Source organism: Mustelus asterias, chromosome 23 (genome assembly GCF_964213995.1).
Source record: "Mustelus asterias chromosome 23, sMusAst1.hap1.1, whole genome shotgun sequence".
Lineage (NCBI taxonomy): Eukaryota > Metazoa > Chordata > Chondrichthyes > Carcharhiniformes > Triakidae > Mustelus > Mustelus asterias.
In genome coordinates, this window is record NC_135823.1 from 30,891,797 (window position 1) to 31,180,154 (window position 288,358).

Genomic DNA, 288,358 nt, shown 5'->3' on the forward strand with positions numbered 1-288,358 from the left:
ACTCCCTCAGTACTGCACAGAAGTGCTAGATTGTGGGGTTTGACCCAGCAACATTCAGGTTCAGGAGCAAGGGTGTGGGACACTCAGCCAGGTCAGCCACTTGAATGGAGTCAATGGGAATATATGTTTGGACATTTTTGTGGATTCTCATCCTACCTCCATCCTTAGGTCAAAAACCTCCCACCACATAGGAGCTGCTAAGCCACTTGCCAAAACAAGGCTTTTTCTACTTGGTGAGTCTGGTCATTTAGCTTTGTGATTCCACACTGTACAACCATTATATTTTGCTCCTAGGGTCATTTCCATTTACCCCACCAGTTCAATTGAACTATCGACAATCTAGCCACTCTATTCAATCCTAGCTGAGCTTTCATCCTGTTAGCGCCAGTGTCACAAAGACTAGCTCCATCCACCCCTGTAACATTTGGACAACACAGTGGCACAGTGGTTAGCACTGTTGCCTCACAGCGCCAGGGACCCGGGTTCGATTCCCAAACTTGGGTCATTGTCTGTGTGGAGTCTGCACGTTCTCCCTGTGTCTGCGTGGGTTTCCTCCGGGTGCTCCGTTTCCTCCCACACTCCAAAGATGTGCGGGTTAGGTGGATTGGCTATGCTAAATTGCCCCTTAGTCTCAGGGGGACGAGCTAGGGTAAATGCATGGGGTTACGGGAATGGGCCCTGGGTGGGCTTGTGGTCAGTGCAGACTCGATGGGCTGAATGGCTTCCTTCTGCTCTGTACGGATTCTTTAAAAAAAAATCACACAGAGCTCCAATTCTCCGTTGGCTTATAGTACTGAAGCCCACATCAATCATTTCCTCACCTCCGGACTCAAGCATTCCAATGGTGTCCTGGCAGTGTCACATCCTCCACCATCCATAAAGTACAGCTCATCTAAAACACGATGACCCAGGTTCTATCCCACGCCATAGAACCATAGAAACCAGAACAGGAGGCGGCCATTTGGTGAATCCTGTCCATGCAAGCCCAAGGACACCCAGTTGCCCTTTCTAATCCAACAGTCCCACTCTCCCATCAGTTCCTGCAGACACTTTTTAACTTCAAACCCTGAATGCTTCAAGTTTAAACTTCTCACTCTTGCATTTAGATACCTTATTTATTTATACATTAGTCACAAGTAGGCTTACATTAACACTGCAATGAAGTTACTGTGAAAACCCCCTGGTCGCCACACACCGATGCCCGTTCGGGTACACTGTGGGGCAATTCAGCATGGCCAATGCACCTAACCAACACGTCTTTCGGACTGTGGGAAGAACCGGAGCACCCAGAGGAAACCCACGCAGACACGGGGAGAACGTGCAGGCTCCATACAGACAGTGACCCAAGCCGGGAATCAAACCCGAGTCTCTGGAGCTGTGAGGCAGCTGTGCCAACCACTGTGCCACAGTGCCACCGTGCCACCGTGCCACCCCATGTGAACCATGTCCTGCCCTCACCCCACCCTCCACCTCCCACTTCTGTAACATCTTCCACTCCCACAAATCCAGCAGCTCCCCACCAATTCCCAATTCCTCCAGCTTTAGCCTCTTATGCACCAAAGCCCCCCACCCCCCTGCCACCCCCCCGCCACCCCCCCACCCCCCTGCCAACCCCCCCCACCCCCCTGCCAACCCCCCCCACCCCCCTGCCAACCCCCCCCCCCCACCCCCCCCCCCCCCCCCCCCCCCCCGCCCCCCCCGGCTCTCCAGTCCCCGCACACACCCACCCACTCCCGTCTCTCCACTATGCAAGTCCTAACATCATCCTCCTCACTTGCTGGATTTTTTTTTTCTGAAGACTCGCTGCTGACGTAACAACAGCAAGATTCCTGAATTAAAGGTTGAAAAAGGAGTCATTGGAAGCATTTGGAATGTGATTAAGCTACGTTATCAGCGGTGTTCAACATATGAGCTGCAAGCCACATGTGGCTAATTGGGAATCTAAATGTGGTTAATTGCATTTCTGATTAGTAAATTGAAGAAATGAATGATGGACAGAATTATGGAGCCCATGATCTCAATATTCTCACAGTGGGTGAATGTGAACTTTAACCTCTTTGTATGTTTGTGGCAAGATAAAACTCAGAGAGTAAATGATCATGCTTCACTTCAGTGCTTTACTTTCTGGGTTACTGAATGGTGGTTGAGGTTTATTAAGTGAATGGCCACACATGAAGTAGATTTACCTATGTTAGGTGTGAGGTCTTTTCCGCTTAAATTAGCGCATGCGGCCAAAACGATGTTGCCATAGCCACCTGCAGCTATGGTCAGCAATTTCTACTGGACAACAAAGAATCCAAATTCTATCTCTGATTATGTATCACTAATATAGATTGGTGTGCTCTGGTTCAATTTTGGAAGTAATATTCTGGATTGATCCAATCTAATCTAGTTACACGGCACAGACACGGGGAGCGCTGTGAAATGGTAAATCCATTTTGACGCACTATAAAGGAGCTTTTAAATCTGGTGCTGCTAGTGATAAAAGCCCTTAAAGGAACACTTTGAACAGCATTACCAGGGAGCCGAACGGAGAAGTGTTGTTAGGCAGTCTCCGTTGTTAAAGGGAAAAAGGGGATATTTGTCCAGACATCCTACTTTAAATAAAATTGACCACAGTTCCTTCAGCTGTTTAAAATCCACTTTGAACGAATTGCACCCCAATGCTCCAAAAGAAGAATTAAATCAAGTTACAGTGAATTATTCTCTGCAGAAATATATCGAATAGCAACAACAACTTGCCCCTCCAATGTAGTAAACCATTCCAAGGCCCTTCACAAAAACCTTACCAGGTGAAGTTTGACACCAGGTTACTTGTTGAAATACTGGAATCAGTGCGGTGCAGAAGGAGGCCATTTGGCCCATCGAGTCAGCACTGACAACAATCCCACCCAGGCCCTATCCCCATAATCCCATGTATTTACCCTGCTAGTCCTCCTGACACTTTAGGGACAATTTAGCATGAACAATCAATCTAACCCGCACATCTTTGGACTGTGGGAGGAAACTGGAGCACCCGGAGGAAACCCACGCAGACACGAGGAGAATGTGCAAACTCCACACAGACAGTGACCCATGGCCAGATTTGAACCTGGCTCCCTGGCGCTGTGAGGCAGCAGTGCTAACTACTGTGCCACTCTAGACATATGGAGGTTATAAGGTGTGTCTTAAGGGAGGTAGAGAGGTGGACAGGTTTAAGGAAGAATTCCATGATGTAAGGCTGAAAGCATAGCCGTAAATAGTGGGGTGAAGGAAGTGGGGCCAGACTTGGGAGGGCTGTAGGGCTGAAGGAGGCTGTAGGGATTGGAGGTACCAGGAAAATCAAGCTGTGTAATACATCAGGCTTTACATCAGACAAGTCCAAACTGTGACCTGTAAACCACAGGCAGCATAAACACTTACATTTTTAATTTGTTCGGTTTGAATTTTACAAGTCTGGAGGTTTAGAAAGGTCAGTTCCTGCAATTACTGCCTCAATGGGGGATAAAGTTTGAATCAGACAGCAAAGATCCATCGTTGTGTCAACAATTTGCAGTATCCAGATTAATGGATACAGAGATTTAGGGAGTCTAAAGATCTCAGACATCCATGGTCTACTTCCAGGCACGTTTGTGTATTTTGAGTGGACCACCCCCAAACTGATCCAAAAATCTCCAGACTACTGGCTGCTGTACTCCATTATTTCTGCCTCCTATCCAATTTTCTTGTGCATGGCCCAGTCTACGTAAGTGGCCCTCAACCAGGAAAGTCACGGGATCTTGCTTTCCCTCGAGGCCCTAGGCATCTCCAGTCCATTGTGCCAGTTGGGTGTTGCCAGGAGCAAGTTCCACCCCAAGAGCTCCAACTCAGATTGAGAGCAATCAACAAGTGTGGGGAATTCAGACGGGAAAGCATTCATAAAAAGAAGATCCATCAGCAGGTTCTCAATTGGCAATGCTACAGTGTTAACATTGAAATGATGACAGCACTGGGGCAGCACTGATTGTGGGGCAGCACGGTAGCACAGTGGTTAGCACTGCTGCTTCACAGCTCCAGGGACCTGGGTTCGATTCCTGGCTCGGGTCACTGTCTGTGTGGAGTTTGCACATTCTCCTCGTGTCTGCGTGGGTTTCCTCCGGGTGTTCTGGTTTCCTCCCACAGTCCAAAGATATGTGGGCTAGGTTGATTGGCCAGGCTAAAAAAAAAAATTGCCCTTAGTGTCCTGAGATGTGCAGGTTAGAGGGATTAGTAGGTGGGTAGGGCCTGGGTGGGATTGTGGTCGGTGCAGACTCGATGGGCCGAATGGCCTCTTTCTGTACTGTAGGGTTTCTATGATTTCTATGATTCACTGCTGTATCATTCTAATTAGCCCCTTTTGTTCCCACAAAAATTTGGAATAACGTACCAGCAGAGTCTGTTAGCACTGTCTTTATTTTGATTTCCTTCCTTTTCAACTTGGAGTTAGTAAATTCATAGGGATATGCAGCCATGGAAACAGGCCGTTCGGCCCAACTTGTCCATGCCGACCAGGTTAATTGAGTTAGCATGGGTGTCAGCATCAGAGGCACAAGGAGAAATAAGATGATATATATGGAGAGAGGTATAGAAATGTCACTTGTACTGCCTTGCCATACTCACAAATAGAATGTCTTAAGTCATAAATTAATAATGTCATTCTTAATTTTAGTGAGGGACTTAATAATCTCCGAACTTTATCCCATATATGGTTTTTTTTAATATAATGAGTGATTAAATTATTAAGTGCAGACAATAAGGGAAGTAATTATTAAAAACAATGAGTAACTTAATTATGAAATGAGACCATTAAATTAACAATAAAATTCAATAAGTTAATTAAATGGAGCGAATAATTATCAAATATAGTTATTTATAACACAGGGGATTAAACAGATATAAATCTCTATCGGCTAAGTGTTGCACTGGAACTGAAAGATTTTGGAAGTAAGGTTTGACCACATTTGTAGATGGTTTATGATCATCAGGGTCTGCGGCCCTTTTTAATTCCAACATCTTGTTTCCTTTAAGATCTCAACCGATTCTCAGCTTCCGCCATTTCTGCACAGGCATTTGTTCTAACCGTCAATATGAGGTGAATTCCATTAGAATCATAGAATCATAAAATCCCTATAGTGCAGAAGGAGGCCATTTGGCCCATTGCGTCTGCACCGACCACCGACCAGGCCCTTTCCCCATAACCCTACTTATTTACCCTACTAACCCCCTGACACTAAGGGGCAATTTAACATGGCCAATCAACCTAAACCGCACACCTTTGGATTGTGGGAGGAAACCGGAGCACCCAGAGGAAACCCACGCAAACATGGGGAGCCGTGGAAACTCCACACAGACAGTGACCCAAGCCTGGAATTGAACCCAGGTCCCTGGCGCTGTGAGGCAGCAGTGCTAACCACTGTGCCACTGTACTGCCCAAAGTTCAGAAGTCAGAGGTCAACAGTGATGAGTGTCCGACTCAAGAGAGATGAGAGGTGATGCCATTTGGACTGGGGGAGGGTAGATTTATTTTTTATTCATTCAAGGGGTATGGGCATTGCTGGCTGGCCAGCATTTATTGCCCATCCCCAGTTGCCCGAGGGTAGTTGAGAGTCAACCACGTTGCTATGGCTCTGGAGTCACATGTAGGCCAAACCAGATAAGGACAGCAGATTTCCTTCCCTAAAGGACATTAGTGAACCAGATGGCTTTTTTCAACAGTTGACAATGGTTTCATGGTCATCAGTAGACTTTTGATTCCACGTTTTTTTTTTATTGAATTGAAATTCCACCATCTGCTGTGGCGGTATTCGAACCCGGGTCCCCGGAACATGAGCTGAGTTTCTAGATTAACAGTCTAGCGATATTACCACTGGGCCATCGCTTCCCCTAGATTGACTGAAGAACAGAGGTTTCACTGAGATATCAGTGAGGCAGTGCTGAAAGAGGCAAAGAGAAGGGAACTGCATTTGCAGTGGGCATGAGGAGTGACAGCAGAAATGAATGGCAAGGAGCTCCTCCTTCCTGGAGACTGCCTTGGCCCTTTACATGGTGCTAGCCAACAATGAGAGGGGACATTTCATCCATTATCCAAAGAGGGAGTAGAGGCTTGGAGTTGTGAGGATCTTCACAGGTGCAGCCAGGTTGACAGGCAGCTGGGAATCCCAGGTGGAACACTCCTGTGCAGCTGTGCATCTGGTGTTGAGCGGGTTATGTGATGTTTCCTAAGAACTGCCCACCAGGGAAAAGGACACCTTGTTAAAGAGATCATGGTACATATCCAGCTGAATAATAGAATTGTCTGGAAGTCAAGCAGAGGCCAATAACAGGGTAAGTTATTTATAATATTGGAATATGTTAGAGAAAAATATTTCTTCCACAACATCTTGCATGGTCTCAGAACATCTCAGAGCGCATTACAGCCAATGAAGTTTTTTTTAAGGTGTAGTTACAGCTGTAATGTAGGAAACATGTCAACCAGTGTGCACACAGAAAGTTCTACAACCATTCCCCGTCAGTGAATGAAGATTTATATGGGGAGGTGATGGCCTAGTGGTATTATCGCTAGACTATTAATCCAGAAACTCAGCTAATGTTCTAGGGACCCGTATTCAATAAAAAAAATCTGGAATTAAAAGTCTAATGATGACCATGAAACCATTGTCGATTGTCGGAAAAACCCATCCGGTTCCCCTTTAAGGAAGGAAATCTGCCATCCTTACCTGGTCTGGCCGACATGTGACTCCAGAGCCACAGCAACTCTCAACTGCCCTCCGAAATGGCCTAGCCAACCACTCAGTAAGGGCAACTAGGGATGGACAATAAATGCTGGCCAACCAGCGACGCCCATGTCCCATGAATGAATTAAAAACAACAGTGCCACATTTTCCTTTTGTTCACACTGGCTGGATCTTCCAGTCCTGCTGACAGCGTGCTTTCACCTGGCTCTTTCAACGGGAAACCCCATTGACAGAGGTGGGGTCAGAAGATCCGCCACTAGCCAACAGCGGGGCTGCCTCCGTCTCTGCGGAACACAAGGCGGGGCCCATGGAAAGTGCCGTGCAGTCTGATAATGATTAAATTATCTGTTTTATTATTATTTTTTTAATATACTTTTCCAATTCAATCAAATCAAATCCAATTCAGAGTCTCAACAAGTTGAGACATTTCAGATCCAGGCTGACAAGACAGGGCAAGCGACCATTTACCCTGTCCTGGGCCTGATCTACATGAGCCAAGCTGATTGGAGGAGGGGGAAGGTTTCCTCCTCCAAGGCTTGATCTCATTTGCATCTTAGCCAAAAGGCCGAGAAGCCGCTTTTAAAAATTGCTTCATATGAAACATATGAAGCTTAAATGTGACCCAAAGGCCTCAACCAAGTGCAGCATCCTCTCCATACTGCACTTGATCTTAGCCAAAAGGCGTATCTGTTTTATTATTGCTGGTTGCAAGATAAATATCAGACATGATACCAAACAGATCCCATCAACTCTTGTTTGAAATGGTGCTCGGGGATCTTTTATGTCAATCTGGGTTCAATAATTCATCAGCAAAACAGCTCCTCCAACAATGCAGAACTCCAGCAGTACTGCAAGGTCTGCTGAACAAAATCATGTCCTCAAGACTCTGAAAGAGTGAAATTTGAATGATTCAGAGGTCAGAGTGCTCCCTATTAAAGTACGAGTTTGCTTAGGAATTGTATATTTTTCTCTATTTGCAGTTTTGTAAATTATTTGTGCTTTAGGTACTTTGTAACCTCTGGTATATTTATATCTCTGGGGTGGCTCGGTGGCACAGTGGTTAGCACCGCTGCCTCACAGCGCCAGGGACCTGGGTTCGATTCCTGGCTGGGGTCACTATCTGTGCAGAGTTTGCACATTCTCCCCGTGTCTGCGTGGGTTTCCCCCGGCTGCTCCGGTTCCCTCCCACATTCTGAAAGACGTGTGTGGTGAACCATCGTTGGTTCCCACTGGATAGTACTGAGCCAGGGTCTGGCCAGTACTACAAGGATGTACATATGTTACTGTTGGGTTGTGCTATTGTTGCTGTTGGGGTTAGGGTGGGGTTGTTACACCTTCGTACTGTAGTGTTGTGGCACATCCCAGTCGGGCTCCACCTCCTGGGAGAGGTATAAGAGTCCCTGCTCTGGCCGGGACCCCTTCAGTCTGGGATAGTGTATATAATTACTGGCTGCTTCATTACAGTAAATAAAAGCCTTTCATTTACCGAGCTTCAGGCCTCGTGTTTGAGTAGCGCATCAATTTTATTTACTGTCATTAAACTCTCGTCGAAGAAAAAAAAAAGAGAGAGTATGGAGCAAATCCTGAAGCCGGAACGCCTTACACTAGATCCACGTGCGGTGGGCGCTTCTAACACCTTCGACCACTGGCTGAAGTGTTTCGAAGACTACCTGGCAGCCTCCGCAGCGGTCACCACAGATGATGACAGACTCCGGGTCCTCCATGCGAGGGTAAGCGACACTGTCTACCTCGCGATCCGTGCGGCCACCGATTATACTAAGGCCCTCGAGCTTCTGAAGAAGCACTATATCAAAACACCCAATGAAATACACGCTCGTTACCTCCTAGCCACTCGACGACCGCAGTCGAGTGAAACAATGGAGGAATATGCGAACGAGCTCCTACAGCTAGCCAGGGGCTGTAACTGCAAAGCTGTGTTGGCTGAGCAGAGCATGAACGACCTCGCCCGAGATGCGTTTGTGGCGGGGGTCGGATCGTCGTACATTCGACTTAAACTGTTGGAGAAGGGTAACCTTGATCTTACCCAGGCCATCGAGCTAGCGGAGATGCTCGAGACGGCCTCCAAAAGCTTAGTATGATATCCGGAGGACCATGTGGAGACAACGTGGCAGGAGCAGTCGCCATTCCCTCCTCGTCCCTCGGGTTCGAAATGCTGCGTAATGGCGTGCTCACACTTGGGCCAGACGACGGCAGCAGCCCCGGGCGGCCCACTGTGCTATTTCTGTGGGGGAGCGAAGCATACTCGGCAACGGTGTCCCGCTAAAGCTGTGTTGTGCACCGCATGCGGTAAGAAAGGGCACTATTCAAAAGTGTGCCGATCTAAACCCAGGAACGACAGTGCGGCCTGCGATTCTTCAGAGCTCGGGTCTTCGTCGTCGAAGTCATCGAGGGGTTCATCCACGTGCGAGGCCAGGACGACACCATTACGGTCGACGGAGTCGGAGGTGTGTGACCACCAGGGGTCGCTGAGTTTGGCGCCCTCACCCACGTGCGACTCATGGGAGCGGCCATGTTGGTCGACACTGACTGCGAACGACCAGCAGGGGTCCTCCTCATCGATTTCAGCTGCCTGCAGTGGCGCTCATGAACCAACGGTGGCGTCGATCATCCTGGACCAGGCCAAGCCTCATAGACTTGACAAATCTATGATGAATATCCAGGTAAATGACCACGTGATTTATTGTCTGTTTGACAGCGGGAGCACTGAGAGCTTTATTCACCCAGACACTGTGAAGCGGTGTGGACTCCAGATTCAACCTGCCAAACAGACAATCTCTATGGCATCAAGGTCCCGGTCTGTTGCCGTGCTAGGGAGTTGCGTGGTAACTTTGAAGGTGCAAGGCACAGTTTACGAGCGTTTCAAGCTCCTCGTGTTGCCGTATCTTTGCGCGCCAATACTTCTCGGACTAAACTTCATGGTCCACTTGAGGAGTGTAATCCTACAGTACGGTGGGCCACTCCCTTCACTGGCAGTGGGAAAACAGCAGCAGCCTCCAAATTGCCCAATGCGCCCCGCCTGCAGCCTCTCGACGCTGAAGATCACCACACCCTCCCTGTTCCAGAATCTTGTGCCAGGCTGCAAGCCCATCGCGACTAAAAGTAGGTGTTACAGCGCTGAGGATCGGATCTTCATTAGATCTGAGGTTCAGCAGCTCCTCAAAGAAAGGATCATACAACACAGCGGTAGTCCGTGGAGAGCGCAGGTCGTGGTGGTCAAGAGCGGGAACAAACCCCGGATGGTCATTGACTACAGTCAGACCATTAACCGATATACGCAGCTGGATGCGTATCCTCTCCCGCGCATATCTGATATGGTCAATCAGATTCCGCAGTACCGGGTGTTCTCCACCATAGACCTCAAGTCTGCCTACCACCAACTCCCCATTCGCCCAGAGGACCGACAATACATGGCTTTTGAGGCGGATGGTCGCTTGTATCACTTTCTCAGGGTTCCCTTTGGTGTCACCAATGGGGTCTCAGTCTTCCAGCGTGCTATGGACCGAATGGTGGACCAGAACGGGCTACGGGCTACCTTCCCGTACCTGGATAATGTCACCATCTGCGGCCATGACCAGCAGGACCACGACACGAATCTCCTGAACTTCCTACGCACTGCATCTCGCCTGAACTTGACCTACAACAGGGAGAAGTGTGTGTTTCGTACGCGCCGTTTAGCCATCCTAGGATACGTGGTGGAAAACGGGGTCATTGGCCCTGATCCAGACCGTATGCGCCCCCTTTCTGAACTTCCCTTGCCTGCTAGTGCTAAAGCACTGAGAAGATGCTTAGGCTTCTTCTCTTATTATGCGCAGTGGGTTCCCAACTACGCGGACAAAGCCCGTCCGCTCATTAAGTCCACGACTTTTCCCCTAACGCCAGAGGCCCGATTGGCCTTCGATAAATTGAAAGCCGACATCACGAAAGCTACGATGCACGCTGTAGACGAGTCCATCCCCTTTCAGGTGGAGAGCGATGCATCTGATTTTGCCCTGGCCGCCACACTTAACCAGGCGGGCAGGCCCGTCGCCTTTTTTTCCCGCACCCTCCAAGACCCCGAAATTCGGCATTCAGCGGTGGAAAAGGAGGCCCAGGCCATTGTGGAGGCCGTCAGGCACTGGCGCCATTACTTGGCGGGAAAACGGTTCACCCTGATCACGGACCAGCGGTCCGTGGCGTTCATGTTTAACAACACGCTGAGGGGCAAGATCAAGAATGACAAGATCTTGCGGTGGAGAATTGAACTCTCCACCTATAACTACGACATCATGTACCGTCCAGGGAAACTCAATGAGCCCTCGGATGCCCTCTCGCGTGGAACATGCGCTAGTATACAGGAGGACCGTTTGCACGCCCTCCATAATGACCTGTGCCATCCTGGGGTCACTCGGCTCTACCACTTTATAAAAGCCCGCAACCTGCCTTACTCGGTGGAGGATGTCAGGTCAGTAACAAGGAATGCAAACCGCACTTTTACCGACCTGACCGGGCACATTTAGTCAAGGCCACTCGTCCCTTCGAGAGACTGAGTGTCGATTTTAAGGGCCCCCTTCCCTCAACAGATCGGAACGTGTACTTCCTCAATATCATTGACGAGTACTCTCGGTTCCCTTTTGTTGTTCCCTGCTCTGATACATCCGCTGCCACGGTTATCAAGGCATTCCGTGATCTCTTTACCCTGATCGGGTACCCCGGCTACATCCATAGCAACAGGGGCTCATCGTTCATGAGCGATGACTTGAGGCAATTCCTGCTCTCATACGGGATTGCCTCTAGTAGGACCATGAGCTACAACCCTAGGGGTAACGGACAGGTGGAACGTGAGAATGCTAGTCTGGAAGGCTGTCTTACTGGCGTTGAAGTCAAAAGGTCTTCCAGTCTCCCGTTGGCAAGTGGTGCTCCCTGATGCGCTCCATTCTATTCGCTCCCTCCTGTGTACGGCAACCAATGCTACTCCCCACGAGAGGATGTTTTCATTCCCTCGGAAGTCTTCCTCGGGGACCTCATTACCGTCTTGGTTGACGTACTCAGGACCCGTCCTCCTGCGGCGACATGTAAGGGCCCGCAAGTCCGACCCGTTGGTCGAACAGGTCCATCTCCTCCACGCCAACCCTCAGTATGCCTATGTGGCATACCCTAACGGGCGAGAGGATACGGTCTCGATCCGAGACCTGGCGCCAGCAGGGGACGTAGCAACCCCTGTCGCTCCCATACCCCCTGTTACAAACCCTTTAACTCTTGTTTCTTCCCCGGACACGGCGCGGGCAGCATCGGGACCATTGCTTAACCATTTCACTCCCATGTACAGCTTGCCTGAGCCCAGAAGATGGTCGCCACTGCAGGGTGTGTCAGGATCCCATGGACTTCCGTCACCTCAGGGTCAACCGGCCTGTGAGTCCGTGGAAGAACAGCTGGACGCCGCCTTGGGGAGAACGCCACCGCAAGTGCCTACTCCGGTGTCACCGCCGGTATTGAGGAGGTCACAACGACGGTGTGGTCCCCCTGACCGTCTGAACTTATAGACTGCGGACACTTTATTCTGTTTTTGTACCCCGCCGGCCTTTGTTCTCAAAGGAGGGGTGAATGTGGTGAACCATCGTTGGTTCCCACTGGATAGTACTGAGCCAGGGTCTGGCCAGTACTACAAGGATGTACATCTGTTACTGTTGGGTTGTGCTATTGTTGCTGTTGGGGTTAGGGTGGGGTTGTTACACCTTCATACTGTATTGTTGTGGCACATCCCAGTCGGGCTCCGCCTCCTGGGAGAGGTATAAGAGTCCCTGCTCTGGCCGGGACCCCTTCAGTCTGGGATAGTGTATATAATTACTGGCTGCTTCATTACAGTAAATAAAAGCCTTTCATTTACCGAGCTTCAGGCCTCGTGTTTGAGTAGCGCATCAACGTGCTGGTTCGGTGCATTGATCCAAACAGGCGCCGGAGTGTGGCGACTAGGGGAATTTCACAGGAACTTCATTGCAGTGTTAATGTAAGCCTTACTTGTGACTAATAAATAAACTTTCAACTTTAATATTTCTACCATGAGGACAGTAGCAGCATTGGGTTCCTCCCACAATCCAAACATGTGCAGGTTAGGTTGATTGGCCATGCTAAATTGCCCCTATTGTCAGGTGGTTAATAGGGTTATGGGGATTGTGGTCGGTGCAGACTCGCTGGGCCCAATAGCCTCCTTCTGCACTGTAGGAATTCTATGATTCTGTGAAATGAAATATTTCAGTGACCTGTAGCTCTAGTTATTCCTTTAAGGCTATGGTTTCACCATAATGATCCTGTAAAGATTTGCAAACATCCTCACGTTCATTTGTTTGAAAATTTCCCAGGTTTCCATTTTTTGCTGAGATGCTCCTTCAGATATCCTGAAACACAGCTGAAGTCTCTGGATTCAAACATCAACTGTTGAACACAAATATAAATCTGCAGTTGGACACAGTGCCTTCAGGGGGATATTGACTCATCAATCCAGCTGTATATTGTGCTGCTTCCCATTCACTTCCTCAGCAGCTTGTATCATACTTCATTTAAGCCCAACTCCTGCTAGACTAGACTATCGAGTCTGTACATCCAACCTTAGTATCGTTCAGTCCCTCCATTTTATGTCCCATACATGGAACTTTACAACTGGCAAAAATAGGCCATACTGTGCTGTGTCAGTATTTATGCTTCACACCAACTTTCTCTCACCATACTTCATCTAGCCCTCTTAGCACTGCCATCTATTCCTTTCTCCCTCATTTTCTCATCTAGCTTCCCTTTAAATGGCAGCACGGTGGCACAGTGGTTAGCACTGCTGCCTCACAGCACCAGGGACCCGGGTTCAATTCCAGCCTTGAGAGACTGTTTTTTGTGGAGTTTGCACGTTCTCCCCGTGTCTGTGTGGGTTTCCTCTGGGTGCTCTGGTTTCCTCCCACACTCCAAAGCTGTGCAGGTTAGGTTGATTGGATATGATTTACCATCGCGTTGCGCCTGTTTTCGGGCATGAAAACTTGTAAAGTCAGGCATGAGATGAGTAGCGTGATCTGCGCCAGTTCCCCCTTTACCAAGGCCCGAAAATGGCCACAATCGGGACCGTGCCTGAAATGGGCGCGATGGCCATTTAAATGCATTTGCATGCATTTAAATTGACTTAATGGGCTGCACGCCCAAAACATACTGGCACTTCCCCTTTTACCACCATGTTCACCCATCCAGAATCGGCAGGAAACAGACATGCTCCGATCCGGGCACTCCAGTTAGTGAGGAGGTAAGTGCCAAGCCTACGACGGTTCTCTGCTTGAGATCGGTGATGGCGTGGGGGGGTGGGTGGAGGGTGGGAAGGGGGGATCCTCTGCAACACTCCCTGTGATCAATGGGGGAGAAGGGAGAGGGTGGATCACTCTGCCTGAGATCGGTAAGGGGGTCAGTAATGTTGTGGGGGTGAGGCAATGTCTGCGGGGGCCAGGGGGAGGTATTATCTGGCCTGGGTGGGCTGTGGCAGGGGAGCCGCATTCTATTGTTTTTTTTCTGCGCATGCGCAGTTGGAGGCACCGATCGGAGCTGCAGGATTTCAGGTGCGTTAAGCCCCGCCCACCGGCTTGCGCTGCGTGACTTGGAATCGCTGATATTTCTTCAGGCAGAGTGCGTGTGGGGGCGCCTGAGAACGGGGCTAAAAGTCGGATCTGAAACACTCCCAGTTTCAAGTCCACCCAGCACTTAGAATCAAAATGGCAAAATAGGGTTCTTAGTGTCAGGGGGATTAGCAGGGTAAATTAATGAAGTTACCTGGGAGGGACTCTTGTCAGTGCAGGCTCGATGGGCTGAATGGTCTCCTTCTGCACTGTAGGGATTCTATGATTCTATGAAATGCATCCATGTTTTCATTTCAACTATACCTTGTTTGATTTGCTTTGATTTATTATTGTCACATGTGTTAGGATGCAGTGAAAAGAACTGTTTCTTGTGCTACACTGATGAAACATACCGTTCATCGTTTACATAGGGGAGAAGGAAAGGAGAGGTTTCATATTGTAACCATGCCCTTCTGAACTTCTCATTGGGTTTATTAATCACCTTACATTGTGGTCCCTAGTTTTTTTATCTCCCTCAAAAGTGGGAACATCTGGGGCGGGATTTTCTGGCTGTTCCCGTTGGTGGAATCTTCCGGTTCTGCCAGTGGCGATCCCCAACCACGGAGGGGGGTGAACAATGGGAGACCCATTGACTGTGGCGGAACCAGAAGATCCTGCCGCGGGCCAATGGCAGGCTACCTTCACCGCTGCAAAACATGCCACGGGGGGATGTGGAAAATCCCACCCCCTGGTTTACATCCATCTTACCAAACACTTCTAAAATTTTAAAGACCTCTATTCAAACACTTCTATAATTTTAAAGATCTCTATTTGGTGACCCACTGGCCTCCCCTTTTCTCGAGAAAGAGCAGCAGCCAATTCACGATTAAAGGAGAAAGATGGAAAGGTTTCTTGCTTTGCATAATAATGTGTTGTGATTTTAAAACTCAACGGACTGGATGACTGTATCCTCCAAGTGGAATTCAGCAAGGTTACCAGTTGTAGAGCCGCGCCTGTGGACTAACAAGACCAAACCCAGACTGAACAAGTTTGATTAAGCACCTTGAATCATTTTCTGACATTAACAATGTTTGTTGTACTTTTTAATCAATTACATCGCCATTTCTCCCCATTTCTTCTGCTCTCATGGACATGCAGAGGAAAGGAAAAATGCATTTCAGATGAAGAGATAGAAAAATTTACAGCCCATTGGAAAAGACAGGAATACTGTAATGCGGTGGTTTAGAATGGTGCTGCTTGCTGAATGTTCTGTCAAGGGCTGTGATCCCAAGCAATGACCTGCCCAGGGATCACTTGTCAGGAATATCCTTACTTGTCATAGTACAGAGCAAAGGAACTCAGCCCCACAGAACTTCTTCATATGGTGGCCACTTCCTTCCAGTCATGTCACAGTGGTGAGTTTTGCCAGGTAGCCATTCTACTCATGGCACATTCTGAGCTAACCTGCTACAAGTGATCCCTCATTTTCTACTGGAGAGCAAGTGAGGCTTCAAAGCAAAGGGAGAGGGATGAGAGGTTCACCCCCTCAAAGCAATTTTGCCATTAAATTCAATCATGCATGATCAGCATTTTAACTATCAAATTCTGGCCACTTACGTTGAATTTCATTGGTCCACCATTGGCAACCGTGCCTTCAGTTGACTAGGCCCTGAGCGCCAGAATTCTTTCCCTAAATATCCCCCTCACTCCACATTAAAACCTATCTACCTCTTTGACCAGGCTTTTCGTGACCTGTCCTAATGTCTCCTTCAATGGCCCAGTCCCTGCCAAATGTCTTGGGATGTTTAACTATGGCAGCTATGCTCTACAAGTGCAAGTCATTGTCCTTGTCTTATCTTCCTTTGTTTCATATCCCTCAATACTGACCGAACAAAAATATATTGATCTCAGCTTTGACATTTTCAATTGATCTGGAGCCTCAACAGCTTTGTGTCAGAGCAAGTTCTAGATTTCCATTACCCTCTGTAGGAAGCAAGATGGAACAGCAGCAGGCACGACTTTAACCAAAACTTTCAGTCAGGAGGACAGTGAAATGGGAGCTCAGGGACGCAAAGTGTGTTGTTGAAGGCCAGAGGTAAAGGTGATGGAGGTCTCTGAGCCCAGCTACAATTACCACTGTTATAGCAGAGAATTCATGCTGCGAGCTTTGAAAAGCCAGATGCTTCAAAAGGACTCTGATTTGGGATGCTAACGCGACCGTTAATGAGCACAACTTTTGTTCTCCCCCCCTCCCCAGCCACGACTTGAAAGCCGCCCCTGTTAACGATGGAGCTGTTACTTCAATAGCTGGGCTTCATTAAGGGAAAGAAATCTGCTGAGCCAGTGTTGAAATCATTAATGCAAATGAACGGCATTGTCACAGATGGTGTAGACACACTCAATTACTGGCAGTGACCTCCTACCATCTGATGGGAACTCTGAGAAACAGGACACATTGTGTGAGGGCACATTCATTTTGAAATGAAACAATTGTGTTCATATTCAATTATACAAGAATAACAACTTCTCTAATGAATGTTGAAAATGGTGGTTCCCTGCGCCTTGGATATGATTCACTCGTGGCTTTTATATAACCACTGTTTCAAAAAGCAGGCTTTCTTTCCTATTTGGCATTTGCTACCAAATAAAGCTGTTGGACTTTAACCTGGTGTTGTTAAAACTCTTACTATCTTTTCTATTCCCAGAGTTCCAGCAGCTGAGCTGATTTGTTAAAGTTACTGATGAACGCCTGTGGTACAAAAAAGATTCTCCTCCCATGTTTGCCCAACCTCTCTATGCCTACTTCTCATTATCATTGACTCCTGGAACCACGCCATCTGGTGTACAGGCCGAGCAATTTCCTACACAATATTAGTCATGCATGTGTGGTAGTGACAGCAACTTGCATTTATATAGGATCATAGAATCCCCACAGCGCAGGAGGAGGCCATTCAACCCATCGCGCCTGCACCGACAACAATCCCACCCAGGCCCTATCCCCGTAACCCCACTCGTTCCCCCTGACACTAAGGGGCAATTTTGCATGTCCATATAGTGCCCCTTATTATGTGGCAAAATGGCCCAAGGTGTTTCACAGGTGTATTACCAACAAATGTCACACAGATCACATAAAGAACCTGTGACCAAAATCAAGGAGGAAGGTTTTAAGGAACGTTTTGAAAGACGGTAGACAGGCAGAGAGATTTGGGCAGGAAATTCCAGAGTTTGGGACCCGTGCAGCTGAAGGCACAGCCAGAATGGTGGGATGATGGAATTTGGAAATGTGCTGGAAGCTAGAATTGGAGGAGGAGCACTGAGAACTCTCAGGGTTGTAAGACAGGACGAGGTTATGGAGATGGCCAGCAGGCGAGGCCAGGGATCGGTTCAAAAATAGGCATGAGAATTTTTTTAAATGTAAGTATTGGTCGTCAGGGAGCCGATGTAGGTCAGTGAGCACAGGAGGTGGATGGGTGAAGAGGACTTTGTGCAAGTTAAGATATAGGCCGAAGAGTTCTCGATTAGCTCAGGTATATGAGCGCGTAGGCTGAGGGATTGGCCAGGAGAGAGTTGGAAAAGCCGAGCCTTGAGATAACAAAGGCATGGATGAAGGTTCCAGAAGTAGATATAATGGACCATATATTCATCTACCTATAAAGTGTGACAAAAAAGTAAATAAATGGGTGAAGACAACCAGTAAAAAGTGGGAAAAGGGTATGTTTCTATTATTCTTTGTGTTACTCCCATCCGAAAAGTACTAAAGGGCAATTATTTAAAATCATTCTCCTTGAACAGTCTTGAAAAAAGTTATTGCAAAAGAATTGAAAGAAAAGAAAAAGGGACATGAAGTAAATTGCCCATTCATTGATTTTGCAGATGGCATTTTTACAAGTATAACATCAACTACTGAGCTAACTTGTTAAATAACTCACGTCAAGCTCGCAAAAAAAGCAAAAAACTCAATAGGATTCAAAGTAATGAAACCCTTCAGTTACATAGGTAATCTTAATTACAGACATCCGAGTGTTACCAATGATAAATCTTTCTGCGGAGTTAATCACATCATTTTTTTCTAACCCAAGTTTCTGCAGCTTCTCCCAGTTTCTACTGTAATTTCCATCAAATCCTGCCCTAGTAGACAAAGAAGGTCGACTAGAAATATAAAGACAGGATTGCAATGCATGCATGTAAATGCACAAAGTACAATGAATAAGGTTGGTGAGTGACAAACACAAATAGTCATGTGGGAATGTGATGTAGTGGCGGCACGGTAGCACAGTGGTTAGCACTGCTGCCTCACAGCTCCAGGGACCCGGGTTCGATTCCCGGCTTGGGTCACTGTCTGTGTGGAGTTTGCATGTTCTCCCCGTGTTTGCGTGGGTTTCCTCCGGATGCTCTGGTTTCCTCCCACAGTCCAAAAGACATGCTGGTTAGGCGGATTGGCCATGCTAAATTCTCCCTCAGTGTACTCGGAGTGATGCTGGCGACTAGGGGATGTTCACAGTAACTTCATTGCAGTGTTAATGTAAGCCTACTTGTGACATGAATGAATAAATAAAAAATAAACTAATAGAAACATAACTTAAAAACAGTCTCAGGTTGAAGGATTGAGCGCAGAAATGTCTGAATGAGCTGTTGGAGTCCAGTTCAGATGGAGTAGACATTGTGGTACATGTAACTGACGCTAAGATCCCATAAGACCGTCATGTATTCACAACTGAAACTTAGACACCGTCTGTGAGGTAGGCCAAGGACTCCTCAAGGGAAAACCTCAGTCCCTCACAGACTGGAGAAAAAGGCACACAAAAGAACCAACTGGAGAGTAATCCTTCAAGCAGCAAAGAATACAGGCAGCTAAGGAGAAAAGGCCATGCAGTCCCAACAAATTTGGACAATCCAGCTTGCCCGCACTCTGGTAAGCTATGCAGGTTGGCAATCTGGGCTACACTGCCGCACTACAACACGCAATAAATGAACCGACGCAAAAAAATGGCAATCTTCGATAACAAAGCAAAACCCAACGATGATGGTGACGGCTTAAAAATGACTGGGTGCTCAATATTCAAGAATATAAACTGTTCAGAAAAGATAGGGTAGGGAATAAGGGAGGTCGGGGAAGGGGGGGGGGGGGGGTGACCATACTCTTGAGGAAATATATTGTGGTGTTGGAAAGGGAGTGTGTCCTTGAGGGGAGGAGGGCAGAATCCATTTAGTTAGAGTTGAGAAGCAAAAGAAAATATGATCACATGACTGGGGCATTCTATCGGCCATCAAATTGTGAGAGAGTGATAGAGGAACAAATCTACAGGGAAATCACAGAGATGTGGAAGAAGCACGGAATGGGGTGGTGCAGGCAGTTATGATGGGGGGTGTTTCGGGGGCTTTTAAATAAGCACATGAATATGCGAGGAATAGAGGGATATGGACCAAGAGCAGGCAGAAGGGATTAGTTTAATTTGGCATCATGTTCGGCACATGATCGTGGGCCAAAGGGCCTGTTCCTGTACTGTCCTATGTTCTATGGTGATATTGGGGGAATTTAATTACACAAATATCAATTGGGATAAGGTTAGAATAAAGTTTAAAGAGAGGGATGAATTTCTGAATTGTTTTTCAGAACTTCCTTGACCAGTATGCTCTTTGTCCAACTAGGAAGGATGCAATCACTGGATCCAGTGCTGGGGAAATGACATGGACCAAGTGTCTGTGCAAAAAAACTTGGTTAAGAGGGATCATTGTATCTTAAGGTTTATATTAGTAATGAAGAAGAGTAAGGAAGAATCTGAAGTAGAGCTCAAAAATTGGAAGAAGGCTCCTTTGAGTGGGGTGGGAAGGAATCTAGCCAGGATAAAGAGGAACCAGAGACTGACAGGTAACTCTGTAATGGGAGAATGGCTGATTGTTAAGGAGGGGATGTTGCAGGCACAGATACATTTCAACAAGAGGGAAAGGCAGAGGAATCACAGGCAGAACTCCATGGATGACGAGGAAGATAGAGGGCTGAAGTTCTGTCTCCATACCTGAATGAATACCAAGGCAGGCGGGTGTGAAAATTCACGCCACTGGCAGGCTGCCCGATTCCCAGCATCATCCAGTCCCCGGACACTTTCCCAGAGGCAGGATGGGGGTCAGGATGGCTACCTGCGTGTGAGCAGCGAGGGGCCAAATGATGGGTGTGGAAGATGTGGAATTCTCCAGTCAGTCTTTAGGCCCTCAGAGCCTCAGGACCAGGCCAGCTGCCCGGCAGGCAGTCTCCTGGTGATAGACAGGCCAGAGGGCCAGCACTCCCAGTAGGCTGTGAGGCCCTCCCCCCACGCTGGCCCGATTGCAACTCCAAGCCACCCTGTGGAGGGTTTGCCCTACTACAACAACGCCCCAGCTTCTGAGACAATGTTCTTAATTTAACACTTTAAAAAGTAGGATGTGAAACTTCATGCCTGACTAAAGTACTGTGTCCAAATCTAGTCACCACACTTTAGGAAGGATATGATTGTCTGAGGGCACAGAGAAGATTTACCAGAATGATTCCAGGGATGAGACAGATTGTCACCGGTTAGTTTGGAGAAGCAAAGGAATTGGAGGGGAGATCTGGTTGAAGTGTACAAGATAATGACAGGTCTAAATATGATTTTTTAATTTATTCATTTTATGGCATGTCGGCGTCGCTGGCTGGCCAGCAATTGTTGCCCATCCCTAGTTGCCCTTGGAGGACAGTTGACAGTCAACCACATGGCTCTGGAGTCACATGTAGGCCAGACCAGGCCAGGATGGCAGATTTCCTTCCCTGAAGGACATTAGTGAACCAGATGAGTTTCTCTGACAATCAACAATGGTTTCATGGCTATCAGTAGATTCTTAATTCCACATATTTTTATTGAATTCAAATTTCACCATCTGCTGTGGTGGGATTCAAACCTGGGTCCCCAGAGCATTATCCTGGGTCTCTGGATTTCTAATCTAGTGACAATACCACTATGCCACTGCCTCCAAAGGTAGACGAGGCAAAGCCATTCCCATTAGCTGATGATACAAGGACTAGAGGTAATTGATTGAAAGTTTTGGGCTGGAGATAAAAGGAAGTGTGGGGAAAGAGCATGTGAGGAAGAACTTTTTTTACGCTGCAAGTGGTAATGACCTAGAACCTATTGCCCATGAGGGTGATGGAAACGGAGGTGATCAATGATTTCAAATGGAAATTGGATAGGTGCCTGAAGGGAATAGATTTGCAGGGCTATGGGGATAGAGTGGAGAAATGGGAGTGATTGGATTGCTGCAGAGATGACAATGAACTGAATTTTTATTTGTGGGTCCTGGTCTCATCATTAGGATGAAATGTGAATTGGGAACCCGCAGGTGCTGGCACCAGGAAAGCTTTGGCAAGGTGGGCATGTTAAGTAGTTGCCTCTCGGAGCTACATTCAATTGAGGACAGAGAGTGGGGTGCTGAGGCTGGAAAGCCTATTGGAAAACCCCACTCTCAGCGCAGGGAGAGCTACAGTTGGAGTTGCTGAGGCAAGCAGAAGAGAGAAGGAGACATCTCAAGTTGAAGGCACCTTCTGATGAGATGTGAAACATTTTGAATATTAAAAAGGCCACAGCTACCAAGTTGTCCACATGGATAGACAACGACAGGCCACAGCTATGGCCAAATAGCTATGGGGGTGTATGGGCAGGTGGGGGGATTTGCAAGCTGTATGGAGCAGCTCCCCTTACTTCCAAACCTGCCACCCAACCCTCAAGAGGGCCAGCATGCCATCTGGAAAATCTCTCAGTGTCTCCATCTCTCTTGTCTCCTTTAAGAGCATCCTTCAAATCTATCTCTTCAGCCAAGCCTTTGGTCACCTGTCCTAATATCTCCTTCAATCATTTGGAGTCAAGTTTTATCTGACAAAGCTCCTTAAAAATACTACAGGACATTTTACTATGTTAAAGATAGATGGTGGTGAGTTATGGTTCCCTCAGGGAGTCCGTGTTGCTGTGGCAACATGCATGTTGTAGTCTGGAGTTATGTGTAGTGATGGTAGAGGTTTCCAAAGTTCCTTCCATCACATGGTTGACTAGGAATCTCTCCCACTCTTACCACCCGCCATTGGCATGTTTTGGAAGGATTTGCGGATTGATACTTAATCAGGTCCTGGAGGGGAATCACACCCAGAGTTTCTGACACAGAGGCAGAGGTAACTGTGCCGCAAGATCTCAAAGTTGGTATATAATTGCAGTTTATCGCATCTGTGCATTATTTTTCAAATTGTATCTTCAAAAGCCAACTAAAGTCTTGCAAATCACATCAGCCTATGCTGCTCATTGAGCTGAGATGTCGGGAACTCATAGAATCCCTACGGTACAGAAGGAGACAATTCTGCCCATCGAGCCTGCACCAACCACAATCCCACCCAGATCCCATTTACCCTGCTAGTCCCCCTAACACTAAGGTGCAATTTAGCACAGCCAATCCACCTAACCTTTACATCTTCGGACTGTGGGAGGAAACTGGAGCACCCGGAGGAAACCCACACAGACACAGCGGGAGAATGTGCAAACTCCACATAGATGGTGACCCATGGCCGGAATGGAACCGGGTCCCTGGAGCTGTGAGGCAGCAGTGCTAACCACTGTGCCACCGTGCTGCCCGAAATATTCAATACACACGCTATTCTAGGCTGGATCTTTGCAACAAATGTTTCAATGAAGTTTTGATAAAGGCACCTTAAACTGGCGGTAAGTATTTAAAGAGCATCTGATAGTTTTGTGTTTGCATATACTGAAGCTAGCTTTGCATTGTTTGAACTGAATGGAAACTCAAATGGCTACGGTGTTATTTGAACTCCATGTGATTAATTAAGTGCAAGCTCACGGTTATCAGCACAGTCACTGCACTTTCAGACCCTACTTAGGCTGAATGACTTTTGTCATCCTTACATGTGTTGTGAGTGCCCCATATACAGCAATAACATGAACTCCTCTGCCTTGCCTTTTCATGCTCAATGTCCATCTGTTAGGTTATCTCCACATATCAACCTTCCTAACTGAACCCGCCGATGCATAAAATTCAAAGTGCTTCAGGAGAAATTGAATTTCAGAGACCTGTTCAGTGAAAGTTCTAATTCTAATTGCGAGAACTTGTCACAGAGAAACCGGTTTTTATTTTAGGTTATCTGGAGGTCATTGGATCAAATCCACTTATTATTTCAGCACAGAAACTCCACCCTTTTGAGCTAATGGCTTTTCCTTATATGTCAGGAACTCACTTTGAAATATTCAATACTCCTAATATTTTATAATGGGCCCCTCCAACAAAGGGCTCAGTGAAGCTTTGACAAAGGCATCCATCAGCTTACTTAAGACAACAATAAGCATTTAAAGAGCTCAGCAGAATACTCATTTCTGCCACAACCTACTAGCCTTCTAGTCACCTTTTGTAGCTGGTGATTCAGACATAAAAAGTATCTTAATTCTGCATTTCTTATATAATATTGACAGGGCTGTCATGTCTGCGAGAAGGAGCAGGGCTGAGAATAACCTCTCTCCTTGCACAGCCCGCTCTCATGTTAACAAGCGCATCCCAAAGCCCCTCAAAGCAATTTAATCAGACAAAAAAATTAACACCGCACCATTGAAGCAGATATTTGGACTGTCTGGCTCAAGGGCTACCATCACCAGCTGGGCTGCTGCTGAATGGCAGCTGAACCACAAGCATTCCTGTCCCATCCTGTACATGGCCTGGTAAGCCCCCCTGATCCATTTCCCATCATTTTGTACACATTTCAAGGTGCTCCTGTTAAAAGATCTGAATGTTTTCATTTAGTATTCATCAACCATTGAGATCACAGTACTAAAAAAGAACTTGCATTCATACTGTGACTTGTATGACATTAAGATATGGCAAAGCACTTTACAGCCAATGAAGTATAGTCACGGTCGTGTGGGCTATAATGGTATAAATGCACCAATCGCTTATAAGGGATTGTGCAAACATGTGGTGGGTTCAATTACTAAAAGGGGTGGCACGGTGGCACAATGGTTAGCACAGCTGCTTCACAGCGCCAGGGACCCGCTTTCAATTCCCGGCTTGGGTCACTGTCTGTGTGGAGTTTGCACATTCTCCTTGTGTCTGCATAGGTTTCCTCCGGGTGCTCCGGTTTCCTGCCTAGGGTAAAGATTTCCAAGCTAGGGTAAAATGCATGGGGTTATGGGGATGGAGCCTGGCTGGAATTGTGGTTGGAGCAGACTCAATGGGCCAAATGGTCGCTTTCTGCACTGTGGGATTCTATGATTCTATGAACAGGGACATGTGAACAGATATACATAGACAGGAAGCCTGAAGGCATCAGGAGCAGGGCAGTGTCCTACTCCGGGCCACAGTGAAACTGAGGCTGGAGCAATGACACACTTCCCTTCAAGTGATGGCATCCTGTTATCCCTGAAAGGCATACTACAACAGCCACAGCTGTAATGTAGGGACAGCAGCCAATTTGCACACAATTTAACTCCCACAAACAGCACTGAAATGAAGGACCAGACAATTTGTTTTTAATGATGTTGGTTGAGGGATAAATATTGGTTGAACATGGGGAGAACTCCCCTACTCTCCCTCAAAATAGAGTCATAGAAACTTTTAGATCCTACCTGAGAGGGCAGATGGGGTCTCAGTTTCACACCACATACAAAAGACAGCAGCCCTGACGGGAGGGACGCACTCCCTCAGTATTGCATTGAAGCGTCAGCCTAGATTTTCATGCTCAACAAACATCAAATCTTCTGACTCAGTGAAAAAGTGTGACCAATAAAGCCATGATTGATGACTGATTCTAAAAGAGATATAGAATTAAGATTGTATTGACCTCTGATTCCCCAGGTACAAGGATGATTTGATGCCTGATATGTTGTGGTAAAAACAAGAACTTTCTGTGCTTTTTACATGCTTACTGTTCTTAATTAGGCTGACGGATGACTTCAGAATAAAGAACAACCTTTCCAAACCTCGAGACCCAGCACAAAGCAGTGAGAGAGAACGATTGCAAATGGGATTCAGTTGCTTGGGCTTTGGTGGCTAGATTTCGAAGGTTTGAGGGCTGCAGTTTGGACAATGCATCTACACCCTTGTCTGATGTTAACAGCCATAAAAAGAGAAAGTGAGAATTAATGCGGTTGACCGTGCTTTCACCTTGACCCAGGAACACAAAGGCCCATTCCTCCACAACAGCCGAGGAAATCTCTTCAAGAATCACTCTAGTTTGCTGTCAAGCAAGCCAATTCAATGGACACATTGAAACATTAACGTTTTGTTGAAGCAGTGTGATGGAGCCATGGGTAATATGCAATGCTGGAGTCAAATAAAGTGTCAGGCAGAATTTTAACCCATCTAAGAATCTATAACTCCCCCTAGAACAAAGGCATATCTGATAGAGTTCATTTAACCACCAGAAGATGGTTGTAGAGAGTTGTTTTTCAAACTGGAGGCATGTGACCAGCGGTGTGCCTCAGGGATCAGTGCTGGGTCCACTGTTATTTGTCATTTATATTAATGATTTGGATGAGAATATAGGAGGCAGGGTTAGTAAGTTTGCAGATGACACCAAGATTGGTGGCATAGTGGACAGTGAAGAAGGTTATCTCCGATTGTAACGGGATCTTGATCAATTGGGTCAGTGGGCTGACGAATGGCAGATGGAGTTTAATTTAAACAAATGCGAGGTGATGCATTTTGGTAGATTGAACCAGGACAGGACTTACTCAGTTAATGGTAGGGCGTTGGGGAGAGTTACAGAACAAAGAGATCTAGGGGTACATGTTCATAGCTCCTTGAAAGTGGAGTCACAGGTGGACAGAGTGATGAAGAAGGCATTCGGCATGCTTGGTTTCATCGGTCAGAACATTGAATACAGGAGTTGGGACTTGTTGAAATTGTACAGGACATTGGTATGGCCTCACTTGGAATACTGTGTACAGTTTTCGTCACCCTATTATAGAAAGGATATTATTAAACTAGAAAGGGTGCAAAAAAGATTTACTAGGATGCTATCGGGACTTGATGGTTTGAGTTATAAGGAGAGGCTGGATAGACTGGGACTTTTTTCTCTGCAGTGCAGAAGGCTCAGGCTTATAGAAGTCTATAAAATAATGAGGGGCGCAGATCAGCTAGATAGTCAATATCTTTTCCCAAAGGTAAGGGAGTCTAAAACTAGAGGGCATAGGTTTAAGGTGAGAGGGGAGAAATACAAGAGTGTCCAGAGGGGCAATTTCTTCACACAGAGGGCGGTGAGTGTCTGGAACAAGCTGCCAGAGGCAGTAGTAGAGGCGGCTACAATTTTGTCTTTTAAAGAGCATTGAAACAGTTACATGGGTACGACGGGTATAGAGGGATATGGGCCAAATGCGGGCAATTGGCACCAACTTAGGCGTTTAAAAAAAAGAACGGCATGGACAAGTTGGGCTGAAGAGCCTGTTTCCATGCTGTAAACCTCTATGACTCTATGACTCTAATTCCCCGATGCATGCTGCTATTGCCACATTCTGCAGAACAGCAAAGGGTTGAATGGCCTCCTCCTGTTCCTTTATCCTTTATTCCCGCATACAACTGAAGAGTTTGAGGTTTGCACACGTTCCCTTGGTATGCTTTCAGATTCTTTACCTTAGACCTGAGTGATATTTGGGGTCACTTGCAATAAGAGATTACCGTTAAGCTTAGCTCACAAGGGATTAAGTGCATGGCATATCGCTTCTGGTCATACAGATTGGATTTGGACATGAAGTCTGTCCAGATTGATAATATCTGCTGGTCATATCAGTTTAAGATGATGCAGACTCTAAAGAAAGAGGCATACAGTCATTCCAGGAGCTAAAACTATTGAATGAAGATATTGTTCTGTTTGTCATCAGGGACACATTACCCAATACATCAACTAGACATAAAGACTGACTTGCAGGCTCCCAGAGATGTAGACAGTTGCACCTATCTCTGAAAGCAATCTAAAATGTGGAGGCCATTTTCTTTCCACGCACCACCGGTGCAGTACACCGATATCTGGACACTTCAGTCGGATTTTTATGGAATCAGGAAAACTCCACGGACCTTCAACAATGGGGCCGGGATGAGGAGGACCCGTCCTCCCCCCCCGACCTTCCCCCAGCCTTCACCCAACCCCACCCCCTCCACCCCACTCCCTCCACCCCACTCCCTCCATTTCCAACAGGTCCAATTTTTGCCGGTAGGGGAAGGGAGTGATTCCCATTCAGCCGGGCTACTTGAACTTAGCACTGAGTTCAAACAGATCCCATTCTGGCAGTTCAAAGGGCCCTAACTTACAATGTAGGAATCACAAATTGATGTAAATGCTCTTGAAGCATGAATACAGTCTGTATAGCTCTAGTGATCTGAATCTTTTAAAACCCCCTACTCCTAAAGTTAAAGAAAAGGCTGCTGTCGTCACTAAAATTTAAAAAAGGCCCTCTGCTGGACTTGTTTGATTGGCAGACTGTCTGCTGCATGTTAGAAAAAGCAATAGCAGCTGGTCATATAGTTTCACTTGAGGTTTCTGTTCATATTTCGCCAAAGGCTATCATTAAGTCATTGTGAATGCTTGGCTCGGTTTCAAAATCTACAATTATCTCAGTGGGGGTTCTGAGTTCACAATATGATGGACAGTTTAATTAGTCTATGAAAGGATTAGCTGTCTTTGATCAGTGTTCTGAATAGAGATGTGTTTATGTTTATAAGAGGTTCAACACTTGAGGAACTTTAAAAGCTTTGAATGGATTATATTAATGGGAGATTTTTCACTATCAGGTATTAGAAATGAAAGCCATAATAGATTATTAGAAGAGTATTTCATCTCTACATGTCTCCTGAGGTCTGCCCATGATGGATACTGGGTGAGTGGTTACAAAGGTAGCATGGAGCATGAGGGACCATGGGGGGTGGGTGGCACTAGCTGCATTAAGTTGGCATGGAGGGTGTCAGGGGGCATGGGGTGAATGGGTGGTGTATGAGCTGGTACTGAGTTGGCATTGATTGCATGAGGGGCCATTTGGAGGATCTGAAGGGTCTAACAACCTCTACAACAGCTGGGACAAAGTACCAGACAACCAAGACAAGCATTCTAGCCAGCCTACCCCAGCATCGTATGTCCCCATGGCCGCCTATGCTCCGCTACTGGATTGGTGGGCCCAACTCCGTCCATCTATCTAACTCCCCCCACTGCCCCCCCCCCCCCCCCCCCCCCCCCCCCCCCCTCCCCAACACCATCTTCAGAATGAAAATCACCCAATTCAGGGTACTTTTACCAAAACGGGTCTGGCACTTCAGGACATTTTACAACTCGAGTTACCTGCCTCACTCCAGTTTTAACCCTTAAGCTCTTGAATTCCCTCCCTAATTCTCTCTACCTCTCTTTCTTCCGTTAAGAAATTAATAAAAGCCCATCTCTTTGACCAAGCTTTTGGCCACCTGGTCTAATATCTCCTCATGTGGCTGAACGTTAAATTTTGTCTGATGATGCATTTGTGTAGCACCTTGGGATGTTTCACTTTATTAAATGCAGAAGGAATCCAGCCTATATAAATACAAGTTGCCATTGTTCAAAGGGTCGACACTGATATGTGAAGCCAGCAGCAAAACTGGGCAAGCATAAATCCCATATTAAGAATGCTTGATCTACCAACGTCATCTTGGTCTCCAGTGCATCTTTATTTATTCATCGTGAGATGAACATGCAATGAAGACAAGATATTTCAGGCTTCTCTTCATCACTGCAACCAGCTACATAATCTAATTAATCAGGGACTCAGTGATCCAGCGCTGTGTTTGATGGTAACAACTTAATATAAGGATTTCCTTCAATATTTATCCATAGTTAAGCTACTTAAAAGTCACATTTAGAGACAAGATGTTCAAGTGTCTATTAAAGTGATGAGAAATGAGACTGCTGCAGCCGTGAAACAGGAGATTTGCTGTTGACAATCTCACTTGTTTCTTCGTTTGGTGCCAGGTTGCGTTGGCTTTCAATGAACAAATGATCGACATTGTCAAACTCTTCCCATCCCTTCATATACAAAGGAACTGGTAGATGCTGGATGTGACAGAGTTTCCCCACAGGGGCCCAGCCAGCACTGTGGCCATTCATTTGGACTAATTAGATTCCAAAACAAAGCCTCTCACTGTGCCGGGATTGGCATCTGATTGAAACAGAGGAAACAACCAAGTCTGTTTCATTCCCTTCAAGACAGGAAGCCCAGGGATATGGGCTAGGCCAGCATTTATTGCACATCCCTAGCTGCCCTCGAGAAGGTTGTGGTGAACTGCCTCAGTCCCCGAGGTTTAGGTACACACACCATCCTGTTAGGGAGGGAATTCCAGGGTTTTGACCCAACAACAGTGAAGGAACAACGATATATTTCCAAGTCAGGATGATGAGTGTTTGGAGGGGAACCTCCGGGTGGTGGATTTCCCATGTGTCTGCTGTCCTTGTCCTTTTAGGTGGGAGAGGTCGCAGGTTTGGAAGGTGCTGTCGGAGGAGCCTTTGTGAGTTGTTGCAGAGCATCTTGCAGAAGGTACACACCGCTGCTACTGTGCATCGGTGGTGCAGGGAGTGAATGTTTTGTGCAAGAAGTGTCAATCAAGCGGGCTGCTTGGTCCTGAATGGTTTCAAGCTTCTTGAGTGTTGTTGGAGCTGCACTCACCCAGGCAAGTGGAGAGTATTCCATCACACTCCTGACTTGTGTCTTGTAGATGGAGGACAGGCTTTGGGGGTCAGGAGGTGAGTTGCTCATTGCAGGATTCCCAGCTTTGCACCTACTCTGGTAGCTACAGTATTTATATGGCTGGTCAGTTAAGTTTCTGGTCAATGGTAACCAGCAGGACGTTGATAGTGGGGATTATATGATAGTAATGTCATTGAATGTTAAGGGGAGATGGTTAGATTATCTTCGGTTGGAGATGGTCTTTCCCTGGTACTTGTATGGCACAAGTATTGCTTGCCACATATCATCCTGAGCTGGAATGTGATGGAGAACTCTCCACTAGCCTGGATATATCTGCAACAGCACTCAAGAAGCTCAACAGCATCCAGTGCAACCTCTTGATCGGCACCTCACCCACCAGCTTAATCACCCATACCCCTGCCACTGGTGCACTGTGGCTGCAGTAACTCACCAAGGGTCCCTCAGCAACACTTCCCAAACTCACAACCACCACCGCTCAGAAGAACAATGGCCGCAAAGAAGCTCAAGGAAATTCATCACCTCCAAAGGTCCTTCCAAAACATGTACCATCTTTGACTTAAACACATGTCTGTAAAACTGGGCAGCAGAATGAGTCAGCACGTTCTGGAGAGGCAGAAAAGCAGAGGTATGGGGGGGAGAGGGGGGGGGGGAAAGAGTGGTTGCTGGAGGGTGTGGGGGGCTTCTCAATCACATTCAGTGAAGAGCAGATAAAGCATAAGAGGGGAGGATGGAAGGCGGTGGTTAAATTTCAGAAGCCTTTCACCAATAATTGAAAACACATGAAATTAGAATGGTGCTTTGTGGTACACGAGTAAAATGGAGCTGAAGTGAGATGTTATTTATAGTCTGTCAGCGTCAGCTCAAACAATAAATCTAGCATTCCCAATCTGTCTACTCCTGATCATTGGGATGACAGTGATAGCACAGAACCTATTGCTACTTTTGTACATTGTTGCAATGTAAATAAAACACAGCTTCAAGTGGAACATCAGCACCTCAGATTAAATTGTTTTACTCCATAGCTGGAGGCCATCATCCCTCTCATCCATCCCAATCCTGGCTGCAGACCCAACGTTAAATGAAAGACCAAACAACAGTCCAGGACAGGTGTCAGCCATTCTTGCCTCCCGGCTCATAAAACAATGGCTGTAAATCTGCAAACAGAAACCTGAGCAGGTAATCTAGGCTGACACCTTCAGCAGAGTGTCGCACTGTTGGAGAAGCCACTGTTGGATGATATATTAGTCCAAGGTCTCATCGCCTCTATGGGTGTCACGGGTGGCACAGTGGTCAGCAATGCTGCCTCGCAGTGCTAGGGACCCGGGTTCAATTCTGGTCTTGGGTCACTGTCTGTGTGGAGTTTGCACGTTCTCCTCGTGTCTGCGTGGATTTACTCCGGGTGCTCCGGTTTCCTTCCTCACTCCAAAGATGTGTAGGTTAGGGGGGCTAGTGGGGTAAATGCGTGATTGTAGGGATGGCGGGGGGGGGGGCGGCGGAGGCGGCGGGCGGTAGGCCTAGGTGAGATGCCCTATTGGAGAGTCAGTGCAAACTTGATGGGCTGAATGGCCTCTTTCTGCACTGTAGTGATTCAATTCTATGATTCTATGAAGTGAACGATGTAGAAGATTTGGTGAAACTATGCAAAGAAGAGCAGGGGAGTTCTCTCCGATGTCCTAACCAACATTCAGCCCTCAACAAAATCTTATTAAAATAGGTGGAGTTTGAGAAAGAGATCACTCATGGGGCTGGATTTTACACCTTCACTCGAGCGAGACCGGAAACTCCCGCCCAAGGTCAACGGACATTTCCATCGTCGGCCCCTTGCCGATTCCATGGCAGGCGGGGCGGCTGGATTCCGACGCAGGTCCAAATTTCTGACATCAACTATTGAAATGAATCTTTTAACTATTCATCACTTCAAGTCTTCTCATCATTTTCTTCACCTGATAGATTCCCCCCCCCCCACCCTTAAGCTTTCCTGCTTCAGTGAATTTGTCCTTTCTTTATGTAAAGCCTTCCGTTATTTCTACTTTCATCCTAGTGGATTGTTTGTTGAGTGAGGCTGAGGGAGGATGCAGTGCCAGGCCTGAATAAAGATGTTTAATTCAAAATTACCAAACAAATAGCTTTGGAAAAAAATCTGCAACAAAACTCTGCCTCCTTGTGATGTTGGTACCTGTTTCAGGTTTGGTTGACGCTGTGTTAAGGTTACACTGAAATTCTGAGCATCAAATAATAAATTCTGCTTTCTGATGCTTGTTAGTTTTCTGTAATACAATTGAAACTGACTGGAGAGGTTAACAGGAGTCATTCTAAATTAGAGCTGTTTGCAGTTTTGAAGTTTTTTGATGTTGAAAACCATTATAATTGATTAAATTTAAGCAACACTGCAGGTCTTAATTGGCTTTGCTGAAAGTAAGATCTAACAAATATTGTGAAGCAACTTCCAACACCCTGCCACTTAAAAATATTAAATCACAAAGTGCTTTTTAAAAAGAATATATTGTTTTGCGTGCTCTCCCAACTGACGAGGCTGGTGTTCTGTATTTGGACAACTACAACAATTTACATTTATATAGTTCCTTAATGTAATGTTTCACGGGAAACGTTAACTATCAAACAGAATTTGACACTGGTCACATAGCGTCTAAGGAACATCGTAAGGGAAGAATGAGAGAGGTTTAGGAAGGGAATTCTAGTATGTAGCACACACTGGTGGAGTTCGGTTTGTACAGAATATGTAACTCAGGAATTTGGTGAGTGAAGGAATTCGGCACAGTGAGGGAGGAGGTGTTGTTCTGAGAATGAGAGCAGGAGGCAGTGAGAGCTAAGATTTGAGGCCTAGATGAGCAGGTAGGCGATTCATTGGTGAGTTTAACATTTTTTTTGCTCCAAACTAGGACTGGAGTTTAAACTAGGGGAAATATAAGTATTAAATTTATAACTTAATGAGCTAAACTGTTTAACATACACTGTAACTAATTATTGAGCGATATTTCAAAACCTATAACCCCCAATTAGTTAAGTAAAGTACAATGGGGATGGTGGGACGGGTGATGTGTTGAAGGTGTAGCACGCAGGAGCTGATGGACTCCTATGTGAGCCAAGGCAACCACATATGTCTATTGCTCGAGGAGTTTGGGCTCAGAGTTGACGAGTTGGAGGTTGAGCTGCAGACACTGCGATACATCAGGGAGTGGAGAGAGTTAACTGGGCATCTTGTTCCAACTGGCAGTCACAACTCTTACTCTAGGTACTTCAGATCTAGTCTGCGCTCAGGGATAGGAGCATCTGGCTATGAGCGAGGTGACAATGGAGATTCAGAAGATAGTATTGGAGGAGAATCAGCCCTGGTCACTCAGGGCTGATTCAGGTCACTTACCCACTCATCAACCCCCCTGCTCACCGCCACTCGCCGCCTCGCTCTTGCTCACTGCCTTACTCCCACCTGTAGCATCTTTTGCTCCCTCCTCTCCACCAATCCTCCTATTTGCTTGCCCTCCTGCTTACTGACCCTCCTTTGCATCACAGCCAGAATGGCATAGAATCCCTACAGTGCAGAAGGAGGCCATTCAGCCCATCGAATCTGCACCAACCACAATCCTACCCTGGCCCTACCCCCACAACCCCATGCATTTACCCTAGCTAGTCCCTCTAACACTAAGGGAGAATTTAGCATGGCCAATCTACCTAACCACACATCTTTTGAATAGTGGGAGGAAACCGGAGCACCCGGAGTAAACCCACGCAGACATGGGGAGAATGTGCAAACTCTACATAGACAGTGACCCAAGTCAGGAATCGAACCCGGGTCCCTGGCACTGTGAGGCAGCAGTGCTAATCATTGTGCCACCATGCTGCCCCATGTATGTTGACATTTATTGCATGGGGGTTTGGGTACAGCGGTAAAGATGTCTTGAGACTGCACCTGGAGTATTGGGTACAGTTTTCGTCCTCTTATCCAAGGAGGGATAGATTGTCAGAAAGGGAATGCAAAGACAGTTCACGAGACTGATTCCTGGGAAGGTGGGATTAACCCATGAGGACAGATTGAGGAGACTGGGCCTGTGGAGTTTAGAAAAATGAGAGATGAGCTCATTGGAACATACAAAATCCTTACAGGGCTCGACAGTGTAGGTGTAGGAAGGTTGTTACCCCGGATTGGACGGGGGTTTATAACCAGGGGACACAGTTTCAGAATATGAGGTAAACCATTCAGGACTGAGATGAGGAAGAATTTCTTCACCCAGAGGATGTTAACTCTTTGGAGCTCTCTACCTCAGGATGTCTGTGGAGGCTGTGGTAGTGGAGGAAAGGAACTCACGGAGGATGGCCCACAGCAAGGACCAGGTGCAGCAATGGCCAAAAGGACAACAAATGGCAGTGGCAGAGGTCAGGCTTTGTAAGCCTACACTACCAGGCCATTCCGCAGTTCCACGGGGGATATATGTGTCATCTCCCAGCCTGCCACGCACAGCTGCACAAGGGAGTTCACCAATGAAAGGGTCAAAAGGGCCGCTGGTTTTGTGTGATTCACCACAGACCCTGAGGACCAGGCAGCTCCATCGCTGGATTCCCGCAAGTACAAGGGGCAGTTAACTGTACACACGTGGCACTGAGAGCTCCCTGGTAACAGCCAGCAGCATCCATTAACTAAAGAGGCTTTGATTGCATCAATGTAGCTGGTTTGTGAACAGTGAATCCTGCAGGCGTGTGCTCACTTCCCAGGGAGCTCTCGTAACTCGTACATTCTCAATCACTCCCAGGTGCCACAACTGTTTGCTCCAGCTGTGCAGCTGCAAGGAAGGCTCCTGTGTGGCAGGGATACCTTCTGAACACCTGGCTCCTGACACCAGTGTGGAACACATGAATCCTATCTGATGAGAGGTACAATGCATCCCAACAAGGACAACAATGGAAAAAACCTCTCCCCTTTTCTGGGCCCTCACTCATAGAGAGGGAGGGATGGAGAGAGGAAAGCGATGAGCGGGAGAATCATGAAGGGAACTGGCAAGTGGGAGGATCAGTGAACAGGAGAGAGGGAGGGTCAACGAAGGGGAGAGCAGGAGAGTGGGAGAGAGGTCGTGACTGGGAGGGTCAGTGAGCAGGAGAGTGGGAGAGAGGTGGCAAGTGGGAGGGTGGGGGAGGGAAGCAGTGAATGCCATCGTCATTAACCGGGAGAGAGGCAGCGAGCGGAGAGAGGTAGAGAGCAGAAGAGGCAGAGAATGGAGAGAGGTAGAGAGCAGAAGAGGCAGAGAATGGAGAGAGGTAGAGAGCAGAAGAGGCAGAGAATGGAGAGAGGTAGAGAGCGGGAGAGAGGCAGAGAATGGAGAGAGGTAGAGAGCGGGAGAGAGGCAGCGAGCGGAGAGAGGTAGAGAGCAGAAGAGGCAGAGAATGGAGAGAGGTAGAGAGCAGAAGAGGCAGAGAATGGAGAGAGGTAGAGAGCAGAAGAGGCAGAGAATGGAGAGAGGTAGAGAGCGGGAGAGAGGCAGCGAGCGGAGAGAGGTAGAGAGCAGAAGAGGCAGAGAATGGAGTGAGGTAGAGAACAGAAGAGGCAGAGAATGGAGAGAGGTAGAGAGCGGGAGAGAGGCAGAGAGCGGAGAGAGGTAGAGAGCAGAAGAGGCAGTGACTGTAAGGGGCGGCAAGTGGGAGGACCGGAGAAGGATGTGACGAGCAAGAGAGTATTTTTAAAATTCTACAAGTGACCTGATTAAAATGTTTCTTTACCCTAATTGCCCCTCACTGTTAGTGACCACTGTTTTAAGAGGAATCTAGATGCTCACATGAGGGGGGAAAGAATGGAAGGATGTGTTAATAAGGATAGATAATGTTAAAGAGATAAAGTCAGGTGGGGTGCGGTGGGGCTGCATAAACAGCAACATGTTGGGCTGAATGGCCTGCCTCCGTGCTGTATCATTCAATCTAATGCTCTGCTTACTTTACAGCACAGTCGTCAGAATCAAGGTGGCCACCAGCAGCAGAGAAGTGCAGAGAAAGAAGTGTCATCTGTCTCCAGATGTGGCTCTGCTCAAAGTCTGTGCATGGCCCAATTCAAACACAGTTTGAAAGCAGCTGCCTTCCCGTACTGTTTATCACTTAACCTGAGGAGCCGAACACCCATCAACTAAAAGCCATAAAGCCTTCCCTTGCAGGTATATTTAACCAAATAGAATGTGCTCATTTAATTAAAACATTTTACAATAATCCCTCTCCAGACACATGAATCATAGGTAAAATTAGCATGCTGCATACACTCTGAGCTACCTGATTATCATATTGCATAATACCTGCCTTCCTCGCCACTCCACAGAGTGCTTTGTTGCTAGGAAAAACAGGCCCAAAAAAATTCATTTTCCTCTCAGAGAACAAATGTTAGAAACCACAAGAGGAGGCAATGGCTGGGTCACGACAGTGAAATATCATTGTCTGAGTAAAGGAGGACACTGCCCATGAAGAAACGTTGTTATGCAACACCTCCTACTGGAGGGCAAATTGACACAGTTGTTAGCTCAGGTTCAAATAAGACAGTAAAAAGAGAGAGAGAGAGAGAGAGAGTGAGAGATGGTTTGTGATGTGACCCTGCTGATAAATGAGGGAGGGAGTGGACTCGCTGAATAAACAGTATACTCTGTACAGGCATTCAGCTGATAAAATGCTCAATCATTTAAAAGATAATCACACAGAAACAAAGGTCACTCTTAATAGTTAACAGTGCAGACGGTTTTATAATCCAAAGACTCTCGTTGATTTTACTGTTAATAACAGGCCGTGCATTTTAAACCCTAAACTGCCTGCTAGCTTGGAAGCAGTGCTGTAATTTGCAATTTGTCAAACCTAATGGACACAGCTGTTACTCTGAGGCTGATTCACCACTGTGACTGTTTTAGCTGTTTCTAATTCTCTGAGAGCACTCCAGAGGTCTCTATTTCTTCCCCTCCTTCCCTACTTAGACTTTGCTATGTAAACACTAAGCTCCCCCACTCCGATCCGTGTGGAGGTCTACCTTGCCTCCCAGTTGGGATTCCCAACTATTTTTCTATTCATTCTGGGACATGGGCGTCACTGGCTGGCCAGCATTTATTGCCCATCCCTAACTGCCCTCGAATTGAGTGGCTTGCCGGGCCATTTCAGAGGGCAATTGAGAGTCAACCACATTGCTGCAGCTCTGGAGTCACATGTAGGCCAGACCAGATAAGGACGGCAGATTTCCTTCCCTAAAGGACATTAGTGAACCAGATGGGTTTTTGCATCAATCAACAATGGTTTCATGGTTATCAGTAGATTCTTAACTGCAGATTTTTTTTACTGAATTGAAATTCCACCATTTCTTAAAGTTTATTTATTAGTGTCACAAGTTGGCTTACATTAACACTGCAATGAAGTTACTGTGAAAATCCCCTAGTCGCCACACTCCGGCGCCTGTTCGGGTACACGGAAGGAGAATTTAGCATGGTCAATGCACCTAACCAGCACGCCTTTTGGACTCTGGGAGGAAACTGGAGCACTCGGAGGAAACCCACACATACACAGGGAGAATGTGCGGACTCTGCACAATGTCCCAAGCCGGGAATCGAACCTGGGTCCCTACACTGTGAGGCAGCCGTGCTAACCACTATGCCACCATGCCGTGACGGGATTCGAACCCAGGTCCCCAGAACATTAGCTAAATTGCTGAATTAATAGTCTTGCGATAATACCACTAGGCCATCGCCTCCCAATTCTGGTTGGAAATACCCTGGAGGTTTTGTCAGCTGACCTCTGGCTGCCCACTGCCCCATCCACTCCCAGTACTGGTCACCTGATGTATCTATCTTGACTGTGTCCCGCCTTCCATGGCCAACTGAAGAACCTTTCACTGTCTGACTAGATGACTTGCGAATGTCTGCCAGTCTTTTACCAGTCTTTTTACAACAAATAGCCAAAAATGTTGGAAGAAATTTTTAAAAAGACATTATTCATAGCCTCTCTGATTTTTCTCCCGAGTGTCCCTCACTGCAACAAGATTAGACCTGAATTGCTGGAGATTCCAGAGCAGCCCAGGAAGGTTGGCAACCCCAGTCTGGGTCAATTCTATGTTCTTTTATTAGATGAGTCTGATCTCGACTTAATTCCATTCAGAAGTATGTAATTGACTGTAAAGTGCTGCGGAGTATCCAATGGTTGTAAAAGCAACTAGACAAGTACAAATCATTTCCTTTTTACTTTCTCCTACATATATGGCAGGAATTCTCAACCACTCTGCTTCTGAGCTCTGCTGCCCCGGTGCACCCCTCCCCCTCCCCAGTATTATAAACATTTCGCACACTGCTTGCAACACAACGCAGAATGTTTTCTGCATACAATTGAATTACACATTTAAATATCTACCTTCATTATTTTTGATTTATTGACTTAATGTGAAACGTGGAGCTTGTGCTAGGCAGCAGACGGAGACTCAGGTGAAGGTTGTCACGATATGCTGCAGCTTGGTGCCTTCTTGCTCCTGTGTTATTTCTGAAGCTCAGTTAATGAGCTCCTGGCTGCATTGAATGGGTGCGGTGCCCAAGCACGGATTTAAAAATTCATTTGCGGGGGGGATTTGGGCAGATTGCACAAATATTGCATATTGCAAATTCTCAATTTTTTTGTAGACCCCCTCAAAAATCCTCGTGGACCCCTAGGCCCCAAGGGGTCCTGGACCCCTGGGTCATAGCCGCAGTCCTATCCTACACCATGTTCCTCTGCTCACTGACCTGTATTGGCTGTTAGTGCCCCATCGTCTCACATTTAAAATTCTCACCCTTGTCCTTCAATCCTTTCATGGCCTATCTCTTCCCTATCTCCAGAACAATCTACTACTCAACAAGTAGCCTGTCTCCCATACATTTACATTCACAGCAATGAGGTAAGAAACAGATGTGGTGTTAGGAGGGGTGGCAAGATGGAAATGATGGGTCAGAGTACAAGTGGCTTAAACATGAGAATGAGAATCTTTAACCAAAGGGGACCAGGATCCACTTTAGATCAGTTAAGAAAGGGGGTGATGGCTGAGAAAGACTGCAGGGTAATTTAATATCCTCCCCTGTAGCCAGCTTAGTTTCAGGGAGAGCATTTTTTCAAGCAACAGGGTGGTGGATAGGGACTGTGCTACCTTCCCGTTTCCACCCCGGTTAGGCCCATGGACAGCCCCATGAGCAATCAAGGCCATTAAATGTGAAATTAATGCCCGTTTGAGGGTCTCATCCCATCCCCACTAGTATTAAAGCAATGGTAGATGGAGTGGTTCACTATCCCGGGAGTACAACGAGAAAACCCTGGTGCCGGCGCCCCAAGGGGGAGGGTCCCGCATTCAAAGACACTCAATGCCAGCTCCTGCCTTTGCTGTCAAGGAGCCCCCACTCCCCCTCCAATCAACTGCATGCCTGGGCCCATCCAAAATCCTAGGCCTCAGGTGGTGTCATAACAGCAACTGCCACTACCTCCCCGGGGGTACTCCCACTCAATAGAGCTTCCTGCCTCTGATTGGCCAGCAGCTCTCAATAGCCAGGACCTCTACCTCTGGGGTCCTTAATCTCACGGAAGTTCATTGCTGGCCTGTCAAGTGCCTGAAGAACACTTAATGCACCATCTTCTCCCTAAATGAGGCTCTCACTCATTCTCTAACCAATGAGCGTCAAAGATTACTACACAAAATAAGAGCTCTGGTGTAGAGATAACATATTATCATGGATAGAGGATTGGTTAGGTAACAGGAAGAAGAAAGAAGGGATAAAGGGTCAGTTTCAGGTTGACAGGCTATAACCAGTGAAGTGCACATGGATCAGTGCCGGCGCCTCAACTATTTACAACTTATATCAGTGACTTGGATGAAGGGACCGAAAGTATGGTTGCTAAATTTGCTGATGACTCATAGAATCATAGAGTCCCTACAGTGCAGAGGCTATTCAGCCCATCAATTCTGCACCAACCACAATCCCACCCAGGCCTTATCCCCATAACCCCATGCATTTATCCTAGCTAGACTCAAAGATAGGTAGGAAATTAAATTGTGAGGAGGAGATAAAGAGCTTACAGAGGGATTTAGACAGGTTGAGTGAGTAGAAAAAAAATTGGTGGATGGAATTTAATGTGGAAAAATGTAAACTTTTCCACTTTGGCAGAAAGAATAGAAAAACAACATATTGTTTAAAATGAGAGATTGCATAACTCTGAGGTACAGGGGGATCAGAATGCCCAGACATATGAATCAGGAAAAGGTAGTATGCAAATGATTAGAAAAGCAAATGGAAAGTTGTCGTTAATTGCAAGTGGGATGGAGTATAAAAATGGGGATGTTTTACTGTAGTTATTGGTGAGGCAACATCTGGAGAACTCTCTGGTCTCCTTACTTAAGGAAGGATAGTTGCATCAGGACCAGTTCAGTGAAGGTTCACTTAAACGACTTCTGGGATGAAAGGGTTTTCATATAAAGGAAAGGTTGGACGGGCTGGTCCATTGGGGTTTAGTAGATTGGGACATGATCTTATTGAAACATACAAGATCCTCAGGGGGCCCGACAGGGTGGACGTTGAGAGGATGTCTCCCCTGTGGGAGAGGCTAGAACTAAGGGACACCATTTAAAAATAAGGGGTCTTTGGTTTAAGATGGAGATGAGAAGAATTTTCTTCTCAGAGGGTCATTGGACTGTGAAATTCTCTTCCCCAGACCGTAGTAAAGGCAGGAATCTTAGTTAGTTAGATTCTTCGTTGACAAGGAGTCAAAGGGTATAGGGAGTCGACAGGAAAATGGAATTAGGCCGCAAACAGCTGAGCCATGATCTTATCAAATGGTGGAGCAGATTCGATGGACCGAATGGTCCAATTCCTGCTGCTACTCATCTGCTCATATGTTTGTACAAACGAGACCCAATTGCCTCCATTAAATAGCAGCTTTGGTGTTGGTCAAGATACAGGCAGTAGAGCTTTGAATGAGCTGAGATAGACGGGTCTCTAATAGTGAAAAATACCTCTCCCTGACAGTATATTTATTATTCATATGTGGGATTATGGACATTGCTGGTTAGACCAGCATTTATTGCCCATCACTAATTGACCTTGAGCTGCCTTCTTGAACTGCTGCAGTCTATGTGGTGTAGGTACACCCACAGTGCTGTTAGGGAGGAGTTCCAGGATTTTGACCCAGTGACAGTAAAGGAACTGTGATATATTTACAAGTCAGTATATGGTGTGTGGCTTGAAGAGAAACTTACAGGTGGTGGTGTTCTCATATGTCTGATGCCCTTGTCCTAGATGGTAGCAGTTGTATGTCTGAAAGGTGATATCCAAGGAGCCCTGATGAGTTCCTGCAGTGCATCTTGTAGATAGTACACACTGCTGCTACTGAGCATACAGTGGTGGAGGGAGTGGACTTTTGTGGAAGGGGTACCAATCAAGCGGGGCTGCTTTGTCCTGGATGGTGTCAAGTTTCTTGAGTGTTGTCGGAGCTGCACTCATCCAGGCAAATGGAGAGTATTCCATCAAACTCCTGACGTGTGCTTTGTAGATGGTGACCTGACTTTGGGGAGTCAGGTGGTGAGTTAATCACGACTGGAATCTTAGCCTCTGACCTGCTCTTGAAGCCACAGTATTTCTATGGCTGGTCCATTTCAGTTTCAGGCCAATGGTAACCCCCAGGATATTGTATATGAGGACGTTGTAAAATAACATGTTGGAGGCTAGTAGCCAGCAGCCAGCTCATTCTCAATTTCACTTTGAATAGCATTTGTCCTCCCACCACCCCAAGCTTTAACAACAAGTTATGTTTATATAGTGCCTCTAATATGATAATATGCACCAAGGTGCTTCACAGAGCATTATAAGACACTGAGCCACAACAGCAGGTCTGAGTTCAGAGGATGAAAAGGTTGGTCAAAGAGGTAGGTTTTAATGAGTATATGAAAGAAAATTAGAGAGGCAGAAAGGTGTAGGGATATAATCTGCCATGCATTTGCCCATTCACTCAACTTGTCTGAATCACACTGAAGCATCTCCGCATCCTCCTCACAGCTCACCCTCCCACCCAGCTTTATGTCATCTGCAAATGTGAGATATTACATTTAGTTCCCTTATCTACATCATTAATATACATTGTGAATAGCTGGGGTCCCAGCGCTGATCCCTGCGGTGCCCCATTAGTCACTATCTGTCACTTGGAAAAAGACCCATTAATTCCTATTCATTGTTTCCTGTCTGCAACCAGTTTTCTGTCCATCTCAGCACACTACCCCCAATCCCATGTTCTTTAACTTTACACGCTAATCTTTCACGTGAGACTTTGTCGAAAACCTTCTGAAAGTCCAAATAAACCACATCCACTGGTTCCCCCTCATCAATTCCATTAGTTCCATCCCCGAATAATTCCAGTAGATTTGTCAAGCGTGATTTTCCCTTCATAAATCCATGCCGACTCTGTCTGATCCTGCCACTATTTTCCAAGTGCTCTGCTATTAAAATTTTTTATAATTTTTTATAATTTTTTAGAATTTTCCCTACTACCAATGTCAGGCTGGCTCGTCTATAATTCCCTGTTTCCTCTCTACCGCCCTTAGTGGGGGTCACAGTAACTACTCTCCAATCTGTAGGAACTGTTCCAGGGTCTATAGAATCTTGGAAGACGATCACCAATGCATCCACTATTTCTAGAGCCACCTCCTGAAATTCTCTGGTACGTAGGTGATCAGGCCCTGGGGATTTAATGTTCTTCAATTCCAACCCTGGATGAATATGAAAATAATGATGAGAACTTTAAAATTAAGACTTTAGTTGACTGAGAGCCATTGTAGGTCAGAGAACACAAGTTTGATAGGTAAAAGGGACTTGGTGTGATTTAAGATATGGACAACAGAGTTTTGATGTCTAGTTTGCAGAGGGCAGAAAGTGGGAGATCTGCTGTTGGAATCTTCAGGTCTTCAAATAACAGTAAAGGCATGAATGAGGATTTTTGTAGTAGATGAGCTGAGACAGGGGTGGAGTTGGGTTATGTTATGAAGGTGGAAATAGAGATGGTGTGAATACCTGGCCAGAAATTCATCTTGGGGTCAAAGCTGGCACCAAACTTGTGAACATACTGGCTTAATCTGAGACGGTTACCATACAAAGGGATAGAGTCAGTTGCTCGAGAAGGAAGTTTGGAGAGGAGATTAAAAACAATGGTTTCAGTCTTCCTGGTTTTTAATTGGAGGAAATCCCTGCACATCCAGTACTGGATGTGGTTAAGCAGTCTGAAAATGCAGCAACAGTGGAAGAGTCAAGAGGAGGTCCTGTGGTTGCATCCCTATCTCTGGCCCAGAAACTCTGGGTTCAAGTCCCACTCCAGGACTTGATGGTCACACAAAGTACATTTATAATGTGGCCAAACAGGCGGATTATCAGCCTGTAAATTCTTCCATTGTGTCTTTGGAGACACAACTGACACCAAAAAAGGAAAGAAAAGCAGAAAACCCTTAAAAACAATGAGAGGTCTCAGGACCCCCTAAACCGGGAGAGGCTTAAACAAATGATTGAGAGACAGTGAGGGGCCTGGGACTTCTGACTGGCACCATCTTACTGACTCTGACCTCCTGACAATTTAATCTCCTCACCCTGCTCGTGTTCCCTCCTCATGCATTCAAATTCGATTGGAGGTGGTAAGTTTAGACTGTTTGCCCTGGACAAAAGAAGGTTGAGAAGAGATTTGATAGAGGTATTCAAAATCATGAGTGGCTTGGAGAGAGTAGATAGAGAGAAACTATTCCCATTCGTATAAGGATCTAGAATGTGTGGACACAGATTTAAAATAATTAGCAACAGAAGCAAACGCAATATGAGGAAAAGACCTTTTTCACACAGCGAATGGTTCAGGTCTGGAATGCAGTGCCTGAGAGTGCGGTGGAGGCAGGTTCACAGAGTGAGTGGTTAGGGTCTGGAATGCAGTGCCTGAGAGTGCGGTGGAGGCAGGTTCACAGAGTGAGTGGTTAGGGTCTGGAATGCAGTGCCTGAGAGTGGGGTGGAGGCAGATTCACAGAGTGAGTGGTTAGGGTCTGGAATGCAGTGCCTGAGAGTGGGGTGGAGGCAGATTCACAGAGTGAGTGGTTAGGGTCTGGAATGCAGTGCCTGAGAGTGGGGTGGAGGCAGATTCACAGAGTGAGTGGTTAGGGTCTGGAATGCAGTGCCTGAGAGTGGGGTGGAGGCAGATTCACAGAGTGAGTGGTTAGGGTCTGGAATGCAGTGCCTGAGAGTGGGGTGGAGGCAGATTCACACAGTGAGTGGTTAGGGTCTGGAATGCAGTGCCTGAGAGTGCGGTGGAGGCAGATTCACAGAGTGAGTGGTTAGGGTCTGGAATGCACTGTCTGAGAGTGGGGTGGAGGCAGATTCACACAGTGAGTGGTTAGGGTCTGGAATGCAGTGCCTGAGAGTGGGGTGGAGGCAGATTCACACAGTGAGTGGTTAGGGTCTGGAATGCAGTGCCTGAGAGTGGGGTGGAGGCAGATTCAATCGACGCACTCAAAAGGGAACTAAACAGTTATTCAAAGAGGAAGAACATTCAGGGTTCTGGGGCCAAAGCAGGAGAATGGCAATCAGTGGAATACTCATTAGGAGAGCTGGTACAGACACAATGGGCCAAATGGCCTCCTGCTGCAATTTTGTGATTCTGTGAAATTTCACAACCTCACCCCTATCCACTCCAATGACATTGCATTGTGACACATCACAGCTCACAGGCGTGTTCCTTCCAACAAGTGATCGATCATTAAAACAGGTTCCTTTCTCCCTCTGGGAGACATCTGATGTGTAGTTTATTCAGCAAATTGATAGCTGAAAGGAAATGTCTTTTTGATTTGCGTTTTTGCCCATAATGACAGGGAAGTGTGGGAAAGACCAAAGGTTTGGCAAAAGTCAAAATCAGAAAATGTAATTTGGAAAGTACAGCAAGGCTGGAATTTTAAGGGGGTGGAAAGAGTTTCTGGATGAACCAAGAATGCCACCAGAGTCCTGATTCCAGAAGTCCCATTCCCACCATTTTCAGCGGGGGCAGGGGGAACTAGGTTCATACTTTCCACATCCACAGGTCACAGAGACAGCTGCACATGTAAAAGGAGCTGCCTTCAAACAAATCCAATTCCGTTAGTAAGATGTCCAAAAGTGTGCTTTACACTTGTTGGGAGACAATCTAAACTTACCGGAGTTCTTGGGAGAGAATGCAAAAGATACCCTCCTGGAGAGGTAGGCGAGGTCAAAGAGAAGACATTTGGACAGGTGACAAAAACATGGTCGAAGGGGAAGGTCTTAAAGGAAGAATCATAGAATCCCTACAGTGCTGAAAAAGGCCATTCAGCCCATCGAGTCTGCACCGACCACAATCCCACCCAGGCCCTATCCCTGTAACTTCACATATTTACCCTGCTAGTCTGCCTGACAATTAAGGGGCAATTTAAGAGAAAGGAGGCTGAGTAGTTGAGGGAGGGAATTCCTAAATTAATGACCTGGAGGTTTGAAGAACAACCTACGAGTGGTGGTGATCAAAAGCGGAGGTGCTGAAAAGGCCAGTCTTGGAGGTTTGGAAGCAGTGATCTTGGAGCATTCTAGGACTGGAGGAGCTTATAGAGACGGAAGGGGCAAGGCCACTGCAGGATTTCAAATTGGGAGTCAATGTAGATCAAGAGAGAAAACAATTAACAGATGCATGGGATTCACTGTGAAATAGGATACGGGCAGTGAAGTTTCCTCAAACCTCAATAGACAAATTGCAAACTGCTGTAAGATACAACTTGCGACAACTGATGAAGGTTTCACCTCTTGGTTTGCAAGTTTTAATTGCATTATGTTTGACAGGGGTCGTGTTATAGGGCGGCACAGTAGCACAGTGCTTAGCACTGCTGCTTCACAGCTCCAGGGACCTGGGTTCGATTCCCGGCTTGGGTCACTGTCTGTGTGGAGTTTGCACATTCTCCTCGTGTCTGCGTGGGTTTCCTCCGGGTGCTCCGGTTTCCTCCCACAGTCCAAAGATGTGCGGGTTAGGTTGATTGGCCATGCTAAAATTGCCCCTTAGTGTCCTGAGATGCGTAGGTTAGAGGGATTAGCGGATAAATGTGTAGAGATATGGGAGTAGGGCCTGGGTGGGATTGTGGTCGGTGCAGCCTCGATGGGCCGAATGGCCTCTTTCTGCACTGTAGGGATTCTATGACCTATGTTTTGGGGTACTTGTTTGGTCTAGCCCTAAACCTTCGAGAGTTCTTGTGCAACCCTCGTTAGAATGTAACCGGTGACATCTTTGTATTGGATGAAATGTGACCAATGGGGACAAGATGTAAGGGTCAGCTGACCCAGTAAACCATGGAACCAATTACAGAGTGATGTAGTAGTCAGCTGATTCACTATAAATAAGGAACTATATAGAATTGTGAGAAGCTTGGAGTGGGCCAGGGTGCAGCCTGAAATTTGGAGTAATGATGTTTCTTTATTAAACCCTTTCTTTGATTTATAAATTGGAGTAAATTTTGTTGCATTTTCATTAGCTGTATTTTGAAGAGTTCCTTCTGAAGAAACAACCCTGACTTTTATTGTCTCAGTTACTGGAGGCCATGCCATTCAGCGTCACAGCCCGGTTCTCCCCACCTCCTCCTTTAAGACATTCTTTAAAACCTACATCTTTGACCAAACCCTAATCTCTGATGTAGTTTGTGTCAAATGCTGTTCGACAACATTCCTGTGAAGCATCTTGGGACATTTGGTGGCACGGTGGTTAGCACTGCTGCCTCACAGCACCAGGGACCCGGGTTCAATCCCCGGCTTGGATCACTGTCTGTGTGGAGTTTGCACATTCCCCCCATGTCGGGTTGGGTTTCCTCTGGGTACGCTAGTTTCCTCCTGGACTCCAAAGATGTGCGGGTTAGGTTGATTGGCTATGCTAAATTGCCCCTTAGTGTCAAGGGGACTAATTAGGGTAAATGCATGGGGTTATGGGGATAGGACCTGGGTGGGATTGTAGTCAGTGGAGACTTGATGGGCTGAATGGCCTTCTTCTGCACTGTATGATTCTATTTCACTATATTAAAAGGTGCTATATAAATGCAACTTGTCATGTGGTTGAGTCGCAAGGTTTTTGGCTCAGGAGAGACTTGCTATTTGCACAAAGTTTCACTGAATCAAGCATTATTTTTGCTGAATTAATAAGTCGCTCCTAAATTGTTACTGTTTCCGTGAGTTTGAAATAATTTTTGCTTTCCTTCCATGTTATCAGTCAATGTCTCCGAGCAACTCTCAGAATTGCTATTTTAAACTTTGTCCTGGTTTTCTTGTGGAGATTTGTTTCAATTTTTCTTCCTGTCCTTGACTTTCCCCACATCAGGAACTATTCCCTGGCTGAAAAAGCAGCAGACAGCTGAGCATGTCACACTCCACCGGGCATTGGGGTGGGGGTGGGGGTGGTTTACCAACCCTCCAGAGTCTCCAGGAGTTGAAGATTAAGCTCCAGGGGGCCACTGCGAGGAAAATCCCAGGAGAAAAGTCCCCACGGCTATTTTCTTTTTTAAAAATAAAAATATGGGAGCTGCCCATTTGACTGGGGACAGTGCTGATTGGAGGAGGGAGGGACATGCGACCAAACTTCCAGAATGCATCCAAGCAGAGTTATCAACCCTAACCAGGATGCTGACTACATCGTTACGACGTGTGCTTCTCCGTGGCAACCTGGTCTTGACTTGACGTCAAGCCTAATGATCGGATCTCAGAGTCTGACTGTGCCAGGGTTATAGCTGATCCTCCTGCCATTCTCTAAGGCACTGCATCATTCCTGGGGGAGCCTTTGTGCTTAATCATCAACTTTCCCGCATGCTAATAAAAGGGTCTAACAGCAGTTTGAGGACCCCCCCTTATATAAAGCTATACAATCAAGAACCCCACGCACCCCAGACATTCTCTCTTCCACCTTCGGGAAAAAAGATGCAAAAGTCTGAGGTCACGTACCAACCAACTCAAGAACAGCTTCTTCCCTGCTGCCATCAGGCTTTCGAATGGCCCTACCTCGTATTAAGTTGATCTTTCTCTCCACCCTAGCTATGACTGTAACACTATATTCTGCACCCTCTCCTTTCATTCTCCCCTATGTACTCTATGTACGGTATGCCTTGTCTGTATAGCGTGCAAGAAACAATACTTTTCACTGTTTGCTAATACATGTGTCAATAATAAATCAAATCAAGCTGGGCTGCCCTGAATACAGTCGACACCCATGTTCTAGAAAACCACTTCTCCATGAGGAATTAAAGGGCTTTAACCGAAACATTACATTTTGAAATACTTGCTGGTTGAGAAGCCTGGAGGAACAGGAGAGCTCTGCCCCATCACCCAGAGCAATTAAGACCCCGAGCACTGTCTCTCCTCCCCCCCCCCTCCCCCAGATTGCCACCTCCACTCCTTCCTCCCCTCCCACCTCAGGACTCACCCTCCTTCTCTTCCTTTCCTGAGCACTCCCAGCTCCCGCATGACCTTCCTGCATCATTGCCAGTGCCCCAGGATCCACACATTGTCCAGGCAGCTGCCTGAGGAGGGCTGGACAATCTGAGATTCACCACCCTGATGTGCTGAAGATCTGATATATCGAGTGGGCCTCCAGGGTACCTGTTCCACTTCCAGACCAATTTTTAGGTCTTGTCCTCTCCAATGCACAGCTTAAGAAGCGAGAGCTGATCTAGAAACAGAAAATTCTGGAAATACTCAGCAGCACAGGCAACATTTATGGAGAGAAACAGAGTTATAACCCGCAAAGCTGATGATCTATGGTCAAAACTGGGTAAAAATAATCTAAAGTTTCAAACTCAAGTTCCTCTGCCCAAACAAACTCTGCCACCTGACAAAGTAATTTCAGGATTTTGTTTTTTATTTTTCAGGTTTCCAGCATCTGCAGTGTTTAACTTCTGTCCAAGTTGCACTGTGTTTGTACTGATGATGTGGAGATGCCGGCGTTGGACTGGGGTAAACACAGTAAGAAGTTTAACAACACCAGGTTAAAGTCCAACAGGTTTATTTGGTAGCAAAAGCCACACAAGCTTTCGGAGCTCTTAGCCCCTTCTTCAGGTGAAGAATAAACCTGTTGGACTTTAACCTGGTGTTGTTAAACTTCTTACTGTTTGTACTGATGATCAGTACAATGAGATGGTAAAACAGTGACACTGTGTGGTCACTGCAGTGAATTACAATTGCGTTCAGATATAAAGCGGTTTCTTAAAAGGCACAAGGCAGTTTCCTTGAACTGTTTTGCAGAATAGTGGATCAAATGTTGCGATAGGAATATTAGTGAGGCTATCAGTTCTCATCATTATTAACCTCAATATGCCACCACTTTATGTAACTGTGGAAAAATTCTCAGATATTTCTCAGGGTATCATTCCCCATGGGCTCCATTAGAATGGAGTATTCCTCCCTCAAATCTATTTGTGTTTGAGAAGTGGAGAGTGACAGCTGTATGTAAATCAGTCATTTCTCAAACAGAAAATAGACTGAGGCTGAAAACCTTCATTTAATACAACCCATGTGGATTGTTCGACCTGAAACAGCAGTGGGAAGCAGATTCAATACTAACTTTCTAATGGGGTTTGGATAAATATTTGAAGGGGAAAATACTTACAGGGCACTGGGGAAAGAGCAGACATTATTGGATAGCTCTAGCAAAGAGCCAGCACAGGCACCGTGGGCCAAATGGCCTTCCTTTCGGGTGCTGTACGGTTCTGGATAAGAGCACAGGCTTTCTTTTCTACGAGCTATCAGGGGTCTTGGGATGCAGAAGATATATACGGCACTTTGACTGCAAGTTCTTTTAATTTGCAGTCTAAACAATAAATCATCTATTGATTCTTATTTGCCTCTGTGAAATACGCCAACGTTTCTTATTCTCTGCACACAGATCTACCGGGCGGCACGGTAGCACAGTGGTTAGCACTGCTGCTTCACAGCTCCAGGGACCTGGGTTCGATTCCCGGCTTGGGTCACTGTCTGTGTGGAGTTCGCACATTCTCCTCGTGTCTGTGTGGGTTTCCTCCAGGTGCTCCGGTTTCCTCCCACATTCCAAAGATGTGCAGGTTAGGTTGATTGGCCAGGCTAAAATTGCCCCTTAGTGTCCTGAGATGCATAGGTTAGAGGGATTAGTGAGTAAATGTGTAGGGATATGGGGGTAGGGCCTGGGTGGGATTGTGGTTGGTGCAGACTTGATGGGCCAGATGGCCTCTTTCTGCACTGTAGGGATTCTATGATCTTTAATCTCAAACAAAAGGGAGGTTTATCACAGACCTCTTGTGAGGATGACGTGCATTGCTGTATAAACCCCTTTTGATAGCATTCATTTTGGATGCTTGGAACTAATTACATCAAATTTACTAACTCACGTGGACTGTGCAAAGAAAAAAAATCCCGAAATGGTGAAATTAGCACACAGATCGTTTTGCCAATTATAATTCGGAGTGTCGAATTCTCAGATCCAGGAATCAATCACTTCCATTTTTCTTTGTCATGCCGATGCTGTCAATCATACTGGCGAATCACCGAGACTGAGGACATCCCTTTGGGTTTCAGACTGGGCCCCTGGGTGCTTGTGACCCAGGCGGAGATGCGGCCTTTTGCTGAGGAAGGTTAGAGAGAGAAAATTGGATCTATGAATAACAAAGCACACACACACACACCAGAATGATCTGATATCCTCTGTCAACATGAGGCCATTAGCAATCTGCTGCTGCACCAGGCATGTTAATAATGAATGAGGAACACTCCGCACAAGCAAGGCTGCACAACCAAGGCTACTACACAGACCAAAACCACTGCCTAAAACAAATTCCCCAATTCCAATAACCATTACTCGCTTTGGCGGCCAATTTGTCTCAAGGTTCAGCCTTGACAAAGGGTCTCACCAAAACATTCACCTCTTTCTCCTTTCCCAGATGTATTTCCAACATGGATATTTGTTGCCTTTTTAAACAAAAAATCAACATTATAGTCCCTGCACAAACTCATGGAACTTTTGATGCAAGGAAATGCTACATAAATGTGAGTGCTGATTTGGCGTATGGTGTTGATTTTTTTTCTATTTTTAGTTTGTTACTTAATGTTCCCATTTCTCTGCATCTGACAGAATTGAATTAACAGCCTGCTTCCCTTTTGCAAAGACTGCCACGAGAGGCAGTTTCTCAACAGCCCTGAGCCCTCTGGCAATACCAAGCACCAACTCACAAAGTACTTTCTCCCAATGCTTCTAGAAGCAAAGCCCACTGAAGGAAGACAAAAATGGGGAGGGGAGGGGGAGGGAAGGCAGGTATTGTGAGCAACCATTTAGCCGGTTTCCATTTTGTTCAGTAAGAGTTTTAACAACACCAGGTTAAAGTCCAACAGGTTTATTTGGTAGCAAATGGCATTTGCTACCAAATAAACCTGTTGGGACTTTAACCTGGTGTTGTTAAAACTCTTACTGCGTTTACCCCAGTCCAACGCCGGCATCTCCACATCATGTCCATTTTGTTCAACCATGCTCAAGTTCTTGTTCTGCCTGTCCTGTGGTCGATCTGCCTACAGGATTTTGTGTCTGCCTGTAGATTTCTTGTTTAGCCCATGGTGTGGTTGCTTTGCCTGTAGATTGTTTTTCTACCCATCAGGTCGGTGTTCTGCCTGGGGGGTTTTCTCTCTTCCTGTAGGCGGCTAGCTCTGCTTGTACGGGCTTCAAATTGCTGATGCTGCAACCCTGCCTGTCGATGGCTCCACTGCATAGAAAAGACAGCACTGGTGACACACCAGTCAAAGGGCAGGATAAAAAACCATTACCATAGCTGTATTAATTTGCTCCATTCCCAGCAATGGTCAGGCCCGTGACCATGAAGGAAGTGTGAGAACACTCTTATTTCTGACTCAACATCCTGTATATCAAGGCCACTTTTGTACAAGCAGGAATCAGAGAAACACAGAGCTGAGGCAGGAGGTTAAATTACTCTGGGGGTGATTCAGTGTCTTTACAATTACATGACTCAGAGCAGTTCACAGATGTGTCACTAATGTTACTCCACTTAGGATAGTAAAGGGCATTGGCAGTAGAGTGCGAGACAAGCAGTGGCGAGTCAGTGGTGAAAACAGACGCAAGTGTTTTGTGGGTCAAATGGACCATGGTGAGGGGCAGACATATGAGCAACAGGGTAAAGTGCTGAACTGACCAACGAGAGGAAGGGAGAAATAACATCCGAGATGGAATGCAGCGTGGGTTTCCTCCGGGTGCTCCAGTTTCCTCCCACAGTCCAAAAGATGTGCAGGTTAGATGGATTGACCATGCTAAATTGCCCCTTGTCAGGGGAACTAGCTAGGGTAAACGCGTGGGGTTATGGGGATGGGGCCTGTGTAGAATTGTGGTCGGTGCACTCAATGGATTGAATGGCCTCCTTCTTCACTGTAGGAGTCTATGATTCTAAAAAATTGAGGCAGCGTACTGTGTTTGAGGGATCTGTCACTCAGCACAGTCTTTGAAAGCTTGCGTGATTTTCTTTGGAGATTAGAGAGGCTTTCCTCTGAACTAGCTCAAGGGCGTTTTGTCTTACTTCTTCTAGTTCCTTTGAGGTGCCAAGCCTAATAGTTTGCTGCATGGACAGATTTAACACTAATAAAGGATGGAGCGAGGCAACCCAGTGATAGGTGAAGAATCTGGTGAGGCCTAGTCCTAACCTTGCCAATCTTAATGGGGGAAGCTCATCGGAACAATTTTGAGCAGACACCAGTTTGACAGCCAGCCTGGATAGTGGGCAGTAGTGGCAGAAGGCTGCAACTCAGGACCCAAGGGAATGCTGCACTAAAGAGTTGTGTGAGGGAGAGTAATAAGCCAAGACCAGGACGGAGGAACTTACTGATAGCTATGGGGGGAGGAGGGGGGAGGGGCAAGGCTGGTGAGAGCGAAGGCTTCACGAGAGGTCTGCAGACAGCACTCCTGCTCCACCTCTGCATTCCCTCAAGAGTTAGTGTTGTCAGTTAACAAACAGTGCGTGATACCATGAACTGATACCATGTCCCAAGTCGCACACATTCTCGAGGCACATATATGGAGTAAGCAGCATCTGATTGAGATATTGTGCTCTGAGTTAGCACCTGGAGAAGGTAGGAGTAAAAATTACCAATAAAGAGACAGAATCAGTATTAAAAACAATGCCATCTTTTTTAATTTTGTGTACATATGCGAGGAAAAGAAACTGCATTGGCGTAACAGCCGCTGAACTGGCACACCATATAATCTCAGAGCTAACCCCAATCACATAAACATACATGCTCAGCAAGACAGCTAGTCAGCAAACTAAAATAAAAATTATACAGTGTCAAAACATTGCAATATTGAATTAAAACACAAAGGTGAAGTAAATGGCACCGTTCCAGACAAGGTGACTGGATCTCATATCGAATCAATACACATAACCCAAGTGGACTCTGTTCCCTATACAGTGGAAAAGATAGAACCGTTTGTGTCACTATCTAAACCTTGCAGCACACACAACAGCTGTGCTACAATTACTCCAGCTCAAATGAATGAAAACAGCAATACAAACAAAAGTCTACAGGTTTTGTTACATGGGGGAAACCAGCCCACATTTGCACACGGCTTGCAACAATGCGCCAAGGCAGGAGAGGTGAGCTGACACTTGAGGGAGGTTTGGGGGAGTGAAGCTGTATCTAGAGAAACCAGTCTCTGGTTCAAGACATGCCACTTTCACACTGCCAACTCAGGAGTTTCTCTTTGCAAATGAAAAGGAATCCTTTTCCTGGGCACAATATTAACCCTAGCTTCACACCAGCCTGCAGTTATACCACGATGGGTATTCAGCTCAGAGTGACTGCTAGACATCTCACATTTCAACTAGGGTGAATTTGCACCTGCAACGCAAAGTCAAAAACTATTGTGCATCGACATGGACTATGTAATTAACCTTGTAGATCACTTAAGGCCAAGCAGTTTAGTAACAAGCTCTCAGCCTCCAAAGGGATCACAGTGTAGAGCATGTTTCCATACACAAACTCCAGAAAGCTTGGGGATGAGGGAATGTGGGATTGATCAATTACCTCTTCACTAGAGGTATACCTCACTATACTGCACCTCGTAAAAAGGGGGGGGGGGGACTTTCCTTCTGCTCATAAATGCAGGTCTACAGAGACAGATTCTATCTTTGCCTGCCTGTCAACACTAACCAGGACCTGAAACTAGACCAAGTACAAGTCAGAGCTGTACATTTATTGAGTCATTGAGGGAATTCCACACCAGCCTTTCATGGGAAAGCAAACAGAAAAACTGGGCTGAAAGGCAGGTGGCTGTATTCATGGGAGCAGTACATTTGGGAAGTGAAGGTCCCTTTGAGAGACCACCACTGGGTCTTCTGGATTTCAAATGTTGGGCTTCATGATGGCTTTGAAGTGGGGACTGCCCAACTATTTTCCAGACAGTTAGGAGCAGCAGATTGTGAAGCCACAAGGCCTTACCATTTGTGACACTCTGACAGAAAGGAGACTTCTTCCCTCTTCCTAATCCCTTCAGGCAAAATGTAATGTAATCTATAATCAATGTCTCCGGCCAACCTCTCCAACCATATACTAAAAGTGACTTCAAATCAGAATATGCCAACTCCAAAATAGTGAACAGTAATTGGAAGACACCAGGCACCTACCTGTCCATCTGTGGAAACATTACCAGGCATAGAATATTTCTGAGGCAATTCACAGATATTTATTCCTTAAATTTTCAGTTCTGCCCCCATTGATAGGTTTTATGCTCGTTAATGAGTCTGACCTAAGCTCATCCTTACAGCTTCATGTGAAACTATCAACATTTTAGAAATAACTGGCAATATTAAAAGAATATTCAACAATTTTCAACCAATTATTTTCATGCATGATTTTGATTTTAAAAATCTTTAAAGGCTCTGCAAATTGAGTCCACGAAAATAGTGTTTTCTTGGGAAATGTAAAGCACATTTCTAATTTTTTTTAAAGCTTGCCCATCTTTCAGTCACAAGCCAAAGCAAAATTTAACATCACTTTCCAGTAAAATGCTAACAAATGAAACGCAATCCCCCGAGCAATGAAAAGTCCTCTATTTGCGCTTGGGCTACATAGAGGTGAGCCAATATGCAGTGAATCAACCCAGTGAAAATAAAAACACAGGAATGGGAGCCTTCAGCAGAGTCTTGCGCTCTAATGCAGGCAACACTTAAAGATCACGCACCAGCTCCTTTACATGCCAATCAACTTTCTGCGGATTTACAGCATTCCTCTGCCACTCTGATAGCATGTCAGTCAGACCAACAACTTCTCTGCCTATTTTGTAATCAAAACCTAATTTCTAGCTAGCTTACTTCGGCATACACAACTCACGCATCCAATTCTTCCTCTCCCCCTCAGCCAAATAGAAAACTTGGGATAAAAAAGATGTCTGGGTATGCACCTCAAGTGCCATAACCTGCAAGGACAAGGATCAAATGTTGGAAAGTGGGAATAGGCTGGGTGGCTTGTTTTTCACCCGGCGCAAACATGATGGGCCAAGTGGCCTCTTTCTGTGCTGTTAACTTGCTTATGATTCAGTGAAAAACGAGTATAAATAGAACCTTCCACCTTTCCCATCACATATTGCCTGCTCATTCCAGAGCCGATCAGAATTATCTGTTCACACCAATTTCTACGTGTTGCATTTGCATTCCTCAAACTGGAGACTTGGAGCAATTTTAAACTAATCCACCTGCCAGAAAGCCCAGAAGCCAGCCTGACATGCTGCTCGATATTGCTCTCCACAGACTTCAAGAGTGAACTAGGGCAGTTGTAAAACCAGCATTGCACCCATTTCCATGGGATTTCCAGCTGGTGGGTTCATTTAAAATTGCCCCTTTAGTTTGACCAAATTTTCCAACTCCATATAGTCTGCCTGGAAAGAGTGAAGAGAGGACACTGGCATCCAAAAAATGATAACTATGTCTTGCCCACATCGAGTGCGTGACAATATACTACATACAGCGGGCACGCTCTTCAGCAATGAGACATTTTGATTTGAATGTGGTCTTTCTCCTCTTCCCTCTCGCTTTGGGACCAACATAAGAGCAACTATTAAGAATATAATGCCCACATAATAGATAATCTTTGAAGGAGACAGGCACCTGAAACACTGCACTAACATACAGTGGTTGCAAAACTAGCCCATGGTACTTCCTATTCTGCACCTGTACTAAACCTAAAATATAGAATTCTTTATCTTAAAAAATCAATGAAGATCTTATGCAAGTACATTTACTCCACCATTTCTGAGTAAAAAATTAGATATTATTATTCCTCTACAAGTTCATAAAAGTTAAGTAACTAGAAACTTTTAACAGCTGGATATAGCCATGTTAAATACCTGTATAGTTTATAGAATACAAAATACAAGTGTCAATCATTTGCAAAGCTTCAAGTATGGTTTTGAAATGTAAAGCCATATTACTAACACTCTACACAATTCCCAGAATTGATTAGCTTTAAAACCAATGGAAACGATAATTTGGCTAAGATTAACTGACAACAATTAAATTGACATTTACAATGACCAGGCTGACCCGTCTGAACATTTCAGTGTGACACAAGCCTACAATGAGGCGCTCAGCAACATTCACATTAGAATTCATATGCAAGTCCAATCATTAAAGTATACTCAATACCCACTTACAATTTTAAAAAAGCTTTCTCTTTGGTAAATTTAATTAAAGTACAAATATATTTCATTGGGAATTAGACCATTAAAAAATAACTACAGCAATTAATTTTACTTTCCAAGCTCCTGAAGTATGGCCTTGAAGTTGGAAAGCACTATGCCTGTTTTACCCTTGTAAAATAGACATCCAAGAGTCCAATATGGCAGGTAGCATATGCATGCTCAATTTGCACGCTCAATTTGCACAGGCTGGCATATTGGATAGGATTTCTGCTTAGGTGTCCAAGGTGTGCTCCTGAAATTGGCATTAGGTCCTTTGCCTATGCCTCCTTTGCAGTGTGTGCTGTGCGTTTTGTGGTCAGTTTCTTTGTGTGCTTTGCAGGCAAATCAATGGTGTTTGAAAGGACTTGAGGAGTACTCCTCTTGGCTCCTCATTAAATGTGTGGGCTGCAGCCCACCCTGGCTCATGCCCCAAACCAATTGCCAATCATACCCCTCCCAGACCCTTCTGAGCCCCTCAACTGACACCAGTGCTGATGTTCCCACTGTTGCCCACCCACTCCCCCAAAAGCCCACAGCTAATCAGTGATAATCAAATGAGTCCAAGGACCAATTTGCCATGGTCTTGCCACCTGTTTCTTTGGACATGGACAGTGCACCAGGATCGCACCCCAATTCTGAGATGATCCAGTTTCTTGACCGTTGATTCTTCCCCGTAAGGGTACGAATTGGCAGGCATTAGTTGCCTTCCAGCATCTCACCCAAGTGGTTATTGTTCTTATATGAACTTTAATGTTGAATGTTGACAGATTATTTGACTGCAGAGACATCACAGTTGAGCCTTCTTGCCCTCACTCAATATTCACCCAATTGCACTCCAGGATGGGTCACCCTAAAGCCATCAGGTGTGGCACGCCTGGCTGATTTCTCCACCCCAAAGGCAGAGATACCCAGACCAAGTACAGCATCTCTGATGCAGTAAGTTAACTCAGCATAGCATGAGAATCAGACCTGCGACCTTCCTGGCTTAACTACCCACGAGACTTGCTGAGTCATCTTACAGTCGATAACTGTAAAATATTAAGAAACTAACGAAGTGTTTATGAACTTGATTCCTAAAAGGACTCAACTGTAACACCTTTACTGCCATCCTGGCAAAGATTAGCAAACTTTGCACAGACCAGTCATCAAACCTGGAATTTTCCCAGTCTATGTGGCTCAGTTCCGCACTAAGCAGTGCACTTGCTAACTGAGTAATTGAGGGAGCTATGCAGCCTATTTCTAAATTATCCATTTTACTAGATGTACAGCATAACAATGGTATGCGATTGTATTATTCCTGACTATAAAGACCGCCAGATAAATTTGCATGCCTTTTTTAAAATGTCTTGTACAGTTTGCAGCTTCAACAGAGTAACCTTAGACCAATGTGATATGTAAAGTAGGCTTAACAACATGGATCTTCCTTCTGCACAGGCCTTTTTCTGTTGACTTGCATATATCTTAACATGTTATAACACTGTTACAGTATGTGTAGCAACCATTTCTGACATCATTATTTTTTAAAGAAGCAGCACAGCAATGACAGCTCCTCACAGCATGTACCCAGTCAGTGGCTTCTTGACGCAGGTCTCAAAATGCATAGTATACAATCTCTGCAGGGACCTCGAAACATTTATCAACACCTATAAAACAAGCAGCAGATATAATGTAGCTTGGCAAAATAAAATGGTGCATGCAACAAGGGAAATGAAGTTGGAATGGCTCTTTCCCAATAACTTCCAAACACCTTATAAAGTTGCTCTACGCTAATTTTCGATTCCTGAAGGAGGTCAAGATCCAGTTTGTTCCTATTTCAATATCTTCAGATCTGGAGTGGGGTGGAGTACATTTTTACACGTCACTACAGAGTTTCATTATTTCTTTATTTTTACACTCCTTCCTGATGTTGGCACGACCACTGCCTCCGTGCCCCCCCCCCCCCCCCCCCCCCCCCCCCCCCCCAATCCTTCTACAGCACTCAGTATTGAGAAACCAGGGTGCCAAGTATATACCAATACGTGCAATTAGAGATTGTGTAGCTTTGTCTGAGGAGAGACTTGTCCTCCTATTCTCCGTGACGTGCGGAACAACTCAATTCCACTTAGCAATCGCAAACCCACAATATTATTGGTGCAACTTGACCTCTCCTATGGGGATATCAGGAACAAACCCTCATTTAAAAAAAAAAGAGGTGAGGGATCGATCGCCAAGATCATTTACTACCTAGGGTTGCCACCATATTGTGCACGTTTTCACAGAGCTGTATTAATTCTGCTAGTTTTCACAGTAACTGGTCTACTTCGAGATCCTTGCAAATTTATGAAGTGCTACATGTTCAAACCCCATCAGTGACACTCAATGATAAACATGCAACAAAAAAAAGATAAATATAATCAAGAGCATATGTGTCTGTCAAGGAGAACAACTTTTTTCTTTTTCTGTTCTTTACAACCAGGACGCTTTCACTTAAGCATATACAAACAGTCAACATTATCTGACCAGGAGTGGAATTACCAAGAGTTTATGGCTGCTTGGGCTTAGATCAAGTGGGGAGAAGCAAAGAGCATGGTCAGAGACAGGAGCACAAAGGCTATATCAGCTCCAGGCCAGGTTTACAACAGGGGAGGGAATAGCTGGGCTCTTCTCTTCTCCACTCCCCTCAGTGGAGGGACAACTGGGCTTAGATTGCTTTTTAAGTTGCAAGTCCTGGTTTTGAATTTTACAGCCGGTGCCAGTTTGGATTTAGTCACAAAGGTGCAAACAAACGCCTCTCAGAATCTCTTCAATGTGGCGCAGAGATTTCTGACTGGCATGGAACACCTTGCACAAACGGCCATAAACTCAACTGCCTCTTCTTAAGAAACTAGATTCGCTTTTAAATATAAATCCCATTCGATGATAAGTGAGAACAAAAAAGGAATCAATGTTTTATTTATAATTTCCTCAGACGTCAGATAGGATCATTTCCTAAAACCTCTTTTACAAAGGAGGCCACATCTGTTTCGTTGGCATCGTGTATTTTGAAGAAAGGGTGCTCCTGTTGAGAAAAAAATGGAAAATTTTCACAGGACTGGTAAATGCAAACTACATTCAAAATACAATGACTGAAGAAGTGAAGGACTTCTCACCATAAGATCAATGTAGTTCATCCGATCTTTGGGGTTCTTCTTTAAACTAAAAAATAGAAATAAAATCAGGATTGGATAGCTCAATATTAAAAATGCTAGAATGTGCCATGGGGGTTTTATAGCATTGCTACATACTTGTCCAATCTCTATCCCACCCCATCACTCTAACCGCCTCAAGTCACACAACCCTCTGATCAGAGCTCCACCAATTCTGATGTCTTGTGTATGTCTGATTTTGTTTGTCCCACCCAGCTTTCAGCTGCCTGATCCCTAAACTCTGGAATTCTCACCCCAAACCTCCCACCTCCATCTCTCTCACCTGCACAAATAACTCCTTATGCAGAGCAGTGCCAAATTTTATCCAGAAACTTCTTGGGACTTGGTGCTACATTAAAAGGTGCTAGATAAACACGAGTTAGTTAGCATGAAAGTCTAAATTAAAATATTGTGAAAGGGTATTCTGCTGTTTCTCAAAGACATGAGGATCTATTGGCAGCAAGGGTTAGAACCTGCAGCTAAAGCAAACAATCGGGTTTTCTCTTCATTACCCTGGGCATAAATAGCAAACATACGTAGATATCAAGGCAAGAGTCAAGACTCTCAAGAACATAAAACAAACAAGAGAGATGTTAAAAATGTCTCAAATAAATATCAACAAAATTCAATTCATTGTTGAGGAGTTATTAAGCCATATGTTCTCTAGAGCACTCAAGCAAATTTGCCAAGCCTCAAGTATAACTGGTTATACATATTTGGGAACACATTTGAAAATCTTATTGTGTCTCCTTGTAAACTAAAAACAATGACATTTAATATTTGTGAAACATTGCCTTAAAGTTGTCTCCTCGATTTATAATTGGAATTTGCCTCCTGCCCCATGCATCCCCCCCTCGATTGCCACACCATTCTCTCCGCCAACACCCCTGCCACCACAATTCCCCACCCTTGGCTTCAACTGTGAAACCGGGCAACAAGAACTTGATTTCTACATTATTATAATCTGGCCAGTCCCAAGGCAGGAAGTAACACTTAAACCAGCTTCCACGTTTCAATGATTTACCATTGCGCTGTGAAATCCACAAATTCTTTGGAGAAGCGGTCAGCAGGTAATTGTGGGGAAGGCTCTTCCACAACTTGCTTTAGCTGCTGGAATGGTGTCCCCCAGGATTCGTAGGGAAATCGAAGGATGGCTAGTTCAATCTGCAAAAAATATTTTTTAAAATTGCATTTAAAAATATATATATAATATATATATATATCACAATTAATTGCAGAAAAAAACATGCAACTGACCTTTGAATTTATTAATGCAGCCTTTCTTGTTATATCAGCAGCTACAATCCCACTATGTTGAAGCTGTGACAACCCCCACGAAGTCCATGGGGAATCACTGAGTGATCTCCATGGGGCTCACTGAGTATAAGTTCCCCTGGTAACAGACAGTGGAACTCATCATCTGAGCCTTTCATAAGGCAGACCCAGGATTGGGGCTGCTGAATTGTAGTCCCAGCTAGGGACTAGTGTGTGTACACTGCGGTAGTGGTTTTACTTTGCATTCTATAAATAAACTATGCTTCCTTCGAGCTGGGCTTCCTAAGTCATTACAGAGGCCGACACTCTACTGCAGCATGAGGGAGGGCTGCACTGTTGAAGGTACCGTCTCTTGAACGAGACATTAAACCAAGGCTCTGTCTGCCCTCTCAAATGGATGTAAAAATTCTGATGACACTATTCCAAAGGAGGGCAGTGGAGTTTCCCCAGTGCCCCGGCCAATATTTATTCCACAATCTACATTACAAAAACAGATTAACTGGTTATCAACATATTGTGGTTTCTAGAGGTTTACCGTGTGCAAATTGGCTGTCACATTTCCAACACTGGGACGTTGTCACTATTGTAAAGATATTTAACTGGTTGTATTGCACCTTGTGATGGCCAGGTTCATGGAAAGTGCATGTCTTTCTTTTTATATCTTATCTACATGACAATCATCTTTCATTATGTGGTTAAATGCTCATTGAACCAACAAAGCGAGACAGGAAGAAGCTCACAGAGCGGATTTTAATGTTTCTGGCCTGTTATTCCACTCGTCTCCCCCTCAAAACAGGTGTAAGTTATCATTGGGGTACAGTTCCACTAGCACTATAGTCTGTGCTGGACCTAACCCAAATGGCTTTTTGTTATGTCTGTATCTATACCTAGATGGAGACCATTAGCAGTCTGTTCAATTAGCCAGTCCTTTACTCAACCAACATCCACATCCATGCACATCCAACAGGAGTGATTACATCTAAAAACAGTAATGCTCAAAATACCCGGCAGGTCTGGCAGCATCTGTAGAGAGAGAAACAGAGTTAACGTTTCGAACCGAACATGACTCCTTTTTGGGTTCTGAAGAAATCATATTTGATTTGAAATGTTAACTCTGCCATCTGTAGAGAGAGAAACAATGTACTATTAACCACAGCGTATGGCACTTGTCAAGGAAATTGTGAGTTAAACATGTGGGCCGGGATTCTCCCAAAAAAATTCAAAGTCCCCAATTTGCAGGAAATTGGGAGTAACTCCCACTGGTTTTTTCAGTGCGATTTCCAGATGAATCTCCGACACTGTGCATCACAGAGTGCCCCAGCAGGAATCACTCTGGAAATCTGTGGGCGGAGCTCATTCCCACCCAAGAAGCTGGCAACATAGCGCTGAGCAGACCACTGCGCATGCGCCGATCTGTCAGTGCAGAGATTGGCGCATGCACAGTGGCCCCGCATTGCTGGCCTCCGGATCGCTGGCCAGTCTGATCGCTGGTGAGCCCCGCAACCCCCTCATCGCTGGCCTTGCAGCGCCCCCCACCCCACGATCACAGGCATCTTGCCGCCCCCCAAGGCAGCTCCGATGTCCAGAATTTCATTATAGGCATGAGGAACGGAGTAAAGGAGCAAGAATCCTGACTTTCTCATTCGATAATGAATGCTGAGGAAAAGTGCCTTAATTGCATACAAACTGGATGTCAAAGCATAGGCCCTCTGACCTGCATGACTTAGTAATGGACAGAATAGTGCACTCATCCACATGACTGTAAAAGTTCACTTCCAGTTAGGTGGAGGAACTATTAAAACAAAAATAAATTTTAAAACAGATATTAGGAAGAACTTCAAATTAAAAGTATGACGGATGTTTGCAATTATGAACAAGTTATTGACGTAATGTGTTCAGAATGGGCTTGGAGTAAGTGCACTAGAAAGACAAGCTTTGATGAGCCAAATGAACTGTATTCAAGCTTCTTTGATTCCGGAGTTGATGGGGCTGTGGGATGAGGTGGGAGAGTACTCAAAGGAGGGGGATATTGTCTTCACAACTGAAAGTACAACTTCGCAAGATCTAAGGAATACAACTCCTGAAAATCTTTCTATTATGGTTAGGCCAGTTGATTTCATTACGTACCATTGTGATTCCTAAGCTCCAGACATCAGACTTCACATTGTATCCTTTTTGGTTCAGATCTGGGTTAATTCTCTCAGGCTGTAAAATAAAACAAACTTGCAGCATGATCAACTAACAGGAATATACGGTGCAAATACTGCCACCATTGAAAAGGGAGTATACAAATAGTGTTACAGAACCATTAGAACTCAACTCTGACTAAAGATGTAATGTCCAGAAAGACCAACTTCTATTTCTGAAGATATTAAGACTTATAAACTTTCCCCTCATTCTTGATTTCATAGAATATACATGCTGCCAAACCCAATTTATATTGGGCGCAGGGTCACAGCGGCAAACCACCTATTTTAAGCTCAAACTTGGTAACCTTTCCCTACACAGCAATTCAAAAAGCAACCACTGTGAAAAGCAAAAGGCATTTGAACGTGGTTCAGATTTCACGCGCCTCAGATTTCACGCGCCTCTTCATCAGACGGTCCATTGCAGAGGCCGGAACCCAGGATCTAGGCTGGAAAGCCAGTACATCGAAGCATAGCAACATGGAAAATAGCTGAAGTAGGCCATTCGGCCCTTCAAGCCTGCTCCATTTTTAATTATGATCATGGCTGATCATCCAACTCAATAACCTGTTCCAGCTACCGCTCCCCCCCCCCAGCTCCTTTGATCCCTTCAGCCCCAAGAGCTATATCTAACTCCTTCTTGAAAACATACCTCAACTGCTTTCTGTGGTAGAGAATTCCACAGGCTCACCACTCCCTGTGTGTAGAATTCTTCTCACTTCAGTTCTAAATGGTCTACCCGATATCAGACTGTGACCCCTGGTTCTGGACACGCCTGCCATCAGGAACATCCTTGCTGTATCTACCCTGTCTAGTCTTGTTAGAATTATATAGGTTTCTATGAGATAAGAACATAAGAACTAGGAGCAGGAGTAGGCCATCTGGCCCCTCAAGCCTGCTCCGCCATTCAATAAGATCATGGCTGATCTTTTTGTGGACTCAACTCCACTTACCCACCCGCTCACCATAACCCTTAATTAATGTATCTATCCTTGCCTTAAAAACATTCAATGAGGTAGCCTCAACTGCTTCACTGGGCAGGGAATTCCACAGATTCACAACACTTTGTGAGAATAAGTTCCTCCTCAACTCAGTCCTAAATCTGCTTCCCCTTATTTTGAGGCTATGCCCCCTAGTTCTAGTTTCACCCGCCAGTGGAAACAACTTCCCTGTTTCTATCTTATCTATTCCCTTCATAATCTTATATGTTTCTATCAGATCTCCCCCGGTTTTTCTGAAATCCAATGAGTATAGAACCATAGAACCAAAAATATAGCCCCCAGTCTACTCAGTCTCTCCTCATAAGCCAACCCTCTCAACTCTGGAATCAACCTTGTGAATCTCCTCTGCACCCCCTCCAGTGCCAGTATATCCTTTCTCAAGTAAAGAGACCAAAACTGTACACAGTACTCCAGGCGTGGCCTCACCAGCACCTCATACAGCTGCAACATAATCTTGCTGTTTTTAAATTCCATCCTTCTAGCAATGAAGGACAAAATTCCATTTGCCTTCTTAATTACCTGCTGTACCTGCAAATCAACTCCTTGAGATTCCTGCACAAGGACACCCAGGTCCCTCTGCACAGCAGCATGCTGCAATTTTTTACCATTTAAATAATAATCCATTTTGCTGTTACTCCTACCAAAATGGATGACCTCACATTTACCAACATTGTACTCCATCTGCCAGACCCTCGCCCGCCCACTTACATTGTCTATATCCCTTTGCAGACTTTCAGCATCCTGTGCACACTTGGCTCTTCCACCCATCTTAGTGTCATCTGCGAATTTTGACACACTACACTTGGTCCCCAACTCCAAATCATCTATGTAAATCGTAAACAATTGCGGTCCCAACACTGATCCCTGAGGCACACCACTAGTCACTGATCGCCAACCAGAAAAACACCCATTTACCCCCACTATTTGCTTTCTGTTAGTTAACCAATCCTCTATCCATGCTAATACATTACCCGTAACACTGTGCACCTTTATCTTATGTAGCAGTCTTTGGTGCGGCACCTTGTCAAATGCCTTCTGGAAATCCAGATATACCACATCCACAGGTTCCCCATTGTCCACTGCACATTTAATGTTCTCAAAGAATTCCACCAAATTAGTCAAACATGACCTGCCCTTCATGAACCCATGCTGCGTCTTACCAATGGGTCAATTTATATCCAGATGTCTCGCTATTTCTTCCTTGATGATAGATTCAAGCATTTTCCCGACTACAGAAGTTAAGCTAATCGGCCTATAGTTACCTGCCTTTTGTCTAGCTCCTTTTTTAAACAGTGGTGTCACATTTGCTGTTTTCCAATCTGCGGGAACCACCCCAGAGTCCAGCGAATTTTGGTAAATTACCACCAGTGCATTTGCTATTTCTCCCGCCATCTCTTTTAGTACCCTGGGATGCATTCCATCAGGACCATGAGACTTGTCTACCTTTAGCCCCATTAACTTGCCCAATGCTACCTCTTTCATGATAATGATAATTTCTAGGTCCTCACCTGCCATAACCTTCCTGTCATCAATTTTTGGCATGTTATTTGTGTCTTCCACTGTGAAGACCGACACAAAATACCTGTTCAATGCCTCAGCCATTTTCTCATTTCCAGTTATTATATCCCCCTTCTTGTCCTCTAAAGGACCAATGTTTACTTTCGCCACTCTTTTTCATTTTATATATTTGTAGAAACTTTTGCCAGCTGTTTTTATATTCCAATCCATCTTACCTTTCTTTATAGCTTTTTTCGTGGCTTTCTGCTGACCTTTAAGGATTTCCCAATCCTCTAGGTTCCCACTAATCTTTGCCACTTTGTATGCATTTTCTTTCAATTTGATACCCTCCTTTATTTCCTTAGATATCTACGGCTGATTATCTCTTTTTCTACAGTCCTTCCTTTTCATTGGTATATACTTTTGCTGAGCACTGTGAAAGGTCGCTTTGAAGATCCTCCACTGTTCCTCAATTGTCCCACCATAAAGTTTTTGCTCCCAGTCTACCTTAACCAACTCCTCCCTCATCCCTTTATAGTCTCCTATAAAGATCCCGCTCACTCTTCTCAGCTCCAGTGAATATAATCCTAACCAACTCAATCTCTCCTCATAAGTCAATCTCCTTAACCCAGAAATCAGTCTGGTAAACCTTTGCTGCAGTCCCTCCATAGTAAGAAAATCCTTCCTCAGATAAGACGACCAAAACTGCACACAATATTCCAGGTATAACTGCAGCAAGACATCCCTGCTCCTGGCCTCGAATTTTCTCGCTATGAAAGCCATCGTACCATTTGCCTTCTTCACCACCTGCTGCACCTTATGCTTACTTTCAGTGACTGATGTACAAGGACACCAAGGTCTCCTTGCACATTCCCTTCTCTCAATCTATAAACCATTCAGATAATAATCTGCCTTCCTGTTTTTGCTACCAAAATGAATAACCTCACATTTATCCACATTATATAGCAACTGCTGTGCATCTGCCCACCCACTCAACTTGTCCAAATCACAGTGAAACACCTCTGCATCCTCCACACAGCTCACCCCCCACCCAGCTTTGTGTTATCTGCAAATTTGGAGATATTACAAAGAACAAAAGAACAAAGAACAATACAGCACAGGAACAGGCCCTTCGGCCCTCCAAGCCCGCGCCGCTCCCCGGTCCAGGATTGAATCCTGAATCCAGGATCCCCGCTCAATTTTCCAGCCTATCTACATACCAATATCCTATCCACCGAGCTGTCCCTCACAGCTACGATGCTTTGTTCATTACAACCTATTAACTCACCCCCACCCCCCCATTCCAGACCATGTGATCTCCAGGGAGAGGCGAAAACCCAGAGTGAAAAACCCCAGGGCCAATATGGGGAAAAAAAAATCTGGGAAATTCCTCTCCGACCCCCTGAGGCGATCGAAACGAATCCAGGAGATCACAATGGCCCTGATCGGAAAATGCTTCCCAACCCTAGTCATTTCCACTTCCACGAACACCATATGAATTCCCTGCCCCCGAGACAGGTTCCCAACTATCCGCAGTCTCGCTCTGTACTGGCACCAGCAAGATGATCATAGAATGAAGCCTTGAAACGAGAAACCAGGAACAATTAGCCCGCGCCGCTCCCTGGTCCAAACTAGACCACTCTTTTGTATCCCTCCATTCCCACTCCGTTCATATAGCTGTCTAGATAAGTCTTAAACGTTCCCAGTGTGTCCGCTTCCACCACCTTGCCCGGCAACACATTCCAGGCCCCCACGACCCTCTGTGTGAAATATGTCCTTCTGATATCTGTGTTAAACCTCCCCCCCTTCACCTTGAACCTATGACCCCTCGTGAACGTCACCACCGACCCGGGGAAAAGCTTCCCACCGTTCACCCTATCTGTGCCTTTCATAATTTTATACACCTCTATTAAGTCTCCCCTCATCCTCCGTCTTTCCAAGGAGAACAACCCCAGTTTCCCCAATCTCTCCTCATAACCAAGCCCCTCCATACCAGGCAACATCCTGGTAAACCTCCTCTGTACTCTCTCCAAAGCCTCCACGTCCTTCTGGTAGTGCGGCGACCAGAACTGGACGCAGTATTCCAAATGCGGCCGAACCAACGTTCTATACATTTGCAACATCAGACCCCAACTTTTATACTCTATGCCCCGTCCTATAAAGGCAAGCATGCCATATGCCTTCTTCACCACCTTCTCCACCTGTGACGTCACCTTCAAAGATCTGTGGACTTGCACACCCAGGTCCCTCTGCGTCTCTACACCCTTTATGGTTCTTCCATTTATCGTGTAGCTCCTCCCTACATTATTCCCACCAAAATGCATCACTTCGCATTTACCAGGATTGAACTCCATCTGCCATTTCTTTGCCCAAATTTCCAGCCTATCTATATCCTTCTGTAGCCTCTGACAATGTTCCTCACTATCTGCAAGTCCTGCCAGTTTTGTGTCGTCCGCAAACTTACTGATCACCCCAGTTACTCCTTCTTCCAGATCATTTATATAAATCACAAACAGCAGAGGTCCCAATACAGAGCCCTGCGGTACACCACTAGTCACAGGCCTCCAGCCGGAAAAAGACCCTTCCACTACCACCCTCTGTCTTCTATGACCAAGCCAGTTCTCCACCCATCTAGCCACCTCCCCCTTTATCCCATGGGATCCAACCTTTTTCACTAGCCTACCATGAGGGACTTTGTCAAACGCTTTACTAAAGTCCATATAGACAACATCCACGGCCCTTCCTTCGTCAACCATTTTGGTCACTTCTTCAAAAAATACCACCAGGTTAGTGAGGCATGACCTCCCTCTCACAAAACCATGTTGACTATCGTTAATGAGTTTATTCCTTTCTAAATGCGCATACATCCTATCTTTAAGAATCTTCTCCAACAACTTCCCCACCACGGACGTCAAGCTCACCGGCCTATAATTACCCGGGTTATCCTTCCTACCCTTCTTAAATAACGGGACCACATTGGCTATCCTCCAATCCTCTGGGACCTCACCTGCGTCCAGTGACGAGACAAAGATTTGCGTCAGAGGCCCAACGATTTCACCTCTCGTCTCCCTGAGCAGCCTTGGATAGATTCCATCAGGCCCTGGGGATTTGTCAGTCTTTATATTCTCTAACAAACCTAACACTTCCTCCTTTGTAATGGAGATTTTCTCCAACGGTTCAACACTCCCCTCCGAGACACTCCCAGTCAACACATCCCTCTCCTTTGTGAATACCGACGCAAAGTATTCATTTAGGATCTCCCCTACCTCTTTGAGCTCCAAGCATAATTCCCCACTTTTGTCCCCGAGAGGTCCGATTTTTTCCCTAACAACCCTTTTGTTCCTAACGTATGAATAAAATGCCTTGGGATTCTCCTTAATCCTGTCTGCCAAGAACATTTCGTGACCCCTTTTTGCTCTTCTAATTCCCTGTTTGAGTATTTTCCTACTTTCATTGTACTCCTCCAGAGCTCCCTCCGTTTTTAGCTGCTTGGACCTAACATACGCCTCTCTTTTCCTTTTGACCAGTCCCTCAATTTCCCTGGTTATCCACGGTTCTCTAATCCTACCCTTCCTATCCTTCTTTTTTACAGGCACATGCTTGTCCTGTAGCCCTAACAACCGTTCCTTAAAAGACTGCCACATACCAGATGTGGATTTACCCTCAAACAGCCTCTCCCAATCAAGAGCTGCCAATTTCTGCCTGATCCCAATAAAGTTAGCCTTCCCCCAATCCAACATCTTACCCTTGAATTACATTTAGTTTCATCATCTAAATCATTAATATACATTATGAATAGCCAAGGTCCTAGCTCGGATTCCTGCGGTACCCCACTAGTCACTGTCTGACACTTGGAAAATGACTTGCTTATCCCTTCTCTTTAGTTTCCTGTCTGCCAACCAGTTTTCTATCTATGTCAATAAATTACCTCCAATCCTATGCGCTTTAATTTTATACACTAATCTCTTACGTGGAACCTTGTTGAAAGCCTTAAAGTCCAAATAAACCACATCCACTGGCTCCCCCTTCATCAAGTCTATTAGTTACATCCTTGATGAATTCCAGATTTGTGAAGCATGATTTCCCTTTCGTAAATCCATGCTGACTCTGTCTGACTCTGCCACGTTTTTCCAAGTGCTCGGCTATTAAATCTTTTATAATGGACTTTAGCAGTTTCCCTACTACCGACATCAGGCTTACTGGTCTATAATTCCTGGTTTTCTCTCTATCTCCCTTTTTAAATAGTGGGGTTCCATTAGCTACTCTCCAATCAGTAGGAAATGCTCCAGAGTCTATAGAATCTTGGAAGATGATCACCAATGCATCCACTATTTCTAGAGCCACTTCCTGAAGTACTCTGGGATGTAGAATATCAGGCCCTGGGGATTTATCAGCTTTCAATTCCATCTATCTCCCCAACAGCATTTCCCTACTAATACTGATTTCCTTCAGTTCCTCCCTCTCACAAGCCGTGTTCCCCAACATTTCTAGTGCATAATTTGTGTTCTCCTGTGTGAAGACGGAACCAAAATGTATATTTAGTTGGTCAGCCATTCCTTTGTTTCCCATTATAAATTCCCATATCTAACTGTAAGGGGCCTACATTTGCCTTTACCAATCTTTTTCTCTTCACATACTTTAGAAGATTTTACAATCAGTTTTTATGTTCTCTTAACCTTACTCTCGTATTCTATTTTCCCCCTTCTTAATCAATCCTTTTGCCCCCTTTTGCTAAATTCTAAACTGCTCCCAATCCTCAGGTCAGCTGTTTTTCTGGCCAATTTGTATGCTTCTTCCTCGGATCTAATACTAAGTTCCCTTATAAACCATTGTTTAGCCACCTTTCCCATCTTTTTGTTTTGCCAGACAGGAGTGAACAATTGTTGCAGTTCACTCATGCACTCTGAATGTTTGCCATTGCCTATCCACTGTCATCCCTTTTAGTAACATTCCCCAATCCATCATAGCCAACTCACGGTTCATACCACCATAGTTCCCTTTATTTAGATTCAGAACCTTAGTCTCAAATTCAACCATATCATTCTCCATCTTGATGAAGAATTCTATCATATTGTGGTCCCAATGGGCCTCACACAACTAGATTGCCAATTATTCCTTTCTCATTAGACAATACCCAGTCTAGGATGGCCATTCTCTAGTTGTTTCCTCAATATACTGATCGAGAGAACCATCCTGTTCACACTCCAGGAATGCCTCCTCTTCAGTATTGTTACTAATTTGATTTGTCCAATCTATATGCAGATTAAAGTCATCATAATTACAGATGTTCCTTTATCATGTGTGTCTCTAATTTCCAGGTTAATGCAATCCCCAACATCACCACTGCAGTTTGGGGGTCTATATACAACCCACACTAATGTTTTTTGTCCCTTGGTGTTTCTCAGCTCTACCCATACAGATTCCACATTGTCAGAGTTAATATCCTTCCTCAATATTGCATTAATTTCCTCTTTAACCAACTCGATCACCTTTTCCTTTTTCTCTGTCCTTCCTAAATACTGAATACCCCTGGATGTTCAGTTCCCATTCCTGGTTACCCTATAGCCATGTCTCCGTAATCCCGAATATATCATACCCGTTTACATCTACTTGTGCAATTAATTCATCCATTTCATTGTGATTGCTCCGCATTAACGCATAAACCCTTAAGGCTGGTCTTTTTAACATTTCTTGTTCCTTTCCTGCTATTTTTCACTGTGGCCCAATTTTATTCTGGCCCCTGGTTTCTCTGTCCATCACTTTACTTATTCCCCTTTGTCTTTTGTTCTCATCCTTGATTCCCCCTCCTCTGACTCCTTGAATAGGTTCCCAACCCCCTGCCATTTTAATTTAAACCCTCCCCAACCACTTTAGCAAATATTTCCCATAAGACATCAGCCCTGGTCCTGCCTAGGTGTAACCCATCCAATTTGTATTGGTTCCACTTCCCCCAGAACCGGTCCCAAAGTCCCAGGAATCTTTCTTGTTTCTTTAAGGATGGCCAGTGTGGGACATTGAGAATTTACATTGATATGGTGGTGGTGGTGTGGGGGGAGGTCATCTGTCAAGGACACATCACTTAGACAGTGCAGAAGGAGCTGTATTTTGCAGCACTTGAACTGAGAGCACTTAATGGCCAACTGAGAAACTGTTCCATTTACAACAGCGACACCCAGCACATCAATGAGTACTAATATTCACTGAGAAACGTGGTGCTCTAGGTTGATATAAATACTAGAGGACAGGAGACATAATTCCAAGTTTATACTCACAGCCATGTATGGTTTGCAACCTGCATCCATTGTTTTGGCAACCGAGTCTACTAGATATCCACTAATGCCAAAGTCACACATTTTCACATGACCCTCTTTGTTGATGAGAACATTTGAAGGTTTCACATCTGTAAAGGATAACAAGTGTTAGATAATGGATACACATATTTATTATGCCCTGTCGAGAAGAGGGGACAAGAGAAAGGGACAAATTAACGTCGAGTAAATATTAAGATTGAAATTTCATAAAGTGTGGGACTTCACAGAACTTTTAAAATCCTGAGACATGTTGTCTCCTGGCTATTGTTTACCTACATACAGAGCAGGTAAAGGCATACGCCAGACCACAGCGGACATGAGGTCCACTTATAGGAGTGTTTAATAACACTGTACCAGAGCACAATATTTAATCTAAAATGCAAGATGCATCAATACACATTCCATGAGAGCAGTTTGTTTATTCAAAAGGAAATATTACAGGTACTTTTGCCAATTCTGCACATTTCTTCCATTTTGTAGGCTGTCTGCTTAGTGCCGATTTCCATTCTTTACTATTCTTTACAAAGCCAGAAGCTACAGGCATTTATCAGTTCTACAGTACACAGAGCCTTTGCATCCTACTCAGATTGCTTGCTATAAAATTAAACAATGGCTTTGAAATTGAAGCTGTTTTAAATTCTAAAATTAAATCTAAATGATTGTTATTTATCTTTAATGTCTAAAAATGTTCATTCTCTCTCTTTCCTCAGTTGTCTATAGGAAACAGAAATAATATTTCATTTTTTGTTGAGCAGTAAGTTCTTGCTTCTTTGCCGTGATAACACAAGACCTCTCAGAGGAATACACCAAGCAAAGTCAGATCCTACCCACGTGAATAGCTCAGATAGTCAATGTAGACTTCCTCAACACAACTCTAGCTGCCAGCCAGAGGGCAACACTGAGAGGATGTAGTTTGTGGCTCTAAGACACCAAATGAAAGAAAGAAAAAGTTTGAATTTATTTATTAGTGTCACAAGTAGGCTTACATTAACACTGCAATGAAGTTACTGTGAAAATCCCCTAGTTGCCACACTTCGGCGCCTGTTCTCCTTCCCACAGAGGGAGAATTTAGCATGGCCAATGCACCTAACCAGCACGTCTTTCAGACTGTGGGAGGAAACCGGAGCACCCGAAGGAAACCCACGCAGACACAGGGAGAATGTGCAGACTCCACGCAGACAGCGACCCAAGCAGAGAATCAAACCCGGGTCCCTGGCGTTGTGAGGCAGCAGTGCTAACCACTGTGCCACTCTACCGCACCAATGATTGTAATAAATAATGCAGGTTTAATTCCAAAACTTTTACAAAACCCCTCCAAATGACTAATACAATCAAATACTGCTGCAAAAGCACCTTGCTGCCACCTACTGCAGTGAACAGTTTTGCTCTCAATTAATTGCGCAAGACAAGATTGATTCATTTGTGCCTGTCTGAAATGGCAGCACTCACCTCTGTGAATCACAGACAGCTTGCTATGCAGGTGTTCTAATGCCTTTACAATCTGCAAAGAAAAAACACAAAAGACAAACCTTGACTGACCTTCTATATATTCTGCAATACTGTTTTCAATACTCTGCAGCTTTCCAAAACAAGGTACATTCCTGATAATGTAAAAGCACAGAACAATTGTGGAATAAAACATTACAAACCAATGAGTGGTCTGACAAAGGATTTCTTTCAAACATTGACCCATTGTTCCTCTTTTGAGGTATTGATGGATCTGTTTTATGTTTCCAGCATGCTCTGGTTCATTTAAAGTGTCCAGCCTTTGCAATTCTTTCTTCCTTTAGTCACTTAAACACATCCTTATGTTTTAGCGAGGCACATCTTTTGTTATCAACGGGATAATTACAAGCATGCTACATTTTCATTGCAAGCAAGTGATGTGGCAACCTTCTTCTGTCACAACTCAAGAAAAGGTACGTCATTGCAGTGACGAATTTAGGGCACATACATTTTCCTGTATTTCTCAGCAATTGAGATAATTATGAATTCGCCGAGTGACTTTTCCTTTCCCGTGGGAGAAGGAAAACTGTCTTTCACCTTATCTTCGTGACATCAGTAGGTGCATTAAAATATGCATCTCATTACCTGCACCAGCAGGCCAAACAATATTGACTCACCCCTGCACCAAGTATGCACTTAAACACCCAATGCAAAGGTGAGGAATTTACACTGTGGGATTTTACTGCGCTAAAAAGAAGGAATAAAGGAAGGTAGGTAAACAACAGATAATTTTGATAGTGCAATAGTGTTAAAACAGGTGATAGAAGATTGTCTACCTATTTTATATTCCATTAAAGTCATTGGGAGAGATGTAAAACAGGCTGCTGATTCCCAAGGCCCATTTTACACCATCACACAAAGTCAAAATTTACCCTGAAGTGAAGAGACTGTTTTCATGATGAAGAAGCTAATGGATTTAATAACCTATTAACCTGCTTTAAAATGCTTGAAGTATGTGAAATGAAGCATACTCTTATGAATTTTGCAGGAGGAAAATAACCGATTTCTTATCTGCGTCCTCAGAATTCAGACAAACACAGCCAGTGGCAGGTCTATTTCAAATGCAGTTTCATGCACTTCATTACTCCGCAGTTCCATTATGGTATGTGGCACAGACACAAGACACTGTTGTAGTGTGCTGAGAAGTTTTATATAAGCTGAACTCAGATATGTGCTGCTGAAATTCCCTATGCATTAGCAAATTCCTTTCTTTCCATATATGCATTCGCAGTTTTGCCACAAATAAATAGTGAGCCAAGGAAAATGTCTCCCAAGATGTTCAAACACACAACAACCAACAACCTGGCTGCCATGTTAGCATTTGACCTCTAAACCTGGGAGCAACGCCCAGCAGAGTCTTATGCCTCCAGGCTACATTATGCTGAGACTCTCAGGAGTAACCTGGGAGCACTTTGTACCGAACCACGCTGGGTCGAGATACTATCTAACTACAGCTCACAAATTAATTTGAACTTACATTATTCTTGACAGGATTTACCAGAAGGGATCCAAGTAAACAGTACTTTTTTGCAGGCAAGCAATGAGCACAGTCAGAACTACTGCACCTTATGTAACTACAGGGCTGGTTAACTTAGTCTTAGCACACAAGAACATAATAGGAGCTATTCGGCCATTCAGCAGGATCATGGTTGACCTTCAACTATCCTGCACTATTCCCATATCCCTTAATACCTAAAAATGTATTAACCACTGTCTTGAATACACTTAATGAGTGAGCATCCACAACTTTCCAAAGATTCACAGAACTCTGAGTGAAGACATTTCTTTTCATCTCAGTCTTAAAATGGTCCAACCTAATTCTGATAGTGTGACTCCATATTCGACAGAGACATCTTCTCAGTATCTACCTTGTCAAGGGCCTTTAAGAATTTTGCGCATTTCAATCAGACCACCTCTCATTCTTCCAAACTTCAGGGAATATAGGCCAAGTCTGCTCAATCTCTCAACGGACAATCCCCTCCTCCTCCCAAGAACCAATCTCGTGAATGTTAGCTATTCATTTTAGAACTTCTCCAGTGTGTCAATATCAATGTGCAACCAAGCCATACATCCGCAGAACGCTGACCGTCCCACGGCAGTGTTCAATCCCTCACCCTCTCTGTAATGCCAGATTTGTCCATTCTCCAGCTGCTTTCCAGCTTAACAGATAGCTATCCTCACGCTGAGAGTTAAAACAGATTCTGTCATTAAATTCAGCAGGATCTACGGAAAAACGCTTGCAGGTAAACAGTCAGTGAATCTTGTCCTGCTGCGGCTCTCTTCCCAGCTTCAGGCTATCGGGCCCCATAGGTTCAAAATTAAATTGAAAAGTCTCTTCCTCATCTGTAATTTACTTGCACTGGGAAATCAAATATTGTGCATGTAAAATTCTCAATACGTTGGGTTGGAGATTGTTAAAAATGCCAATAAGTCTATTGTTCTTAAGACACCTGGTTGGCCTCCTTAAAAAAGAACTGGGTGTTCTATTCCCTAACACCTTGATTGACTCAAAACTTGTTGCCAAAAAATAGCTTTAGGAGATGCAAGGAAAAGTAGAACTGCTCAACATATATTGATCTTTACTCATTGTGGAATGCAGGTGCCACACGGAGACATGCAATGCAAACACTAAAGGCATTTATTGATTTACATGTGTAGGATCCACAAGTGTATTTATTTAAATGTTTTAAAATAGATTGAGTTTAGTCATTGAAGTAAAATGCATTGAATATTTTGGTAAACAGTATTATCTAAGCCTATCAGAGAGCCACCAACATGGACCTCGAGATATAAAGGCTAATTAGAATCCATCAGAATACCAAAAACTTACAGACACAGCTATTTTCCCCAAAATGTCCTCTGGGAATATTTTCCCTTTCTCGATCACTTTTTTGTAAAATTTATCCAATGAGGTGTCCAGTAGTTCCATACATATCCACACATCACCCTGAAATAAAGAAGAAGACCACCCAAAAGATTACAAACACTAAAACCAACACAAACAGCTTAAAGTTTTTCCATTTCTATTGTACTTTTTCTACGATATTGAATAGACAAAGTATGAGACAAAGTATTAGACAAAGGCAGTAAAGGCGGCAAATGGTATGTTGGCCTTCATCGTGAGAGGATAGTGAGAGGGAGGCCACATCCGGAGTAGTGTGTGCAGTTTTGGTGTCTTTATCTGAGGAATGATGTCCCTGCTATAGAGCGAGTACAGCGAAGGTTTACTAAGCTGATTCCTGGGATGGCAGGTCTGTTATATGAGGAGAGACTAAGTCGGTTATTCACTGGAGTTTAGAAGAGTGAGAGGGGATCTCATAGAAACTTTAAAAATTTAACCAGGATTAGACAGGGTAGATTCAGAAAGAATGTTTCCAATGGTGGGGGAGTCCAGAACTAGGGGTCATAGTTTGAGGATAAGGGGTAAATCTTTTAGAACTGAGGTGAGGAGAAATTTCTTCACCCAGAGGGTGGTGAATGTGTGGAATTCATTATCACCGAATGTAGTTGAGGCCAAAATGTTTCCTGATTTCAAGACGAAATTAGATATAGCTCTTGGGGCTAAAGGGATCAAGGGAGATGGGAGGAAGGGGTTATCAGGATATTGAATTCAATGATCAGCCATGATCAAGATGAATGGCGGAGCAGGCTCAAAGGGCCGAATGGCCTATTCCTGCTCCTAGTTTCTATGTAAATATGAGACAAAGTGTTCGACAAAGTAATGAGGCTAAGGACAGATAAGTCCAGAGGCCTTGCATCCTAGGATCCTAAAAGAAGTAGCTACAGAGATAGTGAATGCATTAGTTGTAATTTTCCAAAAATCCTTGGATCGTGGAGAAGTACCCCTATTCAAAAAGGGGAGGCACAAAGCAGGTAATATTAGGCGATTAGCCTAACATCTATTATTGGAAAAATGTTTGAATTAATTATTAAAGGAAGTAATAGCAGCACATCTGGAAAATCATAATCTAATCAAGCAGAATCAGTATGGCTTCATGAAAGGGAAATTGTGTCTGATGAATTTATTTGCGTGGCATGGTGGCATTGTAGTTAGCACTGCTGCCTCAACGCTAGGGACAGGGGTTTAATTCCGGCCTTGGGTGACTGTCTGTGTGGAGTTTGCACCTTCTCCCTGTGTCTGCGTGGGTTTCCTGCGGTGCTCTGGTTTCCTCCCACAGTCCAAAGATGTGCGGGTTAGGTTGATTGGCCATGCTAAATTGACCCTTACTGTCAGGGGGGTTAGCAGGGTAATTATGTGGGGTTACAGGGATAGGGCCTGGTTGGGATTGTTATCAGTGCAGGTTCAATGGGTGGAATGGCCTCCTTCTGCACTGTAGGGATTCTATGACTTCTATTAGAGTTTTTCAAGGACGTCTCAACCATACTGGATAGAGGCAAACCATAGATGTGTTGTATTTGGAATTCCAAGAAGTGTTCGACAGGATACCTCACAAAAGATCAAGTCAGAAGATAAGAGCCTATGGTGTTGGAGGCAATATATTGGCATGGATAGAGAATTGGCTAATGGACAGGAAACAGCGAGTGGGGAACAAAGGGTTCTTTTTCAGGTTGGCAACCAGTAACCAGTGGGGTTCCACAGGGATCAGTGCTGGGACCGCAACTGCTTACAATATATATTAATAGCTTGGCGGAAGGAAGCGAATGTACTGTAGCCAAATTTGCAGACAACAGAAATAGTTTAAAAAGTGATATTGATAGGTTAAGTAAGTGGGCAAAAAGTTGGCAAATAAAGTATATTGTGGGAAAATGTGAAGTTGTTCATTTTGGAACGGAGAACAAAAGAACGGAGCATTATTTAAATGGAGAAAAACGGCAAAAAGCTGCAACATAAAGGAACTTGGGGATATTTCTGCACAAAACTGTGGAATGTTGGCCTTTATTTCAAGGAGGCTGGAATATAAGAGTAGGGAAGTCTTGCTACAATTGTATAAGGTATTGGTGAGACCACATTCGGAATACTGTGAACAGTCTTGGTCCCCGTATTTTCTGTGATTCTGTGAAAGATATTATATCATTGGAGGCAGTTCAGAGAAGGTTCACTAGGGATCCCCAGTATGGAGGGATTGTCTTATGAGAAAAGGTCAACAGTTTTGGACTCTATTCATTGGAATTTAGAAGAATGGGAGGTGATCTCATTGAAACATATAGGATTCTTAAAGGAATTAGTGGAGTAAATGCTGAGAGAATGTTTCCCCTCATGGGAGAGTCTCATAGCGGCAGAGGACATAGTCTCAGAATAAAGGGACTGAGATGAGGAGTAATTTCTTCTCTCAGAGAGTTGAGAGTCTTCGGAACTCCTTGCCACAGAAAGCTGTGCAGCCAGAGTCTTTGTGTATATTTAAGCCGGAGATAAATAAATCTTTGATTAATAAGGGAACCAAGGGTTACAAGGAAAGGGCAGGAAAGTGGATGTGAGGAATGTCAGATCCGCCATGATCCGTTTGAATGATGGAACAGACTCAAGGAGCCGAACGGTCTACTCCTGTTGCAATGGTCTTATTAACAGCTAACGATTTTCAAAAAGTTCATTCTCGAACTGCACGGCAATCCTTTGCCTCAGAGTTCAGCTTGATCCTATGGTAGGGACACCGAGGAAAAGAACTGCATCAGAAGCTGAGCTGAGATTCTACTTGCTGCAATAATTTGGGGGAATTTATAATCTAATTCAAGTGTACAAGATACCAATATCTTGAATAAAAGCAAAATACTGTGGATGCTGGAATCTGCAATAAAAACAGAAAATGTTGGAAAAACTCTGTGGCGAGAGAAACGCAGTTAACGGTTCGAGTCCATATAACTCGTCTTCTCTGGTGAAGCTCTGAAGAAGAGTCATACGGACTTGAAACATTCATAACTTTAAATTACACTTAACATTTATATTATTAGTTCGGGACTAAACATCTAGGCTGTACTTCAGTGCAGCACTAAGGGAACACTGGAGGTGCCATCTTTCAGATGAGGTATTTGCCCTCTCAAATGGCTGAGAAAAGTCCTACAGCACTATTTCAAAGTTGTCCCCAACATCTTGACCAATATTTATCCCTCAATCAACACCATTTTAAACAGATTATCTGGCCATTATCATGCTCCTGTTTGTGGGACCTTGCTGTGTGCAAATTGAGTGCCATGTTTCCCAAGTTACAACAGTGACTACACTTCAAAATGTCCTTTTTTTGTCTGTAAAGCACTTTGAGGTATCCTGAGGTCATAAAAGCCCCCCCATATAAATGTAAGTCTTTCTTTCTTGAAGATTTGTAAGGGGTTATATTACAGTAAAAAAAAATAGTTTCTACTGGCATGAGGGTCAGTAACCAGAGGACACAGTTTAAGGAAATTGACAGAAGAAGCAGAGGGCCACAATGAGTAGATTCAATAGTAACTTTCAGGTGGGAATTGGATAAATACATGAAACAAAAATTGGAAAAAGAGCAGGGACAGTAGGACTAATTAGATCGCTGTTAAGGAGTCAGCAGAGACATGATGGTCTGAAAGGCCTCTTGTTGATTCTATAATTTGTGATAATAATATGGCACTAGAGATAGAAGCCACACTAATACTTCTCTAAAGTCTTTTTATATGGCGCCTGAAGACGATCTTACAGAGATTAAGACATGGCTGCAAAAAAAATCATTCCCTAGTGTACTGCTAATGGGAAGTTCATGTAGAACATTTCATTAAAATGGATACAGGTTGCTGCAGGAGGGCTAAGCTGACTACTCTTTGTGTTAATTTATGTTGGTCTAGTATCAGCTAAACAATTAGCCAAGTGTTATACAGCTTTGTGCAGCCAGGCCACGTTCATTCATTGCCTGACTACACCATATTGATGTGGGAATAGCCAGTTGATAATATCAAACATCACTTTATCCTCATTAGGCCAGTTGTTAACTCATTATCAGGAAGAACCAATCCTAGAGCAAGCACTAAAATGCACTTAGAACTGAAATGAGTCAAAGGCATCCTTCTGAAGTCAAAGGGAGAAAATTTCTCCTCATTCTGAGTATCAGACTTTGTGGGTTAGCAAACACTATTTTAAATTGAGGCAATTAAATACTTCAATTTTAAAAATCTCATCTCTGCTTTTAAATGTCCCCATGGTCTTGTCCTTCCCTATCTCTGTAACCTCTTCCAGTCCAACATCCCTCAGAAATATCTGCATTCCTCCAATTCTGGTCTCTTGAACATCCCCAATTTTAATTCCTCCACCACTGGTTAATGTGCCTCGACTACCTTAACCCAAGGCTCTGGAATTCCCTCTCTAAACCTCTCCACCTTTCTTTAAGACACTCCTTAAAACTTCCCTCGTTCTCCCAGCACTTAAGATCCCCTTATGAGGGAATAATCATAAAAATCATACAAACCCTACAGTGCAGAAAGAGGCCATTTGGCCCATCGAGTCTGTACCGACCACAATCCCATAATGAATAATGTCAAATGTTGTTTTACAATACTCCAGTGAGACAACCTGGGACTTTTTAAAGGCGCTATATAAATACAAGTTGTTATAATTACCTCCATTCAAACTTTTAGCTCCATATGTCCAATTCATTGCACTTGATTCCAATCGCTATTTTGATACAGAAAGTTGCAGTGTCTACAACAAACATACTTGGATTTATGTAGCACCTTTAAAGTTAGAAGATATACCTAAGGCACTTCACTGAGACCTCTGGAAAATGGACACCAACCCAAAGAATGGGAGATTAGGAGCACTGATGAAAAATTAAAGAAAAATATTCCTAAAAAGTTAAAAAATCCAGAAAGGAGATTTTAGACTCAATTTACTAATATTAAAATACCTGGAAAAGTTGGAAACAAAAACTAGACTAAAATTAGAACTTAATTTCTAGAGACTGGATATAAAATGGCTAAATAGCACAAGTGAAAACTCAGCTTCAACCAAACCACAGTCCGGCTGGATTTAACTTTTGAAATTCAAAACCCCCTCAGGGAAAAGATTAGCAGGCATATTAGTATGTGAATAGTATTGTGCTCAAGTTGCTTTTCCAACAATAATGAAAAAATAGACAGGTAATGACCTAACCCTGGAGTTTTGAGAAGGTTCAACAAAGCACTGAGCAATGTACAGTGTGTGAGTATCGAGATGGTATCAGCAATGAAATATCAGATCGCCTGATGCATTCATTATAAAATATGCAGTAAAACATTATTTTGATTCAAAGATTGCCCTCCATTCCCATGTCAGAGTCGACATCAATCACAAAAGTCAAAGTAAACTCATTTGGAGCTTTTTTCCTTCGCCTAAAAGGTGATGGGAGAGTAATGATGCTTCGATTGACCTATAATAAGATTCTCAACCTCCATTTTCAAGCTAAAAGGTTGAATTTTTTTTAAAAGCTTTCTCCTCTTGCAAAATTTCCGTTAAGCATTTCTCACTACCTCTCGAAACAGAGCTCCATAGAATGTAACTGTATAGAAACAGTCAACAGTTCTCATTGAGATATCAAGGTCCATTAGCAATCTCTTCTGTTCCTGGCTGTTCACAGTTGCTCGGATTCTCTGAAAAATAAAATTACAAAATGTGCACATTAAAATTGTGTTATTCCAAAGCTCTCCCTGATGGCTTGAATGGGCAAGTGTGTCAATTAGTGAGCAACTTAAATCTTAGCAGTAAGAACACAAGTGACCACAACACTGCTGGTCTAAATAGACCAGAGATGCCGAGCTAGAACAGGAATAGGTGGACATCGCACAAAAGAAAGATTTGCATTAATACAGCACCTTTCATAACCTCCAGGTATCCTAAAGCACTCATATAATCAATTATGTACTTCTGAAGTTATTATAATGCAATGCTACTCATAGAAAATTCAAATGAAGAGCAATGTGATGATGATCAGATAAACTCTCTTGGCGATGTTGGTTAAGAGATAAAAATTGCTCCAGACACTCAGGATAACTCCAAAAAGTGCTGGAAAAAATGTAGCATCTATAGCGAGAGAAATATAGTTAAGTTTCTAGTGCAATATGACTCTTCTTCAGAACTTAGAACAATTTTGAAGAGGAGCAGAGGCATTCTCCCTGATGCCCTGGTCAATGTTTATCCCTCAACCAACATCACTAAAACAATTACCTTGTCACAATCACTGTTCATGGGACCTAGTTCTGTGTAAATTGGCTGCTGTGTTTCTTTCATTACAACAGTCACTACATTTCAAAAATACGTCACTGGATGTAAAGTGTTTGCGGTCCTGAGAGATACTCTACAAATGCAAGTCTTTGGGAGGAATTTTACCGTCCCGGGCGGGAAACGGACCACGCAAAGGTCCATTGCCCTCAGGCAAGACCTTGGGGCGAGCGCGGCTGGAAAATGCAGCCCTTTATCTCCATTGTATCCCTCTAACTGAAAACAAGGATAGGCAAATCATACTGAGGGTCCAAAGATGTGCAAGTTAGATGGATTAGCCATGATAGGTTGCTCCTTAGTGTCCAAAGATGTGTAGGTTAGGTGGATTAGCCATGGGAAATGTGCAGGGTTACAGGGATAGGGAAGTGGGGAGAGCATGACTGAGATGCTCTTTTAATCCTTGCCTTTCCACAACAACAAATCCTTGCAGCTGGACTTTGCAAGCCAAAAGCTGCAACTCAGAAAAAACATTCCAAGTATAAACCTTTGTGTATCAATGAATGGTTAAATTATATGATGTCGCTAAGAGATCCAAAACATCTATACATGATGGGCAAGGTATCATCTCATGTTCGTAACCTGCAAATGGCCAATTACAGATTCACGCAAGCTGTGAGGTCTTGATATGGTGGTCAAATTTAGTGCCACAGCACTGATGCTCAATAAAGAGCAACTCACGTTTGTCTCGGAGTGTCTAAACTGAGCCTTCTACCAATAGCTTTTGCCAGTTTTGAGTATTTCCCACATTGCGGGAAAAATACAATAAACCATGAAGATAGTTTGGTGCCTGACCCCCAAGAACTTCCAGCACAGAACAGCCCAGAGTTGTCCAGGCCACAACTGCACACAGTGCTCCTTCAGTGCCTGTAAAAAGAAGCTTCTTGTGATAGAGTTCAGAAACAAAGAAGCAGCAGAAAGGTTCAGCTTAACTGCCGACTCGCAACAAGACCAAGTCAGTCAGCTTACCATATTCAAAACTCACTGATGGGGAGTTGACGCCATTGTGAGTTTGGAGACCAAAATGCTGGGGTTATCCCTGAAATGCTGCGAGAGAAACCACATATCAGGGTTAACCCACCCTCTCACTATCAAGGGGTATCAGCAAAGATTCAGAACTACAGGAGGTAGGTACCTATTGCACATTAGGGTGAAGGCTAAATTTTTAGGGTGAACTTCTAACTCAAGTAAACAAAACACAAATACCATGTGAAACAGTCAAACATAATGACAAACTGCAAAATCTCGAACAGCATTTTGCTCCTCAATAAAAGGGGATACTTCCTCAAGTATTTGATTCAAATATTTATTTTTGTCAGTAAGACTCTGCCGTACCTTCAAACAGATAAGGAATGGAAGGGGTATTGAAAAGGTTGGGGGGGGGGGGGGGGGGGGAATTGCTGGCAGCCCCACCAGCATGGTGTTGTGGGAACTGCCCTTTGAGGTTTCTAAGCCCAAATCCTGAAGACCCTTAGGAGCATTGACATACAGAGTGATAAGGGTATACAGGTCCCTGAAACTAACAACACAAATGGACAGGGTGGTCAAGAAAGCATACAGTAGGCTTGACTTCATTGGCCGAGGCACCAAGTATAAAAGTTGGCAAATTATACCACAGCTGTATTAAAATTTAGTTCGGCCACATTTGGAATATTGCGGGGAGTTCTGGTTGCCATACTACCAGAAGGACGTGGATGCTTTGAAGATGGTGCAAAGAAAGTTTACCAGGATGTTGCCTGGTCTGAAGAGTTTTAGGCATGAGGAGAAGTTGAATAAACTCGGATTCTTTTCATTAGAAAGATGGAAGCTGAGGGGCAACCTGATAGAGGTCAACAAAATTATGAATGGCACAGATAGAGTGGATAGTTAGAAACTTTTTCCCCAGGGTGGAGAGGGGAAATATAAGGGAGCACAGATTTAAGGTGAGAGGGGTATATTTATGGGAGATGTGTAGGGAAAGTTTTTCAAACAGAGGGTGGTGAATGCCTGGAACGCAATGCCAGTGGAGGTTTGGAAGCAGGCACTTTAGTAACATTCAAGGTGTATCGTGATAGACATGGTGGCACAGTAGTTAGCACTGCTGCCTCACGCACCAGGGACCCATTTCAATTCCGACCTCGGGTGTCTGTCTGTGTGGAGTTTGCACATTCTTCCCATGCCTGCGTGGGCTTCCTCCGGGTGCTCCGGTCCAAAGACGTGCGGGTTAAGTTGATTGGCCATGCTAAATTGCCCTTTAGTGTCGGGGAAACAAGCTAGGGTAAATAGGTGGGGCTATGGGGATAGGGCCTGGGTGGGATTGTGGTCGGTGCCGACTCGATGGGCTGAATAGCCTCCTTCTGCACTGTAGGGATTCTATGATAGTCATGATGTGGAGATGCCGGCGTTGGACTGGGGTAAACACAGTAAGAAGTTTAACAACACCAGGTTAAAGTCCAACAGGTTTATTTGGTAGCAAAAGCCACACAAGCTTTCGAGGCTCTGAGCCCCTTCTTCAGGTGAGTGGGAATTCTGTTCACAAACAGAACTTATAAGACACAGACTCAATTTACATGAATAATGGTTGGAATGCGAATACTTACAACTAATCCAGTCTTTAAGAAACAAAACAATGGGAGTGGAGAGAGCATCAAGACAGGCTAAAAAGATGTGTATTGTCTCCAGACAAGACAGCCAGTGAAACTCTGCAGGTCCACGCAACTGTGGGAGTTACAAATAGTGTGACATAAATTCTGATTCTAGGATCGCATGATAAAGACTCAGGAGGAAAAAAGCAGAAATATTTATGTGAAATAGTGTGACATAAACCCAATATCCCGGTTGAGGCCGTCCTTGTGTGTGCGGAACCTGGCTATCAGTTTCTGCTCCGCGACTCTGCGCTGTCGTGTGTCGCGAAGGCCGCCTTGGAGAACGCTTACCCGAATATCAGAGGCCGAATGCCCGTGACCGCTGAAGTGCTCCCCAACAGGAAGAGAACAGTCTTGCCTGGTGATTGTCGAGCGGTGTTCATTCATCCGTTGTCGCAGCGTCTGCATAGTTTCCCCAATGTACCATGCCTCGGGACATCCTTTCTTGCAGCGTATCAGGTAGACAACGTTGGCCGAGTTGCAAGAGTATGTACCGTGTACCTGGTGGATGGTGTTCTCACGTGAGATGATGGCATCTGTGTCGATGATCCGGCACGTCTTGCAGAGGTTGCTGTGGCAGGGTTGTGTGGTGTCGTGGTCACTGTTCTCCTGAAGGCTGGGTAGTTTGCTGCGGACAATGGTCTGTTTGAGGTTGTGCGGTTGTTTGAAGGCAAGAAGTGGGGGTGTGGGGATGGCCTTGGCGAGATGTTCGTCTTCATCAATGACATGTTGAAGGCTCCGGAGGAGATGCCGTAGCTTCTCCGCTCCGGGGAAGTACTGGACAACGAAGGGTACTCTGTCCACTGTGTCCCGTGTTTGTCTTCTGAGGAGGTCGGTGCGGTTTTTCGCTGTGGCGCGTTGGAACTGTTGATCAATGAGTCTAGCGCCATATCCTGTTCTTATGAGGGCATCTTTCAGCGTCTGGAGGTGTCTGTTGCGATCCTCCTCATCCGAGCAGATCCTGTGTATTCGGAGGGCTTGTCCGTAGGGGATGGCTTCTTTAACGTGTTTAGGGTGGAAGCTGGAGAAGTGGAGCATCGTGAGGTTATCCGTGGGCTTGCGGTACAGTGAGGTGCTGAGGTGACCGTCCTTAATGGAGATGCGCGTGTCCAAGAATGCAACCGATTCCGGAGAGTAGTCTATGGTGAGCCTGATGGTGGGATGGAACTTGTTGATGTCATCATAGAGTTGTTTCAGTGATTGTTCACCATGAGTCCAAAGGAAGAAAATGTCATCGATGTATCTAGTGTATAGCACCGGTTGAAGGTCCCGTGCGGTGAAGAAGTCTTGTTCGAACCTGTGCATGAAGATGTTGGCATATTGAGGTGCAAATTTGGTCCCCATGGCTGTTCCGTGTGTCTGGATGAAGAACTGGTTGTTGAAGGTGAAGATATTGTGGTCCAGGATGAAGCGGATGAGATGTAAAATTGCATCTGGAAACTGGCAGTTGTTGGCGCTGAGCACTGAGGCCGTTGCAGCAATGCCATCGTCATGGGGGATGCTGGTGTAGAGTGCTGAGACATCCATTGTGACGAGGAGCGCTCCTGGTTCAACTGCTCCATGTGTGCCGAGTTTCTGTAGGAAGTCCGTCGTGTCGCGACAAAAGCTGGGGGTTCTTTGTACAATGGGTTTCAGGATGCCCTCGACATAGCCGGAGAGGTTCTCGCACAGGGTCCCATTGCCCGATACGATGGGACGGCCGGGTGTGTTTGCCTTGTGTATCTTCGGGAGGCAGTAGAGATCTCCAACGCGGGGAGTACGTGGGATGAGAGCACGGAGGGTGTTCTGAAGGTCCGGATCAAAGGTCTTGATCAGAGTGTTGAGTTGACGGGTGTGTTCTTTGGTCGGATCTGCAGGTAACTGTCTGTAGTGTTCCTCGTTGTTGAGTTGTCGGTACACTTCTTTGCAGTAATCCGTTCTGTTCAGTATGACGATGGCCGCTGCCCTCGACTTGACATGTATGCCCAAGCCGTCAGGAGGTGCGTCAACACCAAATTCATCAGCCGCACTCACAAGACAGCCCCGAACATCACCCAAGCACAACGTAACGCCATCCACGCTCTCAAGACCAACCGCAACATTGTCATCAAACCAGCAGACAAAGGAGGGGCCATCGTCATACTGAACAGAACGGATTACTGCAAAGAAGTGTACCGACAACTCAACAACGAGGAACACTACAGACAGTTACCTGCAGATCCGACCAAAGAACACACCCGTCAACTCAACACTCTGATCAAGACCTTTGATCCGGACCTTCAGAACACCCTCCGTGCTCTCATCCCACGTACTCCCCGCGTTGGAGATCTCTACTGCCTCCCGAAGATACACAAGGCAAACACACCCGGCCGTCCCATCGTATCGGGCAATGGGACCCTGTGCGAGAACCTCTCCGGCTATGTCGAGGGCATCCTGAAACCCATTGTACAAAGAACCCCCAGCTTTTGTCGCGACACGACGGACTTCCTACAGAAACTCGGCACACATGGAGCAGTTGAACCAGGAGCGCTCCTCGTCACAATGGATGTCTCAGCACTCTACACCAGCATCCCCCATGACGATGGCATTGCTGCAACGGCCTCAGTGCTCAGCGCCAACAACTGCCAGTTTCCAGATGCAATTTTACATCTCATCCGCTTCATCCTGGACCACAATATCTTCACCTTCAACAACCAGTTCTTCATCCAGACACACGGAACAGCCATGGGGACCAAATTTGCACCTCAATATGCCAACATCTTCATGCACAGGTTCGAACAAGACTTCTTCACCGCACGGGACCTTCAACCGGTGCTATACACTAGATACATCGATGACATTTTCTTCCTTTGGACTCATGGTGAACAATCACTGAAACAACTCTATGATGACATCAACAAGTTCCATCCCACCATCAGGCTCACCATAGACTACTCTCCGGAATCGGTTGCATTCTTGGACACGCGCATCTCCATTAAGGACGGTCACCTCAGCACCTCACTGTACCGCAAGCCCACGGATAACCTCACGATGCTCCACTTCTCCAGCTTCCACCCTAAACACGTTAAAGAAGCCATCCCCTACGGACAAGCCCTCCGAATACACAGGATCTGCTCGGATGAGGAGGATCGCAACAGACACCTCCAGACGCTGAAAGATGCCCTCATAAGAACAGGATATGGCGCTAGACTCATTGATCAACAGTTCCAACGCGCCACAGCGAAAAACCGCACCGACCTCCTCAGAAGACAAACACGGGACACAGTGGACAGAGTACCCTTCGTTGTCCAGTACTTCCCCGGAGCGGAGAAGCTACGGCATCTCCTCCGGAGCCTTCAACATGTCATTGATGAAGACGAACATCTCGCCAAGGCCATCCCCACACCCCCACTTCTTGCCTTCAAACAACCGCACAACCTCAAACAGACCATTGTCCGCAGCAAACTACCCAGCCTTCAGGAGAACAGTGACCACGACACCACACAACCCTGCCACAGCAACCTCTGCAAGACGTGCCGGATCATCGACACAGATGCCATCATCTCACGTGAGAACACCATCCACCAGGTACACGGTACATACTCTTGCAACTCGGCCAACGTTGTCTACCTGATACGCTGCAAGAAAGGATGTCCCGAGGCATGGTACATTGGGGAAACTATGCAGACGCTGCGACAACGGATGAATGAACACCGCTCGACAATCACCAGGCAAGACTGTTCTCTTCCTGTTGGGGAGCACTTCAGCGGTCACGGGCATTCGGCCTCTGATATTCGGGTAAGCGTTCTCCAAGGCGGCCTTCGCGACACACGACAGCGCAGAGTCGCGGAGCAGAAACTGATAGCCAGGTTCCGCACACACAAGGACGGCCTCAACCGGGATATTGGGTTTATGTCACACTATTTCACATAAATATTTCTGCTTTTTTCCTCCTGAGTCTTTATCATGCGATCCTAGAATCAGAATTTATGTCACACTATTTGTAACTCCCACAGTTGCGTGGACCTGCAGAGTTTCACTGGCTGTCTTGTCTGGAGACAATACACATCTTTTTAGCCTGTCTTGATGCTCTCTCCACTCCCATTGTTTTGTTTCTTAAAGACTGGATTAGTTGTAAGTATTCGCATTCCAACCATTATTCATGTAAATTGAGTCTGTGTCTTATAAGTTCTGTTTGTGAACAGAATTCCCACTCACCTGAAGAAGGGGCTCAGAGCCTCGAAAGCTTGTGTGGCTTTTGCTACCAAATAAACCTGTTGGACTTTAACCTGGTGTTGTTAAACTTCTTACTGGGATTCTATGACACATGAACTGGAGGCGAACAGAGGGATAGAAACCATGCATCAGCACAGGCTTGGTAGGCTGAAGGGCCTGTTCCCGTGCTGTATTGCTCTTTGATAACAACAGAGAGAGCCACCATTGGTGCCAGGAAGCAGTGGCATAGTGGTATTGTCACTGGCCTAATAATCCAAAGACCCAAGGCAAGATCTGGGGACCCGGGTTCAAATCCCACCTGGCAGATGGTGAAATTTGAATTCAATAAGAAAATCTGGAATGAAACCATTGTCAATTGTCATAAAAACCCATCAGGTTCACTAATGTCCTTTAGGGAAGGAAATCTGCTGTCCTTACCTAGTCTGGCCTGCATGTGACTCCAGATCCACAGCAATGTGGTTGACTCAGAAATGCCCTCTGTAATGGAGGGCAGTTAGGGATGGGCAATAAATGCTGGCCCAGCCAGCGATGCCCACATCCCGTAAATGAATTTTTAAAAAGTTGCAGAAAAGGAGGAAGTCCTATGTGGCGCAGAAACAATGGGGGTGAGTTAGCGACTTTGCCGCACCTCGCGTAGATCGCACCGACCCCAGAAAATTGCATGCAGGTCTTAAAGTAGATTTTGAGGCCGGCACCAAACAGTTTGCAATCGTACTGATCCCTTTCTATTGGTCTAAAATGGATTCGCCAGTTAGCATATTTAAAGTTGCATTTAACTATGCTTAGCCCATTCAACGCCGGATTCTCCCAGCTTCCGGGATTTTCCAACTCTTGGGTGCAGCATGAGCCTGGTAAGAATCACTACTGGTTTCCACTAGTGGAGAACAGGTATGACAGCCAAGCCTGAAGGCTCGGGGAGACCACTGAAGCTCCCGGGCAGTTGGGGACATGGTTGGGCACTGTCAGTGCCCCACTACCAAAATAGACCCCATCAGTCTCGCAGCGGACACAGAGGAATTCATCAGGCGAATGAGGCTGTGGGAGTTCTTCCACAAACCCCAAGAGGCCAACAGTGAACACAATGAGACAGCCAATGAACCGGAACAGCAGACAGAGAGGTCCGCAGTGCAACCGAAGAGGAACCTATAACACAAACTGTCAGTGTGCCAGGGGTGGTGCCTGGACGGGGGATATGGCTGGGTGTGGCTATGACCAGGCCGGGGGGGGGGGGGGGGGGGGGGGGCATGAATGGGTGGGGCATGAGGGGGAAGGGAATGTTAGGGGTCATGTTGGGGGCACAGGACCCAAATGCTCCGATGCCGGTGACGTGGACAGAATGGGAAATATGCCACAGACGATGTGAGGAGGGCGGTCCTGATATCTGTGGAGGAAGGGAGAGGGTCTCCCAGTGCACTGAGAGATCAGAGCGTCTTTTCAAAATGGTCCCCAATCGTTTTAACACTGGGCTCAAAAGTGTGTTTAGGCCCCGCCCCTCCCAGTAACTTATCACCCTCCCAAAAAAATTACTAAGTGTGGGATGATTGCGGTTCGGTATTGATCGCTCAGGTTTTCTCACCATGATGACACTTAGTTATGTTTTGGCAAATTGTGGCCAAAACAATTGAAGCTTGCAGGGACTATTCAGCCTATTGTCACTGTTAACCCAATTAGTTTCACTTCCCTGTTCTTTGCCCATTACCCTGTGATTCTTTTCTCACGTCCACGTTCCTTTTGAAAGTCACTATTACACGTGAAATGTAGGTCCCTTACAGTTAGAATCAGATGAATTCATAATAGGTAACAAAGAGATGGCAGTCAGCTGAACAAATACTTTGGATCTGTCTTCACTGAGGAGGACGCAAATAACAAATAACCTTCCAGAAATACTAGGGGACAGAGGGTCTAGCATGAAGGAGGAACTGAAGGTAATCTTTATTAATTAGGAAATTGTATTGGGGAAATTCCTGGGATTAAAACCCAGCAAGTCCCAAGGGCCCGATGCCCCACATCCCACAGTACTTAAGGAAATGGCCCTCGAAATAGTAGACGCATTGGTGATCATTTTCCAGAATTCTATAGACTCTGGAAGAGTTCCAATGTATTGGAGGGTAGCTAATGTAACTCCACTTTTTAAAAAAGGAGGAAGAGAGAAAGTGGGGAATTATAGACTGGTTAGCCTGACATCAGTGCTGGTGAAAATGCTGGAGTCAATTATTAAAGATGTAATAACTGAGCATTTGGAAAACGGTGACAGGATCGGTCCACGCCAGCATGAATTCACACCAGAGGGAAATTGTGCTTGACAAATCTTCTGGAATTTTTTGAGGATGTGACCAGTAGAGTGGACAAGGGTGAACCAGTGGATATTTTGTATCTGACTTCAAAAGGCTTTTGACAAGAGATTAGTGAGCAAAATTAAAGCTCATGGTATTGGGGGTAATGTATTGACATGGATAGAGAACTGGATGGGCAGACAGGAAGCAGAGAATGGGAATAAACAGGTCCTTTTCAGAGTAGCAGGCAGTGACAAATGGGGTACCGCAGGATTCAGTGCTGGGACTCCAGCTAGTCACAATATACATAAATGATTTGTATGAAAGAATTGAATGCCATATCTCCAAATTTGCAGACGACACTAAGCTGGGTAGCAATGTGTGCTGTGAGGACAGTGCTAAGAGGCTGCCAGGTGACTTTGGCAGGCTGGCTGAGTGGACAAGTACAATCTAATGTGGATAAACATAAGGTATCCACTTTGGTGGCAAAAACAGAAAAGGAGATTGTCTGAATGGTGGCAGTTTAGGAAAAGGGGAAGTGGGTGTCATGGTGGAACAGTCGCTGAAGGTTGGCATGCAGGTATAGCAGTGAGGAAAGCTAATGGCATGCTGGCCTTCAAAGATTTGAGTATAGCAGTAAGGATATCTTGCTGCAGTTGTACAGGGCCTTGGTGAGGCCACACATTGAGTATTGTGTGCAGTTTTCGTCTCCTAGTCTGAAGGAGGACATTCTTGCTATTGATGGAGTCCAGCGAAGGTTCACCAGACTGATTCCCGGAATGGCAGGGCTGACGTGTGAAGAGAGACTGAATCTACTGGGCTTGTACTCACTGGAATTTAGAAGAATGAGAGCGATCTCATAGAAACATATAAAATCCTAATGGGACTGGACAGGCTAGATATGGGAAGAATGTTCCTGATGTTGGAGAAGTCTTCAACTAGGGATCAAAGTCTAAGAATAAGGGGTAAGTCATTCAGGACTGAGACGAGGAAGATCTTCGTCACTCAGAGTTGTGAACCTGTGGAATTCTCGACCACTGAAAACTGTTGGTGCCAATTTATTAGATATGTTCAAGAGGGAGCTGGACGTGGCCCTTGTGGCTAAAGGGATCAAGGCGTATGGAGAGAAAGCGGGAGTGGGATACTGAAACTGCACGATCAGCTATGATCATATTGAATAGTGGTGCAGGCTCGAAGGGCCAAATGGCCTCCTGCTGCACCTATTTTCTATGTTTCTATGTACTTCCACCATCCTTTCAGACAGTGCACTGCAGGTCTTAACTTGTTGCATAAATACATTTCTCCTCATCTCCCCTGGAAAACTCATATTTGTGTGTGATGTAATTAAATATAATTGGTAACAACACAAATAGCAATGTATTTGGTAACTAAAGCATTACACGTTAGCCAAGTGAAAGAACCTTGCATTCCACAGCAGAGGAGCCTTCTGCAGACAAAAAGATTATTAATGGCATTAATGATAGCTGCTCAATGTAACTAAAATGCATTCATTGACTATTGCTCACATAAGAGCAATAATCAATTGTTACAAGCTACAGGTCCCATCCCATGTCCTTAGCATCTCATTACTTATTGCATTGCTGGTTGTGAGATTCCTAGCACCTTGCCGGGAACTCTATTTCCACACCACTAGATGGCATCCAGAATTATTAAATAAATTGGCAGAGATAACCACAGGACCAGAACTTTGTAAACTACAAGCAGTACAAGTGAAACACGTTCAGAGTTTCTGTTATATCAGGAAATTGTTCAAAATATAAAGAAAACAAGATGAAACAGAACAAAAAGTATGAAGCGATTAAAAAGAGAACTTGTAACGGGAACAAATGGCAATCACAGAAATCTTGAGAGGGAAAGCAAATTAAAATGAAATTGGTTTTAAAAGGCAAATGAATAAAATGGAGAAGCAGTGGCACCTGAATTATCCATCATAATGGAGAAATGCCCCCACCACAACCAATGAGAATCGTGAATCGGTATTTAATCGGAAAGTTTTTAAGCTTTTGATTAGTCTATTTAGATTACCCCATGCCATATATCATTTTAAAAATGCTAAATCAAGAACTCAGGGACTCTGGAAGTACATTACAAGTCTTTATTGCATTTTAGCTGTTAAATGCAAAACAAACGCAGACTGAGCAAAATTCTTGTGGAGAATCAATACTGCGGAAACTAGAATGATAGTCAACAAACTTTCACTGCAAATAGCTTATGCAAAACGTAGAGTGCTTTCCATTGCAAATAGGTTATGTAAGATACAGAGTGCTTATCCAGTTATGTTCTGCACAGCAGAAATGGGAAACAGGGTACAAGTTAAAATTTGGGTCTGTGAATGTAAATTGATTCTTTGGTGGTTTTAACAAAAATTCTAACTCACTTCCTCAAAACAAAAAGTAGACAATTCAGCCCTTCAAATCTGTTTAACAATTCAGCTAAATCATTGCCAATTTGTACATAAACTTAATATTGCTGTCTTTTGCTCCATATCACTGGATAGCCATACAGAAGGAAAATCTATCGATCTCAGACTTAAACATTTCAGCATTTTGGCAGAGTTCCAGATTTCTGTGACAAAGTGCTTCCTGATTTCACTTGTGAATGGGCTGGCTCTAATTTTAAGCTCATGTCCCAACAGCTTCCTTAAAAATATAACATTTCAGCAAAGAGACACAAGGTTAGTACCTTTACAGCCATTATGGTTCCGCTGGGTGTGTGCCGCACTTTCTCCACAACTCCATACGCTCCTCGACCAAGTTCATTGATGGGCACCAAATCATCAGCTTCAACTTCGAAATTCTGCAATTACACCACACAGATAAATATCAAACTGTTTACTCCCTGCATTACAAAAAGCTGGGAATACAGATCCCAATCTGCTGCGTGAGGTAACTTATTCATGTGCAAAGATAGATAGAGCAATAGGATTTGAGCCTAATCGTGACTGGTTTCTTCAGCACTCTGCATCAAACAAATTAAGTGAAAGATCGGTAGTGCAGATCACCGCAGACTACTATCACGCACCTCCTAACAGGAGCCAGCAGATCAGATAATTGGCAGACGCATGTTGAAAGAACAGGGGAGGGAATGCTTTTTTTTTTTACAAACAAGAATTGGGCAAATACATTTTTGATCCCGTTTCCCATGATACATTATATATAGGTAGATAGTTTTGAATTCTTCAATTCTTGTGGTTCTGGTGTTTGCTCCATGTAATAAAACTGGCAGCCAGCCACACACATCAGTTGATTTTCTTGATAGTAGCCAGCATTGTCATGTCTCAGCTCATTTCCTAATGGAAGGTGGAATTTTTCCTCTCCATCGCATTTCATTCTTCTGGTCTGTGACGCTTAATGAGCTTTTGTCTATAGGCCTTGCCAATCGGGCTGTAAAATAACTGCACAGCTTTAAAGCCAGGTTCCTTTCACTGTGAAGTAAAGCCTTTTCTTTGGAAACTGCATTGACTTTGGGAGGTCCCATGCACCAGTTCTCAAGTGCCTGGTGCATGCAGTTGGAAGACTTGCAGTAAATATTTATGTTTGCAGCACAACCTCAGAATTGTACACTTGTCTGCTATATTGGAAAGGCTTTTAACAGCTTAATTGAGGAAATGTAACAGGCTCAAGCAGCATCAGCTAATTAATTTTGAGCAGCGCATCAGAAAAGCCATAAAAATGGTGACAAATATCAAACAAGCTTTATGTAGAGACATTTACAGACACAGCAATTTTCTATTAAAACAGATTCCTAACATGATCCTGCTGTTTTATATTTTGCGCTGAATATCAACATGGTTGCTTGTCCCTATTTGACTTTTAGACCCAAGATTCGTTTTATTTCTCTACACGAACACTTTAAAAATTCATCAAGATTAAATATACATAAATTCAGATCAAGTTAACCACCAATAGAACAGGTGGGGCACGATTCTACCAGCCCGCTGTGCCAGCCGATCGGCATGGCAAGCCAGGAATTGGCCAAAACTTCGATGTTCTCAGCCCTGTTTTGCTGCTGCGATCAGCTTATATTCAACTCATGTTTTACATGACATTAGCGCATCCTCCACGGGTGTTTGCAGCTGCACAGATGCTTCATCCTCATCAGCAAGAGATCTCACCTACGAGAATCAGTTGGTTCCCACCAGCGGGGACCAAGTGCCATGGTCATGCCTGGGAGATCGGAGCCCATTGAAGCCCCAGGGTGGTTGGGGGCATGGCCAGGTATTGCACATTGGGCATTGCCAGCCTGGCTGCGCCCACTGGGCACCCTAACTGTGCTGGGGTAGTGCCAAGGGGGTGGGTCCTGAGTGGGGGTGGGGTTATGATAGATGAATGCAAACAGGATGATCGACAAGGGAGCGGGTGGGGGAAAATCGGCAGATAGGGGGGTGATTGGCAAAGTGGGGGGTGCACGTGCTGGAGTGCTGCAGAGAGTGTCTTGATGGAGGACTCATTTGGGAGGGTCCTGATGCCTCGATGCCGGTAACTTGTGTCGCTGTTGAGATGGGGGGTGGTTACATTGCCGTTGGGATTGGGGTGGGTGGGTCTGATATCCTCGGCTCCAATTCCCCCCTCTCTACTGATGCAAATCTCCCTGCTGTCAAAAAACTTTGACAATGTGAGAGAAGATTGCAGTGCCAAACCCACTGAAAAAAACAGAGTGATTACTTTTACATCACTTCGAATGTTTCTGGTAAAATTGCACTGGTGATCTCTCAGACAAGTCAGCATTTACACTGAGACTCAAGTCATCTCTACCCAGCAAAACGACTGATTCATCGATTGTCTAGTGCTGCAGGATATTGCGTCAAACTGCACCAAACAAGTAATAAAATATTAGGTCTTTTTGAATGCAAACAAAATACATTAATTCTCCGGCCGTTCACACCAGCGGGATTCTCTAGGTCCACTGGCAGCGCACCCCCTCCTATGGGTTTTGCGGCGGCATGGGGTGACATCAATGGGAAATCCCATTGACAGCGGCGACCAGAGAATCCCACCAAAAGTGAACAGTGCACCACATACTGCCCAGAAACACACAGCTGGGAGACCAGAGAATTCCTCCCACTGTATCCTTCAAGTAGGCATGATGTAGAGATGCCGGCGTTGGACTGGGTTGGGCACAGTAAGAAGTCTCACAACACCAGGTTAAAGTCCAATAGGTTTATTTGGTATCACGAGCTTTCGGTGCACTGCTCCTTCATCGGGTGAGTCGCAAGTAGTGAGTTGCAAGTAGTGCAGCTTGCTTTAAACAACATCAGTTCTGCAGAAGATTTGCCAAGACCATTCTGAATTACATAATGGCAAACTGCCTCAGTTGCCATGGTTATATCTAATCCTTAATCATAACTGTAATGACACAAGCTTCCAGCCTTAATTTGATCCCATGCCATTTTGGGATCCAACAGGACAACGTGACAAAATTAGAATGTCACTTCATGTGTGTGACGTTTAGATGTCAACACTGAGATAGTGAGGATGGTCTGCTGGGAGCTGAGACTATTGGCAAGTTCAACTGACTTGCTCTGTAACAGTCATGTCAAAAATAGAGCAACATCAATTTCTGCTTGATGCAATAAGATGGAGCAACCACAACAAAGTCACCTACTTTGCCATGCTGGCATACAAACAGGAATAGAAATGTCATTAGTACCCCAAGTCTAGGTTGTTTAAGAAATCAATGACCATGTACCATGCCACTTTTTTTATTCATGCAGCATTCATATGATGCAAACGCAGAAGCAAGCAACTTACTAAAGGTCAGACACGCACGCGCACACACACAATTATGATGATTCCATAGAAACCATAGAAACCCTACAGTGCAGAAAGAGGCCATTTGGCCCATTGAGTCTGCACCGACAACAATCCTACCCAGGCCCTATCCCTGTATCCCTATATATTTACCTGCTAATCCCTCTAACCCTCATATTTACCCACTAATCCCTCTAATATACACATCCCGGGACACTAAGGGGCAATTTAGCTTGGCCAATCAACCTAACCAGCACATCTTTGGACTGTAGGAGGAAACCGGAGCACCCGGAGGAAACCCACGCAGACACAGGGAGAATGTGCAAACTCCGCACAGACAGTGACCTGAGCCAGGAATCGAATCCAGGTCCCTGGAGCTGTGAAGCAGCTGTGCTAACCACTATGCTACCGTGCCGCCCTCTTTTAAAACTTTTAAAAGCTTAAATAGATCACATACTGCTGGCACTAAATAATTAACTGTAGCTGCATCCCAATGACAAACTTAGATCAATGATTACAAGTCCAGCAAATACTCACTATGCAGAGAATATTGGAAGAAAACCTCTTTTTTTAAAAAGAGTCTGTATTATATTCGTTAAGCAGAGTCATATGGACTCGAAATATTACCTCTGTTTCTCTCTCCACAGACGCTGCCAGACCTGCTGAGATTTTCCAGCATTTCCTGTTAATATTTCAGATTTCTAACATTTGCAGTATTTTGTTTTTATCCCTTTCCAAACTGTTTGGAATATACGGCAACATGGATCTTCAAAGAGGAACTGAGGGGCTGGTTTGACTTCTGCTCGACTGATCGGAGCATGCTGGTCCACCACCTATTTGTGACAGTAGTGAGGCCTCCTTTCTCACCACCATGGTAGGTACCGAAAGAGCTTGCTGAAGATAGGAGCGGGTCCCAGGATCAAACCTCTTCAGTTTCGTCACCCATGGAACAGGTTGGAGCCTAGACGGACCAGTTCCAACCAAAAATGGAAATTGGTATTTAATGATGCAAGTGGAACCTCCAATTTCTATATTAAAAAGGAACCCATCACTCTGAACAGGCATGCACTTTGTGCACCCAAATGGAAGCTCCTTTCAAAATGAAGCCAGTTATGAGAGTGTTAGTGGAACGGGAAGGGAAGCCACCCTCATCGTGCCCTGCTACCAACCATTAATGGCAGAGCGAAGGGAATGAAATTCAACCCCACTACGTTCTTGTCTGGAGAGAAAGGTCTAAGCAAAATATGATAATGACATTAATAAAATGTCAGCCAATGACCTTTTCATAAAGATGATGTCCCTTTAAATTACATTGCATTTTAGAGACACAATCTCTTGGGATGGTACATTAAGTCCGGCTCCTCCTGCCTATGCCAGTGGCCCAGGTGAATTTGCAAAAATCTCATGGTACTAATCAGAGAACATGGAATTTCCACAGTTTCTAAACAACGTTTTGCTTTCGACCAAAGACACCAAATGGTTGAATAACTGATCCTTTCATCAGATGCTTTTTTTTAATGGAGCTCACTGGGTCCAAATGGCTGCTATATTCGCCTCCACATCACAGTCACTGCACGTCAAAAGATAATTGTTATACATGATGTGCTTTAGGGCATTACCAGGGTCATGAAAAGGTGTTATATAAATTGATTTTCTTTCTGTAGCACATAGTTTAATCATTTACAATTGCAGCAAGAACGTTACTTTGCCATGATTATTTTTGGACCAGGTTCAATTCCTGGTCAGTGGTCCTAGCCTTGGAAGGAGGCAAGCTATGAAAAAAGAGGCTGGGGTTTTCCAGACATTTTGTTAGTTCTCAGCCTTCTTATTTAAATACATTCCAGTTGCACGATACTGGCAGGAGGGTTGTCAACATGTCAATTATATTCTGATAAATGTAAGCTTCCTTCAAACAGTTAGCTTTTGTAATTGAATATTCTGTCAATCAACAATTCAGATACAGTAAAACATCTCAGCAATAATACTAGATTGGCTACGTGTCTTCACCATCGCAATAAGCTACTGACCTGACACTGAATCACCTCCATCTCATTTAGATGATTTATTTCAAATAGTATATATGGTTTTACTAGGGAAAAGGACAGGTTCCTTTCTTGTTAAATAAACTACTGCACCAGTTTTTCTTTGTCCAAATGACTACATCAGATGGTGTGTGCAACACTTTGTCATGTTAGATCTGCTAGTATCAGTTTAAAGTACAACACAAATGGCTGGCACCCTTCAACAGCAACATTTCCTTAACCAACTAATAGTGGAGAGTCTTTCATGGTCTCTGCTAATGTGTAAATGGTGCAACATGACACAGATGGAAATGCACCTCACCTCTGTGGGACACTGGATTTTATTATGGGAAATGCTGTAGAGAATATACACCTGCCCACGCTTGCAAAGCCCAAAATAAAACACCAACTGTTTGATGTGTTTCTATGATTGAACAGCACTTGCTGGACAATCCTGAGTATGATAATAGTTGCACTAGTATCCTGGGTATGCTGAGGGACATGGCTGGGCAGTTCCCTGGTAGTGTCAGGTTGGCAATGCCAGAGGCAGACCCTATGAGGAGTCCTATTTAAGGGGGAGGTTTCCTTATGAGTGGGGTTGGGAGCCCAATGGCTGATGAAAGGAAGGCAAGAGTGTGCGTTGGGGGGGGGGGGGGGGGGTACACCAGTTTTCAGTCAGAACCTTGTTTACTTCAATTTGTGTACTTGATTTTTGTATTTAATTTCCTTTGTACCTGGATTTTAAAATTTTCATCCTTGTTTTCAAATCCCTCCACAACCTCATTCCACCTCCATAACCTCCTCCAGCCTACAAGAAATCTGTACACCTCCAATTCTGACCTTTGATGCATTTTCATTGTTCCACAATTAGTAGTCATGCCCGCAGCTGCCTGGGTTCGAAGTACTGGAATTCCCTTTCCAGTGTTTTTACCTATCTCTCCTCCTCACCATCAGCTGTCCAGTGCTTCACACTCTCGCCTCTGAATCAGTAGATGGTGGGTTCAAGTCCCAACAGGATTTTTAATACTTGTCCTAATTAGCTCTTCATGTAACTTGGTGTCGAATGTTGCTTAATATTGCTCCTGTGAAATGCCTGTGGATGTTTACAATGTTAACGGCACTTTATAAATGCAGGCTGTTAATTCCATGTAATAACAAAAATGAATATATTAGTTGTTTGAGCTGAAAACCCTCTGGTCTGTGTTTGATACTCCACCGAGGAAAGTGATATTGTGCTACGAGATTAGAATTAATCCTATAAGCAGGTTACCGCAACTAACGACAATTGCAAATCTTTTGAGTCATACTATACTGCAGGGCATATTTCTGAAGGGGTACAACATTCAGAAAGAACATAGGCTACAAAGTCCACTTACTAATGTGGAACCACAGTGAGAAAAGCCACAAATGGGAACAATTGAGTTGAAAGAAGAAATTTCACTTGCAATTTTGCTTGATTAACTTTAAATGTAAGAAATACTTTAAATAAAATACACTAAAATGTTTACAATGTGGAATAGTGACCGATTTCACCAAGGTTCACAGACCAAATATCACCAACCTTGCGAACTGTCTGTTTCAGCCGCAGTTTCCAAGGCAAGGTATTAACCTGAAAGCTAGGGAACAAAGCTTGTGTGGGAACTGAAGACAATGATTATGAAGGAATATGTATTGAAGGTAATAACAAAAGTGAAAAGAACAGCAGGGGATGCAAAGAGGCTAATGTACAGCTCATTAACATTAAGAGTCACTCTGATCAGACTCCAAACCACTTAAAAGGATAAAGTGCTTCTTTCACAACAGCGACCCACTACACTCAAAAGTCTGTTTTAAAAATATATCCAATGTATTTCTGTACCTTAAATGCGAACTCAATATAGCAAGAGGAGCAGTCTATTCAGCCCTTCAAGCCTGTTTCGCCATTCAATAAGATCATGGCTAATCTGTTCCTGAAATTGTTATGTAGTGGCACTCGGGTACCGTCAAGACAATTCAGACTCCGTTAGGAACAAAAGGTATTTATTGATAAAAGAGAAACTTGGTACAGGAGTTTGCAGCCCTAGGTTGCTTTGGAGCAGCTTATCCAGCTGTTCCAATCTTTACACGCTTACTACATGTTTCCAGATGTATTGGCCGGAATTCTCCCATCCCGCCCGCCACTGGAATTCTAGCAGGTGGGGGGCAGACCATGTAAAGGTCCATTGAAGTCGGGCGGGAATCTCCGGTTTTCAGCCGAGCACAGCCGGAGAAACCCGCCCATTATGCCTTAGAAAGGACGCCACCTCGGGGGTAATCACTCACTCTCAGCTTCCATTTGTCCCTCAAGCCAGATGACCCTTTTCTGCTGTGCTGTCTTAAAGAGGCAGAGTCCACAATCATGACATCCCTCCCCTCATAATTCTTTTTATACAATCTTCAAAACCCATTTACTCAAACTCACATTCTAAATATAAACATTATGCACACAAGTTAGACATTTGTAAATTGATGTAGAGATTGTTCAATGATGAGATCTTGAGGCTTGCATTTGACATAACACTTCTACTAATAGGCTTCACCTCTGCAGAATTCCAAATATGGTCTTGCATGGATTCTCCTATACAGGCTTGCTGCTTTCCAAGTCCTGCTCTGACCAAGGACTACAGACTTTACTCTCCAAACGGTGTCACTCTCCAATCCTTTTCTCGGTCAAGCACCTTATTCTACAATGCACGCAAGTAGCACCATCACAATACAATAATGTTATGTCTTGACAGCTCATTCACAAACTTGGTCTGTCACTTGTGAAGGAAATGGCCGTGCTATTTTATTTCTGCTTCTTAGGTAGTGAGATAAAGTTCCTTCTCTTTCTAGCATTTCTATTAACGTGATTATTTCAGCAATCTTGTTTTGGTATGTAATGTGTTTCCTTCCCTGCCTGAACTGCTGCTTTGTCTAGTTCTCTCCGGCACAACTGCCACAGCCGAGTGGTTTCATTTTCCAATCTCTTCCTTTCATCTCCTGCATCAACCAATCTTCTGCTTGGACACGAGTAGTTCTTTATTCCATGCATCTGCTTTTGCAATCGATTCAGTTTATCCGTTTCTGAGTTTCTTCCAAGGTGAATCCATCATTCTCTTCGACAACATTTATAACAATCTCTCTCTCCTCATGCTAGACAACTGCCACATTCCTTTTGTTGTAGTTGCATCAAACTCGACTTCTACATTCAAATTCTCTTCTTTTCTTCTTGTTAACTTGTTAAACAATTCCACTGAATTGCTAACTTGTTCCAACAGTTATGTTCTCTCTTTGGGTTTGTCCATTGCTATATCCTCCACAGCACCCTCAAACAATGGGCAGTTTCTGCCTCTCTGCAGAATGCCCATTTCTTTAAGTTCATTTGTATATTCCATATGACTGGTAGTTTGACCATTCAATCGGATCTCTGAAGAATTCCCGATAATGGTAAATGATAGCTTTACTCTAATTTCTGCTTCAACAGCACAGTAACTCTTGCAGTAGAAGATACAGGATGTCCTACGTAAGTGCCATGGATCAAATTGTTGATGCGTTTCACTCTGAAACTAGCAGTTCTCTCAACCATCACAAAACTGATAGCATCCATTACATGGGATTTCCTTGGCTCTTAAGTTCCATGTTATGACCTCTGTTGCTGAATTCTGCTTGTGCTTTTGCTCCCTTTATTCATAGCTTCATGCTCCAACTCCATTTCTTCCACCATTTGTTGGTGAATGTTGTCCTGTTCCTTACTGGCCCTAGGAAATTGCTGAGCTACTTTCACTTGCATATAGTGTTTTTTTTTCTTGGCTTTGATATAGCTGGGCTGTTTCTCATTTAGATTAGGGTCAGGGTCATAAACTTTACCTCATTTTCTCTTTGCTATAATTCTTGGTTAAGTTTATCCAGCACTTTTTTCTGCACTCTTACTACTTCTGCTGTGGCTTGTCTTACTTTCTGATTGAATACAGCTTCGTTGTTTGCTTGTAGCTCATGACTAAAACTTGCAAAGAACTTCTCATTACAATACAATAGGATGGGACACAATTGAATCTTGCTGCCTTCAACTCTTCATTTAGTCATTTAGGGTCTTATGTTGCCCTCTTTCTCGGATCTTTCATTGTTGCCCTCATTCTGGAATCTTTTGTTGGCTTCCTTCTGGGTTCTTTCTTCATTACCCACCTTCTGGGGTCTTTCGGTGCCTATCTTAAGGGATCTTCTGGTGCTCTTCTTCCAGGGTCTTCCAATGTTCACCTTTGGGATGTTCCAGTGCTCGCCTTCAGGGTCTTTCACTCTGAGTCTGGCATTGCCTCTTCCTTGAGGTCTTAATTTCCCAAACTGAAGTCTTATGTTGCTTACAGAGCTGCTGCTCCAAGGTAAGCTAGGGCTTCAAACCACTGTACCACCAAGTTTCTTTTCATCAATAAATATCTTTGTTCCTAACGTACCCGGAATTATGTTAACGACACCTGATTGCCACTACATAAAGAAACCCTTGTCTAACAAATCTCAACTCACCTCATTTCATTAATCATGCCTTTAATTTCTCAACAACCAATGTCAGTGTTATCAATATGGAAAATCTAATATAGTTCTATGACTGGACTGCCTTGGAATTTCAGCTGTTCCAACATCCGCCTAAACATTTTGTACCATAATTGTACATTATGAAAATAAGGAAAATATCACTGAAGAATTCATAGTATGTAAATTTTTGGCTACGTTCCTTGCACAGCTTGACATCCAAGAGCTAAGGGAGTGCCTGAGACATCGAAAGCCACAGCAACATGGAGTTGTCAAGTGTCTATTCCCCAGATTTTGGTCCATTACTTCCTATTGGCAAGTGTTTGAGACTTCCTGTGGTGTGATTTGAGCACTTTGCCCAACCCTACTGCTACGGAGATGCCAACATTTGCAGTGGTTTTGGGAGGGTGCATAATACTTCCTTTAACATTTGACAATCTTTCTACAGTTCACAGAAACATTTTAAAAATATATGTGTGTTGTTTGTAGAGGTTTTTAATGGTTGATTTAATCTTTATGATTGATTACCATGGGCTGCTTTACAGTATAGTATAGTGTAAGTGGAAACTCTCATTAAATAACTGGGGATCAAAGAGGAAATTGGGAAGAAAATGCCAAACGGGCGAAACCAATCTATGCAAGTAGTGTAAAATAATCTTGCAGAGAATTAGCAGCTGATCTTTCATTGCACCTGAGCTTCTTACTGCTATAGTTCATACAAAATGATAGTTCAAACTCTTTTTGGAGAATTGTTTCCTAGTCTTACTGTTGCTTTCATTTCAATGGAAATTAAAAAGCTTGCCAATATTTCCAAGTCAATAAAAATTGAAGTGGTGAAAAATCAGCTGTCACTCACGGAGTCATTTTCCTTGTGCGGACCAATAGCTTCAAGACTTAAGTAACCTGATTCCAGGTTAGTGCACTTGAAAGTTTAATGTTGTATGTATATTCAAATAACACTGCCTCAGCTACCTCATATATACTATAATAAAAATCTGTGTGTCGAACACGATCTTGTACTGTATTTAATTATCTGATAGGCCCACCTCTGAATAATAACAGGGAAAGAAATAATCCTGTGGGTTCAGAATCGTAACATTTAAATTCAATTTATATTCAATACTGCAAGATAGGTGGATGAGAACCCTCAAGCGAACTAACTGCATCAAAGTTCTGATGTGGCTTCTGAACAGACAAACCCTCTTCTAGATGCTCCACCAGTTCTTGCATTTCCAGCATATTTGGGGCAACAAGAGGGTCAGGTGAAGGAAGCTCCCACCTGAAATAGGCAGTGTCTGTTTTTAAAATCAGTGCCTTAAACACCAGACTACAGCAACTGAAATCAATGCAGTGTAACAGAATGACCAGTGAATGCCAGGCACTCCGCAGCAAAGCTAATTAATGCAGAACAAGCTTGAGAAGCTTAATGGTTCATGTTCTTAGTAAATTTAAATAGTCAAACAGACTACTCTTTTGAGGTCATTTCTGACCTATTTTCATATTTTTCCTTTTGGCACTTTGCTTCTTATGCTCATATTGGAGCCAATTGTTTTTTGTCTGCAGCACATTTACTGACTGCCACTAGGGTTTGTCAACAGGAATTCCCTGTGTGAGATGTTGGGAAGAGGAACAGAACCACCTGACGACATGCGAGGCCAGTCGAGATGCACGCAAAGCAGAGTGTCCAACCACACCCAAGGAGCAGCGGCTAGACTTCGCTTTGGCAGACAACTAGTGTACATGGAGGCTCCAACTCAACTCCAACAGTAGGTTTGATGGTGTAACAGTAGTGTGCCTTTTAATCATGTTCTCTGCTTAGAAGTCCTTTTTATTGCTGCTTAAATGGAGTTTTATTTATTTTTACTCTGGGCCTCGTACTTTGGGATTTTTATGACCCTGAATTGTTGGAGAAAGAATGATGGATAGATGACGTGCCTTTGGACTGTTTTATTTAGCTTTACTCTGTTTTTGGGTTGCTGACTGCTGTGTTTTAGTTAGAAGGTGTTTCACTTCAGACTGGAGGCAGTGTTCTCTCTCTCCCTGGTATTGTAAATTCTGCTGGCTAGCTGGAAGCAGGTCTTCTTACCCCCCCCTGGAGTGAAAATTCTGCTGTTGGTGGTTTGCTAGCTAGTAACTAGAGTATCTCAGTCTCCTGAAGTGGTTTGCTGGGAAAAACTAGTGGCCAGCTGCAGCATTAGCTCTACCTCAAGGTCTGCTGGAAGTTAAAAGGCTGGGAAGTCAGAGTTTCAATTCTCCAACCAAAGGACCAAGTTCCAGCATCACATGAGCATCCTTATTTTCTGTGTTAAACCTGTGGCAGGTGTATGTTTATAGGGAAATTTGTTTGGCTGGAACATTTCATATAGTTGTTAAGGTTTATACAATATCATGGTTGGTTTTTTTTCTTGTTTGTAATTGGTAAAGGCTATTACTATATGTTAACTGTATTCTGAAATAAACTTTGTTTGATAAAAGCTCCCTAGTGGGTCATTTGAATCATACCTGAAGTGAAACATCTCATGCTTACCCTAGCCAAATTCAAATTGCCATGCCAATTGCAAAACTTATGATCCAGGCGGACTTCATAAAACATTTGAGTTTCTGACCTGAATTATAACAATGGTACAAATTTGTATGCATGCCTGGCTAATCATTATGCTACATGGTTTTTGAGAAACTCCACCCCATTACAGCCCCACACTACAGAGTAAGGTGTCAACCATGACTCAATGGGTAGTGCTCTTTCCTTTGAGACAGAAGCTCGTGGAGTCAAGCCCCACTCCAGAAACCTGAACCCAAACTCTACTGTGACATTCCTACGCAGTTCTGAGGGAGCACTGCAGTGCTGGAGATGCCATCTTTTGGACAAGATGTTAAACAGAGGACCGTGTATTTGTAATGCAGCATAAAATTGGACATATTAAGGTGACTATCAGCCTGCAGCATCTGACTGACTGCACTTGCTGGGATGCTAACAACCCTTAGTGGCAATCTTCTTACCCAAGTGGAACTGATGCAGAGAAGTGTCTTCAGAGTGTGGCAAATACAAGACTGTGTACACCATCGAGCTAACGCAGCTAGTGGCAGAACTATTTTGTCCAGACCTCAAACTTGCACATGGCCTTTGATTTTCTTTGTCATGTTTTAATTGTCACTCCCTCAGTCTGGACAAAGGTCACTAATGAGTTGAGGTGCCTTTGTCTCCATCTTTTAAATACAACTTGCATGCAATTTTCTACTCCCACTAACAGTCTATTTGAACTAATTACATTTGAACTAATCTACATCAGTATCTCCAAATGCTGATCCAAATAAGCTAACCTAGAAAAGTGAAGTACTTTTACCATGAGACAATATTGAAACTTGCTCTTTAGCCATTCTGGCAGGACAGGCATAGCAAGGGGAAACTCTACAGGCCTTGAACAGACATCTAGGCACATAATAAACAAATGTCTTGTCTTGCTACCTGAGTAACGGTACCGAAGAACTACACAACTGAAGTTACTGATGAGTGGTTAGACAATCGTGGTTACATGTTCTGCATTGAGGGAGTGTGATCATCAAAACACCAACTGAGGTGTTACTAAAGAAGTTAAATAACAAATTTGACTTTACCACCATAAAGCAGCACTTAGAGAGATAGGATCCAGTCTTGGGATGCAGCATTAAATTGGTATCATATAAGCCACCTTATGTAGAGTCATAGAGGTTTACAGCATGGAAAAAGGCCCTTCAGCCCAACTTGTCCATGCCGCCCTTTTTTTTTTAAACTCCTAAGCTAATCCCAATTGCCCGCATTTGGCCCATATCCCTCTATACCCATGGAACTATCTAAATGCTTTTTAAAAGACAAAATTGTACCCGCCTCTACTACTACGTCTGGCAGCTTGTTCCAGACACTCACCATCCTGTGTGAGAAAAAATTGCCCCTCTGGACACTTTTGTATCTCTCCCCTCTCACCTTAAACCTATGTCCTCTAGTTTTAGACTCCCCTACCTTTGGGTAGGGGAGTCTACTCCACTTATCCAAAATGCAGAACCATTACCATCAATAAAGCTGTGTCCCATCCAGCTTTTTGTTTTAGTAGCCCTTATGACTTTTCTCCTTGGATTCCTCCTTACAGGAGGGTTGGCAATCCTAGTGACCACAAATCCATTGGCTGGACCTCCACAAGAAACAATGTTCCCCATATACTCAACAGTGCATCGAAAGAGAGATCACTGATCTGAAACATATGGCAGGATTCTCCAGTCCTGCTGCGGAGAATGGAGATTTGGCTGAGCGCCAAAATCTTTGTCCTCTCTGGCAGCAACGGCAGGGCGTGAACTGCAAACTCTGTTCCTCCTTCCATAGATACTGCCAGACCTGCTGCGTATTTCCAGCATTTTCTGTCTTTAGTGCATCTGACTATCTTGGGGATGGATGTAAAATGATGATTCCACCATATTGTTACATCTACTCCTTTTGTAGATTTATAGCAATGTTATAATGTAGGCTCCAAGATATTGCAAAATGTTAGAGAACTTTCTGCAGGCATTGGAGAAACATTTTCACTGATTACTAGCATAAGATTGAAAGTCAAAAGTTTGCCTAAAGGAATGACCTAAATTCATTCGGTTTTCAATTCATCATATATCCCAATTTATCACAGCTGCTGTACAAGCAGGTTTCGTAGATTGTTATTGATGAGTTAGGAAACCCCTAACCATTGCTTACAGCTGCACAAGAAATTCTCTTTCCCCTTTTTGTAAACATATTTTCTTTGTAAAATAGGCTTGAAATCGCTTAGAAATAACAATCCACCAGTGAGCCACAAAATGGGTATAAACTCAGGATTTTTATTAAAGGTGTAAAAATGGAAGCGAAAAGGACTTTTTTCATGGAAAGCATTCCATGTGCTGAAAGCTCTTTGTAAGTGGCTACTGAAATTGAACCAATTAATGAGAAATTAAGACAAATGGAGATGCATATGCACAGATGTACAGGACTTCAATTCTAGTTTTAGTAAAGGAAACAGGGTGCTTAGGGGCAGAGTTAGTTGAAATTATAATGGAAAATAAAGAAATGCAGAGTCATTAACCAAATATCTGAATCTATCTTCACAATAGAGACACAGAAAACAAACCAGAAATAGTGGGGAACCAAGAGTCTAATGAAAGTGAGAAAAGGTCATTGGTATTAGTCAGGAAAGCTTACTGGAGAAATTAATGGACTAAAAGCCAAAAACCCCAGGATCTGTTGACCTACATTTGAGGGTTCTAAAAGGTGGCTGCAGAATTATTGGATATAATGGCTTCTAAAATTCCATAGATTCTGGAATGGTCATCCCAGTGAACGAGAAGGTAGCAAATATAACACTAGTGCTCAAGAAAGAAGAGAGCAAGGAAACAGGGAACCATAAACCAGTTAGCCTTGTTCTAATATAAAAAAGGTGAAGGATGATACTGGAGGCAATTTTTATTTCAGTCCTACATTTATTTACAGAATGAAACATTAAAGCATATACCTCCTTAATCAACCACAGTTTAAGCAAGTGTCTTAAAAATGTGCCTAAGCGAAACTCCAATGGATGTCCTCCACCAACTTGTAATTAAACAAAATTGGTAGGCAATTAACAAGCCTGACATCCGTCATTGAATATACGCAACAATTTTCCAGTGAGATAGATAGCTAGATATTTGGGGCGGGATTTTACAGCCTCACTCATCCTGAAACCGTAAAATCCCACCCGAGGTCATCAGACATTTCCATTTCCACCCCTCACCCGCTCCAATTCTATGGTGGACAAGACGGTAAAATTCCGGCCTTGGACTCTAAGGGAATCAAGAGATACGAGGATCTGTTGGGAAAGTGGAATTGAGGTCAACGTCAATCATGATCTTATTGAATGAGGGAACCAGCTTGAGGGGCCATATGATGTATTCCTGCGCCTATTGTTTATGTTCTTATGGAGCAACATTCTCTAACTCAATATATCCCACACCAAACTGTAAAAAGGCTACAAACTATGTTATTTAGATGATATATGCAGAAAACTACACGTGAGTAATTTCAAAAGATAGGAAAACTTACATTTACATTGCGGCTTTCACAATTTCAGACTGTTCCAAAGCACTTTACAGCCAATAAAATGTTTTGAAGTGTAGTCACTGTTATAACGCGGGAAACATGGGAACCAATTTGAACAAGCTCCCACAAACAGCAATGAGATAATGAACCTTTCATTGATGTTGGTCAAGGGATAAATATTGGCCATGATATTGGGTAACTCCCAAGCTCTTATTTGAAATACTGCTGTGGGATCTCTCATGTCCATTTCAGAGAGAGCAAATGGATCTTTAGTCTCATCTGAAAGATGTCAGCCTCGTGCCCACTGGCAGAACGGGGCTGGTAACAAGACGAGAGGTGAGAAACCAGGTACAAACCTGGTTTTTCACTCATCACCCAATCTTGCAAGCCGGTAAGACCGCCCCCATAGTGTCTGTTACGATGACTACGGGGACTCGCCAATAGATCTTCCTGTGGGTCTCATAGAATACGAGCTCCCTATTAGGCAAGTGGAGGCTTGTCCAATCGGAAAGGAGCGGCAGGGGGTTTAAAACCAGCTGGTCCACCCAGGCCGACATTCAGAAGACTTTGGGGCTGACCTGCACCATGTAGCTGCTGAACAGAATCCTACACACACTGAATAAACCATAGAATCCCTACAGTGCAGAAGGAGGTCATTCGACCCATCGAGTCTGCACTGATAACAATCCCACCCAGGCCCTATCCTTGTAACCCACATAATCCCCCTGATACTAATGGGCAATCCCACCCAGACCTATTCCCCGTAAACCAAATTATTTACCCCACTAATCCCCCTAAACTACACATCTTGGGACACTAAGGGACAATTTAGCATGGTCAATCCATCTAACCTGCACATCTTTGGCGGGTGGGAGGAAATCGGAGCACCCAGAAAAAACCCATGCAGACACGGGGAGGATGTGCAAATTCCACACAATCACCCGAAGCTGAAATTGAACCTGGGTCCCTGGCGCTGTGAGGCAGCTTGGCGGCAGTGTCAATTGTTCCCAAAGTGCAAATGCCAGACTAATGTATCTGAGTATATATCTCTATCTTTTTTCTTATTGTAACTGCCACCCTAATTATAATTGGAAATTGGAAGAGTAGGAAATCAATGCACACATATGTACGTACCCGTGATTAATTTTTACTGCACCAGTTAAATCCCTATCACGCATTAATTCTTCACTCAGTATCAACAAAGGCCATTCTGCATCCAGTTATTGTTCCAGTATCACATAATTTATCTTACAATCCTAATGATTTTACTAGACAACTGGCACTTCTTCTCCCAAAGATGTGTGATCTCAACAGGCAAGCATGAAGGGGACTGTCACAATGCCACCCCCTCAGAGCTGTCCTTATTCCTGAAAACTACCAGGGCCTGAGGAATCATGCACACACCAGTCCACTGTGCATTAAATGAAGCATCTAATCTTTAGGTCAGAAATCAAACTGCATGTAATAAAACAAGTGAAATCATATCTGCAAGCCTGGAAGTTTACAAAATTTTATCTGACAATTCCATCAAAATTCACAGCCCACTAATCCTCTGCTGTTATGAGCACTGCTGTGCCAGGAAGCGAAAGGTTGTTCAAAATAGAGCACTTCAACACAGCACTGCAACCAGTCAACTACAGCATCTAGGAAACTAATCTAATTGGCGAAAGAGGCAGAAAATCTTCAAGAACACACAATCTTCGTAAGCAAATGGCTTTTGATTTCTTTTTCTTTGAAGTTGTATCTCATATATCACTGACATAGAAAAGAAAATGGAGGGAAGGTGGCACCGGGAATTACTTTTTAATCAGTGTTGTAAAAATATCAAGTGTCTTTTACTTGACATACAATTTTTGGATAGCAGCCAAGCACCTCCAGGTCATTTCCCAGCTCCTGGGTCATACCAATAATTTCAACACAAAGGAACCAGGTATGGTTGGAAACAGTTCCTTTGGAAGTCTATTGGGAGTTTAAGACTCTAAATTGGCTCTAGGATCTATCCAAACTTGCCAGACTGTGGATGAAACTTGCTACTCGCTGTTTACAGAGAGTATCCAGCAGTTAGAATTAAAATAAATCCCTTCTTTTATCTGTCTTCTTTCTTTAAATTTCAGGCATGAGATTTCTGTTCAACTGGCAAGGAAGAGAGAAGAACGAATGAGAGAGAAGTAGAGAGAGAGAGATACAGGAAATCAGGGTACAAAATAAAGTTAGGGATGCAGAGACACCAGAATATAAGAAACAATAAAACATCAGTAAAATATACATCCAGAATGGCTTGAGCTCCAAAACCGTGAAACCTACAGGAACCCATTCATTCTGAATAGTATTTTACTGGTGATAGAATTGGAACATCTATGTCAAGGAATAGAAAGAGAAGGGAGGACAAAGAGGGGGAAAGAAAGAGTGAGGGAATGCAAGACAAGCAAGCAGAGGTAAAGAAACCAAGTTTTTAAAAAAGCTCCCAAGTGATGTCTTAGCTGGATTGGCCATGCTAAATTGTCCCTTAGTGTCTAAAGATGTGTAGGTTAGGTGGATTCGCTTATGATAAATGCGCAAGTATCTCCATTATAAAGACCATATTCCCCCAACTCACCAGCTTCAATTTTAAAAAGATCCACCCATTCCCTGATCAATATAAAGTAAGGAACAAAAATCCTCCACACCTCCCCCACACTTTTAAACATACCATTAGTGCTTTTAGAAATGTACATCATGACCAACACTGTGGTGTAGCCAAGAATGCAAGGGTTTATGCAAGAAGGCACCCAAGAGAAACTGACACAGTTGATATAATTCTGAACATGTTGTTACAAATGAAAGGTTTTGTACAATTGTTAGATTCTGAAACTGTATCTTTAACTTATGGAAAAATGGAGGAATGAAGGGGGTGATGTGGCCTGTTCTGAATGTTGCTGACAATAAGCCTGGGTGGCCTGGTTGTTAAAGGTTAAAGGCCAGGTTGTAAGGGGGTGGAGTTGCTTTACTGGGAAGAGGATGCAAGATATTTGTATATTGTGAACAATGGCCAGAACAGCTGTGCTAAAGTGGAGACGCTGCAAGGCCTGGATTTTTTTCACTCCCATTCCAGGGGATAGGTCATATCCAGGCCCCACAATTCAGACACAAAAAAAGGACTAGAAGTTGCAATTTTAATTCAGGTGGATGAGATGGATTAGAAGTTGGGTCCACTGCCCCCGGAATGAGTGGGAAGATTGCCAGATGCAGAGGCAGGCTGGGTGCAAAGCCTTGTTTCTGTGCGCTCTGGCAATTTGTTGAATCTATTTTTAAAATTATGAACGAAACAAAAAAGCCTCCAGCCCTCTCACTCCCCAATACACACCCCATGCCCCATCATGCCCCTCTACTCAGCCCAGGGGCTGTTCTTACCTCCTCTATCCATCCCCTATGCCAATCATCTCCATAGCCCTTAATCACCGCTATGCCAATTTAGTGTCAACTCATGCTGCCACCTTCTTCCCCTACCCCGTCCCCCCCATGCCAACTCACCTATCCATCTATTGATGTCATGATTGAAAAAAATGGATTTAAAAAATAGATATAGAAACTCCTTCAACTCACCTCTTAGAAAATAAATATTTCTATTCTATAACCACTTGCAGCTATCAGACAAATTGCTCCCTTAACAGGCATTTCACTGTGATAATGTTAGGTTGCAAAATCAGTCATGCAGCAGAAATGTTATGATAGCCCTCAGTCTTGTGTCAAAAGAGTGAAATATCACACAATTTTTAAAACTTTATAGCCTAGGAGAAATAAATCATTTGATAGCTCGACGGCTCTTTCATAACTTTGACAGTTCTTTGCCAGCTCCAATACATTTATGCACTTATGTGAAATCTTGTTTCCTTTTTACAATCCCAAAGTGTGCCTTACCTCTCCCAAATGTGGCCCAGGACCATATTCAAATGGGTACTTTACCTCTCCAAAAGAATACCTTGGCTATCCAAATGAATCCACACTGTACAGACCAGCTCCTGCAGGTTTAACCTGCACACATTGGGTTTCAGCCACCTACCTCACCAAAATCACAAGTGTGGAGGCAGTTGCTGATTTAAATGGGCAGCTGCCTCCATGAACTATATATGTGCTTTTTGGAACCCACCCCCATTTCCCCCTTCCCCAAGAAAATGGCAGAGGCCAAGTATGGAGATGGAACTACCGGATTCTGGCCCCTCCTGACATTTTCGCACAAAATTCAGGCCCCAGTCTCCAAGTGCCAAGGAGGTGTAAGGAATATGAGGGTCCAGAAAATAGCTAATTAGCATTTCTACCTGAGGAACCCATTGTAGAATTGGTGCAGATTTTCCTAAATATCACTGAATCTCTCAGACAGAAAAGCAGTAAATCTTTATTGTTCACCATACAAAATAAGGCTAGGAATTCAGGCTTGGACTGAAGATCATAAGTGTTTAAATGAAACTGGAAGATTCACCTAGCTTGGCGAGAGGGAGGGAGGAATCTCCAGAGTGACCCACATTGTGAAAACCAGTTCAGGGAATAGAAATTATCCAGCCTGAAAACAAATAAGGAGCTACGAATTACTTTAGACCGGTCTCTGAAGAAGTGGTGTCTACTTAAAGGACTGTGTACAGAGGGTCTATATTTTAAGTCACCCCGCCTGATATTTATTTTTAACGTCATTTCTTCTTTCGGGGCTGTTTTTCCAATTTGTGTCACCATTTTTAATTTTAGGTTGTTTGCACTCCAGCCCCGCTGGCTCCAACTGCTGCCAGAGACACGGGCTCATCCCCCACATTTGTCAGGAAGAAGTCCAGTGGCCAGGCCCCAATGAAGCTTCAAATTGGGAGCTGGCCAGAGCCTGGGCTTGGTGGGTCACTGCCATGGGCTCGGTGGGTCACTGCCATGGGCTCGGTGGGGGTTAGGATCAGGGAGATCCTAACCCCCACCTAGCCCATGGCAGCGGTGAGGCAAAGTGGGAAAGGAGGCAGACAGATAGAGCGGGAAAGCAAGAGAAAGCAAGGCAGCGAGACAGACAGAAAGACAGTGGGAAAGGGGAGCAAACAAAAAGTTGAACTGAGCTTTAAGGAATGCTGTGGGTCTGGCGCAGAAGCTATATTACTCAGGGCTTGTTTGGGTGATTTGCTGTTATCTAATTTGATTTTAGACAGTATTTTTGTTATATTCAGTGATTTATTTTATTTTGCAAGTTATTGCAGCTAAGAATGCACAGTGCTGCGCACATACGATACAGTATTTCAACTTGTACGTGGGTTCCTTCAGACTGGTACAACAAAATTTCAACTTTAATACTAACTACTACAGGAATCCATGATTCACATGAAGTTGTTTCACTTAAAGCCAAGATTTTCAGGAACGCAGCCGCAACTTTAAGTGAAGGTTTACAAGGAGAACCGTACAGAGAGTTTTTAAAAAAATCATTTAAAATGATAAATGGAGGATCTTTTCTGTACTGAAATAGCACTTAGTCAATGGTGCTTTTAGTTAGTTGGTTACAGTAAAAGTCTTAAACTTTGAAATCTAGCTGTATGATTCTTTCATCCATTCACTGGAAGTTCAAATTTCTTTTCGAAAGTTCTCTATGAGGATCGTAACAATATATTTGGGTTATTTTTATATACTGAGTTTTACTGTAGATTGAACAGTCTGGCTTGGGCTGTGTCTGGTCTTGTAAACATTGCCAGTGGCTGGATAAAACAGTTCCAGAAGTGTTTGAACCGCTCAATGCACTATTGAACTAGCAGGAAAATAAATATTCCATGTCACCCCATCCAAAATTGCTCCTTCCTTAAAATAACCTAGTTGGTCAGCTAAATGCCAGCACTGTGATCTAATTACAGACAGAAAGAGCTACAGGAATACAGATGATGTCATTTTACTACAATATCTAATTAGTTAGGCACTCCCTTGATATTAGATCAGTCCCTTATTCTATATTTAGTATAGCTGTACAGTTCAGCAGAACCCCTAAAAGGAAAGTACTGTACCATAATTAAATTGGTACTCAGGGGTGCAGTTCACAAAAGGAACAGTCAGGCAGGTCACACTGTTCCAAGTGCCGTTTCCAGGGTATGATGAGTATAGGTCATATGGGGAGGTGACAATAGAGACACAACAATTGGCCTCACTTGACCTGGCAATTGGGAGGGGGGGGGGGGGGAAGAGAGAGAGAGAGAAATCAGCCAAGCTTTTTGCTCCAAATCAATACCAGATCAACACTTGTGTAACCATGGATGGGAGCGGAGGTCAAGTTCAGCTGCTTGCCAAGTGAACCTGCCAACATATTCTATCCAGGTTTACATGCAAGGAACTGCCACTGAAACCAAAACAGTAGTTAACGTCTTCAGAGAAGGATTCACAGGATTTTAGCGATATAGCAAGAGGCCACTCACCGTCCCCAGAGTTTATGACTCTTTAATGCAGCAATTCAAATCTGATCCCACTGCCTTGCTCTGTCCCCTCAACCTTGTCTTTTTCAAAATGGGAGAATATTGGAAGAGGAGGAACAAATAAAAATGGAAGGTCGCTCATCTTTTTATGACCTGATCTTCATAAATATTGTTTTGTGAAGTGAATGGATCATCAGAAACAATTTTATATAAGTGACAGCTTCCATGAATCCAATAGCTGACCTGCTGTTTGACTTGTTCACCTTATATCCAGCTGGTTACAGCCTTCAACCATTTTACTGACATCAATCTATTTATAGAGACACAAAGAATTTCACACTACACATAGGCAACTGCAAAGGAAATAAATAACTTACTCTAACCAGCTGAGTGCATTCTCTGCTGTGCAACAACATAAAGCTTTTAATAGGATTTTTTTTAGGTCAGCTCTTAGATCAATCAAATTTCAACAAGAGAAATGACTGGGTGCCTCTTTAATATCAGCTCAGTCTGCCAGCTCCTGTCAACTCCCCATATGATTACAGAAATTAGTTTTCGGCCTCAATAATATGAACCTTGCAGAACTTAAAATTCTTTGGGGATGTCTGCAATTGTCACCATCATCACGAGCACAGAATGTAAACTCTTGAAATTGCACAGAAAATGTACTACAAAAGGATTTTATCCCCGAGGGTTTCCAGTACCCTCTTAAACAACGTGGCCTTTGTCAGTCTGAAAGTTCCATCACTATCAATCTCACTTTTTATATACCTCACCCTTTACTCTGGCTTTTGCCCTTTGGCTTTCAACATCCCATTAATTCCTCCAGTCTCTTAAATTCTGAAACTATTTCCATCTCCCTTTTCTCTTTACTTTTCACTGCAGAAGAGGACAAATGATGAAAAACGGCATTTAACCGAAGAATTTTATGTTCATTTGCAACAAAATCAACTGCATGTGTTTAGCAGATGCTAGGATAAGGTACCTCAGAGGCGCTTATGTGCTGTCACTCCCACTGCTCTTCTTGCATATTTTCAATATTTTACAAGTTGATGAAATATGAGGCGAACCAGACAGGCTCAAATTGAGATGTGAGCACCTGGAACCAATAAAACTCTTGGATATTTCACTTGGTCAACACTTGAGGTACAGTTCACTACCTGTCCCATTACTACTAATCTTAGAGAACTCCTTGCACTTTACTCCCGCCAATGCAGGTGTATCAATCAGTGCAGATTTATAGCCCAATTTAATAGAACCCAAAGCACCAGCGCAATGCAAATCCTCATGCTCCCTCATCAATGAATTCAGCAAGGAGTGATAGCTAATTCATTCATTATCCATCTTCCTGTTTCAAGAATTTGCCAAACCTTTTCCAAGACAATGTGCATCATCTTCAGGCAAACAGAGGTCAAGAAGTAGAATTTACCTCAGGATGTCCCAAAGTACTTTACAACCAATGAAGGACTTTGAAGTGTTGTTACTGCTGCAATGTAGGAAATGCAGCAACTAATTTACACACACCCAGTTTCCATAAATATTAATAGGATAATGACAAGATCAACTGTTTTAGTGAAATTGGTTGAGGGCTAAACATCAGTCACACTGGGGAGAATTTGCACGCTCTTTGTCGAAATAATGCCACAGGATCTTTAAAATCCACTTTTAGTTATAAAACCTAAAGAAATCCCACTAATTCAGTTTAAAATTAACAGGTACAGATGGTAAAGCATTGTATTTTAACAGGACATCAGACCAACACGGGAATCCATTTTGAATAATACAAATTAAAGGTTAAAAATAACAGAAAAAAATTCTTACTCTATCTCCAATTGTAATACAGGCTTTTGAATCCAGATCACGGGGTGGCCTAAAAAATAAATTTGAACAGAATATATTTAAGTTCACAATAAAATGTACTATTTGCACAAAAAGGGAGACATCACTGTTCGACATGTTGGTACATTAATAAAGAGCAAACATTCTGCATGGCAGCTTGCAAACTTGTGAAAAAAACACCATAAAGATTTCAGAAGAGAGAAAGAGTGCAAAACGATAGAGAATAGACATATAAAATCAACATTCCTTCAGATCTAGGAGTATTCCCACAGTACAGTAGCATTCAAATAAAAACATATCTGAAAGAAGACTGTAGTGGAATCTAAGGGAATAGAAGTCACGGGAAGGTAGATAAAGAAACAAGTCATTGGGCTCTTGGCATTTCAGAGAAAAAAAAAAATTGGTCACATCTAGACATGTTCCTTCCTGGCCTGTTACCCTGAATGGCGAGTCAGAAAGCCCAAAGCCAAATCTCACTGCCTGCTCGATCCCCTTGAATAGAGGGTCAGTGTCTCCATTGAACAAGACCCAAAACAATGTCCTCAAAGCCAAATTCCAGTCACTATCCGGACAGCTGAGAAAATTCCGTGGGGTTTAAACAGTTTCTGTGTCACACATAGCCCGAGGAACCTATAAACATCCCTCAAATTCTTGGCTCACTCGGTTTCTAGAAAATTCCAAAGAAAAATGACCACCCGAGCCATAGTATCAAACAAGTACCATCATTCTAGTGGGGAACAGGCATGCTGTCAAGTCTGAGTAGTGAGTTCCACTCAAAGGCAAATATGGAATTGCTTATACATGAGACTAGTCTTCCGGTAGTTGTATGGGAAATTAAGAGGATTCTGGCCAAAACAAAATTGGAATGAGCAGAAATATTTAATGCAGCAATGTGATTTGGAATGCAATACGCAAAAGGGAGGTGGAAGCAGACTCAAATGTAAAACTTTTTTAAAAATATGCTAGCTGTGAGATACACGCAGGGATGAGGGGCTCATTGAATAGTTCTTTCAAACAGCCAGCAAGGTGTAATTGGCAAAATGGTCCTCAGCGTTGTTTGATTTTAAGTTTCAAAGAAATCCTACAATGCCCTCTTAATAATAGCAAGATTTTTTGGTATTATTATTTGGGGTGGCACAGTGGTTAGCACTGCTGCCTCTTAGCACCACAGACTTAGGTTCAATTCCCAGCTTGGGTCACTGTCTGTGCGAAGTCTGCACGTTCTCCCCGTGTTTGCGTGGGTTTCCTCCGGGTGCTCTGGTTTTCTCCCATAGTACAAAAGACTTACTGGCTAGGTGCATCGGCCATGCTAAATTCTCCCTCAGTGTACCCGAACAGGCGCCGGACTTTGGCGGCTAGGGGATTTCTACAGTAATTTCAATGCAATGTTAATGTAAGCCTACTTGTGACACTAACTAATAAACTTAAACTTAAGTTTTAAACTTAAATAAATGTTGCAGAAGCTGGAAATCTTAAATAAAAACAGAAAATATTGGAAATGCATGGTACATCAGGCAGCATGCGTGGTGAAAGAAACAACATAAATGGTTTAGGTTGACAAAAGATCATCGACCTGAAATGTTGCTCTCTCCACAGGTGCTGGCAAACCAGTGTTTCCAGCATTGTCTGTTTTTATTAAAGATTGTTTTCTTGTTTGCTGAGTAGTGAGCAAATTTATAGGAAAAATCTAATACTGTCAATACTTGATCACTATAAAGAATTGATATTTCTTTCCATTAGAGAACTGCTTTGTTGAACAGAGAATATGTAATAAGTGTATCTTTTGTCTGCTGATGTAATAACGTCAGCAAAGCCAGTCTTCCGTCGCCAACACTCTTTTATTCATCATAGTGAATAAAGCACCGTTTCTGCAGCTACAGTCACACAGGTCCAGCCCAGGAGTCCTCTGACTGCCCGAGTACAGACAGCTGCTTTTAAACTCCTGCTGCTCCTTTCCTAATGGGCGAGCCTCTGCTCATTTAATAGGAGAGCTGGTACTCTACGAGACCCACACGGATATCTATTGACAATCCCCCGTGGCCATCCTAACATCCCACGGTGGGAGTGTTGGGAAGAAATGGAGTTGAGGGAAGACCTTTTCCTCCGCTTGGCGATCGACCTGGGGTCGGTTGAAGGTGGGACTGGACCTGGGGGTGTGAACCGAATTGGAGATCGCCACTTTCAAAGGGAGTGCCATAAAGACACCGATGCAGCTTCTTCCTGGGGCCCTGCTTCAGATGGGGTGCCAGTCTCTTCCACTTCGATCTCAGAATCCTTGTCCTCATCACCCAGAGGTACAGGTCTAGGGTTGGCTTCAAATTGTGGCCCGATGCTGGCAGCAGCCATCTCCATGGTTGGTAATGAGGCCTGCACTGGCGTGGGCTCTCTATTCCAGACATGGTCTAGGTGCTTCCTTATAACTTTGCCCTGCACTTTTACTTGATAAAACACGGGTCCCGTTTTATTTCCGTTATGATCACAGGGACCCAACTGAGACTGTCGCCGAAGTTCCTCATGTGAGCCAGATCGCTGATTTTGAATGCTTTTTCTGTTCTTGCAGAATCATAATTTTTCTTCTGGTTCTCTTGTTGGGCCTCCACCTGCCAGGTTCTGGAACAGTAGATTTAGTCTTTTCTGAAGCCTGCATTCCATTAACAATTCCATGGTATTCCGTGGAGTTGGTGCCTCCTTAATGACTCTTACCTTGTCCTCTACCAGATGAAGACCCTTGCCATCCACCTGATAGCCTAAATAATCACAGCACTTGCTTGGAAGACACATTTTTCCCTCTTCATGGCAACTTCGGAGAATCTCCATAAGACATCTTCCAGGTTTGCTGGGTGTTCATGTTCGGTAGATCCTGTGACCAAGACATCATCCAGGTATACCACTACTGGGGTAATCCTTAGAATATGTTCTCCATGGCCCATTGAAAAATGGCACATGATGTTGAGACCCCAAAGGGCAAGCAAGTGTACTTGTATAGGCCTTTGTGTGTATTAATTGTCTCATACTTCCAGGAAGGCTCATCTAATTCAATTTGTAAATATGCATGGCTCAAGTCCAACTTATTTGGCTGCCTGGTAACTTGCTTATAAGTCTTCAATTTAGGGCATGGTTTATTTATAAGTTTAGAAAGCCATTTGACACTGAGCTGATAGTTTTCACAAAGTCGGAATGACTTATCCGGCTTGAGGACAGGGACAGCAGGTGCGGCCCACTTCACGGATTGTATGGATATTATGCCAGTTTTTCCATGCATTCCAGTTCAGACTGTACTTTGTCCAATCAGGAATATGAGAATATGGAACTGATCTCGCTCCAAAACATTGGCACACGTTTCCAGAAAGCCCAGAATTAGGGGTGACCCTTCTGAACACAGCCCCTGTACGGGGGTGGGCGGTCACGAGAACTAAAATCAGAGGGAGTTGGTGATAGGGAGTCCCCGAATGCTTGCTGTCCATTCAGGAGGGTGCTGATGACTTCCAGTGAGGAAGGGGCTGTGATGCTCTTCAGAGATGCTGCAAAATTCTGTCTCCCTCTGGCTGATGGCAGCTCGCAGACTCCTGTGGCTTGGGTCATTTCAGAGCGATGACACGTAGAATCAGTCATCTCTCCTGATGCTGTCTCGGGGAACTGGGGGATTGGTTAAACGATTCCCTGTATCATTATTGAGTCCTGTCACTGTGAGGAAAGCACATGCACCAAGATGACATTATCACATGGAGGGGATGGAGGCGGTGCTGTAAGTCTGAATGCATCCCTTACTTGAGATGTGCCTTTGCTGTCACCAATCAGTGGAGACCAGGCAGCCTAAAAGTGGTTGACAAAAGTGAGCTTTAATACACAGTGAAATCAAATATATACAAACATCAGTGCTCCACATCTCTAAATGCTTATCACCTTTGCTCATGCTGTTCAACTACAATTTCTTAATCCTCAAAACTAAACCGCTATGTCTAGGTGTCTCCCTAGGATTCATTTCTGAGTCGTGGCGGCCTGCTGTCTGTCATGCTCTGCTGCCTGCGATGACCTCAGTGGGCGCCCTCTGGAGGGTCAGAACCTGGAAGGTTCTAGCCTCCTTGCGGGTGGCACAGGTGTTGTGATGCCATCCTGTTCTGTCTGCTGGACTGAAGGCACCTCGATCTCTGGATGGAGTGAGCGAGATGAACTGGACACTCCCGGTTGAGGCCGTCCTCATGCATGCGGAACTTGGCTATCAGTTTCTGCTCAGCGATTCTGCATTGTCGTGTGTCGTGAAGGCCAGGATCTTGGGTTCAAGTCACACTATCTGCAACTCCCACAACTTGCCTGGGCTTGCAAAACCTCACTAACTGTCCTGGCTGGAGAGAATACACACCTCTTTAACCTGTGCTTCACCCTCTCTCCACTCACATTATCTATACCTTTAAGACTTGATTACCTGTAAAGACTCGCATTCCAACCATTATTTTGTAAATTGAGTTTGTGTCTATATATTCCCTGTTTGTGAACATAACTCCTTACTCACCTGAAGGAGGAGTGACACTCCGAAAACTTGTGCTACCAAATAAACCTGTTGGACTTTAACCTGGTGTTGTGAGACGTCTTACGACACTACAATGAGACAAGCATTGTGGACTTCCATTTCTGATCAGTTCAATAAAGATTCTCACTTAGAAAACACTACTGTCCTTGAACATGAAACACTGAGGCTGGGAATCCCCAACACCACTGGCAAAGGAGAAAACTACACATGCATAATCTTCATGTATGTGGTTGTTTTAATGTCATAGTATGTAAATAGCTTTTGTAGCTGAACTCTTCTCGATGTTTGGAAAGGCTCAAAAAACACCTACAGCCTGAAACAAAATTATAATCTCCTGGGCAATATTTCCTTTAAATTAACAGCAAATCAGAAGGTACCAAGCAGGCCATTCACAAACCTTCAAGATATTGCAGGTGTGCACAAATTATAGGTACCATAAGTGAAATGCACAGGTCACATCTAACAATACAAGTTAAAACGATCTCTGCTCTTGGAGGTGGTTCATCACTTCTCTAGTGACTCCTCACTTCTGGGTCTGTTGCCAGTTGAAACATTACAATGCAGATGTGGAAAGAAGGTTCCAGATGTTAACCAGTTTTAAATGACCATCTATCTATACAACTGGTCAGTGCAGGCACAACAGGTGTTCCAAAATATTTCACTTTCAGGCCTTCATTATGCAAAGAATTTCTGTTGCATTCTCTCCCAGCAGCTTGGAAAGATTGTCCAGCTTGTGGCTGGCTATACAAAAGTGGAAAATCCCAAATTGAATCCCTAATCTGTACTGAGTTACCTGATCTCAGTCGCCATTATGCAAGTACAGTGCAACTATTGGTTTTAGTCATGGTTGCATTCCTGATTGTTACATGAGCAGCCAATGGAGCCTGGAGCTAGATCAAATCGTGATATTCTCACAATCAAACAGCACGACAACAGTTACCTTCATTAATTAGGCATAAATACATTAACAGCAATCATTTGGGAAAGGTACTGAAGAAGACAAGTATCATTGAATCGAGGTCCGTAGCTCTTACGGAGAAGGGAATGAGAAATTGTCGATTAAAGCAGGGGTCTCCAAACTACGGCCCGCGGGCCACATCTGGCCCGCAGCCAGTGGGGCGGGATGGGATTCCCGCTGCCGAAAACACTCCCGCTTCCGGAACCCCGCCGCTGACTCAGGATCCGAACGCAGGGACGGAAGCCACAGGCCGGACATTTGCTGCTGCTCCGCGCAGTGTCTGATAGACCCATGGGAATCCCCATCCTCTTTACCGGCCTATTGTCCAATCAGAGCTGCCGTCCTGTGACTGACAGTTCATTAAACAAATCAGCATTTGAGACATCTAATTGCCGCTCTGCATTGACTGAGTGACAGCTGCTTTAACCAATCCGTAAGTTCCATCTGTCTGAAATGAGCGAGAACAATGACAATGATGGCGGCAATTCAGACCAATTCAGTTATGGAAGGAAAAAAAGAAAAGTGGAAAGTGAGTGCCGCCTGTTTAATGAAGAATGGGGTGTAAAGTACTTCTTTGTACAAGCAGGTGATAAAGCCTTGTGTGTCATATGCAACAAAACTGTTGCAGTTTTGAAGGCGTACAATGTACGTCGGCACTATGAGACCAAACATGAACCAAGTTATTCCCAATTCACAGGAACACAGCGTTCGGAAAAATTTGAATCAATGCAACGCAAGTTGCCTTCCCAACAAGCTTTTTTTTACGTAGAAGATAACTGAAAATGAAGCTTTAACCAGGGCCAGTTACAAACTAGCTTATGCGCTGGCTAAAAGAGGAAAGCCATTCACCGATGGAGATCTCATCAAAGAGTGTATAATGGAAGCAGTGGAAGAGTTATGCCCAGAAAAAGCAAATCTGTTCAAAATCATCAGTCTTGCACCAAATACTGTTGCTCGTAGAATTGAGGATATAGGAAGCAATATATTTCATCAAATTGTAGACAAAGCAAGAAATTTTCAGTTGTATTCTCTCGCACTTGATGAATCGACTGATGTGTGTGACACATCACAACTCCTAGTATTCATCCGTGGCGTCGACAGTGAATTTAATGTGACACAAGAATTAGCATCAGTGCATAGCATGCACAGCACAGTAACTGGAGAAGACATCTTCAAAGAATTGCAAAAAACTGTGTTAGAATATAACCTGGAGTGGAATAAACTGCAATGCGTGACAACTGATGGAGGAAAGAACATGTCTGGGGTGAAGAAAGGTTTGGTTGGACAAATCACAAAAGCTTGAGGTTGGTGGATTCTCAAAGCCCATGTTTCTGCATTGCATTATCCATCAACAAGCATTGTGCGGAAAATATGTGGATATGTCTTGCGTTCTGAAACCTGTTGTTTCAACAGTGAATTTCATTCAATCTCACAGGCTTAATCATCGCCAGTTTCGTGATTTTCTGAAAGAAACTGATTCTGAGTTCGGTGACTTGCCCTATTATACAGCAGTTCGATGGTTTAGTTGTGGAAAAGTTCTATCACGGTTCTTTCAGCTCAGAGAGGAAATTGATTCCGTTCTCACAGAGAAGAATCGACCCGAACCACTTTTATCAAGCACTGACTGGCTTTGGAAATTGGCATTTTTTGCAGATGTGACAGGCCATATGAATCAATTGAATCTGAAGTTGCAAGGTGAAACAAATTTGATTTGTGGTCTTTTCGCGCATGTCAAGGCATTCAGGGCAAAACTGATGCTATTTCAAGGACAGCTGAAAGTTCATAACTTGGTTCATTTTCCATGTTGTGAAAAATTTCATGAAGAAAGTGAAGCAGAATTTCCTTCTTCATTTGCAACAGAAATCATTAAAGACTTGCAAAAACAATTTCAGGAACAATTTTCTGATCTTGATGGAAACACAGATGAAATAAAGCTGTTTCAAAATCCATTTGGCTGCAATGTTGAAACACTCCCAAGTCAGTTTCAAATGGAAATTGTTGATCTCCAATCAGATGACATGCTGAAAGACAAGTATAAAGAAGGAAATCTGATCCAATTTTATAAATCTTTGCAGCCTGAGCAGTTTCCAAATTTGAAGCGATTTGCTTGTGGATTTGTATCAGTTTTTGGTACAACGTACCTGTGTGAACAAACATTTTCAAAAATGAAGTATGTCAAGTCCAAATATCGAGCAAATTTATATGAGCATCTGAAGTCCATTCTAATAATCGGCTCCTCAAGCTTGAAACCTCAGTTCAGCAATATTTTGAAATTAAAAAAGCAGTTCCATCATTCCCATTAATCTTGTGCAAAACTTCATGATTTGTTGGTTACGATTGAAAACTCCAATTGCCAGAATGGTGTAGAAAGGTGCAGACTGAATTTATTTTTGTTCGACCTTTATTAATGGTTCAAGTTTATTTTGAATTTCTTTGCTTTGTTTTACTGAAGTTCTTCCTTGGGACGTGTTTATTTTTCTTATTGTGTGCCACAAAATTGGGCAAATTCTCATTTCAAGTAAACATTTGTAAAATTTCAGTAAATAAAATTAATTAAAAAATGAATAGCCTGCTTTTCTCATCTGCAGTTAAGTAATTGATTATTTTGTCAGAGCATTTGCTAATGTTTGACATTTTTACTCATTATATATCATTTCTCAGTGTAAGCACGGCATTGTTTCTTTGTAATTGCCACATTTCTCTTTTGTTCTGAATCATATCATGCTGATTACAAAGATGATCCAAATAAAACTTACTCATTCATTTAAATTTTATTCATTCATTTATAAAACTAATTTTTTTTCTTTGGCCCCTGAAAATGTGTAAAATATACGTACGATGTGGCCCTCATACTGAAAAGTTTGGAGACCCCTGGATTAAAGGCTTCCGATTGCCAGCATACTATTTAAATATTTGGAACATGTTGAATAAATTTGAGAGACAAGTTAAACCAAATTATGCACAAGTTGAGAAAGAAACCAAAGGTTCTAAAGATTAACAATTAAATAGCTTCAATATTTTCTCTCCACTGGGGTTTCATATGATCCACATTCCCCTCATTTTGAAAAACAAACACCTGGCAACACAAGTTGCATTGCCTCAACATCATGCAGTGGCCTTTTTTAAAACACATACCAAATGAGAACTCAACAACACAGGATTATCTGTAAATAAAATTAGGCCTCACTGAAATGTATGAGAAATAATTTAAGAAATGTCTATGGTGTAGTATTTAAATCTGGTCAAACGTTCCACCAGTGGATGTTTGATGCAAAGCTATATGGCAACATTCAGTGACAACATTGCAGGTGGGAACCACCATAGACCATATAGTTCTCCAATTCCCAGTCGGTAGAGATAATCAGAGCTATCCGAACTATATGGCCTATGCTGGGCAGTGCCTTGCTCCACACAGCCATCAGTGGCGCGTCGTGCTGTACACGCACACACACACGCGCATGCACACACACATGCAAAAATACGACTCCAGTTTAGAAAGGGTTTTTCTTACGTGGGGCTGGTAACTGGCTGTTTGAAGACATTATCATCGATTTTTAAATTAGGTTTTTTCTTCACTTTTCCTGTAAAACAAACAACAGGAAAGTCAAAAATCAAATAAGTACAAGATTTCACATTCATTTCATAGTAAAAGGTTTTGACATTGGACATTTTCCCTTTCCAGTTGCACTTATGCAATTTACTTTGTTTATTTTTTGTCACCAATGCAATAACAATTTTGACTCTTTAGATGCATAAGGTAGCACAAATACTTATGCATATTATTAAATCCTTTACTCTTCACGCACTTTGAAGCGATTCAACAGAAACCTTCGAAAGGGTATGGGATAAATACCTGAAGAGGTAGAAGATCTAAGGGCAGGAACCAGAACTAACTGGATAACCTCTTCACAGGGCTGGGCAGTATAGTGGCACAGCAGTTAGCCCTGCTGCCTCTCAGCGCCAGCGACTTGGGTTCAATTCCGGCCTTGGGTGACAGTGTGGAGTTTGCACATTCTCCCCATGTCAGTAAGGGTTTCCTCTGGGTGTTCCGGTTTCCTCTCTGTCCAAAGATGTGTAGGTTAGATGGATAAGTCATGGCAAATGGAGGGGGTTACAGGGATAGGGCGGAGGGGAGGGCCCATGTGGGATGCTCTTTCAGAGAGTCAGTACATACCCGATGGGCCAGATGGCATCTTTCTGCACTATAGGGATTCTACGGTTGGTTCAATGGCTGGCATAGATACGATGGGGAAAATGATCTTGTTCTGAGCTGCCAAATTATATTTATTATCTATTTGAGATGTTTGAGATGATGGAGTTGACAGGCTAGTTAGAAACTATTTCCTATGGTAAAGGCATACAGTACAAGAAGGCCCAATCTCAAAACTATACCTAGATCATTCAGAGTGATGTCAGGACTCAATTCCTCACAAAGACTAGTGGAAATCGCTCCATCAGAAAAACTGCTGAGGCTTGGAGCCAATTGAAAATTTCAAAGCCAAGAATGATAGATTTTTGTTAGACAGGGTTTTAAGTGTTACAAAATCCTAGGTATATGCAATTAAGATAAGTTATGATTTGATTGAATGTTGGGAACAGGCTAATGCAATAATGCATGCTGTTCTCACTGGAACAGCCTGATAGAAGTCTACAAGATTATGAGGGCCATGGACAGAGTGGATAGTGAGAAGCTTTTTCCCAGGATGGAAGAGTCAATTACTAGGGGGCATAGGTTTAAGGTGGGAGGGGCAAGATTTAAAGGAGATGTATGAGAAAAGTTTTGTTTTTACACAGAGGGTGGTGGGTGCCTGGAACTCGCTGCCGGGGGAGGTAGTGGAAGCAGATACGATAGTGACTTTTAAGGGCCATCTTGACAAATACATGAATAGAATGGGAATAGAGGGATATGATCCCTGGAAGGGTAGCGGGTTTTAGTTCAGATGGGCAGCATGATCAGTGCAGGCTTGGAGGGCTGCAGGGCCTGTGCCTGTGCTGTCATTTTCTTTGTTCTAAAGTGGCTAAATAGCCTATACCTATTCTTATGCTCCTATTACAGCTGCTTTGCATTATGAGCATTTAAACTGAATTAAATATGAGCAGCATTTGAAGATTTTTTTCCCCCTTTTATTCAGTCATTCTATAGTTATGATGCAATTATGATTACATAAAAGTAAAATGCACTCCACCCGCACTCTGTCTTTAAAAAGTACTGGATTACTCAATGTTCACTGTGTACCACTGCTATTGTTCCTTAGCCCCATCCCAATGAGTCATCTGCTTCGGTCATCGGCACCTGACAGGAAATGTGTGATTTTCTTCCAGATAAAATGATAAAAAAGAATGTTGGCACCTGCACATATAAAATTGCAATAATGACCTTCTGTTGTACTTGGCTATCAGATAGCTCTTCTGGAGGGGTTACAACATTATGACACAGAACCCAGAATGTCTGTAGATATCGAAATAAAATACCCATTTCTGCTTTCTAAAAATTAACAATCGACTGGATCTATTTTACAGTCATTAGTTGAAGGATGTGCTGGGGACTGGAACATTTTACCAATTTTACCATCCACATAGCTTCTGGATCAAGCACTTCCCCAAGTCCCCTCAATGCCTCAAGATGCCTTAATTAGCGGGATGGTAGCATATTGGCAATTGTACCAGACTAGCAACCCAGAGACCTTGACTAATGTTCCAGAGACTGAAGTTCACATCACAGCATGGCAACTAGGGGAATTTAAAATTCAGTTAACAAATGTGGAATAAGATGCAAGTCTCATTAGAAACATAGAAAATAGGTGCAGGAGTAAGCCATTCAGCCCTTTGAGCCTATGCTACCACTCAGAACAAAGAAAATTACAGCATAGGAACAGGCCCTTCGGCCCTCCAAGCCTGCACTGACCATGCTGCCCGACTGAACTAAAACCCCCTACCCTTCCGGGGACCATATCCCTCTATTCCCTTAAAAATCACTATCGTATGCTTCCACTAACTCCCCCGGCAGCAAGTCCCAGGCACCCACCACCCTATGTGTAAAAAAACTTGTCTCGTACTTCTCCTTTAAACCTTGCCCCTCGCACCTTAAACCTATGCCCCCCTAGTAATTGACTCTTCCACCCTGGGAAAAAGCTTCTGACTACCCACTCTGTCCATGCCCCTCAATCTTGTAGACTTCTATCAGGTCGTCTCTCAACCTCCGTCATCCCAGTGAGAACAAACAAAGTTTCTCCAATCTCTCCTCATAGCTAATGCCCTCCAAAGCGTCCACATCCTTCTAGTAGTGTGGCAACCAGAATTGAACACTATATTCCAAGTGCGGCCTAACTAAGGTTGCATAAAGCTGTAACATGACTTGCCAATTTTTAAACTCAATGCCCCGGCCGATGGAGGCAAGCATGCCGTATGCCTTCTTGACTACCTTCTCCACCTGCAATGCCACTTTCAGTGACCTGTGTACCTGTACACCCAGATCTCTCTGCCTATCAATACTCTTAAGGGTTCTGCCATTTACTGTATATTTCCTATCTGCATTAGACCTTCCAAAATGCATTACCTCACATTTGTCCAGATATGATCATGCTCAATATGATCATGGCTGATCATGCACTCTCAGTACCCCATTCCCGCTTTCTCTCCATATCCCTTGATCCCTTTAGCCACAAGGGCCACGTCTGGCTCCCTCCTGAACATATCATAACTTAATGATGATCATGAAACTACAGAACTGTCATAAAAACCATTCTGGTTCACTTAATCTCCTTCAGAGAAGGAAATCTGCTGTTCTTACTCAGTCTGGACTAAATGTGACTCCAAAGCCACAGTAACCTGCTCTCTGAAAAGGCCTTGAAAGCCACTCAGTTGTCTCACTGCTACAAAAATGTCAAACAAGGATAAAACTGGATGGACCACCCAGCATCAGCCTAGGCACAAGAAGCGACAATGGCACATTCTACCATTTGACCCTGCAAATTCCTCTTGATTAATATCTGGGTTTTGTGTCAAAATTAGGAGAGCTGTCCACAGACTAGTCAAGCAACAGCCTGAGACAGTAAAAAAAAATGGGAGCAGCAACGCCTGCTCGTTCCTCTCCAAGTTACCCACCATCCGGATTCGGAAATATATTGCTGCTCCTTTCCTGTCGCTATTCAACATCCTGGAACTTGCTCTTTAACACCACTGTGGATGTATCTACACCACATGGACTACAGTGGTTCAAGGCAGCAGCTCATTACCTCCTTCCCAAGAGCAATTAAGGATGGTAGCTGCTTTACGCAGAGTGTAAATTGGATACCAAGGCCCAAACTGACCAGAGGTGGAATGAGATCTGGTGATCTGTGATCAGGTCCTGAGCTTGGGCTGGATTCACTGTAACTGCAGCATTTATGAATGGAATCTCATGTTGTGCTCACCAGCAAATATTTCATTCCTGTTGAGCTTATTTTATAGTAAGAGTTTTAACAACACCAGGTTAAAGTCCAACAGGTTTATTTGGTAGCAAATGCCATTAGCTTTCGGAGCGCTGCTCCTTCGTCAGATGGAGTGGAAATCTCTCCATCTCATGGATTTCCACTCCATCTGATGAAGGGGCAGCGCTCCGAAAGCTAATGGCATTTGCTACCAAATAAACCTGTTGGACTTTAACCTGGTGTTGTTAAAACTCTTACTGTGTTTACCCCAGTCAAACGCCTGCATCTCCACATCAAGCTTATTTTATTGCATGGGTTTGCTTCTTTCCAGGTCCTTCTTACTTTTTAATGCAATTGGATGTGTGGGGGTCTGCCAGGAGGAGGAGGAAGAACTGCTCTGTTCACTATGTCAGTGAAAATGGTAAATCAGTTCATTTTGAGCGCATTTACAATTTTGCTAGAAATATCAGCTTTACGCCTCTACAATGCTGCAACATAAAGCAACTGGAGCAACTCCCGCCAAACCGCACCACACATCTCCTCCCAATGCTTCATTTACAAGTAACTGACAATTTTATGTCAGAACTACAAACAAGCCAGGAGAAGCACAACGGCCACTCATGGATTCAGTTTTACTCAGAATTTCTCCAGTCAAAAGTTACCTAAACTATATCCATTTTTCAGTAGATGACATTGGACTGGAGGAGAACAAGGCAATGGAATCAGTCTCAGATTGAACTAATAAAGATTAGCACAGACACAACAGCCCAGAAGACCCCTTTGCTGTAAGCATCTCTGGTTTCACTTTGTTCTAGTGAACTAGAATTTTACTTTTAGCCTCGGGATTTTACTCTTATTTTATTTCCAGGTCTGAACTTTCAGTTTCATTTCACTTACAGTCTCAAAGTAAGTTTGACTTGCAGTCTGAGGTCTTGTTTGTTTGGTTCCTAAATTTTAGTTATTTTTCTGGGTTGTTTTTAGTCAAAACTATTTTCAATGTGAATTTTTCAGAAACTTCTTTTGGAGTGGACCGTTCAGAAGTAATAAACTGGGGCTTGAATAACAGAAAAAAACAAAATCAACCTCGTACTGTTTCTCTCTTGTTCAGGGCCGAAAAACCCATTTTTGATCTTTCAGCATTCTCTTCTATAAATTTGCAAATGTCCTTCATCGCACAATTTGTTCTTTTACCTCCAAATTCCCCCATTTTTTTTTAATCAATTATCTTCATCTGGGCCTTTCCCGCATCTTTCAACCGTCTTAACCGACTGCACCAATCTTTTCTTCTTCTTATGTCTTTTCATTATGACTGACATATCTGTTGTATCATCTAACAGTTTCCTGCTCTCCTATTATGCAATATCGGGGTCATTCAACTCTTTCCCCACTCCCCTCCCTCCCTGTTTCTTTTCTCTTTATCAGTTCACTAGGAGACTTGCTTATATTTCAAGTTTAATAATGTCACAAGTAGACTTACATGAACACTGCAATGAGGTTACTGTGAAAATCCCCTAGTCACCACACTCTGCGCCTGTTTGGGTACACTGAGGGAGAATTTAGCATGGCCAATGCACCAACTCAGCATGTCTTTCGGACTGTGGAAGGAAACCGGAGCACCCGGAGGAAACGGGGAGAATGTGCAGAGTCTGCACAGACAGTTACCCAAGCCGGGAATCGAATCCAGGTCCCTGGTGCTGTGAGGCAGCAGTGCTAACCACTTGCCACCATGCAGTTTGGACGAAAGAGATTCTACACTGTGTTCGCAAATATTTCCAAGAAACAAAAAGGAAATATGTTTAACATTCTCTTATTTTTGAAATGGATGGTGATACAGATTCCCTCGATCTTTGTTGAGCATCAACTAGTTCCTAAATCGAATAGAACTAAGGACCCACCTAAATTACTCCCAACGGAGCCATGGATAGCTACTCACACCAGGATGTAGTTAGATTTTCAGGGTCAACCAATCATCAGAAAAAAAAACTCAGTGAAAGTACAGAACTACCTGGATGGAACAGAATTTCTAGGAATGAAGAAGAAATTGGCTACCAACAAGTAGAAAGCCACAGATACAGAAGTAATGTTGGGGTGGGAGTGGATACGGACGGACTGATGTACCAAATGCAATGCCCAAGGAATTGAGACTGTTTCTATTTTATAGAAATGACTTGGAATCAAAAACTCTGTGCAAATTGACTAGATTTACAGCTAATATCAGACCAAGAGGGGCACTGAAATTGGAAGAAGCAGTTCAGAAATACAATATGATTTGGACAAAATCCATGTATAAAGATGGGAAATATAATTTAAAGTGAACAAAATAGAAAGAAAATGGGAGACGTGCATATACTATGAATAGCATTGGCTGAAGGAAGAATTAAACCAAAAAAAAATTAGAAGTCTTGGTTGACATAATAGTCAACTTGTCCATCAAACCTATCACACTCAACAAATAATTCAACAGAAAGATAAACCTTATCGCCAAAACAATAGAATAAAAGTCAGAGGAAGCCATAATCAGACAGTATTATGTAACTCCTCGAGTGTCATGTTTGGTTATGATCAATGAAATACAAGGCAGACATTCAATCATTGTTAACAAGGCAGGAAATGCCACAAGGCTGATCCCTAACATACACTACCTCAAAGTACCATTTTAGATTATAGGCTCAAGTAACTGGAGTGGAGCTTTATCTACAACCTTCTGATCCACAGGCAATCGTACTTCCACTCAACCACGGCAACATAAATTGCATCATTAGGACAAGAGAACACAAGCCCAAATGAGTAAAAGGCAAACTTCAGTCTGAGTTCAAAGAGTATTGGAATTGAAAACCCTGAATAATCTAACAATTGGATGCAGTAATGCAGATTTTGCAATATTCCAAATGGATGATCTAGGATGGCTTCTTTCATTCATGCGATTGTGTGAAGGGGATTTTCATAGTAACTTCATTGCGGTGTTAATGTAAGCCTACTTGTGACACTAATAAATAAACTTTAAACTTCAAAACTTTAAAACTTGTCCTCCTGCAATCCTGGTTTGATAAAAGAAACACTAAAAAACTTGAGAATCATGTCTTTGGTCCCAAACTAATGAAAGAAAGACAACCACATTGGCCAATAAATGGATCGCCTTCTCCAAGCCACCCACTCCCCCCACCCCCACACACCTTGCTGAAAATAAACTAGAAAAAAGTGTGCCCCACATGATAAAAAAATTAAAAATATTTATTATGAAGCAAAAGTGACATTAAAACAAGAAGTCGGTTTGGGGAGTGCAGGGGAGAGCAAGAGTGCAGGGAGTGTGAGAGAACACAGGACAATGAAAATATTGAAAATGGTTATTGTAATAACTCAGGAAGCCTGAAAGAAAAGGAACAGGATTTACTGTTAAAAACAAATTGAAGCCACTGCTCTGTGGTGTACATGCACAAGTCCCATTCGGGACAACAGTTCTGCAGACCCTTCCCAGTGCCTGCCTTATAAAGGGGAAGTTCCACCTGGGCGGGCTGTTGCATGTTACTAAGGGAACTCGTATTTAATGAGCCCCTCAGGGAGATTAATTAGAGATTCCCCATGGGACTCATGGGGGTTATCACAGTTATCTTGTGCTTTGATCATACAGTGCTACGGCAATAAAGCTGATACCAAAGTATTTGTTTCACAATGAGTGTGCAATTTAAATGTGTAATTCATTGCGTAAAGCACCAAGATATTTCAACTCAAGACATGCTCTAAAAATCAACCTTATGATGAACTGATTTTTTTTTTTAAAAAGGTGTTCATCCTGAGAGTCTGAAAATTCTTAAGCAGTTTTAGGGTTATTTCAGCATATATTAGAGTGTCTAATTGTTCTGGTGATATATACACACCCATAAAGTGCCAAATGGACAACTAAAGTTTTCCACTTAATCTATATATACATTATAGGTTTAAATAGGAATGAAAGTTTGCTACAGAACGCTTTTTGTTGTCAAACTGCAATCCGGAGTTCTATATTTCTCACTTTACAAGAGTTGTTACATTAACTTTGGAGGTGTAATGGATGAGGAGCACTCAGAGTTTGGGACACACACAAAGCCCATGTTGAATTTAAAAAGCAAACTTAACCAAGTTGCCTGCGCACTCCAAAAAAAAGTAGAGGGTACAATATGTTGTTTGTGAATATCTTGCATGCCAGTATTATTGCATGCAAGATAAGGTCAAAAGGACAGTGGAAATTGCATAGTGCCACACTAATAAGTTTAAGTTTATCTTATTAGTGTCACAAATAGGCTTACATTAACACTGCAATGAAGTTACTGTGAAAATCCCCAAGTCGCCTCACTCCGGCGCCTGTTCAAGTACACGGAGGGAGAATTTAACACGGTCAATGCACCTAACCAGCACGTCTTTCAAACAAGGGGAGGAAACCGGAGCACCCAAAGGAAACCCACACAGACTATGATCCAAGCCAGGAATCAAACCCGGGTCCCTGGCATTGTGAGGCAGCAATGCTAACCACTGTGCTATCGTGCCGCCCAAAATGAACATGTTTGCTTGACTTCCTCTATCTGCTGATCTAACAAAGGCAAAGTAAGGTTGATGCCTTTTGAAAATAGCGAAAGTTTCATACAGGAAGATTAATCTAACTTAATTAGTTAAACTTAATTTCACTACAACAATTGCATGGCCTAGTCAATTTCTCCTCTGTATGTCTTAAGATATTGTTTTTTATTAAACTACAATTTGATCTGTTACTTCAACTTTTGCCTCATGTGGAGTGTGTTAATGGCATTCTTATCTACAGTCAGAGAATACTGACCTATAGATTTCTAATGAGGATACAATATTTTTGGATTGAACCATCTTTTACAGTGCTTTGGACAGCCTCGAAACCAGTCTAAAGCACCAGCATTCATTAAAATCAAGTGAGCCATGCATGAGCCACACCGGCCTTCTATAATTCCACTGCAGTTTACCAAGGTTAAAAACATCCTGCAAAAACAGGCATTTACTGAAAGGCACTGGGTGCTCCGTGAAAGAAGGTGGAAGGTTCATTCCTAGCCATTTGTTTCATTTTCCTTTAAGGTCCCACCTATAAGTCGGTAGCATACTTGTAATTCCATTCACTGGTGTAGGTGGAATGACTGTACACCCAGCAGATTTTATATTCTGGCTGTTGGTGGACAGCGAGTCTGAAAAAGATAAATAAACTGATTTTTTCCAACACTGTTAGCAAGGCAAAAGGAGCCACTATGCCCCAATGATTAGAGGTTTTGTAAAGGGCAAGCAGCTTTCTTGTTGAAAGCACTGCACATGCATTTTCTCCACATGTTCTGCAAGGTTAGCATGACATAGACCAATTTCTGGTGGCACATAAACATACACTGTGTACCTGGAAAAGCATGCATTGTGCCAATTTTATTGGGGTGGTGGAGTTAAAGAAATGCCACTTTTGAAAATAAAATAGGAGATGATAAACTTAAGCTCATTACTTGGAAGTAAATTGAGCACTGAATAACTAGACCTTACAACAGCAGGACATCAAAATCAGATGCACCACTAATACAACAACAGCCTTCTCCACTAGCCAATTCTTGCTTTCTAATTCCTCTTTTTTTCACAAGCAGAGTGGATGATACCCGTGAAAGCTCTGCATCGAAATATGAACTGTACAAGCTGGCTGGCTTCAAATTTTTAATCATATAGATTTTGTGGTAAAAAATACTGCTGGCGAGAGGATGCATCCTAAAAATGGTATATCTAATTCACAGCAACTAAACAAACTAGCTTCAGATCTGACACTCCCAAACTATTGCAGTGCCAGAGGGTTTTCATTGAATTTATTGATTCTACATCTTTTAATCGTCGGCATGTTTTTATTTAACATAGTCTTACTTGGGAGTCAGAACCTACAATTTTAGTGTACCAATCATTGAAATGAGGAAATGTAAAGAATGAGGAGTGGACTTTTCAGAGCGCAGCAGAGGTGGGAAAGAGGTGAACGTGCCAGCAAATTCACATCGCCCTCTGGTGTGCTGTCTTCCTGACACATCTGAGTCTCCCAGTGATTTTGGGTCCAGTGGATAGTGCCAACTCACCCACCCAAAAGTGTCAGCTGTCAACTGATGATGCAAATGAGCAATTAAAAGGGTGTTGAAGAGCAGAATGAAGTTTTGGAGGGGAGGCATGGGAAACACTCAGGGTCACAAGTGCATCCTTGCAGAGGAGGCAGCAGCACAGCAGGGAGAATTGCTAATGAGGCCTAAAAAAGGTGAAGGAGCAGAGGGCACCATGCAATGACACACAATGACCAACACATGAACAGAGTTGTGTTAAATATGCAAGTACTGGGGCAATTTAGGGAGAGCGCACCTTCAGAGGTAATGGGGCATAGATGGAGTGGGGGTTGGGGGGGGGGGAAAGAGGGGGGTTTGGAAGAGAGCTGGTTTCTGGCAGCTATTACAGTGTGGCAGGTGGTGGCAAGTAAGACTATCCCCGAACATGGGACTTAGTCACCCCTACAGGATCAGCCAGTCAAGATCTGGATCTATCTAGCACTGTGACCTGCACCAGACTGCCCCCTACCCGAGTCGAAGCCAAGCCTGTCAATCAGCCTGGCTTCCAGGCAGGGAACCCGATAATGAAGTCGTGCGCACACCATGGAATTAAAATCCCACATCATGCAGAGAGCCCAGAATTCTGGAGTCCCTGTGCTCTATTCCCAGCAGATAAAGAAAGTGAAAACTTTCCCACATCTACCCCAGTAGCTGGACTGTACATAAAGCGCCAGTTTGGCTCAGGTGGTAGCTCTCAAGCCTTGAAGTCAGAAGTCAGAAGGTCATGGGTTTCAAATCCCACTGTAGATTTGAAGATTTAACCTATGCTTGCATTTTCATGTAGTTCTCATCATTCTCATGAGTGCTGCATCATTTAGACCATTTACTAAGTCTGTAAACTTGTTCAGCAACCTCGTAGCATTATATGCAGGACAGGGATTTTGCTTCATGTCCTGGCCAACATTCTTCCTTCAAACGCACCAAAAACAGTAGGATTGTTTCTCCAATCTTGCTGTGAGCAAACTATCATATTTCTGCTTTGACTGGTAAATCAGTGATTTTGGGACACTGAGGTGGTGAGTAATTGCTGTATAAAATACAAGTTTGCTCTTTTCTTAAAAAGGATATAAAATACTTGCCAAGCTAAAGTGCAAACATGACCACGTTTTCCAGAAACTGAATTTTTCAAACTTTCCTCAAACATATTTTGTCAATAACAATTGCAACTGCAGAAGCTCCCAAAACTTGGCTTAACTGTAAACTATGTCAAACTTGCGGAAAAGGTAGGCAGCACCTCCTCAGAGTCCAAACAGTTTAGTAAGCATGAAATGCAGTGCTTTTAGTAAATGCCCCATACATTAGGAGTAAACCACTTGCTAAATTCGTAACTTCCATTTTACTGTGTGGCAGTAAATAGTTAGTATAAAAATGACCACAAATCAAAATATTGGCAACTCAAAGATTTAGATATCAGATGGAATCACTACAAGCCTATCTGTTCAGGAAGTACAATGACAAAAGTGACCATTTATGATCAAGCAGGACTTGGAACAAGCTACAACGGCTTGCAGTCATTTTGTTTAACTGGTCCAGGAATATTACAGACAACCAGGGCTGAAGCACGTCCAATGGATGAACAAATATAAAAACAGCTGATGATCAATGCCTGGTTCAGTGCTGCATTAGCTTACAGTAGTCAAGGTTGCAATTGCAGGAAATGAGAGACCACAATTGGCCTGAGCACCCCTAGCGCAAGTGAGAAAAATCAGCTGGTCTGACTCGCTGGAAAATGCAGAGTCAACGGTGGCTCACTGCAGCACACTCAACTCCAGGTCAGAAGGACGTGGGTTGAAAATGTTTCGCCAGGGCCTGCAGCACTGGAATGCAGGCTGAAACATCAGTGCAGTGCTGAGAGAGCACTGCACTATCATAGGTGCCATCTTTCAACTAAGACATTGGGGGTGATTCTTCCATCCCGCTGCGTTTGCGTCTTCAGGCCCGGATTTAACATAATATTTAAATGCTATCAGCAGACCTAGGACTAAAGTCTCCGGGCCTGCTAGAATCTCCCACCCAGCCGGGAGTATTTCACTCCGGCGGGGTTCAGGCTAGCTTCCTACTTTCGGGAACCTAGTGGCCTGACCCCGCTGGAGTGAAGGGGAGGGGGGGGGTGGAGCTCCCTGGGCATGGGAACCGGCAGTGCCAGCCTGTGCCCTTGGCACTGACCAAGGGGCAAAGTGCTCATGCCCAGGGGGCACCTTGGCATTGCTCATCAGGCATGAGACAGTGCCAGGGGCGGGGCCGAGGGGGGCAATCGGTGGGGATGGGGGGGTCCCACTGTCACTCTGCATTGGGATCTGGTCGGGGCAGGAGGGAGGCCAGCGATTGGGGCGGGTTTGGGAGGAGATGGTCAGCCGGAGGTGGGGGTATCTGCCACGCAACGGGGGGGTTCAGGGCTGTCCCATGAATGGACAGGGGGCCGCGATCAAGCCATTGGGTTGGGGGGGGGGGGCAGCATTGCGAGGGTCCCCAGGTTGGCCAGCGATCAGCGGTCAAGCTGGCCAGCAAACTGCAGGATGACAATTTGGCTGCTGATTTCACCCTTTCCAGTGTGAATCAGCCCCACCCTCTGAAATCTAATGATATTCACGCTGGTGGCCTCTGCAGTGCACAGAGCGTGGGAGATTCTAGTGTAAACTCCCATTGAAAAAACCAGGGTGAATTACTCCAGTTTTCCTGTGAATTTGACACTTGGAATTTTTTTGGGGAGAATCTGGTCATTAATTCAAAGGCCCCATCTGCCCCCTCAGATGAAGGCACTGTTTCAAAGAAGAGCGGGGAGTTCTCTCTGGTGTCCCAAACAATATTTATCGGTCAGCTAGCATCGCTGGAACAGACTATCTGGTCATTGACACACTGTTGTTTGTAAAACCTTGCTGTGCACAAATTGACTGCCACATTTCGTACATTACAACAGTGACTACACAATACTTCACTGGCTTGGGACATCCCAAGGTCATGAAAGATGCTGCATAAAGTCTTTCTTTCTTTGTGAAATGTGTGCGCATACATATGAGTGCAAATGCAAGTTGAGTAAATAGGTCTTGGCTTGGATGATCCCCATGTTAAAAAATCTGCTTTCACTCACAGTTGAGGTTCACAACTGAAGACAGGCACTTGGATGAATCTTACACGGAGTCTTACATGTCCAATAGGGCTCTTATCCACATTCGGGTTCCCAACTCCATCTGGGCAAAATTCCTGGCAACATTGATGGAAGTGATGTCACAAATTCTTGGCAGTGAGCAGATAAGCCCATCCACCCGGAACGGGGGTGGGGGGCATACAAAGTCCAAATCTCCGGACGCTAGGCACCAGGAGCTATACTTGCAAATAGCCTCAGGTTCCGCTGTCCGTCAAGTGACAGCTATGACATCTCCCTCCTGATGGTTACATTTATATTGACAGACCTGTGTGCTCCATCCCCGAAACAATGGCCTCGCCAACCTGCACCCGACTCCCCTGCCAGTTCAGGCTGTATGCCCTCAGCACTGACAGGGAAAAACAGGCAGGGCAGCAAGCAGCAATGTCCATGAACTCAGCACGTGTGGAGCCGAGATGTAACATGCAATGTCATGTGCTTGCATGGAGAGTTGACGAGTTTGCCTACGAAATGCCATTCAGTGAAATGGACTCTATGGCTGACGGGACAGGAGATGATCAATTAATAGGGAATCCCATCATGTTAATATCTCCCTGACTGCTTTTAATAGTCGCTGGGAGGTTGCGGGACATTTCCAGGAGTCTCCTAGCCATTTAAGGGGAGGTTGACAACCCTGCAGCACATCTACCAAACAAGATAATCTTCAATTGAGATATGCTAAATATTAATTAACCATCTAATTTATCTCTGAACTTTTTAGCAAACACATTCATACTCATCAGGGTTTGCAAGTCAAACTTTCATGACTCTTAAATGTTCAAAATGTTTATTTCTCATGCATCACTTAAGAAGTTGACACCGAATAGTTAAAAGAAGTGCTTTGAAACAAAAGTAAACTCTAGCCCATAATATAGATGAACATGGCGGGGAATTTAGGGAACAATTCAAATTCTACCAATGTTCATAATCCGCTTAGGCAGTTTATACCATCAGAAGTACTTGAACCCTGCTCTGTGACTCAGCCAAATGATCATTATTCTGTATTTATTGCATGCTACACATTAACCAGTTCAGAGAATATATCTGGATAACAAATAAAACATTATCCACCAAACCAGTTAACTTGAAGAAAATGATTATTAATCTACTCATTCATAGATTGTGACTTCACTTTTCTTCCTCTCTCACCTCATTGGGTTACTTTGGTCTTCCTCTGACCCAAGGAAAAGATAATTGATGCTGTCTTCTTGTGATATAGTTATCGAGTGGGTGTTCATAGTGCAGGAAGTCAGTGCACAGCACACTGAAAACTTACTTCCTGGTTCCAGTCTCATTTCTAGTCAGTTGTTTCTACTGCAACCCAGACAGAGCTCACTTACAGTAATCATCTTGTCAGGAAGACCATACCTTCCCTTCAACAATACATCCTATAACGGATTGTAGGAAGCATGCAGACACAGTCTTTGAGGATGTTAAATAGCCATTTTCTTGCCTGCTTACTTGAACCTACCACCTCATGTTGAGGTACGTTCCCACAGATGTCAAGACCCCTGCTTAAGCCCTCATGCGTGAGCCTTAACAACAACTGCCAATTTGCATTTATGTAGTGCCTTTACGATGGTAAAACATACCAAGGAGCTTCACACAAGCATTATTAGAGTAATTTAACATTGTGCCACATAAGAAAATATTAGGAGAAAGATTGATCACAGAAGTAGATTTTTAGTAGTGTCTTAAAATGAGAAAGAGGTGGCGAGGTTCACAGAGGGAAAGAATTACAGAGCTTTGGACCGAGAGAACTGAAGGTTTGGTCACCAATGGTGATGAAAACTAGAGATGCATAAAGGCCCAGAATTGGAGGAAGTGTTCTCAGAGTGTGTGCTAGGTAGGAACATGAACCACTTCAAACTGTGAAACAAGAACTGCCATCTGTTAAAAGTGGGACCTTTTCTGCATGGGAAATTTGATTTTATTCTATTGACCGTGAATGATCAAGAAAACAGAATTTTTCATGTTTGGCAGTATAAAATAGAAATGACAATTGTTGAAGCAGCAATTGAATATTAAATGGTCTGCTGTTCCTGTGGCTCAGTGGCATTGCTGAACTATTTAAATCTACTATTCATTCCTTGGCCTGCCCTGAGTGGAGGAGGTTAGAGAGATGGGAGAGTGGAGGTCATTGAAAACAAGGATGAAAATTTTAAAAACCAGGGCTTTGCTGGACTGCGGACCAATGTAGGTAAGCAGACGCAGAGGGTGCTGGATGAACAGAACTTGATGCGAGTTAGGATACAGGCAACTGAGTGTTGGACAAGCTCAAGTTCATCAAGGGTGCAAGGATAAGGATGGCCAGAGAGTGTCCAGTGTATTTCAGAGGGATGGAAAAGTAATACAAACTCGGCTTCAACTAATGTCCATACACCCCTGCTGGAAGGTGCCCATATCTTGGATTGTGATCCAAGGCAGGAAACAGGCCTATTGTACTCTCTTTAATGCAGGGAACTGAGTCCTTAAAACTTCCATGGCTATAATCAAATAGCCGTCCTTTCATATTGGGCAATGGGACCCTGTGCGAGAACCTCTCCGGCTATGTCGAGGGCATCCTGAAACCCATTGTACAAAGAACCCCCAGCTTTTGTCGCGACACTACGGACTTCCTACAGAAACTCAGCACACATGGAGCAGTTGAACCAGGAGCACTCCTCGTCACAATGGATGTCTCGGCACTCTACACCAGCATCCCCCACGACGATGGCATTGCTGCAACTGCCTCAGCACTCAACGCCGACAACTGCCAGTCTCCAGATGCAATTTTACAACTCATCCGCTTCATCCTGGACCACAATGTCTTAACCTTCAACAACCAGTTCTTCATCCAGATACACGGAACAGCCATGGGAACCAAATTCTCACCTCAATATGCCAACATCTTCATGCACAGGTTCGAACAAGACCTCTTCACCGCACAGGACGTTCAACCGATGCTATACACTAGATACATCGATGACATTTTCTTCCTTTGGACTCATGGTGAACAATCACTGAAGCAACTATATGATGACATCAGCAATCGATGAATGAACACTGCTCAACAATCACCAGGCAAGAGTGTTCTCTTCCTGTTGGGGGACACTTCAGCAGTCACGGGCATTCGGCCTCTGATCTTCGTGTAAGCGCTCTCCAAGGCGGCCTTCATGACACACAACAACGCAGAGTCACTGAGCAGAGACTGATAGCCAAGTTCCGCACACGAGGATGGCCTCAACCGGGATCATGGGTTCATGTCACACTATCTGTAACCCCCATGACTTGCCTGGGCTTGCAAAATCTCACTAACTGTCCTGGCTGGAGACAATACACATCTCTTTAACTTGTGCTTAACCCTCTCTCCACTCACATTGTCTGTACCTTTAAGACTTGATTACCTGTAAAGACTCGCATTCCAACCATTATTTTGTAAATTGAGTTTGTGTCTTTATATGCCGTTTGTGAACAGAACTCCCACTTACCTGACGAAGGAGCAGCACTCTGAAAGCTAGTGGCTTTTGCGACCAAATAAACCTGTTGGACTTTAACCTGGTGTTGTGAGACTTCTTACTATAATCAAATAACTCAGGGCAGACCAAGGAACGAATAGTAGATTTAAATAGTTCAGCAATACCACTGAGCCACAGGAACAGCAGACCAATAAATATTCAATTGCTGCTTCAATAATTGTCATTTCTATTTTATACTGCCAAACATGAAAAATTCTGTTTTCTTGATCATTCACGGTCAATAGAATAAAATCAAATTTCCCATGCAGAAAAGGACCCACTTTTAACAGATGGCAATTCTTGTTTCACAGTCTGAAGTGGTTCATGTTACTACCTAGCATCACGCAATACCTTCGGGTCTTACATTCACAGATCAACATCATTTCTCTTGTACAAGTGCTCCTCAATCACTAGATCAATGAACCATAGGATGGTAGAATGGTTCGAGCACAGGAAGCCCCCATTGGGCCTGTCATGTTTGAGCTGGGTCACTGCAAGAGCAACTCACTTAGTCCCATGCCTTGGCTCTTTTCCTGTAAGAAGTTTAACAACACCAGGTTAAAGTCCAACAAGTTTATTTGGTAGCAAAAGCCACACAAGCTTTCGGAGCCCCATGCCCCTTCTTCAGGTGAGTGAGAATTCTCTTTTCCTGTTGCCCAGCACTTTTTTTCCTCCAGCACTTATCAAAGTTCCTTTTGAAAACCACGATTGGATCTACCTCCACTAAGCCCGTAGGCAGCACATTCCAGATCCTAACCATTCACTACGTTAAAATGTTTAACCTCATGGTATGAAAACAAATCTCAGAATAAAATAATGTAGCACATCAACCAACATCTGGGATAAAAACAGAAAATGCTGGAAAAACTCAGCAGGTCTGGCAGCATTCTGTGGAGAGAGAAAAACAGAGTTAACATTTCAAGTCCACAGGAGAGTAGGCCTTTAGGTTGGAGATGTCACCTGATCGGCTTGACTTATGCACTGTAATTCACTTCCACAGGTGCTGCTAACTCATCATACTTTCCAACAATCTAGCTCAGAGCTCCAATGGATATAAACACTATACTCAGTATTGTGAGTAGCTGTACAGAAGTTTCCGTGTAACAATTCAATGTTAAATTACTTATCTGGCCTTTCTTAGCTGGTTTCTTTGCCCTTCTCTTACACACTATGATACCTCAGGTCATGCAGAACCTGCTTGTGGCTACCTTTTTGGTCCTAGAGAGTTTGGTCCTAGAGAGAGGGGCAGACAACCTGCAAGTCCAAATCAAAGGCTGAGAATTGATAGCCAAGCAACACTTAGCACAGACATTCATCCTGCTGCTTGATGCATCACATGTTGCTGAAAACTGATATATCCAATGTCTGTTAGGATTTCTTCTCAACACGGGCGCAGGATGGCACAGTGGTTAGCACTGCTGCCTCACAGTGTCAGGGACCAAGTGGATGTGTGTGTGGAGTTTGCACATTTTCCCTGCGTTTGCGTAGGTGTCCCCCAGGTGCTCCAGTTTCCTCCCATAGTCCAAAGATGTGAGGTTAGGTGGATTGGCCATGTTAAAATGCCCCTCAATCTCCAAAGATGTGTAGGTTAGGAGGATTAATGGGTAGATATGTGGGGTTATGGGGTATAGGGCCTGGGTGGGATGCTCTGTCAGAGAGTCAATGCAGTCTCGATGGGCCAAATGGCCTCCTCCTACAGTGTAAGAATTCTATGATTAATGGGGTATACTGAACAGGTCGTCCCCAATTCTTAAAGCACCTTGCAGCTGGAATAACCCAGAATTTATTTTCAATTGTAAGATGCAGCAAATTTTATTTCGTACAGATTTCATTTCATTTTTTAAAAAGGTGCCCGATTTATGTTGGCCGCCATCAAAACCGAGTTGATTATCCCACAGGATATTGGGGGTGGGAATAACAGGCTGAGTGACTGATTCGCTCCTGCGTATCCCTCATGTGAAATAAATAAGGCCATCCAGCTGACCAATCTGCCCCATCCCCAAGATACTTACATTTTTCATAAACATTAGCTTTCCTCAGCCTCTTATTGACTAACCAGGAGTGAAGTAAATCCCATGGTATTGACTGACACTAAAACCACGTCAAATCATGTATATTCCAAAGAATTTTAAGGTGGCAGTATTTTAGGTTGTGCAATAATCTACAATATTCAAAGAAAAGCATTTTCAGCATGCTCCATCAATAGAGAGGCCACTATTTAGTTTTTGCCGAGAACAATTCTGTTCATAAAATACAAATAAAGCCTATAATAGCATAGAATTACCGCTCACCATTTGGTTCTTTCAAGGTTAAGTAAACTCTTCAAGTTGGATTTGCCTTTTGAAGAGTATTTGCTTTGATAATTTAATTTAAAAACAAAATGGGCCCTGAATCAACAGAAAGTAGAAATAATTCGATAAAGTTATTCTAAATCAAACTGAAAAAAAAATAAAGGTTGCTTTTTCTTCTCAACCATTTTTGTTTTGATGTTATAAATTAACTCCCAGGATTTACTGACAGTGAAGCACATATCATTCCAATATACTTTGCCAAAAATTGTACTTCAGCCCATACATTTAGTTTTAAGGCAATATGCTTCTTGCAAAATGCTCCTGATTTACTGCTCCCATTACCAATTGTAACCATTGCATTCCTCATTAGTATTATCCAGCTCAAAACACCCAAATCTGGAACAACAAAATCATTGATATCTTTGCTGGCTGCTTTTCATAATTCAAATGGATCCAACATAAAAATCTCACGTTAATTTGTCTGCATTAATTACACAATCTCAGTACATAAAATTGTTGGCATGGTGACTTGGTGTTCCATTGCAAGATCACATCTATGTCACTATCTGAATGCAAACTCAGAGTTGAGATGGGAAATACTCGAGTCTGATTAAAATGTCATTTCCAGAATACATTTAACAACTAAGCACTTTGCTAAACAGGCCAATGTTGAATTGCCCTAGATATAGAAAAGGGATGTTCAACAGGTTTCATTTCTAGTTTGAACACATAGATCAAACATGTGTTCAGCTTCAAAGCGGCAATATCACTGTGTTGGCTAATAAAGCCCTAAAGCACAGTGCTGTATACAATTTCTTAAAGACATTTTAATCTCTTGTTTTCTGTTACACTAATACCAGATTTGATTTTTAAAAATCAAGCTGCATTATTAATCACAGCATTGCTCAAGTGCGGAACCATGCCCATTTAAACAGTAGCACAAACTCAAGACACAAGAGGAGAAAATCCCTGCCTTCTATATAGTCACACTAAACTCAGTCATATTACAGTTTATGCACAGCCATTCACCACAAACAAATCATCGCTAAATCATCTACTTTCAGGACACTGGTTGTAGTTTTTGGCTAAAATACCAGAGAGAACCTCCCGACAAAAATAATGCCCTGGGATCTTTCATGGTCACCTGCAAGAGAAGACAGGGTCTTCGTTTAAAATTTCATTAAAAAACTGCATAATGACAGTGCAACACTCGCACAGACTGGATAATATAGTCAAGTCTCTGGACTGGGACGAGAACTCATGACCACGTAACTCAGAGCTGAGAGTGTTACCCACTGAGTCATGCCTGACACCAGGACAAAACAATGGAAGGGATACACTTTGAGGAGGCACTTAAGGCAGAAAGAGAAGCAGAGGAGCAAGGTAAAGGGGTTTAGAGAAAAAAGTTTCTGAGAGTAGGTCCAAGACAGCTGTGCATTCTAATATTTCATACGTCTAACTTGGCACCAGCTTAATCTAGCTTTTTATTTCTGCTAACAGCGATCATATACCAACATAGGGAGTGATCCACTACCAACAGAAATGGCACTATTTACTATCCTTTATAGGACTAAGATTCTTGCACTTGTTATTGGGGGTGAGAGGGTAAAAATATAGATATTGACAATATGCTGCAATGTTCTTCATTTAATTATAAAGCACTGCCCAAGATAATCCAACTTGAAAACAAATGTTCAAAAAGATCAAGCTACCATTTAGTTTAATTGCTGAGCTATAGTAATACACAGCTTGTGTTTATGTACATATAGAATCATACACTAACAAGAAACTGGTGGATGGTGACAGGAAGCTGGATTAAGCAGTGTAAATGCTGGAAGTTACCTCAGAAGTACTGGCCTCCAAAAGTCCAAACTAAAATAGCAGCAGTATAAAATAGCTTTATGTTTTAATGAATCTCAGTCATCGGGGAAAGTCTAAAGCTCTTTCTTTGCTTTGTATTTCTAGCACTTCCGAGCTGCATTCCAAGTGAGGATTTGCTCCAAGAAAATACTTCCAAGATTAAACAAAAATATTTCTTAAATAGTACAGCTTTATCCACAAGTCGACAACAGGGAAAGCACTGTGGCGGCATAGAGATCTTTATGTCTAAACAACGAGACACAAGCCTCATGTTAGGAGAAACGGTCGAAGATATGGTCAAAAGGGCGGGATTTAAATGAGGCTGGTAATAGGTTGGAAAACAGAAGGCATTTAAGGAGGAGTTCTAGAAAGTAGAGACAAGATGCTAAGATCGTGATACGTTTCATGCATGTGACAGCAGTTTAATTCTAACCTTTCCAGGAACAGAGCACGCCACCCTCTATCATTGGCCGCTCCACTGTCTTGCTGTTGTTATGTTACAGTAAAACTGCAACCACCATCTTGATCGTTTCCAGCTATTGCAGAACATAACCTCCTTATTTTTAAAACCCATTTGCCCCAATTTGGAAAGTTGAAACACTAATTTCACCTTCAAGTGAACTTTGGCATTATAGTTTAAATATTGAGACGACAAAAAAAAGGATGATACCCCATTTATTTATTAGTCACAAGTAGTCTTACATTAACACTGCAATGAAGCTACTGCGAAAATCCGCCAGTCGCCACACTCCGGTGCCCATTTGGCTACACGGAGGGAGAATTTGGCATAGCCAATGCACCTATCCAGGACATCTTTCGGACTGTGGGAGGAAACCAGAGCACCCGGAGGAAACCCACGCAGACACGAGGAGAATATGCAAACTCCACGCAGACGGTGACCCCAGCCAAGTCGAACCCGGCTCTGTGCACTGTGAAGCAGCAGTGTTAACCATTATGCCAGCGTGCTGCCCATATATACTGATATCTCATCAAACTTTAAAAAGTAGGCAATAATATTAAACTGACGCACACTGTGACAATGAAATATTAAATAAAGAATCAGTGAATTATAGAAATTTACAGCACAGAAGGTGGCCGCTTGGTCTGTCAGCCTGTGGTGGAGAAAAGAGCAGGAAAACAACCCAGACAACCACCCCCCCCCCAGGCCCGGGATGTGTCCCGGTGGGGAAGGAAGCACGCCATTGGCCACTGGTGGGATCATCCAGCTCCACTGATGTCCATAGCATTTTGCGAGGTTCACCTGTCCCACCCCCGGAGAACCTGGCCATAGGGGGAGTTGCTTTCGGCAGAACCAGAAGTTCCCATCAGTGGGAAATGCTTGAAAATCCCATCCAATGACTTGCAACTTCTAAGCAACATTAACATGGCAAAACATGCGGTTCACAGTAGTGACTGTTGGACAACATTTTCCACTTTTAAAGAAATAGGTTTACTACACTGCCTACTCTCTGTGGTGTCCACCGTAATTGGAACAGCTCTTACCCCCATCAACAAGATGCACAGAGGAAAGAAAGCAGTCTTCAATCACATTGGATATTTGCCAGTTAATGAAACACATCCGGTATACCCACATTATCATCCATTACATTCCACATTCAAAGGAACATGGAAAGCTGCATCCAGTTGGTTAAACTACAGAGAGAAATAAACAGGGAGCTGCAACAATTGCAGATAAACTGATCGCAGGATGCTAAACTTGCTCACACTTTGATCTACAGTATTGTTCAGATACTGTATTCTACACTACAGTTTCATACTGCTAGCAACATTGTCACACAACTTGTGGGTCTCAGATCCAAGGGATAAAAGTGTAACCATTAAGCAATAAAACTAGAATTTACCTTCAAGAGAGAGTGGCCTGGAGGTTTAGTAACACATCATAGAATCCCTACAGTCCAGAAGGAGGCCATTCGGCCCATTGAGCCAGCACCAACAAGAATCCCACCCAGGTTCCATCCCCATAACTCCACGTATTTACCCCGCTAATTCCCCTGACAGTAAGGGGCAATTTATCACAGCCAATCAACCTAACCCTATCATCTTTGGAGTGTGGGAGGAAACTGGAGAACCCAGTGGAAACCCATGCAGACATGAGGAGAACATGCAAACTCTACAATGACAGTCACCCAAGGCTGGAATTCAACCTGGGTTGCTGGTGCTGTAAGGCAGCAATGCTAACCACTGTGCCATCATACAGGATAGTGTCTGAGGCTACACAATGATGAGGTACAATTATCTCCATAGATGGTCAGCAACAAACAGATTTTGGAATCTTATAATAATTTTGTCCATAAAAGTCGTCAAGAAAACAGGGGTACATTCCCGAGAATAGGCACAAACATCTTGTTTGATAAAAGTCAGAAAGCTTGTTGATTCATGCTCCATTCAAGGAGGCAATTGTCTAGGCTGACCTCCCAATGCAGCAATGAGGAATGCTACATTATCAGAAGTGCAGTCCTTTGGACAAGATGTTAAACCTAATTCCGGTGAATGTAAAAGCTCCCCAGGCATTATTGAAAGAGCACGGTGTCCTCCCAGTATCCTGGACAACATTCCTCCCTTAAACAACACCAAAAAACAGAGATTAACTGGACATTCATTCCTTACTGTTCACAGAACAGTTGTGACATTGGCCTATATTGCAATAGTCACAAAAAAAATTATTGTAGATAGAGCCGGAATTCTCTGGTCTTGTACACCCCTTTACCTCTGCCAGCGAGAATGGAGAACGTGGTGCTCAACTAAATCTCCATTTATTGTAGGCGAACCAGAGAATTCCAGCTGTGTGGCCGCAGGTCGGAGAATTCCAGCCCAAGATGTTTCCAAGATATGTGACAAGACTGGCCAGCATTTATTGCCCATCCGTAATTTCCCTTGGAGTCAACCACATTGCTGTGGCTCTGGAGTTACATTTAGGCCAGACCAGGTAAGGACGGCAGATTTCCTTCCCTAAAGGACATTAGTGAACAAGATGGGTTTTCCCGACAATTGACAATGGTTTCATTGTCATCAGTAGATTCTTAATTCCAGATATTTTTTATTGAATTCAAATTCCACCATCTGCCATGGCAGGATTTGAACCCAGGTCCCCAGAATATTAGCTGAGTTTCTGGATTAATAGTCTGGCAATAATACCACTAGGCCATCACCTCCCCTGAATTCAATATTTAAATGCAAGTTTGTTTCTTTTCAAAAATGCCTGTTCTTAATAAAGATTTTGATATATCTGTCTCTATATCTACAATGTGGAGAATGGACAATGAAAGATAACTGGATTGTTTATGTAATGTGGCAAATTTATGCATAAATTCCCAAGTACACCAGCATATTAAACACAGGATGTGAGAGATGAGATTTTATTCTTATGTATTGCATTTAATGTCTAAAAACCTCAAATCAAAAATTCATGGCACAATTCTCCCCAAAAAAATTGTTCCCAGTGGGAAAAGTGTTGGGATTCCTACCAGGTGGATTGTAGTGGCCCAGATCACAATTCACCCACATTTAGACATTTGTTTGGAGGTTGGGGTGATTCCTGCCCAGAAAGAGATGTGTAGGACCTAAAGATGCCGGCATGACCGGCTTCTCAGAGATCGGGCACTCATTTTAAAGAGCCCCCTGATCTCCAGACATCCCTATAAATCCCCAACCGCCTACTCACCAGCAAAGACCCACTCGCTGATATCAGCCCCCCATCTCCCCAAAGTGAGCAAAACAGCATTATGCGGTCGCCAAAGCCACCCCTCATTCAGGCCCCTGCACCTCATGCCCCCTTCAGGCCCCACCCTTCATGCCCCTGTTTGCCCTTGGCAGTGTCAACCTGGCAATGCATTTTGGCATTGCCAGGGTGCTGTCGAGCCATGTCCCTGACAACCCAGGGGCTTCAATGGCCTCCAAGCCTCCCGGCATGGTCATCATGGCTGGTCTCCATTTGTGGAGACCGGTAATGATTCCCACTGGCTCCCCGTTGCGCCGGTGGGTCGGAGAATTGAAGGAGCCAATGGCTTAAGGCCAATTCTGCATATTTAAATGAGGTTTTAAACATGCTAATCAGGTTCACACCTTCACTGAACATGAACCACATTACATCGTCGACTCGGGGCGGGAAAATCCCAAAGGAGTTCCCCTTGGTGCAAATCACATTATGGTCCCTCTCACATGATTCTCCAGCCATAATACGATTTGTGCCTCCGCACACAGGGCCCCGGAGAATCACCCCCTGAGTTTAAAAAGCTTCCAGACAGCTCATCAGACAAAGACACCATCTGCTGTGATAAAGCCCCAACTTCAAATTATTGTTGGCTTATTCCACCCAGAGCAGTCTTCAGGAAGCTAACCTTTTAACCCTGGAGTGGCCAGCTGAAGATGGGGTTTTTACTCTTGACAAGCGCATGTGCACACTAGGGGAAAAATGAGAGCAAACTCAAGAATACATCCACCACATGGTGGATGAAATCCATTACAACTGTCATCCAGGAAGATCCATAGCCAAAGCTCCAGATAACTAAAGAGTTGCAGAGAAAATAATATTTAAAAAATGAAAAGTCAATATATGTGTTAGAATTTTGGATTTCAGATATCAATATTTAAGTATTATAGAATTGCCAAGGTGTTATTCACTGCAAGTCAGAATAAATGTCAGAAAGGATAAAAACTATTTATCATGACACACAATGTATTATTCTGCTGCTAAGGGTCGGCTATGCAGCCCACTAATTGTTTAGCGTTCATAAAACTAATTTTATGATGACTAGTTGGTAGCAAATTGGGTCAATTAGACATCGGCCTTTATTTAAGATCAATTAGAAACAACATTGTCCATTTGTTATTGTGGAGGAATTGTTCTGTATATTGCAAATGTGGACGAATTGTTCTATATATTGCAAATGATTGTTTCTAAATTTTCTTTGAAAGTATGATGTAAAATATGCTTTAGCTTGACAACTAAATGTGACACCAATGAATATACTATTTACATCTAAAGTTGGACAAACGGAATGCATGCCCACCCCTCCACTGCGTTCTTCTCTGGGCAGGTCCCACTCAAGTCTCATACGAGACCTTATGTCCACTGGCATCGATGCTTATTTTTCTCAACTTCTGAGTGCCTTCTCCTTTGCTGAAAGTTTTATATTTATTATTGTCACAAGTAGGTTTATATTAACATTGCAATGAAGTTACTGTGAAAATCCCCTAGTTGCCACACTCCGGCATCTGTTGGATACACTGAGGGAGAATTCAGCATGGCCAATGCACCTAACCAGCACATCTTTCAGACTGTGGGAGGAAACCAGAGCACCCAGAGGAAACCCACACTGACAGGGGAGAACGTGCAGACTCCACAGCGACAGTGACCCAAGCTGGGAATTGAACCCGGGTCCCTGGCACTGTGAGGCAGTAGTGCTAGCTACTGTCCCACCGTGCCGCCCATTCTATCCTGGCCAGCGGCCAAAGGTGAAAGAGCCCTACCTACAAATATGGGGGATGGCACACTGACCTGGAAAACTCATGTACATGTACCGGATGTCATTCCAGTATCCAAAGCCAGCACTTTAGTCTCCGCTCACCGGGCTGTCTGGAGCAAGCTCAAACCCAACTCTGTGACTCAAGAGACAGGAATGTTACCACTAAGTCAATGACTTTGTCCCGATTATGCATGTTTTATTTTGGAATATTTATTTTGTTCCACTTACTTTGCAGTGTCTTTAATGTTTGTAAACTTTTGGTCAAACTAAATTCAAATACACAAAGAAAAAACCTTTGCTCTGCATCTAAACTGCAGGTAGTAGGTAGCAAGTGCCCCAAATGGGAACTGTTGCATTTCCAGTATTAGCATCAATTACCTCAACAAAGAGTTAAAAGTTATTTTTGTAATACAAAATATGTAATCCACCCTCTTCTTTTCAAGCTATTTTGCACAGCTTTATTGATAGGACGAATGCACACATTTTCAAAGTAAAATATTGTGCAACTTAAAAGAAAATGATAATAACTTTCCTACCGCCTGACATACAGGGTCCCAAGAACATTGTGGCAATGCAAAACCAGAACACACAACACAAAAGCCCCAAGACAAAGCAAATAGTTATCTCTACCCAAATGCTTCTATTAAAAAGAACAATGTACAAACAAGCAGACTGAACTGGTAACTGAGCCAACGTTCCCTTTAAGATGAACACTCCCAGTCGCAGGGTGCCCATTAAGTACTGCACAGTACTGATATAATCAAGTATATGCGCTGCAGATTTCTATATAGATCACAGTGCTGGGTCCATTTAAAAAGACAAAACTGCATGCAAGAGTGCTGAGCTAGCAACCTCCAGCTCCCAGAAGCTGGCTTTATTTGCTGCTTGGCACTGCAGCTTACGGTAAACTCCCTACTTTAGGTCTCTGCTGCAAACAAGCTACTGTAAATGAAGGCTGATTGTGCAACAAATGGAAGTAAACAAGCTAGCTCCAAAATTCTTGCTGCACTGAGCTGGTTCTATGCTCCATGCACTTGTAACACACGCACAAAGATTTAAACATAAACCTCGCAATGACTTAGATGGGGAGCTTGTCAATTATATTGCAAAACTTACCTTGTCTCTTGTCCATGAGTTCCCAGAAGTGCAGCTGAGGCGTGACGTGCCTTTAGGGGAAGTCTCATACACAAACTCAAAGAACTTGCTGCACTCTTTGGGCCTCACTCTGCAGACCTGCATGCACTGTTCCTGCAAAATATTCTGCTGCTGCTGCTTTGCCTCACGATGCTTTCTCCTTCACCTCGCCTTTTCTTCTCTCTGTCGCCCGACACAAGCTGTTGGCAATTTGCTTCCTTATGTTAAAGATACCCCCGCTGCCAACTGCACCAGCATCAGTCCTCCCTTTCAACTCAGCTGCCATAAGCTGAGTAAAAGCTGCAGCAGTAAACCAATCTCAACCATGACATCACACAGGAAGTTGGAAAGATGCCAGACAAGGCGGCTACAGAGGTATGAATTTTTAACTTTTAATAACACACCCAAATATCTAAACGTGACGGTGATCTTTACGTAGGTGGCCTTTTGAGACTTTCTCCCCTGTTTGAACATTTAAAAAAAAACACAATCTTAAGCAGCTGAGTTCTGAAGGAAATGTTTTATTGAACAAAGTACCTCTGCCCAAGTGTGTGGTTGCTCTTTTCTCTAACTGAACCCCAGCAACTGCCATCACTGGCATGTCATTAATCACAGAAAATTACAGCACAGAATGAGGCCATTCAGTCCAAAATGCTCATGCTGGCTCTTTTGAAAGTTATCCATTAGTCACATTCTCCGCAGTTTTGCAAGTTTCATCCCTTCAAGTATTTATACGTTTTTTAAAAAAAATACTATTATTACTGTTTCTGATCCACTTTCTGGTACTGTATTACAAATCAAAACAACGTGCTGCATTAAAACAATTCCCACCCCGTCTGTCTCTTATACCAATTACCTTAAAAGAAGCAATCTTGGTGCCTCCATTGATCTCTGGGATCTGACTCTTTAAAAAGAGTCCCAAGAGTTACTGTGAAAAGCAGTGCACAAGATGTGTTTCAAGTCTCTAGTATATTGGTCCTTTGACAGCCAATAACACAAACAAAATAAAAACAGGAAAGTGGCACTCATACTTTGGATATCCATTTGAACGTTACATCTCAACACTGCAACAGCAAGACTACAAGATGGCCACAATGAACAAGAGAGAAGTAGTGAGGCATTGGTGGTGCCATGCCCAGTACAAGCACACCATATTACAAACATTCAGTCAGAACTTTAAAAAACTGGACACAAACAAGCTGTCAATGTCGGCTGCAAATCATTTGACTTTTCTCCTTCACCTCCCCTTTTCTTCTCTCTGCTGCCTGACACAAGCTGATGTCTACAGACAGTATCAACTCTCCAGTGAATACTAATTAAATATGGACATAGGTGACAGTACTTCACAGCCATCTGGGAATACACACATCTCATTCTTTAAGGATAGGCCATCACCTAAAGACCACAGAGCTTCCAAACTGCCTGCCCCCATGTTTCATACGGGACAAAAGGGAAAATCAAAACACATTGGCAGACTGGGTAAACCTCATAGGTTTTAACCCTGCAGTTATGTGATTGAAACTGGCTTCAGGGACTGCATCCTTATTACCCCAGGACCCTCCAGAACTATCAGTTGTCAACCAATGAGAACCAGACTTTTAAATTAGCTGCATGTTATCAAACACTTAAAACGATTTCAGTTACAAAGCTAAACTGTAAAACAAACTCCTAGATATTCAACTCCAAGAAATTTCAGGGTCCTTCACTTTACAAGACCCTCACTTCAACTTTATATCATCAAATTTATTCAAGAAACCACAGACCTGCCACATGGGAGACGAGAAATTATAAATCAGGGACTGAATTAACGGCAATATTTAAAAGTAAACTATCATTCTCTGTATCCAATCATTGTGCATGCGTGCGAGCGACCAAGCTTGTGACAAAATGAATTTGGGATAAGTGCGTGAGAATAAATAACCTTTTTTAATTCCCAAAAGCTTGCTGCTGAATTAATTACTTAGAATACACACTCCAATGAAAGAAACGACACATCACTTCCAATGCAAAACATACCAATTTTGGGCAGTCAGAGAGCATATACATTCTGTCCATGACAGTGAGAACTCCTGGGCCTTACTAAGGAAGTAAAGAAGACACATGAATAGTGCATTAGTAGAAAATACCCACCAATAATGCACAAGCAGGTACAAACACAATTTCCACTGCCTCCGACTTTCCCCTTAGGTTTACTCCAGTCCAGCTCAGTAGTGACTTCCCGAGGATGGAGCAAAAACTCATGCTTGCTTTTTCACTGCCTTTGGGAAAAATAGCTTAATGCATTTGATAGTAGTCCTGTTAAGCTCAGGAACTTGCCATGGGTACAAGCCCACATCCTGCCCCTAATATGCTATAGTCACTTTATACAATATACAGGCCACATTCACATGTGTCCCCCCCATAATAAAAACAAACATTTGTGTTTTGATCTTTATTTTTATTTGGCATGTTCACTACGACTCTTAGCAACTTTTACAGATAGAATCAGAGAAACCCTACAGTACAGAAGGAGGCCATTCGGCCCATCGAGTCTGCACCGACAATAATCCCACCCCAGGCCCTATCCCCACAACCCCACACATTTACCCCACTAATCCCGCTAACCTACACATGCCGGAGCAATAAGGGGCAATTTAGCGTGGCCAATGCACCTAACCCGCACATCTTTGGACTGTGGGAGGAAACCGGAGCACCCGGAGGAAACCCACGCAGACACAGGGAGAACGTGTAAACTCCACACAGACAGTGACCCAAGCTGGAAATCGAACCCAGGCCCCTGGAGCTGTGAGGCAGCAGTGCCACCGTGCCGCCCATGAACATATGCACCATAGAAAGCATTCCTTCTGGTTGGTATGGCTCCTGCTCTGTCCAAAACTGCAAAAAACTACAAAGGGTCGTGAATGTAGCCCAATCCATCACTCAAACCAGCCTCCCATCCACTGACTCCGCCTACAGTTCCCGTTGCCTCAGTAAAGCAGACAGCATAATCAAGGACCCCACATACCCCGGACATTCTCTCTTCCATCTTCTTACATCGGGGAAAAGATACAAAAGTTTGAGGTTACGTACCAACCAACTCGAGAACAGTTTCTTCCCTGCTGCCATCAGACTTTTGAATGGACCTACTTCGTATTAAGTTGATCTTTCTCTATGCCCTAGCTATGACACCACATTCTGCACACTCTCCTTTCCTTTTCTATGAACGGTATGCTTTGTTGTATAGCCCGCATGAAACAATACTTTTCACTGTATACTAATACATGTGACAATAATAAATCAAATATCAAATTGAATCTGACTTTTGTGGGTTCCTCTGAAAATATCTAAATCATTTTGCCTCATAAAGGAAAGGATGAAAATATGAAAAGGGTATGATTGTTTTTTGGAATATGCATTTAATCCTTGCTGGAGTAAAAGATTAACAAATTACTCAGAGAAGAAAGCTATCATGGGTAGACAGAATTTGGAGTTCAGACCACAAATAGATCAGTCATGATCTTATTCGATGGCAGTGCAGTCTTGAGGGGCCGAATGGCCTACTCTTGCTCTTAATTCATGTTCGTGCTGAGTAGAAGTTATACTAAATTTAACATTTCATTTCATCCAAATTATTAATCTAATCAGTAATTTAAATTAAACTTTAAAAATCTATTTTCTGGTATAGACAAGAAGCGAATCAAACAGCAGAATAAGCAATGGGCCATGAAGAGCTCGATGACACAAGTGTATTAGATGATGGAACACACCTCGAGAGCCATAACTTAATTGAACAACAGCCCAGCTGGAGAGCAACATTTTCCAGCCGCAAGTGAACTGAAAGCCTTTTAAGCAACTGCAATAATCAAGGCACATGTTTAAACAGTGTACTTTGAGGCTACAAGTACTGAAAGGACAAGAGTGAACAACCTGATTCCGCATCCACAATGCAGTGTATCTGGAAAGGCAAGTGTTAATATTCCATTACATCCTAGGCAGTACATTCTATGGAATGGATACTAAATCTTGCATTCCAAATCATTCAAGAGGACATTAGGGGTGAAATCTTTCCAGGATTTTCCCAAAAAATAACTAAGTGCCAATTCATGAGAATAATGGAGTGCACCTCATCGGTCTCAGACATACTCCACATCGTGATCTTTCAACAGTTAGTGCACTGAAAAAGCCTCCACATGGAACACACCATGATGGAGGCTCCAGGCACATGACTCGTCTCAAGTGGCCACAGTTGTGTGCCGTTAAGAAGGGGGAGGGAGTTGCATCTAGACATTAACAATGCACAAACGGTCAGTCATGTCAGGAAGATGGTACTGTGCAGACCAGACCCATGTTTTACCGAGGAAGAGCTCAGATGACTACTGGACGCCGTGGAGGAAAGCCTCCCGGAGCCAGGGAGACAGCTGGTCCCTGGATAGGTGACGGGCCGCTGGGAACAGTTCTCCAGAAGCTGCTGGAGGTGCAGAGGCAGAGCGGGACATTGCAGAAGCGGGTGTCAGCAACATTCTAGCAACTGCAAGGCCACTTGGAGGAATCCCACAGCCTTCAGGTACAGGAGGTGGTGCCCAGTCACAGAGTACCATTGCTGCGGGTCTCAAGAGCTTGGCCCAGTCTCGGAGGGCACTTGCTGAGTGGCTCCAGAGTTTGGTCCAGACTCAAAAGGCCATCACTGAGGGCTCGCACACCATGGTGCAAACACTATTGGGGCTCCAGGACTGGTGACGCAGAGGCTTTTCACTCAGGCTGCCCCACTGTCCCATGGAGTGTACCAGGGGCCTATCAGCACCCTGAGGGAGGAGCAATCGCTGGAGCATTCCACCTAGGAGACCCTGTCCATCCCCAACCCTTCCGTATCTCCCCTTCCTGACACCAGTGCATCTCACGGATAGCAGGCTGAACAGTGTGGCACGGCTACATCCGTGACACCCGAAAGTCGGCCGAAGCCCTCCAGGTCCCAGCCCTCCAGGGAATGCCCACCAAGGGCATAACAGGTGGGATACGGAACACAGCTGACTACCTCCACCTCTTACGTGCATCCTGGGGAGGCATCTAGATGTAGCAATAGGTCACATAAGATTAAAAGGTTGTAGGATCACCAAGAGAGCACAGATGAAGGAATACACTAGTTCGGGATAGGGTAATTGGCAATGTAGATAATCAGTAATAAAGGTTATTGCACCCGACAGTTGTGACTAGTGTGTCTGTGACCCGCCTAACAAAGAGAATCTCATACCCCGACTGAATACATTGCAGAGTGTCGTTCATCACAAGAGACACCCTTCAGTCCAACGAGCCTGCGGTTCCCAGTACCTGTGCCAGGCCCGTGATTGCTGTGGGACTCCAAGCATTCATCCACATATGCCACCAGGGTTACAAGGTCAATGGGCCCCACCACTGACGGGGGGACTCAGCGAGCTGAGCTCCTCTGCTCCAGTCCCCTAAGACAGACAACATTGGATGTGATCCTCATCACCCACCGGAGGCTAGACCTGGCCCCCCTCTCCCCACTCCACCCCACAGGCATGGGGCCACACAGTGGTGCCCCGATCCTCACTCAGTTGTGGCCCCGGGCACGTGTACAGGGAACAGGTAGGAGCCAGACTTCTGTTGCACCATGGCAGCATCACAGCATGCCACATAGTGAGTAGTCATCACCCTCCTGCCTGGACAGGGAATTCGCTAACATAGTCAACCCAGGCCCATTATCTTCCCTGTGTCCCCAAGACTCTTTCTTTCTCTCTCTTCTCCCCCCTTGCCTGAACCTGTGTTTGTTTCTGTTCGTGGTGCCTGGGATGGAATGTCCGCAATAAACCACAAAGCCTGTCCAGCAGATAGATGGCAGGATAACCCATACGACATCAGTGAGGAAGGGATCCAACCTCATATGAAAACCCTCGAGAGTCATTCAGTGGCCAGGGGGAATGTGCACAACACGAGCCCAAAGCCAGTACCAACTCCACCCTGTGGACCCCTGGACAAGCTCGAGTCCACCCTCTCACCACAATCCCCCACACCCATGCAAGCCCCCCCAACCCCATCCTGCAACATGGCAGTGGCTGAATCCCATCCCCGGTCCGGAGTCCCAGAGGTTGGTGCTCAGCAATACTCACCTCCCAGTTCTTCTTTGCTTGCACCTTGAGCACACTTCTAAAGACCTGGTGTTATGTTACACTAGAGAGGTGGGATGCCTCCGAGGGAGGGGGCGCAAGCTCACTAATGATATTGAAATCCAGTCAGTCAATCTCATGTTAATAAGCTTTCGTTTTAAGGTGCAGTTCGTGCCATTTGAAAGGGATCGGGAGGATTGCAAACCATTTGGCGCCGGGTGTGAATCGGATTTATAGCTTTGCACGCAATTTTCCCAGCTTGCTGCCATTTGTGCTAGGCATGGCCACAGTAAAAACGATGGACACCAAGCTCTGAACAAGGTTGGTACCAGACCTCTCCTTGCCAGTAACAGCAGGCTTTTCTGGCAGACTTTCCAAAGCACCAAGCATTTCAGCATGCACACCCTTGAGTCTTTTACTAGGCACTGCCTCAAAGTCCTCAACCGAGTCCACTGGAGTAGGACATACACAGCTTCATCTTACGATAAGCTAGCACCTACACTACCTTTTCTCCTGTCCTGGCTGCAGACCACTCCTGCACAGTGTCTCGCCAATGCAGCTCCTCCTGTAACCCACCAGTTAGTTCTTGCTATTTGCAGTTATGCACCACCTGCAAGAGGGAGGAAGGTATGTCAACAGGGTGGTGCAATGTGTTTGGGCGATGCAGCTGTCATGGTTGAATAGCCGGAAGTGTGCACAGGCTGTCCCCCTCTTCCCCTATTGCACCATAGTCACTCTTCCCACAGGTCTAACGCTTTCACAGTCGCTTACAGTACTTCAGTTAAAGCTCCCTTTAAGTACTACCTGAACTTGTGCTGACTCAGAATTCTGCACTCCTTGCTCAGACATGTAACCACCCCACATTGCCTTAGTGCTGGGTGCAGACTGTAATCAACTAGGCAGCACAAAGTTAGCGTGTTGCTGGCATCAGAAGCAGCAGGTGTAGGTTGATTACACATTGCAAACTCTATGCCAATTTTCAGGCCTTTATCCAATTTCACGGCCCTTATTCCACAATAGAAAATGGAGCCGCGAGTTCTCCTGGTGTCCTGCTCAATATTTTCCCATCAATCAGCATCATCAAAGCAAAAATTGATTAGGCTAATCATTCATTTCATGGCTGCATATTAAAGTAATTTTATCAAATTAAGCATTTCAAGGTACTTCAATTGTATAATCAGGTTCTATAGAAATGGAAATATTATTTTGATGAATTATTTTTTTCAGTAACTTGGGTCTTAAATTCCCTCCCAAAAGTACAATGAAACAATAGAGTTTGCACCGTGAAGGTGATGCATCATATTAACATCTGGATGGCGCCACATCTGGATATGCTTTGGTACGTCCTGAATTCGTGAAAAGTACTAAATAAATGCAAGTTCCGTCTCTGTTTCTTTCTTTCACAACATGATCTAAGGCAGGATTTCCTCTGCTCAAGCTCCTGATCTCCATGCCAAGCAGAAAACCTGCCAAGATTCTACATGGTTTGTGTATGAGAAAAAGGGAGGAATAAAAAGGAAATTATTCCATACACTCCTCAACAGCACCTACAACAGTAACATCTTGGGCCACTACTGCCTGCCTACTCTCTTAAATAGGGAATGGTGCTGTCAAAACAGAAGCAGGCAAAAGATGATGACATATAAAGGAAGGAAACAGGATGTGGTCCAGGACTTGTATACCACCCATTAATAACACTGGACTACTCTCAAGTTGTGCAATTAAAAAGCAGCATTCAACCTCAAATTAATTTTGCTATTACTGCTGCTCTACACATAGACAAGATCCCCTGTGATTCCAAATTACTAATTATACTACAATGATAGATTTTGAAGATGAGAAGAACCCTACAAAAACCCTACTGCAAATGTAAATCATACATCTGATCCATTAAAAGGGTATGAGGATACTTGAGCATGTTATGTTAATGATGTTATGTTATGTTAATGTTAATGATGTGCGGGTTAGGTTGATTGGCCAGGTTAAAATTGCCCCTGAGATGCGTAGGTTAGAGGGATTAGCGGGTAAATATGTGGGGGTAGGGCCTGGGTGGGATTGTGGTCGATGGGCCGAATGGCCTCCTTCTGCACTGTAGGGTTTCTATGATTCTATGATTCTAATGAATTAGTAATCCAAAGACCTGGACTAATGATGCAGAGAGACATTGGTTAAAATACCACTATAGCAGCTGGACAATTTAAATTCAGTTAATAAAAGTCAGGAATGGAAAGCTAGTTTTGGTAATTATGATCACGATACTGGCAAATTGTTGTAAAAACCCACCTGTTCACTACGGCCTTTAGGGAAGAAAATCTGCTGTCCTCAGCCAGTATGGACCTGTATGCAACTCCAGACCCTCAGCAACCTGAGTGAGTCCTAACTTCCCCCTGGAATAACCTAGCATTGTCTTCACCATCACCTTCTCAAGAGCAATCAGGAATAGTCAATAAATCCTGGCCTTTCCAGCAATGCACAATTGAATTAAAAACAGTACCAGTGTTACTGGACAAGGGCAACAGGTGCACCCCAATTTCATGTCCAAGTCACGCACCATCCTGACTTAGAAAGATATCACCATTCTTTCATTATCGCTAAATCCTAGATTTCTTACTCAACAGAACTGAGAGTGTATAGTTCCAACACAGCAATTCAAACACTCGACTCACCACCACCTTTTCAAGAATAACCAGGTATGGGCAATAAATGCTAGTCTTGGTAATGAGGCCAAGACCCAAGAATGAATTAGTTTAAAATGGACAAATATACACTATCTGAGTAAACACATTTGCATTGTAAACACCAATGTCACTATAGTTTGATGAACTGAGCATTTTTTTTAAAAATCATGCACAATTTTCTGACATCTGTAGACAAGATATTTGCAAAGGTTATTGAAAATGCCTCAAATCCAGATTATAACACTGTCCTTGCAAACCTTAAGTATAAACATATACAATGCAGAAGATTAGGAAGGAGAATGTGGATGAAAAGGAAAGTTCAATAGGTTTACCAACTATTTCTGGGTCATATTCAAGAATTTTGGTCTCCAAGACAACAAAACAGTAGCTGTGAATGGGCACAGATCTACCTACCCTTCTGATGACAATGCAAGGTTGAGGGGGTGGAGGTGGAACATTTTTTTTAAAATCAGGGTTCTCACCCATGATTAAAGCAACAGCGTGATGTCATCAACACTTGTTAGAAAGTGTGAATGTCAGACAAGGACAGTGATTTTAGGGCCCATTTACCACAAGCACAATTCCGGTTAGGGTCACTAAATCTCATGAGGGGGCCATAATGGGATTTGTGCTGGCGAGATTCCCATGTGTTTCTTTTTGGGACCTGAACCTGATTTATATCAATTTGAATGAATTTAAATGTCATTAAACAGCTTTACACTACTACTTTGGGTCATAGATGCTCCCCACATCACAGCCCCCCCCACCCCCCACGCCCCCCCAACCCAGCACCCGTTCGCTCCCCACCCCCATCAGCGTGATGTCATGCCGGCGGGAATCACATCTGGTTTCCAAAAATGGAAACCAGTCATGATGACCATGCCAGGAGCATGGAGGTGAGTATAGCACCCAGATGGTGAGGGACATGGCTGAGCAGTGCCCCGGCATGGAGGTGGGGCCTCTAGGGGACCCCATTGGGGGATGTGGCTGGGTCAGTCTGATGCCTGCGTGGTGTGGGGAGGGCGCGGGAATGGTGGCGCAAAACATGCACCCCTGCTTTTTTTTTAAAAAACAGTGTCAGAAGATCAGGAGTGAAAACACATGGCTCTATTTCTGGGGAGAAACAAACCAGTTTTCAGTCAGAACCATTTTTTAAGAAAATTCCACCCAAGAACAAGATATGTTGTGATGCTCTCCATGGTAAAAAGCTCGGTACCATGAGATGATCAGCAGCTTGGCCAAGATATTGGAAGGAGTCAACCACATTTGCTGTGACCAGAAGAGAAAATGCTGGAAAATCTCAGCATCTTTCATGCTGCCAGACCTGCTGAGATTTTCCAGCATTTTCTCTTTTGGTTTCAGATTCCAGCATCTGTAGTAATTTGCTTTTACACATTTGCTGTGAGTCTGGAGTCACATGTAGACACACTGGGTAAGTCCCTAAAGGACATTAGTGGACCAGACGGGTTTTTAGAACAATCAGCAATGGTTTAATGGTCATCTATAAACCTTTAATTCCAGATTTTTTATTGAATTCAAATTTCACCAACCGCTGTGGTGGGATTCGAATCCAAGCTCCCAGAGCAATATCCTGGGCCTCAGGATTACTATTACAGTGACAATACTGCTACGCCACCACCTTCCTGAAAATGCAATTCAGAGGATCAGGTGGAATTGGTGAAATTAAGAAAATAACCCCCATTGATTTCAACATAATGACGGTGTAGAGAGAAGGAAGAATGTCTAACAACATATTTGGAATGTGGGGGAAGGGCAAAACTATTTTTGGGTGGTAGAGGCCAGTTGGGAGGAGAAACATACATGCTTGTCATGGTGATCCATTTTGGCAGATCCAATGGGATGAAGCAGCAGTATAATATGAAGGGTACCATTCTTAGCAGTGTAGAGGATCAGAAGGACCTTGGGGTCCGGGTCCATAGGACTCTTAAATCGGCCTCGCAGGTGGAGGATGCGGTCAAGAAGGCGTACGGCGTACTGGCCTTCATTAATCGAGGGATTGAGTTTAGGAGTCGGGAGATAATGCTGCAGCTTTATAGGACCCTGGTTAGACCCCACTTGGAGTACTGCGCGCAGTTCTGGTCACCTCATTACAGGAAAGATGTTGAAGCCATTGAAAGGGTGCAGAGGAGATTTACAAGGATGTTGCCTGGATTGGGGGGCAGGCCTTATGAGGATAGGTTGAGGGAGCTTGGTCTCTTCTCCCTGGAGAGACGAAGGATGAGAGGTGACCTGATAGAGGTTTACAAGATGTTGAGAGGTCTGGATAGGGTAGACTCTCAGAGGCTATTTCCAAGGGCTGAAATGGTTGCTACGAGAGGACACAGGTTTAAGGTGCTGGGGGGTAGGTACAGAGGAGATGTCAGGGGTAAGTTTTTCACTCAGAGGGTGGTGGGTGAGTGGAATCGGCTGACGTCGGTGGTGGTGGAGGCAAACTCGTTGGGGTCTTTTAAGAGACTTCTGGATGAGTACATGGGATTTAATGGGATTGAGGGCTATAGATAGGCCTAGAGGTGGGGATGTGATCGGCGCAACTTGTGGGCCGAAGGGCCTGTTTGTGCTGTGGCTTTCTATGTTCTATGTTCTATTATCATAGTATTACCACCAAGACCTAGACCCAAGTTATGTTCCAACAGTCCCAGTTATAGCTACCACAGAGAATAAAATCACAAATAAAAACAGAAATACTCATTCGGACGGACAGCACCTGTGAGGAGAGGAACAGCGTTAATGTTGAATAGAATATGGCTTTCCAGAATTAGAAACTTACAACCCTGACGTCAGTAAATTACTCATCAAATTTTCATCAAGCCCAGAATATACACCACCGGAACAGAAAGTTCCATCTGCTGTCCACCCACACTTCCCCAATTCATGGATTCTAGGCTTGTGTACAAATAAGGGGAAAATGGATTAAAACAGGTACAAGAATTTCAACAAGCGACCTTTATAACAGAATAACTAAATCTAAAAACAAAATCAAGGAAATGGTAAATCATCATCTCCAGTTTGCAGGAAGCAGATGCCTACAGCCCATGTGTTTAGGATGAAGTTTTTTTTTAATGATTACACAACACATCCTGTTGACCTCATCATACTTATCAAATGCTTCATCTTTCTCACATCTATCAAGCTCACTTTTCACACACCTGATCTTAAAGTAAGCAAGCATGCAAGGATTCTTTTTCTCCATTCCCCGTTGAAGGCGGTTCTGGGGAAAGGCCCAATCAAATTATTAGCATGTTAGCTTTGTGCATTTCAAGCCTTTCTTTCATTTTTGCAGGTTATCTTTCCACCTCCAGTTTTGACATATCTGCCCTGAAGTGTCGGTTCATGAATAACAAACAGGACACCTAATCTACTGGTCAATTCGTCACATACACACTATAGCTTCAATCATATTAATAGAATTTAAATTTCCAACACCTATTCTCTGTGCAAGATAATTTCACAGATTAAGGGTCGATCCACTCTAGCCTTTGTTGCAGAAGATTCAAAGTATTGCACTCCAGCTTTTCTGGGAAGTCAGCTGGATGGCACACTTGGTACAAAATAACATGGTGTAAGTAAAGTTTGCCATTTCCCACACAGTAAGTTCCAATCTCAGAAAGGATATGAGCTGAGTAATGGATAAATACGTGCCCAAGGAAGGAAAGGCTGGGCAAAATTCAGAAGGGCCAGCCACCGCCTTCAATTACCTGTCATTCTTCAAACGGGTCAATTGCATGGCTGCTTACAGCAAGTACCCAAGTTAAAACTGGATAGTCAGGGAAATCAGAGCTCTGACAAGAAATCCACTTGTTTTCAAATTAAAAAGTAAAAATTTTTGAAAAAACTCCCAGACTACATAAAGATTTTAAAAAGTTTGCTTGACACCAGTTGCAGTGAAGCTGTAACAGGTGGACTACTGATTCTATACCAAACATTAGTTATAATGGTACAAGTAAAGCTTGCATCATCTCCAAGCTAATAATCACCTTGCAACTGTCACAAGCTATATAGTATAACAGAAGTAAATGTGTATGCTTAGTCATTTGACAATGTTTCATATATCGATGGGGGTAATGGTGTGCTATAGTTCATTCAGGGAATGCATGTTGTCGCCCGCAGCTATGGAAAGCAATGGTAGAGGCTCCAACTTTCTTTCCATCAAATGGCTGAGAAGGAATCTCTTACTGCCTGCCATTGACATGTGTTGGAAGGATTTGCAGGTTGATATTTAACCTGTTTGGCTGCAAAATGAATGCTCCACCCTTGGCCTTCAAGTTGTGGACTGGGACTCAAACCTGGAGCTGCTGGTTCAGAGGCCGGGACACCACCCACTGCACCATAAGATCTCATGCATGGGTACATCAAGAAAAAGCAAAGCTGATTCTACTAGAATTCTGTACTGAACAAGTTCCAATGATACCATACTGCTGTAGTTTGGCAATGCTTTAGCCAAGGTCCTGAGTTCTGAAATTCCCTCTCCTTTAATGCTTTCTGTAAAAACTACCTCTGACCGTCATCTGCCCTAATATCACATATGACTCAAAGCCAAATTTTGATAATGCTCATCTGAGGTGCCTTGGAACGTTTTACTTTGTTAAAGGTGCTATAGAATGCAGGTTCACATTTCACATCTTAAACAATCCCTCCCAAAATATAGAATTTTGAAGAAAAAAAAAATCACAAAAAGGTGCAAACACCACACTGAACCCAACGAGATGTAAATAATTTGTATTTGTCCAAATGCTACTGGCTCTGATGCATGAACGCAGAGTTAAATAAATGCCATTCTGGAACACAGTTCACCTTTTTTTTCATAATATCACGTCAATAGCAGCAATGGCAGGTAAGTGAGGTAACATTTTCCTCTAGAGAGGCAGGTTATCCAGATCGCCTTTTATATTCATTCATGGGATGCAAGCACTGCCGTCAAGGCCAGCATTTATTACCATCCCCAATTGCTCCCAAGGAGGTGGTGGTAGGCTGCCTTTTTTGAACTTCTGCAGTCCATGTGGTGTAGGAACACCCACAGTGCTGTTTGGGAGGAAAGTCGGAGCTTTTACTCTACAAAAATAAAGGATCAGCAATATAGTTCCAAGTCAGGATGTATGTCTTGCAGGGGAATTGCAGGTGGTGAAGTTCCCAAGCGCCTGCTGCCCTTATCATTCTAGGTGGTAGAGGTGATGGGTTTGGAAGGTGTTGTCAAAGGAGCCTTGGCCAGTCGCTGCAGTGCATCTTGCAGATGGTAAACAGCGCTGCCACGGTGTATCAGTGTGGTGGGAGTGAACGTTTAGGGCTGAGTGGGGTGCCGATCAAGTGGACTAATTTGTCCTGAATGGTGTTGAGCTTCTTCAATGCTGCTGGTGCTGGAATCATCCAGGGAAGTGGAGAGTATTCCATCACACTCCTGATTTGTGCCTTGATGATGCACAGGCTTTGGGGAGGCGACAGTTGAGCTACTCTCCACAGAATTCCGAGTCTCTAACTTGCTCTTGGAGCCACAGTACATGGATGATCCAGTTAAGTTTCTGATCAATGGTAATGCCCAGGGTGTTAATGATGGGGGAGTCAGCAATGGCAATGCCACTGAACGAGGAGATTGTTTAATTCTCTGCCTTGTATTTGAATAGGCGGAATTGTACTTTTCTCCTCTAAAGGGAGGCATCAGTGCCCGTTTCCTGGCAGTGTGTGCCGGTTGAATACTGAGTAAACCCATGCTGGTCAGGAATGCACTCACAATCACTGTGGCCAGTGTGGACTTTGCCCATTCTTTTTGGGAAAACTTACAGCCAAATCAAAAGTTGTAGATGGCAATTTCTGTGCATGGCTATTAACCATCAGCTTCCATAGTACTGCCTGCCCCACACTGCAAGTGGGATGAACTCCATCGGTATCATTCAACTTAGCAGTCTTGGTCCACTGAATCATTGCTAAAGAAGCATTCCCATGGCAATGTTGTAATCTTCACACACGAAGCAAACTAATTCCAGACATCAGCCTTATAATACCCAGTACACTGCAGCAAAAGACTGCAAGATTATATTTCCTTCACACACTAAATTACCTGTTCTACATCAATGTTTATCCAAACACAAGACCAACCTACAGAGGAGCCTTCACAAAGGTGTTCCAATATCACAGACTCTGGTTTCAAAATGCTCCACACTTCCTCATATCAAACATATGTATGTGCAGGAAATGTCAAACATCATAGGGGTTGAGGATTTTGAGTCTGCACTCTCCTTGCACAGGATCAACAGCGCGGGCGGAATGTCTAGAGAGAATCAGGAAATGTGATTCTCTCTGGAGAGATCATGTTTTCTGATTTTCCCCACCCCTAGCCAGAAGCATCATCTAAAAAGATTTTAAATATTAACGGACCCCCGGCACATGAACCCCCCCCCCCCTCACTAAATATTCATACCTCACCAACATGATTGGCCAAACAAGATTCAGTCGAGGGGATCCCACCAAGGTCGCAGAGGGATATACAGCCCCATGGAGAAAGGGACATAGCCGGCCGTTGCCCTGGCACTGCCCTCTGGGACAGTGAAGGAGGCTTCATTTACATGTGGTGGAAGCGGGGTGGAGGGTTGAAGCGGACACTGAGGGGGGATGGGAATGTCAGCGCAAATTGTGGGGAATGGGGGAGGGAGTATGGAAAAACCAGTAATGATGGAGAGGGGTGGAAATAATGGGAATGCCAGTGATGTGAAGGGAATTTGGGGGGGGGGGGGGTGTTGAGTAAATGTTCAGTTCTGATCCTGGCTCCCTTTAAAAATGGTGTCCTGATCGCTGTGAAGTGGGTCGTGCTGGCACTATGAGGCCCGGCCTCGCCAGAGAGACGGTATATAAACCACACTCACTTTTTTGGTGACCAAGAGACTCAAAATTCAGAGAGAAAACTGGTCTGTGGAGCTGGAGAGCTTCATGCCGGTTTTCTGTCTGAGCCTGACACTTAGAGAAATTTTAAGATTTCCCCCCTATAGTCCTAGAAAACCCCAGGATAGCGCGTTAAACATTCTCCTTGTGGTTCAGTCGAATTTACTCTCCTGCCCACTCTCCTCCTCACCTTTCCCTTTTTAAACTCCTCTTTCAAAGGTTTTATCACATCTGCTTCAACAATTCCAATTATTAACCAATTTCTGGCTTCAGGGTTTTTTTCTAACCACCTCCTTTAATTCTTATGATCGTTGCTCATTTATTACTGTCTCATCTACCAGAAAGAATGGACCATCACCAATAACCTCAAAGTCCTCTACCCTATCAGGTCAACCCTTAACTAATGTCCGAACGTTGCAAATGGTTGTTGAAGGAAAACTTGAGTTTATATTAGCACCTTCAGCATAGTAAAACGTCCCAAGATGTTTCACAGGAATGTAATCAGACAAAATTTAATATAGAATCACATAATTTGGATAAGTGACCAAATGTTTGGTTTCAGAGCAACTTGTTTAACAGTTGGCATTGCTTTTAGATCTCTCATATACCGGCTGCAGCCCAACATATCCTATAGAGACTGCCACCTAATGTAAATGCGGAAGACATACACAAACACAGTTCCCTCAAAGTAAACTTTTTTTATGTTGACAAATCAGTAGCTTCAATCGGACATTTTTTATTCCTGTAGCCTAATTTTAAATGCTGGGGCATGTGATTCAATGAAATAAGCTAACATTACTATGTGTCATTTGCTTATCTACCCCTTGATAATTAATAAATGTTGTGATATCTATCCACAAACAAAAGGCAGGCCATTTTAACAACAAAGGGAACAGTCTTTGAAAGAAACTGAAAAGGTTTTGGCAATTCCCCTCACATGAGCATGACGTATGTGTCAAAGTACAAAACTGGGACACAACGATTGTCACCTAAAATTCATCTCCTGTCAGCTCATACACGTCATTAACTGTAACTCATCTTATCTACCAGTAATTTCCATACATGCTGTCCAAAAACAGGTTAGTTTCAGTCGCTGAGTAATCCAGTACAACTGCAAAGTGACCCCACACCCACATATCAGACGAGCAGAGTTGATTACATCCTGCTGCCATTCTTCAATTTCTGTGATTTAATCACTCCTCTAATTAATCTAATTTGGATTCCATATAGTTCAACATCACTCTGCAAATAATAACCTGCTTTATAATGACACCTCTTAATGTACAAGAGACCGAAGACACTTCCCCGAAACATAAGTCTACAATAAAGTAATTTGAGTAAAGTTGCAACATTATAGCAGCAAGTTCAGGGGGCCTCAGACCTTCATCTGAAGTCACTTAAGCATTTCAATTGCATTAAGCCTTCATCAATTGTTTAGCCCAAGGTATTTACAGCTCTCCTTCACTTGGCAGACTTGCTGCTTGCGCCCTGCGTCTCTGACCCTGCGTCTAGGATCATGTTAATATTAGGAGGCACAGCTCTGCCAGTTACTAAAGCACAAATCAAAAGGCTTTTGAAACGTACGGTGGATTTGAGCTCCCAGCACGCCACGGGTCAGGGTGGGGGGCAGGTTTTCTGACCAGTCAACACATGTGGGTGTGGTGACAACAGGCACAAGTTGATTTCAACTCCAGTATTTAAGGAACATTCCAAACAAGCAACTTGATGGATATTGAGAGTTGGAAACACAACAGAAGGAATTGGCAGAATGGAGTCCAGATATTCAAACGCTGCATTTTGTTTTAGTCACACCTCTCCGGATGTAATGGTAGGGACACTATGGGTTGCAGAGAGAAACTCTTCCATACCGAAAGCAGGAACAAGCCTCTTGATGCAACAAAGGTATGACTCAAGTTAGCAGAGGAGATCAACACCAGGACAGTGGTGCCATGCTCGAGATTCAATGTTGAAAGCAGTTTAATGGCCTGAGCAGCTCAGGAAAGGTGAGCACATTCACCTACATTCTGACACATCAACCCCCTCATTCTGTCTTCTCAAGCTGATTCCAGCAAAGCACTCCTCACAAAACCTATCATGCAGGTTCACTATCTCTGGAGACGGTCCTCCAGTCATAAGTCAACTTATAGCTGCAGAGGTGGTGCTGCTGGACATCTTGGCATGCTTGGTCATAGGAGATGGGGAGATACAGGCCACCCAGCTATCTGGTGACAGAATTAAATATTAGGCAGCCACATAGTATATCAACACTTACTCATTTGATGTCAATGACGAGTGAAATAGATCATACATAGTGATCACTTAGAATGTGTACCTTGGCAGTTCTAATTCATGTCTTTACTCTCCTCCAGAGACAAACATCCCACAGAGGGTGCCCCAGGATGATAATAGAACTCCTACTGAGTATGCACTGTCATGGGACTCATGTAGAGCATGTACCAACTCGGATTCTCAAACTTTTCCATGTCCAATCAGCCAAATTGTTGGGCTTGTATTTGGCGTTTCATACATCACAGGTGAGCAAAAGTAGATGGTGGGGAGAGCCCACATTGGAGGTCTCATGATGCTCCAGGCTCTGCTCAGCTGGACACAGGTGCTTCACCTCGAGGACTGACAAGGTATTTCTGCATTAGCAGCAGGAAAGGATGTGTGTTTTATTCGCAGGTGTTCCAGCCACACTGTGCACACTTGCAAAGAGGTTAGTGGAATCTGTCTGGAACATGAGTAACATGATGTTGTGTAGACTTTTGCAATGATATTTTCTTTCATGGAAAGAGTGACTATCTGCATGGTGCATCAAATGCAGCAATTAAAGTGTACGCAGGCCTTCACCAATAACTTGTAAACTATGAATTCCATCTTCAATGAGATGTATGATATCTGGCCCTGGCCATTCATTGCCCATCTGATCAGCAACAAAATATTCTCCAGCTCATTGTTAGCAGGAAAATGAGTATGGGCAGAGGGATGATGGTAAAAGGGGCTGGAAGAGAGCATTTGGCACAAAGTGCTTCCGCTTCTCACCATCATTGCCCCAATCAGTAGTAACTCTCATATTATCTCGTGATCAAAGGTTGCAGATCCTGTAACGGTGCAGGTCACTAATATTTACCAGGGTCCTCATAGACTCCAAAACCCAGAGGGCATCAACAAAATGCATCTGAGTCTGAGCAGGGATGGTGCAGCCTACCTCTAACTCTGTTAAAGCCGCAGTATGGCATTGTAATTACATAAAGATATGCACATGGGAGGTGTGACACAATGTTAGACTGATTATTTTTGAGCCACCTAATAGTTTCTTCACACCACTCCTCACGAAGCATCCATTTTTGGTTGCTGTCTCGAAAGTGGCCTTTTTAGTTGTACTGAATTGCTGTTGAGCTGGAGGCGGGCATTGTAAAGGGATGCTTGCTTGTTTGCAGAACAGCTTTGTGGAGAGGGAATGGTGGGATGGACAGTAAGGAATGGAATGGCTTTTGCATGCAGTTGCCAGAGGTGTGGTACGATGGAATGTAACCATACCTCACAATACATTTCCAGCAGCAAAGTGCATCATTGCTGGTGGATTGACACATTATGTCCCATCTCCTCCTCTTCAGAAACATCTGTAGACCCCCTGTGCTCTTCACTTTATTTCTCCTGTAGGCCACATCACATCATAACTATTCTGGAGATCTGCTTTAAGATGCAAAGGGAGTAAAGGCGGCTGGACTGCTGCCATGGACTGAAGCATCATGGCAGCTGCCCAGGACTTGACGATCTGGGGATGCCTTCATTTCTACCGATGAACGTCTGATGATGCCTGGTTCCTGTGGGAAGCTACAGCCACAAACCTGAGGGCCTGCTTATGTTGACTGGTGTCATTACAGGCAATGTTGACATAATTGTATGTCCTGCCAAACAAGCCTTCAGATTTATGCCCGATGTGTTTGAATGCTGCCGAATATGCAATCCTGCATATACCTCCATAGGAGCTCTGGAAGAAGCCAGAGCAAAGAAATTACAGGTGGTGTTGACTTTGATAGCCACAGTTAAAGCATAGCCACCAGTTTCACTTGGCATCAGGCCTTATTCCAGAGGCTGCAAATGTCTGACACCACCTGGGACAGGGCCCTGAGCTTCCTGAGACACTCAAGTCCCAACACGTCAACATGCTTATCCTCTGTCTGTCGAGTCTGCATGCCGAGTATGACTTTGTGGCTGCAGCTCTCCCCAGATGCCCTCTTCCTATGCAGCTGCAGGTCATGATGAGCTTGCAGTTGCTGCTCCTGCTGTTTTTTCTTATGCTGGTCATCTTGGCCCTCAACCGAAGTGCAAAGTAACACAACATAATTGGTATCCATACTGATCTGGTGGATCAGAGCTCCCAAGTAGATTGGATGTATAAACCTCCAAAGCGATCAAAGTTACAACTCAGCACAAGTACTGTGAACAAAACCTTTCATACAAGCAAGCAGCTGTGACGCTTCTGTACTTATCCGCATATTTCCTTGTAATGTCTTTAGATTCCTCAATTGCTGCTGCGTTCTCAACTTGCTGGCAAGTTCCAGCAATTCCGGGAAACCCATGAATCCAAAGTTAAATTGCAAAAGCCATACTAATATTGCTGTAATTGACAATCAACATATTGAAATTGATAAACTGCCTCGCCTCTTGGGATTGTTTTACTCAGACTGGTGCACTGCAGTTAAATGCAGAAGTCAGCAGCAATTTTCCTGGATTTAACCCCATCCCCTCCCATTACACCCAAACTCTCATGCTGCTGCATATTAAAATTCAGCTCATAGTCTTTGCAATGTTTGGCTTCATAGGTTCATAGGCAATACTGCAAGTACCACGAGAGGTTGCAGATCTGAACTTTTATTGGCATGGTTCTCATTCTAGCCATCTACATCAAATAAGGTGTTAAACAATTTCAAATAAATTACAAATCAATTTTGAGTGTGCCAAGAGCAATGTGGAACTTGCAGTCAGCAGGAAGTTGGAGCTGTGTTCTGTTACCTGGCAACTTAAGTGCAAGAACATTAAGAACAAAATTCTGTCAGCAATGAAAATTTAAATGCTTTTCTCTTAAAAAAAATGAAGCAAATTTACGTCCCTATTGTGCGGCCATAATTTTGACTGCAAGAAGCCTTGCAAACAGCAGGTTCACAGGCGTGTCTTTAAAGTTAAAGCTCTATTCCATGGTTGTTCAGTGTGATATTCAGCTACATAGAGTAGGAGGCAGTGAGGTTCTAGCCTGGTTTCAGCTGAAACCCCGATTCTACTCTAGGCTACTTTAATTATCTCAAAACTACTGAGTTACAGTGCATAGCAAGAATTATGATTAAACATGACCACAGGATTTCTCAATGTTCTTTTGCAGCCAACATGACTACTATTAAAGCATGCTCACTGTTATAATGCAGGAAACGTTAAATATTTTCAGTACACCAGGGAAAACTCCCCAGCTCTTCTTCAAAGTAGTGCTTTGGGGTCTCTTACATCCACCTGAGTGCAGACAGGACCGCTGTTGAATGCCTCACCCAAAAGAGCCATTGCTGCCAAAGCAATGTCAATGTCAATAACTGGAAAAGATTATTGTAGATCATCTGGATGATCCCAGCATCTCAAAATTCTTCCCATTCCTCTCTAAGAAATTCATTCCAGATACACTCAGATTTTCTATTGCAAAGAGCAAGGGTATGAAAATAATCCAGAGCTCCAGTTGGATAATAAATGTACGATCAGCTATCATGCTGTCACAATGGTAACTCACTCCATCGGCTCAAACATCAATACTGGCACCTGTGATGAGGTATTAAAGGGTGGACAACCGCCATAAAATGAGGACTTCAGGAAAGGATTGAGGAAAAATTGTGGCAAGGGGTTTCATTTTAACATCCAAGAGAGTGGGTTTTAAATATGATCACCTTTGAAGGGCAAAGATGCATGCTGTTTACATTTACTAATGGAAAGTTGTGCCCTTTCATGCACAGATGTGTTACACCAAGCTTCGGAACCAAGATGTCAAAAGAATTCAACAGCGGGAGAAGAATTACCAAACTGGACTGGCATTTGCTCCTTTACTTAGTTCTCAATCTTCACGCACCCCTCCTCCCCTCCTTAATTGGCCACAAAACAGGGAGGGTGGCATTGAGATCAGTTTTTTAAACCTGTCATTTTGATAAGATCCTCTCTACTAAAGACATCTGTTCCCACCTACTCCAGTATGTACTTGGGATGACACAACTGAGATTGGGAATTCACCTGAGGATTAAAGGTGGGGGAAGTTGCAGATACACTGCAGCGTATTACCATATGGTGTACCACACAATAGTTCAAGCATGGTGTGGAGCTGAAAGTGCCAAAATGATCAAGTCAGCACTTGAAGCACCAACTGTTTTTATAGTGCAGGGTTGTAAAAACAGACACTTGAACAAGAAGAACCACGTGGCATTGTAGGGCAGGAATTTTCATTACTCATCCTACCATGACTTTAACCAGAACTTAACTCGTCATCATTTTGTCAACTTTTTTTTTAGAAAGTTAAAAACAACTCAACAGTAGTAATGTTCATTGATTAAACATGAGTATTAGGCATGTTGATGTCCCAGTCACCAATCCATTGATTAGGTAATAATTCATCAAAACCAACCAGGCTGTATGATCCAGGCACATTATACTAGACCACACCAAAGGCTGCATTATAACCCAAGATAAAAGCAAAATACTGCAGATGCTGGAATCTGAAACAAAAACAGAAAATGCTGGAAAATCTCAGCAAGCCTGACAGCATCTGGAGAGAGAACAGAGCCAACGTTTTGAGTCTGGATAACCCTTTATCTGCTCTAATGAAAGATGATCCAGACTCAAAACGTTGGTTCTGTTCGCTCTCCACAGATGCTATCAGACCTGCTGAGATATTCCAGCATTTTCTGTTTTTGCTGCATTATAACCTCTAGTTTTCCCATAACAATCTCAATTTAATACTAATGGATAAGGGCCTAAAGCGCAAAACTATCCCTAATACAGCACTAAGTGGCAAACTCACTCAAGTTGGCCTAAGGGGAGGAAATGGGCACAAATGGCACAGCACGCCATGCTGATCTGAAGTTGGAATTAGGAAGAATTTGTATTTATTAAGCACTTTTCATGCCCTCTGGTGCTTGATCCTGACAATGGACCAGGAAGTATTATCCTCAGCACTAATCACCTCCTCTTAATGAGATTTTACAAGCCTTCTGTACTTAGTTTATTGTGGAAGAAATTAAAGTTTTGCTCACCGGCTCTCAAAAATGCATTAGGAAAGGAATAAATAATACAACGAAACACACAAGTGGACCACAAATCCCAGAATTCATTCTGCTCTCATTAAAAACAAGAATTGTGAATGGCCCCTAACTGACCACTTCAGTCATAGAATGGAGGGGGAAGGGGGTGAGGAGAATTAGTATTTCCAGCCGAAAACAAAAAAAAAATGTTCGGCTGTAGAGGTTTCATTCATTGCAGGCTTACTGTTGAAAATGTCAGACTGTACATATCTGCACTAAAAGTGAAGAAAGCTGCTGTATGAATCATATCCACAATTAGTCTTACAAGGAAGTCTGCTTTTCTTGGAAAAAGATCACCATACTACATCTTAGATTTTAATGTCCACTGACAAATCCAATCAGACAACTAGTCAACAGGAAACCTTCTGAACATACAATCATGTTTTCTGTCAGCTCTCGAGACTGTGGGTACCTTTCTATGACTGTGACTATAACCATGCACTGGCCATGAGTCACCCTCTCCATTCAGGAATATTACACTGACTCGGCCCACTCCTGACTCACAGCCATGACTACAGTACGTCCACAAAACAGCAAGCAGCAACAGGAAATAAACTGATCTATACTGATTTTAAAGTGATTTCCCATTGAAATATACTACCTTTCACACCCCAGCAGTAACAATCTTAGGGGCAATATCAAGGATGTTGTAGTTGCTGCAGTGACAAAACATTTTACAGATATAAATACATAATATGCATAATAAAGTTATGCTGCTTGCTTCTTTGCAGAATATTATATAATAGATCATGATTCACCAGTTAAATTAAAACACATACACGGTTCCTCTATATCAAGTCCCTTCTAGCATTTATTTTAAGAAAACCCCATTTTGTGCAGGTGAACACTTATGCCTATTACCTCCTACAGATCTTATGCAACACCATACAAAGAGTCCTGTGTCACTGACTTAAAAATTAAAACCCTTTTACATGTGTAACATAAATCTAAAAATTACAAGAAAAATCAGTGCTAGATTAGAGTACACACGTATTATATAAGGGAGTGATACACATATATATGCATTGAGAAAAATCAATGTCAGGTCAGAGTAAACACACATAAATAAAGGAGGCACACATATGTATTAATTGTGAAGGCATTTTAAATTATGGATTGGTGAAAAGAAAATACTAGCAGTTTAGAAAACGAGGATGAAAGAGGAGGAGGGGGCAAAGGATTTAATAATAATGCTAAAGTGCAAAATATATGAAAAGCATTCAAATGTGAAGACCAATGCAAAAAATAATGAATAAATGGCATGTAATTGAGGTAATGCCAAAACTAAAGGCAGGTCCACCTCAGATTATTGCACTCACCTTTGGAAAGAGACATGATGGATGCTGGAGATTGTTCAACAAATTCAAATAATGCAAAAGTTCATGAGTGCGTGTTTCCCCTGACACTCTCACTCACTCACTCACTGACAGGCAGGCAGACAGTGCTAGGGGGTAAGGCGGGGGGGGGTGGGGGTTGGCTGCACAGAGGATTCACTGAGGAAGCTGCAGCTTGGACTTGTCTGTGCAAGGCTGGGATGCCCAGGCTGAGGGGGGTGTGGGGGGCAGAGCACCCGCCTTAAGACAACCGCCGGGCTGATTTCATGTCGGGGAACAAGATTTTTTTCCCCCTCCTCTCTTCAGCACAGCCAGTGACTGATGAGCACACACACACTCCCACTCCAACTTGGGGCTGGAAACTAGTTTTAAATTCCTCTCATCTTCGCCCTCCAGGCCGGAGAGCGAGCTCACGCCCCGCCCCGCCGGACCGCCCCGCCAGACCGACCCGCCCCGCGCCGCGCCGGACCCGCCTCGCCTGGCCCCGCCCCGCCGGACCCGCCTTCCTTGCTTGATTGACAGCCGCCGACGACCAATTATCGCCTGACTTCCCCCCCGCCCGCCGGCCAATCCCCGCCACGCTGACTGATTGACGGCACCGCCAACCAATGGGGTGACGACCACCGCACCAATCGAACGGCTTCATACTGGGAGACGGTTGGTGGGTGCCGGGGAGTCGCGCTGTCGGTTTTTTTTTGTTGACAGTTGCTCTCCACGCGCGGGAGGAGGAGGAGGGGGTTATTTTCAATATGTGGTTTTTAAATCTGAATGGAACGGAAGACGGTTAGAGGCAAGTAGGCAGCGGCTGAGTTAAAGGGGGCGGGGGCCGTCGGTGAAAAAGACAGCCGCCTCGAGAGAGAGCTGACGTGCCGGCTGCTTGAGTGACAGCCTTCTCCTCCAATCAGGAGGTGGACTAGTGTCGTCATTGTGTGCAGCGACCCAATCAATGCAGAGGGGGCGGGTCTTCCCGTAAGGTTGTTTGGAGCTCATTGAGTCCATTCAACAGTGTTTAAGTTTATTAGTGTCACAAGTAGGTTTACGTTAACACGACAATGAAGTTACTGTGAAAATCCCCTATTCGCCACACTCCCCCAGCCTGTTCGGGCACACTGAGGGAGAATTTAACATAGCCAACGCACCCTAATCAGCACATCTTCCCGACTGTGGGAGGAAACTTCCACCGACACGGGCAGAACATGCAGACTTCACACAGACAGTGACCCAAGCCGCGAATCGAACCCGTGTCCCTGGCGCTGTGAGGCAGCCGTGCTAACCGCTGTGCCGCCGTGCTAACCGCTGTGCCGCCGTGCTAACCGCTGTGCCACCGTGCTGCCCAATGAAGACAAACAAACACTGCAAACTTTCTCTCCAAAAACTATGTTACTGAAAGGCTATGCAGTGTTTCCCTGTTGCCTTCAGAGCGGTGGGAACTGCTTTTGCAAAGCAGAAAGACGTTCTGTATCTGATGCAGTGGAATGTTATTGTGCCTATATATAGTTCAGTGTATTTTCTCTTCCCCTAAATATAGTTTCATGATAACACTCAGTTCGCCTCCAGGTCTGGGCACCCAGTGTTAGGCGTGGCTTTGAAAAGTAGCCATGAGTCACTTCAGCAGGAACTGCCAAATTTGGTGGGGTTCTTCACCTTGAATGGAATTAAGTGTAACCCTTGCAGACTGCACTCCCCCATCCACCCATCAGTTTATTTTCCTTTCTTCTATATTCCCGCATTTCATATTTGTGCCTCCCCTTTCTCCAGTTTTTTAAATTTCTGCTGCCTTGAGATGACGCGGTACTAAAAGTGGGGCTGGAACTGATAGAAACCAAATTTTACTTTAAAATAATAAACCCTTGGATAATGTTAGGATAAACAAACTGCTCCTAAAATTTAGACCAGTGTGTACTTTTCTCAGAACCACATGCAGACATCCCAAGTTTCCAAACTTCATTCCAGGGAACACCTCTATATAGTCAGTATTTAATCTAACTTTCTCTTACTTGCCCCATCTACTTCAAAATAAAACCAGTTTCACCAATGCCCTCCACCCTGACGTATATTCACAATTAAATATTTGAGAGGGAGGGAAATTATTAGTCCATATATACCTCAAACCTGTTTCTGCCTTCACAATTAACAATACACGTTCTTGGGCAAAGTTGAGCTCGCCTAGGATGCAGGGACACGTATATTATTACTTACAGATGCTTATCTGGAAGCGGTGTATCTATCCTGAGCCTCAGGAAATACCAACTTGCACCTCTTCCAAGAAAAAAAAATCATTCCTGCAGCTTTACTAGCAAGTAAATAGCTTTGATGCAAACAGTCCTCTGACAGTATCTTGCAGGGAGAGATTGATATTTGAGATATGAGTAAAGGAAGGCAGTGCAGATGTTACCCTAATTGAACATGGACTGATTTACAGCTGTCAAATTATGGAAATAAATCCACAGGATTTATGGTATCAGCGAGGCAGAAATATGATTTGGGAAAATTTGGTGGATAATTTTATTTTAAGGGAAGGAAAATAAGGATCCAGTTTCAAAGCTACGATTTCCAAACTGGAAACAAGATGTTAACTTTCTAAAGGGAAGGTTGTATGTAGGAAGTTTAACTGCTACACACATGGCTATAAAATGTGTACAGATGAAACGCCTTATTACATCCCTGACAAGGATCTAAAACAAGTTAAGAAGTGCCATAAGAAGCAATGGAATGAATGCCTGTGCTACCTAGGGAATACATTTTCTTTTCTTGGCGCCCTTCTGCTCCATTGGTGACTTAACATTTACCAGGAATTCTGGCAATATAGTTTTCTCTCAGCACTGCAGTGAATCTGTTTATTTAGACTGTGCTTAAGTTCTGTAGGTGAATTAAAACCAACTTTCTAAAGACAAAGTGCTACCACTGATATCTAAATGTGCAGTAAATTGATAGAATATCCTCTGCTCTGTATTACTGTGGCCTTGTTTAATCATTGAAAAATAGTAATTTGGTAGACTGGAACTTGAATAACACTAAAAAAGACACTTGTTGAAGCTTTTCATCTTACACTCATTAGGACATTTGCAAGAATACCAGACGTAAAGGGAACAACAATTTATATTTCACGAGAAGAGAGTGCTGATTGATTGGCAAGTGGCGATAGCAGTGTTGCCATGGAGAATGCACCAATCAATGTCAGTCATCAGTTAACAGGGAGGATGCATAAGAGGGTTACACGAGTGGTTCCAAAGATGAGGGACTCTAGTTACGAGGATAGATTGGAGAAACTGGGTTGTCCGTCCAGAGAAGAGATTTAACAGTGGTGCTCAAAATCACAAGGGGATCAAGCAGAATAAAGAGGGAGAAACTGTTCCTATTGGCAGAAGGGTTGAGAATCAGAAGGCATCAATATAAGGTGAATGGCAAAAGAACAAAAGTAAAGTTTATTTGTTAGTCACAAGTAAGGCTTACATTAACACTGCAATGAAGTTACTGTGAAATTCCCCATCTACTGCGAAATTTCCCTTCTTCCAAAAGGCGTCATGAGGTAAAACTTTTTTAATGCAGGGAGTGGTTAGGATCTGGAATGGACTCCCTGAAACTGTGGCAGAGACAGATTTAATAGTAGCTTTCAAAGGGGAATTGGATAAGTACCCAAAGGTAAATAAAATGCTACGGTTAAGGGGAAAGGGCTGGAGAGTGAAAAGCTGAGTCACGTTTGAGCAAGTCGGTGTGGAAATAAAGGTCTCTCCACTGTCACCATTCTATGATACTGCATCTCCTTGTGATCTTTCTCACTGTGCCAAGTTTAGTGATTTATTTGCTCTGCTGAGAACTGATTAGATTCTGAGGGGGCTTGATAGGGTGGATGCTGATAGGATGTTTTCTCTCATGGGGAATCTAGAAGTAGTGGGCACAGTTTTCAAATAAGGGTTCTCCCATTTACGATAAAGATGAGGAGGAATTTCCTCTGTCAGAGGGTTGTTAATCTTTGGAATTCTCTTCCCCAGAGAGCAGTTGAGGCTGGGTCATTGAATATATTCCAAGCTGACTTAGACAGAGTTTTGACTGACGAGGGAGTTAAAGGTTATGGGGGATAGACAGTAAAATGGAGTTAAAGCCAACCACAATCTGATCAGTCATGGTCTTATCGAATGCGGAGCAGTCCCGAGGGGTCAAATGGACTACTCCTGCTCCTAGTTATGTTCTTATTTAGTAACCCTGGTGCTGGGAGAGATGAAATTTTATTTAATCCAATCAAACTCAAAGCACTGCACAATCCACCTTACCACACTGTTCCCTCAATTTTTAAAAATTTGAACAGATATAACACCTCAGCAGTTCCAGGTCCTGCTGAACATTTTCAATTTGGGCAAGTGTGGGGGTGAGTTAATTGGCCAACAATCTCTATCCACCTTGATATTCCTGGGAAGCAAACTCAGGCTGAAGAAAAGCCAGATGTTTTCCTCGATTACTACCATTTCAGATTAGTAGACCTGGCAGAGAGCAATCTTGGCCATATACTTGCATTAACCATTTTTGATGCTGTTAACAATGGAACATTGAATCCTCAATCAGCTGCACTCCTGTTAATCTTCCAACCCAGTAATCCAACAGAATTTCTGCAGATTAAAACCTCATCACGCAGTCTCTTTTATTTGTGTTTAATCTCCTGTTCCTGGTGAACAGAATCACCTTCCTTACTAGTATTTGGCGTCTTTTTTTTCTGTTTTCTGTCATGAACACAGAACGATGAACATTTCGAGAGAGAGAGAGAGACTTTGTGCTGACTTCACCCTGTGTAGAGCAAGTCTGAAACATGCAAGCAGCACTCCCATGCCAAACAGGCAGGAGCTTTGTTAAAATATTTAAATCATATTTGGGATTGCTAATTTTAGTCTTTCACCAGACTTGCAGGCTAATGCAACTGAATATTTTGTGACTGAGCGAGTGGGACCTGCGCAAGCCACTGGAATAAACTGCTGCTCCTGACCCCACCACAATTTTCTAGCTTGCTGAATGCTCTTGAATTCAGGAAATCCGTATGGCCCACTTTTCTCCACTCCCTGAAGGCACTGATTTCTGCTGAGCCTCAGCTTCCCATTTGTCAGTCAAGTGACCATTCTAACTATCTCAGTTGCGACTGTGTGTGCCGATAAGCTATTCAGAGTCTCCAGTGCAGCATAAACACCTGTGTGAGCCTGTTTGGTGCTGGACATTCTATATAAAGAGTTGGCAGGAAGTTGAAAATCTAGCCCATTGGTTAACAAATTTAATGAACAAATTTGTCAACTTTTTTTCAGAATTTGTCCACTTTTTCCCAATGACATGTTGATTAAACCACCCCTCTTTGTGTGACCTTGCTACGCCTAAATTAGTTGCCAAGTTCCCTACAGTACAGCACTGGCTACACTTTAAAGTGCTTCATTGGCTTTGAAGCACTCTGCAGAATCTTGAGATTGTGAAAGACACTACACAAGTGCAAGTTAATTGCCTATTACTCTGTTTGCCATACATGTTGGCATGTACATTGCACTTCAGAAGTAAGTTGTTGGTTCTGAAGTGTGGTAACGGTTACATAAATTGCAAGTTCTTTCAGTTTACACCACCACCATCAGCTGCAACCTTTTCTCTAAAAGCAGAGGGTGAGCTGCTGCCTAACCCCCTGTAGGTGGCAGTACAGCCCCACATTTGCTATTAATTTACATTACCCTGCACCAGCTAACAAAGAAATTCAGTTAGGAATCACTAAAAGGTGACAGGCCCTACCCAGTTGTTACACTGATGATTTGGCCCTACTCAGTTGTTACACTGATGATATTTACCACAGAATAGTGAAGATGTGTAACGTGTTCATACACGTGTCAGCATCTCATATTTCAACTCCTGTGTATACGGTATCAGGATCATGAGAAAGAACTTGCATCGTGACTAAAATCTGGAGCCAGTCTTCAATTAGCATGTAACTATAGCTCACGTCTAATGTTCATCATCTTAAGTGCCTTTGGTATAAATAAAATGGCATGAGGAGAAGCTCACCTCCTCATGAATCAAGTCAATCCGCTCATTCAGAGTTCCTCATCTTGTATATACATGTGGATCCTAACGTTCTAGTATTAAATGTTCGTCGTAGTAATGCCAATTTCATTCTGATTGACAGTATAATCTTCTACTGTTGATTCACTAAACTGGCAGCACTAGTATCACCACGTGGTCACTTAAGTCACTGGATGTGCAAGTCATAATGACCCTCAAGAGTAAATTCAATGCTGCCAGTAACACAGTAACCCCATATCAGTATCATGGTGGAGTAAGAGATTATTGAATTTACTATCTAGATTCAAAAGTACTTGTGTTTTGGCTATGACGAGTCCTCTGACAGATTGTTGAAGCATTTCAATCGGAAGTTCATTGATGCTCAGATTTGCCTGGAGGTTAGAACTCTGTCGCAGCATTGCTCCTCTGGTTCCACCAGCTGGTTAATACATGTGGAATTCATTTCCACTGTAAGGGATGTTACTTGGGACAAGCTTCCAACCAGCATGTGATGATGGAATCAATACTGTGGAGTGTGACCCTGGTTGGAGGTAGCAGCTCATGGTGGATAGATGACCATAAGAGTCAGAGGGAGAAGAGTTCAGTGATGGGAGGGCAGTACATGACTAGGATTAGGGGCAGGTCCTGGTGCGATTCTGGATTCAACCTTTGATTTGTTCATTTGCACAAAGCTTGTATTTTGCAACAGAATATTTGTATTTCAGCAGAGTGATTCACAACTGTAACGTGCCGTAATTGAAAGAAAAAGCACTCCACTTGATTGAAGAATAATTCCTGTGAGGCCCTGTGGCTAAATTTATGTTTTTAAAAAGCATAAAATTTAATGGAGAACGAATAAAAATTTAAAACTAACAACTGAGGTGATTATTATTTTTGAAATTGATTTTCATTTTCAATTTAGTGTTTCTAATTTAAAATATAATATTCAAGGTTATTGGAAATGCACCAAGGAAATGGTGTGGATAGGTGGGCGAGATGGATTAAAGGTCATATCCTGCTTGAGAGTGGTACTCTAAATGTTCAATATCTACTTCCCTTTCTGTCAAAGAATACCTGTATTATCTCCAATCTCAAGAACTCAAGATTGGCACAGGATTCAACATGATTCAGTGCAACTTGTTGTTTTTCTGCCTCCAATTTCCACTCCTGAAGGCAGTGACTCACATGGAAATAGGGTTCCATGGGCATGTTGTGCCTCCCACTACCTCACTCAGTCAGCCATTCTTTACCAACTAGATTAGACAGCAAGTGTCAGCAAGCTATAGTTCTGGCGCTCACCCAACGTCCCACGCAATTACCAGCAGAAGTTACCAGATAGCAATCAGGAGCAAGAACTGTGACTTGTTTCATTTTGCTTCTTCTGAGTCCAAGAACATTGAAGCCACAGGAAGCACTTCCTTTATTCTGGCTTCAGCCAACTAGCACAGCTTAGACGGGGGAGTAAACTGGAGATATTCCATCTCTATTATCTACGCATCTTAATTGCTTGAATGTTTTTGAAGTCAACTGAATGTGGTAAATAGATAATCCAAATGGCTGCTATTAACACCATCGTTTATGACGATCCCTGTGTTCCTCCAATTCTGGCCCTTTCAACATTCCCAATTTCAATTGCTTTGCCATTGGCAGCTGTAGTTTCAGCTGACTGGGTCCTAGGCTGTGGCATTCCCTCCCTAAGCCTCTCTACCTCTTTTTTTCTTGAATAAGGTGCTTAAAACCTATCTCTGCCCAGTTATTTGGTCACCTTTCCTAATATCACCATACGTAGCTTGGTGTCCAATTTTGTTTGACAGAACTCCAGTGAAGCATCCTCTTGGAACATTTTACGACATTAAAGGTGCTATATAAATACAAATTGAGGTTATCAAGGATACTAATCCCTTCACTTCACATAACTTTTCTAATCTCCCACCCATCTCTTTGCGTGAGATTAGTAGATGACTTTCTTCCAAAACACGCGGGTGCTCAAGAATCTCCTAATGCCTGATTGAACTGATTGTTTAAAAAAATGCATTAAAAAGTACGTTTCACATGTGTCATCTGAACAACCAAAAACACTTTCAAGGTAATAACGTACTTGAAGTGTGGTCTCTACTCTCCAAGGAGGGCATGGTTTGGTGGGGTTTTGGATAACAATGATTTTACTGAAGGGGCTGGAACAAGGTGGGATGCTCAAAGGAGTAGAGGGAGAGAAGAAGGTTTAACCTGCTGATAAGGCCTATATCATTCTGGCAGGTATGACAAAATGCTATTGTTGATTTAATCAATTTTAAAGTAGCCCTAAAGGACCTGGTTTTTCTGGGCAGGTGTTTAGGAAGCTTGTTCAGTCTACAACTAAAATGCACACGAAAATAATAATTTGCACAATGTTGTTGCATCATTAAATTGCTCTCCTCCAACACTGACTTGATGAAGTTACTCAAATCATTTGCCAATGTAAATAAATAGTTTGTCAGAATTTTCTCCAGGATAAGTTTCCATTATTACTCCAGACATATCTAATGTTGTTTATTGGCAACAGCTCGGAGTTCCTAGATTGCACCATATGTGTAGAGTATCCCAGTTTATATAAACCAAGACTTCCAGTATTGCACCACATATGCAGTGTTGCTTACTCATGTTGTAAACAGCACACAGCAAAACTCAATACATGACTTCACTCTGCTGGTTTCCTTCTCAAAAAAAATCTCAAGATTGAAGGGGCTTTTGAACGTAAAGTCAAATCCCATCACAGCCTGGCGCTGTGTCTCGATGCTCCAAGTGTTCTGTCAGAACAGCAGAACTGCACTCTCACACCATCATGGTGGATGTTTGAGCAGAGGGCTCAAAAGTAGGGTGTTTCAGGAAATATATTGAAGATGAAATGCCAACATCTTTGTGATGTCAGTTTTTGATGTGTGTGCTTTTGTGTTGTTTTTTGTGTATGCTTGTTTCATGTGTTTGATTTTATGTTTAACTTTGTGTGTTTGTGTGTGCAAGCTGCCTGCATTTAAAGATGCTTATTTTTCATTGCGCGTTTCATGTGTAATTGTACATGTTTCATTTGTGCCTGTGTGGATATGTTTATCTTCATGTGTGTGCATGCATATGTTTTCTTATCTTTGTATCAGGTTGGCTCAGTTATTAACCTCCTCAGCTACAAGTTAGAAGATTGAGCATTCAAGTCCCACGTCTATGCACAATCTAGGTTAAAACACTCTCCATATAAATGCATATACTCTCCATTAAACAGTACTAATAGAGAATGAGAGACATGTTTTATTCAACAGTCTTTCCTTAACCAATGTCACCCAAATGGGATGAACTGGTCACTTATGTTATTATGGACCTTGCTGTTCATAAATGCCGGATGTTTTAACCCACGTAGCCACATAATTGCGCACTCAATCTGAATCCTTTCGAGAATTTTCTGAAAGAAGTGATCAAGTGCTAAGTAAGTACTAGTTTTGTTCTTCCTTTATACCGAGATTGCACCACATGCAAAGCTTATGTAAACCAAGATTTCTGGAGACAGCACTAACAATGGAGACATATCAGTCTGTAGACACATCATGTTGACATCAATCAGAACACAAAGCCAAAGCAGTTTGCCACTGGAGTTGCAGCACTTGTGCCAACCCAGAACATACCAATGCAACAGGTTGGGTGAAAGTTCATCAAGGAGGTTCCTTTTCTGGTGATTAAAAGATAGAAACCTTCCCCAGGGACTGGCAAAATCTACGTAGGTTAGAGATACCAAAGCTGTTGCATTGGTATCTTCTGGGTTGCACAAGTGCTGCAACTCCAGTGGCAAACTGCTTTGGCTTTGTGTTCTGATTGGAGACACTGCAAGTCAAGACCAGTCAGCATTTGGAGCCAACCCCATTTCTGCAGTCAGGGACAACCTCATGTAATTGTACTGTAAGGAAAATGTTAAAATACCTTTCTAAGCCTAATGAAATTATTGGGATGCACATAATTTCAACATCATGTCAGTTTACTAAAAACTACAGCCGCTCCATGGAAATGCGTTAGCTAGTCTAAGATCTGGCTAATCTGCTCCAGAATGTTAACCTACCCTACATCACCTCCCTTCCGCTCACAATATACAGAATTCTGGTTGAAGGCATACATTCAGCAGCTCTAAGCATATCATGTTCCTTCTTTATCCAAATTTCAATGGTTCAGCATGCTGTTAAGTCACTGCCCAGATCCAGATATGTTTTTCTTACATGTTTTCTATTGTTTCTGCTTAGATTATGTTTCCCAGTGAATGATCCAATGGGGCGCAGTCCAGAGATTAGCACAGTAACTTTTTTTTATCTCAGATGAACAGCCATGGTGAACTGTGTTTATCCTGATACAAGCCCAGCGTTTCTTGGCCAAGTGACTACAAATGGAGTGCAATAATTTACTACTTTTCTAAGTATGTTACCCCCAAATGAATAGTAGCTTTGATTCCCACATAAAGGTTGTGCCTGAGTGTGAATCATGAATGTCACAGGAAAAACAACAAAAATGATGTTTGCAAAGACTATTAATGCAATTTCACCCCCATCCCGAGTTTCTCTCCTGAAGATACTAATGGATCTATGGGCAGAGCCAGCCCTCCAATGCCTCATGTAAGTGGCCATTTCAAATGTATGAGGCTCCATAGTGATTGGCAGTGTAGTATTTGACTGTAGAAGGCATCACACATTTCCCTACCAAACAACAATCAGGACCATAAACACTGATTAATCACTTGTATTTCTCCCCTCAAACTAAAGGGAGCCAATGGCAGCTATGAACTTCAGCAAGACAGAGAATCAAAGTTCTGACCCTCTGGTGTATGTGATTTAGTATTTCACAGAATGATCATTTTACTTCCTGGCTCATTAGGGGACATGGGGCTCACAATGTATTTAGCGGATCCAACTTCTCATCAATATTACATCCAGTATTTTGAGAACTCCCAATTTCCTGGCTTTCATTGAGCTGATGCTGAAGAAGAGAATTTATGTAGTGATGATAGCTCTCCGTAAAAGTACTTTCCTGCTATCAGACTGTTGTCAACAAGAACTTCAGTAAGATCTAATTAACAAAAAAGTGCCCAGTGTCAACTTGGGAAAAGTCAGCAATATGATTCTAAACAAATTTGCGTTACATCCCCAAAAAGCGTGTTGCGATTTATAATAACAATGTGCATTAAGGCAGGGCCTATTCCAAAGTGCATCACAGCTATGTAATCAGATAAAAGTCGACACCAAGCCAAAGAAGGAGGCATCATGACAAGTGATCATAGCAGTCAGTTTTAAGGAGTGTCTTAAAAAAGGAGAAAGAATTATAGAATCCGTACTGCGCAGAAGGCAGCCATTTGGCCCATTGAGTCTGCACTGACCCTCTGATAGAGCATCTTACCAGGACCATCTCCCACCCTAGCACTGTAATCCCATGCATTTACCCCACTAATCCCCTAACCTACACATCTTGGGAGTGTGGGAGGAAACCCACGCAGACATGGGGAGAACATGCAAACTCCGCACAGTCACCTAAGGCTGGAACACAGGTCCCTGGCACTGTGAGGCAGCAGTGCTAATCACTGTGCTACCGCACCAAAGGAGAAGTTTACAGAGGGAATTTCAGAGTTTAAATCTAGAAGGTTGAAGGCACAGCCAGCAATGAAGGGGCGAAGGAAGTAGAGAATGGACAAGGGGGAAAAAGTCTAAAGAATGCAGATTTCCCGGGTTGTGGGGCTGAGAAGTCACAGTGAGAGGGAAGAGAGAAGCCATGGAGGGATTTAAACATAAGATAAGAATCATAAAATTGAGGTACTGCTGGGTAACACATTACTAGTGGCAGGCCTGTTAGCTGTGCCCTAAGTCCCATTCGCCCCATGATTGCTTACTTACTCCTGATCTGGCAACACCTTGATCCTAAAATTCGCCACTTTATTTTCAAATCTCTCCGAACAGCCTAACCATCATTTTAGCTCCCATCTGTGATGTTTCCTGTGGCAGCAGCGCTTTCATTAGATACATCATGCACCAGAGTTATGAGCCAGGCATTAAACAGATAGTTCCTGTCACCCAGCAGCCATTTCAACATGGTAGCTCAAATACTGAATAGACAGTGGACTGGAGCATGCTTCCTGCCACACATGCACAAAGACTGATGGCAGCCTGCAGCATTGAGAGGTCTGGTATCCTGGCAACACCACATTCAGAGAGAAAACAACCAACTCCCCTCTCTTGGCGCAGAGCTTTGTTCACCTCCCTTACGTAGTAGTGGATGGCAAACTGGGAGATTCACCTGCTCCAACCTGGAAGAATTCCAAACACAAAGAAATCAGGGGTCACAATGACCTTCACAGCATTGGCAGCGCCATCCTCATCCTGCTCTGAGGTTACTGATCCAGTTGGAAAAGGTAGCAGTTTTCCATGATTACCTCATTTATGAAACAGAGTTGACATGCTCACTGCACCTGGCTGAGGTAAGAGAAAAACTAAAATAAACGCAAAATACTGCTCTAGAATAAGTCAATTGGATTCGAAACGTTAACTCTATTTCTCTCTCCACAGGTGCTGCCAGACCTGCTGAGTTGTCCAGCTGTTTCTGTTTTTGTCTAAGAGAAATACTCCCAGGACACCCTGGGTGGATAGTATATTCTGCTGAGAGCGCTTCCCTCCCCTTTGCGCCTCCCTATGATGAGCAGCTGGTCCTCTGCTATGCTGCCTTCACATCTCCCTCTCATGCTGCCAGCCAAGGGAGGGCTTGTATCTGACCAAATTCCTTGACATCAAAACCAAGGCCTTCTCTACATGAAGCACCACTCCATGTTTGAAATAACTTCCACGAGGCCAATGTCCCTTCACCAAATCCAGATTTATTTACAATAGTTAGTAATACTCAGACAGATACTTCCCAGTACAGAGTATACACCCAGAGTGCCAGTAACCTGATCACTCCACATTATGTACTTTTGCAGGGCTCCCAGATTGGACAGCATTAACTGCCTCAATCAGGGAGCTCATATGCTAACAGGTGCACCTTGTTAAAATCATTACGGTGTTGACTTCACCAACTTTAAACAACCCTTCAAAGCACTTCCATAAACTCAGATAGTCTGTAGAACTGAAATCAGTAACTAACCTGAGTGCTGGAGCAGTGAGGTGTAAAGTGCCAATATTGGTATCAAGTCAACATTCAACCCTGACTGATGCACACAACCTTCGTTCAGTGTGTGGTTTGACTGCCCACTCAAATGCCCTCACCAAAATGATGTCTGGAATGGAAAGACCAGTAGCTCTGAAATCACAGGTGCTGCAGAACCATTTGTGCCCTTCTTTCAAAGAGGTTTACAGAAGTGCCAAGAATTTCTTGGTAGTTTTCCCAATCAGCTATTGTAACTTCAGTGGGGATCAGTGGAAACCCATTTATGTAGCTTCTCCAGGAATTCTGATTGTCTCTTGCTAAGACCATGGTGACCAATCAGAAATCCCGCTGAAATACCCAGCCAGGAGTTTTATATATTACCAATAGATAAACAGCCATTTTTTTGCACCTCGTTACACAAAGGTTTTAAACAACTAATTTCTCTTTTTAACATAATTTTGCTTTGCATTTGTTTTATTGAGAGGTGTGTTGGACAGAGGTGGTCGGTGCAGACTCGATGGGCCAGATGGCCTCTTTCTGCACTGTAGGGTTTCTGTGATTCTGTGATTCAGGTGATACCACTAGTCTAGTAATCCAGAGGAGTGGATTTAGGAATTTAAATTTGGTAAATTAAAATAAATCTGGAATAAAAATCTAGTATCTGGTGACCATGAAACTACGGGACAATGATCAAAACCTATCTTGTTCACTAATCTCCTTTAGAGAATGGAATCTAGTCTGATCTTTACAAGACTCTAGATCCATAGCAACATGGTTGAGTCTTAACTGGCCTCTGAAATGACCAGTAAGTCACTTAGTTGTATTCAAAAAGGTGGCTCACCACCACACTCTCAAGGGCAATTAGAAATGGCAACAAATGATGACCTTGCCATTGACTCCCAGATCTTCTCAATTAATCAGTTTCTTTGTTTCCCTTTGTGTTGTTCTTTTTATGTAATCAGTGGATATTTAGTGAGCTCTAATCACACCATCATGGAAATTCTGGCTGGAGGTAATCTTCATGCTTCAGAGCATGAGCAGCCAGTATTACTTCAGAAACTGTTTCCAGTTGAGATCGAGTCCAAGTCAATGAATTGTAAATGTAAGATAGCCACGAACAGATCCAAACAAATATGAGAGAATTTCTTTGCGTGGAGAGCCATGGGAATGGGGAACTCGCTGCCACATGGAAATAGCATCAAAACAGTTTAATGGAAATAGATGAATACAAGAGGCCAGAAGAAAAGTGGTAACTAGACAAGGAGGTGGCTGGTGTACAGGAAGAATGTTGGCATAGACAAATTGGACCAAGTAGCCTACCTCTGCTATAGGTTCGATGAAATTCACTTTAAAATGACATTCTATACAGAATCAAAGAAATTAGCAGCAAATTGCAACAGGGGCAGCATGATAGAATTATCATGTGGAGACTTCTGTCACATAGGACTACAGGCTGCTGCATTGTAGAATCATAGAATCCCCACAGTGCAGACGGAGGCCATTCAGCCCATTGAGTGCACTGACTCTGACAGTATCTTACCCATATCCATCCCCCCTGCCCTGTCCCCATAACACCACACATTTACCGTAGCTAATCCCTCTAACCTACACATCTTGGGACACAAAGGGGCAATTTAGCATGGTCAATTCACTTAATCTGCACATCTTTGGATTGCGAGAGGAATCCATAACACCAGGAGTAAATCCACACAGAGACGGGAAGAACATGCAACCCCGGGTCCCTGACGCTGTGAGACAGCAGTGCTGACCACTGCGCCACCATGTCGCCCCTTGTGGCGTCTTCAAGTGACATTTGGCAAGTTTGATGGTGCTCCCGTGATGATGACAGGCAGGGAATCCCAGGATTTGGATCCCGCATGAATGGCAACATGTGGCGTAGTTAAGCTGGCAGGAGATTTGCAGGTATTTTCAAGATGCTTATAATGAAGCAAGGATTGAGTACGTCCTCACAGATTAGTTTGTATAAAAATGGGAGAGTCGTTTAAAAAGCGATTAGAGTGTATTGGTCCACTTCACGATGGCAATTGTAACTTTGGGTGCTTACCAGCGACCCATTGTAGATTTCTCCCAAATTTTCTTTCCACTGATAGGAAAATGTCGAGCGATTAATAATAAGCTGAGAATCTGATATCAACCACTTTATATTATCACCAAAAATTAAAAGTTACCTCCCATGTTTTCTATTTGATAATTGCACAATGCAGGTTAGAAAGGAGGAACCAGTTAGAATGGGCTGTGCTAACAGGGTTGTTCTAAGCAATCCACATAACCTGCTCTGGACAACGTGTGGGTGGGTGTGTGTGTGTGTGTCTGTGTGGGTCATGGCCCAGAGTGCTATTTCAGCAGTAACCGTGCCTGTTTCACAATGAATCCACTGCAAATAAATCACTGATACTCAGTCCACCTGTGCAGTATCAGTCATGCATGAAATGGTATTTCTCAAGCATGCAGGTCTCCAGTGTAGCCAGGATGTATACATTTCGAATGGATATCAAGTTAATTAGCCGTGCGTTTAAACATTTAAGCACATCAAAAGAAGGAACTGAATCCACTGCTATTCCCACAACACAAACTCCCAAGAGTCAGTAATTATAGCCCTTTAATTACTACAGAATATTTATCTTTTTAATGATGCCCACTGTGGACTTTGCAAAGCAGTTTGATCTAGTTTTGGGTTTCTCTGATGGCAGACTGCAGTTCCGGATGCTGGCGTCAGGATTCAGTGTGCTGTGTATCATTTATCTATCGCAATATTCACGCTATAGGATTAGTGATTACTAGCTGGTCACCCAGGGTTTTCCCACATTCTGACCAAGGGCAAGATTTTGGGATTGGGACACTGACATCGGGGTCAAATAGGGGTCAGGACCCCACTTTGTATGGTAGTCACCCTGCAATGACTTTCCCCACAAGCCAATTCGTGGCCAGAGGGTGGAATTTCCACTCAATTAAAGGAGGACGGGAGGGCCCTCAAAGCCAGCGAGCCAGTAAAAACCCATCCAGTTTTGGAGCTGGAGCCTGCAGTTCAGGTAAGAGAAAGAGGGGTCACCTCCATTTCGAAGCACCCTTTCTGCAACTTTCAAAGCTTTTCGCCACAGCAGCTGGATCCCCATTGCAGAGGGGGAGCCCCTTCCCAGGGTGGTCTCTGGCCACAGCTGTGGTCAGGCAGGGGAGGTGGGCCTCAAAATCTGACTGGAGCGCTGGCCCCTGTATGTGCTGCTGGGGGACCACCTCCAGGCAACTGGCCTAGTTTACAATGCCTCGGGGGGGGGGGGGGTGGTGCGCACGCAGTCTAACTGGAAAACTTGCAGGGACAGGATGGCAAACCAACACACAGGCTAGTGCTGTGGATTTCTGCACCCGCCTCCATACCCCCATATTTTCTTTATTCATTCATGAGACATGGGCGTCACTGGCTGGCCAGCATTTATTGCCCATCCCTAGTTGCCCTTGAGAAGGTGGTGGTGAGCTGCCTTCTTGAATCGCTGCAGTCCACATGCTGTGGGTGATCCATAATGCCATTAGGAAGGGAATTCCAGGATTTTGACCCAGCGACTGCGAAGGAACGGCGATATATTTCCAAGTCAGGATGATACGTTGCTTGGAGGGGAAATTGCAGGTGGTGGTGTTCCCATGTATCTGCTGCCCCTGATCTTCTAGATGGAAGTGGTCTTGGGTTTGGAACGTGCTGTCTAAGGATCTTTGGTGAATTGCTGCAGTGCATCTTGTAGATAGTACACACTGCTGCTACTGAGCGTCAGTGGTGGAGGGATTGAATATTTATAGATGTGGTGCCAATCAAGCGGGCTGCTTTGTCCTGGATGGTGTCAAGCTTCTTGAGTGTTGTTGGAGCTGCACCCATGCAGGCAAGTGGGGAGTATTCCATCACACTCCTGACTTGTGCATTATAGATGGTGGATAGGCCTTGGGGAGTTAGGAGGTGAGTTACTCACTGCAGTATTCCGAGCCTCTGACCTGCTCTTGTAGCCACTGTGCTTATGTGGTGAGTCCAGTTGAGTTTCTGGCCAATGATAACCTCAAGGATGTTGACAGTGGGGGATTCAGTGATGGTAACACCATTGAATAACAAGGGTCAGTGGTTAGATTGTCTCTTATTGGTGCTGGTCATTGCTTGGCATTTTTGTGGTGTGAATGTTACTTGCCACTTGTCAGTCCAAGCCTAGATATTGTCCAGATCTTGTTGCATTTGAACATGGACTGCTTCAGTATCTCAGGAGTCCCGAATGGTGCTGAACATTGTGCAATCATTGACAAATATCCCCACTTCGGAGGGAAGGTCATTGATGAAGCAGCTGAAGATGGTTAGGCCTAGGACTCCTGCAGAGATGTCCTGGATCTGAGATGACTGACCTCCACAACCACAATCATCTTCCCATGTACCAGGTATGACTCCAACCGACAGAGTGTTTGTCCCCTGATACCCATTGATTCCAGTTTTGCTAGGGCTTCTTGATGCCACACTCGGTCGAATGCGGCCTTGATGTCAAGGGCTGTCACTCTCACTTCAACTCTGAAATTCAGCTCTTTCATCCGTGTTTGAACCAAGTCTGTAATGAGGTCAGGAGTTGAGTGACCCTGGCGAAACCCAAACTGGGCGTCACTCAGCAGGTTATTGCTGAGCAGGTGCTGCTTGGGGGCAACAAGTATAATCTTCAGTCAAAGCAGGGTTAGAGAGTGACAGATAATTGGACCAGTAATTGCTGGTGTAACTCAGACCACAATTGTAAATTCTTAAGCCAGAATGTTACCATGCTGACGGGATTTTTTCATTCTGCCGCAGCGAACGGAGATTTGGCTGGGCGAAGAATCTCCGACCACGCTGCAGAGGGAGCGTGGCGTTAACAGGTGGCAAGATCGTGCCCATACATTTTATCCTTATTCTTACATACAAGTTTGATTTTCTATTGATAATTATAATATAATTATTGATTTTGATCAATAATTATAGTTAACAAAGAAAAGATATTTTAATTTGAGAAGCAGAGAGGTCAAGTTGACAAGAGACGGGGGAGCCAGGAGACACAGTGATGGGGCATAATAGCACCTCCAATGGAGATAGATGTAATTACAGTGTGACACGTTTACATATAAATTTTCCATTATAAATGCGGACAAAGAAATTTATGGTGAGAGAGATCTGTACACTGACAGAAAATAATGTTACATGTTTAGTTTTTGTCTTAGATTACCCCTGGGTTACAGCAAGGCCAGTCACAGCTATTAAAGCCGAGTATGTTTAGGGATGTACTTTTACTCTTCAATATGAGGTAGCAGAACACAGGGGCTTGATATTTGTGGCTTTTGCAAATGTCCTTGTGCATTCCGCTGAAATCTTTTCCAAGGCAGGCTTTGAAAACATTTGTGAAAAGAGATCAAATATGAATTATTGAAAACTTTGCTTCAGATTAAGTGGATATACAATAAAATGCTCACAGTCGGACCCAGTTAATTCAATCAGTACAATTTATCTTAGAAAAACAAAACTATAAATATGCCACCCTGTCTCACATTGCTGAGGTGCCTCTCACGATCTAAATTATATAACTTATTTTGATCTTACATTCTAATGATTTCGGTCTCTCAATGTTTCTGACCTACGCCCAGAAATATTTTTTAATTTCTCTAATTTTTTACTGCACTGAAATTTGATTAAATTATCCATTGTTTTTCATAGTTCTGGCATGAGTCCTGGACACCTGCAGTCCTTGGTGGACCCTGCTCTTCAGGGTCAAAATGAGCACGTGAGCATAATTTTCAAGATGACACCAGAGCGGGGTGACATCTTGCGAGCTGTCCCCTGCATAGCCTCTAATTCTATCTTTTACACTCGTTCTAGGTTTTTAAAACTGTATTCTAACTCTCTTAAACTCTCTAATAATGTTCTACACCCTAACTATGACTGTAACACTATATTCTGCACCCTCTCCTTCCTTCTCCCCTATGTACTCAATGAACGGTATGCTTTGTCTATATAGCACAAGAAACAATGCTTTTTACGGTATGCCAATACATGTGCCAATAATAAATCAAATCAAATTATGCATCCGTAAATGGCCAAAAGCACAATCAAATGTCCAGGCTTTCAAGTGGTTATGGTACGGTCCTAAGCAGCACAGGAAGATGTCCCCTGATAAAACTAAATGTTACAAGGACACTGAGGGGATAAAAGTACCATGTGACATTCTGAAAACCAGAGCAGCAGAAATCAGCTGGGTGTTATAAATAAGGAATGATCAATTCTACCAGGTTAATGCCTGGCTGGCAAAGTTGAACATTTGCCCCGCTCAAATTGTTCAGAAGCCTCAGTTCCAAGTCCTCAACCAATCCCAATTCTCTGAGCAAACTAACAGGTAGCTGTTTATAAATATTCTAAGTAGAGTCATTTGTGTAATCCAGTAGGCAGTGAAAATAAGGAATCAATAACAGTGACTAACAGATTACTAACAGTGGTTAGCACTGCTGCCTCACCACGCCAGGGACCCGGGGTCAATTCCTGCCTTAGGTCACTGTCTGTGTGGAGTTCGCATGTTCTGCCGTGTCTGCACGAGTTTCCTCCGGGTGCTCCAGTTTCCTCCCACAGTCCGAAGATGTGTGGGTTAGGCTGTTTGGACATGATAATTTGCCCCTTAATGTCAGGGGGACTAGGAGGGTAAATATGTGGGGTTACGAGGATAGGATCCTGGCTGGGATTGTTGTTGGTGCAGGCTCGATGGGCCAATGGCCTCCTTCTGCACTGTTGATTCTATGTTATATATAACTGTCTCATTCATATGGCATTTGATCCAGTTCCAGTGAGTAACTCACCTCCTGACTCCCTAAAGCCTATACAAGTCAGGAATGTGATGGAGCACTCTCCACTTGTCTGTATGAGTGTAACTTCAACAACACCAAAGAAGCTTGACAACATCCAGAATGTATTAGTCCACCTGACTGACACCCCACCCACCATCTTACAATCACTCCCACCACCACCAGTGCACAGTGGCAGCAATGTGTACCATCTACAAGATGAATTGCATCAACTCACTAAGGCTCCTTCCAATGCACCTTCCCAACTCATGACCTTTCCTACCTAGAAGGACAAGGGTAAAATGCGAACACCACCATAGAAATCATAAAAACCCTACAATGCAGAAGGAGACCATTCGGCCCATCGAGTCTGCACCGACCACAATCCCACCCAGGCCCTACCCCCACATATTTTACCCACTAATCCCTCTAACCTACGCATCCCAGGACTCTAAGGGGCAATTTTTTTAACCTGGCCAATTAACCTAACCCGCACATCTTTGGACTGTGGGAGGAAACCGGAGCACCCGGAGGAAACCCACGCAGACACGAGGAGAATGTGCAAACTCCACACAGACAGTGACCCGAGCCGGGAATCGAACCCGGGACCCTGGAACTGTGAAGCAGCAGTGCTAACCACTGTGCTACCGTGCCGCCCCATGTCAGCACCACCTGCATGTTTCCCTCCAAGCCACTCACAATCCTGACTTGGAAACATATCACCATTCTTTCACTGCTGCTGGGTCAAAATCCTGGAACTCACTCCTTAACAGCACTGTGGGTGTACCTACACCACATGGACTACAGTGGTTCAAGAAGTCAGCTCACCACCACCTTCGCAAGGGCACTTAGGGGATGGGCAAAAAATCCTGGCCGAGCCAGCGATGCCCACATCCTAATTAATACATTTTTAAAAATACATGAAGCAGCACCACTCTGCCTCCAATATTCACAGTAAGAAGTCTCACACCAGGTTAAAGTCCAACAGGTTTATTTGGTAGCAAATGCCACTAGCTTTCGGAGCGCTGCTCCTTCGTCAAGTAAGTGGGAGTTCTGTTCACAAACAGGACATATAAAGACACAAACTCAATTTAGTGAGTCGCTGAGTAGAGACTGATAGCCAAGTTCCGCACACATGAGGACGGCCTCAACCAGGATCTTGGGTTCATGTCACACTATCTGTAACCCCCACGACTTGCTTGGGCTTGCAAAATCTCACTAACTGTCCTGCCTGGAGACAATACACATCTCTTTAACCTGTGCTTAACGCTCTCTCCACTCTCATTGTCTGTACCTTTAAGACTTGATTACCTGTAAAGACTCGCATTCCAACCATGATTCTGTAAATTGAGTTTGTGTCTTTATATGCCCTGTTTGTGAACAGAACTCCCACTTACCTGACGAAGGAGCAGTGCTCCGAAAGCTAGTGGCATCTGCTACCAAATAAACCTGTTGGACTTTAACTTGGTGTTGTGAGACTTCTTACTGTGTTTACCCCAGTCCAACGCCGGCATCTCCACATCATGACTACCGTCTAATATCCACACCAGAACCTTTTCAGCCTCCTTCACAGGAACAAATAAATATATAGTAAAGTTCAAACACACACTATTGCAAAATATTAATTGTCCTGAAAATAACGAGAATCCAGCATGATGTGGTTATATTGACACAGGACATGCTTCAACAATAAACTTGGAGCTTTGAGACTTAACCTAAATACCACAAATAAATCAAATACCTTCTTCAAAACTGGAATTCATCAACTGTATATTGTTTACAAGTAGAGAAACATAGGTGAAGGCTCAAAGTGCATAGTAGAGGACAACATCGAGGTTACAAAGCACAAGCAAGAAGATGAAATGTATGAATGATTTGATAACACCAAGGTTGAATTTTAAAAGTCTGGAATTGTTTGACATGAGGAACTTTGTGAGAGGTAAGGGGTTTCCAGCAAATCAAAGGAAGGAGGGGTGCAGTGGGGAAGAGGAAGGTTCAACAGAGTGATTAAAATAATACAATAGAGAGAATAATAGGTGGGGGGGGGGGAATGATGATGATATTAAAAAGGGGGAAAGTTACCACCCAGGACAATGGAGCAGACCTATGGGGCTCAGTAGCATATCTGAGTGATGGTAAGAGAACTCTCCCGGACAACCCATGGTATAAGATAAAGCAGTGTGATAACAGCTGATGAAACAACGTCCAAGTCATTTTTGCAGCAGTTTTCATCTCAGGAGTGATATTTCCACTTGGCTTTCTGCCCCAATAATTTGGGTGTATGATATTAATCCTTTATTCTTACTCAAGGAAATTCTGATGGGTATGCCAATCTCTGTTAATGTCAACCTGATGGCACCCTTGGCTCCAGTGATATGGAGTAAAAAGGACAGAGGCAGCATGGATACACAATTGGTTAATGGATAGAAAACAGAGCGTAGTGGTAAAAGACTGTTTTTCAGACTGGACAGAGATGTTTGCCAGGTTTCAATACTGAGACCACTGCTGTTTTTGATACATATTAATGACATTGACTTGGGAGGTGTAGGGTACAATGTCAGAATCTTCTGATGGCAGTAAACTTGGAAATATGATAAACAGTGAGGGAGCTGGCTGGTGAACAATTACCTGTGTATGGCAGATGAAATTCAATGCAGTAAAGTGTGAAGTGATACAGTTACTGCACATGCACAGTGTTGGGGGTAATATATTAGCATGGTTAGAGGGTGGGTTAAATGGGTCATTTCCAGGTTGGCAAGCTGTAACTAGTGGAGTGCCACAGGAATGGGTGCTGGGGCCTCAACTATTTACAATCTATATTAAAGACAAGAATAAGTAAGACAATTCAAGATAAATGGTAGAATTTTAAAGTGAAGCAAGAACAGTGAGACTTTGCACAAGTCTTTGAAGGTGACAGGACAAGTTAACAAACCAATTCATAAAGCAACTTTATAAATAAAGGCATTTAAGCCAGGAAGCTATGTAAAACACTAATTTGGCCAGCTGCATTGTTGCCAATTGTAGGCACCAGACTTTAAAAAGGATGTTAAGGCTTTGGAGAGGACACAGAAGAGATTCACTGGAATCATTCTAAGAATAATGGATTACAGTTATGTGGATAGATTAGAGAAGCTGTGTTTGTTGTCTCTGGAGCTGCGAAGGCGAATAGAAGATTTGATCGAGCTGTTTAAAGCCATGAATGGTTCAAATAGTAAATAAAGAAAACTGATGTCAATGTCTACAAGGGTTGACAATGAAATGGCAAAGACCTCAGATGATTGACAAAAGAATCTGAGAGGTCAGGAGGAAAAGCCTTTCTATACAACCAGCAGTTAAGGATCAGAATGCACACATAGGGTGGTGGATACAGATTCAATGTTGGCCTTCCAAATAAAATTAGATAAATACTTGAAGAATAAATCTTGGTAGGGATGTGGGGAAAGACCACAAGAATGGGGCAAAGTGATGTAAGGAAAACAAAAGTTGTCTTTTGTAATATCACTATCATATTCTCATTTACTGGAAAACAAGCTTGTGGGGATGTGACTGGTTTAATTGTAGTGGAGACAGAAAGACTGCAAAGATTAAACATCAACAAGAAGCTGTGAAGGCAATAGATTTGAAATGGTAATGAACAAAGAAAGCAAGCAGAGACTGATAGCCAGGTTCCGCACACATGAGGACGGCCTCAACCTGGATATTGGGTTCATGTCACACTATCTGTCACCCCCACACCTTGCCTGGATGTGCAAAATCTCACTAGCTGTCCTGTCTGGAGACAATACACATCTCTTTAACCTGTGCTTAATGCTCCCTCCACTCACACTGTTTGTACCTTTAAGACTTGATTAGCTGTAAAGACTCACATTCCAATCATTATTCATGTAAATTGAGTTTGTGTCTTTGTGCCCTATTTGTGATCAGAACTCCCACCCACCTGACGAAGGAACAGCCTGTTCCGAAAGCTAGTGGCTTTTGCTACCAAATAAACCTGTTGGACTTTAACCTGGTGTTGTTAGACTTCTTACTGAATGAACAAGGAAGCCAGGAGTACTTGAATAAAAGTTTACATAAGCTGAAGGGAGAAGTGTTTTGAAGTTCGCTGTTGTATTTCAAAGGGGAACATGTACAAATTGGAAGATTATAAATAGATGAGAAAAGATGGGGTAAGTGTACTTTTAAAATATGGTAGGCATAAAGTTGAAAAAAAAAGTAGGATTGATCAGTTCTGGGAAAAGGGAACTTCTAAAGGACTGTAAAAGATAATAGAGGGTAAGATCAAAGGGGGAAAACAGACTTAAGAAAACATTGAAGGTTGTGTGCCTGTGTGTGGTAACTAGTGAGATCTCAAAGAAGACAATGTGTGGACAAGGCCAGATTTGGAGAACCAATTTTTTGTCGCCCCCAGAGAACATCCTAAGAGCAGCTGGGCATTGTGTGGTAACGTTACTAGAATTTTATAGATTGGAAAATCGATAAGGATTGTTGCCATCAACAAGGTGCCACACAAAAGGCTGCTGCATAAGATACAGGTGCACGGGGTTACTGGTAATGTATTAGCATGGATGGAGGATTAATTAACTAATAACTTGGTCACCTAGTTACAGGAAGGATGTAAATAAGGTTGAAAGGGTGCAGAGAAGGTTCACAAGGATGTTGCCGGGACTTGAGAAGCTGAGTTACAGAGAGAGATTGAATAGGTTGGGACTTTATTCCCTGGAGTGTAGAAGATTGAGGGGAAATTTGATAGAGGTGTATAAGATTTTGATGGGTATAGATAGAGTGAATGCAAGCAGGCTTTTTCCGCTGAGGCTAGGGGAGAAAAAAACCAGAGGGCATGGGTTAAGGGTGAAAGGAGAAAAGTTTAAAGGGAATATTGGGGGGGCTTCTTCACGCAGAGAGTGGTGGGAATGTGGAATGAGCTGCCGGATAAAGTGGTAAATGCGGGGTCACTTTTAACATTTAAGAAAAACTTGTACGGGTTCACGGATGAGAGGGGTGTGGAGGGATATGGTCCAAGTGCAGGTCAGTGGGACTAGGCAAAAAATGGTTCGGCACAGACAAGAAGGGCCAAAAGGCCTGTTTCTGAGCTGTAATTTTCTATGGTTCTATGGTTTCTATGGTTCTAACAGAAAGCAAAGAATGGGGATAAATGGGTGCTTTTCTGGTCGGCAATCAGTGACTAGTGGTGTGCCTCAGGGATCAGTGTTGGGACCGCAATTGTTTACGATTTACATAAATGATTTGGAGTTGGGGACCAAGTGTAGTGTGTCAAAGTTCGCAGTAGACACTAAGATGAGTGGCAGAACAAAGTGTGCAAAGGGCACTGAAAGTCTGCAGAGGGATATAGTTAGTCTAAGTGAGTGGGCAAGGGTCTGGCAGATGGAGTACAATGTTGGTAAATGTGAAGTCATCCATTTTGGTAGGAATAACAGCAAAATGGACTATTATTTAAATGGTAAAAAATTGCAGCATGCTGCTGTGCAGAGGGACCTGGGTGTCCTTGTGCATAAATTGCAAAAATTTGGTTTGCAGGTGCAGCAGGTAATTAAGAAGGTAAATGGAATTTTGTCCTTCACTGCTAGAGGGATGGCGTTTAAAAACAGTGAGATTATGTTGCAGCTGTATAAGGTGCTGGTGAGGCCACACCTGGGGTACTCTGTACAGTTTTGGTCTCCTTACTTGAGAAAGGATCTACTGGCACTAGAGGGAGTGCAGAGGAGATTCACTAGGTTGATTCCAGAGTTGAGAGGGTTGGCTTACGAGGAGAGACTGAGTAGACTGGGGCTATACTCATTGGAATTCAGATGGAAGAGGGGGGATCTTATAGAAAGATATAAAATTATGAAGAGAATAGGTAAGATAGAAGCAGGGAACTTGTTTCCACTAGCTAGTAAAAACTAGAACTAGGGGGCATAGCCTTAAAATAAGGGGAGCAGAGTTAGGACTGAGTTAAGGAGGAACTTCTTCACCCAAAGGGTTATGAATCTGTGTAATTCCCTGCCCAGTGAAGCAGTTGAGGCTACCTCATAGAATGTTTTTAAGGCAAAGATTGATAGATTTTTGAACAGTAAAGGAATTAAGGTGAGCGGGCGGGTAAGTGGAGCTGATATGAAAAGATCAGCCATGATCTCATTGAATGGCGGAGCAGGCTCGAGGGGCCTGCTCTTAGTTCTTATGTTCTTACATTCTTGAAGGGGGATTAGTTCTTGAGTTATTTAAACCAAGGTCTGTTTGGAAAGGTTTAAAACGTACTGTTAACTGGTCTAGGTATTCTTGTGTTTTAAGTGTATTTTCTGTTCTTAATTTTTAATAAATATTTAACTTTAATATAAAATCATCACAATTGGTTTGAGAAGCTACTTCCTTAATTCAGAAAACTCCTCATGACACACACATTGCAAACCTGTTCTGGCAACTGTTTCAAGTCACCTTTTGAGATTTGGTCAACCTGGTATTTGCCGTCTGCCATGCCTTAAGAATGGATTATTAAAGACTCAATGGGCTGAATGTGCTCATTTTATGCAGTCTAATTTTATGTTTTTTTAAAGTTAGGTGATTGCAGGATAAAATCCTACTTAGAAACCCGAGCCCATAATCTAGGCTGGCACTTCTAAATTTACATTGCCAATGGGAAGCCTCACTAGTGAATTCCCAATATGCAGACATAAAAGGCTGGGAATGAAAGTTATCACGGGAAAGCATAGTAGAGGTAGAAATGATAAATATTCCACCAAGTGTGAAAGTGTTGTTAGTAAAGGAGAAATGGGGAGGGGGAAAGATCATTGGCGCAATGAAGTTCATGATGTGGAGAAGCCGGCGTTGGACTGGGGTGAACACAGTAAGAAGTCTTACAACACCAGGTTAAAGTTCTATTTCCACTCCATCTGACGAAGGAGCAGCGCTCCGAAAGCTTATGGTGTTTGCTACCATATAAACCTGTTGGACTTTAACCTGGTGTTGTGAGACTTCTTGCAATGAAGTTGAACAGGAAGCCAGGGCACTGTTGGTGATTGACAAGTCAGATAAGCTGCTGTTTTCCCATCAGCCACCAGATGGACCACTTCCATTACAAGGAAGGATCGCGTCTCCTCCAAACAGAAACTAAACGAGAAAATCAATTATACAGCAGGAAATATCTCACAGAGACAGAACCAAGTCCGACACTCTTACACAAGCCGCCCAATAGTAGAATGGAAAAGATCTCAAAACCCTAACATCAGTTTATCCGTGATAATGGTTTGCAATCTAGCAGGGAGCGTAGCTGACTCACCGAGCAATCGTATAATCTCTACAATGCAGAAGAGGCCATTTGGCCCATCGAGTCCACACCGATTCTCTGACAGAGTATCTTACCTAGGCCCTCCCCTTCGCCATACCCCCGTAACCCCACACATTTCCCATGGCTAATAGCTCACTAAGAGGCGATTTAGCATGGCCAATCAACCTAACCTTTGGACTGTGGGAGGATACTGGAGCACCCGGAGGAAACCCACACAGACATGATGCAAACTCCACACAGACAATGAGCCGAGGGCGGAATTAAACCCGGGTCCCTGGAACTGTGAGACAGCAGTGCTAACCACTGTGCCACTGATTGTGCAATGGGAGACTGGAGCTGAACAATGCCTGGTGGGTGACCCTGCATTCTCACTACCTGAGTGAGGCAGGATCACCGCATTCCTGAGCATTGTTGATGATTAGAAAGGCTGCCTAATTTGCAGGAAGCTTCCTGGGGCTTTGTGCTTGTCAGCTGCACTGTTTCAGGTGGTCAATTGTCAGCAGCAACAGGTTGGTTAATGCCAACTAGGCTTGAATGGGTAAACAGAACCCATACAAATACATTCCTCAGTAACTGGTTTGGAGGATCTTTTAACAAAAACAACAACACAGGATCTTCAATGTTCAAAGGTGCTTCCTGAGATGGAGGTGGGCAGAAACAGGCACCAAAATGGAGATAAAACGGAGATGAGGAGATGAATGAAGGGATGGTCCCGGGAAGTCTTTTGAAGGTGGGAGGAATGGAGCAAAGTAGAGGGGTTTAGGGAGAGTTTGGCAAAGGCTGTAGCTATGAGGACTGAAAGCTCTCTCTGCTGATAGAGGTAACTGAGGTGTAGGACTGGAGGAAGTCACAGAGTTATGTTTCGGCAAGGCTACACACTGATCTGTAGATTTTAAAATAAATGCAGTGGAAAATAAGAAGCCAGTGGTGGACAATGGGGATAGGGATGATCGGAGTATAAGGTGGGGAGAGGGGGGGATTGCAAGCCCACGATCTCGACCACCGAGAAGGAGAAGGGCAGCAGGTCCCTGGGAACACCACCACCTGCAAGTTCCCCTCCAAGCCACTCATCATCCTGACTTGGAACTAAATGGCTTCTCCTTCACTGTCACTGGGTCAAAACCCTGGGAGCACCCTCCCTAACAGCACTGTGGATGTACTTACACCACGGGTGCTTCAACGGTTCCAAAAGGCAGCTCACCACCACTTTCTCAAGGGCAAGATGGGATGGATAATAAAAATGATGGTCTAGCCACTGATGCCCCAGATCCCATGAAAGAATTTAAAAATGCATTTTCTGCAGCAGAATTTGGGATAAATTGGAGTTTGCACAAGATATAGTACCTTCAAGTATCAGGTACCTGGGTGACCAAAGGTTACTAGAAAACAACATTTTAGTTTATTTTTATTAGTGTTACAAATATGCTTACATTAACACTGCAATGAAGTTGCTCTGAAGGTCCCCTAGTTGCAACACTCTGGCGCTTGTTCGGGCACACTGAGGGAGATTTTAGCATGGCCAATGCACCCGAACCATTCTGCAATTAGTCAATAAATGAAGAGAATTCCGTTTCTAAAAAACAATAAAAGATTCAGGGAAAACAGCTAATCCTCATCCTATAGAAAATGCTGGAAAATCTCAGTGGGTCTGACAGCATCTGTGGAGAGAGAATGGAACCAATGTTGAGTCAGGGGGCCCGATTTTACCAAAACTTTGCGCCCGAAATGGCGGTGAAGTTGGGTGTCGGGCCTATGCCGCGATCCGCACCCGATTCCTAGCGGGGCGCGCCTTTACCAACGGCCGATTCGGGCGCCGTTCCGGTGCACGCCCAAATCAGCCGGCGCGACGGTTTAAATGTATTTGCATGCACTTAAATCGACTTAATGAAGTGTGCGCCCAACTTTACCATCAATTCCCCATTTACCAGCGTTCGGCCTTTACCGACCTGATAAATAAAAGTCCAACTTGTACTTTTATTCGGCAGGGGAATCGCCGAGGCCCACCCTTCGTGGATACCTCCTCTAACCATCCCGGCAGACCCCTCCCCCTTCACCCCCCCCTGGGGATCGGACCCTTCTGGGAGGCAGGTGCCCCCGGCAGAGCACACCCCTAACTTACCTCGATCGTGGTCTCCCTCCACCATCCTTCCCGCTCACCTTCAGTCCTTCGACAGCCTGCAGCACGTTCCTGGACACTGACTTCGAGCCACGGCTGAAGTGACCGGGCTTCACACAGGTCCGCTGGCGTCTGCCGGAGGAGGGGGGGGGGGGGGGTCCCAGTTGGAACTCTGGTGGGGGGGGGGGGGGATGAGAAGAGGGGGCGGACCCACATCACCCTTGGGGGTGGGGGGGGGGGCGGTGGGAGGGGAGAGAATGTGACTTATCATCCCCTGGGGGAGTGGAAGGGGAGAGGGGGTGTGACGTCTCATCCTCTGAGGGGGTGGGAGGGGAGAGGGGGTGTGACGTCTCATCCTCTGGGTGGTGGGGGGGGGGGGGGGGTGGGGGGGGGGGGGTGTGACGTATCATCCCATGGGGTGGGGGGGGAGGGGGCGGGGGGAGGAGAGGGGGTATGATTCTCATCCTCTGGTCGGAAGGGGTTCCACTGCCTGTCTGCGGCCGATCCCTCCTGGCACCATCACTGGTTCACTACCAGCCACAGCCATCTCTCCCGCTCTCTCGCACCTGCAGGGAAGAGTAATCTGTGGCTGGTAGTGAACCAGTGATGGTGCCAGGAGGGATCGGCCGCAGACAGGCAGCGGAAATCCCCCGACCAGAGGATGAGAATCACACCCCCTCTCCCCCCCGCCCCCAGGGAATGAGACGTCACACCCCCTCCCCTCCCCTCCCACCCCCCCAGGGGATGATAAGTCACACCCCCTCCCCTCCTCCCACCCCACCCTCCTCCTCCCCCCCGCCCCTCCCCCCTCCCCCCTCCCCTCCGACCAGAGGATGAACGGCAGAGCTGCTCTCTCCGCTCTCTGCTTTTTTTTTCGCGCCCAGGCGCGTTCTGCCAGATTTTTTCCGAACTTTTTCCGAAGCCCCGCCCACTGGACCGGCGCCGGAAAAAAGCGTATGGGCACGCTGGAGCGCGGCCTCCGGGCTCGGATCTATTTGACGCCTGCACCCGGCACTTAGTCTCTAAATGGTAAAATCGGGCCCAGGATGACCCTTTGTCAAAGAAAATCGGACAAAAATTATACTGTGAGGGTCGGGGGCGGGGCGGGGGGGGGGCGGGGTTGGGAGCTGTAATGGATAGGAATGCCATAGACACAAAGTCAAAAGGAATGTAAATAGTGATGAGAATGGCTGAAAATGGTGCAAAGAACATCCAGTTTCTGATCTCTTAATGAAAGCTCCTCGCACCATTCACATCACTACTTACATTCCCTTTGACTTTGTGTCTATGCCATTCCTATCAATCACAGCTCCCCCTCCCCAACTCTCACTGTATAAATCTTGTCCGATTTTCCTTGTCTTCAGCTCTGACTAAGGGTCATCCTGACTCGAAACATTGGCTCTATTCTCTCTCCACAGATGCTGTCGGATCTGCTGAGACTTTCCAGCACTTTCTGCTTTTGTTTCAGATTCCAGTATCTGCAGTCTTTAATTTTTAATCCTCATCCTCGTTCTGCTGCCTCTTACCTGGGTAAGCTGAAACACACACGTCTTTGGAACATTGGTCCGCCAGATGTTTAGACCTTGGCTGATAGGATTCAGACTTACTCCACAACTGAAAGTGCATCACCAGACTCGTGTCGCCAGTCGAAACCCCAGACAGTCTGTAGGACGCTCTGTCAAATATATTGCTGTTTTCAAAGAGATTCAGGAGGGTTAACTTCTCTTTAGTAAGAGCATTACATACAATTGTACGAGAGTCCAATTATCAAAGCATACAGCTTCCTGTTATTGCCAAAATTCAACATTCAGGCCAAAACTTGCAAAAACCATTTTACTGTGAAAGCATTTCATTTTTCTCAGAACTAGTAACAGTCAGTTTTCGGGGAAGAGGAGCAAGTCAGAGTGTATGGCCATGGAAATACACCCAAGTACATGGAAATGCATAACAAAAACAACCCCACAGAAACACACACACACACACACACAGCTGTACAACCCCACTGAAAAACACACGCGCAGCTGCACAACCCCATTGAAACACACACAGCTGTACAACCTCACTGAAACACACACACACAGCTGTACAATCCCACTGAAACACACACACAGCTGTACAACCCCACAGAAACACACACACACAGCTGTACAACCCCACTGAAACACGCACACACAGCTGTACAAACCCTCCGAAACACACACGCACAGCTGTACAACCCCACTGAAACACACACACACAGCTGTACAAACCCTCTGAAACACACACACACAGCTGTACAAACCCTCCGAAACACACACGCACAGCTGTACAACCCCACTGAAAAACACACGCGCAGCTGCACAACCCCATTGAAACACACACAGCTGTACAATCCCACTGAAACACACACACAGCTGTACAACCCCACAGAAACACACACACACAGCTGTACAACCCCACTGAAACACACACACACAGCTGTACAAACCCTCCGAAACACACACGCACAGCTGTACAACCCCACTGAAACACACACACACAGCTGTACAAACCCTCTGAAACACACACACACAGCTATACAAACCCTCCGAAACACACACGCACAGCTGTACAACCCCACTGAAACACACATGCACAGCTGTACAAACTCTCCGAAACACACACACACACATCTGTACAAACCCTCCGAAACACACACGCACAGCTGTACAACCCTACTGAAACACACACGCACAGCTGTACAACCCCACTGAAACACACACGTGCAGCTGAACAAACCCACTGAAACACACACACACAGCTGTACAAACCCACTGAAACACACACACACATCTGTACAAACCCACAAACACACACACAGCTGTACAAACCCACAGAAACACACACAGCTGTACAAACTCACTGAAACACACACATACAGCTGTACAACTCTACTGAAACACACACACACAGCTGTACAAACTCACTGAAACACATGCACACAGCTGTACAAACCCACTGAAACACACGCACAGCTGTACAACCCCACAGAAACACACACAGCTGTACAAACCCACTGAAACACACACACAGCTTTACAACCCCATTGAAACACACACACACAGCTGTACAAACCCACTGAAAGAAGTTTAACAACACCAGGTTAAAGTCCAACAGGTTTATTTGGTAGCAAAAGCCACACAAGCTTTCAGAGCCTTGTGGTGAACCATAGATGGTTACCACTATGGGTACTTGTACATATGTTACTCTTGTTACTGTTGGGGTTAGGGTTGGGGTATTCCACCTGTTAGCATTGTTCTGTGGTACACTCTGTTTGGCTCCGCCTTCTTACAGGAGTATAAAAGGTCACTGCTACTTCCTAGTGGCCCTTAGTCTGGGAGAGTATTGTTCAGCAGTATGCTCTATTCTTGTTGTGAATAAAAGCCTTTATTCCCGGGTACGTCCTAGCCTCCCGAGTGAATTAATCACGCATCAATTTTATTCACAACAAAATACCGAAAATTTTGTTTGAAGAAAAATGGAGCAGATGCTGGAACCCGATCGGCTAACCTTGGATCCGCGTGCCGCGGTAGTGTCAAATACTTTCGACCATTGGTTGAAGTGTTTCGAGGATTACATCGACGCCTCGACAGCAGTCCAGACCGACGTCGACAGATTGCGGGTCCTCCACGCAAGGGTGAGCGACACTGTGTATGCAACAATCCATGATTCCCAAAATTACAAAGAGGCCATCGAATTACTCAAGAAGCTGTACCATAAACAGCCGAACGAAATTCATGCTCATCACCTATTAGCCACTCAACGGCGGCAGCCGGCGAAACTACGGGACAGTACCTGCGCGAACTTCATCAGCTAGCCAGAGTCTGCAACTGCAAGGAGGTGTCGGCTACTCAATAAACCAACGATCTGATATGTGTTCGTGGCGGGAATCGGCTCATCCTATATTCGCCTGCGGCTGCTAGAGCAGGGTAACTTGGACCTGGCTAAGACGGTAGAATTGGCCGATGCAATGGCAACGGTCTCCAGAAATCTTGAAACCTACCCCACCGACCACGTGGGAACATCGTGGCAAGCACAGCCGCCGCCTCAACTGTACCCGGCGGCTCCTCGGAACTGCGCGATAATGCTCCCAACTTCAGACCTGACGGCTGCGGCAGCTCCTGGAGGCCCACGGTGCTATTTCTGCGGATTGGCGAAGCACCCTCGTCAGAGATGTCCGGCCAGGACGGTGTTTTGCTCCGCCTGTGGGAAGAAAGGGCACTATGCAAAAGTGTGCCGAGCAAAGACCCCTTCCAAGCCTAGCAGTGCTGCGTGTGACTCCCCAGGATCCATCTCCTCGTCTCTGGCCTCATCGATGTCTTCAGCCACGTGCGATTCACGGGCGCCGCCATTTCCTATGACGACGATGCAAGCCACATGCGACCTGCGGGTGCCGCCGCTTTCAACTCATCGACCACGTGCGATTCGTGGGCACAGCCATTTTGGTCGACACCGGCCGCAGAAGACCAGCAGGGGTCCTAGTCGTCGACTATCTCAGCTGCCTGCAGTTACACTCGGGATCCAACAGTGGCGTCAATCATCCTGGACCAGGCCAAGCCTCACAGACTCGACAAGTCCATGATGGACATAGAGGTAAACGGGCGCCTGACACATTGCCTGTTTGACAGCGGGAGCACGGAGAGTTTCATCCATCCGGATACAGTGAAACGGTGCGCTCTCCGTGTGCAAACTGTCAGGCAGAGAATCTCCATGGCGTCGAGGTCCCGATCTGTTATCGTTCTTGGGAGCTGTGTGGTAACCTTAACGGTGCAGGGCACAGTTTATGAGAACTTCAGGCTCCTCGTGTTACCGCACCTTTGCGCTCCGGTACTCCTGGGGCTAGACTTTATGGTCCACCTGAAGAGTGTGACCCTGCAGTACGATGGGCCACTCCCTCCACTTTCAGTGGGAGAACTGCAGCCTCCAAATTGTCCAGCGCGTTCCACATGCAGTCTCTCGACACTCAAAATAACCCCACCTTCCCTATTCGAAACTCTCGTGCCAGGCTGCAAGCCCATCGCGACTAAGAGCAGGCGTTACAGCGCTGAGGATCGGATCTTTATTCGATCTGAGGTTCAGCGGCTCCTCAGGGAAGAGGTCATTCAACCTAGCACTAGCCCATGGAGAGCACAAGTCGTGGTGGTCAAGACTGGAGACAAGCCCCGGATGGTCATAGACTATAGTCAGACCATTAATAGGTACACGCAGCTGGACGCGTACCCTCTCCCACGCATATCTGACATGGTCAACCAGATTGCGCAGTATCGGGTGTTCTCCACCATCAACTTGAAGTCAGCCTACCACCAGCTCCCCATTCGCCCAGAGGACCGCAAATATATGGCCTTTGAGGCGGATGGCCATCTCTACCACTTTTTAAGAGTCCCTTTCGGCGTCACAAATGGGGTCTCGGTCTTCCAGCGTGAGATGGACCGAATGGTGGACCAAAACGGGCTACGGGCTACCTTCCCGTACCTGGACAACGTCACTATCTGCGGCCATGACTAGCAGGACCACGACGCCAACCTCCAGAAGTTTTTACGCACTGTGTCTCTCCTGAACCTGACCTATAACAGGGAGAAGTGCGTATTTAGCAAGCACCACCTAGCAATCCTCGGATACATGGTGGAAAACGGGGTCATCGGCCCCGATCCAGACCGTATGCGTCCCCTCCTTGAACTTCCCCTACCCACTAGCATCAAAGCACTGAGAAGATGCTTAGGCTTCTTCTCGTACTATGCACAGTGGGTCCCCAATTACGCGGACAAAGCCCATCTGCTCATAAAATCTACCTCTTTTCCCCTGACAGCAGAGGCTCGCCTAGCCTTTGAAGGGATAAAAGCTGACATCGCGAAAGCCACGATGCACGCTGCCGATGAGTCCATCCCCTTTCAGGTGGAGAGTGATGCATCTGATTTCGCCCTGGCCGCCACACTTAACCAGGCGGGCAGGCCCGTCGCCTTTTTCTCTCGCACCCTCCAAGGTCCTGAAATTCGGCACTCCTCTGTGGAAAAAGAGGCTCAGGCCATTGTGGAGGCCATACGGCATTGGCGCCATTATTTGGCTGGCAAACGGTTTACCGTGCTCATGGACCAGCGGTCCGTGGCCTTCATGTTCAACAACACGTTAAAGGGAAAAATTAAGAATGATAAAATCTTGAGGTGGAGAATCGAACTCTCCACCTACAACTATGATATCATGTACCGTCCGGGGAAGCTCAATGAGCCCTCAGATGCCCTGTCGCGTGGAACATGTGCCAGTGTGCAGGAGGACCGGCTACAAGCCCTCCACAATGATCTCTGCCATCTGGGGATCACTCGGCTCTTCCATTTTGTAAAGGCCCGGAATCTGCCCTACTCCATAGAGGATGTCAGGTCGATAACTCGAAGCTGCCAGGTATGTGCAGAGTGCAAGCCGCACTTCTACCGGCCTGACAGGGCACATCTCATTAAGGCCACTCGCCCTTTTGAATGACTGAGTATCGACTTCAAGGGCCCCCTTCCTTCGACAGATCGGAATGTGTATTTCCTCAACGTGGTTGACGAATACTCCCGATTCCCCTTTGCCATCCCCTGTTCTGATATGTCCTCTGCTACGGTCATCAAAGCCCTGCGGAGTCTTTTTACCCTGTTCGGCTACCGCAGTTATATCCACAGTGATAGGGGTTCGTCGTTTATGAGCGACGACTTGAGGCAATACCTGCTCTCTAAAGGAATTGCCTCAAGTAGGACTACGAGTTCCAACCCCAGGGGTAATGGACAGGTCGAGAGAGAAAACGCTACAGTCTGGAAGGCTGTTTTACTGGCATTAAGGTCTAGGGGTCTTCCAGTCTCCCGTTGGCAAGAGGTACTTTCTGATGCGCTCCATTCAATCCAGTCCCTCCTGTGTACGGCAACCAATGCTACCCCACATGAGCGGATGTTTGTCTTCCTCTGGGACCTCTCTGCCGTCTTGGTTGACGTACTCAGGACCTGTCCTCCTGCGGCAGCATGTTAGGGCCCGCAAGTCCGACTCTTTGGTTGAACAGGTCCATCTCCTCCACGCCAACCCTCAATATGCCTATGTGGCATATCCTGACGGGCGAGAGGACATGGTCTCTATCAGAGATCTGGTGCCTGCAGGGGACCTGGAAACCCCCGTCACTCCTGCACCCCTGGTTAAGATTCCTTTGCCCATTCTCTCCCCTCCTGACACGGCGTGGGCAGCATCGGGACCTCCACTTAATCCTCTTACTCCCGTGTACAGCTTGCCTGAGTCCAGGAGATTGTCGCCACCTCGAGGTCCACAGGTGTGTGAGGAACTGGAGGAGTCACTGGACACCACCTCGGAGAGAGGGTCGTTACCACGGTCACCAGAACTGGCACTGGAGCCAGTGCTGCGGAGGTCGCAGAGACGGTGCGGACCTCCGATACGACTGAACTTGTGAACATATGGACAGTTCGTATTGTCTCCTTACCCCACCGGCCTTTGTTTTTAAAGGAGGGGTGAATGTGGTGAACCATAGATGGTTACCACTATGGGTACTTGTACATATGTTACTCTTGTTACTGTTGGGGTTAGGGTTGGGGTGTTCCACCTGTTAGCATTGTTCTGTGGTACACTCCGTTTGGCTCTGCCTTCTTACAGGAGTATAAAGGTCACTGCTACTTCCTAGTGGCCCTTAGTCTGGGATAGTATTGTTGAGCAGTATGCTCTATTCTTGTTGTGAATAAAAGCCATTACTCCCGAGTGAATTAATCGCGCATCAAGCCTTAAGCCCCTTCTTCAGTTAATTTTGAATTCTGTTCACAAACAGAGCATATAAAGACACAAACTCCATTTACAGAATAATGGTTGGAATGCGAATACTTACAGCTAATCAAGTCTTTAAGGTACAAACAATGTGAGTGGAGAGAGCATCAAGACAAGCTGAAGAGATGTGTATTGTCTCCAGACAGGACAGCCAGTGAGACTCTGCAGGTCCAGGCAAGCTGTGGGGATTACAGATGGTGTGACATGAACTCAATATCCCGGTTGAGGCCGTCCTCGTGTGTGCGGAACTTGGCTATCGGTTTCTGCTCAGCGACTCTGCGCCGTCGTGTGTCGTGTAGGCCGCCTTGGAGAACGCTTAGCCGAAGATCAGAGGCCGAATGCCCGTGACCGCTGAAGTGCTCCCCAACAGGAAGAGAACAGTCTTGCCTGGTGATTGTCGAGCGGTGTTCATTCATCTGTTGTCGCAGCGTCTGCATGGTTTCCCCAATGTACCATGCCTTGGGACATCCTTTCCTGCAGCGTATCAGGTAGACAACGTTGGCCGAGTTGCAAGAGTATGTACCGTGTACCTGGTGGATGGCGTTCTCATGTGAGATGATGGAGATGAATACACATCTCTTTAGCCTGTCTTGATGCTCTCTCCACGCACGTTGTTTGTACCTTAAAGACTTGATTAGCTGTAAGTATTCGCAATCCAACCATTATTCTGTAAATTGAGTTTGTGTCTTTATATGCCCTGTTTGTGAACAGAATTCCCACTCACCTGAAGAAGGGGCTTAAGGCTCCGAAAGCTTGTGTGGCTTTTGCTACCAAATAAACCTGTTGGACTTTAACCTGGTGTTGTTAAACTTCTTACTGTGTTTACCCCAGTCCAACGCCGGCATCTCCACATCAAACCCACTGAAACACACACACACAGCTGTACAACCCTACTGAAACACAGTAAACTTTATAAACTCAGTGTCATGTCTGAGCTGTATGAATCGACTTAATCATTATTCTCCCTCCTGGACAAGGGGACAGCTCATCTTTAATTTTTGTGCTAATCACATGGAGCTCAGATGTATGATTGCAGTGCTGGGGAAGTTGAACACATTTTATTTTCCCAGATACAGATTCAGGCTCAAATATCTCAGATATAGAATCATTAGATGTACAGTAAATCTCACAGCACACTTTAATAGGTGCTAATTTAATCAAGAAATACAAAATATGGCAGGTGCTGGAAATCTGAAAGAACAGAAAATACCGGAAATACTCAGCAGGTCGGACAGCATCTGCGGTGAGAGAGAAAAGTTAGTAGTCAGGTTGATGATTTTTCATCAGAACTGCTGAAGTAGTTGCATTATTTCCTGTTTATGTTTCCAACTATGCAAAATTCCTTGTGTAATAACTTCAAGGATTGGCTCCACCAGTTAACTTATAAACCAGGATGGCTGGAATTTTATCGTCCCGTCCGCCACAGGAATCGGAACGGGCGAGGGGTGGACAATGGAAAGGTCCATTGAGCTTGGGCAGGATTTTACGGTTTCGGGATGATCGAGGCCATAAAATCCCACCCAATGACTTATTACGACTATTAACAACCAGTTACAGAGTGCTTTAAACCATCTTTCCATACTCGGGTCTAGGGTCCAACATGCCCCAGTGAATTCCCAACCCTGAACTAGCGGGTCATGTGACTCCTCCCTCAGAAAGCACCCCTTAAAGGGGGCTATTACATCCCTTTCCTTTTAAGTCCCTTCTGACATGTTGGAATAATTAAATCACACAACTTCCAAAACAGTAATGATAATGAACATTTTTACACTAGTCCATCAATAACTCCGGTGACTTCCTCTTTCTCATGGAGCGACATAGCTCAGGTAACTGAAGTTCTTCTGTTGAGGTAGTTACTGTTGGTCATATTTCACAAGGACTCGTTCCTTGTCCCAATGTTTCAACTTCCTCTGTTTCCACTGTTTCCTGGGGGGAAACAGTCTGGCCTGTTACTGGCTGATCCAACAGCTCACTCCTCGGGCAATCCACAACTGGCACGATTGGATCAGGTCGTAACACAGGCTCTTGGGAGGGCTCTCGCCCACGCGAGTGGTCTACATGTCTCTTTAAAATCTAGTCCTGTATTTTAACCTCATAGGACAATGGCCCTGTTCTGGCGACAGCAACTTCTGGAATCTAATTTGGTCCATCGTCAAAATTCTTCACAAACACTGGATCCTCTATCTCGAATGCTCTTGCACTCTTCTGGTTCCTCTGGCTTGTCTCCACCTTCCTTGGTAAGTTTGGGACTAACCTTGTCCTCAGCTGATAACCCACCAGCAGCTCAGCTAAAGATTATACAATAGATCCTATACGATAGCAGGAACCTTGTCAACTCTGTGTTTATGAATGCGGGTGGTTGCTTCTTTAAGCCAGCCTTGATAGTCTGAACTGCTCTCTCAGCCAGTCCATTGGACAAAGGATCGTATGGTGCCATTCTGATAGGTTTCATTCCATTAAAACTTCCGTTCTCCGAAACGAGAACCTCTGGTGCCCTGTGGCTTCTCAACTGTAGCCTAAGCACTTGTAGATTGCCTCCATGCACTTTGAATGGGCATCCACTTAACAACAAAAGCATCGTGCCCATAAACGGTCCCACATAATCAATGTGAACCCTAACCCATGGTCGACCTGGCCATTCCCATAGATGTAGCAGAGCTGCAGCAGGTAACTTCTGCTGAAACTGGCAATGATCGCATTGTTTTACCACTCTTTCAATTGCATCATCGGTGCCAGGCCACCACATATAGCTTCTTGCTAGCATCTTCATTTTTGACACACTCAAATGGGCACTATGTAACTCTTCCAGTGATAATTCTCTTCCTGACAGCTAAATTTGTCTTTTCTGATCTGTAAGGTTTCAGTTCCTCTGAATCTTTTTTATTCTGCTATCCAGGCAATGCCATCTGTTTCATCTTTGACAACAATGGGTCTCTGTTAATCCAGTACTTAATCTGTTAAACCCACGCTGGCAAGTGTCTGGAAAATTCATGCCCATTCTCATCTCTTCTGCTAGTGTGGGGGCCGCACCCATCTCTGACAAGGGAATGTGACTCAGGCTCCTTGATACCACACTTGGTCAAATACGGCCTTGATGTCAAGGGTAGTCACTCTCACCTCACCACTGGCATTCAGCTCTTTTGTCCATGTTGGAACCAAGGCTGTAGTGAGATCAGGAACTAAGTGACTCTGTCAGTTAAACCCAAACTGATGGTCCCAACACATCCCAGTTAATTCCCAGCTCCACCCCTGATTTGACTAGCAGGTCCCTCAGAGAATGCCCCTTTAAGGGCTAGCCACTACATCTTGTATATACACCAGATTGTATGCATTTATTACCACATACCTGCCAATTTATTTTGAATGTCTGTTTGCATACATTTACACACTGATTCTGCATTGATCATCAGAACACCAGCTCTGGCTGATCACACTTAGCTGACCAATATTTATCCATGAAACATTACTGAGCCAGCTTATCGAGTTGTTATCTCATTCCCATATGCAAATTGGTTGCTGTTTTTTCCACATTAGGACAGTAACCATACTGCAAACATCCTTAATTGTCTGCAAAGCACTTAGGGGAGGATTCTGAAGTTATGATAGGTGCTTTATAAATACAACTTCTTTCTTTTGAATATTAATTGTATTAATTTGCCTGATGACAGCAGATGGCAGCATTTGTTTTCACACTGGTGGCCATGTCTTGATTCTCCCAGTGCAACAAGTTGATCCTTCACGTTGGAAGATTTATCATCAATTTTTCTCCAGTTCAGCATTAAATTCTATTGGTGATTTTTTGTTTTACCCTGAATATAAATCAAAAAGAAATTATCTTCACGACCAAAGCACCTTGATTCCAATGAAGTGATTTGAAGTGGTAGACACTAATGTAAAGCAGGAATGCTGTAATATGATCTTTGTTTATTATCAATCTGTCAGGAGTAAATTGCCTTCCCTCCCTCCTAGAATACTCAAAGTAATTTTTCCTTAATACAATTAATATTCTAAAGAACGAGCAAACTTGCAAATATTGTAGCACTTTTCACAACCCCAAGACCTCCAAAGCAAGCTAAAGTCAAGTAAATGCGTTGGAAGTACCTTAATGTGTAATGTAGGAAAAACAGCAGTCAATTAGCACACATCAAACTCCACGAACAGCATTGGATGATGATCAAAAAAATCAGTTTCAGTAATACTGGCCAGCAGGGAGAATCCCTTCTCTCCTCCTAAATACTGGCATGAGAGAAACCTACGAGGGAAGCAGTTTAATATCTCATCCGTAAGGTGGAATTTTGGACAGTGATACACAATGGCCTTGGACAACTTACCCTGATATCGCATTTCACACCTTTCTTGTATCATGATATGTTTGAAGAAGGACACCAGAAAAACTGAAAGAATTAGCTGCCACAGTTCTCTTCATAGTCTGACATCTCCGGTGAGTATTACCCATTCAAACTAGATTTTACACGGGCTTAAGTACAATGTTTAGTCTCAATCTGTTATCCTATAGTTGCAGCTCTGTAATTAATCCCCTCCAGCTCTTTATTAAGTTAAACCACAGTAGGAGGCTGATTGATGCGGTGGTTTGGAATAGTCTTCTTGAAATTCTTGGTTCCAGGTTCAAGCCAAGGTCAGACTGATCAGATGATCGTTTCTCCACCTCTGTGTCATAGAATCCCTACTGTGCAGAAGGAGGCCATTCGGCCCATCAAATCTGCACACTTCTCTGACAGAGTATCTTACCCAGGCCTTTCAACCCATTCCATCCCCGTAATCCCACATATTTCCCATAGCTAATCCACAGTACAGAAGAGGCTATTCAGCCAGCAAGACTGCATCAACTCTCTGACAGAGTAGCTCTCTCCCCTGCCCTATCCTTGTAACCCCACACATTTTCCATGTCTAATCCATCTAACCTACATATCTTGGGACACGAAGGGGGAATTTAGCATGGCCTATCCATCTAACCTGCACATCTTTGGAGTGTGGGAGGAAACCGGAGCATCCACAGGAAACCCAGGCAAACACAGGGAGAACGTGCAAACTCCACACAAACACCTGTGCGTTGAAAAGATACAAGATCAAAAATCAAACAAAATTGAGCCAAACTCATGTCCAACGATGTGCAGGTTAGGTGGATTGGCCATGCTAAATGTGCAGGGGCTGGGGGGTGAGCTTGGATAGGATGCTGCCTTTCAGAGAGTCGGTGCAGACTCAATGGGCTGAAGGGCCTCCTTCTGCACTGTAGCAATTCTATGGCTTTTGGCACGATAACACTGTCCAAAGATCTATTCAAATTGGTGCAAAATTTGAAATGATGAAAGAGAGGATCAGTGGAGAGAATAGACCTTAGATAAAGCAGAAAGTGAAATAGTGATGACAGAACCTGTGCAGAAAGAAAATTTGTCTATAAAGAGTGGGCAGTGAAACTAAAGTAAGGGAAAATCTGAAAAAGTCATTTGCAGGCATGGGAAGGAGGTGCTCTGACAGTGAGTAAATCAGATGAGTAAGAGTAAAGAACATGTTTTTCTTTAAACAAAACTGTCTATCTAATTTTGATTCAGGCCACCAATTAATAATTAATAAGGAAGACTCAAGAATACAGACCAGGACTATGTGTTGGGGGTCGCGATATCAGAGTGTTTGTGGACAGTGAGACCATCCCAGACAGCCAAACCTGCAGGAGATGTCTCTGCCTTTGGGCACTCCAGCTCACAGTCACACATTAGAGACACTCTAAAACATCGACAAGGAGAGGAATTTCTGAATAGGTTTATCCAGAACACACACAGCCCAGAAGAAAGCACAGATTCAGCAAGGGGAGGGTGTGACTGTCAAGCAGCCATGTTCTGGGGACCCATGGGAGGTTGAGAAGAGGGTCCCTCAGCCCCTGGTTATGTCTAGTAGCTGTGATTTATACTACGTGTGAGGTCAAGGAGAAAAACAGTAGGGAGGAGAGTCAATGAAGGCCAATTAAAGCACTGTGACTCAGAAGGCATGGGCAGAACATTAAGTGATAGTGATTGTATAATTAGAGCCATAGATAGAATCCTCTGCAGCACTGCTTCCCAAACCTTCCCCGGCACCCCCCCCCCGCCCCCGCCCCCCCCCCCCCCCCCCCCCATTCTGGAGCTTGACAATTGCTGTGAACCCTCAGTGGGAACTATGAAAGTTAGTTGTGGGGAGACCTGTAAGAGGGGGGTGGGGGCCTATATGTGCAGTGGGGTGGGGAGGACCTCTGAGCACTGGAGGTTGGGAGGGGGAATCTGTGAAAGCTGGAGTGGGGGTTGCAGGCATTTAATTTTCATGGATTTTTTAAAAAAGGACCTTTTCAGTGGGTTTTTGGAGCGGGAATCATGCCTCAAACATTATTGGTCATTTAGGCCACGATTGAAGCCAGGATTTAAAGGGGCGTCACACGTTGACATTCAGTCAGATCTTCATTGCTGCCTTGGAGCTCGCAACTACAAGTATTCATCTCGTGACTCACCTTTTGGGAAGCCCTGCTCTACAGTCACAAATAGGAGTCTTGATGCCAAAGTAAGGAAGATCGCAAGACAGCTGTAGGAGAATTTGGAAAGGAAGAAGGAGAATCCAGTTGTCATTGTCCATTTCAGAACAACAACATAGGTAGGAATAAGGGAATCATAGAATCCTTACAGAAGAGGCTGTTCGGCCCATCACCAACTGCATCAACTCTCCGATAGAGTAGCCCTCTCCTCTGACCTATCCCCATAACCCCACATATTTCCCATGGCTAAGACAGCTAAACCACACAATTTGGGACACTAATGGGCTATTTAACATGGCCAATCCACCTAACCTGCACATCTTTGGACTGTGGGAGGAAACCGGAGTACCCGGAGGAAACCCACGGAGACACGGGGGGAAACATACAAACTCCACACAGACAGTCACTCAAGGCCAGTATCAAACCCGGGTCCCTGGTACTGTGAGGCAGCAGTGCTAACCACAGTGCCACTGAGCCAGAGGGTTGTGCTGGGGGGGCTATCAGAAATTAAATAAAAAGGTGCACTTCGAGGGTAATAACATCTGGACTATTACCGAAGCCATGTGGATATTAATATAAAGATAGATAGGAAATTAACATTTGGCTAATGCACTTGTTTAGGGAAGAGGGGTTCCTTTTCATGGGGCATTACTGGTACAGGCACAGAGTTAAATCAGTGGGGAAAGACTCTGCCTGAACTGAAAAGGGGTAAACAGGGAGGTGGCAAAGGCATTAAGGCTATGGGAGGAGTCGACAAGAAATGAAAAAAGCCTAGAGAGAAATAAGAAATGAGAGCATAGGACAGGCCACATGGAAGGATCATAAATCATAGAATCCCTACAGTACAGAAGGAGGCCATTTGACCCATCAAAACTGCACCTAATCTCCAACAAAGCATATTCCCAAGGCCCAGCCCCTGCCCTTTCCCCATTTGCCCCACTAATCCCCCTAACCTACACATCTTGGGACACTCGTGGGCAATTTAGCGTGGCCAATCCACATAATCTGCCCATTTTTGGAGTATGGGAGGAAACTGGAGCACCCGGAGGAAACCCATGCAGACACGGGGAAAATGTGCAAACTCCACACAGACAGTGACCTGAGGCTGGAATTGAACCCGAGTCTCTGGCGCAGTGAGGCAGCAGCGCTAACCACTATGCCACCGTGCTGGCAAGGAATGGCCAGGAAATAAATCGAGTTCTAGGACAGGAGTGTAAATCGATGGTTAAATATAAAATATAAGATGGGTTGAGAATAGAAATTGGGAAAATAATGTGATAATATAGGCAAGCTTTGACGTAGGACAGCAGTGTGGAACCTTTAACAAAGTGTTCAACAGAATGTCAGAAAAATATATTCCAATAATAAACACAGAAAAGCTAAACACCACTGAGATACCATGGATGAATTAAAAGATGGTTGCGGGTGGGGGGGCGGGGGGGGGGGGGGGGGGGGGGGGGGGGGCCGGGGGGGGCGGTAGGAGCGTGGATGAGAGCAGGTGGAAATGAAAGTAAGGAATGAGGCATGGACTAAACCGATGAACAGAAAGGGGGAGCTGAGGGACATTAGGAGAAAAGTCAGAGAAACCATCAGGAAGACAAAGAGGACCAATGAAATGAAATTATCAAGGCACATAAAACAATCGGAAGGTATTCTACTGGCACATAAATTAAATAAAAGAAGGTTGGGATGGTAACAGGGCCACTAAGGGATAGACAGGATAAAAACACAGGCAATGATAGTGAAATAGCAGAAATTTAAATGAATTTAAATAAATTAAATACTTTGCTTTTGTGTTTACCAGGGAGATAGATCAAGTGAACATGATATCAGATGATGAAATTAGGAGTGATATAGCTATACTTAAAATAAAAAGGAAGAGAAGTATTAAACAAGCTAATTAAATCCATAAGGGATAAAACCCCTGGTCTGAAGTTATTGAATCTGCACAATTTAAAAGAATTTAAAAGTACTGTTCTATGCATATTTCATAAATCATTAGAGAATGGTGTAACACCAGAGGACAGGTGGATAACTAACATTATACTCATTTTTAAGAATGGAGTTAGAACAGATCCAGGGAACTGTAGACAAACTATCTTAATATCAGCTGTAGGAGAAATAATGCAATCCTACTGAAGAAGAAAGCAGAGAAACATCTAGAAATTAAAAATAAAACAAAGAATAGTCAAATTAATTTCAAAGGGAATGCTTTGCTTGACCAGTACCAGGGTACTGAAAGAAATGTCAGAGGTAATAGCGGATGCGTTAGTGGTTATTTATCAAAATTCGTTGGATTCTGGGGTAGCCAGCGGATTGGAAAACGGCTAATGTTACGCCGCTGTTTAAAAAAGGAAATAGACAAAAGGCGGGTAACTACAGGCCGGTTAGCTTAACGTCTGTAGTTGGGAAAATGCTGGAATCCATCATTAAAGAAGAAATAGCAGGCCATCTGGATGAGAATGGTTCGATTAAGCAGACGCAGCATGGATTCATGAGGAGAAAGTCGTGCTTGACGAACTTGTTGGATTTTTATGAAGATGTGACTAGTGCGGTTGACAGAGGGGAACCGGTGGATGCGGTGTTTTTGGATTTCCAAAAGGCGTTTGATAAGGTGCCTCACAAAAGGTTGCTGAAGAAGATTGGGTCACACGGAGTTGGGGGTAGGGTGTTAGCGTGGATTGGGGATTGGCTATCCGACAAGAAGCAGAGAGTCGGAATAAATGGGTGCTTTTCTGGTTGGCAGATGGTAACTAGTGGCGTGCCGTAGGGATCGGTACTGGGGCCTCAACTATTTACCATTTATATAGACAATCTGGAGGAGGGGACTGAGTGTAGGGTAACAAAGTTTGCAGACGACACAAAGATAAGTGGAAAAGTGAATCGTGTAGAGGGCGTAGAAGGTCTGCAGGGAGATTTGGACAGGCTGAGTGAGTGGGCGAGGATCTGGCAGATGGAGTATAACGTTGACAAATGCGAGGTTATTCACTTTGGAGGAAATAATAGCAAATTGGATTATTATCTAAATGGAAAAAAATTACAACATGCTACTGTGCAAAGGGACCTGGGGGTCCTTGTGCATGAGACGCAAAAACCCAGTCTGCAGGTGCAACAGGTGATCAAGAAGGCAAATGGGATGTTGGCCTATATTGCAAGGGGGATAGAATATAAAAGCAAAGATGTCTTGCTGCATCTGTACAGGGCATTGGTGAAGCCGCAGCTGGAGTACTATGTGCAGTATTGGTCCCCTTATTTGCGGAAGGATATATTGGCCTTGGAGGGAGTGCAGAGAAGGTTCACCAGGTTGATACCAGAGATGAGGGGTGTTGATTATGAGGAGAGACTGAGCAGATTGGGTTTGTACTCGTTGGAATTTAGAAGGCTGAGGCGGGATCTTATAGAGACCTATAAAATAATTAAGGGGCTGGATAGAACATAGAACATAGAAAAACTACAGCACAAAACAGGCCCTTCGGCCCACAAGTTGTGCCGAACACATCCCTACCTTCTAGACCTACCTATAACCCTCCATCCTATTAAGCTCCATGTACTCATCCAGGAGTCTCTTAAAAGACCCTATTGAGTTCGCCTCCACCACCCCTGACGGCAGCCGATTCCACTCGCCCACCACCCTCTGTGTGAAAAACTTACCCCTAACATCTCCCCTGTACCTACCCCCCAGCACCTTAAACCTGTGTCCTCTCGTAGCAGACATTTCCACCCTGGGAAAAAGCCTCTGAGAGTCCACCCGATCTATGCCTCTCAACATCTTATACACGGGTAGAGGTGGAGAGATTCTTTCCACTTAGAAAGGAAGCTAGAACTAGAGGGCACAGCCTCAAAATAAAGGGGGGTCAGTTTAGGACAGAGTTGAGGAGGAACTTCTTCTCTCAGAGGGTGGTGAATCTCTGGAATTCTCTGCCCACTGAAGTGGTGGAGGCTACCTCGTTGAATATGTTTAAATCACGGATAGATGGATTCCTGATCGGTAAGGGAATTAGGGGTTATAGGGATCAGGCGGGTAAGTGGAACTGATCCACTTCAGATCAGCCATGATCTTATTGAATGGCGGGGCAGGCTCGAGGGGCTAGATGGCCTACTCCTGCTCCTATTTCTTATGTTCTTATGTTCTTATGTAACCTCATTGAATCCTTTGAACAGGTAACAGGGAAAGTAGTGTCAGGAAAACAACAATAGTTTTAAGCAAATTTGTATTGGTAAACATTAGAAATAAGTTATACTCTCCACGGTGTTCAATTTAATGCTTCTGTGTCTGGAAGGATAAAACCTATGGTTAGATTCAGACTGGACAAAGGTATTTGTATATGGGGGGGTTGGTTAAGTTCCGACTGTGTTTCTATTGTGCTTAGAGAGAGCTACAGCATGGTTGGTTAAGTTCCAACTATGTTTCTACTGTGCTTAGAGAGACCTACAACATGAAGAATACATAGGCCAGCAGAGATATGTGGGTATTGCTTAGCAACTGGGGCCCTGCAAGGCAGGGAAGCTTTTAAATTTTAGTTCAGCTAAGTTGATTGAAGTTGAAGATAGGTAGCGAGAGAGAGAAGATAGCTCTCCCAGCTCTGCTACAAGCATTTGACCTAGGAGGCTAGTCTACCAACTTTTGCTCGAATAAAAGACATACCATGGAGTAATGGTTAATAAAACCAGTTCAGAGATCTAAAGAGCAGCTAGTTAAGGAAACTGGAGAAACCTGGAGAGAAGTCCCCGAAAAGTCTGACGTTAAAGGTACTAGAATAGAAAACTGTTCAGCACAGAGAAGAAGGATGAGACACCCGAAAGATATCTGAAGTGATTTGCAGGTTTGTGAGATTTTACTACAGCCTATGGAACGAATTGAAATCACTATGAAAATCGGTGGCTGGATCTTGGAGTTTGTGTAAAAATAGTTAAGACAAAGGAAACTCAAAAGGGAGTGGCGTGAAATCATGGACTGGATTCGCTATTATAAGTAAATAAAAATTTGTTTAAAATTGTCATTTGGAAAACGTGGACTGGATTTTAGAATGCAAACCGCTAAGGGAAAGTATAATGATGAGAGAAGACCTTAAAGCATGTTTTTGGAAGTGGAGTTTGGAAATTCATGTAACAATCATCTGGGGGATTCTGAGGAGACATCCACAAAAATTCATTTGGGGCTCTGAGTGGAGAGTGCATTTTCTCACAGTTATCTTGTGTGCTTAAAAAGGACTTTGTGTTAATGAGACCATTGGAGATGAAGCTGTACTTTGTAATCCAAGCGCATAATTGTTAAACTAAGGAGGGAATAAAGGCATATTGTATCATAATCCAATTTTTTCCTATTTAAGAATTTTATTTTGTTAAAATTAATCAGTGGTCCTGTGACTCTGTTCCTCCACATTTTATTAAAAGAAGTTAAGTCTTGTGAGCCAGGTTTCCATTCTGGGATCTTCCCGTCCAGCTATAACATCACCTGGGATCGTAACAGTAGACGAAGGTAATATGGGAGATGTAATTTATCTATATTCTCAAAAAGCCTCTAATAAAGTGTTACACAACAGATGAATGAGTACGGTTCAGGGGTATGTGCAATCAGGGGACAAGTAACAGAAGGAAAGCAGGGAATAAGGGTGAAAAGTAGCTGTTTCCAATGGCAGATGTTGGAAAATGCTATCCCACAAGGACTCGTGTTGGCATCATTGTTTGCTCATAATTTATGTGAACAATTTCTTCCCACAGTCCAAAGATGTGCAGGTTAGGTGGATTGACCATGCTAAATTGCCTCTTAGTCTCCCAAGATGTATAGGTTAGATGGATGGTAAGTGTGTACGGTTACAGGGATAGGGCGGGGTAGAGGGCCAAGGTAAGATATTTTGCCAGAGAGTCGGCACAGACTCAATGGGCAGAATGGCCTCTTTTCAAAATAGGGATCCTATGATCAACCTATTTTCCTCCTTCAGATGCTAACGGGTCTACCATACATTTCCAGAATGTTCCACATTTCTTTTACTTTTACAAGACACACAATCATAATTGCACGAGAAGTGCAATATTGGCAGCACAACACCATTTAACAAGGGAGAGAATTAGAGAAATATGTTATCTTCAGCAATTTTGAAAACAGCCTATGCTGGTTGAAGAAATCTACGACTGCCGCCAAATAGATATTAGGCTTGGCTCCAGAATTAATTATGTTTTCAGTTTGAAGCCAATCAACATTTAACGTTTGACTGACTGCAGAACATAATACTGTATTTTTCACTTGGTGACTTGCCCTTTCGCTGTAATAATTGGAGCTAAGTAGTTAATTATGTCCCAGATCCACATGTGATTTATTGCTTTGAGAGAAAAGAAAGACTTGCATTTCTATAGTGCCCTTCACAACTTTAGGAATGTCCTACTGCATCTTACAACCACTGAAGTACTCTTGAAGTATAGTCACTGTTGTAACATAGGTACTGCAAAGGCAATGGGCACTGACAATATTCCTGTAATAATACGGAAGGTTTGTGCCGTGCCCCTAGCCAGGTACAGCTACAATACTGCCATCTACCCGACAATGTGGAAAATTGCTCAGGTATTTTGTGGACAATTACCACCCTATCAGTCTACTCTATCATCAGCAAGGTGATAAAAGGTGTCGTCATCAGCGCTATGAAGCAGCATTTACTCAGCAATAACATGCTCAATGACACTCAGTTTGGGTTCTGCCAGTTCCACTCAGTTCCTGACCTCATTACAAACTTTGTCCAAACATGCTGAACTCAGGAAGTGAGGCGAGAGTGACCTCAAGGCAGCATTTGGTCCAGTGTGGCATCAAGGAGCCCTTGCAAAATTGGAACCAATGGGCATCGTGGGAAAACTCTCCACTGGCTGGAGCCATACCTAGCACAAAGGAAGATAGTTGTGGCTGTTGGAGTTTAATCATCTCAGTCCTGGGCCCAACCATCTTCAGCTGTTTCATTAATGACCTTCCTTCCATCATAACAGGCAGCATGGTGGCACAAATGTATGGTGTGGAGATGCCGGCGTTGGACTGGGGTAAACACAGTAAGAAGTTTAACAACACCAGGTTAAAGTCCAACAGGTTTATTTGGTAGCAAAAGCCACACGAGCTTTTGGAGCTCTAAGCCCCTTCTTCAGGTGAGTGGGAATTCTGTTCACAAACATACATATCCTCTGCTAAACACCAATGGCATTACCATATTATTCATGTAAATTGAGTCTGTGTCTTTATAAGCTCTGTTTGTGAACAGAATTCCCACTCACCTGAAGAAGGGGCTTAGAGCTCCGAAAGCTCGTGTGGCTTTTGCTACCAAATAAACCTGTTGGACTTTAACCTGGTGTTGTTAAACTTCTTACAAATGTATGGCACATACCTGAGCAATTTTCCACATTGTCAGCGAGATTCCAGTGTTGTAGCTGTGCTGTAACTGCTTGGCTTAGGGGTGCAGCAAGTTTTGGAGCGCAAGTTGTTAGCACTGGTGCCTCACAGCACCAGGTACCCAAATTCGATTCTGGCCTTGGGTGACTGTCTGTGTGAAGCTTGCACATTTTCCCCATTCCTCCAGGTGCTCGAGTTTCCTGTTTGAGTTGGTGCAGACCCAATGGGCTGAATGGCTCCTTCTGCACTGTGGGGATACTATAAGGTCAGAAGTGGAGATACTTACGGTTGATGTTCAATACTGCTCACAATGTCTCAGATGCTGGAGCAGTCCATATCCATATGCAGCAAGCCCTGGACGATATCCAGGTTTGGATTGATATGTGGCAAGTAACATTTGCATCACACAAGTGCCAGGCAATGACCATCTCCAACAGAGAATCTAACCTTCTTTCCTTGACAGTCAATGGCATTACCATTACTGAATCCCCCACTATTAACTTCCTCAGGGTTACCATTGACTAGATACAGAATTGGACCACCATATATTTATACAGTGGCTACAAGAACAGGTCAGAAGCTGACAATTCTGTAGAGAATAACTCGCTGACTGACACCATGAAGTCTGTCCATCATTTACAAGGCACAAGTCAGGAGTGTGATGGAATACTCACCAGTTGCCTCAATGAGTGCTACTCAAACAACACTCAAGAAATTCCACATCACCCAGGACAAAACAGTCTGCTTGATAGGCATCCCATCCACCACCTTAAACATTTGCTCCCTCCACCATCAATGCAGAGTGGCAGATATTTGTACCATCTACAAGATGCACTGCAGCAACTCACCAAAGCTCATTTGAAAGCACCTTCCAAACCTGCGAACTCTACCACCTAGGACAAGAGCAGCAGGTGTATGGGAGCACCACCACCTGGAGGTTCCCCTCCAAGTCACTCATCACCCTGACTTGGAAATACATCATTATTCCATCACTATCACTGGGTCAAAATCCTGGAACTCCCTTCCTAACAAGACTGTGCTGTCCAAGTCAATGATGCCTTCATCCCAGGAATGAATTTTTAAAAAGTCGAAACATTGCAGCCAATTTGCACACAGCAAGCTTCCACAGACAGTAATGTGATAATGACCAGATCATTTGTTTTTAGTTGCTGGCTGAGGGATAAATGTTGACCTGGAAACAAAGGAGGGCTCACTCCTGATCTTTGAAATAGTGTCATGGGATCCTTTCCATACATCTAAGAGGGCAGTGAGTCTGTAAATCAATCCCTCTAATGGTACAGCACTCCATGGAGTATAAACCCAAATTATATGCTTAAGATGCTGAAGTGGTACTCAAATGGACTTGGACTTTCCAATTCATAGGTGAGAGAGGGACCACTGAACCATGACGAAGACCATTCCAACTCCCAATGTTTAGTTCGACTTGTGTGAAATGGGAGAAGTACACAAGAGATCATAGTTTTAATTCTAATGATCCAGTTGAGCTTCAGTAACTGAGCTTAAATAATTTAGAATTTTGCTATCTGGTTATGAATGTTGAGGATATTCAGTTGGAATATGGTTATCTCCTTGCCTCTTCTCTGCCAACTCAACTGTAATCCATGCTTCTGTCAGATGTGCACAGCAAGATTCAATTTGAGCAAAGTTGGGTGTTTTGTAACACACAAAAATACTATTAACATACTTTCAGAATAAACTACAAGCTGATGTAGTGCACTGCAATGGAACAGAAAGTGTAATTTGCATTGTTGAGTGGAAATCAATATTATGTAATTTTAGCAGAGGATATGTATGGGACTGACAAAAATGTAAGTTCAATCATGGGGAAGTCTAAATAAATAGAAGATAGTCATTAATAAATCCCATAAGAAATTCAGGAGAAAAAGTCTTCACCTAGAGAGTGGTTGGCATGTGAAACCTGCTACTTCAGTAGTTGAGAAAACTAGCATAGATTAGTTTAAAGGAAAGTTGGATAAACATATCATTTGGGCCAAATAGCCTGTTTCTGTGCTATGCAAATTTGATGTAAATTCTATGTAAATGTTATGCTCTGTGGAAATTGATTAGGTCAGTAGGCTGAGTAGATATATTCAGAGAGAACTGAAGGCAGGAGCTATTTCACATGGAATAATTTTCTAAGAATGCATTGATGGCAAGGAACCTTGGCCACTGCCAATTGACAAAAAATTGTGGAAATTGCTTTAGAATTTTATTTTATAAGTAAAATCCCACAAGGGACCTTATCTGTAATTTTTTTTGTTCTAAAGTTTTTGCAATGGCAGATTCATAAGGGTACTTATGGAACATGGCTAATTACAAAAGGTTACATTCTACATTAGTCTAAGCTGAGCTCATTTCAGATCTTTCCTAGGTTCTGCCTCGTTTCAATAATCAGAAAAGGGTCACTTTCTTCACAAAAATATTTTTCTATTTTGCAAGGGGGTAGAGACACTTAAATCTCAATTATGTCAGGTACATGTAATGTATTGTATGTTCCAGCATAATCTCATGCATGCCCTCCTAAGTGAGTGTTCACTTGTGAACAAGGCCCCTGTCATCTGTGAGTTTGTGAATGATTACATTAACATTATGACTGTGACAAAAACTTGGCTGAGGGAGGATAATACCCTCACCCCAATGAAGCCCCCCACCCACCCCCCTGCCTGACTAATCTTCTATTACTTGCCCCACCCAGACTCACCACCTTGGAGGGGTTAAGGCTCTTATCAGCTTTCCCCAGCTTTTCTCTGTCTCCTTCTCCTCCTTTCAGCATCATCCCTTGTTCCACCATTATAGTTTCTTATTTAAAATTCTCATTTACTACCATCATCGACGTACAACAAACATTTTCTCACCAAGATATCTTCACTTGTTTCCTCTCTCAGCCTTTACACTGAGTGACTTCTTGTCCCTGGTAATTTCCATCTCAACTCGCTGGGCGGGATCTTCTGCCCCCCCTCCCCGTGGCATGTTTCCTGGCAGCGGAAGCAGCTCACCATTCGCTGCTGGTGGGATGTCCTGATCTCACTGGCATCCATGGCATTTTGAGTGGCTTGCCCATCCCACCAGCGGGGAACCTGCCACCGGAAGAATCTGCCAGCGGGAATGGCTGGAAAATCCCACCCATCATGTTCTCTCTCCTCAGATTCACTGCCCTCCTACCCTCTCTATAATCTCCCCCTTCTTATAAATTCCCCTAACCATGTACACAGCCACCCTTTAGACTGTGCCCTTTCATGTCGTCTCACATGTCTTTCATGTCGTCTGTCATGCCAATCACAGTAAGACCATCTCTGATCACTTCCTCTCCACTCATATCCCCATTAAACCCATTACTCTCTCTCTCAGCCTGGTTATTGGTTTCTGGTACGACCCTCACCTCCTCTCCCTTAAGACCGATTGTTGCAACCTTGAACAGGTATGCCGGACAACTGGTTTATCCAACCACTGCCAAATCTGACTGGACAATATAAAGCACTATGTTGTCCTCTGCCAAAACTGTTCACAATCCCTGCATCATGCAAAGGTAATGGCGGCTTCTTGTCTCTACTGCAAAGCATCCAACTCTCTCTGTCTCTTCCTTTTCCAACAATAAGTCCAAGGAGCTGACGGATGTTTCTTTCACTAAGATTGAGATTATCTGTTCAGCTACTTTCCACTTATCCACCAGGGCAAACTTCCTGTAAAGCATTCCCTTACCCTAACCCCAAACCCACATCTTTCTTTAGTTTCTTTCCTATCTCCCCTCATGCCTTCTCCGAGTTCAGTTTGTCCGTAAGACTTACCTGTTGCTCCCTTGACCCTATCCCACAAAATTGCTGACCACCCAACTTCCCCTCTTGGTTCCGATGTTAACCAATACTGTTAAATCTTTTAAAAATCTGTCATCATCATCCCTTTTCCTGAAAAAGAACAGCAATGACTGCTCTGTCCTTTACTGCAGATCCATCTTTCTTTCCAAAGATCCTGAACTGCAGTCACTTCCCAAATTCTTGCCCATTCTCCCTGTCGAACTCCATGTTAAACTGCATTCAATCAGCTGCTGGTTTTGTATGTCAATAGTATGTTTGCTGTATCAGTTCTGCAATTGTCTTGATGGGGAAAGGGTTGCGTATGCAGCGAGCTCCCTTTCCAAAGTCTGCCTGTGCTAAAGACATGGAGATGCCGGCGTTGGACTGGGGTGAACACGGTAAGAAGTCTCACAACACCAGGTTAAAGTCCAACAGGTTTATTTGGTAGCAAATACCATAAGCTTTCGGAGCACTGCTCCTTCGAAGGAGCAGTGCTCCGAAAGCTTATGGTATTTGCTACCAAATAAACCTGTTGGACTTTAACCTGGTGTTGTGAGACTTCTTACCGTGCTAAAGACTGAGCAGAGATACTCTATAAATTACCCTTTTGCCCGCAGAACAACAAGACATAATCTTCACACTGGATAGAATTCTGGCTAGGCCAGATGGGAAACTATTTCTCCTGGGCGAACCAGTGTTGCTTGTTTTCACTTCACACACCATGGCACTGAGTGGAACATGTTTATTATTGTAACATCATTTCTCAGAAGTCAGGAATTGTATTATTGCTGTGACATAAAATACCCAGTACACTTCTTCAGAATTGTGAACCATTTACCTGAATTTCCTCTCTGATGTCCTTTTCTCCTTCTCCATAGAATTCGTAGAACCATAGAATCCCTACAATTCGACCCATTGAGTCTGCACCAATTCTCTGAAAGAGCATCATACCCAGGTCCACTCCCCTGCCCTATTCCCATAACACCACACATTTACCATGACCAATCCACCTAACCTGCACATCTAAGGACACTAAGGAGCAATTTTGTATGGCCAATCCACCTAAACTGCACATCTTTGAACTGTGGGAGAAAACCAGAGCACCAGAGGAAACCCACAGAGACATGGGGAGAACATCCAAACTCCACAGTCACCCAAGGCTAGAATCGAACCCAGGCTCCTGACACTGTGAAGAAGCAATGCAAACCACTGTGCCATGTCTTCTTTTCCTTCTATCTTATTTTTTTATTCTTGGTCATTGTTCAGTGGGTAACATCCTCTTGCTTCTTAGTCGGAGAGTTATGGGTTCAATCACTATTCCAGGCACATCGTCTAATCTGGTAATCCCAGTGCCGTAAGGAGGAAATGTTGCTATATCAGAAGGGATGCTAAATCGAGGTCCCATTTACCTGCTCTGGTGGATGTAAAAGATCCAATGAAGCTATTTTGAAGAGGAACAGGGACGTTCTCCTGGACTCACAGGTGACTAGAACCAGTTCAGCAGGCCACTCCGGCTTTGAATAAAGTCAGACAGTCGCTGATATTTTTCTCTCATTTCCTCCCCCAGAAACCAGCTCACAGCCAGCTGACATCTCTCTCTGTGTCTTTTCCCCACCAACAAACCGTCCGCTATCACAAAGAGATGGATGACAAGTTAATCTAGTGCCCATGTTTCTTATGGTTGCCAAAGAAAAATAAGCTCCCTGATCTCCTACAATGTTGCTATGGGGATCTATACCAACCCACAATGATTGAAACAGGCAGACAAATCCTTGGTTTAGTGTTCAGAAGGCAGTGTTTCCAGCAAAGTGAGAAATGCTATGGGACTTTTCTTACTTGTCAGGTGGGCCTTTGATTTAATATTTTATCTGGTTTTGGGGGGGCAATATTAAAATAGAGCTATCAGAATTTTATTGCTGAGGACAAATTTGCTCATGTTCTTAATTGTAGTCCATTAACCCCTGCCCTCCAATCTGAGATTACCATCATATAAAGCATAATGCATAATACCTGACTCTCTGACATTTCCCATCAATTTAAACATTATAAATTACTGTGTTAAGCCTCAGTTGGAGTAATGTAGACATTTCTGGGCAGCACACTACAAGAAAGATGGAAAGGCCTTAGGAAAGGTACAAAGAACGTTTGTATCATGGAATCATCAAATCATAGAATCCCAACAGTGAGGAAGGAGGCCATTCAGCCCATCGAGTCTGCACCAACTCTTACCCAGGCTTACACCATAACCCCACATATCTACCCTGCTAATCTTTATATCTTGGGACACTAGGAGGCAATTTAAAGTTTTTTTAAAAAGTTTATTTATTAGTCACAAGTAAGGCTTACATTAACACTACAATGAAGTTACTGTGAAATTCCCCAAGCCACAGTCCGGTACCTGTTCAGGTCAATGCACCTCACCAGTACGCCTTTCAGAATGTCTGGAGAACCCAGAGGAAACCCATGCAGACACGGGGAGAACGTGTAGACTCCACACAGACAGTGACCCAAGCCGGGAATCGAACCCAGCTCCCTGGCGCTGTGAGGCAGCAGTGCTAACCATTGTGCCACCGTGCCGCCATGATGAGGGGCTTCAGTTATGAAAAACAAGTTTGGAAAAATTGGGCCTATTCTCCTCAGAAGATAACCTGAGAGAGATTTTCAAGAAGACGAGAGGTTTAGGTGGAGAATATAGTGAAAAAATTATTCTCTCTGGTAAGTTGGTCAACAACCGGAGGTTTAAAATCAGCGGTAAAAGATCTAGGGGGGAGGTGAGAATTTTTTTTCATTTGGAAGTTGTGGATATCCAGAACACTCTGAAAAGACGGTGGAAACAGTTTTCATAAATAATTTTAGAAACCAGTTAGACAGGTTGTTGAGGATGACGAATTTTCGGGGTTACAGCCAAAAGAGGGCATATCTAACTAAGTGTGACTTTCAAAGAGCCAGCAGAATCACGATGGGCTGAATGGCCTCCTTTTGTACTGTATGTTTCTATGATTCTATGGAACTCAGATTTCAAATAGGCACGATTTATGTCTCTGCTCCTCTGAAATGTAAAGCCCAGTTTCCTTACCCACTACTCAGTTCAGCTGAGAGGATTGACTGGGCTGATTTACTAACTTGTTAGCACCTCATTCTTGGGAATGAAACAACTTAATTACTCCCAGTCAGTATCCAGACCGACCAAAACTTAAAAAGGGGACAAATAGGGCTGAGTATGGATGACAACCAGCAAGGTCAGTCCATTGAAAGCTAAATTTGTGCAATTCCAAATGGAGAATTATGGGCTTATATAGAATCCCTACAGTGCAGAAGGAGGCCATTCAGCCCATCGGGTCTGCACCAACAACAATTCCACCCAGGCTCTATCCCCGTAACCCCACATATTTACCCCGCTAATCCCTCTAACCTACGCATCCCAGGACACTAAGGGGCAATTTAGCATGGCTAATCAACCCAACCCGCACATCTTTGGACTGTGGGAGGAAACTGGAGCACCTGGAGGAAACCTACACAGACACGGGGAGAATGTACAGACTCCACACAGACAGTGACCCAAGCCGGGAATCAAACTCAGGTCCCTGGAGCTGTGAGGCAGCAGTGCTAACCACCTTGCCGCCCCAAAATTTGACACCGAGCCAGCCAGGAACTTGGAATCTTCTGATCTGTAGTCAGACGTGTTATGCATTGCGCCACTGCCCCTTATAGGGGTGCCAACCCTCCAGGTGTGCCCTGGAGTCTCCAGGAATTGGAGGTCAATGTCCAGGGCTCTTCTGTGTACAATCAGCGCATTATAAAAAATAGTTTAAAGAAACAATTCTTTGACCAGTTCTCTTTACCCAATACAAAAACAATGAAAGTGGGGAAAAACCAAGGTTGCTTGGCTGACAGTCAAGCATGATCCAATTGGATAAGGAGTCTTTGTTTTCCAATTGCTGTAGAAAGGTAGTGAGTCACAAGGATGAATGTGTTGACCAACTAACTGGGGGCAAGTCATGTGCTGAAACCTCCAGGAATACATTTAATCACAGCTTGCAAGCCTGTTGGCTTAAGGTTAATTGTAGCAAATACTTCAAGTTTGAAACACGTTCTTTCTTTTCTGCTGTGTGCCACAGATACCGAGCTAAAGCATTCACTATTACATTGATTGCAAGCTTTGTAAAAGATCTGGACAAATACCTCGCTGCTACTGGGACTGTGCTTATCATTGTGCTCCATAGGTAACCACCCAGGAAGGGCTGCATGCAGTGATAAATCATAAAACAGTTCTGGGTCAGAGGGCACAGACAGGAAACTACCTGCGCTAGGCTCTATTCAAAGTTACATCAATACTTAAACAACAGAGAATAATTTTTTTTAAAAAAAGAATTTAATCATCAACAACAGTATAATCTTCAAGGCTAACTTGCTACAGTTCCAGTATGAACAGTTCCAAGTCACACGATTCTCCTCATCCTTAAGGTTAGGGTAGAGAGCTCGATATCTGTGATATGAGAGACTCTAGTTGGCAAGTTTTATCCACCACATCTTTTGGTTAGGAATGAACAGGAATGCCTCCAATTTCTCAGGAGGCTTTCTCCGGATGTCCACTATGACTCTCACCAACTTTTACAGATGCACCAAAGAAAGCATCCTTTCTGCATGTATGGCTCCTTCTCTGACTAAGACCGCAAGAAACTACAATGTTAAGCCTCTCCGCTGCAGTCCAGTAGTAAAAGATGACGCAAGTCCAGCTTCTTCACAAACTCACTTTATTCTCTTTACAACTCCACATACACACACCCCAGCCCCCAATGCCATCTGTAACCCCATTATATATCCCAGTGAGCACTATTAAACAATTAACATACAAATTAGGTCTGAAGTGGAAGGTTGCAGTTAACCCATTCCTAGCATACAAACGGTTGTGAATGATACACAAACCAGCCTCACATCCATTGACTCTGTCTACACTTCCTGCTGCCTCAGAAAAGCAGCCAGCATAACTGAGGACCCCACGCACCCCGGACATTCTCTCTTCCACCTTCTTCCATCAGGAAAAAGATACAAAAGTCTGAGGTCACATACCAACCAATTCAAGAACAGCTTCTTCCCTGCTGCCATCAGACTTTTGAATGGACCTACCTTATATTAAGTTGATCTTTCTCTACACCCTAGCTATGATTGTAATACTACATTCTGCACTCTCTCCTTTCCTTCTCTATGAACGGTATGCTCTGTCTGTATAGCGCGCAAGAAACAATGCTTTTCGCTGTGTGCTAATACATGTAAGAATAATAAATCAAATCAAAAGAAAGGCCATTCAGCATTTGAAGCTTGTTCTGCCATCCAGTTACCTCACTGCTGCTCTGTATCTTACACCCACCTCGTGATGCAAATCAATCTCAGAAATGTCCCATTTTCTCTTTCAAGCATTTCCAGTTGATTGCTAGATTGTTCTAGTTTTGCTGGCAAAAGTACACCTTGAGTAATAGGTTTGGAGGAATGATTTAACACTCTTTGTTTTAAATGGTTTTTTTTATGGCTGATTGATAGTCACACAAGCAAAAGATGGCCAAACAAAAGCAGTAATCGATCAGCTAACAACACATTTGAAATACTTCACTGAAAAGCTCAAAGCTGCAGGAAATTGGCTTTATTTTCACTTCAGACTTTCTGTTTAATTATCTTGCGTCTCTTTTTCCAACATTGTGATTGATTCAGGGATGTATTTACTTCCAATTCTCAGCATTGGCGCTTTTAGTTCATACATTTCATTGATATGTGGAAAGGATTCAGGGCTTCCAAACTATGGTAGACCATGATTTTCTGTTGACGTTAACTGCGGTAGCTAGCCAAGTACCAAAAGAATGCAACATGGAATTCCCAAGAAGCAATTTCATGGACTTACCACCTGTCCACTGGATTTCTGAAATTGGTAAGAGTTTTAACAACAGCAGGTTAAAGTCCAACAGGTGTATTTGGTAGCAAATACCATTAGCTTGAATTAGCACCAATTAACCTGGTGTTGTTAAAACGCTTACTGTGTTCACCCCAGTCCAACGCCGGCATCTCCACATCATTTCTGAAATTGACCAAGGGAATTGACAGGGAACACAGAGGAAGCAAGTGATGTGGTTCAAATGGAAACATAGAAAATATTGAATATTTACAGGACAGAAGGAGGCTATTTGGCCCATTGTGTCTATGCTGGTAAAAAGAGTTTCCCGGCCTAACCCAAGCTTCTGTGTTAATGGCATTTTAATTGTGTTTAATTGTCTGCAGGTGCTGGACATTAAGTGGGGATTAAGCTGAGTCCCTATAGATACAGACTGAAATTTGGGTTAGGAAGTGTATGCTTGTAATATGTAGCTCTGTGAATAAATATAAAATTTGGCCCCAGTTCTATTTTTCAGTTACTGGTGTTCTGGGCTAAAACTTGGTTGCACAGAATGGTTGCCTAAAGGTGAAGATTGGAAGCTTAGAAAAAAATACGAACTTAAAATTACAATCCGAGTAGCCATTGTGCAAAATGGCAGAAAGCAAGTGTAAATTTTTGGACAATCTCCTTCCACTCCACTCACTTCCTTTAAATAAAAGGTGTTGCTATGGCAACCTGCTTAGATCCTAGCCATGCCTATCTTTCTGTGGGATATGTCAAACATTCCTTTTTCCAATGGGGCTGTCCAGCGGGGGTATTTAAGCCTGTAACTTTACCAGACCGGCATTGTATGTCCTGAAGTGAAGACTACCTGATTGCAAGCTGTCAGAGTGGCCTTTTCCCTTGGAGCGCAATAATACAGTTGGAAACTGGCCTTTGGCTGAATTACTACATTGGCGATGAGGAGAAAAAAAGGAAAATTAATTTTTTCCTCCATCTTTCATTCCGGGCAACTTCCAAACATCAAGAATTTCTCCCGTAAGAAAAGGCCATTATGCTCTGTTTGGGAAACCCGAGCCCTATGAAACCAATGGGGAAGATTGGGCCCAGTACACTGAGTGCATGTGTTACTCTTTCTGTGCTAAAATCATTGAAGGAGATGAAAAGCAAAAAAATGATATTGCTAACAGTATGCGGGGCCCCGCCCATGGATTTCCCTCCAGAATGCCGTGGCGTCAATGGGAATTCCCATTGACAGCGGCAGGACCAGAGAATCCCGCTGCTAGCAAACAATACGCCACCCCTCGCCAGCGGAAACACACGGCTGCGAGGCTGGAGAATCTCACTCTATATCTTGAAAGAGACAGATGGAAATCTGTTAATTGTATATTAATAAGGCTCCAATATATCCCGGTGGTGGACATTTACTGGGATTCACTTGAGTCCCAATAAGGAGATTTGCACTGTGTGCAGTATGGAGTTTTCTCTCTAGATGCTTTTGCACAGAAAATCTGTCACGCTGACGGGTTGGGGCTTGATAGTACCAACAACACTGGCTCCACAGAGATTGGGACATGCCTCGATCTTCAATATTAAACACTACTCTACTCCCCCCTCCCATGGACACAGGGGACTCCTCCACAAGCGCCGGGACAACCCCTCCTACTGCACCCCACTCCCCCACAAGGACTAGGGCAACCCACAAGCACAGGGCAACCTCCCCACATAAGGGGAAACCCCTAATGGGGCTCCCAGAGGGCCTGCTCCTGGCATTGTCAGATTGACACTGCCAGGATGGCAGTGCCAGGGAGCAGTGAGGCATGTCGCTCTACCCACCAGGGAGCGATACTTACCTTTGCACCCAGCAGGCTCCCCTTGACAGCTTACCATTTTTGAACACCTGGTATAATCCTCGTCAACATGACAGGGGAATTCCTTACCTAGGGGATTAAAATGTCGGGGAAGTTTTTTAAGTCCATTTTCATTTATTTAAATGAGGTCCCCACCCTTTTCTTGGTGGGAATCTCGATACACCACTGGCGAGGGACGGGGAAAATCTGAGAACAAGATCCAACTGTCGGGATTCTGGTTTGGACAGTATCACGGGATTTTCCACTGGCTTCGCCATTTTCACTGCACCAAAGCTGGCAGAAAATCACCCCCTTTGGACTGAATTGGCGGCACAGTGGCACAGTGGTTAGCTCTGCTGCCTCACAGCGCCAGGGACCCGGGTTCAATTCCAGCCTTGGGTCACTGTCTGTGTGGAGTTTGCACATACTCCCCGTGTCTGCGTGGGTTTCCTTCTGGTTCTCCACTTTCCTCCCACACTCCAAAGATGTGCGGATTAGGTTGATTGGCCATGCGAACTTGACCCTAGTGTCAGGGGGATTATCAGGGTAAATATATGGGGTTACGGGAATAGGGCCTGGGTGGGATTGTGGTTGGTGCAGACTCGATGAACCGATTGGCCTCCTTCCACACTGTAGGGATTCTATGATTCTATGAAGCAGTGGTTGTTGGATTAGGTGATATCTGCTTGCAATGGTGTAATTCTATAAGTGTATAAAGATCAGCTCCAGTTTTATCCATCACAACTGGTTTTCTGGAATGCACATCTTGGTCAACAACCCTGTAGGTTCTAACACTTCAAATACAGATGCAAATATTTTAAACACTATGATGGTGCACCCTTGCAGAAGACCTCACCCACTGCACTCCTCTACTGAGTGAAATATCTAAGTCTGTACCATTTGCAGGCCAGATCTTTCACAGGAATTTCACAGTGCAGTCAGTCACTCAAAAGGAATGGCTAGAGATCTCTCTGCATTTGACTATGGATTCTAAGCTCCATAGTATAAACAGAATGGGAAAAATATCTAGCATTCCTGCATAGTGTAAAGCATTAAAAAAGTTTAAAAGTTTATTTATTAGTCACAAGTACATTAACACTGCAATGAAGTTACTGTGAAAATCCCCTAGTCATTGCACACCGGTGCCTGTGCGGGTACACGGAGGGAGAATTTAGCATGGCCAATGCACCTAACCAGCACATCTTTCGGAGTGTGGGAGGAAACCCATGCAAACAAGGGGAGAACGTACAGACTCCGCACAGACAATGACCCAAGCCGGGAATTGACTCGGGTCCCTGGCACTCTGAGGCAGCAGTGCTAACCACTGTGCCACTTTCTGTGTGTTCGTGCGAATGCTGGATGAGGGCAATATCAGATTGGGGTTAGATGCTGCCCTTGGTTGAATATCCTATTGATGTTAACTAACAATTGTGTAAGGTGCATTCTGTGTCGCTCATATGTGAGCATGTATGAGAAAGTGTCTGTTTGCATGACTGTGCAGGAAGGTCTGTGTGTGTATGTATGTATAACTGTGTGTGTGTGAATGTATGCATGAGAGAACATTGCATGTTTATGGGCATATATCTAAATGCATGAGTGTGTATCTGTGTGAGAGAATGTGTATTTATATAGGAATTTATGTGTGTCTAAAACTATTGTCATTTCTCTTCCTGCATCTACTAATACACAAGGCAGACTTTCATCTGTTCCATAGCAAAATCTTTCTTGGAACAGGTCTGTCGCCAGAGGCTTATTGCTTGAGAGGCACCACTCCACATCAAACATGGATGAATAGGAGTCTCTCCCACTTTTACAGCCAGCCATTGTGTGTTTGGAAGGATTTTGCAGGTTTGACACTCAACCTGTTTTGCCACATTATGAACGTACTTTCCTTGGCCATCAAGTCCTGAGATGGGATTCGAACCCAGAGCTTCTGGCTCAGAGACAGGGACTCTATCCACTGTACCACAAAATCTCCATCATTTATAACTGTACGAGTGTGTAGGAATGTGCATGCATATGAGAGTGAGAGCATGAATGTATATAATGGTATGAACATGTATGTGTGCAGAAAAAGTGTGAGAATGAGTGCGACTGTGAGAGAGAATGTGTGTGCATGTTTGAGAGTCTGCATATAATTATATGAGTGTGCATGTGTGAGAATGTGTATATATGTATGAGTGAGTGTGCATAACTGTATATGTATGTGTGTGTGAGAATGTATGTATTACTGTATAAATGTGCATGTGTGAATGTGTTTATGTATATGTGTATCTGAGTATGACAGAGTGCAAACTGTTTCTGATACATTCCATGCCTACCTTTCACATAGCTGGGGTTTGCTGGGTTCACACACATACAGTTAGTTACACTTATATACCCACTTATATACTTATATATAGACACAAACAGTTAGATACACATATATACCCATTCATACACACAGAATGAGTGAGAATGTGCGTGTTACTGTATAAATGTGTATGTGTGTGAATGTGTGTATGACTGTGTAAGTGTGCATGTGCGTGAATGTGTGTATGATTTGTGTATCTGAGTGAGTCTATAACTGAGTGTGTATGTATGGGAATGAGTGAGAATGTAAATATGTGTAAAAGTGCAAGAATGTGTGTGTGTATAAGTGTATGAACGGGTATATAAATGTATCTAACTGTGTGTTAGCCTCCCAGACTACCTGGATCCACTACAGTTTGCCTACTGCCGCAACAAGTCCACAGCAGACGCCATTTCCCTGGCCTTGCACTCAACTCTGGAACACCTAAATAACAAGGACAACTATGTCAGATTCCTATTTATTGACAATAGCCCAGCCTTCAACACTATTATTCGCACGAAACTCATCTCCAAACTCTGTGACCTGGACCTCGGCACCTCCCTCTGCGACTGGATCCTGAACTTCCTAACTCGCAGACCACAATCAGTAAGGACAGGCAGCAACACCTCCTCCACGATCATCCTCAACACCGGTGCCCCACAAGGCTGTGTTCTCAGCCCCCTACTATACTCCTTGTACACCTATGACTGTACGGCCAAATTCCCCTCCAATTCGATTTTCAAGTTTGCTGACGACACCATCGTAGTGGGTCAGATCTCAACAATGACAAGACAGAGTACAGGAATGAGATAGAGAATCTGGTGAACTGCTGCAGCAACAATAATCTCTCCCTCAATGTCAACAAAATGAAGGGAGTTGTCATCGACTTCAGGAAATGTAAAGGAGAACATGTCCCTGTCTACATCAATGGGGACGAAGTAGAAATGGTCGAAAGCTTCAATTTTGTAGGTGTCCAGATCACCAACAACCTGTCCTAGTCCCCCCATGCTGACACTATAGTTAAGAAAGTTCACCAACGCATTTACTTTCTCAGAAGACAAAGGAAATTTGGCATGTTAGCTACGACTCTCATCAACTTTCACAGATGCACCATAGAAAGCATCCTTTCTGGTTGTATCGCAGCTTGGTATGGCTCCTGCTCTGCCCAAGACCGCAAGGAACTACAAAAGGTCGTGAATGTAGCCCAATCCATCACGCAAACCAGCCTCCCATCCATTGACTCTGTCTACATTTCCCGCTGCCTCAGCAAAGCAGCCAGCATAATTAAGGACCTCACACATCCCGGACATTCTCTCTTCCATCTTCTTCCTTCGGGAAAAAGATACAAAAGTCTGAGGACACGTACCAACTGACTCAAGAATAGCTTCTTCTCTGCTGCTGTCAGACTTTTGAATGGACTTACCTTGCATTAAGTTGATCTTTCTCTACACCCTAGCTATAACTGTAACATTACATTCTGCACTCTCTTGTTTCCTTCTCTATGAATGGTATGTTTTGTCGGTATAGCACGCAAGAAAATACTTTTCACTGTATGTTAATACATGACAATAATAAATCAAATCAAAAATCAAAGTATGTGAGTGTGAGTGTATATGTGTATCTAACTGTGTGTATGTGAGTGTGTGTATATAAGTGTATCTAACTGCATGTATGTGGATGTGTATATAAATGTATCTAACTGTGTGTATGTGAGTGTGTGTATATAAATGTATCTAACTGTGTGTATGTGAGTGTGTGTATATAAATGTATCTAACTGTGTGTATGAGTGTGTGTATCTAACTGTGTGTAAGTGTGTGTACATAAATGTATCTAACTGTGTGTATGTGAGTGTGTGTATATAAATGTATCTAACTGTGTGTATGTGAGTATGTGTATATGAGTGTATCTAACTGTGTATGTGAGTGTGAGTATATAAGTGTATCTAACTGTGTGTGTGAGTGTGTGTATATAAGTGTATCTAACTGTGAATGTGTATGTGAGTGTGTGTGTATAAATGTATCTAACTGTGTGTAGCTCTTTCGGGTACCAACATAATAAACTAACTCAAATTAACTTAGGGACAAAGTAAAAGGGGCAGCTCCCCAAAAGGAAGGGGGGAACAGCCCGAACCAAAAACAAAGTCGAAAGGAAACTTAAAACGTCAAACCAAAAGGTGATTATCGGGATCGATAATACACCCTAGCCCCTGCGGTGCCCAGCGGTCGCGGAAGGCGTCAACCGCGCCCGTGGACACCGCATGCTCCCTCTCCAGAGACACCTGGCCACGAATGTAGCCGCGGTAGAGGGGCAGACAATCGGGATGGACGGCCCCGTCGATCGCCCGCTGCCTGGACCTATTGATGGCGCGTCTCACCAGGCCCAGGAGCAGGTTCACGAGGAGGTCGGCATCCCGACCCGCCCCTCTCTGCACCAGGTGCCCGTAGATCAGGAGCGTGGGACTGAAGTGCAAACAAAACATCAGTAAAACGTGTTTGAGGAAACCAAAAAGGGTGTCTAACTGTGTGTATGAGTGTGTGTATCTAACTGTGTGTAAGTGTGTGTATATAAATGTATCTAACTGGATGTATGTGAGTGTGTGTATATAAATGTATCTAACTGTGTGTATGTGAGTATGTGTATATAAGTGTATCTAACTGTGTATGTGAGTGTGAGTATAAGTGTATCTAACTGTGTGTATGTGAGTGTGTGTATATGAATGTATCTAACTGTGTGAATGTGTGTGTGTATATAAGTGTATCTAACTGTGTGTATGTGAGTGTGTGTATATAAGTGTATCTAACTATGAATGTGTGCGTATATAAGTGTATCTAACTGTGTGTATGTGAGTGTGTGTATTTAAGTGTATCTAACTATGAATGTGTGCGTATATAAGTGTATCTAACTGTGTGTATGTGAGTGTGTGTATATAAATGTGTGATTGTGAGCCCAGCTAGCCCCAGCTATGTGAAAGGTAGGCGTGGAATGTATCAGAAACAGTTTGCAGCAGGGGGATTGGCTCCCGGTGCCGCACGTGGTTTCACAGCTGATTTCCTGTGGCAATGTTTATGTCAGTTTCCAGAAGCGATCGGTGAACATGAAACCCTGAAAGAGAGAGAGAGGGAGAGGGGAAAACACTGGCTCCAAGCGGAGATGGCCGAGTCCAACGCCATCCCGGTGCAAGACGAGAACAACTGTCCCATCAAAGTGGACCACGACCGCAAGAGGAGACAGTTCGAGGTCCGGCTGAACGGTAAGCAGGAGAGATCCTTCTCCCTGTGTCTCTCACCTTTGTTTTCAACCGAAGGGAGATTATACTCCTTAAAAGGGCAAACGTTTTCTCTGACAAACACCTACCTCATTCCACAAAGCAACCAACAATATCCAGCGTTGGGGACTTCAGGGGTCTTATTGCACAAAAATGTTTAGACACCTTGTTTTTACCAAGCTATTTATAACCCCATTGGGCCGAAAGGTTAACCCTTTATTTGCTCCCTCTCTGTTGTTTCCTACTTTGACTCCTGCCCCCGCACTCCCTTTATGATGTCCCCCGCAGAATTGCCCCTCGCTCCCAGTCCTTGGAAAGGGGGGGGGTTTACTGTGTTCCTGATGTTGGTGTGACCTTTTCCCAAATTCGGTGCAAAAGTCCAATCTGTGCACCGTGCCTTTAAAGTAGACTTCCTTTTTGGCCTGTGCCTACTGCATTGTCAAGTTATGCAAAAGTTTAAACCACACGCCCTTGCCTGGGAGAGCCTGCCCTGTGAACCAAATGTGAACTCGGTGTAGATGCCGGATTGGGGGGGGGGGGGGGGGGGGGAGAGGGCCTGGTTAGAGGAATAAGCTGAATTATACAGGCAGTAGTGGATATCCAAACGATGACCTGGTCCCAGGAGGCTCCTGTTGGGGTGCAACTCCTGTCCCCCTCTCCCCGAAGACTCCAACAAGTGGTGCTGGAGGGGGATGGGGTGCCTGTAGATGCAGAATATGGGGTTGGGGAATGAGGGTGAAGGAGGAACTTCATTGCTCCGGCCCTCACCCTGCAGGTACCCACTCCTGCAAGGGGCTCAGTGGATAGTCGTCAGGTACAAGGGACCCTGAATGATCTTTATCTCATCTGTCTGACCAATCTGTGGAGTGCTGAAACTAATCTGCAGACCAAGTCTGAACAACTTCCAGTTCCTGACACCTTTCAAAATAGCAGCATGTCCCAAAGGTGCTTTGGATGAGTGTACTCAGGCAAAAACAAAATTGACACTGCCAAAGGAAGCGGGTTTACTTTTAATCCTTTCACAGGATGTGGGTGTCACTGGCAAGGCCAGTATTTATTGCCCATCCCTGGAGAACATATTAACATGGGTAACTAAAAGCTGGATTTGGAGAATGCCGAGGAAGTGGGAAAAGGGGTCGGCTTTCGGGAAAGAATTCCAGTTGTGAGGCCCGGATGGCTGTGATCATGGCTGCTGCTGGTGCTGGGACAAAGGAATTGGGGGAATGTTTCAGGGTTAGGGGGGTGCAGGGTCACTCGAACGTTGCAGGGCCAGAGGAAGTGACAGAGATGGGGAGGAGTGAGGTCTCGGAGATTAGAAATTGAGGATGAAACCTTTACAGTTGAGGTCTTAGTGCAGATTGCTGAGCACAGGGGTGGTGGGTAAATTGGATACAGGACTGAGAGGGTATGGGCAGCAGGACTTTGGTTCAATTCACCTTTACAGAGGGTGGAGGATGAGACCTGATAGGGGAATATTGGAGTGGTTGAGTCTGGAAGTCATCGATAAGGGTTTGATGGATGATGATGGATGGAGGCAGCGGGCAAGATGGGTGATGCGACATCTTTGTGATAGAGAGATGCCGCATTGAAATAGGATGCCTAGGTTGGTATCAGTCTGAGATAGTGACAGGTGTGAGGGCTGAAATCTACAGCTAAGTAACAGAATTTGTGTTCCCGTGGGTGTTGTATGTGAGAAGCTCAAGTGACTCGGAATGGCAAAGTAAAGTCACTTCACTTGAAACTATTTCATGATATTTGAAGCACTCCTGGGATATTTCTGGGAGACACGATAAGCCTTTGTATAAATGCAGGTTCTTCCCTTTAAAACACTATCAGCAGCACATAGACCGCAGAGACAATACGTAGCAGGCTCTAATGTTGTTGCTACATGGTGATATCAGAGTTACAGATTGCAGCCGCTGGAGACTCTGAGGATAAGGATCCAGAGTGATTGGGTACGAATTCACATCCACCATCCTCAACACAGCAGGTTCCCAATCTCCAACCTGCCAACACAACATAGTTAGAGGTGCATCATCATAGGGAGAGAAAGGAGATTGAGGATGAAACCATGCTCCTGGCACTTATTTCATGGCGGAGTGTGGTGACCCACTTGGTTTAGCTATAATGGCCCTTTGTCAAATGTAAGTCCCACCTTGGCACAGTGTGGAACTGAACCACGACTGGATCAGATAGTCAACCAGGTCTCCTTGTCTAGCTGACCATTCCCAATTCAGACTGGGAATAGACAGAAAAGGAAAGACGGACTTTCGATAGCATTTTTCACAACTTCAGCATGTCCCAATGCATTTTCTATCCAATGAAGTACTTTTGAACTGTAATCACTGTTGTAGCAACCAGTTTGTCACACACATCAATGTGATACTGACAGAATAATCTGTATTTTAGTGATGTCTTAGGGATAAATGTTGACCAGGACACTGTGGGGAACTCCCCTCTTTTCTCTGCAATAGTGACAAGAATATCCCCACGAGAGGACTGACAGAGCCTCAGATTAATATCGCTTCCAAAAGACTCGCTCAGTACTGCAGTGTCACAGGTTTTGTACTCAAACTTCTGGAGTTAACCCTGCAATCTCCCCAAGAAGCTGTTGAGGCTGCCGGGGCAGGGGCATTGGTAGATTTTGGCAAGACCGTGGTAATAAGGAATTTGGAACCAAGGCAGATAGATAAGCTAAGTAAAAGCAACCATGATTTAATTGAATGGCAGAACAGGCTCAAGGAGCTGAACCTATGGCAGTGTGAGCCATGGCTGACAACTGGAAAGAAGCAATGTGTGAAGCATGATCAGGAGAGGTGAGAGATATCTATATCATGGTCAAATAGTTACACGCCTTCTTGATTGATGCTCCTGGTTGATGCTTCAACGGAGCAAGGTTGCCAACTCTCCAGGATTGCCCTTCACTCTCCAGGATCTAAGGATTAAACTCCCGGTCACTGCAGCAAGCAACCCTCCTGCACCTCTCCACCTTCCCCTTGCCGCAGCAGAAAGACCTGTTAGGGGGGAGGAAAGTCTGTATGTATAAGTTTTTTCATTTTCTTTGAACATTTTTCTTGATTGTTATAAAGATGTTGGAGATGGGCGAAACGCTGTTTGATTGGAGGTGAAGTGATAAAAGCTCCAAGATTACATCCAACTAAAGTTGGCATCCCTACACTGAAGTGCCATTGTTTTGAGTGAATGGATCTGGGCTGACGTGGTTGGAAGACTATTTGATCACGAGTGGTGGTGGATGGAAGTGGGAGTGGGATGTGAGAGTGGCAGCTGACCCTCCTTTTCCCTGTCCTCGTCTGATTGCTGCATATCCATACTTGGGAGAAGGGCACTAATCGTGCAATATGTGTCCAGTGTTACTTGTGCTCTACAGGACCTCGCTCACATCAGCGAGTGAGCCGTGAGGACCAGGTCTCAGGTTTCCAGCTGCAGTGTGAGAGCAGCGTAAGATGCCTCTCCTGTAATCCATACAGAGCCAGGAAATCTCATTATGTTGGGGTGGGATGTGATGTCTACTCGGATCATGTGTTTCAGCTGAACAAGCCAATTCTCAACCGGCGTATCTGGCCGGCCACAAGGGGCAGGATCGCCCACAATCATACCCGGCACAAAGGAAGATGGTTGTGGTTGTTGGAGGTCAATCATCTCAGCTCCAGGATGTCACAGCAGTTGCTCAGGGTAGTGTCCTTCGCCCAACCATCTTCAGCTGCTTCATCAATGACCTGGGATGACAGGTCTGTCACATGAGGAGAGACTAAGTCAATTAGGATTATATTCATTGGAGAAGAGTGAGAGGGGATTTCATAGAAACTTATAAAATTCTAACAGGGTTAGACAGAGTAGATTCAGAAAGAATGTTCCCAATGGTGGGGGAGTCCAGAACTAGGGGTCATAGTTTGAGGATAAGGGGTAAAATGTTTAGAACTAAGGTGAGGAGAAATTTCTTCACCCAGAGGGTGGTGAATGTGTGGAATTCACTACCAATGAATGTAGTTGAGGCCAAAATGTCTGATTGCAATAAAAAAATTAGATATAGCTTTTGGGGCTAAAGGGATCAAGGGATATGAGGGAAGGGGGGATCAGAATATTGAATTCGATGATCAAGATGAATGGCGGAGCAGGCTCGAAGGGCCGAATGGCCTACTCCTGCTTCTAGTCTCTATGATTCTATGACCTACCTTCCATCATAAGGTCAGGGAAATTCGCAACTGACGGCACAATGTTCAGCACCATTATTGACTCCTCAGATACTGAAGCAGTCCATGCCCAAATGCAGCAAAACCTGGAGAATATCCAGAATTAGGCTCACAAGCAGCAAGTAAAATTCAGACAAGTGCCAGGCAATGACCGTCTCCAACAAGAGAGAATCTAACCATTGCCCCTTGACATTCAATGGCATTACTGAATCCCCCACTATCAACATCCTGGGGTTTACCATTGATCAGAAAATAAACTGGACCAGTCATATAAACACAGTGGCTACCAGAGCAGGTCAGAGGCGAGGAATCCTGTGGCAAGTAACTCACCTCCTGACTCCCTAAAGCCTGTCCACCATCTACGAAAGCACAAGCCAGGATGTAATGGAATATTCTCCATTTGCCTGGATGAGAAGAAGCTCGACATCATCCAGGACAAAGCAGCATGTTTAATTGCTACCCCTTCCAGAAACATTCACTCCCTCCACGACCGATGAACAGAGGCAGCCAAGCGTACCATCTACACGATGCAATGCAGCAATTCACCAAGGCTCCTTGGACAGTACCTCCCAAGCCCACAACCGCTACCCTCTAGAGGGACAGGAGCAGCAGATAAATTGGAACACCACCACCTGGAGCGTCCCCTGGGGATGGGCAATAAATGCTGGCCGAGCCAGTGACACTCACATCCTCAAAGTTTAAAAAAAAACAAGGTCGTGGGATCTGGAGTGCAGGATTTGCTTTGTTTTCTTTCTATCTCTGCTGCTGCTCTGCCTCATCATTAAGGTGTTGGCTCCAAGTGTGATGCAGCTTGATAGACAAGCTGTGGCCATTCTGAATGATTGGGAACAAGCTGCTCCCACCATGCTTCGAGGCAAACTTCAGAGTGTCTCTGAAGTGTTTTCTTTGTCCTCCCCTAGAGAGTTTGCCATTTGAGAGTTGAGAAAACAGAAGATGACGGGAGATGTTTTCCAGGCATCTGGACACAGTGCCTAGTCCATGGATGTAGATTTTGTAGGAGTTTGCCTGAGTGCTTGTGGAGTTGGCTTTAAGAAACCTAGCGTTTGTTCAATGGTCCTCCCATTGAATCCAGAGGATGTGACAGAGGCTTTGCTGATGGAATTGCTCTAGCGCTCCTGTGTAGCACTGATATACAGTCCAGAGTGTGGTGGCTTCAACTGCTCTGTACATAATAAGTCTTGTTGAGTTGTGGATTTCTTTGATGCCAAACACATCCTGCCGTGGTTTGTAGAAAGCTGAGGTGGTGCCGTTGGGTCTCCTCGTAAATTGTGACCTTTTGAGAGTGGTGCACTGCCAAGATATGGTAAGTGTTCAACATTTTCCAGAGTCTCTCTGTCAACATATAAGTGGGGAGGGGGGGGTAGATATTTGGCTGACCATGTGTGCCGTTTGTTTCATCAACATTCAAGGGCAGGTCATTTTCACGTGTGCAGAATTAAAGAGATTGAGAGTGGTTTGCCAATCCGGAGTGGAGTGGGGTTGGATGAATTGCAATCCCATGCAGCAGTATAAACCAATTAGTTCCTGCACCACAATCAGCATCTGGATTAGAGTCACCAACACTCCAAATTTGGCCTGAATCCCCAGGTATTACAGCTGGATCTCCAGGGTACTGCTGCAAGTTAATGCCAAGAGGAAAGAAACCATTGGAATCATTCTTTTAAAAAATTCCTTTTCATTTTTCCAATACATCTGTTTATTAATATATTTGTCAATCAAGTAGTAATGAGCAGAGCCTAAGAGAGAGAGGGTTCAGATGCCATCAAACACTGGGGCCTGAGGTTGTGGAGGCGGGGGGGGGGGGTGTCTGGACTCTGTGTTTTAAACTGTTTCTTGTCATCCAGACTGAGCCAGCAGTCAGATTGGCTTAAAAAAGTCACAGTTGGAGAATTCAATTTTTTTAAAGCCTGTATGTCGGCGTCAGGTCAGTTTCACGGGGTGTGGGGGGGGGGGAGGTTGGAGGGGGTGTGGGGGGGGAGGTTGGAGGGGGTGTGGGGGGGGAGGTTGGAGGGGGTGTGGGGGGGGAGGTTGGAGGGGGTGTGGGGGGGGAAGGTTGGAGGGGGTGTGGGGGGGGAGGTTGGAGGGTGTGTGGGGGGGGAGGTTGGAGGGGGTGTGGGGGGGGAGGTTGGAGGGGGTGTGGGGGGGGAGGTTGGAGGGGGTGTGGGGGGGAAGGTTGGAGGGGGTGTGGGGGGGGAGGTTGGAGGGGGTGTGGGGGGTTAGGTTTGAGGGAGTGTGTGTGGGGTTAGGTTGGAGGGTGTGTGTGTGGGGGGGGGTGGTTGGAGGGAGTGTGGAGGGAAGATTGGAGGGGGTGTGGGGGGGAAGTTGGAGGGGTTTATGTTGCGGGGAAGGCTGTGTGTTCATATGTCATTCTGGATGGATGAGATGAAGGGGGCTTGTTGGCCTATGTCATCCAGAATTATGTTTTGGATAGAGGGTGCATCATGGCTGGAGTTCAGTTTATTTAGTTGCAAATGAAAGTTTGCTGTGAGCGGTCTTTGTGAGGTTGCCAGGACAGGAGTACGTAATGGGCTCATAGTGAATCGGTAACCTGTTTTACACTGCACACGATTCTCAAGAGTCTTTTTCATTCACTTCACTCTTGTCCTTTTCGCTACTTGCCTCTTCTCCCAATCTATCTTAGTGCTTTTTATGAGGTTTCTGAGATGTTGAAGTATTGTGATAGTGTTGTTTTGCAGAATAGATACGGAAAATATATTCTTGTGTGAACAGCATTCAGCAGAGTCTGAAGACTTCCTGATCAAGAAAACAGATACAATTGTGAACTATTCAGCTTTTGTCTTCTGGCCCCTTAAAAGTTGTGTTGCACAGAGACACCTGAGGCTTCCAATAATTCTCACTGACAGTGAAAACTTATGTTGTTCAATCACTCCACCTTGTTGCTCAGGAGCCATTTGGTCTTTGTACCCTTGGAGATTTCTGATAAAATAGGATCCAATTAGATCCCTTGTATGAAATAATTATACTGGATAATACCATGCACCCAGGCAGGACAAAGCTGACTCCTACAAAATGGAAAAGATCTTGTGCAGCTTATCTGGGTTGCAAGTATTGAATCTTTCTCCCAAATACAACACTACTGTCTCCATCTCCAGATGGTGCAATATATAGGATATGTTAATGAGGGCTGAGGCAGTCAACAAAATCACTAAATAACTAATGGGATATTTCCCTGTCAAATTAGCAATACTGCACAATGCTGAGTAAAATTTGTACTTTCTGGTTTGTTTAATAGTCACGGTGGGATCACCTACAGGGTGCACATAAATTAGCACCGCATTATATTGTTGCTGCTCTCAATATTAATGACCCATGCTGTGTATATATATCGGATGATATTTGTAACCAGGTGCCAACAATGGACGTTATCATTTTATCTGGATCTTTCTGTGATTGTTTGATGAAAAAGGCAAAAATATCATGCATGATTGAGGGGGTGAGTTAAAATGGGGGGGCCAAGGGGAGGAATCAGGGTCCCGGAAACAAGAGAAGCAGTGGGGCCCGTGGTTTTTCTGCATCTGGCCTTGTTAATGAGTCAATTCATTTTCCAATTGGCCATAAGACCGTGGGACACTGCAGGGATGGACATATTGGGCAGCCAATGATGAGACTGGGACAGTAGGAGGCAGGAGGTCATGTGATGAAACTTCCTGGAATGCATTCAACCCGAGTTGGCAACGCTGGTCGAAGTATCTCAGGAAGTTAGGCGGACTGAAATTTCATCCATACCTCCCAAAAGTCAAAATGTTGCAGAAAATCCTTTGACTTGCACACATGCTATGGACATTTAAAAACTGTTACCCATTTTCCTCCGTGGCATCTTGTGTAGAAAATCAGTCCAGCCTCAACTTATGGCCTCAATTTTGAATTGGTTCATACTATCTATCTTGATGTTTCAATGATGTGGAGATGCCGGCATTGGACTGGGGTAAGCACAGTTAGAAGTCTCACAACACCAGGTTACAGTCCAACAGGTTTATTTGGAATCAAGAGTTTTCGGAGCACTGCTCCTTCATCAGGTGAGTCACTGAGGAAGGAGCAGCGCTCAGAAAGCTCATGATTCCAAATAAACCTGTTGGACCTTAACCTGGCGTTGTGAGACTTCTTACTGATGTTTCAGAGACAGCCAAACGGAACGCTCTCTAAAAAGCAATGTTCATTACACAAGTACCAAAACTGAAAAACGTAAGGTCCACTGTCAATAGTGAGGAAGATTCTACCAGCGAGATATTTTATATTGAGAAACATTGGCTGAAACACTCTCACCTCTGGGCCGGAAGGGCAGTGTTCAATTCCCATCCCCATCCAGGCTGATGCTCCAGTGCTGAGGGAGTGCTGCACCGGTAGAGGTGTTTACTTCTGACTGAGATGTTAAACTGAAATTCTGTCCTCCTCAGGTCAATGTTAATAATCCTATTTTGAATAAGAGCTAGGGAGTTCTCCTGTTGAACTGGCCAATATTTATCCCTCAACCACAACACTAAGCACAGAGTATCTGGCCATTTAACTCCTTGCTGTTTTTCAGACCTTGCTCTGTACAAATTTGCAACTGGATTTCCCACAGTACAATAGTGAGTACACTTCAAAAAATACTTAATTGACTGTAAAGCACTTTCAGATGCCCCGAAGTCATGAAAGACAGCGTATAAATACAATTCTTTTTCATCTCTGAAAAGCCAACATCCACAATGCAAAAGAACAGCAGTGTTGTAAGCAATTAGTGAAATGAGGAATGAATGAAGTGACAGTGAGAGGTGCTTGCACGCAGAAGGGCATACTGAGGGTGCTGAGGAATTCCTCCCTTTTTGAGGTTTCAAGGTGGTTTATAAAGATTCTGTTAATATGGGTGAGTAAGTCATTGAAGTTCCCTATTGGTCAGAAGTCATTTTTATTCACTCGTGGACATGGACATGGTGTCGCTGGCTGGCCAGCATTCACTACCCATCCCTAGTTCCCTTGAGAAGGTGGTGGTGAGCTGCCTTCTTGAATTGCTGCAGTCCACATGCTGTGGGTTGACCCACAATGTCGTGAGGGAGGGAATTGCATGACTTTGACCCAGTGACTGCCAAGGATCGGAGATTTATTTCCAAGTCAGGATGGTGTGTGGCTTTGAGAGGAGCTTGCAGTAGAGTAGAGCTACAGACACCAGATTGCCTCCCCGCCCTCTTGCTGGTAGAAATGGTGCATTTAGAAAGTCTTTTTTAAAATCTTGCAAGTTGTTCTGTGATTCTGAAGTTAGCAACTGTATTTCTAGGCTGACTTTCAACATGGATGGAGTCACTTTGCTGCATTGGTGTGCATCTTCCTGATCAGGGACAAAGTATTGTTCAAGCCCTGTAACAGAGATTGTCAAACCAGTGAGTACTGATTGAAAGAAAGATAAGGACGTGCACTTTTATACTGCCTTTCACAAGCTCAGCACATTACCAAATGTTTTACATCCAGTGAAGTCCTTTGGAATGTCCTCACTGTTGTAATTGAGGAAAAGTAGCAGCCAATTTGCAAACAGCAAGATCCCACAAACAACAAGTAACTAAATAATGTGGGTTTTTTTGTGTGGTTGAGGGGTGAATATTAGCCTGTTCCCTGGAGAGAACTCCTGTTCTTCGAAGCAGCGCGATCTATTAGGCCCACTTAGGGAGCAAATGGTTGAATGGCCCATCCAAGAGATGGCACCTCTGATAGTGCAGCATCCACTTGGTATTGCATTGGTAGTGTCAACCTGGATTGCATCCTCAAGCAACTTGGGACTTGCAAGGTGGGAGAGCCACCTTTAGAGGCAGAGCTGCTTTGCAGTGCACTATCCTGTGGGATCACTGCGGATTAATCACAACAGGAACTCTGGCTGATTTCACTCCCTCCTCCTTTAAATTTGGGGCAGTGAGGCAGATTGCAGCATCATGCATACATACAGTGCAGAAGGAGGCCATTTTCGGCCCATCGAGTCTGCACCGGCCACAATCCCACCCAGACCCTGTCCCCATAACCCCATGCATTTACCCTAGCTAGTCCCCCCGACACTAAGCGGCAATTTAGCATGGCCAATCCACCTAACCTGCACATCCCCAGACTGTGGGAGGAAACCGGAGCACCTGGAGGAAACCCACGCAGACACGGAGAGAAGTGCAAATTCCACACAGGACAGTGACCCAAGCCGGGATTCGAACCTGGGACCTTGGCGCCGCGAGTCAGCAGTGCCAACCCATTGTGCCACCGTGCCGCCTGGTATTTCCTGTCCGGTACTCCAGCGGCAGCCAACTCACAAAGCTCTTTGGGATAAAATCACAGATTCAGAAAGGCATTTGGTCTCACCATTACTACCACCCAAGCAAGTCAACACCAATTAGAGATCAAAGCTAGGATCTGGCAAGTGTATGTTTGAATAGCTGATCCCTGATTTAGCTGTGTCATCGAGATATACAGCACGGAAACAGGCCCTTCGGCCCAACTCATCCATGCTGACCAGGTTTCCTCAACTGAACTCGTCCTATTTGCCTGCGTTTGGCGCTTATCCTTCTAAACCTTTCCTATCCACGTACCTGTCCAAATGTCTTTTAAATGTTGTAATTGTACCCGCCTCTACCATCTCCTCTGGCAGCTCATTCCATACATGCACCACCCTCTGTGAAAAAGCGTGCATCAGGAAAACTCTCCATCGGCTATTTAAATGGTTAATGACTTCTAACTTTCTATTGCGCTCGTGTGTGCACGCGTGTGTGCGTGCATGTGTCTGCGTGTGTGTGTGTACATGCATGTGTGTGTGTGTGTGTTGTGTATATATGTGATCTGGTGTCATATATAATCTAATAATAAAATGACATGCTGCAGCTTCAGTCTAAAATGTGACCAGTTCAAATACTTTGGACAGAGAGATTTTTTTTCTGAAAGATTGAAACTCTCGGTGGTTTTACACACAAGTGGAATCTGAGGTTTACCACATATGGATTTCTTCCCCAAAACAAAATCATAGATTGTAAAACAGCTGAATAGGAAGCTAGAACCGCTCTGGCTGGATAGCTATGGGAAGCAGGTACCATCAGCATGGGAAGCTGGACCTTGTGTGCCCCTGCACTGTCCCTGTCCCCAGTCTCAGGAGGATGGACGGTTCCTGTTCCAATCTCTCACTGAAACTGTCCATCTTTCCGTAAGACATTATTCCATTTTCAGGATACACTCTTATGTAATTATAACCTGTAGTCATAATTTCATTATTTTTTAATATGTGTCCAGCATTAGCAACCAGCCAGAACTTGTACTCCCACACCCAGTGTCCCAGCTATCCTCTATTTATATCAGTTAAGTACCCATCACCTGCTTCCCAGAACAATGTAATTGGCATTAAGATATTGGCTGCTGCAGTTCCAGAATGAGTCCCACCAGTAGCCACGCCCCAAGGGCGATGTGAGATGGGTAATAAATGCCAGCCTTCCGAGTGACACCCACTTGCTGAGAATGCTTGTTAACAAAATTATCTTAAACTGTGGAAAAACACCCAGAGGCACAAAAGTGGATTATTGTTCCTCCAAACCTGGGCTGTGTCTGCATAACACCAGGGAACTGGTAGTTCCGGCTCTGGCACAGCTCTTGGGAGTGCTTTGAAACGGCGGGCGAAAAGTGGAGCATGAAAGCACGTCGGTGCAAAATTACTTGATCGATAGAACGTGCACATTTTCACCCGGTACAACGCATAATATAAACGCACTAACAATCCTGATCATTGCCCACTGCCACTGTGTTTCCTCTTCTTTTCTAGGTTCACACGAGCGGGCGGTGCTTTTATATGATTATATTGGAAAGAAGACAATTGATCTGCAGCACACAGAGGTTCCTGATGCCTACAGAGGAAGAGGAATAGCAAAGCTAATGGCTAAGGTACGCGTGTTATTGGACTGGCAGCACCACGACTGACACTTACTTTGCTGCTTCACACATTTGCTGTAGAGACTGGCATGATGTGAGTACCTGTGAAAATCTCTGAAGGTGGCAGGACGCTGATTAGGCTGTTTTTAAACAAAAAACATTCAGGATCCTTGAAATTTAAAAATCGAAAACAAGGAAGTTATGCTAGGGAAGCTAAAAGGATGTTTCCCCATTGTGGGAGAAACTAGAACAAGGGGTCACTGTTTAAAAATAGGGGGTCATCCATTTAAGACAGAAATGAGGAGAATTATCCTCGTAGAGGGTCGTGACTCTTTAGAACTCTCTTCCCCGGATAGCAGCAGAGGCTAGGTGATTGAATATCAGAGTTACATAGATTCTTGACCAATAATTAAGGGAGCCATAGGTAGGGGGAAAATGTGAAGTGAGGCCACAATTAGATCAGCCATGATCTATCCAATGGTGGAGCGAGCTCGAGGGGCCAAATGGCCTACTCCTCCTAATTTGTGTATAAAACTTTATTACCCACTGATGACGGCCTCAACTGGAGCATTGTGTCCAATTCTGGACACTGCACTTCAGGAAGGAGAGAGTGCAAGAGGAGATTTACGAGACTGGTACCAGAGATGAGGAACTTCAGCTGTGTGGAAAGACTGGAGAGGCTGGGATCCATCTCACTGGAGCAGAAAGGGTGAAAGGGGGATTTAATAGAGGTGTTCAGAATTAGAAAGGCTTTTGATCAGAGTAGATAAGAAGAAACTGTTTGTGCTGGCAGGGGTCAGTAACCATTGGACACAGGTTGCAAATAATTCGCAAGAGAGAGCCAGAGGGGGAAATGAGTGGTCAAACAGTGAGTTGTTAAGATCTGGAAAAGATGGTGGAAATAGATTCAATAGTAACTTTGACAGGGAAATTAAAGGGAACCGTTTGCATGGCTACGGACAGAATGGGGAATGAGACTAATTAGATCACCCTGTCAAAGAGTTGGCCCAGACACAATGGGATGAATGGCCTCTTTCTGTGCTTTACAATTCCATGACACCTGGTTCCTCCTCGATGCCAAATTTAAAGGCACCTATCTCGCATTCACAAAAAAGAAAGCATTCATTCCCAAGTTAACCCGTCAGAAATAGCAGCAAGAAGTGTGGCGATACTAAGGCAGCTTGTGCAGATCCCTGAGTAAGGTGACCTATTCTCAAAATATTAAGATAAAAATTATTGGTTCTGTTCTTGTTGTCATGACTGTAGTGATCTTTGTAATTGGCTAGTTGAGGCCCCCTGTTGATTGGTGGCAGCATGGTTGCTAAGGTAACCCTTGTTGTTCAGTGTGAGGATTTTCCGAAGCTCATGGCTTAAAGCGAAACATCTGTTGGAGGGTGTTGTGCATTGGCTGTCTAAGATATCTCCACAAAAACTGTATCTCACTGACTGAGCTGTTGGCCCAAGGCATAAATCTTTACTGCTGGAATCACGTAATCATTTCTTTAAAGGAAGTTGTACCCAAACAGCAGGTTTGTCGTCATGTCACACGGCTAAGATAATTGGTAAGGGGCATCTTGGCTGGATTATTTCACTCCTGATTTACATACTGCTGGCCAATAGTTATCCCTTAACTAACATTCCTAAAGTGACCTAGACCTTGCACAGGGCACAATTTCAAATGTGCAGCTGATACCAATCTTTGTGAAGAGATTAGTGTAAAACTTCAAAAGGATGTAGACAGGTTGGTGGAACGGGTGGACAGTTGGCAGATGAAATTTCAATGTGGAGAAATGTGAAGTGATTCATTTTGGTAGCAAGAACATAGAGAGACAAGATGGAATATAGGGTCCAATGCTAAAGACAGTTGAGGAGCAGAGGGACTTGCAGATATGTGCATAGGTCATTGAAAGCGGCAGGATTTTCTCGGGTTGCGAGAGTGGTTCATAAAGCATCCAGTATCCCGGGGTTTATTAATAGGGACAGAGAGTAGAGAGCAAGAAGGTTATGTTGAACTTGTATAAGGTATTAGCTTGGCCCCAGCTGGAGTATTATGTCCCATTCTGGGTGCCACACTTTAGGAATGACGTGAAGCTTTGGAGAGAGCGCAGAAAAGTTTTACAAGCATGGTTCCAGGATGTTCTGAAGATAGATTGGAAATGTTTGGACTGTTCTCCTTGGAGAAAAGAAGATGGAAACGAGATTTGATTGTGGAATTCAAATTCATGAGGGGGCTGGACTGAGGAGATGGGGAGAAATTGTTCCCACTCGTGAAAGAGTCAAGAGCGAGAGGGCACAGATTCAAAAGTAATTGGCAAAAGAAGCAAAAGCAATATGAAAACAACTTGTATCACACAGCACGTGGTTGAGATCTGGATTGCCTGAAAGTGTGGTGGAGGCAGGTTCAGTTGAGGCATTCCAGAGGGAATTAGACTGTTATTTGAAGAGGGAGAATGTGGGGGGTTATGGGGGAGAATGGCACAAAGTGAATTGCTCGTTCAGAAAGCCAGTCTGGACACAATGGGCTGAATAGCCTCCTTGTACACTGCAACAATTCTGTGATTATTACATTGCTGTTTGTGGGAGCTTGCTGTGACTTTTAGATTTGATGTGGAGACGCCGGCGTTGGACTGGGGTAAACACAGTAAGAGTTTTAGCAACACCAGGTTAAAGTCCAACAGGTTTATTGGGTAGCAAATGCCATTAGCTTTCGGAGCGTTGCTCTGACGAAGGAGCAGCGCTCCGAAAGCTAATGGCATTTGCTACCAAATAAACCTGTTGGACTTTAACCTGGTGTTGTTAAAACCTTTACTACTTTTAGATTCCCCAGCATAACGCAGTGAGGACACTTTTTAAGAAGTACTTCTTAGGCTGTCTTGAGGTCATAAAAGACACTGGCCGGAATTTCACTGCCGCGCCCACCCCGGGAATTGGAGCGGGCGAGGAGTGGACAATGGGAAGGTCCATTGACCTTGAGCAGGATCTTATGGTTTTGGGACAAGTGAGGCCATAAAATCCCACCCATTGTGTAAATGTGTATTATTTCTTTTTTGGCTTGAATATCACTTTACCAAGAAGAACTGCCTGGCTTCATCCAACTTGTAATGTTAATCACATTCATTAAAACCCAGTTGAAATTATACCAATTATACCAATGTGTAGGACCACTAATGTTCTTGTTCCCCCATCCTACTGAATAGTTGCACATATTCATACTCATGTCTTGGGACCTCAATCAATACGACTATTTACACGAGCTATGAAGGCTCCATTATTAGCGAGAATAGCCACTCATATGGAACTCATGCCAGGGAAAGTTAATTAAGCATGAATTAGTTGTTGGGGGAGGAGTAACATTTACCAAGATGCTATTTAACTCTGCACTAAGGGACAGGGAAATGAGCATAGATCGAGTCTCTTACTCCTACCATATGTCAGCTGTAGCTCAGTGGGCAGGACTGCCACTTCTGAGAGTCAGAAGGTTGTGGGTTCAAGCCCCACTTCAGAGTTTGGGCACAATATCTGAGCTGGCACTCCAGCACAGTACTCTACTGTCAGAGGTACCGTCTTCCAGTTGAGATGTTACACTGAGGCCTCGACTGCCCTCTGAAGAAAGGGGCAAGGCTACTTTGGAGATTGTATTGAGTCAGGGTTATTTCAGCCATTGCATAATCCTAGTATTCAAAAAGGTTTCAGTTATCCTAGATAAGACTGTGTTGCAGGATTCTTTGCTGCTTATCTTTTGCTAATTCTCTATTTAGAAAGAAAGAATTTGCTTTTATCTAGCCCCTTATCAGGACATTGATAGTGTTTCACAATCAACAAATTACTCTGGGCGTGATTGCTAAGTAGGTAAATATGGCAACCATCTGTATCCAGCAGGATACAGGATCCCACAACCAACTAAGGTGCAGAAGCAGTTCTGTTTATGGCAGTGACTGTGGAAGGAATGTTAGCCAACCCAGCAAGGGAATCCCCCCCCCCCCCACCCTGGTTTTGGACAGTGCCGCAAGGTCCTTTACAATCACCTGTGCGGCAAGCCTGGGCTCTTGTGCACTCCCCAACCTCTTCCTTTGCCTCACTATTAGCGGCCTTGCCTTCAACCATCTAGGTTTTGAACGGTAAAATCCCCCTCCTCAAACTTCTCCCCGTCTCCTGCCTCCTTTAAGACACTCCTTAAAACCTATCTCTTTGACCAAGTTTTTGATCACCTGTCTTAATACCTCCCTATGGAGCGGACCTGTATAGCACCTTGGGATTTTGCTGTCATGAGGGTGCTATATAAATGCAAGTTGCGATTGTTGTTGTCACTATTGTAGTTATTGACCCGCTTCCTCCCCGTTTGGTCCCGGGCACTGGAATATGAACATCACTTACACCTGACGAGTATAACACATCTCCACTTAAAACAAGGTGAAATGGTAAGAAAAAGGAAAAGCTACTCTCGGCAACCAATGGTCAAAGGAAAACTGTCGGGAATTGTTTGGAAAAAGTGGAAAAAAATCCAAAACAAAAGGAGCCCCACCTGAAGCTGTGAAATTCCTGAATGGTTAAACCTGGCTGGGGATATATCGCTTAAACTTGGAGCTTGCTTGTTGCATGTTCACGGATTCCCTGGAAACTTTGCAAAACCCAAACCAGTGTTCTGCTGGCACTCAGCAACAAACGTAAAGCAACGTGGGTTTATGTATTGGCAGCAGTCCAGAGACCTGGCCTATGAAATAAATGCTCTTTATTAAGACAAGTGCGTGTGTGTTTGTGTCTGATTTTCTGTCAGGCTTTGTGTATATCTGTGTGCGTGTGTGTGTCTGTGTGTGAGAGAGAGAGAGAGAGACAGAGTGACGGAGAAGGTTGAGGAAAATGGCTTACAGCTCCCGTTTATTCAGTGACAAGTTGTCCACTCAGTTTTGAGACTTGCCTCTTTAAAGGGGCAGCGCTGGGCAGAGTGCGATTGAAAGAATAGTTACAAAACTACTAATATCACTTTACCAAGAAGAACTGCCTGTCTTCATCCATTTTGTAATGTTAATCACATTCATTAGAACCCAGTTAAAATTATACCAATGTGTAGGACCACTAATGTTCTTGTTCCCCCATCCTACTGAATAGTTGCGCATATTAATACTCATGTCTTGGGACGTCACTCAATAAGACCATTTACACAAACTACTAATAGTTTTGTCCACAGAAAGAGGACATTTGGCCCATTGTGTGTGTCAGTTCTTTGAGAAAGCTAGCCACTAACATAGCCTTGCAAATCGCTCCTTTCAAGTAATTCTCTAGGTCCCCTTTGAAAGTTATTGAACCTGTTTCTACTTTCAAACAGTGCATCCCAGATCATCACAGCACACTGCACAATATTGATTGGGGAAGGTTTCAATTATCTTTCTTGAAGGATAACTTAAAGAACTTGCATTTATAGAGTGTCCATCATGACCAAATCTCATCCCACAGCATTTTACAACCAATGAAGTACATTTGTGAAGTGTTGTCATTATTGTAATGCAGAAAACGCACCGGTCACATTGTGCACAGCAAGCTCCCACAAACAGCAGTGAGATAATAACCAGATAGTTTCCTTTTAGTGTTGTTGGTTAAGGGAGTCCCCAGAACACTGATAAAACTCCCCTGCTCTCCTTCGAAATCGTGTCACAGGATTTTACATGAACGTAAATTAGGACCTCGGTTTAATGTCTCATTGAAATGGTGAGACCTATGGTAATGATGTTGATGCTGGAGTGTCAATCTGCATGTTGTGCTCAGGTCTCTGGAGAGGGGCTTGAACCCACACCTTCTTAACTGAGAGGCGAGAGGGTGACGCACTGAGCTACAACTTTACTAGACTAGGGCAGCATGGTGGCACAGTGGTTAGCACCGCAGCCTCACAACATCAGGGAACCGGGTTTAATTCCAGCCTTGGGTGACTGTCTGTGTGGAGTTTGCCCATTTTCCTCGTCTCTGCATGGGTTTCCTTCGGGTGCTCCAGTTTCTTCCCACAATCCAAAGATGTGTGGGTTAGCCATGCTAAATTGCCCCTTAGTGTCAGGGGAATTAGCAGGGTAAATACATGGGGTTACAGGGATAGGGCCTGGGTGGGATTGTTGTCGGTGCAGGCTCGATGGGCCGATTGGCTTCCTTCTGCACTGTAGGGATTTTAAAATTCTAGACTGCAAAGGTATTGGCTGATGAGATTCTGAATTGATGGCTATGAAACCAACACCTTTAAAGAGCAGGAGGGAGAAAGTAGAAGCAGGAATTACTAAAATCTGATTGTCCCCAGAAACTCAAGAATGAGATGTGGGAGTCATTCCTCTCCAGTGTTGATAAGTTAATGAACCCGATAAGTCTGAAACTGTTCTGGTCAGATACCCGATGCCTGCCATTTGATACATTTTCTCGGGACATGAAGAGCTGATGGGTAAATCTAGGTCACATTTACCCTGTAGGAAAATTCCTGTAACACAAACGGTTTCTTATGAGTTAGTGTGGATCATTTATTAATATTCCAAAGTAAAGTTTTTTTATTAGTGTCACAACTAGACTTACATCAACACTGCAATGAGGTTACTGTGAAAATCCCCTAGTCACCACGCTACGGCGCCTGTTCGGGTATGCTGAGGGAGAATTTAGCATGGCCAATCCACCTAACCAGCACATCTTTCGGACTGTGTGAGGAAACCAGAGTACCCGGAGGAAACCCACGCAGACACGGGGAGAACATGCAGACTCCGCACAGAGAGTGACCCGAGGCTGGAATTGAACCCGGGTCCCTGATGCTGTGAGGCAGCAGTGCTGACCACTGTGCCACCCATAATGGAGTTTTTATTTGCACCTATTGACCACTTAAGGATGGTACAGCCCTTAAGAATCTGAATTCCATGAAAGAGCACCCTGGTTGAATTTCTAGTGATGGTGTTGTGCGCTAGAGTTAGGGAGAATGACACAACACAAGGACATTGACAGATGCCCAATGCAAGTACAAGTAATTTGTTCTGGAGGTGCCAGAAGCAGAGCTCGTTAACGAGACCATAAAAATGCAAACACAGCTCTGGGACGGATTTCCAGAGAAATAAAACTGAACGGCAAGAGAGCTGTGTGAACTTGGACAGAACCTTGTCTGGGCCACACTTGGAGCACACTGCACAGCTCTGGTCTCCATATTTCAGAAAGGATGTGAGTGGCGGGGGTGGGGGAGGAGGGGGGAGGGAGGAGCCTATAAAAGAGGTACAAGGATAACAATAGAACTGAGAAGTTCTAATTATTGGGAAAGGCTGAAAAGTATGGGATCTCCTGCATAGAAAAGTGGAGACTGAGAGATGACCTGATAGAAACTGTTAAGATTATGAAGGGATTTGATAGTGTAGAAGTAGAGACGATATTTCCAATTGTGAAGGGGCCATAAATATCAGACAGTCACCAATAAATCCAGCAGAGTCGTCCAGAGATATTTCCTCTCTCACAGAGTGGGTTGGAGAAGGAACTCGTTATCATAAGGAGTCACTGAGGTCAATAGCATTGATGCATCTAAGTGGCAGCGAGATAAACACGAGGAATAAACCCCCATCCGTGCTGTTGAGTTAGCTACTTATCAATCAGACTTTTTATTTAATCATTAACAAGTCCTACTTTGCTTATTGAGCTGTGCAATCTTATGCCACACATTAGCTTGCAATTCATAAGCTCATGTACCCTTTTACATAATGGACATTCCGGCCTTGCTCTTTCCTGCTCCTGTTGGTGGTGGTAGATCAGCCGTTTCAGCGCCAATGGCGCTGTTCTCTCGCAAATGTACCCGATTGGCAATTGTGATAATATTTTTAGCTGTTTTAGTCAGAGGTGCCGCCATTCAGGTGACACATTAAACTGAGGCACTGCCTGCCCTCTCAGATGGAGGTCAAAGGTCCCACCACATGAAGCTGAAGGGATGGGGGAGGAGGGGGGGGCATTCACCCAGGCCTTCCGGCCTTCATTTATCTCTCAATTAACATCAGGAAACAAATGGATTATCTGGTCTGTGAGTATTTGTTGCACTCAAATTGACTGCTGCGTTTCTTCCATTACAACATGCTTTCATAGCAGGGAGAGAAGGGTAGAGGTGACAGGACAGTCCCTTTCACCCGCTGCTGCCTAAGCTCCCTCCTCAGAAGCACTGACAAAGCACTCACTCACCTCACTCAAGATAACTCGGTCTGACTAGTAGCCACGTTCCCATTCCCTGGGATGGGTTGCACTGCGGGTGTTGGATGAGAGCCGGGCCCAGCCTCTCAAAATACCTCATGAGTTGTAAAGTGCTTTGGGACATCCACAAGATTTTGAAAGGTGCTATATAAGGGGAGGCAGCGGGGTAGTGATATTGTCAATGGACTAGTAATCCAGAGGTCCAGGATGATGCTCTGGGATCCTGGGTTTGAATCCTACCACGGCGGATGGTAAAATTTGAATTCAATAAAAATGTGGAATTTAAAGTCTACTGCTGACCGTGAGACCATTGTCGATTGTTGTAAAAACCCACCTGGTTCACTAATGTCCTTTAGGAAAGGAAATCTGCTGTCCTCACCTGGTCTGGCCTACGTGTGATTCCAGACCCAGCAATGTGGTTGACCCTTAAAATTGCCCTCTGAAATGGCCTAGCAAACCACCCAGTTCAAGGGCAATCAAGGGTGACAAATGCTGGTCCAGCCAGCGACACCCACATCCCATGAATGAACAAAAATGCAAGGATTTATTTTATTTGAGCATTTACAGTCACAGATTTGTTCTTTTTTTCCCCCCTCTTCTCCCTCCCTTGCCCATTCAGTCTTTTCTTCTGCGTTCCCAGCTGGTTCTTTGTATTCACCCGCTTGCTCTTTGTACCCAGGCTGCCCTGGACTTTGTGGTTGAAGAGGATCTCCGAGCTCACCTGACCTGCTGGTACCTCCAGAAGTATATCAAAGAGAATCCACTGCCGGACTACATGGAGCGGATACAGCAGCGAGCACCCACAGATTTCCAACTGCGCTAGGAGGCTCTGGCCACAGTGATCACTGTTACATACTTGATTTTTCCTTTCTTTGTTGAGGGGGGAGGGGGGCCGTGACAGGTGGGGTGGGGGCGGGGGGGGGGGGGGGGGGGGGGATTGCAGGGGTGCTGTCACATTAATTATTTGCGTACAATTTAAAATGTGCAAATATACCTGGGGGTGGGGAAGGGAATGGATAATATTTTCTGAATGTGCGAGGCTAGTGTATATTTACTTTTCAGAATGTGCCCCTTTTAAGCCTCGGATGGACTCTTTGACTTTGTACCCATGGGATTTCTTCCCCCGTGAGACCTCTAAAGAATCTGACCCTTTCCAACTGACTCGGGAAATATTTACAGGGCAGTACATTACCCTGCCGCAGGTTCAACGAGATTGACTATACAAAGGGATTATCCTTCCCACACCTTGTCTGGCATTGTGCTAAATGTTGCATTTTGTAATTCTCTCTTTCTATAATTCTCATGTTTCTTTGTTCGAAATCTATGGGTTGGAGCACAAGTATTTCCCTTGGGATTCATTTCCCCCCTTTTTAACACAAGAGTGAGTCCCAGTTAAAAGGGTGAACGCACAGATTGGAGAATACTGACAAGCAGGGCCAGGGAGGGAAAACATGGGGGCTGGTGCTTCCCTTGTTTCTGGGCTCCTTATCCCCTCTCTGCCCTTCAACCCACCCCCTCAATCCTGCACTTTCTCCCCCTGGGAGATTCACCAATCCATTTACCAAACAAACAGAGGAAAGTTGTAGTAAAATGGTAACGCCCATTGCCAGCATCTGGTTACAAGTATCGTCCAATATATATGCATAATATACACAAATATAAGCAGCATGGGTCAGTGAAATTAAGAGCAGCAATGACATAATGCGGTGTTAATTTGTGTACATATAGGTGATCCCACCCCAACTATTACACAAACCAGAGAGTACAAATTTTAAAACAGCACTGTGCAATATTGCTAATTTGACAGGAAAATATCTCAATAACACAGCAGGCGTTAGTACTGGTTTCAATGGCTGCCTCATTAACCCGTTCTGTACCCTTTACCATATGCACAGTATGACAGTAAATTCAGATTTACTGGGGGAGATATTTCAAATCTTGCAACTCAACTGATAGCAGAGCAGCAGCTCAGTCAACAACTGACCTGAAAGACTGGCTTTAAAACAATTGGAACTGTCGGACCAATGGTTTGCATTTTTTTTAAAGCCGGTCTTTCATGTCTGCAGCTCTGCCTCAGCCTGGACGAGCTCGGTTTTCAAAACTGAGCCAGCCCCCCACACGCACACACCCCACCTTCCCGCAGCCCCCCCAGCCCCAGTGTTTTGTATTAGTTGCAGCCCCCCCATCCCCACTCCCAGGTCCTGCCACAAAGGTTATAAAGCAATAGGAGCAAAAGCCTAAACAAATCAAGATACTGTGCTCAGGGGACAATAGGCTCGGATTTTAAAAGCTTGTGAGATGTGGGAGGAAAGAGAAGGCTGAGGGAGTTGACAAATGGACAGGGTTTGAGGGAGATGAAGGGGGAATACAGGCTGAGGGAGGGAGTTATTGAGCACCACACGCTTCGAGGAACTGCCTTTTTAAAATGCCTCAAAGGCAAATCGTAATCCTGCAATGAGGCTAAGAAATCGGAAAACTCCTCAAAACATTTTAAACACAATTAAAAATACCTTTTGGAAAAAAAACCTTAAAATAACCGACAGAGGGTAAGGGCTGGTCAGCCATTTATTAATGAGTTAAAAAGCACTGAAGAGTTGGCAAAGGTTTGGCATGTTCTCTTTGTCACCTGTACCTGTTGACCTTACGGATCTGGATGGGGTTATGGTGCTAACTGCTAACTGCCTCTCAATGCTTGAGAAAGACAGCATGGCTGGAGTGACAGATTGATCTGTGAAGTAACTTTGGGAGTGTGAGAGAGAGAGGGCATTTGAACAGCCAGTTAGAGCAGAGCAGATACAGGAAGACAGGAACCTCTCTCAACCCCAACATATTTCGCCTCCAGTCAGATAAAATGCTGGCATTTCGAGTGCAACCGAAGCAGGAGATTGGGCTGTGTGGAGAAGGTATACAATAATAACTTTTGCATTTATGTAGCGCCTTTTAATGTAGAAGAAATGCCAAGAAGCTTCGCAGAGTCTCGACAGAAGGTTTTACTGTTATACTTAATGGGACATGCTGATTAATATGTGACATTTAAAGAAAGATCTTGCTTTCATAAAGCACCTTTCGATACCTCAGGAGGTCCCCAAGTACTTCACAATTTCTTTGAAGTGCAGTCACTGTTGTGCGTAGCCAATTTATTCACAGCAAACTCCAGCAGATCACTTTATCAGTAAGTGATTAGTATTACACCAGTGAGCATGCCACAAATTGTCCCCAGGCAGGGGCTTCTGCCAACTTTCCACTAAAGTGCCAACCATGGCTCAGTGGGTGGCACTGTTATCTTGGGAGTCAGGAAGTCAAGGATTCACAGCTGTTCTGAATTACCAGGTTGTCCGCGCGCCCTTGCCGAGGAGAGTTTAGTTAATGAGAGTCTCTGACCAGCAACACTTATTTTAAAAAAGAAATGGAACCATCAAAAAGATTGTGGATTAGCATAATTCTCATCCTGGTTTTCACCACGTCTGTCCTGTTAACATTAATTGTTTAATTAGTTGGCATCAGAGGGGGAACCGGCCAAGAAAAAATGTGGAGATCTCGCCTTCCCAAGGGACCAGACTCTTGTAAACACGAGAGCAGCACCAATATATTAACAATGAATGTGTTAAACCACTTAACTCCGAGACATTGACACCTGTTCTGGGCTGACCCTCCAGTGCAGTAATGAGGTAGTGCTGCACTGTCAGAGGTGCTGGGCGGGATTTTATGGTTTCGGGACGAGCGAGGCCCTAAACTCCCGCCCGAGGTCAACGGACCTTTCCATGGTCCGCCCCACGCCCTCTCCAATTCCCCGTGGCGGGCGGGACGGTAAAATTCCAGCCACTGTCTTGGATGATATGTTAGACTGAGGGACGTAAATGATTTCATAACTGCATTGGACGCAGAGCTGGGGAATCTCCCCCTCCCCCCACTCTCTCCCTGGTGTCCTAGTCTACTGTCCAGCAACATTAGTAAAATCAAATTATCTGTCATGGTCACATTGCTGTTTGTGGGAGCTTGCTGTGCACAAATTGGCTGCTGCGCTTCCTGCATTATGACACTTTGAAAAATACTTAATCGGCTTTGAATGCACTTTGGGGAGTGCTGGGGTTTTGAAAAGTGCCGGAGAAATACTAGGCATCTTTAATTCAAGCTTTTCTAGCTTTGAATGCCTGCGTCTTTCTGATGTCTGGACAATGATGAAGTCTTCCTGTATCACTGGATGCTTTACTTTCCTACTCGACTGTAACTTTGTTACCCAAAGGAGCCTGAATCGGTCCTGTTAACTCAAACACCTCCTCTCATTAACCAAGCCCCTGTCAACTGAGGTGAAGGGAGAGTTTAATTTAGGCTGTTCTGAATTACCAGGTTGTCCACACGCTCTTGCTGAGGAGAGTTTAGTTAATGAGAGTCTCTGACCAGCAACACTTATTTTTAAAAAGAAATGGAACCATCAAAAAGATTGTGGATTAGCATAATTCTCATCCTGGTTTTCACCACGTCTGTCCTGTTAACATTAATTGTTTAATTAGTTGGCATCAGAGGGGGAACCAGCCAAGAACAAATGTGGAGATCTCGTCTTCCCAAGGGACCAGACCCTTGTAAACACGAGAGCAGCACCAATATATTAACAATGAATGTGTTAAACCACTTATCTCAGATGTCATTGTCCTCTGCTTTAATGAAATGATAGCGTCATCCTTACCCATCTCCCAAAAAAAAGGTTAGCTCCTTATGAGTAAATCATTGGATTGTAGCGCAGTGTTCATTACTCGCTCAGCCCATTTAATGATGTTATCTGCACTGTGGTCCAATTCAGTCTTCTCGTCCCTATTATAGACAGGTGATTAAAAAATGTTAATCGTCAATTCAACCCAATTCTTACATCTTTTTAAACAGAGCCTCTGTGCACAAATGTGACTTGACCACATTGTGAGATCACTTCTCTTATCAAGTATGGAAAGTCCTAGTTTCCCCTTACAGACCGGGATTGGTTTATTGGGTCATTTCCATTGACGGAATTGGATATGAGACTTGTTTTACAGCCCTTCCCCTTCCCAATATTGCTCTGTGTTGAACATCAGACTGGGTGTTAAACTGGTATTCCTCCTGAGCCTTCTCACTCGGTGAGTTGTGTTAAAATTACCCCACCGCTCCCACCGCCCATGTATAACTCCGTAGGGGTGACACTTGGATCCCCTGACTGTCTCTTTCCCTTGTAGTTGAGCTGGCTGTGGTTTGAGCCACACCCCTGGAAAGAAGCAACAATTGCTTACAAAGCTCTCGGAAGCAACAAGAGCGGTCAATTTACCAGCCTTACAGGAACTACATCCACATCCCAAACCAGCCCAGATACCTTGCTTTCAGTATAATGTGGGCCTGGCAACGTCGGTGTGGCACATGTGGCCCTTATGAGAGCTTGAAGCTCAACCCTAAGGAATTTGTAACCTGCGACCATGTTCTCTCTCCACAGATGCTGTCAGACCTGCTGAGAGTTTGCAGCATTTTCTGTTTTTGTTCTAGATTCCAGCATCCACAGTGATTTGCTTTCAATTTCAGAAGAATTCCCTTGAATACCGAAGATTAAAGGGCAATCTAATTGAGGCGAGATCCTTAAAATAGTGAAGGATCGGGTAGATGGTGAGAAGGGAGTCCAGAACAAGAGGCAGTGGTATAACCATAACATTGGAGCTCGGCTGTTCGGGGCTATTGTCAGGAAGCATTCTCTACACGAAAGGTAACGGAAATCTGGAGCGCTCGCCTCCTGTAAAAATGCCTGAGGCTGGGGGATCAATGATAAAACTTGAAAATTGAGATTCATAAATTCTGTTAGTCAATGGCTTAAGGAGCTAGAGGAGGATGACAGGTGGCTGGAGTTAAGATGCAGATCAGTGGTGATCTAATTGAATGATGGAGAGGATGAATGGCCTACTCCCTTGAAGATTACCCTCCCCCCTCCCCCTCTCCTCAATCCCAGCTGCCCACATTATATTGTCTGTCTGACCTTGTACTCTGTGGTAATGCTGTGTTAACATTCTCTGTGCAGAGATGAATTTACTCTCTTGTTTGATACTTTCATTTCAATGTCAGCTCTTTGGAGTAATATTTCATAACTTTTATGTATCTTTTATGCACAGAATCCAATTATTTAGTCTTTTAGTTTTACAGAGAAAGCAATAAATTTCTAGCAAACAGCACCGGATTGAAGTTGTCCTGCCGTTAAATTTGCGCTTTAGACTATAGCTGTCGGCTGAAGCTCCGCACTAGACTTGAGCAGTTGTGTTTGAATTGCATTGCGAGAGCACCGAGCACAGCCTCAGAACGTCCCAAACTGCTCTGCAGTCAGTTGTCGTAATGCAGGAAACACAGCAGACAGTTCACACACTGCAAGATTCCACTGAACAACACTGTGACCATCTGTTTCAATGGCATTGATTGAGGAATTAAGATTGGGCAGTAGGACTACCAGGAAAAGCTCAGCTACTCTGTTTCCAAATGGTGTCCTGCGCTATTTTACCTCCACCTAAGATCGCAGGTAGTGAAAGATGGCACCTTCCACAGTGCAGCACTCCCGCTGAAATGTCAGCCTGTTTCTAGAGCCTTCCAGAGCCACGGCTAGCATTTTTTATTTATTCTTTCACGTGGGTGTCGCTGGCTGGGCCAGCATTTGTTGCCCATCCCTAATTGCCCTTGAACTGAGTGGCTCACTTGGTCATTTCAGAGGGCAGTTGAGAGCTAACATTGCTGTGAATGTAAGGATGGCAGATTTCCTTCCCTAAGGGATATTAGTCAACCCAATGTTTTTTAAAATTTAACTTAGACTTTTAATTCCAGATTTTTACTAAATTCAAATTTCACCATCTGCCATGGTGGGATTTGAACCCGGGTCTCCAGAGCGTTACCCTTTATAGAACAGTGACAATACCACTGCGTCACTGTGTATTACACAGTTAGAGTTTTAACAACACCAGGTTAAAGTCCAACAGGTTTATTTGGTAGCAAATGCCATTAGCTTTCTCAGATAACTTAGAAAGATAACTTAGAGTGGTTCCATGAGATTTCCAGGAAGGGTAAGTTGAGACCAACACACTGGGCTTCTTTACAAGGGAGGCAGATATTGTACTGTGAGGGTAATGGATGTGATCGGATATGTATGAAGGACCTTTCTTCATGCACCATTTCATATATTCAATGTTTGTGTAGTTGTTAATGGTCTAGCATCCCATAGTGTGTGATTGGATGGGGTGGGGAGCATTATTCCTGTGATATAAAGGAACTGGTACTGAACTGGCCCACCAAAGTGTGGGTACAAAGGCTACAGTGGCAAGATGTAAACTTTTAATTCAATAAATCTGCCACACGAAAATAATTTCAGAGGAAATTGCCAAATTTGCTTCAGGAAAAAGAATTAGTTCATTCCTTTCTGTCACTCCCTATGCATGACTCCACTCCCACTCTATTGGTTTTACAAAAATACACTTTATTCATAGATTATCTGAAAGAACATTACAAACATTTCCAAATGGCCATCACACAATTCCAATAATCTGGTTCTCTTCATACCTCATGTTGCTCTCTTGAGGAGCTGCAGTACAGTCAAAGAAATGTGACAGACATTTCAAAATGGTCATTACAAAAGATGCAAAGGTATTTAAGGTGTCCACATGCATCGAGTTGCACTCTGGGGTTCTTCAATGCAATTGTGATGAGTGTAATATTCACCGCCCTATCTTCTGAGACAGCAGAACAACTCACCGATTGTAAAATAACCATTTACATCGTGGTTGCAACACTTTGATTTGATTTATTGTCACGTGTATTAACATACAGTGAAAAGTATTGTTTCTTGTGCGCTATACAGACAAAGCATACAGTTCACAGAGAAGGAAACGAGAAGGTGCAGAATGTAGTGTTACAGTCATAGCTAGGGTGTAGAGAAAGATCAACTTAATGCGAGGTAGGTCCATTCAAAAGTCTGATGGCAGCAGGGAAGAAGCTGTTTTTGAGTCGGTTGGTACATGACCTCAGACTTTTGTATCTTTTTGGAAGGTGGAAGAGAGAATGTCCAGGTTGTGTGGGGTCCTTGATTATGCTGGCTGCTTTGCTGAGGCAGCGGGAAGTGTAGACAGAGTCAATGGATGGGAGGCTGGTTTGTGTGATGGATTGGGCTACATTCACGACCTTTTGTAGTTCCTTCCTGGGCAGAGCAGGAGCCATACCAAGATATGATACAACCAGAAAGAATGCTTTCTATGGTGCATCTGTAAAAGTTGGAGAGTCGTAGCTAACATGCCAAATTTCCTTAATCTTCTGAAAAAGTAGAGGTGTTGGTGGGCTTTCTTAACTATAGTATCGGCATGGGGGGACCAGGACAGGTTGTTGGTGATCTGGACACCTAAAAACTTGAAGCTCATGACACTTTCTACTTCAAGAAGCCTCACCACCATTTTCTCAGGACAACTAAGGAATGAGTGGTATTTGGTGCCCATGTCACTGATGCCCACAACGCAAGAACAAATAATTTGATAATGTATGCCATGTATTAGGATTAGGGGTAGGGAACTTAAGTCAAAGTAATTGGGCTGTACCCACTTCTGCTATAGACTAGTGTATTATCGCTAGACTATTAATCCAGAAACACAGCTAATGTTCTGGGGACCCGGGTTCGAATCCCGCCTCGGTAGATGGTGGAATTTGAATTCAATAAAAGAAAATCTGGAATTAAGAATCTACTGATGACCATGAAACCATTGCCAATTGTCAGAAAAACCCATCTGGTTCACTGATGTCCTTTAGGGAAGGAAATCTGCTGTTCTTACCTGGTCTGGCCTATATATGACTTCAGAGCCACAGACTCTCAACTGCTCTCTGAAGTGACCTAGCAAGCCACTCAGTTCAAGGGCAACTAGGGATGGGCAATAAATGCTGGCCAGCTAGTGCCGCCCATGTCCCATGAATGAATAAAAAAAGTTTCTCACACTCCACTGATTCTGAATGTCCTAATTAGCCCACACCATAGAATTTAATTCTTGTTTTGTGTTCGTTTTCCTCTCCCTTCTTACGTACTGTTTCACTGATTAAGCTGATGCCGGGTAGGTGTGGTTCCTGCGCAGTTGCGACTCGTGATAAAGGAGCAAACTGGATGGAAATGGTAGCTGCTCTAAATTGTTTATTCCAGATGCTGTTAACCTTTTATTCATCAACTACAACTTGCATCCACATGTTCCCCATAAGTAGTAACATTTTCCAAGCTGCTTCATTGGAATGCAATCAGACTAAAACTGACACCAAAACAATGAAGGGGACTTCAGAATAGCAATGGGGAGCTTGGTCAAGAGGGTAGGTTTTAAGGAGCAGGGAGAGAGGTGGAGAGGTTTAGGGAGGCAATTCCATCTAGCTGGCTGAAGTATGATACCAATGATGGACTGATGAAAGTCAGGGACACACAGGGGACCATCTAAAAATGGAATCATTTTAAAGTACAATCAATATTAGATTCTTCGGCATTCTGTTGACATCACCCTGGTCTGGTTGAGGCCAACATAATTTCTTCTCCTTTACACGATGCCGGATTATCAGCCACACTGGCACTAAAATTCAGGTTTCCCCAGTCAAGATTCCAACCCTACAGCTGTGCAGCCACTTTCTGCACCTCAAGATACTGAACCCTTTCTGTAATGATTAACCTGGGACCAGAAGGTAACATTCCCGTGGGTGAAAGACCAGTAGCTGACACCAGGTGGCAGTCCCGAGCTCTGTTTGAGAGGGCAGTCAGTGAACTCTCACCTTGGCTAATGTCTGTTTGTACTCAGACACCCCCTTGTGGTAATAGTCATACAATGCAGGTGGGAAGGGCAGCTTCAGAACAGAATCATGGGGCACGCAAGGAGGCCATTTGGCCCATTGTGCCTGTGCCAGCACTTTGAAAGAACTATCCGGTTAATGTCACTCTACCCTTTCCCTGTAGCCCAGTACGTTTTTCATTTTAATAGTGATCCAATTCCCTTTTGAAATTTATTATATAATCTTCCAACACCGTTCCAGATCACAACTCATCGCAGCTCACCTCAGCTTTGGTAACTACCTTAAATCTATGTCATCTGCTTACTGTGGAAATAGTTTCTCCTTATCTACTGCATCAGAAGCTTCAGATTGTTAATTGCCTCTATTAAATTTCCCTGTAAGCTTCTCTACTCTTCAGGCTTCACCAGTCTCTCCACAGAACAGAAGCCCCTTCGCTTTGGTACCATGACTGACTAACAGTTACTTGCACAGTATCACCTCCTGCTCCATATCACACCCTGAAACACAACATGTTCCCAACAAAAATGTGCAAATTAGTCTGACAACATTTATATACTGAGCCCTCCACCCACCAGAAGGGAAGCAGTGGACTTGGCAGAGGGAACTTGAGCAGGTAGATTTAGAGGAGGGAATGAAAGTTAACTAGAAATGATGGTGAGGAGGGCAAGAGGGTTCAGGACACTACACTCGAATCAGAGAGTGTGGAGCACATACGGTTAGACTGGAGGGTATGCGTGGGAAGGTGTAGGGAGGGGGAGGAGGGATGAGGGGAGGGGGATGTGGGGGAGGGGTGAGGGATGAGGAGGAAGGGTGGAGGGATGTAGGGGGGTTGGGGGGATGTAGGGGGAGGGGGAGGGGAGATGTAGGATGAAGGTTTGATTAAAAGATGTGTGGTATTGCCCATTAAGGAGTTTGAAGGTGAGAATGAGGATTTTAAAGTATAATTTTTTTTCTAACATCAATAAATAACATGACCTTCAAACTCTCACAAAGATGCCGTCAATGAATTTGACCGGATAATCACAGAGCCCATCTCCTTGTGCAATATCTTGTGAAATAGTACCTGTGTTCTGGTCAGATGCATGTTTGTCTTCAAAGAACAAAGAACAATACAGCACAGGAACAAGCCCTTCAGCCCTCCAAGCCTGCGCCGCTCATGTGCCCAACTGGACCATTCGTTTGTATCCCTCTATTCCCAGTCTGTTCATGTGGCTATCTAGATAAGTCTTAAACGAACCCAGCGTGTCCGCCTCAATCACTTTGCTTGGCAGTACATTCCAGGCCCCCACCACCCTCTGTGTAAAATACATCCCCCTGACATCTGTGTTGAACCTTGCCCCCCTCACCTTGAACCTGTGAACCCCTGTGTTTGTCACCTTCGACCTGGGAAAAAGCTTCCCACTGTTCACCCTAGTATATGCCCTTCATAATTTTATACACCTCAATTAGGTCACCCCTCATCCTCCGTCTTTCCAGGGAGAACATCCCCAGTTTACCCAATCTCTCCTCATAGCTAAGACCCTCCATACCAGGCAACATCCTGGTAAACCTTTTCTGTACTGTCTCCAATGCCTCCACGTCCTTCTGGTAGTGTGGCGACCAGAACTGGATGCAGTATTCCAAATGTAGCCTAACCAACGTTCTACACAGCTGCAACATCATATGCCAACTTTTATATTCTATGCCCCGTCCAATAAAGGCAAGCATGCCATATGCCTTCTTCACCACCCTCTCCACCTGTGCTGCCACCTTTAAGGATCTGTGGACTTGCACAGCCAGGTCCCTCTGTGTGTCTATACTCCTGATGGTTCTGCCATTTATTGTATAGCTCCCCCTTACATTAGATCTACCGAAATGCATCACTTCGCATTTATCTGGATTAAATTCCATCTGCCATAGTTCTGCCATCAGTTAGTTCTGAAAGGCATTTAGATCTTCTAATTGGTTTAAGAATGTTTAAAATCTGCTTTTTGATTTGTATATTGGTGTGTTTGATATCACTCTGGGTTTAATGATGCTGTGTTCTATATCACACCCACATTCTAGCCGGTCTGTTCCAGACAGTGGCTGCAAAATGTCTGTCACCTGCCCAGCAATAAACACACTCTTCTTCAGTCAGACTGGATACACTGATTGTAACCAGTGATTGCTGTATGACCACCTCCCAAACAATAGCTCCCACAGACTTTCCATCATCGCAAACATCGAGTCCTCCTGAAAAATGGATCTATCGCCTATGCCCTTGACCTTCTAAATTGCAGAGGGGCAATTTGCTGTAGGGACTCAGGGAACTTTACAGTTCAATTTTGACATTAGAATTAAAAATTGCATTGTTTTCACATCCTCTTTGGGGTCAATGATTATTGCAAGAGTTTTAAAACTCACTTCATAAGGTTTTGTGATACTGTAAATTCCAACTGATACCCTGACCTGCCTGAATTGCTGACCACTGCACAATAAAGCCTGGTGGCTTTCAGATGTAAAGCAAACCATTTACCCAATGACAAATTTCCCCTTGCACTCCTTCCCAGGGAGAGAACAAGCCCAACTTTCTTCACCTTTTCTCAGATTCCATTCCCAATGTCTGGAATGACAAAGGATATCCCTTTGAGGCCAATATCCCTGGCCTCAAAGAGATATTCCCTCTGTGTGGCTGGTGATCTCCTCGAGGGGACCAGACCTGCACACACCCAGCCAGAGTCTGGCCAATAACCCCTGCAGCGATCCCCTCAATTTTTACAGCAAACTCCAATCATCCCAACTGATCCTCATGAGCCTTGTCCCCCTACTTCATCTCACCCCATCAACCTACCCTTCAATTCCTTTCAGATACATGCATTAATCCATTTTCCCCTTTAATCCATTTCTTTTTTTGCCCCAGTTAGTCCAAACAGTAGAAGATTTCACACTCTCACCACTCTGGGTAAATACATTTCTTCTGACTTCCCTAGTTGATTTGTTAGTGACTATCTTATATTTATAACCTGTAGTTTTGGTCTCCCCCAAGTGGAAACATCTTCTCTGCATCAACCCAATCAGAAATGTAAAGACCACAGCCTTCTCCTTGCGAGGGAAGAGCATCCCAACCTGTTCAAACTTTCCTGATAGTTGTTTCTTCAGTGTACATTTGTGTTCGATCCCTCAGTATTTTTAATTACCACCCAGCACAACACTGAGCTTCAGTACAGCTCCCAACACCACAATGCACGACTGTTCCTTTTAATTATTTCCCTTAATTTGCACAGTTGAACTGTGACAGGAATAGGCCATTCAGCCCCTCTATGTCATATAGTACAACTGGATCACGGTTAATTTGTATCTCAACTCAGCCTACTTGCTTTTCCGCTGTAATCGCTTACCCCACGATGGAGTCACATTTAAAAATCAACTCAGCACAATCAGCTAGAAGGTCTGAAATCCTTATTTTTCACACTTCCCTTATTTTGTTTAATGTCATTAAACGCCTGTATTGAAAAGTCCTCTGCGAGCTCAGCAATGTTTACAGGCAATGGAGACTGGAAAGCCCCAAGTAGAATTTCAGATCTAACTCTGATCTGCGGCAGCTCCAGTGGGGAGGCCATGGGCAGAGAACCAAAGAGGGAACTAACAGCTGCATGTCTTTAAACATCGGATTCAGTAAGGGAAAGGAGATTGCAGCTCATGCCTGGCTTGGTGAGAGAGAGAGGAAAATACTTTTTTATTACTTTATGGGCCGTGGGCTGATCTGATTGTGACCCTCAACTTCACTTTCCTGTCTGCCCCGACTGTAACCTCCAACCCACCACAGGTCACAAATCTAATTCTGCCTCATCGGGAAGGCTGGTATTCTTTGTCCATCCCTAGTTGCCCTTGAGAAGGTGGTGGTGAGCTGCCTCCTTGAACTGATGCAGTCCCTGTGGTGTTAGGTGCACCCACCTTGCCGTTAGGGAGGGGAGTTCCAGGATTGTGACCCAGCGACAGTGAAGGGACGGCGATGCACTTCCAAGTCAGGATGCTGAGTGGCCTGAAGGAGAGCCTCCAGGGGATGACGTCCACATGCTGCCCTTGTCCTTGTCAGTAAAGGTTGTAAGTTTAGGTGGTACAGTTGAAGGAACCTTGCTGAGTATTGCAATGCATTTTGTAGATGGTACACAGCATTGCCAATTATTGAATGATTAAGCTGGTGGGTGGTGTGCAAATCAAGCCAGCGTGTGGGAAAGAGGGAGGGGGGGGGGGGGGGGGGGGAGATAGAAAAGGTAAGGCAGATCTTCAGATAAACAATGACATCCTTTGTTAGAAAGCAAATGTCACATTAGTAAATTCATTCTCTACTCTTTCCATTGAAGCTTAAACATAAGGGACTGCATTAAAGAATCAAATTGTGTTCGGTTCCTGCTTTAGAAATTACACTGAAATAACAGGATACGAACCAGCAATGAGGACCAGGACTAAGTCTTTAAACTGAGCAATAACAGTCGCTCAATAGCTTGTATTTATGTAGCAACTTTAGTTAATAAAACATCACGACAGGTGAGTTATAAAGTAAAGTTAGACAGTCACAGAAGACCATTAGCTGCCCACTTAAGGGACCTCAATTAGTGTCCGGTGGGGGGTGGGGCAGGGAGGCTGTCCACCTGCCTTCTGGTCCTGGACTTCACTGGGTCAGAGATAGGAAGGTGAAGGGTGCCCCCAGCCCTCACCACCAACAGCTCCATCCACCCCCCCAAACCTGTCACCTGAGAGGGGGAATTCCAGAGCTGCCCTGGACAGCTTTATTTGAAATTCATTCATGGGATGCAGATGGTGCCAGCTGGCCAGTATTTGTTGCCTATCCTTCGTTGCCCTTGAGAAGGTGGTGGTGAGCTGCCTTCATGGCAACTGAGAGGCTTGCCAGGCCATTTCAGAGGGCAGTTGAGAATTAACCACATTGCTGTGGGTCTGTAGGCCAGACCAGGGAAGGATGGCAGATTTCCTTCCCTTAAGATCACCATTAGCTCAGCCATTAAAATGAGCGATGTTGAAGAAGCCAGGATTGTTGTTGCTGTTGTCGATAACGCGGGTCCGTCTGTTCACTCCTGCACTTGCTTGGGGGTGACCATATTAAACACAGATTTATGATTAAGGGGGCTGGTTTGTGGTTTGCATGGAAAACAAATCGTAGAAATTGACTCCTTCCATTGACTCTGTCTACACTTCCCGCTGCCTCGGCAAAGCAGCCGGCATAATTAAGGACCCCACGCGCCCCGGACATTCTCTCTTCCACCTTCTTCCATCAGGAAAAAGATACAGAAGTCTGAGATCACGTACCAACCAACTCAAGAACAGCTTCTTCCCTGCTGCTGTCAGACTTTTGAATGGACCTACCTTGCATTAAGTTTCTCTACACCCTAGCTATGACTGTAACACTATATTCTGCACTCTCTCCTTTCCCTCTCTATGAACGGTATGCTTTGTCTGTATAGCGCGCAAGAAACAATACTTTTCACTGTATACCAATACATGTGACAATAATAAATCAAATCAAATTGGCAAAGATTAAAAAAAAACAAAATTCCAAGTATCAAGATGTAACTGGTTTTAATCAGTTGACAGTAAAGCAGTGACCAGAGGGTGTAAGAGGCCACATGAGGGAGTTATAAGCCAGGCCACTGATCGAGGGGAATATGCCAGGAATCGTGGAATGCAATGGTTACAAATGCCGTGAAAACTCTTGCAATCCCGTGTATCAAGGAAGGAATTGAAATCAGTCAGTCACAGGAGGCCCTGCGGATAATGGATTTTTAATTACTTTGCAGAAAGTGCAGCTAGGGGAGCTGTGCGTTTAAAACAAATCGCACTGCCCGGCGGGACTGCTGCTGGATCCAGCAAGGACGCGCTCTGCCCCGTTTAAAGATCAGGCAATCCAGGGATTGGGAACTTTGACGAAAAAGTCTCCACTTCCTCCTTCAGTTGTCGGATCTTGTTCTGGTGGTTGTTATCGGTTAGCATCCTCTCCTTGAACTCCTTCAGCGGAGCCTTTGCCCCAACGTCTCTCTGAATCTCCAGTGTTATCTGGATCCCTGTGAGAGGTTAAAAAATAATAATTCCCGTGGATGTCAGCACTCAGAAACGGGGCCAGTTTTGTACGCGGCACACTCTCAGCAGCACACTGACAAGCAGCACATAGCCTCAGCTGGCAGCAGTTAGCTGAGGGATCCAGCCCAGGGCCAAGCCCGTCACAGCTGGATGGACTTCCTGACCCCCTTCCTCCCTGGGAGAGGTAACGAGGGGCTGAACTCTGGATAACTGATGGATAATTTGGCTATAATTTATTATAAAACAGCTCTGAACCCTCCTCCAGCTGGGATCAACCCCCCCCCCCCCCCCCCCCACACACCTGTTCCAGTTGGAATCGATTCCCCCCACACCTGTTCCAGCTTGGATCGATCTCAACACACAACTGTTCCAGCTGGGATCAACCTCACACACCTGTTCCAGCTGGGATCGATCTTCACACACACCTATTCCAGCTGGGATCGACCCCCCACACACCTGTTCCAGCTGGGGTCAACCGCCCACACAACTGTTCCAGCTGGGATCAATCCCCACACAACTGTTCCAGCTGGGATCGATCTCCACACACACCTGTTCCAGCTGGGATCAACCGCCCACAGACCTGTTCCAGCTGGGATCGATCTCCACACACGCCTGTTCCAGCTGGGATCAACACCACACACCTGTTCCAGCTGGGATCAATCCCCTCACACCTGTTCCAGCTGGGATCAATCCCCCCCACACCTGTTCCAGCTGGGATCAATCCCCCCACACCTGTTCCAGCTGGGATCAATCCCCCCACACCTGTTCCAACTGGGATCAATCCCCACACATCTGTTCCAGCTGGGATCGATCCCCACGAACACCAGTTTCAGCTGGGATCAATCCCCACACACAACTGTTCCAGCTGGGATCGACTCCCCCCTCCTCACTCCAGCTGGAATCGACCCCACTCCCTCCCACTCCAGCTGGGATGGACACCCCTCCCCCCCACTCCAGCTGGGATGGACCCCCCCTTCTCCCCACTCCAGCTGGGATGGACCCCCCTTCTCCCCACTCCAGCTGGGATGGACCCCCCTTCTCCCCACTCCAGCTGGGATGGACCCCCCCCTCCCCACTCCAGCTGAGATGGACCCCCCCCCCCTCTCCCCACTCCAGCTGGGATGGACCCCCTCCCTCTCCCCACTCCAGCTGGGATGGACCCCGTGCCCCCCGGGGTTTGACTCCAGCTGATGAATCTTTGTGTTTTTTTATAATTCAGTCGCTCTGGGTGACGCATTCACCCTCTCTCACTGACAAACCCGTCACAAACTCTGCCTGTTAGGTTTGGGAGGTGCTTGGAGGCCTCTCTTGAAGACCCCGGTGACTTCAGTTTTCCCGATCTGTGCCAAACAACTTTACCTCTGTGAATAAAAGCAGCCACTTTCTGGAAATCCATCTCCTTAAAGCCTCGGGAGGTGAGGGCTGGTGTCCCCAGGCGGAGACCACTGGGTCGTAAAGCACTCTTGTCACCTGTTGGGCAATAACAGGTTAAAATCTCCTCACACCCATTTCATTCTTTCACATCTTTCCCGTAGCCCAAGACAAATTTATACCCAAGTGTTCTCGTTTCTCTTTTTGGTCGTGGTTATAGGAACTGCAACGGGCCATTCAGCCCATCAGGCCTATTCCCTTCATCAAACTGATTACACACAATTTTTATCTCAACCCCATTCACCCAAACCCCATGTTTCTTCTCCTTCGGCTAACGGATAATTATTAATCTCAAGTTGGAAATATTCAGTTGATGCCCCCTTCAGCCTCCGCAGCTTTTTTGGAGAAGAATTTTCCAGATTTCCACTTCCCTTTAGTGAGGAGGTGCTTCCTGACATCACCCCCTCAGTGGCCTACTTCTAATTGTAGTGATGCTGATGGAGGGATAAGTATTGACTGTTCCTCAATGTGGTGCCACGGGGTCTTTTACGTGAAGAGGAACTTTCTTCTGGCAGACGAGGCTTCGCTCGATTATTCCAGAAAGCACCTCTGATGCTGCAGCACTCTGTCAGCACTCCTTGTTAGAATTAAGTTAGAATTCTGGGTACAGAGTCAATGAACGCTCTAACCTCCTTCATGCTCAAGTTCTGTAATGAATCCAAAGTGATGGTGGCTACTTTTCATGGAATCATAGAATTTCTATAATGCAGAAGGAGGCCATTCTGCCCATCAAGTCCACACCATCAACAATCCCGCCCAGACCCTATTAGCCTAACCCCACATATTTATTCTGCTAATCCCCCTGACACTGAGGGGCAATTTAGCATGCCCAATCTACCTAACCTGCACATCTTTGGAGTGTGGGAATAAACTAGAGCACCTGGAGGAAACCCACACAGACACGGGGAGAATGTGCAAACGTCACACAGTGACCCAATGCCGGAATTGAACCCGGGTCCTGGGCGCTGTGCTGCAGCAGTGCTAACCACTGTGTCGCAGTCCCACCCCACATCCAAAAATGTGTAGGTTCGATGGATTAGCCATGATAAATGTGTGGGGTTAGTAAGATAGGATGGGGAAAAGGATCTGGGTAAGATACTCTGTCACAGTCAGTGCAGACTTGATGGGCCAAATGGCCTCTACCTGCACTGTAGGGGTTTTATGATATTTTGTTCAATATAAGGAAGATTTGATACTTGCTGATGTTTAAGGGGGAGTGTCAGAAGTGCAACAGTGTTATTTTTGCAAAGGTAGGGCATAACCTCCACATGACTACACCTTGGCCATGGCCCAGGTCCAGTCACATCAATCAATGTGGCAGCTTTAGCACCTCTGTGCTCGGGGAAACTCTTTAGGCATTTTATTCAGAAAACAAGACCGAGGGAGGCCAATTTTACCCAATCTTCATCTCGCTATGATTTGAATGACCCAATTACAAGATATTTCATTTACCTATCTGTCCGCCCAAGCCAGGACAAACTCTGAAGATCGCTGACTTCCTGCACTCGGAAGTGTTTGGTGTATGACCAGAGAAAGGAAAATGTGGTGGACTTGGCATCGAGTTATTTTGTCTCTGCTCTAACTGGGTCTGGGCCTTTGAAACTTGGCCTCCGTGCTTATCTTTTAGCTCCCACATGGGCGCTTGCCTGTTTGCTCGCTCTACTGGATTTCAGCTCAACTTTACTCTTTAACTGTTTGGATCCTTTCAAAACCTTCAGGGTCAAAAACCACTTGGCCAACAAACCCCGTCAGCTCATCTCGCAGCCGCTTTTACCCCAGGGTGTTGTACAAGAAGGAATAAGACAATACAGTGCAGGATTGGGTAGATGAGTGAAGTTAAATCCAGGCCTGAGGGAATCACTGCAGTTCATGGGGTTGCTGTCTTTCAGGTGAGGGATAAACCGAGGCTCTGTCTGCTCTCTCAGGTGGACACAAAAGACCCCATCGCAATATTGTGCAGCCTTAATCGACATGACTTAAAGCAGACTATCTGTTCCTTATCATTGCTGTAAAGCACTTTGAGTCGTCCTTAGGGCATGAATGGTGCTATATAAATGCAATCTCTTTGTTTTCTATCTATAATCTGTTCAATTCGGCTACTGAAACTGGTGTCTAACAGATCCAGTCCCATCACAGATTCATGCAGGAAGCATTCAGAATGGAATGGGATTCTCCTGTAGGAATGGCGAGGAATTCTAACTCACTCCAAGTCCTATTCATCCATCAGCCCTTTGCTCACTGACCTACAGAGGCACCTGGCCTTACAATGCCCCAATTTAACATTTTTATTCTTGTTTTCAAATCCCTCAACATCCTATTCGCATCTTTTTTCTGTACTCTCTTCCAGCTATTCCAACCCGTTTGAGATCTCTGCACTCCTACAATCCTTGTACATCTTCTCTTGTCTTCCCTCGACCTTTAGCTGCCTGGGTTCTAAACTCTGGAATTCCATCCCTAAATCTTTCCAGACTCTCTGGACAGGATTTTACGGCCTTGCTTAACCTTAGACTGGAAAATCCCGCCCGAGGTCAATGGACATTTCCATTGTCCGCCCTTCACCCGTTCCAAATCCGTGGCTGGCAGGGCGGTAGAATTCCGGTGTCAATCTCTCTTCCATCCTTTACAACGGACCTGCCTCTTTTCCCAAGCTTTTGGTCATCAGCCCTCATACCTCTTAGTGGCTCACTGAGAGATTAGGCCAAGTAACAATCCTTGGAGTGTGGGACTGTTTAACATGTTAAAGGTGCCTTACGAGTGTAAAGTCATTGGTGCATACCTGGACAGGTGTTCTTGTTGCAAGCAATGGCGCACTTTTCCAGAACCTTCTCAGCTCTGCCCCCATCTGTCTCTTGCTTGCGTAGATCCACCAGAATCAGATGATTGTCTGAACCACCTGTATAAGAAGGACATAGCAAAGCGCAACCTTTTCACAACTGGAATGGGATAGGAATGGAATGGAATAGGGCGGCATGGTAGCACAGTGGTTAGCACTGCTGCTTCACAGCTCCAGGGTCCCGGGTTTGATTCCCGGCTTGGGTCACTGTCTGTATGGAGTTTGCACTTTCTCCTCGTGTCTGCGTGGGTTTCCTCCAGGTGCTCCGGTTTCCTCCCACAGTCCAAAGATGTGCGGGTTAGGTTGATTGGCCAGGTTAAAAATTGCCCCTTAGAGTCCTAAAATGCGTAAGTGAGAGGGATTAGCGGGTAAAATATGTGGGGGTAGGGCCTGGGGGGGATTGTGGTCGGTGCAGACTCGATGGGCCGAATGGCCTCCTTCTGCACTGTAGGGTTTCTATGAATTCTATGAACTCAGTCTTGTAT

The 288,358-nt window shown here is 44.3% G+C and overlaps 3 protein-coding genes across 8 annotated transcripts in view; 1 reads left to right on the top strand and 2 right to left on the bottom strand.

Annotated features, from left to right (window-relative positions):
* Positions 1–53,176: 53,176 nt before the first annotated feature.
* Positions 53,177–179,774, bottom strand: LOC144510609 (dual specificity mitogen-activated protein kinase kinase 3-like). 3 transcript variants are annotated; one of them, XR_013500657.1, is made up of 13 exons: positions 154,945–155,257; positions 127,551–127,620; positions 118,536–118,584; positions 94,640–94,753; positions 82,101–82,220; positions 76,510–76,626; positions 73,623–73,674; positions 72,135–72,262; positions 63,306–63,383; positions 60,928–61,067; positions 59,868–59,913; positions 59,359–59,776; positions 53,177–54,146 (listed from the first exon to the last, which is right to left on the bottom strand). XR_013500657.1 is itself a non-coding variant. In XM_078240190.1 (12 exons), exons 1-12 carry the CDS (start codon positions 179,293–179,295, stop codon positions 59,690–59,692), a joined length of 1,017 nt encoding a protein of 338 aa, XP_078096316.1. In that variant the 5' UTR covers positions 179,296–179,774; the 3' UTR covers positions 58,630–59,689. The 3 variants fall into 3 exon arrangements, 2 of the variants coding, with proteins under 2 accessions (XP_078096316.1, XP_078096317.1); XM_078240190.1 differs by lacking the exons at positions 53,177–54,146; positions 154,945–155,257 and adding an exon at positions 179,280–179,774 and having other exon boundaries at positions 58,630–59,776; XM_078240191.1 differs by lacking the exon at positions 53,177–54,146 and having other exon boundaries at positions 58,630–59,776; positions 154,945–155,295.
* Positions 179,775–247,284: 67,510 nt separating this feature from the next.
* natd1 (protein NATD1) lies at positions 247,285–268,657 on the top strand. The gene is made up of 3 exons (XM_078239810.1): positions 247,285–247,472; positions 259,491–259,609; positions 268,452–268,657. The coding sequence occupies exons 1-3, from the start codon at positions 247,373–247,375 to the stop codon at positions 268,593–268,595; spliced, it is 363 nt and encodes a 120-aa protein (XP_078095936.1). The 5' UTR covers positions 247,285–247,372; the 3' UTR covers positions 268,596–268,657.
* Positions 268,658–283,094: 14,437 nt separating this feature from the next.
* Positions 283,095–288,358, bottom strand: part of shmt1 (serine hydroxymethyltransferase 1 (soluble)) — a 43,688-nt gene continuing 38,424 nt past the window's right edge. For all 4 annotated transcript variants that reach the window (XM_078240196.1, XM_078240192.1, XM_078240194.1 and 1 more), the window contains exons 10-12: positions 287,817–287,933; positions 284,969–285,079; positions 283,095–283,593 (exon numbers count right to left, since the gene is read on the bottom strand). In XM_078240196.1, coding sequence (XP_078096322.1) covers positions 283,421–283,593; positions 284,969–285,079; positions 287,817–287,933 — 401 coding nt within the window. In that variant the 3' untranslated portion in view covers positions 283,095–283,420. The remainder of the gene's footprint in view (positions 283,594–284,968; positions 285,080–287,816; positions 287,934–288,358) is intronic.

Coding starts and splice junctions, on each gene's coding strand:
- LOC144510609 (XM_078240190.1), bottom strand. Junction 72,263..73,622: donor GCTGTCTGTGATTCACAGAG/GTGAGTGCTGCC, acceptor TATCCTTTACAG/ATGTGAAACCTTCAAATGTT. Junction 63,384..72,134: donor GTTGCAAACCATACATGGCT/GTGAGTATAAAC, acceptor TTTATTTTACAG/CCTGAGAGAATTAACCCAGA.
- natd1 (XM_078239810.1), top strand. CDS start 247,373: ATGGCCGAGTCCAACGCCATCCCGGTGCAAGACGAGAACAACTGTCCC. Junction 247,473..259,490: donor GTTCGAGGTCCGGCTGAACG/GTAAGCAGGAGA, acceptor CTTCTTTTCTAG/GTTCACACGAGCGGGCGGTG. Junction 259,610..268,451: donor TAGCAAAGCTAATGGCTAAG/GTACGCGTGTTA, acceptor CTTTGTACCCAG/GCTGCCCTGGACTTTGTGGT.